At 41.8% G+C, this 265,971-nt stretch overlaps 1 protein-coding gene across 2 annotated transcripts; it reads right to left on the bottom strand.

Annotated features, from left to right (window-relative positions):
- Positions 1-51,827: 51,827 nt before the first annotated feature.
- LOC136860776 (glucose dehydrogenase [FAD, quinone]) lies at positions 51,828-259,750 on the bottom strand. Of its 2 annotated transcripts, none has more exons than XM_068225453.1 (2): positions 259,673-259,750; positions 51,828-54,932 (listed from the first exon to the last, which is right to left on the bottom strand). In XM_068225453.1, the coding sequence occupies exons 1-2, from the start codon at positions 259,712-259,714 to the stop codon at positions 53,088-53,090; spliced, it is 1,887 nt and encodes a 628-aa protein (XP_068081554.1). In that variant the 5' UTR covers positions 259,715-259,750; the 3' UTR covers positions 51,828-53,087. The 2 variants fall into 2 exon arrangements, with proteins under 2 accessions (XP_068081554.1, XP_068081556.1); XM_068225455.1 differs by lacking the exon at positions 259,673-259,750 and adding an exon at positions 68,680-68,743.
- Between the last annotated feature and the right edge of the window lie 6,221 nt (positions 259,751-265,971).

Genomic DNA, 265,971 nt, shown 5'->3' with positions numbered 1-265,971 from the left:
AATACAGTAGGCCTACATACCAACAGTTTCGTTTATAGTGAACTACCACTTCGGTTATAGTGAAGAAGAACATTTAAAATTTGAAATAAGAATGTTATACATTGCATTATAAGATATTTTTCTTCAGCGTGAATTTGGTTTACAGAAGAACAACGTTCCCGTCTTTCCTCTTTTGCTTTTTACTAGAATTTTTTACGATGGGACACGAAATGGCTAGGAGTAGAAAGAAAACAGCCGTGGCCTTAATTGAGGTACAGGCCCAGCATTTGCCTGGTATGAAAATGGGAAGGCACGGAAAATCATATTCAGAGCTGCCGACAGTGGAGTTCGCACTCACTATCGCCCGGAAGCAAGCTCACAGCTGCGCAGCCCTAACCGAACGGCCAACTCCCTCAGTGGTGAAATAGTAAATAACAGATAGAGCTCTAGGAGGTATGTTGAGAGACCCACTCTAATTATCTCCGATCAAAAGACAACATCTGGCTGAATTCTTAGATCCTAGATTCCCTCTCTCGAAATGTTCCTGTTTAATTGTTGAACGCCTTCTTTTTTACAGAAACATCCTTTCATACATTTGCTGTACCATACGATAAATAAAGGGGAAAAATGAGGTTTCACAATACAACTGTGTACTGGGAGCTCCTCTGGAGGCATTTGGACCACGGAGTTCGTCTAAAACGACCTTAACAGTGGCTGTTTCAACAGGTGGGGATACTGAAATGTGGAAAATAATGTAGCTTTAGAAAAGTTTATACTACAATAGAAAACAGGCAGAAAACATACATTCACGGTGAGAATGTACAACTTCTTCTAATTATATACGGTACTAACTTCGTAGAAACATTTAAAAGGTTTTCCCAGAATACAGAAATACGAGTATTTCAGAGAGTTCCTGCCACCGATCGTTCTTCAGATTTAGCCGGCTTGAGTGGCTCAGACGGTTGAGCCGCTGGCCTTCTGATTGCAAACTGGCAGGTTCGATCCTGGCTCAGTCCGGTGGTATTTGAAGGTGTGCAAATACGTCAGCCTCAAGTCTTTAAATTTACTGGCACATAAAAGGACTACCGCGGGACTGAATTCCGGCACCTCGGCGTCTCAGGAAACCATAAAAAATTACTTAGTGGAACGTAAAGCCAATAACATTAATTATTCTTCAGATTTATTTATGATTTCAAAGGTCTTCTGCAACTTTCAGAAATAAATACATAATTGATGCGAAGGAATCACTACTCTTCATTGCAGCCAGTCCTGTCTTGTGACACTTATTCATGAGAACTGTGACAATACACTTTTAATCTTCTGAAAAAGTAACACATCTTTCAGGGAGATGAAAGATTTACTCAACATTGTGTTATTAGTTCTTCCCGTGGAGGAAGTGGGGTGATTACCTTATTTGCTTAGCTGCTGCCTCCCCACCCGGAAGGCTTAGTTTCGAATTAGGGTTGATTCTCGGTTGAGATTATAATCTCAAAAATTACATAGCGCCAGGAAGGGCATTCATCCTTTAAATCCCTATCCATAATCAAAATTAGCCTGGGTGGCTCCACTGACCCAAGAAATACCTGATATAAGCTGCAGGAATTATGTGTGTGTTTTTTCCTCCCTGTGGATATTGACACGGAAGAGCGAAGTTTCTTAACAATCAATCAATCAATCAATCAATCAATCAATCAATCAATCAATCAATCAATCAATCAATCAATCAATCACAACTGATCTGCATATAGGACAGTCGCCCAGATGGCAGATTTCCTATATGTTGTTTACATTGCTTTTTTCTTAAATACAAAGAATTCAGAAATTTATTAAAGATCTCCCATTAAACATCTCCCTTGGTAAATTATTCCAATCCCTAACTTCTCTTCCTATAAATGAATATTTCCCCCAATTTGTCCTTTTGAATTCCAACTTTATCTTCATATTGTGGCCTTTCCTACTTGTAAAAACACCACTCAGATTTATTCGTCTGCTAATGTTATTACCGAGCTCGATAGCTGCAGTCTCTTAAGTGCGGCCAGTATCTGGTAATCGGGAGATAGTGGGTTCGAACCCCACTGTCGGCAGCCCTGTATGGTTTTCCGTGGTTTCTCATTTTCACACCAGGTAAATGCTGGGGCTGTACCTTAATTAAGGCCACGCCCGCTTCCTTCCCTTTCGTAGGCCTTTCCTATCCCATCGTGGCCAGCAAATAGCAAAAAAAAAAAAAAAGAAAACTAATGTTATTCGACGCCACCTCTCCAGTGTCAGCTCGGAACATACCACTTAGTGCAACACCTCGTCTCCTTTCTCCCAAGTCCTCCCAGCCTAAACTTCGCAATATTTTAGTAACGCTTCTCTTTTGTCGGAAATCACCCAGAACAAATCGAGCTGCTTTTCTTTGGATTTTTCCAATTCTTGAATCAAGTAATTCTTACTCTAGTTGGGGTCTTATCAGAGACTTACATGCCCTCTCCTTTACATCCCTACTACAACAGCAATGAAATTTGTCAAAACATGCCTGAGAGTGATTATGTCCGGGGAACGCCTTAGAAAGCAGGCAGTGATGTCAACTGAGAAAGAGAAAAGCTACCACTTTATGTGAGAACTAGATGCCATCACTGACGAGTTCATCTCGCACAAAGCACGCCGACTTCAATTCACCATATAACATGAGCATGTGAGTAATAAATGTATTTAATAATTATTTTACGTGTTTAAAATACATCATAATCATATATTGTTGTTGCTGTTGTTTTTGAGTCTTCAGTCCAGAGATGGGTTTGATGCAGCCCTCCACGCCACCCAACACAGTGCTAACCTTTGATTCCTACGTAACTACTACATCTACTTTAATCGGTTTGTCATATTCATACCTTGGTCTACCTCTGCCGTTCTTACAGCACAGACTTCCCTCAAAACCTAACTGAACAAGTTCTGGGTGTTTTAAGATGTTTGCTGTCATTCTATCACTTCTTCTACTAAAATTTCATCAAATTGTTCTCCTCTCACCAATTCAATTCAGTATCTCTTCATTCGTCATTCGTTCTACTCATCTTACCTTAATTTCTGTAACACCACATTTCAAACGCTTCTATTCTCTTTCTTTGTGAGCAAGTTTTTATCCATATTTCACTTCCATACAAGGGCACATTCCAGGCGATAGTCTTCAAAAACATCATTCTAATTCCTGTATCAATGTTTTAAGTGAGCAAATTTCTTTTCTTAAGAAAGACCTTCCTTGCTTGTGCTAATCTCCATATTTTTATGTCCCCCTTACTTCTGCCATTGTTAATTGTTCTACTACCCAAGTAACAATATTCATTTACTTCCTTTCAGATTACATTTCCTAATCGAATGTTTCCTGCATCACCTGAATTCGTTCGACTGTTCTCCATTGCTTTTGTTTTGGATTCCGATTCATCCTGCTCCCCTCCAGGTCTTCTGCCGACTCACATGAACTAATAATATCATTGGCATATCTCAGAGTCTTGATTTCGACTCCGTGGATCGTGATTTATTTTAAAAAATAAGCAATGAATTGTTTAAATACAATTTGAAACATTCTTTTAAATATTCTGATAACTTGAACACATTAATGACATTTTAAATATTATGCCCCTACTGAATTCGAGTAAACTGAGCACGCAAGATGTTTTAAGTTCGGGACGACTGTGGTTCAGGCCTCCCAAGATGGTTATCCTACAACCGTCTCTGGACTGTGTATTTCTAGCCCCGTGTGAACCTTATTCTTATTCTTATTCTTATTATTATTATTATTATTATTATTATTATTATTATTATTATTATTATTATTATTATTATTATTATTATTATTATTATTATGCGCGAAAGGTCCCTTTCGGAACACACGAAGCTTTATTTATGATTTCGTTTGCGGAGGATCCAGGATGCTTTCATCTGTTCACTAAAAATCCTCTTGCTTTCTTCCGTCCACTTGGTACCTGCTCTATTCGGTACTTCATTCTCTGGAGTAAAACTTTCCACTTGTCAATTCTCTCTCTCTCTATATATATATATATTTCGATTCAAAATTTCTTCAAGCTGAATTTGTGCGTTCATCATGTACGCTTTTGTTTGTTGTGTCCAAGGGAAATTCTTCAGTATATCAACTCTTTCAAGAATTTGGTGGGTTAGCCTGGTTCTGGAAGCCTCTTAACATGTCCGTAAAAGTTTAGCCTTTTTTTTCCTGAGGTCTGCTGCAATATTATTATTTATTGCTTTTCGAATTGAACCTCTATGGACTGTGTGTTGACCACCAATCTCATTTTTCAGTGTCTGTGTCTTGTTCGTCTGTCGTTTTTTAAATCCTGCCAGTATCTCTTGAGCCCGTCCAAAAGCGCTTTCTTCCGCTCCTCTGGTAAAGGTTTTCTCCGTCTTCTGGATTGTGTCTCCACCATAAAACCCTGATAGCTTTTCACCATCCTTCTGAAACTAACCCTGTCATTGATTTCATCCTCCGCAATGCCTACCTCTCTCAGACGTCACTCACACTCTTGGAACCATCTCAACTTAGATGCCTTTGGTTTTAGAAAATTCCAGATTTTCTTTGTGAGCCGGCCATTATTCATACGGAAGATGTGCCAATAAAACAGCAATCTTTTCTTTCGAACTGTTGTTGTTATCGATTCCATCTTGCTGTATACTTCTTTATTGGATTTCAGTGGAACCTGACCGTCAACCGATCTGTTGCCTAAGATCTTCCGCAGTAGCCTGCGTTCTCTTTTAAGTAATTGATTGACTAGTCCTTTTCGATTCATGCATAGGGTCTCCGAAGTATGTAAGCCTTCTGGTCTAACAACAGTGCCCTAATGTCTTAATTTTATTCCGAAACTCAGTATCAATTTATTATACATGTTTTTAGTCAATTGGAACGCTCGCTCTAATTTCTGAATGCGGATATTAGTCACTTCTTGTTCTAGCCAGTTCTCTTGGATTACTTCGCCAAGGTACTTAAATCTTTACATGGTCTGTTAACATCTATTACTGATGCTCGTCATGTATTTCGTCTTCTCAAAGGATATTTGTAGTCCTATTTTCTCTGCTGTTTCTTTAAGAAGGTTTATCTTCCTGATTGTTGAACTGATGTTGGCAAATATGGCTAAGTCGTCCGTGAAAGCCAGACAGTCAAGATACATTCCTTTGTGTTTGGGGCCTAATCGAAACCGATCTTTCTTTCCTTCTTCTATGTTCAGCGAATTTCTCCATTGTCGGATTACCTTTTCCAAGGTACAATATTGGAAATAAGTGGAGAAAGTCCACCCCCTTGTCTGAATCCAGACTTTATCTCGAAGGGATCTGAGATTTCATTCTTGAATTTTACCTTTGACATTATGTTGGTGCGAGTCTGCTTAATCAAGTTTCTGGATGTAGCATCCACCGCCTATTCAATACATTACAATATAATCATTGATTTATAGTATAATCATGAAGTATCTTAAATAATGGGACATGTTTCGTTCGGCATAGCGAACATCATCAGCCATTAATACACAAAGACTAGGCCAGGGCCCTGGGTTTAAAAATGATCAAAATAGTATCCTCAATCAAAAGAGTGACCGTGTCGTAATAAAAGAGTGATCATCAACGATCAACACAATATAAACAATAGACTTGAGATTGTGACAAAATATGTGCAAAATAAGAACATTTATCGCGAAATGCTTCGACAATAAACAATCTGTAAAATAAAAACAATCATGGAATTCAAGTTGAGCTCGTCAATTTGATCGTGCTAGCAATAAGACAAGGAAACTGTATGTGACATGGAACACCAAAACGTGGACTCCTTATAAATTAACGACAATCTTGAACATAGGGGGAGTTCCAACAATCCTTATGGCGCGTATTGGAGTGTGAATTCCCTGGAGCTGGTATGAGGTGTCCGCTAGCGTTGGCTGCGTGAAGTAAACTTCCGCTCTTGTGGTCTCTCCTATGGAATTCACAAGCATTGGTGTTCACGACATACGTAAACCTTAGTCTGTATTGCTGTTATGTGCCTTTTGACCGGTTCAACTTCGACACGCCATGATTTAATGAACCCTATTTTAACTTTTGTTTTTAATCAGTTTGAAGGAAGTTCAACGTCACAATTTTAATTAATCCACGCTTCACGCATTGATGTATATTTTAATTCCACAACGCCTATTGTCATACTTTAACAACTACATGATTATTTTTATTTTACAAATTGTTTATTGTCAAAGCATTTCGCGATAAATGTTCTTATTTTGCACATATTTTGTCACAATCTCAAGTCTATTGTTTATATTGTGTTGATCGTTGATGGTCACTCTTTTATTACGACACGGTCACTATTTTGATCATTTTTAAACTCAGGGCCCTGACCTAGTCTTTGTGTATTAATGGCTGATGATGTTTGCTATGCCGAACGAAACATGTCCCATTATTTAAAATACTTCATGATTATATTATAATCCAATTAGTATATTGTAATGTATTGAATAGGTGGTTGGAATAATAAATTTATGTCCGACTCATTGGCTGAATAGTCAGCGTACTGGCCTTCGATTCAGAGGGTCCCGGGTTCGATTCCCGGCCGGGTTGGGTATTTTAACCTTCATTGGTTAATTCCAATGGCTCGGGGGCTGGGTATTTGTGATGTCCTCAACGTCCCTGCGACTCACATACCACATATAACAGAATCCTTCACCACAATAACACGCAGTTACCTACACATGGCAGTTGCCGCCCACCCTCATCGGAGGGTCTGCCATACAAGGGCTTTACTCGGCTAGAAATAGACACACGAAATTAAATTAAATAACACATTTATAATTTTAATATACCGTATCAACTTCAGTAGGGTTCCAATATGAGATTAATTACATGCTATGTAGCATCCACCCCAAACTGTTCCAGAACATTCAATAATGATTGTCGGTCAATCGAGTCGTATGCTTTTCTGAAGTCCACAAATACGTCCACATATTCAAACCTCCCAGTCAGGTTGTATCTGATGATGCTCTTGAGATACAATTTTTTATTATTATTATTATTATTATTATTATTATTATTATTATTATTATTATTTTGCTAGGGGCTTTAGGTCGCACCGACACAGATAGGTCTTATGGCGACGATGGGATAGAAAAGGCCTAGGAGTTGGAAGGAAGCGGCCGTGGCCTTAATTAAGGTACAGCCCCAGCATTTGCCTGGTGTGAAAATGGGAAACCACGGAAAACCATTTTCAGGGCTGCCGATAGTGGGATTCGAACCTACTATCTCCCGGATGCAAGCTCACAGCCGCGCGCCTCTGCGCGCACGGCCAACTCGCCCGGTATTATTATTATTGTTATTATTATTATTATTATTATTATTATTATTATTATTATTATTATTATTATTATTCCGCTTTTCCCACATCCTAGTTGGATCACGGATGCAAGCTGTTTCGCACTTGTGCATTTTTCCTGTTTTACTGCCGGGTGCCCTTCCTGCTGACAAACCTATGTGCAGCGATGTATTCACTATTGCGTGTTTCTGTCCTGGTTGGCAGTGTGGTGTGTTGTGTGAATATGAACGAGAGTTTGTTGCGACAAACACCCAGTTTCCGAGTCAGATTAAGTAACCAGAAGTGATGAAATTCCTGAAACGGTCAGGAATCAAACCCGGAATCCTATGGACCGAAGGCCTCAAAGCTGACTACTCAGTCATAGAACTGGACACTTGTCATATTTGAATCCGGAAGAAAATTGTGAGGTAGATGGTATGTTTATCGAACAATGTGTAGATTTGCTTGTACTTGCGGCAGGATCCTCCCTTGGACAAAACTGATTATTTTACGACCACGACAATAATTGGTACACAAGGTTAAAGGGGTTTTTCAATTTGTGAAAATCGAGTTAGTCATTTATCTGTTTCCAAAACGACAAGATCATAAATGAGGTCAGTGTTAACTGACTGAGTTTGAATACGACAACTCGTGTCAGTATTTTAAAGAACTGCATCCCGGCATCCTTCAAAATCTATAGAAATTGACAAGGCGCTAAGCATAGTACACAATATAAAAACCGTGTTTGGCACCGCCACTAAAATTGCTCACAGTCTGAGTAAAACCAAGGACAAATTGTCCCCACTTTTACATCCTGGTGTATACGAAATTCCCTGTCCTTGCGGTAAGGTATACATCGGCCAAATATGCCGGTTCATTGGTACCCGTTTCAAGGAACATGAACGTAATATTCGTCTCAACCAGCTAGACAAATCGGCAATAGCTGAGCATGCTCTATCGTCGGGTCATGATTCATGTTCCAAGATGCTCGAGCTCTTAGGCCCTTAACACACGAGCGTTTTTTTGTCGTCGTTATCGACTGCAAAAATACGCATCTTTGTGGCCGGCTCAACCACTTCTGCAGTTCATTATGGCCACATTTTGTGGCCGAGCCAGCGACAAAATGTGGTCCGGTGAGCTTCACCGCTGGGACAGTCGGCAAGTGGAACTTCGGTCATTCTCATTTATAATAGATTCTGAAGAGGAGGCTGTACTTCTTTTGCTCATGCGAAGAAGCAGCGAAAGAAGGAAAACGCGGACAATGTGGTTACATCCAATAGTAGAAGTCCGGCAACAGTTGGGGCAGTTTCCTGCTTTATATCACGAACTCTGCAATTATCCAGATAAGTTTTTCCAGTTCTTCAGAATGTCAAACACGTCTTTCAATGAACTACTACAGGAAATAAGGCCAATTATTTCACGGACAGATACTGTGATGAGGAAGGCTATATCGTCAGAAGAATGACTCGCAATAATTAAACATTTTGTAAATAAATATATGTAGATCTTACCTATTTCATTTTTCTCCTCAGTTCTTTAGTTCTGGAAGTTACTGTGAAGGACTTCACAGATCTTCTCCCATGTTCTGACCTTCTCAACTCGGTTGCTGTATGTATCACTAGCGTAGTTCTATATAGAGAGTTCGTCTTGAATCTCGGCAATGAACGTATCTGTATCAAACGACTCCATCACGAATACTGCCAGCGGGAACTTGTCGCCAGGATGTCGCCCGTGTGTAAAGGTATGCCCTGCAGTCGGCAAGTAGTCGGTGGCCGGGATCGGCTACAGCTGGCGACATGTGGTTCGCATGTGGTCGAGAAAACGCTCGTGTGTAAAGGGGAGGTATTCTTCCCATTGCATTGTATGGTAACGGCAAAGCGGCGACAGCCGGTCACACATGAACCACTTTTTGTGGTCGACAACGGCGACAAAAAAACGCTCGTGTGTAAGGGCCCTTACCCACACTAGACACTGCAGGCCCACGAATATACGGGAAGCTGTGGAAATACGTAGAAATCCTAACAATTTCAACAGGGACACTGGCTATCAATTAAGTACAGTAATACCAGGTTGGCAGCCATTAAGGATTTTCGTAGGTAGTTCCCTTCCCTGTCCCTTCACTATTGTTAATTCGTCTCGGTGTTTTCCAAAATCGTACGTTCCTCATCGCCAGATGTTTCATTCCAGGCTTGTGTCAATGTCATATGTTACGTACACATGTTATATGACCCTCTTAGACTGATTCTGATGGTTCCGTCAGCTTCCGCTTCGAACGCTAGCGCTGTACCACGTCCGGGGAGCCATCTATTGACGAATGAACGTACCATTTCCACTTCTATTATAACGTCTGAATTTCAAAAAAAATAATTGTTTAAGAAGCCTTTCTCGTGGACAGTCGAGATTATCCTCTGATGACGCAGAGCACAGTTCTCTGCGAAACGTAAAGAATTTCACCTTATTTTCTTGACTCGGCGTAAGCCCAAAAGCCTACATACATCATGTCTATAAGTATGGGCCGTGAAAGCATCAATGGCAACATTATTATTATTATTATTATTATTATTATTATTATTATTATTATTATTATTATTATTATTATTATTATTATTATTATTATTATTGGTTCGAATTGGCCTACTTTGGACCACGCTTGTTCAACTGTTGGGGTTTTATCTTTGCCCAGTATTGGCACATTTCCTGCTGGTGTAACGCCTTTCTTACCGCGCGAGTTGGCCGTGCGCGTAGAGGCCCGCGGCTGTGAGCTTGCATCCGGGAGATAGTAGGTTCGAATCCCACTATCGGCAGCCCTGAAAATGGTTTTCCGTGGTTTCCCATTTTCACCTTAATTACCTTTCCTATCCCATCGTCGCCATAAGACCTATCTGTGTCGGTGCGACGTAAAGCCCCTAGCAAAAAAACAAAAACAAATAAAACTCCTTTCTTTCATCTGTCCAGGGGAAGTCCATGGACTTCTTTCAGGGTATGTCGTACAGACCGTCTCTCTTGAAGATGTGATATTTCCAGTTCTTCAACGTCCTGCTCAGTTTCTGTCAGCCAAGTGGTACGAATCTTCTTGTTCTGCAGAAGATGAACAGGCGATTGGTCAGTCTTACTATTTGGCCATAGAAGGCTACTCTCCTTTTCCTAGAGAACCTCGCTATGTGTTCGTACAGCTCGGAATTGTGACGTCTACGGAATTCTTCATCTTCCTTTACCAGACCCAAGATCTTACAGAGAACTCTCCTCTCTCTGACTTCCAGTTTCTCCATCAGACCTCTTCGGTTCACAGAGATTCTGGTCGTATGACTGACGTGTAGTGCTTCAGTTTCAGGTTGCATAACAGGCATTCTTTGTTAGCCGATAGGCCAGTTCCAACTTTTTAACTCTCATGGATAATGACGCTCTTTCTTATTGGTTCACTCCATTCTCGGAGATACTTAAATTTCTCAGTCCTCTTGATTTTTGCCCTTTCTATTAGTATCTCTCTGCTAGATTCTTTAATGTGGTAAAGAACTCTGTTTTCTCCAACGACACTTGAAGAGCCACTTTGGCTGCCTGTCTTCTGAGACAATTGACCTGTATTGTTGCTGTATCCAGCGAATTGGCAATCAGTGCCATGTCATCAGTAAAGGCCAGCCAATCTACAACCCGACATTATTATTATTATTATTATTATTATTATTATTATTATTATTATTATTATTATTATTATTATTATTATTATTATACCGAGTGAGTCGGCCGTGCGGTTAGGGACGCGCAGCTGTGAGCTTGCATTCGGGAGCTAGTCGGTTCGAACCCCACTGTCGGCAACTGTAAAGATGGTTTTCCGTGGTTTCCAATTTTCACACCAGGCAAATGCTGGGACTCTACCTTAATTAAGGCCACGGACGCTTCCTTGCCATTCCTAGCCCTTTCCTATGCCATCGTTGCCATAAAATACACTGACTGACAGAGCAAATGCAACACCAAGGAGGAGTGGTTCGAAAGGGATGAAAGTTGGGGAAAAAACAGAGTCAGCACGGAAGAATAATTGATGTTTATTTCAAACCGATATGCAGGTTACACAATGCGCACGGCATCGACTCAGTAGGATGTAGGACCACCGCGAGCGGCGATGCACGCAGAAACAAACACGTCGAGGTACAGAGTCAATAAGAGTGCGGATGGTGTCCTGAGGGATGGTTCTTCATTCTCTGTCAACCATTTGCCACAGTTGCTCGTCCGTACGAGGCTGGGGCAGAGTTTGTAAACGGCGTCCAATGAGATCCCACACGTGTTCGATTGGTGAGAGATCCGGAGAGTACGCTGGCCACGGAAGCATCTGTACACCTCGTAGAGCCTGTTGGGAGATGCGAGCAGTGTGTGGGCGGGCATTATCCTGTTGAAACAGAGCATTGGGCAGCCCCTGAAGGTACGGGAGTGCCACCGGCCGCAGCACATGCTGCACGTAGCGGTGGGCATTTAACGTGCCTTGAATACGCACTAGAGGTGACGTGGAATCATACGCAATAGCGCCCCAAACCATGATGCCGCGTTGTCTAGCGGTAGGGCGCTCCACAGTTACTGCCGGATTTGACCTTTCTCCACGCCGACGCCACACTCGTCTGCGGTGACTATCACTGACAGAACAGAAGCGTGACTCATCGGAGAACACGACGTTCCGCCATTCCCTCATCCAAGTTGCTCTAGCCCGGCACCATGCCAGGCGTGCACGTCTATGCTGTGGAGTCAATGGTAGTCTTCTGAGCGGACGCCGGGAGTGCAGGTCTCCTTCAACCAATCGACGGGAAATTGTTCTGGTCGATATTGGAACAGCCAGGGTGTCTTGCACATGCTGAAGAATGGCGGTTGACGTGGCGTGCGGGGCTGCCACCGCTTGGCGGCGGATGCGCCGATCCTCGCGTGCTAACGTCACTCGGGCTGCGCCTGGACCCCTCGCACGTGCCACATGTCCCTGCGCCAACCATCTTCGCCACAGGCGCTGCACCGTGGACACATCCCTATGGGTATCGGCTGCGATTTGACGAAGCGACCAACCTGCCCTTCTCAGCCCGATCACCATACCCCTCGTAAAGTCGTCTGTCTGCTGGAAATGCCTCCGTTGACGGCGGCCTGGCATTCTTAGCTATACACGTGTCCTGTGGCACACGACAACACGTTCTACAATGACTGTCGGCTGAGAAATCACGGTACGAAGTGGGCCATTCGCCAACGCCGTGTCCCATTTATCGTTCGCTACGTGCGCAGCACAGCGGCGCATTTCGCATCATGAGCATACCTCAGTGACGTCAGTCTACCCTGCAATTGGCATAAAGTTCTGACCACTCCTTCTTGGTGTTGCATTTGCTCTGTCAGTCAGTGTATATCTGTGTCGGTGTGACGTAAAAGCAACTTGTAAAACGTATTATTATTATTACTACGGCTGTTCAGTTGTCTTCGTCGTTAGGGCTCAAGTCTATGTAGTAGAGGAAAGGGACAGGCCTGGTGCAAGGGTAAAACGGACGGCACGATGCCCGCTATACATTGGTCTTATGGGACTAACTCTAGAGTGCTGGATCAGGGCTACTGGGTAAGGTGGCTGTTATACATTGGTCTTATGATAATAGCCCGCGCAGGGGCTAATGCTTTAGATAGCTGCTAGCCCGACCTGGGATACGATCATGCAATGTCCGCGGTTTCTTACAACCTGTAACCTAGAACCTCTAGGCGAGTCGTGGGTTTCAATGGAATGAGCTTGCTCGGCGACTAAGCGCTTCTCTCGAGAATAGAGCATTAGGGTGGCCTAATTACGCGAGGGTGCTAGTTGCTGAACACTCAGGAATACTTATTAAATATAAGTGAAGTCCCGTCTGATATTTTGGAGGTGAAACACTAGGGGGAACGAACATAGTTTGATACATTTTACGGGTCTTAATTGAAATGCGTGCTTGTTACAAAACTAACAGATCGTGGTTTTCATTACTTCCCGTGAACATACAATAGCCTAGAGTCAACTGTTCCGTCACTTTCAACATAAACTGTCAACATACAAAACTAAAATTATCTAATTGGTACATATCACAACTTCAAAACCATTTGTACCACTATAGCAGAACGTGTGAATAGGCTGCTTGCTTTAAAAAGTCCGAGAATTGTATTTACTTTTCAGCAAATACTACTCTACAGATACATACTGCATTGCTGAAAATGAAATGTCGTATGGCTTTTAGTGCCGGGATATCCCACGAAATGTTCGGCTCGCCAGGTGCAGGTCTTTCTATTTGACTCCCGTAGGCGACCTGCGCATCGTGATGAGGATGAAATGATGATGAAGAGAACACATACACCCAGCCCCCGTGCCATTGGAATTAACCCGGGACCCTCTGAACCGAAGGCCAGTACGCTGACCGTTCAGCCAACGAGTCGGACACTGCATTGCTAGTAACAGGGAAACAAATGTCTGTGGAGACATATTTTACGTGTTTGTTAGAGCCCGGCACGGATATCCGCGAAGTTAGTGTCTTGGTGGATGAAAACTGTATGGTCGTGCGGATATTTTTTCTGATAATTTCTAAAGAATGAAGTTTATTGGTTTTCGTTCAGGTATACTCTAGTTTTTGCTTGTGATTAGGTGACCCTTGACATTGGTATGGAGAATGGTGATATATAAAGAGCCTGGAGTCCATAAAGCCGTATATCTGACCTACGCCTGACTGGCTTCTGCTCGCAGTTAGTGGAAGGAAGGAACAAAGTTTCCGAAAGAGAACCGCTCAATATGCCGGTTGTTGTCGCAAGAGGAAATCCCGCCACCGGTGGCGCGGCTCGTCATTGGGAATATGGAGCTTGTTAGATTAGGGCAGCCGGTGGTGTCGCCACAAACTGACTGCTGTCTGGTTGCCATGCCCCGCGACCGCGTTGGCAGCCTCGGATGGCGGAAAGTCGTGGCGGGGCATTGTATCGTACCGAGCCTATTACATTCAGTCGCGCCACCACTCGGTTTGACCATCACGTGGTCATCCCCCTGTGGGTGGGGGCGGTAGAATAACACCCACGGTATCCCCTGCCTGTCGTAAGAGGCGACTAAAATGGCCCCCGGGGGCTCTGAGCTTTGGAGCGTGGATTGGCGAACACGAGGCCCTCAGCTGAGTCCTGGCATTGCTTCCACTTACTTGTGCCAGGCTCCTCACCTTCATCTATCCTATAGGACCTTCCTTGGTCAACTCTTGTTCTTTTCCGACCCCGACGCTATTAGGTTTGCGAGGGCTAGGGAGTCTTTCATTTTCTCGCCCTTCGTGGCCCTTGCCTTCCTTTGGCCGATATCTTCATTTTTCGCAGTGTCGGATCCCTTCCATTCTTTCTCTCTGATTAGTGTTATATAGAGGATGGTTGCCTAGTTGTACTTCCTCTTAAAACAATAATCACCACCACATCACCACCTCACGTGGTCAGTCTACTGTGCAATAGTTATGAGAGTACATGTCGGACAACAAGTATACGTATATGCTCCTCCTTGTACTTTTGATGAAGAAGAGAAGCTGAAGGGAGAGAAAGATGCATGTACACCCTATGTTATCGTTAAGGGAATCTGAAAGGTTGTACTATACTCTTTCTGATGAACAGTGTTCAGACGACAATAAGATTTTTAATAACTTAAGAATGTCTAAATCGTCTTTCTTTGAATTATTGTCGTTGATAAAGGTTGATATTACCGAGGAAGGCACCAAAATGAGAAAGTGCATCACACCAGAAGAAAAGCTCGTAGTGAAAAGAAATGAAATGTCGTATGGCTTTTAGTTCCGGGATATCCCAGGACGGGTTCGGCTCGCCAGGTGCAGGTCTTTTTACTTGACGCCCGTAGGCGACCTGCGCGGCATGATGGGGATGACATGATGATGAAGACAACACATACACCCAGCCCCCGTGCCATTGGAATTAACCAATTAAGGTTAAAATCCCCGACCCGGCCGGGAATCGAACCCGGGACCCTCTGAACCGAAGGCCAGTACGCTGACCGTTCAGCCAACGAGTCGGACAGCTCGTAGTCACTTTGAGGTAAGTAAAACGATAAATTGTATTTTAAGTTATTAGCGTTATTGCATTAGGAAATATTAACTAGTTTGGAAACAGTAAAAATTAACAGACTATTAATATTTTAGTTCAATATTTTTTATTGAAGATTTACTTGTATTCCTCTTTCCATAATATTCATCATCATCATCTGTTTACCCTCCAGGTTCGGTTTTTCCCTCGGACTTTGCGAGGGATCCCACCTCTACCGCCTCAAGGGCAGTGTCGTGGAGCTTCAGACTCTTGGTCGGGGGATACAACTGGGGAGTATGACCAGTACCTCGCCCAGGCGGCCTCACCTGCTATGCTGAACAGGGGTCTTGTGGAGGGATGGGAAGATTGGAAGGGATAGGCAAGGAAGAGGGAAGGAAGCGGCCGTGGCCTTAAGTTAGGTACCATCCCGGCATTCGCCTGGAGGAGAAGTGGGAAACCACGGAAAACCACTTCCAGGATGGCTGAAGTGGGAATCGAACCCACCTCTATTCAGTTGACCTCCCGAGGCTGAATGGACCCCGTTCCAGCCCTCGTACCACTTTTCAAATTGCGTGGCAGAGCCGGGAATCGAACCCGGGCCTCCGGGGGTGGCAGCTAATCACGCTAACCACTACACCACAGAGGCGGACTTCCATAATATTACTGAGTGCAATTTTGTATGTTAATGCCAAACTTATCCTAATCTGTCAAAAGGATATTGATTCAAAGTATGACGAAAAGAAATGACATTTATTTCCAAAATGTAATTAAAAAAGACCAACTTTTTACACGTTTATGTTGAGTGTTTTGTATGTACAGTAAGTTATAAATACTACACACTGAACAGCAAAGGTTCACTCATTTGAGTATCAGAATCTTCATTTGATGTGACTGAAGGGTGTGCAGATGGAGGAGATTGTGAGGGCATGTTTGCATCTTGGCATTGTTGAAATTGAGTTTGGAAGAAATGAATTTGCGGTTGTTGATTCGCTAGTCCTGGCGAAGGCATTGATTGCTGTTGCATAGGATGCTGTTCCATCGGACTTTGTTGCATAAACACATGTTGCATACGCTGTATTTGTATAGAATACTGTACCATTGATGGTGAAGGCACAGGACTGGAGAGTCTAGTACAACCCACTTACTGCGATCCTTGCAGTACAGGTCTTTGGGCAGCCGGGAGTTGTAATTTTCTTTCAGCAGGCACTTTATGAGTCTCGGTTAACATAGATAGGAGAAACAACTTACCCTCGTCTGTTTCTTTGAAAGTGCGATCTTTTTCTTGAGAACTTCAATTCGGTCATTGTCGTTGCTGGTTCTTCTTTTAGATTTACTCTGGGAGTTACTAGATGTAGGCCCACTATCAAACGAAATTGAAGTTTCATTTTTTCTTCATTCACGATGTCTTCTTCGTCCACGTTTGTAATAATTTTCTTCACTACAGTTTCTAAAAAACGTACCTGTTCAAAATATGTGTAATGTTTTTCCTAGTTGCAGCTGAACCACTTTTGACACTCTTTAACAGAAGAAGTTTTCTTGTGTAGCATGAACAGATGGATTTCCACTTCCTCTGAATGAGTGCCACTGAAAAAGGTAATGTAAGGTTTATTCTGCCGGAAGGCAGGTCCGAACCTCCGCAGAGGTGTTCCTGAGCCGGAGTTTACGTGCGGTAGGGAGGCCAGTTCCTTTCCGCTCCTCCATTCCCTTACCCCCCACCAACAGCGCGTGGCAACCCATCCAGATCCTGACCACGCCCAATGTTGCTTAACTTCGGAGATCTCACGGGATCCGGTGTTGTTTCAACACGGCTACGGCCGTTGACACTGAAAAAGGAAGAGTACAATAGAATAAAATACAAACAGACAGACAGACACAAGAGTCACCTTTTAAAACACCGTATAAATAGTTAAATTACTGTACGTTATTGGCAAATTAGAGAGGTTGAACTGATTGGATTGTTGCCTTTCACAGTCGCTAAATTGATTGCATTGTTCTTTCTTCAGATATCTGGCAACGGGAACTTCGATGCAAGATCTTTGTTACCAATACAGAGTAAGCCAACCTACAATTTCAATGATTGTAAGACAGGTTTTGGATGCCATCTGGAAAAACGTTAGAAAAGAATGCTTTCCAGACGTCACTGCAGATTTTTTGCTTAAGACGGCTGCTGAGTTTTACGACAAAACGAACTTCCCACACTGCATTGGAGCCATTGACGGAAAACACATACGAGTAATGAGGCCAACTGGAAGTGGTTCATTGTATTATAGTTACAAAAACTTTTTCTCAATATTGCTACTCGCTATGTGTGATCCCAACTACAAGTTCATTTTCGTAGAAGTGGGTGCATATGGTAAGTCTGCCGATTTCACGGTATTTAAGGACTTTAAGAGAAGACTTGATAAGGGCTCATTAAATATTCCTGAAGCTCAATCTTCTTTCCAGGGCTTCGATGAGCCTATGCCCTTTGTGATTGTCGGGGATGAAGGTTTCGGTTTGACAACTAAACTATTTAGACCTTATGCAGGTAACTGTTTGAGCGTAAAGAAACGCGTTTACAACTACCGACTCAGCAGAGCGCACAGGAATATTGAGTGTACGTTTGGAATCTTGGCTAATAAATGGAGAATTTTCCATTGACCATTGAATGTTGACCTTCCTTTGTGCGCGTCCATAATAAGAGTTTGCTGTGTTTTACATAACTTCGTAAGAGAACGTGACGGTTTCAACATTGAAGACACCTTGTCAGTCGAAGGTTTCTATGAATGGAGTGAAGACTGTCAACTACCAACAAGAAATGCAACACAGCTCAGAGACAAGTTCTGTGATTATTTTGTCAGTGAAGCAGGAGCTGTACTTTGGCAAATGGACAGAATCTAAATAAATGACCTCAATAGAACAGTGACCGCTGAAGTGAAAACATGTACTATTTATCATAAATAAAGTTTAGTGGGTATAATCTGGTTGGTGTTTTAATTTTGTTACCCTAAACCTAAAACCACGTGAATTGTTATCACAAGGAAACATTTTAAAAACTGATACCTCTTTTTTTTTACTTTTTTTTCAATCACTAACTTGTTAACAGAATCATACATAACAAATTTTATTTCAGTAGTTGAGACAGATGGAGAAAAGCCTTCACAAGAATGACACAGTTTCAGTTAGAGCTTGATGTATAAAGAAACTTTCTATTTAGCGACATTACTTAAGAATAATATGAAGTTTAATTACCTACTGACGTCATTCCTCTTAGCCAAGGACTGCTGCTCGAAATCAGTTGGAATGTACAAACGATCTCGTTCCAAGCATTCAGTTTTACTTGCTTATTACTACAAGCTTCAGAACTGGCGTCCTAACTGGCGGCTTGTTGTTCAACAGTACAAATGAAATCTTCTGTGTTCAGTTTGCTGTCCAATAACTTCTGGCACTATTTCAGGACTTCTTCTTCTTCCTGCTTCTTGCCTTTCCCCTATGTCTTGTCTACACTCTCACTTCCACTCATTTCCACAGTGACAATCTACAGTTCACTACTCGCGTAAATAAAACAATGCGCAGAGGAAAGTGCCAGAACAACGAAGACCAGCCTTCTATGCCTGCGAGAACTACCAGTCGGGTATGGAACTACCGAACTGTCGTACGACCGAACAACGAGTTATTGGCGGCGCCACCGGCTGCCTGCACGTGTCGCCAACTGAGTCACCAGTGGCGCCGCCTGGAGGCCTAGTGTAATAAGAGCCTATTATATTAACGGATCTATCCATTTCAATACCTTGGTGTAATATAGTTAAATAGTTGCAAACCAGGAGAGTTGGCCGTGCGGTTAAGGGCGCGCACCTTTGAGCTCGCATCCAGCAGATAGTGGGTTCGAACCCCACTGTCGGCAGGCCTGACGATGGTTTTCCGTGGTTTCCCATTTACACAACAGGCAAATGCTAGGGCTGTACCTTAATTAAGGCCACGGCCGGTTCCTTCCCACTACCAGCCCTTTCCAATCCCATCGTCGCCATAAGACCTATCTGTGTCGGTGCTACGGAAAGCAAATTATAAAAAAATATAGTTGCAAAATATTCGCGGATGAGGATGCGGGTGTGGATGAAGGAGGAGCGGATGCGGACAATGTTTTGTATATCCCAGCAGGGCTCTACGGTGGAAGTCAACTCTAGAACTAAGGAAAATATTCTTCCGCGTGTGAGCACTTCGCCTTTTTCCCCTTCACCGGTTCGATACTGCCCACCACAGCCATTTTATTGACGTCGAGCAATATTTCTTCATTCTCAAATAGTTTAGCACCAAAGAAATGGCTTCCTTGCACATCGTTGTACTTTCATTATTCTTCTGTTTCGTTAAGAGGTTCGCATGAGGCACATGTGGCTTTGCTGGCGGGACCTAGTGATTACAGTGCACTATGTCTTCTGGTATGGGCTAGAGCATTTTTTTTACTGTCATTGATCTGCCTCTGTCTTATACTTGACTTTGACAATATGAAAGTGACTGAGGTATGAGCGATGACAGTAATTGCCATTCCTTATGCAGCCAGTCCCTGCTTTGAATGGTGTGAAACTGTTGCTCATAGGGTCGGTTGGTGCATGCATTTCAGTGGGCTTGGCAGACTGATATATAATAGCAACTTCTGGCTCGGTGAGGAAAGCAACGGGGAACTACTTCACTCGTCATTTCTCTAGTACGCCTCTTCAGTGATGGCTAGGCCATCTATGACAGCTGATGGCGGAGCTGTTGCGTATCTAACTAGCCTTCGGGCTTATGACTAAACATACATACATGAGGCAAATATATCATCATCATCATCATGTCCGACTCGTTGGCTGAATGGTCAGCGTACTGGCCTTCGGTTCAGAGGGTCCCGGGTTCGATTCCCGGCCGGGTCGGGGATTTTAACCTTCATTGGTTAATTCCAATGGCCCGGGGGCTGGGTGTTTGTGCTGTCCCCAACATCCCTGCAACTCACATACCACACATAACACTATCCTCCACCACAACACCACGCAGTTACCTACACATGGCAGATGCCGCCCACCCTCATCGGAGGGTCTGCCTTACAAGGGCTGCACTCGGCTAGAAATAGCCACACGAAATTATTATCATCATCATCATCATCATACTTTTCGTTTAAGACACTGCTCTCAAGCAGCGACCACCAGTGGCTGTTTCTCATTGTTCAACAACCCATCTGTAAGTGCGACTGCAAACTACAATGTGTTTACAGGAATGTACTAAATTGTAATCTCGTCATTCGAAAAGTAAACACGAAGTCGTGGTCCTTTCAGGATGAAATATTTCCGGTAGGTAAAGGGCAGTTACGATTATAAAGTAAAGATTATTAGTGTCGTTTCATTTTTCGAGTACGCTGAAGATGTTATCAGGCAGGTACATCCTACAAGGTCTCTTTTATAAACGCAGACCGACCACACGGTGTTAGTACTCTGCGCTACAGCAGCTGCCTCGCCCCAGCTTACTTCGCGAGCAGGCGCCCTGCTTTAAGCGTGTACACAATCGTATATGAAATCTTACCTTACAAAAGATGCTTGAAGTGTCATCCTTCATGAACACCATTCGAATTTTCTGCACACCAATAGAGAGAGTTATGACTGTTCACACGACCATTAAGATGAAACCAGTCCTTATCCAAAAAGAACTCAAGCTGTGTGTCGAATGAACAATCATTCAATGTTGTAAGATACCTCTCATAATATCTCACTCTTGTGGCTGGATCAGCAGGTTTTAAACAATGGGGCGGTGTAAACCTGTACAGTTTCATATGTAACAGCTTTATAGCTCTATGTGCAGAAGAAACCGAAACCCCTACTCTACTTGTTGTGCTAATTTTGTGAGTGATTTATTCGAAGATTCGCACCAATGTCATCTAGTTCTTTCTCTGTTAAAACTGTTCGTATTCACGCATGTTTTTTTTTTTTTGTTTTTTTTTTTTGAGCACTGAGCCAGTAGTTTCAAATGTATTTACAATTACGTGAATCTGTGTAGCACTTCACCAGGAAATTGCTGAACAAATACATCGGGTTCCCGTCGAGCCGACTCGTAGTTAATAACTTTTACATATGAAAATACGGTGTTGAAATGATAACGGTCTCACCCTGTTAACAGCTGAGATTCAGACTGGCTATTGATGCAAGGTCTTACACGTGCATGCTCCTTGCAAGGTCAAGAACTGTGCGCGCGCCTCCCGTACAGCTGCTTACGTCTCGGAGAGTAGAAACGCCGCTGGACGGTCTGGGTTTATAACGGAGACTCTGTACACACATACCATGTTACGGATCCTCCTGTTTTATTTACGGTGATTGTGTAGTTGCATTGGGCACACACTAACAGATAAACGAACATACGTTTTCTCTCCCATAAATATGGCATTCAGCTTAGTTGACTTGCATTTATCTTTACTTCCCTTATTGCTTTGATTTGATAATTCGGACACTTCCCTAAAACTAAATTTTCAGCGTCGTATCGTTAGAAACACTCACGACATAAAGAACCACAGGACAGCATAATTATACGATATATAGCCTATTAGCACAAGAAAACATACGACTTCCCAAAATATAATTTGGGTTACGTGAACGATGTCGATCCACGAAATATCACTGTAATATTTGTCACAAACGAAAGGTAAACATTAATTTACTCAAATAAAGTCTCAAATCCCAGGTTGATTAAGAAATACCGTCGTTACTAGCAAGAAATATGTATACGTATTTACTGGCAGTATATAGGAGTCCATGGTGTTGCATTCCGCTGCTTGCGCCGTCTTTTGTTTCTCTCTTGAGGTCCAGGGCTGGCACCGATGAATGGGAGTGCTATGTCTGCTATTTTTGTTATCTTTGGCCATATGTCTTGCATTCCGCTGCTCGCGCCGTAGTTTTTTTATTTATTATTTTTTTATCTTGAGGTCCAGGTCTGGCACCAACGAGCTCTCCTTCTAGCGAATAGGAGTGCGGGTATTTTGTTGAAAAATAGCATGATCCCTGGACCAATAAATCGTTTGATGAATGAGTTAATGCACATGAAGTGACAGCCCATCAAATTACATCAAATGAGAAAAATCAATAAAACGACACCAAAGAACTTCAGTGAGCAAAGACATCACAGACGACAGTGTTGGACAAACAAAACACTTACGGAAGCGCTGCGACGTAGCAGAAATAGTTGTTGTAAGGCAGTAAAGTATGTATTCTCTAAAATAAAAATATTTCGTATTATTTCTTAATCAACCTGGGATTTGAGACTTTATTTGAGTAAAAGCAATTACTATCTTCCATTTGTGACAAATATTAAAGTGGTATTTCGTGGATCAACATCATTAACGTAACCATAATTTGAACTGAATACATTATAACTTGCGAGTGCTGTAGCCAATATCCATCCATTTCTTCTATACCACCGAAATTACCGCTCGACGATTCACTGTCACTTTCCTGACAGTCGAAGGTTCCTTCCTAAGAAATAAGTTATGAACTTTCCTACGAATACCACTTACATTAGAATAAAATCAGAATATTGTACGACGGTCTATCTTTCACTGGAGATTTGGTTTTATGGTGGAGTTGAAATTCCGCCCGAACCGTGTAAACACTGTACATAGGAACATCCGTCAGGTGTGTGGTCGTTTACACCTTTTCTTCTACCGTCCAATCCGGATTATCAACCCGCAAGCTACTATACACGTTCAAAACAATTTGCTTCGATTTCGTTCTGAATTTCACCCCACTTTTCGTGGCTTTAAGGTATTTTTACAGTTGACTCAAGCAGTACAGCTGCAAAACCCACATGTTGCTTACAGATCGAGCCATTATGAATATCTACTGATAGCCTGCCGCCAGTATAGCCAACAGTTCTCTTCGATCCATCTTCAACGTCGTAAACATTATGCGAACTAATCGGTGAGTTGTAACAATGAAATGAACTCGGTCAAGGCTTAAAAATTACGCAATGCAATTACATATCAAGCTCATGTAAATAATTTTACATTTTGCTACAATTACCACTGAGAACAATAACAACTGACAGCCATCTACGTATGAAAGATAAGAGTAGGTAACGAACCCCATGAACATACAATTGGTACAATATTTTCCACATTTTTACAGAGAAAAGCTGAGGGAAACTCCTGACTTCAAAAACAAACAATAAACTTCGGAACTATTTACCGATGCGGAAGCTTCTTCACTGACCATCAACCTGGCTAACATGAAAGAGATCGCTTAGGACTTCAGTTGACTCGCAGTATAGTGTGTGTGTGTGTGTGAGAGAGAGAGAGAGAGAGAGAGAGAGAAAGAAAGAGAGAGAGAGGGAGAATCTGATAGTGAACAAGACTAAACATGCAAGACAGTTTCCTTATTGGCACTTAATATGAATAAGAAAGAAAAAGAATCGGTAACGTTGAGATGGAGAAATGTAGTCCCACTGGAGTTTCTGTGAATAATGTTTGAGGCAACGTCCATAAGATACGTAGAGAACACAAGTCAAGGAACCATTTTAAGTCCGTGGTATAGGAAGCCATTTTCGGCCCCAGACACGAAGAATCAAATTCAGTCCGTAATATTCGGAAGTGTTGCTCTGCGTGAACGTGTGCGATGCTCAGGCAACCCTACGACACGCAGAGAACTGAATTTTTTAACATAGGCTTATTGTTCGATAAATATTTATACAGGTAAAGACCTTTTTGCATTACTTGTTGGCCGATGACCTTCAATGTTAGGCCCCTTAAAACAGCAAGCATCATCATCATCATCATCAAAACAAGCATTACTTGTTTATATCGCTTTTAATCGTTTTACCGTCTTACTAATAAAAAGTCCTTATACAGTTGTTTAACACTTGTATAGTTATACAGTGAATAAACCCTGTATAAGCGTTTTATATTTTTTCTTACTAATAAACGTGGTATACGCATTGTATTACTATACAGCACGTATACACTCGTTCTAAGGCGTGGGAATCTCTTCCTGCAGTTCACTGGCGTTTTTCGCACGTTCACCACCTTTATGATCGCTTCTGCTGGTTATCTACGAGCAAAACTTTCCGGAAAGTCGCGCAGAAGCACGGCATATCGAAAAGGCAGTGGCAACACAAAGTGAGACAGCTGGAAATTGGCTTATACTGATATCAGCTTGCTTATGTAATGAACGCCAAAAAAGAAATGGAAAAGCTAAAGAAAAGATCAATAGCTCCTAACTGGGATAGTACAGAAAACGTAGTCAATTGTAATTGAATCGGCGAGTTGAAAAGTGTACACATTCCAAATTCCTTACTTTTCAGGAGAAAGGTAAACCTGTTTTGTAGCTAAAATAAAGGTTTGATCACAAAAGTTTATACATCATATTTCTGCGTATTCAAGTACAAAGTATGGAAATCATCGAAACACACTTTCAACGTATTAGGTCGTGTTACGTACATGTAGTACGTGTTGAAGAGAGGTGAAGTACAGAACAAAAATCGCCAGCCGGGCACCAGTGGGATCCAAACCCACAACCTCCCGATTTCGCGTCGGTTGTGGGTTGTGGTTGTTCTGTACTTCACATCTCTTCAACACGTACTACATATACGTAACACGACCTAATACGTTGAAAGTCTGTTTCGATTACAATGCGGTCGTGAAAATTCAATATTTATGGAAATCATATTACGTACGAGTTTCAAGTTATACATTTTTTATGTCGAGGAATATGTTCCTTTATAGGGTACTCAAATTTGATAAAGATCTTTATAGAGGCAGATAATGTATAATAAACTCGCAATTTCAAAAGTCTATTAAGCAGTAACACATTATTACACAAAAATACGCCCAACCATCATTTCTTTAATCGTCATTCCGTGAGACAGCTGTAAATGGGCTTATATTAATATCAATATTTCTTCAGCTTGCTTGTGTAATGAACGGCAAAAAAGAACTGGAAAAGCTTAAGAAAAGATCAATGCTCCTATCTGGGATAGTACGGAAAACGTAAGCAATTGCAAATAAATCGGCGAGCTGAAAAGGGTACACATTCCAAAATCCTTACTTTTCAGGAGAAAGGTAAAAACTGTTTTGTAGTTTAAAAGAAAGGTTTGATTTAAAAAGTTTCTATTAGGCATTTATACATCATATTTCTGCGTAATTAGCTACAAAGTTTGGAAATCATATTACGTACGGTTTTCAAGTTATACCATTTTTTTATGTCGAGGAATATGTCCCTTTATTGGGCACTCAAATTTGATAAAGATCTTTGTAGAGGCAGATAATGTATAATACACTCGCAATTTCAAAAGTCTATTAAGCAGTAACACATTATTACACAAAAATACGCCCAACCATTACTTCTTTTATCGTTATTCATTGTCATTCCGTCTCTTTAAAGTGTTTACAAAGATATCTAGCCTCCATAACCTCTGAATGGTGTATGTCTTCTATGTTTAAAATACCGTGAAGGTCATCAACGTTATCGTCCATTATTTCAATGTGTGTCAATGTTATATGGATTAGTCGAATATTTCACCACGATTATATTACTGTAGACAATAAATACCATGAAAATAAACTGCTCACTCGTTTCTTTTTTCTTTCTTTCTTTTCTTCTTTTCCGCTACTTGCTGCTATACAGCGCTTATACAAGGTTCCTGGTCTGTATAAGCAATTCAATGAATAACTGTAACAGATGTATACACAGGAGGCTTATACATGGTTTATTAGTAACGAATTTCACATAAACGGTGTATAAACCTTGTATAAATGTTATACACTGTTTATTAGTAAGACGGATAATATATTTATTTACGTATTTCCTATTTATCCGATTTTCATTTTATTCACTAAAATGTCAGACAATACGTCGAGGATTTCAGTATATCTGCAATAAAACGTGAACCGTATTTTCTTTCAACTAAATCAGGGCCTCTCAAACGCCCAGAATTTCACGCGTGCAGACAGCGGCGCAGAGTTCCTGTGCACAGTGCATCGGTTCCACTCGGCTCGGACCAACGCTTCGTCTCTGGGCTACTCGGCTAAGCTCGACTCAATTCGGCTCAACTCGGCTCGGATTTGGAGCGCTCCGGAGTAAGTGAGGAAGAGAGAGACAGCGCTATTGCTCCAAATCGAGGAGTGGGGGTCTGCACTCTGGTCAACCAAGCGAAGTCGTCTTTTGCACCGTGTACAGTGCATGCACCCTGAGAGACCCTGAACTAAATCAATCTCATATTTTATAATTGTATATGTTATTTAGAGGAAACATCTAAATATATAAAATAAGAGTTTTGTCTGTACATTGCTCAGAATTTGAAAAGAATGGTATTTCTGTATCGATCATGTCCACAGTAAAAAGAAAATGCCGTTTTTACTTTTCCGTAATTTCTGTCTGTTTGTCTGTCTGTATGTATGTACACGCATCAAGAGAAAACGGCTGAAGAGAATTTAATAAAAATCGGTATGTAAAGTCGGGGAGTGAGCCGCTATAATCTAGGCTATAAATAATTTTATTCACGCTGAGTGAAATGGTAGTTTAGGGGAAGGCCTAAAATTAAATTCTCAAATATTTATATTATTAGTGGTCATATCGATAAATACTACATAACTAAAGTTATATAAAATTAAATTTCTGATCATTTACGTCTTATACATTTTTACCGTACCGGCTATGATAACACAGATATTCATGAATTTGGATTTTTGTTGCTAAGTCCATATCAACGCCGAGCCCCGACAGAATGGGTAAACAGAATTTAATGAAAATCGGTATATAGAGTCGGGGAATAAGAAACTACAGTTCAAGCTATAAACAATGTTATCCACCCTGGGTGAAATGGTAGTTCAGGGGAAGGCACCTAAATTTTAATTTTTAAATACCTATGTTCTTGGTCCTATAGAAAAGTACTACATAACAAAAGTTATAGAGAATACAATTTCCGATCATTTATGTTTTATTCAGTTTTACCGTACCGAGTATGGTAGGAGTGGTATTTCAGAACCGAAAGACAATTAATAATGTGATGGCCTACAATATCAACAATAACGTTAAACTGACCGTTGTTTGTTGTAATGTTCTTTGTCTCTTATGCTGACATCAACTCCGATAGATGGGATTACTGCTGCGTACCGAGTACAACAGCCTAACTGAATATTGGCGGGAATAGCTGAGGAGTTAGCTAACTTTCTTCTTTAGCATGCCATTCCTCCGGTTCGTACATTTCCTGATACTGCTGGTATGTAACACACTGGTTCATCATAGTATGCCAGCTATTCGATACCTACTCTGACGCGCTGTTTTGAATGTGCGCACTTAAGTCAGAGGCTCAGTTAGTAGTAGTATGAACTGGTGTAGAATTACAATTTAGGCCTATTCCAAATTATAGTACCACAATTCACTAAATAACTCAAAATTCAACCCTGAAAAGAGCCGTTTCTTAAGAAATGCTTCTTCCTCTTCACTCTTATTAAATATACATTAACTTTATTCCAAATTAGCAGCGAAGATGTGGTTTCTTCTCTGGCTTGGAGGAAAAATTGCCTCCACGTCAGATAGTTCCTTCCCCCGCCAGTGTAGTGAATTGAGATTTTCCGACTCATCGGGTACTCCCAGGAAACAGATAAGTAAATGGTCATAGTTTTTGCCTTGGGACTATCCACTATTCGAACCCTCCGCCGAAAAAAGGATGAAGATTGTTCACGGATCACGGATGTCTGCGTCTTGATCATTCCAGCTCAGTAGCTTTGGACTGTTAGTTCGTTAAGAGTGAGAGAATGTGTGGTTTCTCATTTGATCGAGTATTTCATATGAAAGCATTGCTTTTAATAGCGCTATTCCTACTGACGTCATTGTAATGACCCATGTTCATTTTAGTTGGGAAAACCACTAAGAGAGTCTTTCTGAGAATCTATAAAGGCAGGCTGAGAGTGAGTGTCTGCCATTATAATGAAAACTCCCCAACCTGATCGTGACTGACGGTAGGCGAGCTGGCCTACTATTACAATGAAAATTCCCTAACCCAGTCTTCATATGAGAAAAGTCGTTGGTGACTTCCCCGTCGTGTTTCTAGGGCAACGTTAAGAGCTATGCAACTTAATACAATCTTGCTCACAAAGTTTACACTACCTAACCTAGAATTCTGTATAAAATTTAGAATTCCGTAGCGAAGCAGGGGTACATCAGCTAGTAAAATAGATAAACAACGAACAGTACACCGACGGAGCAGGCCATGCGGTTGGGGTGCGCATCTGTGAGTTTGCATCGGGAGATGGTGGGTTCGAACTCCACAGTCGGCAGCCCTGAAGATTGTTTCCAATGGTTTACCATTTTCACACCAGGCAAATGCTGGGGTTTTATTTTAATTAAGGCCACGGCCGCTTCCTGCGAAATCTTGGCCCATTCCTATCCCATCGTCGCCATAAGACCCATCTATGCTGGAAACACGTAAAGCCAATTTTTAAAAAAAAGGGAAAAGTAATACATGTACCAGTCAAGATGCCTTTTTAAGCTCTTGCCACAGGAAGCTATTTTCGTTCCGTCCGTGATATCCTGAATTGTTTGTCTGTGTGTATATGTGCGGTGCCCAGCCAATTCTACGCGACGTAGAGATCTGAAATGTTTAACATACGTGGGCACAGAATTTCACCGATCACTCATTGCTGTGTCAAAGAGCGATTTTGCTTCAAAAAATGAAGCTGTCAGCGCCATCAGCATCAACTTTTACGGTTTAACAGCATCTAACGTGATTGAATTAATAAACGAGGGCGAAGCCGCGGGCACATGCTAGTCTATATAAGTAAAATCGTAACCACCGTGTGTTTATACATTAACTCTCTTGGCAAAATTTCCGTACGGTTATCCGTTTCAGGTGCAATAATGACCATCTGCATACTTTTTAGCTTTGGCATCTGTTTCTCTGTTTGTATGAGTTTTTATAAGTTGAAAACTACTGGATATATTTCTACCAACTTGATATTCAGAAGCCACCCGTCCTTGGGTAGGTTTTAGGGCCAATGTTGTTTCTGAATACTTAAATTTACTGAGGGTTTAGCCGAAAGAGAAACCATGATTTTGCACTCCCACAAAATATGCACATCCAGAAGTAATGGAAGCTACCATCCTCAATGGAAATCAATTTCTAAAACATTTTTCTTAAGTTCATCATTTCAATAGTACAGTTAAGAAGGGAGATATCATTAACGGATGGTTTTTCAGCACAAGTCCCACCGGACTTAACTCAAAAGTGGCTACGTGTAAAGCGTATTTCTTATAACTTGAAAACTACTGAATATATTTCAGCTAAACTTTATATTTACCATCCACCTGTCCAGAGGTAGGTTTTTGAGGTCCATACTATTTCAAATTCCCGGAATGGACTGGGGTTTAATAGGATACCGAAACAGTGATTTTACTCTCCCACAATTACAAGACCAACCTGGCTGGAAATCGACCAACCTAGATGGAAATCCATTTCTAAAACTTTTCTCATGCGCATTTTTTCGACGGGAGAATTAATAAGGGAGATATCATGAACGGTCGGTTTTACAGGCTAAGTCCAGCTCACATAACCCAAAAGATGTTGTACGTGGAGTAGATTCCTTATCCATCTATATCAATAAAATCGTAACGATATTGATAATTTTGGCGAAATTTTCTTACAGATATCCGTTCAAGGGGTAATAATGCTCACCTGCATATTTTTAGCTGTAGTTTCCTGAAAGTTCTAATTTTTACCCCCCTCCCCCAAAATGAAAATTGCAGCACAATCTTCCAGCTCGTTTTAGCCTGTAACCGACGGAAAACTTCCAAGATCTTTAAATTTTTCACTTTTTACCGCGGAAGAATATCGAAATATGGAAGCAATTAATGACGGTGCAGACCTTCGTTTCGAGGTATTTCGTGGCTAAACAGCAAGTCCTATCACAAAAGGGACGGAACAATCTTCGTTCAATTCGGAGTCTTCTACAACTTTGGTTCTAAGACTTTTTGTCGTATCTCTCTCCCTTATACGTTAGATTTGGCTGTGTTTCTCGATTGTACGTAAATTTTGTGATTTTTACACGTATATTTCATCGTTTTACACACTTATAGTAAAGGTAGAGTCATAAAATTTCGCACGTACATTGACAAGACCGATCGCCATATGTGTAAACTGTTTGTTGATATGATGTACCGTTTAGGAGCAGTAAATCTCGAAATGAAAGTCTGCACTACGAACGTGCCATGCTTATCTGTCATTTATATAAATAAAATCGAAACGACCGTGTATCTATACAATTCTTTTACATTTAACCGTTTGAGGTGTAACAATATTTGTTACATTTGATTTCCTAAAATTTCTCATTTTTACAACCCACTCCCTAAAGCAAGACTGCGGCACAATCTCCCAGACAAGCTAGAATATTGAAATTTGGCAGAATTGTATATCTTACCCTGTAACCGACGGAAAGCTTCCAAAATCTTTAAATATTTCATATTTTACCCCCGAAAAATATCGAAATATTGAGGGAATTTTAATGTCGGCGCAGACCTTCGTTTTGAGATATTTCGTGGCTAAACGGTAGGTCGTATCACAAAATGGATGGCACAATCTCCGTTCAATTTGGAGTGATCTACAACTTTGGTCCTAATACGTTTTGTCATATCTCTATTCCTTATACGTTATATTTGTCTCTATACCTCGATCGTACGTACATTTTGGACTTTGTACACGTATAATTCATAGTTTGGATCACTTATACGAAAGACAATCATCCAGTTCTACACGAACATTTTTTTTTTGCTAGGGGCTTTACGTCGCACCGACACAGATAGGTCTTATGGCGACGATGGGATAGGAAAGGCCTAGGAGTTGGAAGGAAGCGGCTGAGGCCTTAATTAAGGTACAGCCCCAGCATTTGCCTGGTGTGAAAATGGGAAGCCACGGAAAACCATTTTCAGGGCTGCCGATAGTGGGATTTGAACCTACTATCTCCCGGATGCAAGCTCACAGCCGCGCGCCTTTACGCGCACGGCCACCTCGCCCGGTACACGAACATTAGCCTACTCAATATCCATATGTGAACCAAGTCATATGTTTGTAGCTGTCACATAAGTATATAAAACTAATGCACTGTGAGAGAACCTTGCCCAAATTTCACCCTATTCTACGTTTCTAATTCAATCTTACCCATAAATAGATGAGACAGGAGAAAAACCATAAAGCCAGCTTTTTAAACCGCTAAATGAGGGGTCATGCGGTAGAATCCGTTTGCCGAAATGTCGTCGTATCGTTTAGCAGCAGATAATCTGTAAATGAAAGTTTGCAATGTTGTAAACATGCATATACTTCGTATGTCGATCTGTTCATTGAAGTTGATTTGTAGCGATGTAGAAAGGGTGTGTCTGCTACTATAATTAATATTTTAAAAATCGGTAGTAATTCTCAACAGGAGGGCGTTTGCTATTATGATCATTAGTCCACATCGACTTTGAATGGCAGTAGGAATGGGATCCTTCACGAACTCCTGTGTAACTGGCATTAGTAAGGAGGGACCACCATTGCAATGAGTAATTCCCTTCTCAAATTGACTGGCAGAATACAAGGGAGCACGAAATTTTGTTCAAAATTTCCGTAACCGATTGTGTTTGGGAGTAGGCAGGTGTGGGCGCCATTATAAACAAATTTACCCATCTAAAATGTGATTGCCAATAGTCATAGTGGCCTTGCTATTATCATGGAAACCCACCATCTCGGTGTGACTGACGTGAAGTAAAGGAGCCTGTCAGTATAATGATATCAGCACAACTCGATTTTGACTGACAGTATCGAAGGTGCCTCCCATTACAATAAAAGCTCCACAACTGTAATCTGTCTGGAGGTAGGAAAGGGGGTCTGCCGTTGTAACGAAAACTCCACAAACCGATTGTGACCGCGCAGTAGGTAATGCGACCTGCCGCTATAATGAAAACTTCCCTACTCGATTCTGAATGGCAGTAGGCAAGTGAGTCTACCGTTATCATCACAACTCTGCAACTCTCACTTTACATTGGAAACAATACATGGGAACCTCCCCTTGATGTTTCTGGATAAAGCTAAGAGGTATGCATTTTTTTAAAAAATTGTCATTCACTGCATGTACAGTAATTTACTTCAATATCCGTATACAATGTAGAATATCGTAACCAAGCACGGGTACATTTGCTAGTACTCTATAAAAATAATAGTAATTCCGATTTCGTCTTAACAAGATTAAGTCAGGGGGGCGCAAAATTATTTGGCCCCAAAACTTTTTACTATCATAATAGAAAAATGTATTGTTATCAAATATAGAATGCATACTAAGATTCCTCTGAACATATGAATTTATCGTCAGTAGTTGAATTATACAGATTTTTTAAATCTTATGGACTGATGACCTTTCTTCATAAAAGGGGTTTACAACTTTGAAGTCGCGGCTGCTTGTAGGTACGGCACAAGAAACAGATTCTACACTAAGCTTCAAATAGTCGTGATAAACAGCGCGAGTTCTCTGACAGAGATGTGTGTTCATTATTAAAATATCCATTATGTAGTACTTACAGTAAATGTGTAACTAAAACTCAATTGCACCACCAGTTTGAAACTTCACAGCATCATCTGAGAATCACCGCGGACGGAACCGATGTTTCTGATCAGGCTTTGAGACTTGAGATTGCGCATGTGCGACTGTCATGCCTACCACCGCACCCTTTACCCAGCATGCACGTAACTTCTTGTCAGAAGACGATAGTAGTTATTTTCGACCCTGGTGATAGGCCTTGTAACACTTCTTTTGTAGATAACATTGGTTTGATAGCTTTGGCTGTTAAGCCTCTATAACCTTACAAAGTGGTTAACCCTCTACTGTATACTGTTGCCATTAGGCAACGGATAACTTTTCACCTGTGTAAATGGATAAATATTATAGACAGAGGTAGTTCTACGGCACACCTTCAACTGTACAGTCAATTAAACACATATCCCAGTGATGCCTTGTTTTTATTTTATTTTATTTTTTTACATAAGACAAAACAGCCCTACAGCCAAAGGTACTCCTTCCACCCCGTCAACATCCACGCGAACCAACCACCCTTCATTTTACGTGGGCCCTCCCCATCACATTACCACAGGCTTCAGGAGTACTTCTGGTTCAACCTCAAAGACATTACCGACCTACGGTCGTGCAAGTATACTTGCGCCTTGCAATACGTACCCATGGCCAGTAGGCAGTTATGTTCTGTCTTTGAATGTTAAAAGCTTAGCGTAAAATCGTGAAAAATCGTATATATATTCCAATATGGCAATCCACATCACATACGAGTGTTAAGCTATTAGGCTCAGTTAAGAATTGCTGGTACATCTAAAACACTGAGCGTATGTTGAACATTAAAGCCTGCCACTATAATGAAAACTTCCCCACTCGATTGTGAATGGCAGTAGGCAAGTGAGCCTGCCGTTATCATCACAACTCCGCAACTCGCACTTTACATTGGAAACAACATATGGGAACCTAGCCTTGATGTTTCTGGATAACGCTAAGAGGTATACAATTTAAAAAAATGTCATTCACTTGCATGTACAGTAATTTACTTCAATATCCGTATTGAACCCATAATTCTACGATGAGAAAATTATTTTTTATTTTCCCAATATTTATTTCAGCTATGAACTACTTTGTTGAGAGCAGCCATGTTTGCATTTCAAGATCCTCTCTGTTTCGTGGGAGCGAGCTACCCGCGTCAAGCAAGCTGCGAACTCGTGAAACGCCGGGACACTTCGGTGGACTTCGATTATTCAACAGTTTTTCAAATTCAAGTAATTCTTCGTAACGAGAGTTTTTATCAACACAGTAAATCCAGAAATAAAGAATCTAAATTATTCTTAAACCCTATGGGAAGACAGAACCCCCAGGGTAAAATATGAATGCAGTTAAGCCTAGAGAAGAATTTGCGCCCGGCTCCCGAACTAGAGACACGTGCCAAGGTCGATGGATGAAGAAAACCCGCGAAACGCCCAGCAGAAATAATTTATTTATCCTGTTGCGAGTATGGTAAAAATATGAAATTAACAGCGTAATAAATCGTAAGTCTGTCCGAAGTTATGGAACAAATTTCAGAGAAATTGGTCTATTGGATGCGGAATTAGAAGATTGTGCAATCAAGCTTCATGGTGTGAGTAGCGTCTCCCCATAGGTTATAACATAAATCTCCCTTCGAACATTACACAGTCTCTGTCTGGTTACTGGAGCAGCGGAGCCCGCGTCACTCGTCAGCAGAAAAGTGTGAAAATTTGGTCTCCAAATAACTTATTATAAGTCGTATCTATGGTTCAAATATACTGTTAGAATGGAAGATGATAGAAATTTTCTTAGCTGCCGCTAATGGGAACTTTGAAGGTTTAGATATTTGGGTGAATAAGTAATTGAGTTTCTCTTTGTATTCAGTGTGTGTGTATAATATTTGTTAGAGTCTGGATGTGAGCTACAGGGTCTGGTTTCTTATCTGTTGGAACACCTGGACTTCCAGTAGGGTGAAAGGAAGCAGCGGTCGTGCAAACGCAGTAGATGTAGTAATTTAGCAGAATGTTCGTCGCCTGCTAAACGTTTGAAAGTGCGTTGGAAACTGTTGTGCAATTTAAGTTGTATGTGTGAGAAGATGATGGTAAATTTAGCCATGGAAGGCTAAATAAACGAGGTCTGCTGGTTAGATGCAGCCAGAATCCAGAACGATGGCTACGATCACAGGTCTGTGAATATTTTGTATCAGTGCTGTAGTTAGATTATTGTTTATCCCTACCAATTTTCATTGCGTGTGTTGGGTTGATATTTGGTGATGATCAGGCGAAGGGATTATATTTCTGGTCTTCGTGCGAGACTCTTCAGTGCTATAAAATTCACGCCAAGAAACTATTCTTTGAGAAATTGTCCGAATTGAGAAAAATTAGGAAGGTGATAACGATAACGTAGTCGTGGCGAATGTCTTAATTTCGAATATTGTTTGAATTCAGAAAATTTTTGTCGAATAATAATAATAATAATAATAATAATAATAATAATAATAATAATAATAATAATAATAATATCTACAGCGGGATAAAATTTTCCTATGTTAAAAATGGATTTAACAAGTATGTTATACAAGGTTTGCGGGTGTCTAGAAAATTCCAGTGAAATCCGATAAAGTTATGTTTCATTCATGGGAAGCAAAATTTTGTGACATCGTGTATGTCGATGATATGGAAAATCACGGTTTGTTGTTGTATTCTCGAGGTCCGAAAGTTGTATTAACAGTAAAATAAAAAGATGCATTTTTATAAAAGTTGTTTGTCACGAGAGGATTGAGGTTTGAAAAGTCTTGAAATATAAGAAAATGGATTGAGAGCGAAGAATTTATATGTTGATAAACGGGGTTAAAAGTCAGGTTGCGAGTTTCACAAAAAGGAAAAGTCCTCTCAGTTTTAATTACTGCTTTGATGGGGTGAAAGTTACTATTGGGGATCATTGTAAGTACCTAGGTGTTAATATAAGGAAATATTTTCATTGGTATAATCATATAAATGGGACTGTAAATACAGGGTACAGATCTCTGCACATGGTTATGACGATGTTTAGGGGTTGTAGTAAAGATGTAAAGGAGAGGGCATACATGTCTCTGGTAAGACCCCAACTAGAGTATGGCTTCAGTGTATGGGACTCCTCACCAGGATTACTTGATTGGAGAACTGGAAAAAATCCAAGGAAAGGCAGTTAGATTTATTCTGGGTGATTTCCGACAAAAGAACAATGTTACAATAATGTTGCAAAGTTTGGGCTGGGAAAACGTGGGAGAAAGAAGACGAGCTGCTCATTTAAGTGGTGTGTTCCGAGCTGTCAGTGGAGAGATGGCGTGGAATGAGATTAGTTGACGAATAAGTTTGAGTGGTGTCTTAAAAGTAGGAAAGTTCACAATATGAAGACGAAGTTGGAATTCAAGAGGACGAATTGAGGCAAATATTCGTTTATAGGAAGGGGAGTTAGGGAATGGAATAAGTTACCAAGAGAGATGTTCAATAAATTCCCAATTTCTTTGCAATCGTTAGAGAAAAGGCTAGGAAACAACCGATAGGGAATCTGCCACTTGGGCGACTGCAGATCAGTATTGATTGATTGATTGATTGATTGATTGATTGATTGATTGATTGATTGATTGATTGATTGATTGATTTTTAACACTTGGCTTTACGTCCCGCTGACATAGATGGGTCCCATTGTGATGATGGGATAGGAAAGGGCTAGGACTGGGAAGGATGCGTGGCCTTAATGGAGGTACAACTCCTGAATTTGCCTGATGTGAAGGTGGGTAACCACGGAGTGAGTTGGTCGTGCTGTAAGGGGGCGCAGCTGTGAGCTTGCATCCGGGAAATAGTGGGTTCGAACGGCAATGTCGACAGGCCTAAAGATGGTCTTCCGTGGTTTCCCATTTTTACACGCGGCAACTGCTGGAGATGTACCTTAATTAAAGCCACGGCCTCTTCCTTCCCACTCCTATCGTCGAGGAAAGAACTGTCTACGTCGGTGCGACGTAAAACAATTGGTAAAAAATTTGAGAAACTATGGTAAACCATTTTCAGGGCTGTCGTCAGTGGGCTTCTAACTCACTATCTTTCGAATGCAAACTTCGTGACTCAAGCGGTGCAGCCTCTTGCGTGGCCGAATGAAGAGGGCGGAATCGAACTGGTGGGAGGAGAATGATTTTGGTGGAATTCGATTTGAAGTGATAGAAGAAGAATATTGTAGAACGCAACTTAACATACCTATAACTTGTTCAGCTGGCTTTAAGGGAAGTGTGGGCGGTAAGAACGGTATGGGCGTAGGTGAAGGTATGAATAGACAAACATATTGGAGTAGAATTAGGATGTAGTAGTTAGGTAGAAATGACAAGTTTAGCACATGATAGGTGGCATGGAAAACTGTATCAAACCAGCCTATGGACTGATGACCTATATAACAACATATGCCATCTTTAGTTGTAGTTCTTTGATGGAACTAGAGAGTGATAACGTTTATTGTAACTAGATTCATGAGATATGAATGATCTATACTTGAAGACAAAAATGACGGCATCTGCCAGCAGTCAATCACACCCTGCATCCTGCTGAGTTAACGAATTCTAAGTGATCCTTGTTTGCTGTGGAGAGGTTGCCAAACCACTTTCTTCCACACTCTTTTCAGTTTTTGCCCTTTCTTCGTGTTGAGTGCAGAATACGATTTGGCAACTCCTGTTGCAGTAGACGTAGTAAATCCTACAAGCTGCAAATGGACACTAGGCTGCTGCTGAAGAGTAGTGGTGTGAGACGAGGTCATCATGTTTTGTCCATAAGTACGCCTGAATTTTGGAGGTGAAACCTTTCAGGACATAGACTTACTATTCTGAACTCAGGAGACATGGAAGGAAGAGGGTAGGCGAGAGGGGGTAGGTCTGTTCCTTTTACTGCAGGTAATCCACGTATATGAACCGTAGTCTTGTCTGTGGACCTGTGAGTGGTCCACATTGGATCCTAGTCCTCTTGTTCCAAACATCTTTTATTAACACTTAGTATTCTGAATACCCTGTTTCATACATCTGGGCCCAGTTTCTTTAACGTGTGTTAAGTGTTAACACACAATTTAATAAAATGGCCTCCTCATCAAGAATGTTAACACTAACAAATTGTTAATAGTTGTGTTAAATTAACATGGCAACAGCCCTGTGTTAAACCTCTTAACAGATGTTAAGATTTCAAAATGGCAGCATGTGGGAGGCGAAGTTTGAAGCTTTACTGCTCTAAGATGGTTAATTATAAACTGAAGGGTGCAAAGAATGAACCATACCAAGAAAAAACGACTTTTTATAGTTGTTAGCAGAAAGCATTTTGATAAAGGTACCTAATTACCAAATCCATAATGAGCAACGTATAACAATAATAATGTCTTTGACTTTAGATCCCACTAATTACGTTTTACGGTTTTCGGAGACGCCGAGGTGCCGAAATCTAGTTCCACAGGAATTCTTTTACGTGCCAGTAAACCTACTGACAGGAGGCTGACGTATTTGAGCACCTTCAAATACCACCGGACTGAGCCAGGATCGAATCTGCCAAGTTGGGATCAGAAAGCCAGCGCCTCCACCGTCTGAGCCACTCAACCTGGCAACAAGGTACTAGTAGGAATTGAACATAGGTTAGAGATTCCTACAGACTGAAACGTATTAGGGTCTCCAGTGCAGCAGGACTGTTGAGAATTCTGCAATGGGTTTCTGCTGCCATTGCACCATTGGCAAGGCATTACATTATTTTCCCAGCTGTAAAAGAATGTCCGAAACGAATATCATTCAGGACATAGCAATTATGATATTTTTCCGGTGTTGTAAGAGCCTCCGATCAACCAGCCAGTCACTACTGATCTGCACTCAGGGCAGTCGCTCAGATGGCAGATTCCCTGTCTGTTGTCTTACTAACCTTTTCTTAAATGATTGCAAAGAAATGGGAAATTTATCGAACATCTATCTTGGCAAGTCGTTCCAGTCCCTAACTCACCTTCCTATAAACGAATATTTGCCCCAATTCATCCTCTTAAATTCCAGCTTTATATTCATATTGTGATTTCTCCTACTTTTAAAGACAACACTCAAGATTATTCGTCTACTAATGTCATTCCACGACATATCTCAACTGACAGCTCGGTACATACCACTTAGTCGAGTAGCCCGTCTCCTTTTTCCCAAGTCTTCCCAGCCCAAACTTTGCAACATTTTTGTAACGCTAATCTTTTCTCGGCAATCACCCAGAAAAAATCGAGCTGCTTTTCTTTGGATTTTTCCCAGTTCTTGAATCAAGTAATCCTGGTGAGGGTCCCATACACTGGAACAACCACAGCTCCTGGTTTAAACCTCAGTGGTACACTACAGGTCATTCCATGATACGGAAACAGTATTGCTCTTATGACAACATGGTTGCCATATGGAACCGCTCTGCTCAACACCATCACGGGAAAATGGCGGCACATAAATTTGTGAAATTCAGTATTTAAGTTCAACACAAAAAGTTGAAGAAACTAATCTACAAATTATTTTTATGAACTAAAGGGAAGGGGTGTTTACAGGGGCTATTTTTGATTTGTACAGAATCAGAGGTAAACTACGGCACATAAAAAACCTCAGTATTGAAATGTAAGACAAATTGGGGGAGAAAATAGACAAATAATTATTATGGGCTCGAGGGGTGAGGGATGCATTTAATTGCATTCACTTAATGTCTCCAGGCAATAAAGGCTAGAAAACAGACGTAGCAAATAAATACTGTAGATGACTCTACAAAAGATCACAGTACTAATGTTAAAGGAATAAATCACACACGTAGGCTTATCGCATAACTCTCACTCTCTACCCTATTTGGAGATCACTTAATCGTCTTAGGGTGGGCGTACCTCTTTGGAAGACCAACATGCAAAAATGGGCCATACTTCCAGCTGATGGAGACGCATCCTGCGAGTGTGGTGTAACACAAGATCCGAACCACCTGCTCATCTGTCCCCTACTAGAACATCCCAGCACTACACAGGACCTGATCGAGGCGAACAACAAGGCCATCGGAGTCGCTACATTTTGGAAATGCTGACCGGACATGGAATGATGATGATGACTGATTTAAAGCCTAAAAAAAACATAAATAAAATAAAGACTGTAGGTTACTTCACTACAGAAGTGAGCTGCCGGCGGTTCACAGAGTGAGGGACTGCATGAGGCTTGAACCAGAGCAACACAGAAGAAGGAAAATGAAAGCAACGAAGCGATGGCTGTTCCTGCCATGGTGCTTCCTCCCTACAAATATATCTATGAAAAAGAAAACGTTATGTACGTATTTTTAATTGCCCACGGGCAAAAATACCTCATCCTTTTTATCTATATTTCATAATACATTGCAAAGTACAATACAATATCCCGTAATCACGAGGAATTGTAGGTGTCTCAGAGGGTGAGTGTTCACTCCTTGTAAGTCCATAAGAACAATGTTGTTTTGCTTAACGTGGAATGAGCTACAGCGGCATCCAACACCTCTGTCACCCTCAGTCCTGCCACTGAACCCCATCACACTAATGCCCGGTTTCTGGAATGGTGAGATATCTTTCCGATAGTTTTGCTTTGTTACAGCTGTCGACTCGATAAATCTTCACTGCATTGCACAGCGGAACAGCAGCTAACTTATCGAACTGGCTCGTTGATCAAGTTTCATAAATACACACTAGATGCCACCCCTCATACTGCTTTGTTTTTGTGCATTAGGTGTGCTCCCTAGATCGTCAGGCGCATGCGCACAAGTAATGCATCGCATTTGAGCTTCCTGTGCACCTCCTATTATCCCCTCTTTACCATGCAGCAAGAAATGTGTATTCGACTAGTTCTTGCAGACGTGGGTGTCAGTTTCGTGGTGTTTAAGGACTGTCAGAAGAATTTGACATTGTTTGAGGATTTCTAATGAAATATGCACACGAGTGGCACATGTCACTCGCAATCCAGTTTGCACTGAGCCTTATAAGTATACCGTATCTCTTCCCTGTTATTAAAAAATATGAACATTGTTTGATCACAGTATAGCTATATATGTCGGGTAATTAACATAACTGTATAAGCTGTTAGTTCCTTGTAATGTAATATCGTTAATTAAAAACAATCCCACGATAAAAGTATATGCTCACTGCCAATGCAAGTAGGCCTGCAGTAGCCTACTAAGGTGAATGTGTAATTATCTTTTATACTCAGTTACTGGTACCAGTGTTTTTATGGATACGAATGCAGTCACAGATACAAATATGATAAGACTCAGTAGTACTGAATATTAAAAGGTATCGTAATTAATAATTGATCAACAGGGGACAATGGAAAATTATTTGTCACAGGACGCAAATTGTCGCCTGTAACCTCTACCAAACCTACGACAGTATATTTGTTTAACCTCAATCTGTCTTTGAATTCATTTTCACTACTGTATACTTCATTAGAACATTAGGCCGACGATGATATAATCGTGGTCGTTCTAGAATGTTGACCATTTCTACAATGTCTTCGTCGGAAGAAGATGAGGAAGCCATAGACAATTTTAACAAACACAATGTTAGCTGCTGATACTGAAGTACTGCCTATGCGCCTACCAAGTTAACAAATAGATATCTCCTGCTCAGGGCCCTCTAAGTTAGCAAGCGATTTATCGAACCGATAGATGTATCTTACGTTCGTGCAACGCCAAAACACAAGTTAACCATTCGATACCGCTGTAGGTTCGATATCTCACGTTCCAGAAACCGGACATTTAATCTCACACTGGCTCTACCACGCAGCCTAACACTCACCGACAGTCCGTGGCTAGCCTCCCTTTTTATAGCTCGGGAGATGTGTGCCAGAATTTTCGCGAGGTGGCTAGAGACAGAACATCCTCGTTGAATCTCCAAGAAACTCACAGGTAAGCCGACCGATGAGAACAATACACGGAAAGGCCGGCCCAACTCCACAAGGCGCCTGGGAGATCCCCGGTCGTCTGAGTCACTAGTTCCTTCCTGAAAGTCCTACCGAAAGGGGCTACCACGGAGCTGACACGTAATAGTATTATAAGTATCTGAGCGGGTGAAATAAAGCGTGTTTTATTGTCTTCTATCAATTACTGATAGTCTATATCGGTTTTTCAAGACTAAAATGTACGAAACATTCTGAGGAAATCATGCTGTAAATAGCAACTGACAATCACATGGCCAAGAAATTGTATTTCATAGTTCTAACATTAAGCGTGCCTTGGCGTAATTCAGTTTCAGGATGAGACTGAGTTCCTAGGAAATCGCGATTCGTTATTGATGTTTCTAAATATACTATTTTCTTCAAATCTAATGTTTTATACTCATGTTAAAAATGTTATCTTAACGCCAGGGGCGGTGCTTCATTAAGGGCTAAAGGGGCTTAGCTCCACCAGGTTTTCGGACATAAGACTTTAGAAACACCGGGCGAGTTGGCCGTGCGGTTAGGAGCACGCAGCTGTGAGCTTGCATCTGGGATATAGTGGGTTCGCACCCCACTGTCGGCAGCCCTGAAGATGGTTTTCCGTGGTTTCCTATTTTCACACCAGGCAAATGCTGGGGATGTACCTTAATTAAGTACACGGCTGCTTCCTTCCCACTCCTAGCCCTTTCCTATACCATCGTCGCCATAAGACGTGTCGGTGCGACGTAAAGCAACTAGCAAAAAAAAAAAAGAAGAATTTAGAAATGTTAAATTATTTATATTTTAGATAATTAATTGAATGAGACCAAATTAAGATCTGAGTACCACTGTCCTGAAGTAATTAATGATATGAGAAAATCAAAGTGTGATTGTATTACATGTTTCGTACGTTTACCCTGACACAGGGGCTATTTCGCTCTCAGTCCTCACAGTGAGTATTGGTAACTGTTTTGAAGGTTAGTGAACCTTTGAGGGAGTGAAAGTTTCAATTTATGTTAAAATTTCAAGCTAGGGACTAGCTTTGAAATGCCCGCAATAAAAAAGAACAATATAGACGAAGCTGTAGCGGAGGGTGTTACGGCGATGTTATTGAAAACTGACTTATATTCTTCTAATCTCATGTAATATGTTCTGGTGATCATTCACAAAGTGAAGCTTTCGACACGTTTCAAATTTTAGTTTACAGTTCGCTTTCAGCAGTTCTGAGTGGAGAGCATAAGTTCTAGATCGTTTAGGTACTCGTCCACGATGCAACAAAACTTACATGCCACTTTTGTGTTGCGCAAGAAAAATGGCACGCACTGTTTACACACAGCACGCAAGTTTGCCTTTTTTCTTGTTGCGCAACACGAAAACTTGCGCGCCCATGGAAATGTTGCACCGAGTGTTTACACCACGCTATTTAAGTGGCGCAAGTTTTCTCGCATGCAACTTTCCTAGTCAGCTGTTCTAGCGGATGTGTTTATAGTAGCAAGCATGTCTTCTGGTGAGGTGTTATCGGCGGCTTGCTTATCACTGATTTTATTATGACGACGAAAATAAAGACGAGAAAGAGCGAGACGGAAATGTTGGATGAAGGAACGGATTTTAGGTCGTGAACATTGTGTTGTTGTTAATAACTTGCTACAGGAATTGTACATGGGAGACCAAGTCTTCTGCAAGAATATCCTGCGAAAGTCAGCGGCTGATTTTGAATATCTGCTGAGAAGAGCAGCGCGGTTGATACAAAAGAAAGACATGCTAATGAGAAAATGAATATCACCAACGGATCGCCTTGTGTTGACATTGAGATATTTAGCAACAGGTAAGCCGATTTTTTTAAAATATGGATTGTATACAGTACACATAAGGAATCATTTCTTTTAGCTTATTATAATTTCCTACATTTTGTTTTGTTACACGTGACAGTTATCAATCATTGATACCGACATGCTCTATTTCAAGTGCAATATCTGAAGTTTGTGATGCTATTTACAGCGTGATGAACGCTCTCTGCCGTTTTTGTTTATTTCTGTTGTCCGTTGCCTCAACCTTCCATAAACATTCTTGTGTTTCAACTAAATATATCAGCTTTCTCGTCACCTCCCTCGTTCATTACGTGTTCTGAGACATTGTAACCTGTAAATGAACTTACGTAAATTATGCAATTATTACTAAGATGGGTATCTATTTTAGGCATGTTATATTTCATTTACAATAAAGGATATACAGGTACGTACTTACGTTAATTTATTCCCGAGTGTGAACCTCTCAAACATCAGTATAATGTCACAGCAGATTGCCACGTGAGAAAGTTGCGCCACAAAAATGATCTAAACTTTTCACGCCACTTTCAGATGGCGCAACTTCCTCTCTTCTGCTGAGTACACGCTGCCACTTTTGACTTTGCACGCAACTTGGAAGTTGCGGAGAATTCGAGTGGCGCGTGCAACTTTTCGAATTGCATGACTGTTTTCACGAAGCCACTCAACTTTTCTTTTCAAATCGAAGTTGCATGCCATTTTAGTTGCATCGTGGACGAGTAGCTTTAGCCAGCTTGGCGCCTAACTCACGCGATTTGTGGCTGACAAAACCCCCAAAGTGAGCGCGCATGATGAGGGAAGACAAGGAGAAAAAATAGTTTTTTCTGACTCCGCCCCTAAAACAAATGCCGACTCACAGTAGAGCCAACGTGAGGAGGTGATTTTAGAAGTACTTTTGGGAAAATAACGCTTAAATTAAATATGAAGTACTCATCGAAGTAACAGTAAGAATATTCGGTCATTGGCAAAATTATAAAATAACATAATAGTATTTATGAAATTACGCATCAAAGGAATTACATAAGCTACTGGAGCTATAAAGCAGACAGCCAATAGGGGTTCCCCGGTGGACCCTTGATTTAGACGGCTGAATTATTATAATTCTACTGATCGCTTTGCGTATCGCATTACATCAGGTAGTAGTGATTGGCGGGCCACACAATCTGACGCATCGCTGATTTCCATAAACTTAGTGGATCTGGAGATCTCAAAGTTGGAGTTGGGACAGTACCTCTGTTCAACCCCCACTACATGTGAGACAATATATGCTTGCAATTCTCAGGCTGGCTTAGTAGTCAACAGACAGTCTATGACGTGACCACACAGCCGTTTTGCAGTCGGACTCTCCTTTGTCTTTGTGTAGAAAATGTGGATCTAAATGGGAATGCAAAGTTAGTGGAAATTCTTGTGGGTATCACCAGTGGAAAACTTAATTTTAGAGACAGTGCTGTATGAATTACGGATCAGTCGCGACGCGCCGCGTAATTAAATAACTTTGTCGTACGTTCGTATCGCAAAACTGTGACGGGGTGAAGTGCCGAATGTCAGACGAAGAAAACTGTTCTTTGATTAATTTCTCGTAGTAGAGAGAGAGACCGTGGTATTTGCGTGAGTAATTGTCTTTAAGTACAGGAAGTACGGGACAGGGTTTTTAAAAACATAAGAACCAAATGTCACGTTCTTTTAGATTAATTAAACTCTTACAGTGTCAAAACAGTGACTTTATACTAGTTTGGTCTGATTGAAGTAACTTAGTTTGTACCGGAATCAGAGTAACAAATCTGCAAATTTCATTCTGCGGGAGATCGCAACCATAACTATATAAGGAAAATTTTGACTGTGACGCGTGGATAAGGAGTGTTTGTGAAACATGATGTGAATAGTATCATTCCATTGTTCACGAACTCAAGACCATGGATTCATCAAGAGTCATCGAGGGACGTTTTGAACCTGTGATCCTTCAACGCGGAGCCATGGACTAAACTCACCAGGCGGGCCCCTTGAGGACTCGGACGATGAAGGACTTCTAATGGCTGTTGAGTACTAGTTAGGACTTTGTAATGCTAATATTCCCTTTGTAAATAGATAGTGAATTTAAGGATAGGGTTAGTATCATTATTAAATTATTAGATTATTACATGTGTTTGCTTAGAGTGGTCAGTAGGAATTTTTAAGCTTACTTACTTGAGGTTATTTGGAAAGGGAACAAGTTAGGATAATTCCATGTATTAGCCCATTTTACTTAATTGCATGAGCATGTACTGGGGATATTTGTGATTAAGAGTACTGATAGGAAAGGTGGAGAAAATTTATTTAATTTGATGAGTTAATGTAGTAGTTTACCTGTGAATTAATTATTCAATATTAGTCAGGATAATATGACGGTAGGATCTTCACCGTATCCCGGACAGTATTTTAAATGTGGGTATAGTTAGGGCACTCTATCTATAATGTAATGTTATAGAGTTTATTGCATGTTAGGATTATAAGTGGCTGTATGATCTGTATGTGAAGAATACCTCGTGCCCGGTTTCAAAAGTCTACCCTCCCACATTAGTTAGGCCCATGTGATTTTTTCCTTATTTTAATTACATTTATTTACTTGGTTTGATAGTAAATGCTGACTGTACTGAAAGTAGATTCACTTCATTATATGTATACACTCTTATATCTCTGTTTGAGATACTGGTCAAAGTTAGCTTGTGAGAAAGAGAAACCGTGTTAATTCTGCAGTGCAGGAACCGTGTTTGAATTCTGGCCTTCTGTAAGATTGAGATATATTGAAATGATATAGCGGCATGATTTTGAGAAATATTTATAGGATATGATGAACGCCTAAGCTGATTTTAGCATATAATAAGTGCGTTAGTGTTATTGCGTTAAAATAATGAGCCGCTGACGAAGGATTGAGTATGTATTTATTTGTGGAGAAGTTTGTTTCAAAGAAGTTTTTGTCCCGTGGTGTGAGCCCTATCTAAGTGGATTTATGACGGTCTACCCGAGGGTGAGGAGCGTTTAAAAGGGAAGACAGGCGACCCGTGATCTCTATACTGGCTATTGGAGAAATGAAGGTTTTTCAGACACAATATTCATCTTTTAGCAGGAAAGATATTTTTATTTGATATCCACATTTGTAACAGACTATGATAAAATTAATGTTGGAATATTTAATTGTTACCCCTAAGAACGCAATAGCAAGGGTTTGTTTACAGGGTCCCTAATGATGTCGAAACCGAGGCCACCACTTCGAACCTTGCAGGCACGATGAGGACCGTTAGTCGCACAGCAACGTGTAAATAACAATGCAGCCAATGTGTGTGTTATATGTTTTCTCTTCCAGGTTGTAGAAGTGTTTGAATATGATGTTTTGATAATCATTGTTTTATTGAAGCTAGATTTCGTGAGAATCCATTGGTAGTTTATTTCAAGTGAAGGGGTTGAGACCCTTATGACATGTAAAGTAGGTTCATCAAATGTGGTGATTCGTTTCCACCAGAGTTTTGTTTACTTTCCTTATTTGCGGGATTATGTTGTGATTATGTGGAATTTGCTTATTGCTTTCTTTTAATGTATATTTTACACAATAATTCATTCGTACTATATTTAAATTACGCGGCCACTCTAAGACGAATCTCAGAGTAAATCAGTGTTTTGAATATGTAAACAGGGAGCCTTTTCGGGGAACGCTTGCATTCGCAAGGTAGTAACTTACCACTGTAAATAGAAAAAATTGTTTTCCTTATGGTATTGAGAAAGGAAAAATTTGTCGTATCCAACAGGTGTTATTTCATGAAGGGTAAATCAACGTCAAAAGTAAAAAAATCAGAAATATTTAAGGTTTAAATGGTAATTTAGCCTTGAGTTTAAAGAAAATTTGTTTGAATCGAATGAAGGAACACTCAAGTGATTAATTAAAATATGTATGGATTGCTTTGTCACTAAGTGAAATTCGACACCGTAATTTCAATAGTCCACATAGAGACATTTGTGAGGATGTGGACTGAAAGTTTACTTAATTGACAGCACGGAATTGATTTCCCGTTGCTTTATTGAGTGTCAAATATATTTATGAAAATTAATGAACTTAATCATCAGTGTTGTAGAGTGTAAATTATATGTTGCAACGAAAGATAATTAAATCTTTCACAAACTTTATTTGTGCCTATCGTTGCCGATAATTGCATCCTTATCTCTTCCGTTCATTTTATGCCTGTAAGATAGATTTATGTTGGTTGTAATTCGTAGCCACGGATGCACCATGGCCGTGAGAGGTTTCTGCTCATATCTCGGAACCGAAGTGTAGCGGTTGACCTCGCTATGCTGTAAGGTCATTTGTCGTCTCATGTGTTCGGATTAGTTTCTTCAATCCAAATGAGGCAACATTTGTCACTAGACAGAAAAGGTCCCTTGACTGTCCACTTCTGTGCCGCGTGGTCCCATGTATTCATGACCCAGTCGGGGTAAAATTTTCGTTGTCGCATGATCCCATGAGCTATGGGGTTGGATGGGAAAGGTTCCAATATATGAGGTAACTTTTAAAGTATTTTATTATTAGCATGCATTAGAATCGAGTATGCTTAACTGTACTGATACTGCAATAAAAAGGTAATGACAAGGTTTTATGTGGGGGTATGTACCACAACAGAAACAACAAAAACTACATTAATAATATATAACAGTGTAATAATAATAATAATAATAATAATAATAATGAAATGAAATGTCGTATGGTTTTTAGTGCCGGGATATCCCAGAACGGGTTCGGCTCGCCAGGTGCAGGTCTTTCTATTTGACTCCCGTAGGCGACCTGCGCGTCATGATGAGGATGAAATGATGATGAAAACAACACATACACCCAGCCCCCGTGCCATTGAAATTAACCATTTAAGGTTAAAATCCCCGACCCGGCCGGGAATCGAACCCGGGACCCTCTGAACCGAACGCCAGTACGCTGAACGTTCAACCAACGAGTCGGACATAATAATAATAATAATAATAATAATAATAATAATAATAATAATAATAATAATAATAATAATAATAATAATAATAATAATAATAAATGATAATCATGACATTAGCCCAGCCTGCCATTTGAGGCACGAGTCGCTACTGCTTAACGCTAAGAATGTTAAATCCCAGAATATTCGACAAGCGCACATTGAAAACTTCTACTGTACTCTTCTAAGCTCGGATTGCCGTTTGGATCCTGCCACAAGATCACAGATGATTTAACCGGAGACTAGGCATCAGGGACCGCACGGTAACCACGCTGTGCGGCAGATCCTAGGATTTCTCGGCGTATGGCTTGGTAACCGGCAAGGTCCGCGCCACCTTGGGTCCGCGCTAGTCACAGCAGTGCCTAGAAGGAATGGTCCCCTGAATAACTGAACTGGGCTGGAGTAGGTTACTGAATTCTGCATGATACCTGTTCCTTACTAACAACATTACTTGGACTTTTCCAGATCACATACTTTGCATGTGGTATTTAGAATTGCCAGATTTTACCTGTAGGCATTTATTTATTTATTTATTTATTTATTTATTTATTTATTTATTTATCCCATGAGCCAATGCTCGAATTGGGACAGTACATTAAAAAGCTGGCACACTTACAATATTAAAGACAAATTGAATTATTGATAATACAGAGCTGAGAAATATTGATTGATTTTTAAATCTAAAATACAAGATTTTTCAAGGATACAATTATTTGTTTAAAAGTTTATATAAACTGAACCATATAGCTCGAAATGAAACCTAATTAGAAGTTCATCCAAACAGACTAAATCCAAGAGCATTAAATTTTGTCCATAAATGTTGCTTAATATTTGAATACTATAAATTAGAAAAGGTCTAAGTGCCAAAATTGAAAATTTCAGGTTTTTAATTAAAAAGTTCAATGTAACATGGCAATACATGTGTAAAGGGCTTGTAGACAGAAACTTGGAAGAAGTTTTTAACACCCTAAAGATGGAGCTAGTTGTATGAACAACAGAATGTGTGACAAAGAAACGTATCTAAGTTCCACTTTTCCTCACTATATACAGCTGCTTTCACTGTGATCAGATAATTCCTAAGTACTTCAGTTGATTATTATTGGAATGCAAAACAATATTCGTACCGAAAGACCGAAAGACCCAGAACCTTTAATCATATTTAGCTTATGTCCTTATGTTGTTGTAAGTATAGCGTAAACTGATTTCAAGGGTTATTGTAAAGCTGCAGATAACTGTGTCAATACTGTAAAATTAAATATTTTTCAAGCTTCCTGGATTAAAATCATAAACTAAAATCGTTGAGTTGCTTGTAAGGAAGTCATTTAATGACGTTTCTAACTCGATCATCTGGAACATTACATAAATTAGAAGACGACGGCAAGGTCACACAACTACGGAGAAGTAGAAACTTGGGTGCATCGGAAGTGATGAGAAGAAGAGCCTTACTTGCCAGAAGAACTCAGTGTAAGTTAAGTTATCTTACGGTGAAGGTTTGCAATTTTGTGTGTACTAAAACTGTGGCTGTGTCAAAATTACAAATATAATAATTCTGATATCGAAAGATGATACATTGATTAGTTATACGATCACGGCACAAAGATTCATCCTTAGTTTTAGTTTTCATTCATGTATTTTGTACTGAAGTATTTCTTTCTTTGCAAACATACTTGCTTAATGTGTGTCAATATATCTACATTTTTGTAAACCTTTTGTGCTAATTTGTTTTGAAACGGTACCGAGTAATAAAACTTCTTCTTCTGCTTTTCTCTGATTGTACATTTTGGCACTTAGAACCATTTTAAATTATAGTATTCATTTCTTTTGAATTTATTGAAATTCCGACAAGCTTTTATCGAGTCTGGAATGGAATTAAATGCTATTATAGCCCTATACAATACACCATTAGGTCCATACTTCACTGTATTCATTCTAGGGACATGTAAGTTTTTTATTACTCTTATTACTCCCTATGGGTTTTTCTGGTCCTTATTACCAACCTCCAGTACTACGCAATCCAATACCTATCCTACCTAGTAGCATGTTTATCAATGGGCAGGCCCGTGCTTCCACTGTACCACTACCTTCCGACCGACTCTGATGTCATTTTCTCTTAAATGTCGGAGGCGATGTAGTTTAAGATGATCGCCACGCGGGGGGCAGCGGCTTTGGTTTTTCAACTTTGGCCCCGTTGAGATGAGAGGATGGAACGAGAGAGAAATTTTGTCGATACCAGTTTGATAGTGATGAATTTTCTCCGTGATTTCTAGTTCGGACTGAAAGTATTATCACCATATCCTGATCTATGAACGAACTTAAAATGTGTACCTACTCAGTTGTCAAAATTTCATAAGAGGGGCTAAACATTTTTTACAGCATATTTTTGTAGTGACTATTGGAGTATGTGTCGTACCGTGACTCCTTTCAAGGGTGTTGGTTTAGTGAATTTTATGTACATCAGAAACATGCATTTTTTATTTCACAATGTAAATGATGAACAAGGATTCTTTCCTTTGGGTTACTATGTGTGCTTCCCTACGGTTATTCGAATCTTGAAGCATGCTGAATTAATTCCGTATCATGATGTATCTTTTATCTTTCATATATTTTATGAGTATGCATTATCGCGGAAACTCATGAAGAAAGTGATCTTTGAGTTTTATGGTACTGAGTTGTGGGTGATAATGAAGTCATATCTTCATAGCCTCACTATTTGAGTATTCCGGTACTTTCTTGTTATTAGCCGTGGCAAAGAGAAATTAGTGGTAACAAAATTAATTATGAAGGATAACTGAGAGTAGCCTTTCCAACTTATATTTTTGTAAATTTACTATCTACCACAATTTTAGACTCGTTTCCAAGTATAGAAGTAGTGTCACATCCTATCTTACCGTACCGCTTTCGTTATATTTCACTTCTGGGTCTCCTATTGAAAATGTTAATATTACTAAGGAGGAAAAGCGTTATAAGGTAATGGAGCTCCTAACTTCCCTTTCCAGTAATCTCCAAAAATTAAACTATCACATGAAGTCTAATTTTGCCACAAATGTAGATAGAAGAAGCGATGTATTGCGTCGCCGCTTGCCGGCCGTTGCGCTGATTGAACCGTCACTCACAGACAGCGCTGCGTGGCTTCACTTGCTCCGCGCTGCTTGTTACAATTTTCACAGAAGAATACAATAGAACAGAACAGAATAAAATAGAATGGAACAGAATAGAAAAGAAATATTCTTTATTGTATATAAAATATTTGCATTGTATAATAAAAGTCAATAAAATAATAATTATTCTTTCACCACAACATTCCTGTCAGGACATAAACAGATAAAACTCATTGCTACAGAATGTAGTGTAAGAGAAAATAAAATCATTCTGTCCAAATGTATTGAAAACATAAAAATACATACATAAATTATAAAATGTGGCTGACAATATCTTACTAACTTACGGGTTCATAAGAGTTATTTTTCATGAAGTGATTTCTGACTTTGTTTCTGTATAATGAGTTACTGAATTTTTTTTTTTCTTTTTTGTGATGATGTAACCCTTCATGAGCAAGGTTTAATGTACATGATTTTGTTTTGGCTCCTGATCCAAAGAATGTTCTCGTGGAAATAAGTCAACTCGAATACTATTCCCCATTATAGCACCATTCATTATATCATTGAGGTCTTTTACATTGGTAAGGCGCCAGACAGCGTAGAATTACAGTTTGGAAACCAGAGTCCTGAAAAAGAACATACTTTGATTTCTTGATCTACTACTTGTTCTGCCATTTTCACCGCCACTGAGGAGTACATTTCCAGATAGTTCTTTATGTGTCCGTTGCTAACTTAAGTAGAACAGGTACATCACAATCTGATGTATTGGTCACGCAAAGCGAAAAAGCATAGCAGAATGCCCAAGGAGGTGCTGTGAATATCATTACTTTTTATTTCATGATACTGAATATTTGTACGAATAAACACTCAGTAAATAAATAGAATTACTGAGCAATTTGGCCGTGCGGTTACGGTCGCGTACCTGTGACCTTGCATTATCGTTGATTCACATAATAAACACGCCTGTGTTCTCCGGTATTGGCAGCAAGATCACTCGAAATGACGACAAGATTTGTCGTTGGCTTGAGTTCTCTCGCACTCTGGAAGACGCCCACTAGTAGGGTGATTCATCACTGGCTCCCGCCATCTTGTCAGCACTGTCGTTCACTGGCTGGCTATACCTCAATCTCCATGCACTTTCTATTGGTCTTATGGGTTCGCTCGACAGAACCACATGAATAACAGCGTGCCGAGCAGAAAACCCTGCAGTAACGTACGGAAAACGTTTGGAAGATTATATCAGGGTTCACAACCTCAACTATTTTTCGTGGAAAACTCACCGAAAGTTTCATTTATTCAGTAAAAAATTCACACCGAAATAGGAAGTCCAATCAAAATGATGGAAGTGAGAGTGTATTTCTGAAACACACTAGAACTTTTTCTGATGTACTGGAAGGTGTAGTAGGTCACAACTTGGCGTTATTCCAAGTTTCCTTAATCATATCAGCGGCCTTTTCTCCTACCATGACGATGGCAGCAGTAGGATTGGCATTAGGAACGCGTGGGAAGATGGAAGCATCTGCTACTCTTAAGTTTCCCACTCCAATTACGCGTAACTGAGGATCTACGACAGAATTCTGATCTCCAACAGGTCCCATTCGGCAAGAACCTGCCTGGTGGTTCTCAGGACCCGTATGTTGACGTACCACACAAGCAAAGTACTCATCAGTGCCGAACGTAAGGTTTTCACAGCCCGCTGCAGGCGTGGTAACCAGTTCTAGACCCCATCTCTGAAGAGCAGGCGTCTTACTCATTTCAATCATCATTTTAAGACCTTCTACAAGAACCTCTACGTCCCTCTCAACAGACAAGTACTGGGGGTCCAAAATTGGGTACTCCAGCGGGTTAGTACTCTTCAGCTTGAGGCTACCAACACTTAGAGGCCAAACGTTGGTCGGTCTAGAATTAATATAACGCCTTCCACATGTAGAGAGACTTCCATCAGTGCATTCCTCTTGAAGACCAGTTCGAGAACAAGCGGCATTAAATCCATCAAAAAACACTTGTAAATCAGGAACATCATTCTCAGCGTACTTGGATTTCAAGAAGGCTGTGGTTTGGGTCAGCCCAGTACTGGCCATTGGGCCACGGTGTGTCCTCACAAATTCGCTGAAGGCCTCAATAGTTAGGGCTTCGTGGCCAGTATCGTTACTCAAGAAACCAAGAGCTACTGAAACATGATTATGGAGGTTACGTCCAACTGGAATATCACTGAGTACGGAAATTCCGAGGTCTTCCAGATCTTCTTTCGGTCCAACACCGGACAGGAGGAGGATCTGAGGTGAGCCTATAGATCCTGCTGAGAGGATTACCTCCTTCTTGGCTTGAATAGTTCTAGTGTCGCCATTGTCCAATAGTACTTCTACGCCATAAGCTTTCTTAGTAGTGGGATCAATGAGGACCTTGGTGACGTGAGTATTGATGGAAAGTTGAAAATTACTTCTATTGTAGTGAGGTCTCAAGTACATTCTTGGGGTGCTTCCTCTGAGGCCATCGTCAACCATCATTTGTGCAATGTTAACACCGGTCTGGTTCTTACCATTCAGATCTCCCGCACGATATCCCAGGAACTGTGCAGCCTCTACTACAGCCTCAGTCATTGGAGGATGGTAGGAGAACTGCTGAACAACAAGAGGACCATTAAAACCGTGGTAACCTTCATCAACGTCTGATGGATTCTTGTTTTTCTCTGCTTTTATGAAGTAGGGCAGAACAGAATCGAAACCCCAGCCATCATTTCCTAAACTTTCCCACAAGTCATAAATGTAGCGATGTCCTCTTGTGTACATCATCCCCTGCATGCCGCTAGTTCCAGAGACCATCTTCCCGCGCGGCCAACTGCAGATCCCGTTCGTGGAAAGGCAGGCCCCCTTCTGCGACACTGTCGTGTAGTTCCAGTCCAGGCTGGTGCCCACGGCACTGACTGAGAATGCTGGCAGTTCTGTTGCTGTTGGCTCCTCAGGCCCAGCCTCTATGAGTAACACTTTCCATTGAGGGTTCTCGCTCAGGCGACTGGCGACCACGGGACCGGCAACTCCAGCCCCCACTACAATGAAGTCATATTCCAGGTTGTCCTCCGTGAGCAGAGTGGTACCATCTCTCCCAAGACGATGGCAAGGGTCGGCTATGTCACATTGCTTGTTCAACAATAAATTGATGAGCCCCATGAAGACCGTGAAAGTGGCGCCACATTTTCCCGCCAGGAATTGTGGGTCCTGGAAGCCGCACGAGCAGCAGTCTGCAGACATTTCCTGGAACATCAGAAGTGCAAGTTATGTAATGCAATAGTTACATCAAAGGAAAATAAAAGCAAGGTAGCAAGCAAAGCAAAAGCATAGTCATCTCCACGCAGGCTCTATCCACTATCCGTAACTTTGGCATAAGTGTGAGCGAGTGGTTAGCCAGATATTCGGCTCTCAACTCATGAATTAATCTGGTACTAATTTTTGGTGTGTGGTTTGTGAGCCCCAGGGCCATGTGCCCCCCCCCCCACCCTTCCCGGATGTAAAAATGTAATTTCTAAATTACCGGGCGATTTGGCCGCGCGGTTAGGGGCGCGCAGCTGTGAGCTTGCATGCGGGAGATAGTGGGTTCGAATCCCACTGTCGGCAGCCCTGAAGATGGTTTTCCGTTGTTTCCCATTTTCACACCAGGCAAATGTTGGGGCTGTACCTTAATTAAGGCCACGGCCGCTTCCTTCCAACTCCTAGGCCTTTCCTATCCAATCGTCGCCATAAGACCTATCTGTGTCGGTGCGACGTAAAGCCACTAGCAAAAAAAATCTAAATTTAGTCGCTTTAGGACGAGGAATCAAAACAACATCCTTGTGGATGCTCTGAGTACGCATTTACCACCTCGGCTAGATAACATCCACCAATAACAATAAACTTCTAATTTTTTTAACACAACTGAATTACACTGCAGATGAACGGGGCAACTTACTGTAAAAATGAAAATTGAGAATGGCAGTAATTCAAGAGGAAGTGTTACGCAAGGATTCTAAATAAACACCTGAGCTCTTCTAAGTCATTAATAAATTATGAGTGAGAAGAACGAAATAAATGTCAGAGGAGAAAAACATCGTCTTTTATACACATCAAAAATAAAAATAAGAAGACGTATTCTCGATCATATTATCCACGATGAATGTGTAAACAAGCAGTAAATTGTAATGTAGAAGGAATGGCAATATTTAGCGAACCGTCAAAGTACCCTGTTTTGCAGTTCGAATGGGGTTGAGAGAACCTCATCGGCATCACTGCAACTACTAAAAAGAAGGAAAAACCTTCATTGGAGTAATCACGTTAACGAGATCTCTTCATATAGTTATGAGGGTATTTAGGGATTGTAGTAATTATGTTAAGGACAGGGCTCGTAAGACATCAGTCAGAACATGGTTCCAGTGTATGGGACCCGCACCAGGATTACTTGGTTCGAGAACATGAAAAAATGTAAAAGAAATCTAATTAGTCTGCCGCTAGTGGTATTTAACGTCGCAAATTTCCCACGTAGGGCAGGGCTTTCAGAGAGTGGGGTAAGCGACACCATTGAAGCCGCTTGGATGGACAATTTTCTGCAGCTTCTCGGTTCCAAAAAGCTTTCCATATGACACAAACTTTGTAATAAAATTGCTATCTTAAGCAACGGACAACATTTAAAACCTTACCTAGTCAAGGAGGAATTTCTCTAAAACCTGTCTTAGCAAAGTTATACCAATTGTTTATCATATAATATTGTAATTCGAATTACAATGTGGTCTGTTTAGTTGTTTTCAGTGTTAATATTACATATATAAACATTATGTGACTGAATACTAGTCAGGTATTCTTCGATGAAGAACTTAATTCATAAGATGGCCACCATGACGTAAGGATATATAATTGTAAATCATTACGTATCAAATAAGAAATAAAATACGAAACAAAATAAAAGCTCCCTAAATTATAGAGCAATTTAACATTTCTTTAACGCCTAAGAAACTCATACTGAGACAGTTTCATCATATTCATTGGATACTGAAGCCCATTTCTGTGCAGAAATAAATGGAAAACAATTTATTTGTCAACAATACTATTTAGATTGTTTGAAACGTGTGATATAGCGATATTTAGGAGGAAATCTCAGCCAAGGAGAACTGAATTACAGTTACTTAGTAAATGCTTCGTGTTTACAAATGGTTTCTGTTAAACATAATAAAATAATATTAGCTTATATTTATTATTATATCATTATGTACTTCGTATCAAGAGCCCTCTAAATTTTTGCAATGCCGATTTTAGCGACCTGCATTTATTGGGCGCTGATCAAGCTTGCACTAAAAGAAAAATAACTTATTTATGACAAAATAAATCCTGGAACTTTATTCTCAAATGTGGTACTGTAATCCTTAAGAAGATAATATGATATCTCATGAAATTCTTTACAGTTTGATACAAAATATAATACACAAAATTATCTATTCGGGGCCAAATAATTTGCTTTAGTAAGATTAACTTTGATTCGGATAAAGATAATCAGCTAAGTATTATCAATATATCCAGACCGATATTCATATCATTCTTGACTTTTTCTAAAGATAAGAAATCAGAGAAAGTCAAGTTCCTGTTTTTTAACCATCTCAAAGAGGAAAATATAAATATGAGAAATGCCTATTCAATAGGTGCTATTTCCGCTTCCAAAAATAAATTGTTATATGGTGTTCGTATTACAGTAGTTGAATATGGTAGATTGCCATGAACAATCCAGACCAGAAAGATGGAATTACTTAAAACTTGTACCACACCCGATCATGGGTACGTTTCTTTCATTTTACGTTTCTTGTGCTTTACCAACAACTTCCTTAAACTGGAAATAGCACTTTATGAAGAGACATTCATCATGTATGAATAGATAATAATTATAAATACTAATTCTTCGTAAGGATTTATTAATGAGGATTTAAGTGGCTAAATTGTGGCGTCCTACGCGTCAGGAGAAAGCAAATACCATATCATTTTATAAAGTATAGAAGATATAGATGGTCTACAATTAATTTCAGGATAACATTGTTTAATGACAGTTGAAAGGCACGTGATATTTTTGAGCTCAGAAACATTCGCATAATTTGATATTTTCTCATTACTTTATTTACAAAGTATATCTTAATTTAAATTTATAGTTCAAATAGCAAAATAAGGCACTTATTCACAAAATATTTCATATTATATATATCCTTACAGCCAAATGTTTAACATGAATACGTTAAATATAAAAATGTTAGTACCAAATGATGTGATTTGAATTAATAATCTGTGCCCCCAATTGGCAATGTACTATATTAAAGGTACAGTCTATGATAACAGATCAATGAAAATGAAAATCCACAGCCTGTTTCCAGTCATGCGACCGGGTCAGGAATGGATGAATGAAGCCCCCATCTAGCGGCGAGGACGGGAATTGTGCCGGCTACTGAAGCCTATCGCACTCCTCTGGGGCAATGATTAATGAATGACAGATGGAATGAAATGATAGTGGAGAGTGTTGCTGGAATGAAAGATGACAGGGAAAACCGGAGTACTTGGAGAGAAACCTGTCCCGCCTCCACTTTGTCCAGCACAAATCTCACATGGAGTGACCGGGATTTGAACCACGGAACCCAGCGGTGAGAGGCCGGTGCACTGCCACCTGAGCCACGGAGGCTCCAATAATAGATCAATATATATCTTAATTATTTTCAAATATGCCCAAATGACTGTAAATAAACAATTTTATATATATATTTGTAAAATTATGTAGGTTTCTTCAATATCTCAGAACACCATTTTATATACAGTATGAACCAAAAGTCCGTTAACATTTGACGAGGCAATACTTCACGGAATATTGGAAGTAGAGAAGTAATAATTGACGCACATGATTGGCATGACATGGGGTTTAACTGACGACAAGGCAAACTGCACAAAATGACCAACAGATCGCGCTGGACAGAAACACGTGAGGTACAAATGGGCACAGATGCTTGACATGGCATGGGGTCTTACTGACACCAACAGCGAGTGCACAAACAGCCCAACAGATGGGGCTGGACAGCAACACGTCAGTGAAGCCGCATGAAACCCATGTACAGTTCAAAAGGAGCTGTCGTGACAGCGGGCATCAGGTGCACCTGCAATCGCGGAATGTTGACGTTACTAGAAAAAGCACTGTTAGTGAAGCTTTATTTACTTTATTTTGGCGTCAATAAAACCCCATGTATGTGTGGGTGTCAATTATTACCTCTCTACCTCCAATATTTCGTGAAGTAATACCGTGTCAAACGTTAACGAAACGGACTTTTGAGTCACCTTGTATACTAGAAAATTACAATCCCAATTTCCATGCAGTTCCTGATTTTAAATTCGTAAATATTACAGTTAGTAGCAATGTAGACATCTATAGTGTTAGAAAGAAGCGGTTCAGCCATGGTTAGTGCGCGTGTGTACTGTTATCATCAGCGCATGCGTTGTTATGTTAAATTGATAGTACCTGAGCAGACGTTGATTCAGTTTTTTCTTTTTCACTTTCTGCGGCAAATGCTCAGAACTGGATACATTGCTTGAGTCATCTGAAGATATCTTCTACTGGTCCACGCCGAAATATGGATCTTCCATATTATAGGATGTAATAGTTTCCACACAGATCGAAGTCATTCGTTTTCTTCATGAACTTAGTGTAATTAAAGACCATTTAAACATCGTCATTTTAAAGAAATTAATGTCAAAGGAAGACAACAAAATATCAGTTTCTTCGAACCAATAAGCGTGACAGGTGTGGTCCAATGAAGGTGTGCTTTGATTGCCATCTTCTAATTCTGTGATGCAGTAGTTATTCTGTTTTTTTTCAGGGCCTAATACTGTATTACACTATATCTTGTATACTAAATAACCTTCGTATTCCATAAATTTAAAATACTGTACTGTACACGTTCTTTTTAAGAAACAGAGTGTTTAAGTATGCACCTTGGCCCTTTTCATGAGTTATTTTGTTTAATCCCAACTTTCATTAATTGGGACAACCTTGAGCCTCAGTTATTTCGGATTTAACAGGTTATACTGTAATTCCATAATATTATTTAAATACACTGACTGACAGAGCAAATGCAACACCAAGAAGGGGTGGTCAGAACTTTATGCCAATTGCAGGGTAGACTGACGTCACTGAGGTATGCTCATGATGTGAAATGCGCCGCTGTGCTGCGCACGTAGCGAACGATAAATGGGACACGGCGTTGGCGAATGGCCCACTTCGTACCGTGATTTCTCAGCCGACAGTCATTGTAGAACGTGTTGTCGTGTGCCACAGGACACGTGTATAGCTAAGAATGCCAGGCCGCCGTCAACGGAGGCATTTACAGCAGACAGACGACTTTACGAGGAGTATGGTGATCGGGCTGAGAAGGGAAGGTTGGTCGCTTCGTCAAATCGCAGCCGATACCCATAGGGATGTGTCCACGGTGCAGCGCCTGTGGTGAAGATGGTTGGCGTAGGGACATGTGGCACGTGCGAGGGGTCCAGGCGCAGCCCGAGTGACGTCAGCACGCGAGGATCGGCGCATCCGCCGCCAAGCGGTGGCAGCCCCGCACGCCACGTCAACCGCCATTCTTCAGCATGTGCAAGACACCCTGGCTGTTCCAATATCGACCAGAACAATTTCCCGTCGATTGGTTGAAGGAGGCCTGCACTCCCGGCGTTCGCTCAGAAGACTACCATTGACTCCACAGCATAGACGTGCACGCCTGGCATGGTGCCGGGCTAGAGCGACTTGGATGAGGGAATGGCGGAACGTCGTGTTCTCCGTTGAGTCACGCTTCTGTTCTGTCAGTGATAGTCACCGCAGACGAGTGTGGCGTCGGCGTGGAGAAAGGTCAAATCCGGCAGTAACTGTGGAGCGCCCTACCGCTAGACAACGCAGCATGATGGTTTGGGGCGCTATTGCGTATGATTCCACGTCACCTCTAGTGCGTATTCAAGGCACGTTAAATGCCCACCGCTACGTGCAGCATGTGCTGCGGCCGGTGGCACTCCCGTACCTTCAGGGGCTGCCCAATGCTCTGTTTCAGCAGGATAATGCCCGCCCACACACTGCTCGCATCTCCCAACAGGCTCTACGAGGTGTACAGATGCTTCCGTGGCCAGCGTACTCTTCGGATCTCTCACCAATCGAACACGTGTGGGATCTCATTGGACGCCGTTTGCAAACTCTGCCCCAGCCTCGTACGGACGACCAACTGTGGCAAATGGTTGACAGAGAATGGAGAACCATCCCTCAGGACACCGTCCGCACTCTTATTGACTCTGTACCTCGACGTGTTTCTGCGTGCATCGCCGCTCGCGGTGGTCCTACATCCTACTGAGTCGATGCCGTGCGCATTGTGTAACCTGCATATCGGTTTGAAATAAACATCAACTATTCGTCCGTGCCGTCTCTGTTTTTTCCCCAACTTTCATCCCTTTCGAACCACTCCTTCTTGGTGTTGCATTTTCTCTGTCAGTCAGTGTATTAAATGCATGTTTTTCATTTTCCCTTCTAAAATTATTTTCGGAATTCCTGGAAGATTTATAGCAAGGGAAAAATAAATAAAATTTCTATATCCGTAGATTAAAGAGGAGGTTTCTTTGAATATCGCATATATGCTACACCGTGGATAAACATCAACTTCTTACTATGTACAATACATACTTAAACAGGACGCGTTCTTTCTCGTTACTTTCTACTTAGTTGCTATAAATGTGTGTATGTGTCAGTTCACTGACAAAACTGAAGATGAACCCATGATTAAGTCTACGTTTCTGGGTTTGACCTGAATATGTCTTATGGCCGTGTCATCGAATTTCGTGGCAGAGCCAGGAATCGAACTGTAGCCTCCAGGGGTGGCAGCTAATCACACTAACTACTACACCACAGAGACGGGTGTATTTAATCATACGGTGCTAAAATCCTTGCTATGGACGGCAATCGATCCCAGGACATTCTGACCCGAACGCTGACCATTCAGTCAAAGAGTCGGACATGCCAAATAATATCCGTGCTCATTACAACAAACTTCTTTATTCCTTAGACATACGTTAATATCGATGAATGTATCACATTCTTACGCACATTTATAAAAATATTCCCTGGCCTTTAGAAACTAGAATCAACAAAAGTGGCACACGCTATTCTCTGGACAGGCTGCAACAGCTGATCTCCTCGGGCTATTTGAGGCGACCTTGTGTGGCCAGCGGAGTCGGTCGCGCGATTATCCTCACGCACGCCCATCAGTTCTGAAGAAAGTATGACTCTTAAAATAAATACAATCATTTCTTAGCCTCTCTAATTTGCTAGGAATTCAAATACACCTATGGTTTCCTTCAACACATCCGTTTTCCTGTGACAGTGAATCTGCAGGTAATCTGCATACAGGAGGTATCGAGACCTATTGAGGGCAGATGAATAATAACGTTCATAAAAAGAGTAATCAATAAAGGTCCACAGACTGAACCCTGGAGTACGTCAGACGTAAGCTTAATCCTTGAGGGTAACTTGCCAGCTACAACTGTAGGTCTAATTCAGCCCAGTTATATTTTCTTGTACTTTTTCCATCATTGTTCATATCCTAGTAGTATTTCCTATCTTCTTCTGCACAAATACCAATGTGCATGTAGACATGGCAATAATATTTCGGACTTCTACCGTTTCAGAAAACAAGGTGAAATTCTTTACGTTTCGTAGAGAACTTTCCTCCGCGTCTTCAGAAGAAAATCTCGTCTGTTTACGAGCAAGATTTCTCTTTTCTTCTGAAGACGCGGGCAAACTTCTCTGCGAAACGTAAAGAAATTCACTTGTTTTCTGACGCGGCAAAAGACCAAAAAACTTATTATCATGTCTACAATTAGGGGCCTTGAATGCATCAATCTAAATACCAACTTTCATATCACGGACTCTGTCAAATTTAGTGTGATATCTTCAGAAACAGACTGTCAAACAAATAAATCGAATATGGAACAAACAAACAAACCCCATGGCACTACAGCCCTTGAAGGTCCTTGGCCTACCAAGCGACCGCTTCTCAGCCCGAAGGCCTGCCGATTACGAGGTGTCGTGTGGTCAGCACGACCAATCCTCTCGGCCGTTATTCTTGGATTTCTAGACCGGGGCCGCCATCTCACCGTCAGATAGCTCCTCAATTCTAATCACGTAGGCTGAGTGGACCTCGAACCAGCCCTCAGATCCAGGTAAAAATCCCTGACCTGACCGGGAATCGAACCCGGGGCCTCCAGGTAAGAGGCAGGCACGCTACCCCTACACCACGGCGCCGGCCGAAGATGGAACTGATCATTATTTATTTAATCCGAGATACGTCTGGAAGTATTAATCTAAAATTATAAATATGGGGTAATAATAATAACAATAGTTTACGTCAAATGAACTACTTTTTTGCAGTTTTCAGGATCGAGGAAATCCTGTAATTTTGTCCCGCAGGAGTTCATTCACATGCCACTAAATCTACCGACACGACACTGTCTTATCTATGTACCAAATGCCACCAAATTGATTGTGGGGCAGGAATGAGCCCACCAACCTGTGCTCAGATATCCAGCACGTCTACCATCTGAACTTAATTTTAATTTCGTGTGGCTATTTCTAGCCGAGTGCAGCCCTTGTAAGGCAGACCCGCTGATGAGGGTGGGCGGCATCTGTCATATGTAGGTAACTGCGTGTTATTGTGGTGGAGGATAGTCTTATGCGTGGTTGCAGGGATATTGGGGACAGCACAAACACCCAGTCCCCGGGCCATTGGAATTAATCAATGAGGTTAATATCCCCGACCCAGCCGGGAATCGAACCCGGGGCCCTCTGAACCGAAGGCCAGTACGCTGACCATTCGCCAACGAGTCGGACACCGTCTGAACTATCAGCCCAGCATGTTGTGGAGAAATGGATGGATAGATTCTAGGTGTAATACACTGTAGGCTTAGAAAAGTAAGTAAAAGCTCGACTTAAACCGACCAATGTAATTGAGTACACAGCTCGAAAGTATTGACGGATCTAAAAATAATATTTTGGAACATAAAGGTCGAAAATTTCGGAAGACGTAAAAAATACGACTATATTTTTATTGAAAAATGAATGACCATACAGTTACTTTCGAGAGATAGAACACAGAGCAAATAGTTGTCAGCTTGCATTCGGGAATGTTGGGTTCGAATCCCACTGTTGGCAGTCCTGAGGATCCTGCGTCGGTGCGCCGTAAAGCAGGAAAAAAATGTGAAGTGATAGAACTGAATAACATCTGAGGGTCTCCCTCTTCTTGATGACTGTGATATTGTTTAAAGGGGCCTAACATCGTCATCACCTCACTCCAAGTTCTCTCTCTCCTTGTCCTCGTAGATGTGGTTCTTTGTCAGACGTAGAAACTTCGAAATCCTAGCGGGACATGTACAATATCACATCAAATGTATCCGGACACCCGTATGTAATGCGGAATTGAACCCTACATGTCACAAGAGTCGGACCCGCCAGTATAAAAGGAGGTGGAGAGAATTGTGTTGTCAGTAGCAAAGCTGTAACAGCAGAATGGGTCGGTCAGGAGAGCTCAGAGACTTCAAACGACGACTAGGTATTAAATGTCACCTGAGCAACAAATCCTTCATGGGCATTTCAACCCTTCTACAGCTGCTCAAGTCAACTGCTGTTGATGTGATTGTGAAGCGGAAACGCGAAGGAACAACCGCACATAAACCAAGACCAGGAAAACCTCGAGCATTGCAGAGGGTAATCGTAAACATTCGCAAAAAATCAATGGAAGGAATTGCTCATGTATTCCAAGTGCTACCAGCAGTGAAGCCAGCACAATGACGGTACGTCAGGAGTTAAAATTAATGACGTACAATGGTCGAGCTACTGCACACAATCCAAGCTTTTCTGTTGTCAATGCTAAGCAACGCTTGAGGTGGTGTAAAGAGCGGCGCCACTGGACAGTGGATGACAAGAAACGAGTGATTTGGAGTGATGGATCACGCTATACCCTGTGGCGATCCGATGGAAGGGTCTGGGTATGGCGAATGCCTGGAAAACGTTACCTGCAAACATGTGTAGTGCCAAGAGTAAAGTACGGAGGAGGTGGTATTAGGCTATAGTATTGGGGTGTTCTTCGTGGTCCCTTTATTGCAATTTAAAAAACTCTAAATGCGGAAGGAAATGAACATATTTTAAACCATTGGGTACTGTGTACAATAGAGGATCCGTTCGGAGATGATGATTGTTTATATGAGCGTGATAATGCACCCTGTCATAAATCTGTATTTGTGAGGCAATGGTTTGTGGACAATAATACTCCTGAAATGGAATGGCCTGCCCAGAGTTCAGACCTGAACCCAATAGCGCACCTTTAGGATGAGTTAGAACGTCGACTTAGCCCCACACACTAGCATCCAACATCACTATCTTCTCTAGTTTCGGCTCTTGAGGAAGAATGGACTGCTATTCTCCTCAGACATTCAGACACCTCATTGAAACTGTCCCCAGCAGAGTTAAAGCCACCATAAAGGTGAAAGGCGGACCCACGCCATTTTAATATCCGAAACTAGAAAATGTGACACAGTTAAAGCCTAAATACAATTTCAGACAGGTCTCCGGATACTTTACATTCAAAAGTGCGTATATGCGAGAGACCATTAGCGCGTTATCATTATTATTAATATTATTATTATTATTATTATTATTATTATTATTATTATTATTATTATTATTATTATTATTATTAACAAATACAGCACAAGTGGGAAATATCCCGGTGGCAATGGTCACTTACAGTAGTGTGATAATAAAGTAAAGTTAAAACATTATTACACAACAACAACAACAAAACAACAACTACAACAAGAGTACAGCAAGCAATTCCATGGAAAGAAAATATTACAGGAAATACTACTAGTTTAACATTCTAAATCCAGCATCATCAAACACAAATTCACACACAACTTAAGTATTTCCAGTGTTTAACACTACGGCTTACTGTACTATAGGTTCAGCATACTGCTAAGAATTCATTCACCGAGCTCGATAGTTGCAGTCGCTTAAGTGCGGCAGTGTCCAGTATTCGGGAGAGAGAGGGTTCGAACCCCACTGTCGGCAGCCCTCAAGATGGTTTTCCGTGGTTTCTCATTTTCACATCAGAAAAGTTAGGGCCACGGCCGCTTCCTTCCCACTCTTAGCCCTTTCCTATCCTATCGTCGCCATAAGACCTATCTGTGTCGGTGCGACGTAAAAAACTCGTAAACAAATCATTCTCAAGGTAATACATCAGTATCGTTCCAAAATCTCTTAAGACTGAGAGAAGTTGAAGGGAAGTTAAACACAAAATATTATATTGATGTGCCGTCATGTAAAATACTTCTGCCCAGTAAATTTGAATCTATAAAGTGAGGACCAAAAAAGTCGGAAGATTTCCATCAAAATTTCTAAAAAAAATGCTATTTGCTCGGGGCATTGACCTATAGAGATCTTTTACCCCTACAGTACTTGCGTCATGTGATATGAACCTGCGTGTAATTGGAATGCAGGAATTGTAGAGTGTTGAATGTGAGGAAAGGAATTTTAAGGACGACACAAACACCCAGTCCTCAGGACAGGGATATTAATCATTTACAATTAAAAACCCCTGACCCAGCCGGGAATCGAACCCGGGGCCGCCGGGTGACAGGCGGACGCGACCGTGGGGCCGGACTCCAACTAACTTTCTGAAACATGTTTTTTTAATTGGATGATCTTACGAAATTTTGGAGGATCTACCAACATTCCTGTTCGATAAAGATCATGCATTAGATACGTCTTTAAGATCAGACTGGATTAGTAATAGGAATTACATCAATAGATACAATAAAATAAGGTAAAAAGATCTTCGTACTGACAGGTTTAGCTCAAGATGACTATAGGATTAGGCTGCTCTCACCCAAGTGAATCGTGGTTTTGAAATCCACCACCAACTGTGTTTTGAAATATTTTTTCATGGTTTTTTCTAACTTCAAATTCAAGCGAATGCTGGGTAGATACCTCTCTAATTACTTTATTTTCCAAATTCTTTACTACTATAATTACTTTCTCACATCGGAGCTTGGCAGTAGGCTGACTTCCTGTATCCAACGTTATGCCGAGTGAGAATGATTAGAAATAAACCGTCGCAGACACTCAAAGTGAAACTACCTTGGAGGAAAAACCGGAAAGAAAAACAATTGTCACACCTGGTTAACTCAGCGCTTTGAGGCTCAGGCACTGGATCCCGCCGTTGATCATTCACTATGTTATTTCACTTTTTTAACAATAACATGACTGCATTTTTACTCTCTTCGCTGTGAAAGGTACCGTATCACAATCAGACACAGTTAGTGGTCCTTTGAGTAGTAAACAAGTCCTAACTTTAATTTTAAATCTGATCTAGATTCACAAGTGACCTCCAAAACACTGCCAGTAGGACAATAACATGAATATTATATCTCACTGAATTCGGGACTGAACAGGAAAATAATCAGTAAGGAATTAGTAACGCTGACATCTACCTCGATCATTTCAATCACAGTAGGCCCAAATATTCGATTACTTTCATTAGGTCATCAGCCCAGATACTGGTTATACGGTTGCTGGAAAACTGCAACAACCTATCTTCTTCTTCTTCTTCTTCTTCTTCTTCTTCTTCTTCTACCATATCCTAATTGGATGTCGGTTGTCATCAGGGCGATCTGGTTCTTCCTCTCGACAACTCGGAGGTACTGAATCCATACCATTCTCGTAGATTCTGTAACCAAGATATTCTTCTTCTTCCCCTACTTCTTCTCCCTTCATTTTTACCTTGTAAGATAAGCTGAAGGAGCCTACATTTATCATTTCGAATGATATGGCCAAAATACTCAAGTTTCTTCTCTTTGATGTTGTGCATGACGTCCATATTTTTGTTCAGGCGTTGAAGAACTTCAGTGTTACGTATTCTGTCAACCCATGATATTCTGAACAGACGTCAGTAGCACCACATCTCAAAAGATTGAATTTTCTTGGTGGTGTTCTCTGTTAGGGTCGAGGTCTGGCACCATAAATAAGACAGACAATTCATAACACCTAAGAAAACGGAAACTGAGATTGATCTTAAAGTCCCTGTTACAGAAAAGTTCGCTCATTCTCTTGAATGCAATCCTTTCCTGTTCAATCCGGGACCTAATTTCAACAGCATTGTTCCAGCTGTGATCAAGTACGCTGCCGAGATACTTCAAGCGTTGGGCATGCTCCAGTGATGTGCCAGTGACGGTGGCGCTTAAATAAGGCGTTCTAGGCAGTGTGAGGAGTGGAAAAGTTGTTGTTGATGATGATGATGATGATTTATTGACAGAATGAAAGGTTGTTGAAGAAACGTATGATATATTGTAAATTGCATATGCATAAATACAGACGACCTGAATAATAATCATGGGTTTAGATCCCAATGATTACATCTAGGGTACTGTTTTTTTATTATTATGGCGATATTTACAGCTATTTCTTTTCAGTTTCAACTCATTTAATGTGTAACTGCTAGATTCTTCAGTCTGTTAAACCTGATTATGAATAAAATTTATAAACTATCTAAAAATGAAACAGAGGTGACGAGGTGCTGTAAATTTGTACCATAGGAGTTATTTATCGTGCCAATAAATCTACTGACACGTGACTGGAGTATCAGAAGACTTTAGAAAAGATTCTGTTTACAGCTGAACAAGAAAACATGCTTTGATATAAAATTAATAAAAGCATCTCAAATAATCTCGAGCAATTTCATTAAATTTTTACCTCAGTTTTCCTTCCGAAATTCCATTAAATTTCTAAATAACTAAAAATCGTGTCATTTTATTGGCACAAGAAATCAGAAACCTCTTAATTAAGGGAACTTGTGATGAACTTACGTTGTAACAGACACCACCAAATCGGATAGGGAGCACAAATATTTCGAGAACTGGTTTATTCTGAGCTACTCACCGACGGAGTTGAGTTGTGTCACTTCAGGTAAACAGACGTTCGGGGTAGTGGTATTCAGACGAATGTAGACCAGCTCTTGACACTGTGTTACCAATTGTCAACTTATATAGCCCACAAAACGCTTTATCACTCAACAAGAGCCACTTCAAGAAGACTGCATCCCAAGGAAAAAATGCATCTCATAGATAACCTTTTGATAAGAAAATCAAAATTAGCGACACACGTGACAAGTTGATGATGATCTGCGTGTTAAGCTAAGTGATGGCACCAGTCACTAAATTAACACTTTTGAAGATAGAATAGATTTTCTAAAGGCTTTCCTTGACACCGAGTTGTGTGGGAGCAAGTTTCGAGTGAGGTCACCTCGTGGTATTTGGCACGTCTGACGTACCTGAGAGTTCTGTAGCCGCGCTTTAAGAGGCGGTGCCGTCCACACGCTTACCCTTCAACCCCGCCCAGAAATCCTGTCCCGGCGAGGGTGGATTTCCGGGTGAAGGGTAGTTGCAAAATCTGTTATCACATCACAGCCTCAGGTATGTACTTCTTTCACAGAATTCGACAGTTTATAAGAATTGATTATGAATGGAATTATGAGTACAGTGCTGTCTTCCGAGAGTTTATTTTCCAGTTCTGTCAGCTGATTCATTGCAGGAGTTTGGCGCATCCTTGGCCATGAACCATGAGTTCTGGAATGGGTAGATACCAGTGGTGTATCCTGGAATCTCCAATGAGGCATGCAACTAGTAACCATGCAGTTAACACAATGTATTAAGTAAATTTCAATTCTACTCACCCTAATTACATGTAGGTGAACTCGAGCCAAACAGTTTTACTGTAAGTTTCTGGATTGAACGTGCGTACACAATTCTTGTTTTCTGTTTTTAAATTTACGAGGGTCCGCCTCTGTGGTGTAGTGGTTAGTGTGATTAGCTGCCACACCCCGGAGGCCCGGGTTCGATTCCTGGCTCCGCCACGAAATTTGAAAAGTGGTACGAGGGCTGGAACGGGGTCCACTCAGCCTCGGGAGGTCAACTGAGTAGATGTGGGTTCGATTCCCACCTCAGCCATCCTCGAAGTGGTTTTCCGTGGTTTCCCACTTCTCCAGGCAAATGCCCGGATGGTACCTAACTTCAGACCACGGCCGCTTCGTTCCCTCTTCCTTGTCTATCCCTTCCAATCTTCCCATCCCCCGCAAGGCCCCTGTTCAGCATAGCAGGTGAGGCGAGGTACTGGTCATCCTCCCCAGTTGTATCCCCCCCACCCAGAGTCTGAAGCTCCAGTACACTGCCCTTGAGGAGGTAGAGGAGGGATCCCTCACTGAGTCCGAGGGAAAAACCAACCCTGGAGGGTAAGCAGATTAAGAAGAAGAAGAGGAATAAATTTACGAGGGAAGGTTGAGGTCTCCCGGCTTTAACTATTTGAATCTTTTCATAAAACGAACGGCCAGTAAATGGCTTTTCAAACTGATTTACAATTATATCCGTATTAGACTCGTCCATCGTTAATACCACATGTGCGCAAAATATAATAAAACACCAAAAACACAATTAATTAACTCACTAGTTAGCCACAACTCAAGGACTGGAGGTAAGTCACCCCAGTGGCATTGGTCAGTTTCGTCACGTTGGGTTCTCGCTGGGGGGTAATCTGTGGGTCCCGTTCGCTGTAAAGATGCCGACTTTCTCCAAGTTGCTAACAGATGGCAAAGGGTAGCACGGGTATGGGGTGACAAATTCTGACCAAGTTTCAATTGCAGCGATATCGTTCGGAGGGTTTCAGAACTACGTCTGCCACCGAATGCGATTTTAAGATTGAATGCCTTACAACCGTAACTCCTCCATTCGCTGTCTCTTTCTTTCTAGAGTGGTGTAGACGGCGAGACTACACCAGCACCACACGTAGTCAAGCAACGGAACCAGTACAGTTGCGCGGACCTTTTGAACTTCTGAGAGATGAAATCGTTAATATTTGACTTGAAACAACCTAAAATCGCACATCAGACAGTTCTTTGTGTTATCATAACGCATGCAATGAATGCCTTGCATTCAAGGAGAATACGCCCCTGGTAGATACAGTGTGATTTTCCTCCCAGTGGTAGTGTACATAGTATAAGAAGAATGCTGTCCAAATTAGAAGGAGAACGCTGTTGAGCAGACCAAACAAACAACTTTATGGTGCAACAGCCTTGAAAGGCCTTGGCCTACCAAGCGACCACTGCTCATTCCGAAGGCCTTCAAATCACGGGAACTCAGGTGGTCAATGCGACGAAATCTTTCGGCCGTTATTTAAAAGTGTGCTGCTGAATCTCGTGTTCTAATATGCTTGTATTGAGGTTGGCGGCCGATATTTTGAGCAAGTATTGTGAGGTACAAATTGATACAGAGACTCAGGTTTGTGACCGATATGATACCGTGTAATTAACGTGTAAACGAAATGTAAATAAATACAGTCAACTCTGAATATAGTGACCTCAGTTATAGTGAACATTCAGCGGTAGTAAACTCGGTTACGATAAACAACGTTCTGCTGTAGTGAACTCGGTTACAATGAACATTCGGCTATAGTGTTATAGAGGACAAAAAATTTAAAATTTAAAGTATTCTATATTATCCAGTAGGGGCTGCCTGTCCGAGGCGGTAAAGGCGTGCTCCGTTCGCCCAGAAGGACGTGGATTGGAATCCCCGTCAGGAAGTCGTAAAATTTAAGAAACGATATTTTCACTTCCGGGGTGCACATGGCCGTGAGGTTTACTCAGCCTACACCAAAAATGAGTACCAGGTTAATTTCTGGGAACAAAGGCAGCCGGCCGTAGAGGTAACCACTCTACCCCATCAAGTGCCGAGGTTATGGATAGTGGAAGCCTTTACCTTCAACCTCTCCAAGGGCCTTCATGGCCTGTACGGAGATTACTTTGCTTTATATTATCCAGTGCATTGATTATATAATATTTTTTCTGCATGAACTAGGATTACAGAAGAACAATATTATCGGTTTTTTTTCTTTTGCTAACAATAAAAACAGATGGAGCTCCAGGGGACGAGGCGAGAGATCTGATCTTCCAATCTTCGAGCAACAGACAACCTCTGGTTGAGAAGACCTTTCCTGTCCTCCGAGTTGTAGATTCTGCCCTTGTCATGTATTGACCATACTGGACATATCTGGGTCACCGGGTGCGGAATAATGAGAGCCGTTCAATGAATGTTTCTGCCTCTATACTGCTCCTTTGTCTTCTAAGCAGACTGTAACTTCAAGAGTGTACAGTAAGCAGCTGCAAATAACAAACATATTCAGGACTCAATAACTGTGAGTACCGTGCAAGAAAAGGATTTTCTCTTTAAAAAATGCTACAGTATGCCATTAACAGAACTGTTTCTACAGTAATACACTTCTTGTTCCTATAGTATTTTTATGATAACCAATTGCTGTGTTAGTTGTTTACTTAAATCTGCCTGGAAGAAGATTTTCGGCAATATTGAAGCAAATATATGAGTCCGTAGAAGCAAGATATAGCAGATATCTTGGATTCAGGAGGTGAAATGGACTGAATCGCAATTGACCTGTCTAAAACATTTGATAGGGTGGATCATGGGAGACTATTGGAAAAAATGAGTGTAATTGGACTAGACAAAAGAGTGAGTGAATGGGTTGCTATATTTCTAAAAAAATGATCTCAGAGAATTAGAGTAGGTGAAGCTTTATCTGACCCTGTAATAATTAAGAGGGGAATTCCTCAAGGTAGTATTATTGGACCTTTATGTTTTCTTATATACAGGTTGCGACCCCAAATATCTCCGAAATGAAACAAAATATGAAAATTCCAATTGGCCAGGAACGTACCCATGTCAGGGGCTCACACAATGAGAAGGTGTGCACAATCCATAAAAGTGAACAAGTAGCACTTCCAACGCCAAGTTGCGTTTCTTTTAATGGGACATGTATGCTTGTTCTAGCAAAATGAAAACTAGAGCTGCAATTGGTGCTAACACACTTGGTTTCACGTTTCTAAACCTCATACGTTCTGAAATACGTGGCTGTTAGATGATGGCAATGGCGCCACCCAGTTCTGACGTAATGCAACGCATGTACTATCTGCGCACTTTTTAGCGATAGATTTACACCCTAGTGCTGAATCGGTCGACTTCGGTTATCTTTCGAGATTCGTATTGGCAATCTATGAAACACAAACTACGAATCGCTTATCATCGCTGTACGACATCTGGCGTACACTTTACGTACTCGTACTGTTCTTGATTACACAGCAAAACCAAACTATAGAATTCATGCTAGTAACACGTTTCGCATCGGGAAATATTATATAGTATTATATATTGTGTGGGTGACACAGTTGTAGACGTTAAGATAATAAAGGTTTAGAAAATTCATATCGATCGATCATATTATCGATTCAATTCAGATTTCATTTTCATTCAGTTGGCAGTATTTACCGGAACCGGCAATGCTACCTTCTTACTCCTCACCGAGTACAGAAATCTACCACTAAAACGTGCACGTACAGTACTTCTGTGCTCAGAGCAGGGGTTGCTTGCACTGGCCTGTAGCCTGCTGTAAACAAACCGATACCAGCTCGGCACGTTCTAGCTTCAGTGTACTAGTGTCTCCCGATCTGGTCTGCTGTCATACTGTACCGTAATTCACGTACGTTTCGGATATTGCTTTCCATATTAACACATTAAACCATGTTTTCGCGTGGCTTGTAACAATTGGCCTTATCTAGTCGATATGCCGGCCTTCAGTAACGAAGAATACCTGGATATTATTTTAATTTACGGCTGATGTCGCAGCAATGCAAGCTCAGTTGTGGCTGAACGCTACCCAGATCGACGGTGTCCCTCGCCTCGTACCATTGCCAACATCTGCACGAAACTCAGGGAACAGAAAGCTGGGCTCCCACAAAGGGACAACGTACAAAGACAGCGACTGGCACTGGAAATTGCTGTTCTGGCTTCTGTAGCGCACAATCCTCAGGCGAGTGTTCGACAGATTGCACGAGGTTCTGGAATAAGCTGCAATAGTGTGAACAGAATTTTGCAAAGGCATCGGTTTAATCCGTTCCGTATCTCACTGCACCAGGAACGGGACGGACTTTGAATCCCGCATTGTATTCTGTCGTTATGCACTTCGGCAGTTGCAAGTTAATCCAGCATTCCTACGTAATACGTTGTTTACGGACGAAGCTTCATTTACAAATCATGGTCATGTGAATCTGCGGAACATGCACTACTGGTCCGAACAAAATCCCCACTGGATTCGCCAAGTTGCTCATCAACGACAGTGGAGTGTCAATGTTTGGTGCGGTACCATTGGTAACCGTATTTTAGGTTCCTATTTTGATCAGGGAACATTAAACGGACAGCGATATTCATCATTTCTGCAACACACTCTACCCTCCTCGTGAAGGATGTGGGATTCGAAACGTGTCTATCAATGTGGTTCCAGCATGATGGATGCCCCGCAAATTCTGCAAGAGTTTCCAGAGACGTTGTGGATGCGACGTTTTCAAATAGGTGGATAGGACGGGGAGGTCCTGTGAGATGGCCACCTCGAACCCCAGACTTGACGCCATTAGACTTCTTTCTCTGGGGCACAGTGAAAGATAGAGTGTATCAAGAACCGCCAACGACAGTAGAGGATATGCAACATCGTATTACTGCGGCGTGTGCGGCATTATCTGTAGAAACACTGCAATCCGTGCAACACTCTCTTGTTACCAGATTCTAAAAGTTTATTGATGCAAACGGAGGGCACTTCGAACATCTGTTGAAGTGACACGCTTTCATCGGACAAAACGCTACTGGTGATTTGTGGGTGCATTTTCCATGCCAGATGTACTGCACAACAATTAAGTTTCTGAGGGCTATAGGCCACTAGCAAATGTGTTTAGAAAAGCGGAACTAAGTGTGTTATCACTAGTTGTAGCTCTAGTTGTCTTTTGCTAGAATAAACATACATGTTCCATTTAAAAAAGCGCAACTTGGTGTTGGAGGTGTTATTTGTTTGCCTTTGTGGATTGTGCGGGCCTTCTCATTGTGTGAGCCCCTGACAGGGGTACGTTCCTGGCCAATTGGAATTTTGATATTTTGTTTCATTTCGGAGATATTTGGGGTCGCAGAGTTGAGTGGGACACACTGTATATAAATGATATGAGTAAAAAAATGGATTTTTTTTTGCTAGGGGCTTTACGTCGCACCGACACAGATAGGTCTTATGGCGACGATGGGATAGGAAAGGCCTAGGAGTTGGAAGGAAGCGGCCGTGGCCTTAATTAAGGTACAGCCCCAGCATTTTCCTGGTTTGAAAATAGGAAACCACGGAAAACCATCTTCAAGGCTGCCGGTAGTGGGATACGAAACTACTATCTCCCGGATGCAAGCTCACAGCCACGCGCCTCTACGCGCACGGCCAACTTGCCCGGTAAAAGTGGAATCAGAGGAAAGGCTTTTTGCGGATGATGTTATTCTGTATACAGTAATAAATAAGTTACAAGATTGTGAGCAACTGCAACATGACCTCGATAATGTTGTGAGATGGACAGAAGGCAATAGTATGATGATAAACGGGGTTAAAAGTCAGGTTGTGAGTTTCACAAATAGGAAAAGTCCTCTAATTACTGCGGTGATGGGGTGAAAGTTCCTTTTGGGGATCATTGTAAGTATCTAGGTGTTAATATAAGGAAAGATCTTCATTGGGGTAATCACATAAATGGGATTGTAAATTGCACATGGTTATGAGGGTGTTTAGGGGTTGTAGTAAGGATTTAAAGGAGAAGGCATATAAGTCTAAAGTATGGTTCCAAAGTATGGGACCCTCACCAGGATTACTTGATTCAAGAACTGGAAAAAACCAAAGAAAAGCAGTTCGATTTGTTCTGGGTGATTTCCGATAAAAGAGTAGCGTTACAAAAATGTTGCCAAGTTTGAGCTGGGAAGAACTGGGAGAAAGAAGATGAGCTGCTCGACTCAGTGGTATGTTCCGAGCTGTCAGCGGAGAGATGACGTGGAATGACATTAGTAGACGAATAAGTTTGAGTTGCGTTTTTAAAAGTAGGAAAGATCGCGATATTAAGGTAAAGTTGGAATTCAAAAGGACAAATTGGAGCAAATATTAATTCATAGGAAGGGGAGTTCAATAAATTTCCAATTTCTGTGAAATCATTTAAGAAAAGGCTAGGAAAGCAACAGATAGGAAATCAGCCACCTGGGCGACTGCCCTAAATGCAGATCAGAATTAATTGATTGATTGATTGATTGATTGATTGATTGATTGATTGATTGATTGATTGATTGATTGATTGATTGATTGATTGATTGATTGATTGATTGATTGATTGATTGATTGATTGATTGATTGATTGATTGATTGATTGATTGATTGATTGATTGATTGATTGATTGCTGCCGGAGTTGACTTTAAATGTAAAAATGAGCTGTAAATAATCCAGTTATAGATATGTTTAATTCACCGTCTCCTTAAGCTGAATTCTCAAATCCTACGTTCCCTATCTCAAGATGTTCGTTCTTAGGTGTTTCAGAATGCAATTGTTGTTTGTTGTTTACTACTTTGTATTTACGGACAAACAGAGTAGTAATTATTATGAGAGAAGTGTACTTTAAAACATGTGTGCGCACTTTCGGCAAGTTTACGTGAAATGTTAGTGTAGGCCTATTTCAGGAACTGAAGATATATCACTCTATAATGCAGAACGAATTTGTAAATCAGTTGTTCCCAAGGAAGACAGTGACATCGCGGTTAGTGATGAATGAGAAATTATCAGTGTCGAAGAAATTGATCAGGTACGTTCCTAATACGTTCTTTTACTCTATAGGAATTAGTAAATGACAATTGCATCTTATTTCAAATGCTCAGGTCATCTATAGATAAAACAATCTCAACTCAACTCTGAACCTATATTCCTTCGAAATTGATTGAAAGCGGTTCTTGGATCTCACGAAGGAACGTTTGGCATCGAGAAGTAAAAAAAAAAAAAAAAAAAAAAAAAACTGACTCTACCAACAAATTTCCGAAGTGATTTTCAGTGGCTTTCTGGAAAATCTGAGGAAAGAAAAAGTGCAGTCCTCAGAAAGCGTCAAACGGGAAGATGCGAAGATGGTGGAAGTACAAAGGACAGAAAAACCACAACGTCTTGTGTAATGTTTTGAAAAGAATTTTTCCCGGAACATGTGAAATCAGTATGTGAAGAATGTGTTGAACAAGTGGATGAGCAACAGAAAATAATGGACCAGGAGTGAAGTGTAATGAAGTCTGATCTTTGAACATCCACTAGAGTTCTCATCCTCTGCTCGTCCCTCTGCACCCAACAGGTGTTTATCATATGTGACTCTTCTGATACAGAAACTACTGAGTGATGTCAGTGTATGTGTACGCGTTATGAGAACATAAAGATTTCAATATCTATCCGTATTATCACACGTTGCACATTGTCATAATTACTCCGAAACTATTACAATTGATTTACCACATAAATGTATCATCACTTACATGGTTTCCAACAATTACATTTACAATAAAGAGGGATTTTTGCTTGTGGGTAATTTTCACCCATCGCGAGTCCTTGCGTCTTGACAGAGAGCGCGCGTCCAGCCGGGTTAAGACGAAGTGGGAGCTCCTTTGAAGGCATTTGGACCGCGGAACTCGTCTACAACGACCTTACCAATGGCAAATAATGAAATTTCGAAAAAATGATGCAACTTCAGAAAACAGTAGAAACCAGACAGAAAAGACACGAGTAGGATGAGAATATAACGATACGGCTTCACACCTTTCCTAGGTACTGTATATACCACACTCTGTAGAAAAGGCTAAGATACAGATACATTTCACACCGTTTCTGCTGCTGATCGTGGAAGTGGTTTTCCGTGGTTTCCCACTTCTCCTCCAGGCAAATGCCGGGATGGTACCTCACTTAAGGCCACGGCCGCTTCCTTCCCTCTTCCTTGTCTATCCCTTCCAATCTTCCCATCCCTCCACAAGGCCCCTGTTCAGCATAGCAGGTGCGGCCGCCTGGGCGAGGTACTGGTCATTCTCCCCAGTTTCACCCGACCCAAAAGTCAGAAACTCCAGGACACTGCCCTTGAGGCGGTAGAGGTGGGATCCCTCGCCGAGTCCGAGGGAAAAGCCAACCCTGGAGGGTAAAGAGAATAAGATAGAAGAAGAAGATAGATTTTTATTATTATTATTATTATTATTATTATTATTATTATTATTATTATTATTATTATTATTATTATTATATAATTCGCTGGGGCCATCAAGGACCACGTTAAGTCTTGTTGCATTTGACACTGAACTTGGCCTTCTTTAGAGGCCAAATTTCCCTCATTCTTTGTGAGTGGGCCTGCTTACGCTCCTCTGTCCAAGGGGCACCGTGTCTTCTCTTCGGTTACTCGTCTCGGTTTAGCCCGTTCGTCAATATTTTCTTGCGGAAGAGATCTCTGTTAAGGGCGTCTTCAGCTGAGATATGTAGCATTTGCAGGTCTTCTTTGGTATTTCTAAACCAGGGAATTGTGGTTTTGGGGTTTGAATCAAACAAGTGAAAGATTTCTTTAGTTAACTTTCTTCCGTCCATTCTTTTCAGATGACCGTAAAATCGTGCCCGTCTTTTTCTGATTGTGTCGATAATTTTCTCTATTTTGTTGCAGACTTCCTTGTTGGATCTCTTTTGATGGATTCCATTTCTGTACTTTGATCCCAAGATTCCTCTCACAATTTTGCGTTCTCTTTTCTCCAGTTCTTCAAGGAGTCCTTTGTTGGCATTTAGAGACAGGGTTTCGGCTGCATATAGAACTACTGGCTTCAGAACTGTTTCATAGTGACGTATCTTAGTGTTTTGGGAAAGGCATTTTTTGTTGTAGATTGTGCGGGATGTTTGGTAGGCTATTTCCAGTTTGCGTACTCGCTCCTGAAGTGCTTCTTTGTCCAGTCCATTTTTCATGATGATCTCACCCAGGTATTTGAATTTGTCTACTTGGGTAATGTCCCCGTATTTTGTATGGAGGTTTGGTGGAGCCTCTTTGATGTTAGTCATTACTTCTGTTTTCTCAAACGATATCTACAAACCAGTTTGTTCGGCAATTTCCTTTAAAATTTCTACTTGAGCTCTAGCGGTTTCTATGTCTATTATTATTATTATTATTATTATTATTATTATTATTATTATTATTATTTCTCCGTTAGGGTCGTCTAGGGCCCACGTGAAAATTTCAATGCTTCATCCTTTGTTGTTTCTTCTTCTTCCTCCAATACTCCTCCATCTGTTCACTATGTTTCCTTTTCCTCTCCTAGGACCATTTTGAGCCAGTTTTCTTTCCCTTCCGGCCTTTGGAACCTTCCCTTTTTAACAATTTATTTCAAAAAACTCTCTCTCTGTCGCTTCTTCTTTTCCTATATTGTTCCTTTCCAAATCATTGTTGGCTTTATGTATACGGATTGTTGCCTTCTTGTTCCAAAGATATTTGAGGATCTGTTTGGTTAACCTATTGTCATCCCTTCTGTCTAGTGTTCAAAAACAGCAATCTGCCCTTCCGTATTGTTTCTGTCATGTTTTCTATGTTCCGATATATTTTATCACTACTTTTTGGTTTCAAAAGTTCTGTAGTTCTTAGCGGACCGAGTGTTTTTCGTACAATTCTTCTTTCCAGTATTCCTAATACATGCATCTTATAATTCAGTACTAGACATTGACACGCGTATAGGCATTCCAGTTTGAATGCTGTATCGTAGTGTTGTATTTCCAGGTTTTTAGAAAAACAGCCGACGTAGAAGGCAAGAAGTTTATGGAGAGCTGTATCGAGGGGTATCTCTCGTTACTCACATCGATTCTCAATTCGATACAGCACTGGATGCAGCGGAAGAAGGACGGGTTTACGATGATCCGTCAGATACGTAAACCCACCGTATTCTAAATGTTGAGCATAGAATTGTCGATGTGAAATCTCTCTCTCCCTTTCTCTTGTCTTCTAAGCCCAAAACTAGTGGCATCTCGCTGCAATACATGCGAACTTATTTCTTGTCTCATTGCTTTGTCACCATTATGATATGATGTAGCCCAGGGCCTCTCAGGGTGCATGCGCCTGGTGCATGCAGTGTGCACGGTACAAAAGGTGACTTCGCTTGGTTGACCAGAGTGCAGACCCCCACTCCTCGATTTGGAGCAACAGCACGGTCTCTCTCTTTCCCCGCGCCTGTCTCGCTCGCTTCGCCTGCCTTCCTCTTCCTCACTTGCTCCGTAGCGCTCCAAATCCGAGCCGAGTTAAGCCGAGCTTAGCCGAGTAGCCCAGAGACGAAGCGTTGGTCCGAGCCGAGCCGAGCGGGACCGATGCACTGTGCACAGGAGCCTTGCGCCGCTCTTTGCACGCGTGAGATTTTGGGCGTTTGAGAGGACCTGATGTAGCCTATGGGTTATTTAGCACACTGTTGGAGAGTCTTTAACTTGTTTATGGATTAAGAGAGGAATTTATAGAATTTTCGCAACGAGTTCCGTTCGCAAGACTTGAATCTATCACATAAAGCTGGCCGTATAATGCTCGGCAAATTTCAGTAGGCAGTAAATCGGAAAAGTATCTATGAATCCCTGAATCTCAAAACAGTAAGGACCCAATCCTGGAATGTGGCTACGGTCAGCAGAAAATGATGCAAAGGACACTGAACTGTTGTACTGCCTTACATGGTTCATGAAACACTATCATGTAGCAAGTATGTCGTTTACGTGATGTTCTGGAATATAAACCAAACCATTGTGTCAAGGTGCCCAGGGGCTAAACAACAATATCGTCAGTTCCTGAGTCTTCTATTAAGAAACGGATTCCATTGGTACATGACAGAGCGGTCGCCTCTGTGGTGAAGTGGTTAGTGTGATTAGCAGCCAGGTCCGGGTTCGATTCCCGGCTCTGCCACGAAATTTGAAAAGTGGCACGATGACTGGAACGGGGTCCACTCAGCCTCTGGAGGTCAACTGAGTAGAGGAGGGTTCGATTCCCACCTCAGCCATCCTCGAAGTGGTTTTCCGTGGTTTCCCACTTCTCCTCCAGGAAAATGCCGGGATGGTACCTAACTTAAGGCCACGGCAGCTTCCATCCCTCTTCCTTGTCTATCCCTTCCAATCTTCCCCTGTTCAGCATAGCAGGTGAGACCGCCTGGGCGAGGTACTGGTCATCCTCCCCAGCTGTATCCCCGACCCAGAGTCTGAAGCTCCAGGACACTGCCCTTGAGGCGTTAGAGGTGGAATGTGTCTCTGAGTCCGAGGGAAAAACCGACCCTGTAGGGTAAACAGATAAAGAAGAAGAAGACATGACAGAGCGAAATGTAGTTTACGCTGAAATCTCAGCCTCACTTATGGCTGTGACAGTACTGAAGTATGGGTGGTGTTGTGTAATGATTTTTTTTTCGACTTCTTGGAACTCTTTCTCTCCACTGTGAGTGGAGTCAAAGGATGCATTATTTGTACCCCCTGCATATCGTAAGAGGCTACTAACAGGGGAACAATCAAAGAATCTGTACTAGCTCTCACTTCCTCTATGAACAAAAACATGTCCATGATTTTATTCTTTTCCATGTAGCGGAGAAAATATATGAGTTTACATTTCCATTATGTTTTTACATATTTCAAATCTCCGCCAGAATTAACTGATATTCCTCGTATTTCTCACTTTAACCAAGGGGTCATGCAGCGAGCCTCTTACACAGCACAAGAAAATATCGTTTCTCGATGGCCAACAGTGCACGACAACGAGAAAGTTGGGAGCAAAGAGTGTGTCGAAGTGAAGTGTGGGAACGGAGAAGTGTAATAGTCTGGCAGAGCGGTGAAGTCCGTTCTTGTGAAGTTTTCAGTCTGTTGAAACTACCGTAGGATTAATACAAATACAAAATACCGTACAAGAAAAGATATGAAGGGGTTAGTAGCAAAGCTGTACAAGTGACAAAATTAAAATCAAATGGAGCTAGAACGTGGCAACTGTAAAGCAAGATTCAATGTGCTTGGTGGCAAAACAGTGCAAATGCTATCTTTGATAGGTGCTGCAATCCAGAACCACTTCACCAAACTGTTACTTTGTCTGGAGGTGGAGGCAGACAAGTTACACTTATATCTCTTTGCCTTCAAACTGTTTACAATACGCCACCTGGCGTAAACCTGAGGACTGAGTGTATGCAGTTGTAAAGTTTCTGGTACTGAAGATCACCATTCAACTCAAAACATGAACGAGTCTCTAAATCATAGTGTTGTAGGGATCAGCAAAGTTCAACGGATCCACTTCAAGAAGGATCACACGTTCAAAATGTACTACCAGTGCTCGCTTAATGAAGATCTCGAGTTCGAAACTTATAACCAGACTCGGAAGTTCAACACCTAAAAACTGTGTTAAAAAGACCTAAAATATCCAAGAAAAGGCGTAAAAAACTGGCTAAAAGAACGTAAAAATGCGATCCAAATTCATTCACAATTGTAGTATCAATTACTTATTTAACGAAGGAAAATAATATTAAAAATGCAATATTCTGGTGGTATGCAACATACAGCACAAACACACATGAGTGAAATACTGCTTCTTTCAGACAGTATATACTGTATGTTTAGGTAAACATAATTTTAAAAAGGAATTCAGCGTTTGTTAAAAAACTACTAGCAGAATTTGGAATGAATTCAGCGAACTCACAATGGACATCCTGGAGAAAGAAATTGAAGTGAGTATAACTGGAATCACATCTGGGTTATCCACACTAGAGTTACTGAAACTGGAATTCGCAAACCTTACCTCAGCCGGCTTTGCAGAATATCACAGTAGTCACATTCAGGCTCTTAGATGTAAAAGATCGTCGGTTTTCAGACAGCACGTTGCGAAACATCGAGAAAATTCTCTCCACATCAACGGATGTTAAGGGTTCGTACTTGAATCAAGTGAAATCTTCCTCTTCAAAAACACATCAAAATGTTCTTTCAATATTTCACCTATTTTGCACATAATTTGATAGCCCTGGTTTTTTCAAGCACTACTTTCATTTTTCATTTCATTTTTCTCCATTGAGATATGGTTCAAGTATATGCATTTACTAGAGAAAATATGTTTAAGAGTGTTGGATGAACCAACGATTATTCGAATTGAGAATGGGCGGTAAAAATATAGTTAAAAGAAGGTGAAGTTACAAAAAAAGCCGTTAAGAACTTAAAAAGGCTGAAAAAGGACCAATAAGCCAAAAACACTGAAAGAGGCAAAACATGATAAATAAAACCCACTATTCTCTGGCCTACAGTGACCCAGAATGAACATTTATTATGCTGGGCCTCGCCTTCGGACTCTCGAGAAGGAAGACTCTCCCTCAACTTCCGAGCTCAACCTATGACATATAAAAAACAAAGTTGGGTGCCCAACAACCAGTACATTGCCTTTGTATTGTATCGTACCACGTCTGCGTGGTATTATCATTTATTGAATACCTCAACCATATGTTAAAACTAGCGCGATCATGTAAACGAAAGAAATCGCGCTAGAATTAGGCCACCACCCACGACGGGATCGTGTAGACCAGCGAAGGGAGAACGCGAGCGGGATTCACAGATTAATCTCCAATTCTGCTAACTGAGCCACGTAAATGCCAGCCGCATGTATAAACAAGCGGGAAGAAACAGTACTGAAATGCTTACGAGATTAACGGGTAATTACGCCTAGGAGCCACATGACAGAAAACTGGAACGGCAGTGAATATTGATTGGATTTGTCTAGTGTATCGGGTTGATTTTATCTATTAAGTTACGTTCAATATTCAAATCTAGTCGTTATATAACAGCGTGGGAACCGAAGCCCATTCAACACAAAGAGTTAGCGTGGTTCTGTTAGTGATTCCCCTAGTGAGGCGTCATCCCACGGATATGATAAAAGGCAGAAGGACGAGGGGGCGCGTATTCTACTGTGATCTAGAGCTCAACGAAGAAGGTCGTGAGCGTGACTTCCTCTGGTCCACCTTCGCCTGTCGTCTCTGCAATCAGTCTGGATAGCGTGTAATTTTAGTGTATATAGCTTTGCTGGGGTTGTAGGTGGTTATATGAGGGATATGGGTTGGAGACAATTGATTCACTGTAGTATTATATAATGTTATTTTTGTCTTGTCTGGAATTTCGGTAGTTTGACAGCTAAGATTATCCACAGGCTAGCCGAGCTAAGTGGCTCAGACGGTGAAGGCGCTGGCCTTCTGACCCCAACTTGGCAGGTTCGATCCTGGCTCAGTCCGGTGGTATTTGAAGGTGCTCAAATACGTCAGCCTCGTGTCAGTAGATTTACTGGCACGTAAAAGAACTCCTGCGGGACTAAATTCCGGCACCTCGGCGTCACCGAAAACCGTAAAAGAGTAGTTAGTGGGACGTAAAACAAATAACATTATTTATTATTATTATTATTATTATTATTATTATTATTATTATTATCTACAGGCTAAGGACGAAAGGGCCTTATAGTAACTGAGGTGGGAGAAGATCCTTGAGATAGCTAGCCAACCTAAAGAGTAGAATGTACCTGGTAGATTAATGATCAGCATGATATTTCAGAGATCTAGAGAAGGCTGTGGACGAGGTGTCACCATCGTTGATCAGTGAGAGTTTTCAGGGAAATTCCGGCAGGTTAATTCACAGCTGTGTGGGTGACTCGAAACGAGGCCTATTGACTGTGAAATAAAGAAATATTGAACATGTTCCAGATAGTCCGATGTTAGAATATACATCGTGGCCTATCTGATGTGATTTGCGAGTCTGGGGATAATTGTACCAGATCAGTGTAATGATATTTTAAGAGTTCTTTAAGAGGCTATGATTGCCGAGATGGTGAAGTCTCCCCCCACCCCAGTGAAGGAAAGGAATGGTTCACCCAGATAAAATTAGTGCTCTTGCTTCACGAGATGAAAACAATAGGCCATAGACGTATTGACATACGAGCGCCAGCTGTGTAGAACTCTCGCCCTTCTGAGGAGTGTGGTATTTATTTTGTATTTACAGCCAGTTAAAGGGCCATGTTTTGAATGATGACCGCCACCCGATGGCCTTGCTTATCTGTTGGCTCACAGAGATCTATAACCTTTCTCAGAGGGTTAACCAGGAACCTCAGATTTTGCCAACCCGTCAAGACAAGTGCATTTTCTTGTACGTATATTTACAGGTGCAGTGTTTAACGTGTATATTTCTTTGATGTGTTTTTTTTATAATTGATATCATAGTAGTGTATTTTCTATAAGGAAAAGAAGCCCGTATGCTTACAGAAGGGAAGCTGTTTTCTGAACTCATTCATTTGCATATTGGGAATCATGCCAATAGTATAGTCTGTGAATATTTTGGGGGTAAATTTTACGGACCTGGACGAGTCTATATGTACGGTATTTGTGTCCCTAATTCTAAGGGAAGTTTGTGGCGCGAACCTTGCTAATCTTTGCCCATGTTTAATGAACGTTTAGGAACGATTGTTTTCATATCTGTTCAGACTAGGAAGTTCACAATACTACAAGAGAAATAAGGTACGGTATCTCACGTCGCCGATAATCTTGTATTGAACACTATATTTGTGGACAGAAGACCCATCATTTGATAATTTTTTGCAGTGATCATTTCGGTATCATATTTATGATTCTTAAAGGGGGAATTTCTATTTTTTTTGTCGTAATTAATTTGTCCAACTGTAACATGTTGATTTATCATTCACAAATTGGTATCTTAGTCCCTGTCCTGCTTTTATTTCATTAGAATAGTTATTGAGTTTTGATTTGACCCACCGAAGAACACACATTTCTTTACAAGTTCTTTTATATCGCACTGGCACCGATAGGTCTTATGGCGACGATGGGACAGGAAAGGGATAGTAGTGGGAAGGAAGCGGCCGTGGCCTTAATTAAAGTACAGCCCCAGCATTTGCCTGGTGTAAAAATGGGAAACCACGGAAAACCATCTTCAGGGCTGCCGACAGTGGGGTTTGAACCCAATATCTCCTGAATAGTGGATACTGACCGCACTTAAGCGACTGAAGCTATCGATCTCGGTGTACCGAAGAACCGAAGGCGAATTTCAGCCGATGAGCAGCCGGATGAAGAAAGCAGGGAGGCAGTAAGGTACAGTACGAAGTGCCTCCAGGAATCACCTCTGTAAATGTTTCTATAATTTACAGTCTCTTCTAAAACATTTCCTGCCAATTTACCATGAATTTTATGAAACACTCGAGCATGGTGGACAGAAAATAATTCCTGCAGTGGTATCTTCTTCGTCAACAGCGGACGACGTAGATGACGTCATGGAATATTTCTGGGATTCAGATTAATAGTCATTCATACCTAACATTCAAAGTATCATACTTATCATTTACATTTAACACTGATTTTTAAATTAATTTTATAATTTTCTGACTACAGAAATATTATATACAATATTCATTTTTTTAATGTTGAAGGAAAAAGGGGTGCAAGAGACTAAGTTGGGGATAAAAGGGTGCATATGACCGCAAGCTTGTGTCAATGGTAATAATTATTTTATTATTTTATTATTTAATTATTTTATAATTATTATTGCTTACTATTTCATATACTAATGCGCAGCATTATGTAGAACAAATGTATACTAATAATGTTTCGATTAACGTTCACCACAATTTACAATAGAATTCAAACTTTGAGGCTCTCATTCTCAGAAGTTTAGTTTTGACATTTGTACCCTCTTTGCTTCTAACCCCCTCTCATAATTTAATTAAAAACTTTCGAACACGTTCATTTTTTTACTGCACGGAAAAGCATAGAATCAGTATACAGAATGTTAGGGATATACGTGCAGATATTCCTTTTAGCAATAGAAAATGATGTAACGAACCACTATATATCAAACTTTTAGCAATTCTCGGAAGTTATTTTCGAGAGCAAAAGGATACGATGTTTTTAGAATAGGTAGTATGCCTTGTTCTTGTGAATGAATAGCTTTCCTTTGATAACAGGCAAGTCACGCCCCATCCGTGCCAAACTGGTTTCTGTTTATGTTTGCGAGCAAATGTACAGCTGAACGCTACGAATGCCACGAGATGTTACGTAACATACTTGTCAAACTGGTTTTATGTTTAAGAGCAACTGAACTACGATAACAGTTGAAGGTTGCTACTAGTGTATGCATGTTACGGTACATTCTTGCCAGACTGGTTTTGTTGTTGTTAGTATTTAGTTTCCGTATCAGGGGCTCCAGACAACCCTGGTCATCGGTTTCGAACCCTGGAGATGTATCGAATTGTCAGCGTTAATACTGGTTCATTTAATGTTATGTCCTTTAGGGGATTGGGATATCTGTGGTCATCAGCCCCATGGTCTAGTGAGTATGGAAATGACCTGAAAACCTGTGTCGGTGTGGGACCTGTACGAGCATGTGATATAATTATTGGTTGGGATAGGCGCGCCGGGGCGTGAAATACGGCACGATCTCCGTTGTGCATAGCGTAAAGGTAGAAGAAAGAAGGCAGTTCCTTACGCGAATGAAAGCATGCATGGGATAGGATGTCCAAATGACTAGCATCGGAATTGAATTATCGAAGCACATCGAACGTTTTGTGTCAAACGAATAATGGATATGTTATACAACTAAATAAATTAAACATACCTACATTACGTGCCTCCTGCAAGGCTGAGTTGCTCAGACGGTTGAGGTGCTGGCCTTTTGACTCCAATTTCGCAGGTTTGAATCTGGCCCAGTCCGGTGGTATTTGAAGGTGTTCAAATATTATACGTCAGCCTCGTGTCGGTAGATTTACTGGTACATAAAAAGAACTCCTGCGAGACTAAATTCGGCCACATGAGCGTCACAAAAACCGTAAAATTAATTAGTGGGACGTAAAGCATTTAACATTATCATGGTTGTTATTATTGTTATTTACAGGTCATTAGGAGCTGAAATACGTGGAAGAAATTAGTAAAATACGCGTGGTTTAGGAGGAAACAAGATGAAATGTACGTCACGTGAGGCAACATCGGTCGCAGTAGTTAACTAGAGATGACTATGTGAGAACGAGGTAAAGGTCGTGGGGATGAGTTAGCTGTAACCTCGTATTGTGTATAAATATCAAACATGCACATCAACAAATCTGAGAAACATAAACAAGGTTACACGTTAGAGACATGTAGCTATTAACCTGAACGCCAGGTAGATGGTCGCTTTCATGGGTACAAGATGAGTTATCAAATTATACACAATTCACAGATGTCGAACGTATCTAATAAGATTCCGCCACAACTACATCCTACATTTTACTATGATGGTGCTAATAACAAATCGCTGCCGATTACGCAACCGCGTGTTAAGATGATGTCAATCAAACAATCAGTCAATCAATACTGATCTGCTTTTAGGGCAGTCGCCCACGTGGCAGATTCCCTATCTGTTGTTTTCCAAGGATTTTCTTAAGTGGTTTCAAAGAAATTGGAAATTTATTGAACATCTCCCTTGGTAAGTTATTCCAATCCCGAACTCCACTTCCTATAAATGAAAATTTCCCCTATTTGCCCCTTGAATTCCAACTTTATCTTCATATTGTGATCTTTCCTACTTTTAAAGACGCCACTCAAACTTATTCGTCTACTAATGTCATTCCACGCCATCTCACCGCTGACAGCATGGAACATACCACTTAGTCGAGCAGCTCGTCTTCTTTCTCTCATTTCTTCCCAGCCCAAACTTTGTAACATTTTTGTAACGCTACTCTTTTGACGGAAACCACCCAGAACAAATCAGGCTGCTTTTCTTTGGATTTTTTCCACTTCTTGAATCAAGTAATCCTGGTGAGGGTCCCATACACTGGAACCATACTCTAGTTGGGGTCTTACTAGAGACTTATATGCCCTCTCTTTTAATCCTTACTACAACCGTTAAACACCCTCATAACCTTGTGCATAGATCTGTACCTTTATTTACATTCCCATTTATGTGATTACCCGAATGAAGTTCTTTCCTGATGTTAACACTTAGTACTTACATTGAACCCCAAAACGAACATTCACCGCATCAACGCAGTAATTAAAACTGAGAGGACTTTTCCTATTTCTGCAACTCACAACCTGACTTTTAACCCCGTTTATCACTCTCGCTTCGTTAGTCACAGCATACGGACGTGCTTGGACAGCTCTTCCGTGTGAGTCGTGTCAACAAGTGAGGCGCCTCATATCAGTGTATTCGTATAATCGGACCATTATTTAATAGTGAACTAGGTGTTTAATTTTCAGTCATGATATTTATTTGGACTAATATCTATTTAATATAAAAGTGCTACGGTGATGGCGGACCAGTCCGATATAGTGCAACTTATCAACATCGCATTACAAACATGCTATCAACTTCCAGAACATTCTACTCCGCCAGGACTGAGCGCCGATCCACTAATGGAACTCCAACAACATTCAATCACACCTCAAGACCATCAACAAGGTAATACTCAACCTCAATTACGTGACTCGTCTTCAGACATATAACTTGGTGGCGTAGAACAGGAGCCTAAGAAAACCGATACACCTGTCCTTTTAAACATCATGAGCAATAGTAACGATGCCGCACATCAAAGTCAGTTACCTACCGCGTTGCAAAATCCAGCCAATGAACCGGATGCTACTACCAATCGTTTACCAGTACAAGATCGTAGTAAAAATAACAGATATAGTCGCCCGGATCTAGGACCATTTTACGTATTTGTCGAAAGCCTCAACAAGAACATAGGGAGACTACACCCTATGGCAACAGGTAAATTGTTATATTCGACTAATCAGGCTTACAAACATGATATAGTTGACATAATACTTTCTGGATGCAATAGGATAAAATTAGAAACCAAGACAGGTGGAGCAACTAACAGGGTAGTTACATCTCCAGTGTTTACAACCAATAACCTTGAGGTGTATATTCCCAATTTTCTGATACATAAGCAAGGGATAATAAGAGATATCGGCACAACATTAACCGAAGAGGAAATTAAAAGCTACATACAGTGTGACGTTCCGATTATCTCTGTGAAACGCTTCACGCGGCCCAATACCGAACAGAACGCACACCAATACCAGTATGTTCAATAACATTTCGATCTCAGTGGCTTCCATCTCATGTGGCATTGTTCGGAACACGATGCCCTGTAGAACCATTAATTCCGCGAGTGCTGATATGTGAAAATTGTTTACGATTCGGACATAGTCACTTACAATGCCGTAGTGCCACGCGATGCAGCAAGTGCTGAGGTCTTCACTCCATGACGTCATGCCTGAACACAACTGAGCCGCAATGTGTACACTGCATGGGCCCGCATCTCGCCACGGACCGGACCTGCCCTGTTCACAAACAACAACAGGAAGCTAAACAAACACTCGCTAAGCACAACATGCGATACATGACTCAACCCTATTCCCAAGTTGCTAGAACAGTACCTAACTACCAAGATCCAATATCGTTCCCTCCCTTACCGATAGTGTCTCTACAACCAGTTGCACAGAACCCTATGCCGACTAAAAGTTGTACCATGCCGCCTGGTTATCAGCAACAGTCAATCGAAGTTGAAACAACTACTCGAAATACCTCTCAGCGAGGGTCAACATTTACTTCCAGACCAAGACTACCGAAAAGGAACCCAATAATACAAACACCTAATTAATCACCTATTCAACAGAGAATGTATGTTCTTCATCATCTCACTCTTACACTCATTATTCATAACCCATATCCCCTCAGCCCCCAACGTCCAGCCTCCCCCAAATCGTCTTCTTCCCTCGTAGTTGAACAAATACTAGAGCTTATAGTGCGTATGATCCCCTTCTAGTAACATTCAACTAAATCCAATTGTTACTTTGGCAGAAACAAAATAATCGTTACACAATCAACTTATTAAAATTAAGGAAATGGGAAAACTCTTCAATGGAATACACGCTCTCTGAATGCAAATCTAGCCTCGCTTCTACATGAAATCGCTCAACGAAACATCTCTATCGCTGTACTTTCTGAAACATGGTTGAAACAAGATAGTGATATATCGATCTCTGGCCATTTAATATACCGTAATGACCGAGAAGATGGTTGGGTTGAGTAGTCATTATAATTAACAGCAATTTACCCCATTCATTAATCTATATCGACCACAGTAACATAGAAAGTTTTCAAGCCATAGAACTCCGAGTCGCCTTATGCCGCGAAGAAATTACCATAGTATCAATGTATTGTCCACCTAGGAACATCATTACTTCGAGAGAATGGCATGCGCTCATGACACATTCGATTGTGCGGAGACTTAAACACTCACAATACCACCTCTTAACACACATAGAAGATTCGGAACTGTTCATATTAAATGACGGCTCCCCTACTTTCATTCCCGTTCCCGAACAACGTAAATTAGCTATTGATCTCAAGCTGTGCCCTTCATCAACTACAACAAAATTGATCTCGACAGCTCGTCTATAGCCCATGGGATCCAATCATTTTCACATTGAAATAAATCCCACTAGCACAGTCACTCCTGTCACTTATTATCCTACAACAAAATGGAACGTGAATAAAGCCGCACAGTGGAAAATCTGTTAGATACTATTCTACTCACTCTTCCTGTCTTGGACAATACAATTATTTCATTGAACGCATCAATGTAGCCGCTTCGATAGCAATTCCGAAGAGAAGAAATATCTGCAAACTTCGGGGGTATACGGTACCTTGGTGGAACCCTGAATGTTCAAAAATGATAGCTGAACGAAAATTGAGCTTTAGTACTTACAGGAGATCTCCTACTTGGGAAAATTTCATAGCCTTCAAGAAATAAGTTGCTCAAACAAAACGGTTTCTGTAAAACGGAAGAAGAATAGCTGGATATAATTTTAACTCTCTCCAAGGAGATTCCCCTCTCAAAAGTTTGGACGATGATAACTAAACTCAAAAAGAAACACCCCACTGCCTCCAACAGCGCACTCGTGCATGGAAGAATTTGCGAACATCATTGCTCCTCCTACTGCTGCCCCGCAATATTATATAACACCATCGGCTTGCACCGGCAACACACCAGGTATTCTGATGGCGCCATTCACACTGCATGAACTCGAGACTGTTTTAAAACAGTCTAACCTAGTCAGCGATCGGGGACAAACGTGCTGAGTCGAGGTGCCGATAGAGCTGGTGTGGAGTGTGACCGGTGAGTGAAAACGTAAGACGGGAGGGAAGAAAAAGATGATTGGTGTAGATCAATATCGGGTAGTTATTGGAAGATGGCAGGGGAGATGGAAGAAGGAAACATCCAGGCATGAAGGAGGTAAAGTGGAAACAAGAATGATAGGCGAGGTTATACTGGTGGCAGCAGTGATCGTGGTACTGCTAGCTATACGGGGTGTGGAGGTTAATCCCGGCCCGACTTCCAGTGGCAACATGAACTGGGAAGACGTGGAGGTCATAAGAAGAGTGGTTAAAGAAGTTGTGGAAGAAGTATGTCCGTTTAAGCAGATTAAGAATATGACGAAGGAACAAGTGAAAGAATTTGAACATATTAGGCGTTGAATACAGGGCAAAACAGACGAAACAATGAACAAAGTGGAAATCAGCGAGAGAGAAATATCACTCAAGGTAAAAATAAGGGAGATGGGGGAAGAGGTGGTGAAGCTGAAGGCAGAAATAGAAGACAGTAGCCAAGAACGCAGGAAGAAATGCTTATATATATGGAGTGCCGGAGGAAAAAAGTGATTAAAGTGCTGACAACCTACAAAGTTGTGGAAGTCATCCAGAAAATGATGGAAATTAACTTCAGTGAAGTAGATATTGATGATGTGGAAAGGATAGGTAAGAAACGGTGTAATAGGCCGATAAAAGTGAAGCTGTTTTCCACCCTTATGGCGGAAGTGGTGTTGAGAGGCGCAAACAATGTACGGAACACAAAAATTTGGATTTAAAGAGATATGGGAAGAGAAGGGGTAAAGAATATGAACACTCTGAAGAAACATTTGGTCAGGGCTAAAATGCAAGGGTTAGGAGCCTACATTAAGGGTCAACAATTAGTGGTAACCAATGGACAATGGACTAGATTTTGGACAGTGATGAAATTACGAGAAATGGAAGAGAATATGAAAAACTAAGTGGTTATGGGGAAGAGAGTGGAAGAAAGGCAAGTCAGAGACAGTAAAGTTAGTGAAGACAGGCGTGCGGACAAAGAAAACACCAAAAAATAGGGCATTGGAACAGAGTGTTCACCAAGAAGAAATTAGAAGGACGGAGGAAGGAGTGAATGCTATCTTCAAATCCATCGTAAAAGGAGCCAGGGAAGCAGCAAGTGAGATGAGAAGGGAGATAAGGAAGGAGACCAGGGCATTAGTAAAAGAACTGATGACGGAGGCCAGTGTGAGAGAAGGAAGGAAGATACAGGGAGTGATTGTAGGGGCGGAAACACAAGATGTGAGAAGTGTTCATAAACGAAGTGAAAATACGGCTGGGACGCAGGAAGAAGAAGCAAGAGGTGCCTTGGTGAAAGGGAGAAGCTTGAGCCTAAGAGAGATATGGGGTAAGAGGAACAAATTGGACGAAGACGTAGTGACAAGAAGCAAAAAATAATAATCCAACAGTAGGAAGTAAATTGTGTATCACATAAGTATAGTGGAGTGTGTGTGTTATTCGTAACTGAGACAAGAGTGATTGAGTAGTTAAAATGGTAGGCGGTAAAGTGTGTATATTAAGTTCTGGCACCAGATGGTATTGGAAGGCTGTAATCAAGATGAGGCGGGTATTTGGCTAGTGAATAAGGAAGAGAGTGATTTTAAATAGGATAGGTGATACGAGTAAAGCTAATGGTAAGAATACAAGTGGTTGGAGGATGATTGTGATTCAAAGTTGCGAGGGTATGTGTGGTAACTTTGTAAATAATCGTGAGGTTGCGTGATAAAGTTAATATGTGCAGATGGGTGGTACTGAGCTGATGGTCAAAGTTAACTGTTTGAATATGGTTTCATTTAATGTGGAGAGTTGTCTGGAATGATAAAAGATAAAATGTGTAGCTAGATAATAGAGTTTAACACTGGTCAATAGCAATGTAACGTAAGGAGAAAAATTGCACACCGGCACTACAGTGGATGTAACACGAAGCCAGGTTTGCAACTTTAGTAAAGAAACAGAGAGGTCAGTGTGCAGGAAAGACTGCGCTGAATTGCAAACCCGGCCGGATGTGATATACACTTTGTTTAAAGTGCAGATGCCGTCTGCCAACACCATTGTACTCTACGCAGTAATATTGTTATTATTTTAGTTTCTTATTATCATACTGCCATAATGCCTTATGCCATGGCCAACAGACCACCAATAAGGGTTGATCTTGCGCCAAGCGAAAGTGTTTATCCTGCCACATTGCTATTTTATTATTATTTATATTATTGCCTTTTCCCTTGTTTTCATTTATTGCTGTAGTATCATGCTATCGGCTCTCCGTGAGGGAGATGTCCGTGCGCCAATTGGCAGCAGATACCGATTATGTTAGCTCTATTTATTTTACGAGAATTATTATATGTGTTTATCAGCTTAAGCTGCCTAGGTTGGGCATTATTATTTTTCTCCTTTAATAGATCAATAAGGTATCAATACTGCAGATCTGGAGGAAAAAAAAGAGATATACCGTTAAAAAGTTTTTAAATACAGCTCCGTGATATGACTACAATACACTACAGCATGATCTCATATCTCCCAACGAACGCAAAGAAGTTGCTCCTGAACCTCTTCAATGAAATTTGGGTTAATGGAACTTTTACGGAAGATTGGATCACACAAATTGTCGTTACCCTTTTGAAGCCAGGAAAGGACCCTAGCGATCCATCGTCTTATCGGGCCATAGCCCTGTCATCGTGCGTCGCTAAAACTTTCGAGCGTCTCGTAAAGCTACGACTAGAATGGTGGTTAGAGCACAGCAAACTGATGCCAAAAACCCAATTCGGATTTATAAAGTCCCGTAGTACACTCGATCATCTAAGCGTCATAACTGTTGACATCGAGAGAACATTTTTGGAGAAAGGATACCTTACAGCAATTTTTCTTGACACTTCTGGAGCAGATGACAGCGTTCTTATCGAGGTCCTCATTGACAAACTTCAGAACTTAGGGGTTCCTGCTCGATACTGCCTTGGCATTTATAATCTACTCCGCCATCGAATCATTTATGTTCGAGAGCAAGACAATACTCTGTTTGGACCACGCTATGTAATAAGAGGCCTCCCTCAAGGGGCCATTTTGAGTCCGTTTTTGTATACTTTGTACACTTCAGATTTTGAAAACATTTTCCAACCAAATATTAAAGTATTCCAATACGCCGATGATATTTGCATCTACACTAAATCTTCCTGCTTCTGGGTAACAAGACTTTGGCAAAAGGATGCTGCGATAGCACTTTCTTCACGGTCCTCAGACCGTGGTCTGACACTTTCCCCATCAAAGTCCTCGGTCATTGTTTTCACTAGGAAATCGCGTACATATGAGGCAACAAATATTCGATTGGGTCCATATACCTTTCCTCTTGTCTCATCAGCAAAACTGCTTGGATTGTATTTCGATAGTCGACTAACATGGATACGACATATCGAACATATACTAACGAAGATAAGCAAAACATTGAATGTTTTACGGGCTGCAAGACGTACGTGGTGGGGAGCCCATCCCGCGATATTATTAATTCTTTAAAGGAGTCTGATTCGCCCAAAATTTGATTATGTTTGTTCTTTCTTCGGAAACGCACCAAAACACACTTTGAAGAAATCGGACGTAGCCCATCATCGATCCATCAGGCTGTGTGTAGGTACAATGATGTCAACACCTACAAACGCTTTGCTGATTGAGGCCGCAGAAATGCCTCTAGCTCTACGTCGTCAGGTTCTTACGGATGTCTTCATACTTCGTTCAGCTTCCATGTCAGAACAACCATTACAGAAGAAATTGGAGAGCCTGACACAGGCCATCGCTGACGGACGATTGTCCCAACCATGCCGGCTTTCATTGCTCCTCATCAGCTACAGTAAAAACAAACTGAAGATACCTTTGATTTATAAAAGTCCAATCAACCTTAACCTCCAATATTACTATAACCTTACCCTTCTGAAGCCTTCGGTTTATCACCTTCCACAATATATACAGGAGTTTAAAAGCCTCAACAATGCAGTTTCACATTTTGTCAACAATACCTGGTCCACCTATGTCCAGATATACATCGACGGCTCAAAAACCTCTGAAGGAACAGGGTGTGCATTTTATTGCTCACTCACGCAAGAATATGGTCCATTCAAACTTCCTACAGAAACATCTATTTATACCGCCGAAATTCTAGCCATCCTTGCTGCCGTCAAATATGGTCTCTCTTACCATTTTCGGAACATACTCATCCTCACCGACGCGAGAAGCGTCTTAGAAAAACTGAAACATCCAACTCAAAACAGTACCACAAACCCTTACATTTATGATCTGCTTCAACAGATTCAAGAAGCTAAAACATCCGGTAGCCAAATCCACTTTCTGTGGATAAAAGGACACAGTGGAATGAGATACAATGAAGTTGTTGATCATCTCGCGAAAGGAAGTACACTCAGTGGCATGTTTGAAGGGATACAGCTTCCATATACTGACTTTATACCGCTAGTCAAAAGAAGAGCCTATACCCAATGGAAAGATGAATGAGCAAGAACTAGCCACCACCGATGAACATATTACGTAACACTGCAAACAACAATATCCCAAAAACCCTTGTTCTGGAGATACAATATTGCAAGGAGACATCTAATAACCATCATCCGGATGAGGCTTGGACACGGATGCTACCCTCACCACCTCAACCGCATCGGAGTGATTACCACGACAGTTTGCCCGCATGACGATTAAGATGATACGGATCTGAATCACATAGTCTTTTCTTGTTCCAGGTACGAGACACAGCTTCGGTCATTACGCATCCCATTCCCCACAAATGTTAACATTCTTCTTCAAGACCACGAGAGCAAAATCTACAGAGCACTTTCTAAAAGACATCAGTCTAACTCTATAAACCATGATGCAGAAGCTACCAACTGAAATTATTAATAAAGATAATCTGTTAACCGTTACACCCCATTAACTACTACCTTTCTGCCGTGGTTTTCCCACGCTGTAGTAATGCCATGACCGGCCTCATGGCGAGAAGATATAGCACCATCTATATCCTTATCACTACCAGCTGGCCAAATGGTGTCTAACCAAAGATCATTCTTGTAAAAAAACCGTTTATATACATACCATTGCCTGTTGTCCATCTCACAATATTACTGAAGTCACGTTGCAGTTTGCTCACAATCTTGTAACTTATTTATTACTCTATACAGAATAACATCATCCGCAAAAAGCCTTACATCTAAATCCACTCGTTTACTCATATCATTTACATATAGAAGGTAAATAAAGGTCCAATAATACTGCCTTGAGGAATTCCCCTCTTAATTTTTACAGGGTCAGATAAAGCTTCGCCTACTCTAATTCTCTGAGAAATATTTTCTAGAAATATAGCAACCCATTCAGTCACTCTTTTGTCTAGTCCACTTGCAGTCATTTGTGCCAGTAGTCTCCCACGATCTACCCAATTAAATGCACATTATTGACACAGACATAAGAGTGGCGTGGTCGTAGGAACTACAGTCGCAATAGTAACAGTCTGTTGTAGAAAAGAATGAACTAACATACAGTAGGGGCCCCTTAATTCCAGGTGGACGGTAACAAGACTATCTCGAATAGAAAAGCACGGATTTACGAAACTACACGAAAACGCCTGTGTAGAAAAAATTTACCTATGTTAAACATTACAGTACAACAGTTTAGAAAACAACACAAAACAGATTTCCTTACACTAAAATAAATTTTAAACTGTCTTTTGTAAATTAACAAAACACTCTAGGGAAACTTCTTAAGTTAAATGTTATGTTATAGTTCCTATTTCAGTAGTGACGAATATAAAACAAGCATTTTATTGATTTTTTAAACGTGACAATGATGATGATGATGATGATGTAATGATTGCTGTTTTAAGGTCATCGGCCCTTAAAAACGCAGTGTCCTCTCTTTTAACTCGTAGTGAATAAGAAACCAAATATAAACTCCTCGAACAAACATAATGAACCCAGACCACGTGCAGGGTAGGATTGAGGAACTGCCGAACTGCGTTCAAGGTCAATGTCTGGCGTTTTAACAAGCACGTCTTCCGTGTGTTGTGTTCAGTTTTCGCCACGTACAAGGCACTCGCGCACTGAAACTCTCGATTTAGAATTTTTGTTACCCGTACTTCAATTTTTCTGCTCGGATTTATAAGAATATCCAACTATCGAGACTCGAAATACTATATTGATTCTGTACTGTTCTCCCAAGTCATTATGCTGCAGTAATGGCGAAACATCTGACATACCAAAGTAAAACTCGTAGCAATTGTTCAAAGTGATCACCCTGGGGTTCTCTGCAGGCTTCACTTCTCCGAATCCAGTTGCGACACATTCGAGCCAAGACACCAGGTTGGTTCAGAATATCCTCTGCTGCTTAAACAATACGTTCACGGAGGTCATCTGAAGTGGTTACTTAAGTTCGATATAATTTGGTGTTTCATGTCCCCCAGATATAAAAATGCATTGGAATAAGGTCTGGAGATCTGGCTGGCCAAATGATAGTTCCACATCGTTCTGTCCACCGTTGATGAAATGTCTGCACCATCGTGTAAAATCCACGTGGTTCTGCGTAGTTGAAGCGACACGTCCTCTGAAAGCTCCAGTAACGTACTGTATCTATAGGAGCAAGGTAACATTAATAAAAAGATGATAAGTCCACGTAACCGACCTCCTACTACACCCATCCAGATATTAATTCAGAACCGGTGCTGGAAATTGCCTACTGAATGGGGATGTTCCACAGCCCACCAGTGGGATATAGTGGGTTCGAACCCCTCTGTCGACAGCCCTAAATATGGTTTTCCGTGGTTTGCCATGTTCACACCAGGCAAATGCTAGGGCTGTACATTAATTAAGGCCACGGTTGCTTCTTCCCGATCCTAACCCTTTCCTGTCCCGTCATCGCCGTAAGACCTATCTGTGTCCTGGCGACGTACATGAACTTGTAAATAAATGGTGATCAGCTGGTGAAATACGCTGCACCCGCTGAGTGTGGTCAGGATGAACTCGCTCTTCATGCAGTGTCCTACATATGGTCAAAGTTGGTACACCAACGGCACGTGTTATACTACGCGTACGGCGCCCAGGATCATCGTTTATTCTTGTCAGAATGTCTTCTTCCGCGACTAGGATTATCCGTGGCCGTTCAGGCCGTCGTTTTCAAAGTGTGATGTAACACAACCTATATCGTGAATACACTGCAGTACAGCAAATATCGTTGCTGAATTCGGCACCCGTCTGTTGAGAAGCCTTTCCCGATGGAGCGCGACCCGTATTCTGTTCTGTCGCACGATACACTAGCAGCATATCATGGTATTCGTGGTATTCATACATGGGCTTTATTCAAATACTACCACTACTACTACTATTACTACGAAGTAACTCGCGTATTAGTACGGATGATAATTCGTCTCTTTGACAGATGTTATTCAGGTGAAGGTCAGGCAGGCAGCTCATACCTCTAGTCCGGTTTCATGTAGGGCGCGGGAATCTGTCCAACCACATCCCCGTCGCTAGGAACAGCAGACAACCGAACCGGCACATGACACGTCTAGTGCTTTTGTCGAACTGCTTACGTTGATTATGCTCCCACAGTGTGATTTCATTATCATGGATTTTTGGGAGACCAACTCGCCGTATGCAGAAACATCCCGGACTTCATTTCTTCATTTTGTTATAATCTACAACATAGCTGAAACAAAACCAATAGGATGTCCGGTTAGCAAAACCGCGTTGACGTGTACGTAATTAAAGTTTCTTGTGTTAACGAAAGAATAGGATGTCCAAGTGAGTAGTATCGGAAATGAATTGTCAAAGCACATCAAACATTTTGCTTCATACCAATAAGGGACATGTTATAAAACATAAATTACACGTACCATCCTTTCGTGCTTTCAAACGAAAAGAACATGTTTAATGAAAAATTAAAGCATTCTAGCTTACTGTTGCTTTTGCAGTGCCTATTAAACCTATCAAAATAAACGTTGCCAGGCTGAGTGGCACAGACGGTTCAAGCACTGGTTTCATGAACTTAGCAGGCTCAATCCTGGCCCAGTCCGGTGATATTTGAAGGTGCTCAAATACGTCCGCTTCTGATCGGTAGATTTACAGGCACGTTAAAGAATACCTGTGGGCAAAATTCCGACACCGCGCGTCTCCATTGGGACGTAAACATCAACATTATTGTTATTAATATTATTATTCTTACCGCGCAAGTTGGCCGTGCGGTTAGGAGCGCGCGGCTGTGAGTTCGCATCCGGGAGATAGTGGGTTCGAATCCCACTGTTGGCAGCCCTGAGGGTGGTTTTCCGTGGTTTCCCATTTTCACACCAGGCTGGGGCTGTACCTTAATTAAGGCAACAGCCGCTTCCTTCCATCTCCTAGGTCTTTCCTATCCCATCGTCACCATAAAACCTATTTGTGTCGTTGTGACGTAAAGCCACTAGCAATATTATTATTGTTATAACTGTGTTAGTCTATTATTACTATTATGAAAATTCGTAGCTCGTAATCTGTCAGAAAACACTAAAGAAAATAGTGAACTGTCAATAAGTCCGAATTATTATTTATCTTATAATTGCGTACATTTCTCCGAAATTACCGAAACATGTACTTTCAAATAGTTTTACGTCGCTCCGACACAAATAGGTCTTACGTTGACGATGGAAGAGAAAAGGGATATAAGTGGGAAGGAAGCATTCGAGGCCTTAATGAGGTACAGTCCCAGCATTTCCCATGTGTGAAAATGGGAAATCACGGAAAACCATCTTCCCGGCTGCCGACAGTGGGGTTCGAACCCACTATCTCCAGAATGCAAGCTCACAGCTGCGCGCCCCTAACCGCACGACCAACTTACTCTAAGTTCTAATGCCGATCTGAGTAGCTGGAACGATAGAACGCTGGTCTTCTGATCCTACCTTGGCAGGTTCGATGGCGGCTCAGTTCGGTGGTATTTGAAGGCACTCAAATACGCCAGTCTCATGTTTGCAGATTTACTTGCATTAAAAATACTGCGGTACAAAATTTTGGCACCTCAGCGCCTTCGAAAACCGTGAGAATTAGTTAGTGGAACGTAAATACAGTATTATTATTAATAGTACTAGTAGTAGTTGTAGTAGAAAAAATGGTAGTAACATTATTATTACGGAAGTTCTGATTAAACGGGTCAATTACAGTCATCATCTTACCTACCGGCACTTACTGTCTAGTATTAAGCCTTCTGTCCACCTCTGTGGTGTAGTGGTTAGTGTGATTAGCTGCCAACCCCCCGGAGGCCCGGGTTCGATTCCGGGTTCTGCCACGAAATTTGAAAAGTGGTACGAGGGCTGGAACGGGGTCCACTCAGCCTCAGGAGTTCAAATGAATAGAGGTGGGTTCGATTCCCACCTCAGCCGTCGTGGAAGTGGTTCTCCGTTGTTTCCCACTTATCCTTCAGGCAAATGCTGGTATGATACCTAACTTAAGGCCACAGCCACTTCCTTCCCTCTTCCTTGTATATCCCTTCCAATCTTCCCAACCCCCACAAGGCACCTGTTCAGCATAGCAGGTGAGGCCGCCTGGGCGAGGTACTGGTCATTCTTCCCCGTTGTATGCCCCGATCCAATGTCTCACGCTCCAGGACACTGCCCTTGAGGTGGTAGAGGTAGGATCCCTCGCTGATTCCGAGGGAAACCAACCCTGGAGGATAAACAGATCGAGAAGAAGAAGAAGAAGCTTTCTATTACAAATACCCGGCGGCAATTCCACAGTACCTAGCTCTTTTTCCTTCGAGCAATCTTCACGCATGGATGCAACTACAATTTTTGAAATTTGTATCATTAATAACAATTTCACTGAATACTTATAGCCTTTTCTTTCAGTGTCCACCGTGCTTTCATCGACCTGAAAATTTTATGAATAAGCATAGACAACTCGCATTGTCTATTGTCAGAAATTCATCGTAGTCTGTCGCAGTAAAAGCACAGAAATACTGCGCCCATTTTTCATTTATGCATTAACTGTTACCTTTCATTTTGTCAGTTTTGATCACTGAGTAATGCCATTAATAATTTCGTGTGTCTATTTCTAGCCGAGTGCAGCCCTTGTAAGACAGACCCTCCCATGAGGGTGGGCGGCATCTGCCATGTGTAGCTAACTGCGTGTTATTATGGTGGAGGATAGTGTTATGTGTGGTGTGTGAGTTGCAGGGATGTTGGGGACAGCACAAACACCCAGCCCCCGGGCCATTGGAATTAACCAATGAAGGTTAAAATCCCAGACCCGGCCGGGAATCGAACCCGGGACTCTCTGAACCGAAGGCCCCTACGCTAACCGTTCAGCCAACGAGTCGGACAGTAATGCCATTGACGTCTTATAAATCACACACAACTACACAACACTTGATTTGCATGTATGTGCTGGTACGGATCTTCGACGTTACTGTAAGGATTCTGGGTACTTTTCACTCAGAGTACCCCAGATGCTTTCCAGATAAAAGTTCTAACTTGTTGTATTATTGGTTTCACATTTGATTGATAGAGGAGTTCTTTTAGGCGTTCATTTTGAATGCGCGGCGTAGAGGTGTACCTCCTGGTACAATAATAATAATAATAATAATAATAATAATAATAATAATAATAATAATAATAATAATAATAATAATAATAATAATAATAATAATAATAATCATCATCATCATCATCATCATCATGTATGTGTCTAGTGGGCGTGGAGGTACACATACAAGCTAGTTCAACAGAAAATGTCAAATGGCAATACAAATTATGAATGCTAAATAGACATGACGTTATTTCACCACCTTGGATATATTCCTTGAACATGTGATAACAATAAGCATCAGCAGAAAAATCTCAAAAGGATGTGGTAATTGAGAAACATCAGTACGAGGAATATCTGATCGTGACTTGTGCTGCTGTATGACATAAGAAATAGACATTGCTTTCCCTGCCTATCTCACATCGCACTTACTCATAGGGTAAAGTCGTACGGTACTGCCTTTTATGTGCTACTAAAAAGTTATCCACATAGAAACGAGAACTGACATCATGACGGACATGCCTACAACATTTTGTAAAAGCTTCTGGGAAAGTCGAAATTATTTTAGCCCCTTAAACATTATAGCGAGTTGATAACGGTATAAAATTACAGGAGTCACACAAGGCTATAACCTTTCCCCTTATTGTTCGAAGTTTACATGGATCATTTAGTGATAAGTAGAGGGCGGATTTTGATATTTGGATGTTTTGTTAGTTTCAAGATATAATATGCCCATAAGAAATAAAGGCGATTCATGCAGTTTGAAATCAAATGGCTAAGTTTTACAGTGCATATACTGTAAATGTCTATATCGGGTTCATAATACGAGCATATCCTCGACATACGTGCAAATAAATGCATAATTGTAATTTTCTTAATAACTATATATATAAAATAAGAGTATTGTCTGAACATTGCTCAGAATTTCAAAAGAATGGTATTTCTGTAACGGAGGTATCCACAGTAACACGGAACTGCACATTTTAATTTTCCGTAATGTCTGTCTGTCTGTACGTATGTATGCGCATCACGAGAAAACGGCTGAAGAGAATTTAATGAAAATCGATATGTAAAGTCGAGAAATAAGTCACTACAATCTAGGTCATAAATAATTTTATTCTCGCTGAATGAAAAAGTAGTTCAGGGGAAGGCCCAAAATGTAATTCTCAAATATATATGTTATTAGTGGTCCTATTGATAAATACTACATAACTAAAATTATATATTATTAAATTTCCGAACATTTATGCCTTATACATTTTTACCGTACCGGATGATAACAGAGATATTCATGAACATGAATTTGTGTTGCTAAGTCCATATATGCGCCTATTCACAAGATAATGGGTAAACAGAATTGAATGAAAATCGTTGTGAAAAGTCGAGGAATAAAGAACTACAGTTTACGCTATAAATAATTTTCTAAGACGCCCTAATATCACAGCGTCGAAAGGAAACTAAGCCCCACAATATAGAAAGCTCATAAAATTGATCAATAATAACATCACATTGTCCATTGTTTGTTGTGATGTGCTTTGTGTCTTCTGTTGACACTCATCTCCGATACATGGGATTACTGTTGCGTACCGAGTATAACAGACTGCCTGAATATTGGCAGAAATTAGCTTATGAGTTAGATAGCTGTCTTCTTAAGCATGACATTCCTCTTGTTCATAAATTCTAACACCACTGGTACGTACCACATTCGTTCATCACAGTATCCGAGCTATTTAATCCCTACCCTGAGGCACTGATTGGAACGAGCAATGTGCACATTTAACGGAATAATGCCAGAGGAGTGTTCACGGCTGTCTGCGGCCTGGTCATTCCAGCACTGGAACTTTGGACTGTTAAATCGGCACCGTAGTACGGTTCGTTAAAAGTGAAAATGTGCGGTTTTTCATTTAACCGAGTATTTTATATGATAGCATTGCTTTTAATATCTACATTCCTACTGATGTCATTGTAACGACCTATGTCGACTTCAGTTGGTAAAACCACAAAAACAGTCTTTCTTAGAATTCCGTAGCGAAGCACGGATACATCAGCTAGTTTTATATAAAACAATAAATATATATATTGTATGTTGATATAAAAATTGATACAATACAAATGAACGAATATTTAAAAATTGTATTCGTTGCCGGAATCCTGTACTATGCATTGTTCTTCACAATCCACAATACTAACAACAGCTTGACAAAGTGTAACTTTTTCCGGTGACGTTTTGGTACCTGGTTCATATGTTGGAATCACAGAAAAATGGTATTTTACGAGACCGGTAGTAGCCGAGAGGAGAGGTCCTTCTTCGATACAAGCCAGGACCAAACCAACGCATTCCGAAAAATAATTCTTACTTATATAGAAGAAATGGTTCATGGTGTGGGTTACTGTAGTCACGTCCTAGTCCGTGAACCATGGGCAACGGCTGAGCGGCCTACTAAGTAGTCCTGAGAGTCGGGATACCGGTTGCTATGGAATGGGAGTGGGCATCTCGGACATATTCTGAGTCATGGCCCTCCTTGTGCTCAGGCGGCTAGGAATATACAATCCACCGGTGGTCCATAACCCGTTAGAGGAGAGATCCTCACTTGGACTATGTGCAAGTAGGGTAGCATCCTGCTTCATGAATTTACCGAGCTCAGAACATTTTAAGCAGGCCTCGGACCTATGGGAGTAAAGGAGTCCCACTCCCATTTGACAGGCGAGGGACTCCTTGGAAACAACTTGGCGAACGAAATGGAAATCGATGGGGAGCTATTAATATTAATGGGGCTTATGGAAGAAAGAAAGTAGAACTGGCTGTGGATGTGCTAGGAGTAAATGATATTCGGGTAAGGGGAGCTAACGAGGAGGAGATAGGAGATTATAAGGTGTACTTGACGGGTGTTAGAAAGGGAAGGGCAGAGTATGGGGTAGGGCTTTTTATCAAGAATACCATTGCACACAACATAGTTACTGTTAGGCACGTAAATGAGCGAATGGAGTGGGTAGATTTGGCAATTGGAGGAATTAGGACGAGAATTGTCTCAGTGTATTCACCATGTGAGGGTGCAGATGAGGATGAAGTTGACACGTTTTATGAAGCATTTTTTTTTTTTGCTAGGGGCTTTACGTCGCACCGACACAGATAGGTCTTATGGCGACGATGGGATAGGAAAGGCCTAGGAGTTGGAAGGAAGCGGCCGTGGCCTTAATTAAGGTACAGCCCCAGCATTTGCCTGGTGTGAAAATGGGAAACCACGGAAAACCATCTTCAGGGCTGCCGATAGTGGGATTCGAACCTACTATCTCCCGGATGCAAGCTCACAGCCGCTCGCCTCTACGCGCACGGCCAACTCGCCCGGTTTATGAAGCATTGAGTGACATCGTGGTCAGGGTCAACAGCAAAGATAGAATAGTTCTAATGGGCGATTTCAATGCGAGAGTTGGAAATAGAACTGAAGGATACGAAAGGGTGATTGGTAAATGTGGGGAAGATATGGAAGCTAATGGAAATGGGAAGCGTTTTCTGGACTTCTGTGCTAGTATGGGTTTAGCAGTTACGAATAAATTTTTCAAGCATAAGGCTATTCACCGCTACACATGGGAGGCTAGGGGTACCAGATCCATAATAGAATATATCTTAACCGACTTCGAATTCAGGAAATCTGTTAGGAACGTACGAGATTTCCGGGGATTTTTCGATGATACAGACCACTATCTGATCTGCAGGGAACTAAGTATCTCTAGGCCTAGGGTAGAGAAAGTGAAATCTGCCTGCAAACGAATAAGGGTAGAAAATCACAAGGACGAAAAAATTAGACGGAAGTACATGGATAAGATTGGCGAGAAGTTTCGAACAGTAGACAGTAAGCAGGTTCAGAATATAGAAAAATAATGGGTGGCATACAGGGATGCTGTAGTAATAACAGCAAGGGAATGCCTAGGAACAACTGTTTGTAAAGATGGAAAAAGGCTAACATCTTGGTAGAATGATGAAGTGAGAGCAGCTTGTAAACGTAAAAAGAAGGCTTATCAGAAATAGCTCCAAACAAGGGCCGAGGCAGACAGGGATTTGTACGTAGATGAAAGAAACAGAATGAAACAAATAGTTGTTGAATCCAAAAAGAAGTCGTGGGAAGATTTTGGTAATAACGTGGAAAGGCTAGGTCAAGCAGCAGGGAAACCTTTCTGGACAGTAATAAAGAATCTTAGGAAGGGAGGGGAAAAAGGAAAGCAGTGTTTTGAGTAATTCAGGTGAACTCATAATAGATCCCAGGGAATCACTGGAGAGGTGGAGGGAATATTTTGAACATCTTCTCAACGCAAAAGGAAATCTTCCTGGTGGTGTCACAAACAGCCAAGCTCATGGGGAGGAGGAAAATGATGTTGGTGAACTTACGCTTCAGGAAGTGGAAAGAATGGTAAATAAACTCCATTGTCATAAAGCAGCAGGAGTAGATGAAATTAGACCTGAAATGGTGAAGTATAGTGGGAAGGCAGGGATGAAATGGCTTCATAGATTAGCATGGAGTACTCGTAAGGTACCTTCGGATTGGACAAAAGCAGTAATTGCACCTATCTATAAGCAAGGGAACAGGAAGGTTTGCAACAACTATCGAGATATCTCATTGATTAGTATACCAGGCAAAGTATTCACTGGCATCTTGGAAGGGAGGGTGGGATCAGTAGTTGAGAGAAAGTTGGATGAAAACAAGTGTGCTTTCAGACCAAAGGGGTCTGTCAGGATCAGATTTTCATTATGCGCCAGGTAAATGAAAAGTGCTACGAGAGGAATAGGCAGTTGTGTTTATGTTTCGTAGATCTAGAGAGGTCATATGACAGGGTACCAAGGGAAAAGATGTTCGCCATACTGGAGGACTATGGAATTATAGGTAGATTATTAAAACCAATCAAAGGCTTTTGTGTTGACAATTGGGCTTCAGTGAGAATTGATGGCAGAATGATTTCTTGGTTTAGGGTACTTACAGGGGTTAGACAAGGCTGTAATCTTTCACTTTTGCTGTTCGTAGTTTACATGGATCATCTACTGAAAGGTATAAAATTCAGTTAGGTGGAAATTTAGTAAGCAGTCTGGCCCTTGCTGATGACCTTGGTATTAATGACAGATTGTGCCGAAAGCCTACAGTCTAATATCTTGGAACTTGAAAATAGGTGCAATGAGTATGGTATGAAAATTAGCCTTTCGAAGACTAAATTGGAGTCAGTAGGTAAGAAATTCAACAGAATTGAATGTCATATTGGTGATACGAAGCTAGAACAGGTCGATAATTTCAAGTATTTACGTTGTGTGTTCTCCCAGGATGGTAATATAGTAAGTGAGATTGAATCAAGGTGTCATAAAGCTAATGCAGTGAGCTCGCAGTTGCGATCAACGGTATTCTGTAAGAAGGAAGTCAGCACCCAGACGAAACTATCTTTACATCGGTCTGTTTTCAGACAAACTTTGCTTTACGGGAGTGAAAGCTCGGTGGACTCAGGATATCTTATTCATAAGTTAGAAGTAACAGACATGAAAGTAGCGAGAATGATTGCTGGTACAAACAGGTGGGAACAATAGCAGGAGGATAGTCGGAATGAGGAGATAAAGGCTAATTTAGGAATGAACTCAATGGATGAAGCTGTACGCATAAACCGACTTCGGTGGTAGGTCATGTGAGGCGAATGGAGGAGGATAGGTTACCTAGGAGAATAATGGACACTGCTATGGAGGGTAAGCGAAGTAGAACGAGACCAGGACGACGATGGTTAGACTCGGTTTCTAACGATTTAAAGAGGTATAGAACTAAATGAGGCCACAGCACTGGTTGCAAATAGAGTATTGAGGCGACGTTTATTAAATTCACAGAGGCTTGAAAACTGAACGCTAGGAAGGCATAACAGTCTATAATGATAATGTATGTATGTATGTATGTATGTATGTATGTATGTATGTATGTATGTATGTATGTATGTATGTAGAAGAAACAAAATGTAAACAGCCTGAAACTAAATGACACCATTTTCTTTGTTCCTATGACCTTGTCACTAGCCTGAGGTAACCAGTCCAGACCAATTATCTGGTCTAGACCAATATTTTGTAGTCTAACCTATCTCTCAACTTTCCTCTTATTCAGTATCTTTGGATAAATCACCGACGTTGGCAAGCCAGTTTACTGTACTGCGAGCTCGCCGGAGCCGCTGCTGTGTTGGATCTATAACCTTATTTTCACTCTGCGTTGTATAAAGACCAGTAAACACTCCCAATCATGCCGAAAGGAAAAGCAGCTGCAAGTATTCTACTTCAGCAGTGGATATTTGGAGAACCAAACGTATACATAAAGGAAAAACAAGTATTTTGCATAGTAAGCAATAGTGTACATACGAGTGCATATATTCCTCTTTCTAGTGCATTATTTTTCCGTTTTAGTGCAAATAATAAACCCTCTAGTGTTAAGTGACAGATAGGTTTCAGTCGAATGCAAATTATTATTGTTTTGCATTATTATGTGGCCGATGACCTTAGATGTTAGGCCCCTTTAAGCGGAGGTGAAGTAATTGAAAAAATCTTTAATTATTTGTGTGAGCATAGGTATATCTAAAAAATTAAAGATGATACAAACGTGAATATTAGTATTTGGAATCTCCTTTAAAACCAATGGAACACGCATTTTCGGGAGAAAATCAACGTGTGGGGAAGAGTTAATTTTCTTTTTATGAGGATACTGAACCGTTGGGCCACTATGAAGCATACCTACCTTCCTTCCCTATCAGCAATTTTCATGAGATCTGTCTCTTGGGTCGTTTCGGGTTCTTCGTCATTTGCTGAGGTAAAAGGTAGGTTTCAGTAATCCTAATTTATCTACTCAAATGAAAGGTCTATTCATAAAATATTTCTATTTTATTTTGGAAATTACGGAAGAAATATTAAATCAGTATTTTGGATTCAACCTTGTCCACTTGACACCACAATAATTTAACACAAAGGACCAGAATACTGGTTGGAGACTTTGACTTAACTGCCTGATGGGTATCCTTATTAGAAACCATTGTCTCATATTAAATAAAGAAAATAAAGTCATTAAATAAAATCATTAAATTCGGCTTCCATGTGAGACTGCATGTACCATCATAATGATTCTTTATGGTCCTGCCCTCGTAACACGAACTCTGGACTCTGGGTTGTACGGCATGGACCATTAATTGAATCGATGTGACCTGCGACTATGTCATGGACCGACCTCTAAACTTCTAAGTTAGTTTAAAGTCATTGTGGGTGATGACTGCAAGCAAAATGATGCAACAGTGGCATATGGCCCAAATCTAAGTCACTGTGGTTGATGACGCCATGACCCTCCAAGTTTCTAAGCTGAAGGCTAAATACAATTAAGTTACATCGGTTGATGATCAAAGTTTCCACTTTACTAACCCCAGCACTCTTAATGCTCAATCAATTAAAGTCAAAAATACAACAACAACAACAACGCTCACAATACTTTGTGGCAGTAAAATCCATTACCTTCGGATATGTCCCCTTAAGCGTTACGTTAACATTTGAATATTCCCAGAAAAATAAACTGAGATTTCCAGAATGCATCTTCAAGTTATTCACTTGGTTTAAAGTTATTTCACAAATACGGTTTCCACTGAATTTAATAATTAAATGATTTAATGAATCTTAATAAACAACAATCTCCGCGGACGAATGGTTTCTTTCACGCGTCCCTACTCAAATTCTGACGTAATTAATTTCATTTCATGTTTATCGTTTGTTATCGTGCAGCTGGAAGAAAATTAGCATAATTCATTTCCAGTATTATATCTTGTTTCGTGTCATCACACTTTAAATCTAATCTAATACTAGCCATTATTAATACTTGGATAACCCTAATAATTAAGTACAAAACAAAAATGTGTATAAGTAACTCCCCGTACAATGTAAGCCGATTACGATGTTATATCTCATCATAACATTTCCCTGAAGCTTTGTGTATCCCTCAAAAATAAATCAGTCATCACTACCATCACCCTATATATTTGGACAACCCTGAAATTGGCTAACTTCTCTCATTATACTCTAACTTTGTAGTTTCAAATATACAGTACGATCTCAATTAGACAAATTCACAGTATCTAATAACCTACACGTTATTCCCGGATGAAATTTCAACTTGTTCACGCAATTAATGACCCCCGTTGCCAAGAATGCAATATCATTTTCAACACGTAACCAACTACACAACTCCCGTTATTCGAACTGCCCCCTCTCGATCGGCTGGCGGCATTGGAAAACACACGACCCTCCTTGCTGTCAGGTTTGATATGAAACACATATTCAGGTCATATTTGACTGGCCTCTAAGAATGAAATCTTCGACTTCGCAAATAAAATTAAAATACGATATTCCTGACCAAACAGATATGCACATAGATTTACTTTAAAATATTCTTCAATAATTGTACACGTCGCAAATTAATACCTGCGTGGATTCTCTCGCACTCTTCCATCCCAAACATTATACAAAATCTTCCTTCGCTTCACACAAAAGTCCCGGCATCATCTACAGGCTTCCAATCACCTGATTCGCAAAACCTTTCTCAATTCATACGGCAAATCTAACCTCTTGTCTCGAACTCGACAACCCTCACTAACAAAAGAACTGGAATAAAAATACTTAGAATCCACGACGCATGATTACACACCAATATTTTAATAACGAACAACTTCGCATAAAATGATCTCGTATTTCAAAACTGGATTTTCACAAAAAATGACTGACAAACTTTACTGTTATTCATTGTCAGTCAGACACAGTTTAAACGGACATAGAATAGCGTTCCACTTCGTGACAGGTATTCCGTGATCTACATTACTCAACACTACAGCGCGCTTCCAACAGATTGAAACTGGGTAACCATGGATTTCTTGCACCAATTCCATCAAAATTAAAACAGAAAATGTTTACGTCAAATAAAACATCTTAATATTTGACATCACAAAATATAGGCAATAAATTCACGGAAATGACGATCTAATTTGGACGTGATATTACTTCGTAACCCTCACTAATAACATTTTACAACATGTTACACGGCACTCGCAATACTTTAAAAATTTATCCAAGCATAAAATAAAACAAATGACCTTTCGTCATGTTTCTGACATTCACAAAAACATATGGGTAACCAACTGCGTCATAAATACCCATTACAAATATATATATGTTTGACGTCATAAAACAAGATATAGTGGACGGTAAGATGTTATTTCACCTACCTTAATTGTACATCAGCTTCCATTTTTGGCCTCACCAGTAACCCTCCTATATTTATTTCTTCATTGTTACACTTCCGGCTTCAAATTTTGTTTTAGTCATATTGTAACTTTTTGATGATAATAATAAATAAAATCATGAATAAAAGTATATAAATAAAATTACTCCAAAACTTAATAAAGTTAATAAGCATAATTAACAGTAATGTCCGTAGTATGGGCGCCAGAGTTCACCAGAATGGATCCCTCGAATTTAGACAAGAGCATGATAAACTGTATATCCCAGGGCGTGTACATAATGCTGCGTACTGGTACATCTGCTGCAGGCCTTACCTAACCTCCTGAAAACGACTAATTAGGTAGGAACTGCACCTAGGTTCATCAATAACACTGATTCTAAAATAGCTAACTATATTCTTAACAAATTCCGTGCATGAGCACCTCATCAACATACAACATTATACATATAATACACACATAAAATATTGCTGGAAGACTCCATATTTACTACAACAACAATAATGAAAATCGTGGGAAAACGAAAGCAAGAACTAAGCTACCATTTGTAGATAGTCCGATGAACAATGTACATGTATGAAGATAAATACCCTTCACTGTCTCTGTATCAATTCGACTTACCGATTCTCATAATCGGCAGTTATCACATCACACAGATACTGTACCTTGTACTACTGTGTTCACATATTTTAACACTTGTTGTAAAGATATATACACACGTCTGTCGATCCTCAACATAAATTATGGAAAGTCTGAGATAGCTTTCACCAACATATAATGCTAGGCCGCCACAAGTGCTACAATACTTAATGCGCAAGCACTCTCCACAATCAGCCACTTTCCACGAACATAACAAGACTACGCTCCACGAACGTTTGAAGTCCAGTCCATTGCAGCCGTGTCACTCCAGTACCGTGTATCAGCACCACTTCCTTCCCGTACAGTGCGTCAGTTGTAGTTCTCTTATACAGTGTCACTGGTTGTAGTTATCTTCCTTCTTGTTCCTTTACAATCACCCCGGTTGCAGCCGTATGATCAACCTTTATAGACATCAACATCCCCCTCCTCTCAGATGATACGTTTGGATTGGTCCTTGCCCACCAATCATGAGTGATCTCTAGTCAAGACCAAGCCCTGAACTACTTCTTCCTCCCAAGACAATAACAAACTCTAGGGTATATTCCATGAGTCACCAAACTTTCCTAATACAACAACAAGCTCATCTCATCAGGCTGGGATATATACATGACTCATTGAATATCCCGACACAAGTTCATCACAACAAACACTGGGGTATCCACATGACTCAACCAAATTACCAGAGTTATTAAAGCAATGTTTTCCCACTCGTGCAAAACAAATTACTCATACCTACATATGTGGATATCTTCCAGCTTACCAATATAAATGGCAAAATATACAAATGAAATACTGATAATAATAATGATAATAATAATGATAATAATAATAATAAATCGAATACTGACAATAATATCTCTAACTTCTACATATAATTCGGGGGTGTGATATATGTACTATCACAATATTTCCTGAAAAATAAAGCATAATAAAAGAAATGCCCTTCACTTGGTGTTTCGTTGATCGAACTCCACTGATGGTATTTGTTGCCCGCACACGAATTACTTCTCTTTACAACACAATATTATAAATTTTACAAAAACTACTTCGGTATCTGGACCGTCGTTTTATCAGATTACTTCTGCGATGAACAACTATCTCCACATGGAGTCAAGACCCAGCCACATCGGCAAAATCTAGGTTTGTAGTACTTAGTCTACTTTTTAACGATCGATTTACTGAACCTTTCAACCCTCTCTCCCAAGCTTCAATGATACAAATGCAGGGGTTTCAATATAGCGTCCCTTCTTATTTTATAGGAGCTATCCCCTCTCTCCAGACATTTCTCCCTTGCCGCCAAAAAAATTTGCATACTTTTTCCGACTTAGTGGAACTGTATTTAAAAGAGTTTTTGCTGTAACCACGTACTTGCTAACTTGATAGCGGCAGTGTTCACGAATATTTAAAATGTATTCTTACCAAATTAACTGGTTAAATGACCTCATATGATAGGCACTATTTTCTGTCGACTTGGCGTGTGTAAAATAGACATGCGCGTCTCTTCTGAAATAATCCAAAGAAATGGCTTATTAGTCTCATATCTGTCTTACTAAAGACCAATTGTCTTATAGATAAATACAGGGCCCTCATTATACTGCGTTCACCACTAATTCTTTTATTTAAATATCTTTATTCAACCTAAACTTTGTTCTGTATTCATCCACTTTCGACACGTGCGGATGACGTCACATATCATAGCGTGGGAAGGAAGGTAGCCAACCCCCTCGCCACGTGTCGCCTCTGAGGTATATAAAAAATCGAGCTTCTTATTACAATTGACATGGAGCCTCCTGTAATAACTTACTTAAAATTCTTAGGGCACAAAGGTCATGGGTTCATTACATACATATAAAAAACGGAATATGTTAGAGTCGTGGTAAGTGGTATTTGGAAGCTTCTTCATAAATAAAGAAACATGTATTTTTAATTACGGAAAATTCACTTAAGGGGGAGGGTGAAAGGAAGTGATAGAAATGGAATTCCTTTTATGGGGATACTTATACCTCAAAAACTGAAGGTTACAGACGTGAAAATTGGTATTTGGAATCGCTCTTAATAATAAAGAAACACGCCTTTGGGGGGTGAAATCAACTTAACGGGGAGGGGAGTGAAAAAGGAGTTGATTTATTTTTATGAGGATACTTACATCTCAAAGCTGAAGATGATACAGACATGAAAATTTGTAATTGGAATCTTCTTCAAAGTAAAGAAACACGTATTCTAAGTAATGAACGTAGGTTTTCGTAGACCATAATATTGGCGTAAATAAATAAATGAATACTGGATTAAATCCACTATATTTATTTAATGAAGCCGAGCTTTCAGCCAAATTGCATTGGCCTTCATCAGGGCATGTTAAGTTCTGCTTCCGACAGTGAGCAAAAAAACCAAAGAAACGTGGAAGTCATGAACGTACTTTCCAAGGCCTACCCCACTAATTGGGCTCAAGGATCGTCGTACTGTGATTCACCGCCCTCTGTCGACGGTTTCGTGAGTGCGTCCCGCTGTTCTATGGATAGTAAATAACTTTCGAAGGAGAGCTGCTTTTTGGCATGGGTGGTGATTTGAGGACTTATGAAGGTATCTTTCAGAATGTGTAGGTTTCTTGTACATTGCATGGCCTAGTGTACCATCATTCTTCTTGTATACTAGCACATCAAGAAAGGTTATTTACCTTCATTTTCTACTTCCATCGTGAATTTGATCTTACTGTTAATGTAATTTAGGTGTTCCAAAAATTCATTTAATGTTTCCCTTCCATGTGGCCAGACCAAAAATGTGTCATCCACATAAAGATAGAAGCACTTAGGTTTCAATGGCGCTGTGGTTAATGCAGCAGACCCAAAGTGGTCCTTAAAAATATTAGCAGCCATTGGTGACAGAGGTGAACCCATTCCTGCTCCTTCTGTCTGTTCGTAATAATTCCCTTTGTAGTAGAAGTAAGTAGATTTTAAATAAACTGCTGCCAGATTGGTCAAGTAGGTATCGTCTGATATAAGCAAGCGTTTCTTCTACTGGTATATTAGTTAAAAGTGAAGTAACATCAAAGCTTACCAGGATGTCACCTTCGTCCACTCGTAGCTGACATAACTTCTGCAAGAAGTGTTTCGAATCTTTAACGTGATATTCTGTCTTCCCTGTTTCTGGCTGTAACAGTGATGAAATATAAGGCTAACTCATGGGTAGCAGAACCAATGGCACTCACGATTGATCTTAGTGGTACGTCATTCTTGTGTAGTTTTGGGAGGCCATAAATGACTGGAGGTGCCGGGTCTGAATTTAGTAAGGTCTTCTGCAACAAAATGCTGAGCTCTTCACTAGTCGGGTGACTTATGTATTAATTTTCTTAGTGGGATTTCTTACTTTCTTATACGTTTCTTCCAGTAGGTTGTTCATTTTTGTTTCGTAATCAGCTGTATTCATGATGACTGAAACATTACCCTTGTCAGCCGGAATTGCAATTATACTATCGTCTTTGCGAAATTCATTAGCTTCTTTAAGTTCGCCTTTGGTCAGGTTTTGACGTGGTGGCTTCACTTTTTTCAGCACGTAAGGTACATCTTGACGGATTTCTTCCGCCTTGCTTAACGGTAAATCTCTGATGGCACACTCTACCCCACAGACAATCTTCTCTACTGGGATTCTTCTCGGTGCCACAGCGAAGTTAAAACCTTTCTTTAGCACTGATATTGAGTTTTGGTTTAATAAGTTATCAGACATATTTACTATGACCTTGTAATAATCTAATTCCGGCGGTTTGCGTTCAACCATGAAAACAAACAAGGCTTGTTTGTTTTCGGAAAATACACGTAAGGGGCTGAAAATAATTGAAAAAGCGGGTGAGTGTTTAAAATGAGTACCGGTATATCTACAGTGTACGTGAAAAACATGTCCCGGACAGAAACATGGTATTTGGAAAGTCATTTAATAATACAGGAACATGTATCTTTTTGTTTTAGGAAAAGGCACTTAATGGGGGTGAAAAAAAGTGAAAAATGGTTTAATTATTTCTTATAAGGATACTTATATCTCAAAAACTGAAGATGTTACATACATACATACATACATACATACATACATACATACATACATACATACATACATACATACATACATACATACATTATCATTATCATTATAGACTGTTATGCCTTTCAGCGTTCAGTCTGCAAGCCTCTGAGAATTTACTAAACGTCGCCACAATCCTCGATTTGCAACTAGTGTTGTGGCTTCATTTAATTCTATACCTCTTATCTTTAAATCGTTAGAAACCGAGTCTAACCATCGTCGTCTTGGTCTCCCTCTACTTCTCTTACCCTCCATAACAGAGTCCATTATTCTCCTAGGTAACCTATCCTCCTCCATTCGCCTCACATGACCCCACCACCGAAGCCGGTTTATGCGTACAGCTTCATCCATTGAGTTCATTCCTAAATTAGCCTTTATCTCCTCATTCCGAGTACCCTCCTGCTATTGTTCCCACCTGTTTGTACCAACAATCATTCTTGCTACTTTCATGTCTGTTACTTCTAACTTATGAATAACATATCCTGAGTCCACCCAGCTTTCGCTCCCGTAAAGCAAAGTTGGTCTGAAAACAGACCGATGTAAAGATAGTTTCGTCTGGGAGCTGACTTCCTTCTTACAGAATACTGCTGATCGCAACTGCGAGCTCACAGCATTAGCTTTACTACACCTTCATTCAATCTCACTATATTACCATCCTGGGAGAACACAAACCTAAATACTTGAAATTATCGACCTGTTCTAGCTTTGTATCACCAATCTGACATTCAATTCTGTTGAATTTCTTACCTACTGACATCAATTTAGTCTTCGAGAGGCTAATTTTCATACCATACTCATTGCACCTATTTTCAAGTTCCAAGATATTAGATTGCAGGCTTTCGGCACAGTCTGCCATTACGACCAAGTCGTCAGCATAGGCCAAACTGCTTACTACATTTCCACCTAATTGAATCCCTCCCTGCCATTTTATACCTTTCAGCAGATGATCCATGTAAACTACGAACAGCAAAGGTGAAAGATTACAGCCTTGTCTAACTCCTGTAAGTACCCTGAACCAAGAACTCATTCTACCATCAATTCTCACTGAAGCCCAATTGTCAACATAAATGCCTTTGATTGATTTTAATAATCTACCTTTAATTCCATAGTCCCCCAGTATGGCAAACATCTTTTCCCTCGGTACCCTGTCATATGCTTTCTCTAGATCTACGAAACATAAACACAACTTCCTATTCCTCTCGTAGCATTTTTCAATTACCTGGCGCATACTGAAAATCTGATCCTGACAGCCTATCTGTGGTCTGAAACCACACTGGTTTTCATCCAACTTCCTCTCAACGACTGATCGCACCCTCCCTTCCAAGATGCCAGTGAATACTTTGCCTGGTACACTAATCACTGAGATACCTCGATAGTTGTTGCAATCCTTCCTGTTCCCTTGCTTATAGATAGGTGCAATTACTGCTTTTGTCCAATCTGAAGGTACCTTACCAACACTCCACGCTAATTTTACTACTCTATGAAGCCATTTCATCCCTGCCTTCCCACTATACTTCACCATTTCAGGTCTAATTTCATCTATTCCTGCTGCCTTATGACAATGGAGTTTATTTACTATCCTTTCCACTTCCTCAAGCATAATTTCACCAACATCATTTTCCTCCTCCCCATGAGCTTGGCTGTTTGCAACACCACCAGGATGATTTCCTTTTACATTGAGAAGATGTTAAAAATATTCCCTCCACCTCTCCAGTGATTCCCTGGGATCTATTATGAGTTCACCTGAATTACTCAAAACACTGTTCATTTCCTTTTTCCCTCCCTTCCTAAGATTCTTTATTACTGTCCAGAAAGGTTTCCCTGCTGCTTGACCTAGCCTTTCCAGGTTATTACCAAAATCTTCCCATGACTTCTTTTTGGATTCAACAACTATTTGTTTCATTCTGTTTCTTTCATCTACGTACAACTCCCTGTCTGCCTCGGCCCTTGTTTGGAGCCATTTCTGATAAGCCTTCTTTTTACGTTTACAGGCTGCTCTCACTTTATCATTCCACCAAGATGTTCGCCTTTTCCCATCTTTACACACAGTTGTTCCTAGGCATTCCCTTGCTGTTTCTACTACAGCATACCTGTATGCCACCCATTCACTTTCTATATCCTGAACCTGCTTACTGTCTACTGTTCGAAACTTCTCACTAATCATATTCATGCACTTCTGTCTAATTTCCTCGTCCTGGAGGTTTTCTACTCTTATTCGTTTGCAGACAGATTTCACTTTCTCTACCCTAGGCCTAGAGATACTTAGTTCACTACAGATCAGATAGTGGTCTGTATCATCGAAAAATCCGCGAAAAACTCGTACATTCCTAACAGATTCCCTGAATTTAAAGTCCGTTAAGATATAGTCCATTATGGATCTGGTGCCCCTAGCCTCCATGTGTAGCGGTGAATAGCCTTATGCTTGAAGAATGTATTCGTAACAGGTAAACCCATACTAGCACAGAAGTCCAGCAAACGCTTCCCATTCCCATTAGCTTCCATATCTTCCCCACATTTACCAATCACCCTTTCGTATCCTTCAGTTCTATTCCCAACTCTCGCATTGAAATCGCCCATTAGCACTATTCTATCCTTGCTGTTCACAATGACCACGATGTCACTCAATGCTTCATAAAACTTGTCAAATTCATCCTCATCTGCACCCTCACATGGTGAATACACGGAGACAATTCTTGTCCTAATTCCTCCCACTGACAAATCTACCCACATCATTCGCTCATTTACGTGCCTAACAGAAACTATGTTGCGTGCAATGGTATTCCTGATAAAGAGCCCTACCCCAGACTCTGCCCTTCCCTTTCTAACACCCGTCAAGTACACTTTACAATCTCCTATCTCTTCCTCATTATCTCCCCTTATCCGAATATCACTTACTCCTAGCACATCCAGATGCATCCTCTTTGCTGACTCAGCCAGTTCTACCTTCTTTCTTCCATAAGCCCCATTAATATTGATAGCTCCCCATCGAATTCCATTTCGTTCGCCAAGTTGTTTCCAAGGAGTCCCTCGCCTGTCAAATGGGAGTGGGACTCCATTACTCCCATAGGTCCGAGGCTTGCTTAAAGTGTTCTGAGCTCGGTTAATTCATGAAGCAGGGTGCTACCCTACTTGCACATAGTCCAAGTGAGGATCTCTCCTCTAACGGGTTATGGACCACCGGTGAATAGTATAGTCCTAGCCGCCTGAGCACAAGGAGGGCCACGACTCAGAATATGTCCGAGATGCCCACTCCCATTCCATAGCAACTGGTATCCCGACTCTCAGGACCACTTACTAGGCCACTCAGCCGTTGCCCATGGTTCACGAACTGGGACGTGACTACAGTAACCCACAAACATGAACCATTACATGAAACCATTACGTGAATATTGATATTTGGAATGTCCTTTAAAATAAAGAAGCGTGTGTTTTTTCGCCAAAATCCACTTAGGTGTTGGATAGGGATGGGGGAAGGTCTTATAAAGGGTTTGAATTATTTTTATGGGGATACTTATTCCCCAAAAACTGAATGTTAAAGACGTGGAAATATGTATTTGGAATCTCATTTAGAAATAAAAGAACAAGTTCTTTTTTTTTTTTTTTTTTTTTTTTTTTGAAGGCTCTTTCTCACATGTACAGCTCTATGTAGCCCCAAAAGGCAATACCACAAACGTGGTTTACAAAGAGTTTCTGGGGTAAATGAAACTCAGTTTTTCGGTGAGTTTTTATACTTTATAGTATTTTCAGATAATACCTTAGTAGAGTACCGAGGAACGATTACTTTTATCAAATTACAAAATCCACGCGAGCGAAGCCGCTTGTCACTACTAGTTATAAATAGATAAATAATCATAGTAGATAAGCACACATTTATAATTTGCTGATAAGGAACAGATAGCGCACCGTCATTGAACGCCTATCTTATCATTGTCAGGTCATTTGTGTTTGAAAGAAATTGTCTTACGGACTGAAGGTTTGTGGTATTGTTGTCTAACAAAACTGACGTCACGGTGATTGTACAGAACAACGCTGTAACTCGCGTGATTTGCTAAGAACGAAGCCATACTTTCCAGTGTCGACATAGTTAAAGGCCAATGCCCGTAGCCGTGTTGAAACACCGTATCCCGTGAGATCTCCGAAGTTAAGCAACATTGGGCGTGGTCAAGATTTGAATGGGTTGCCACGCGCTGTTGGTGAGGGGTAAGGGAATTGAGGAGTGGAAAAGAACTGGCCATCCTACCGTACGTAAACTCCGGCTCAGGCATACGTCTGCGGAAGTTCGGACCTGCCCTCGGGCTTTTTTTTCTGTCTGTCGAAAACTCTGCTGTAATTCATAACATACCTATATATATATATATATATATAAAAGTCATTGTATGTATGTGGGTGGGTGGGTTTGTACCACATCTCCTCCCAAACCATTGGAGCGATTTCAACCAAATTTGATACACTTATGACTTGGTATCAGGAGACAAACTGCGTGGGGGTAAGACATCCCAAACACCCCTGGGGGCGGGGGGGCGAGGGGGGGTCATATATAAAAATAAATGAAAATAGTGTCGAATCCATACTTTTCGGGGTCGCTGAGATGAATAGTGACACTCCGATATTTTTAAAGTCCAAGTTCAGCCCCCCTTTGGGGTGGGGGCTAGGGGGGAGTGATATATACAAATAATCGAAAATAATGTCGAATACATAGTTTTCGGGGTCGCCAAAGTGAATAGCGACACTCCGAATTTTCAGTATCAGGAGACAAACCACGTGGGGGTAAGACGCGCCAGGAACCCTTAGGGGCGGGGGGCGAGGGGGGTCATAAATAAAAATAAAACGAAATTAGTGTCGAATCCACACTTTTCGGGGTCGCTGAGATGAATAGTGACACTCGGATATTTTTAAAAGTCCAAGTTCAGCCCCCTTTGGGGTGGGGGCGAGGGGGAGTGATATATACAAATAATCGAAAATAGTGTCAAATACATAGTTTTCGGGGTCGCCAAAGTGAATAGCGACACTCCGGATTTTTGGTATCAGGAGACAAATCACGTGGGGGTAAGACACCCCAGGAACCCTTAGCGGCGGGGGGCGAGGGGGGTCATATATAAAAGTAAATGAAAATAGTGTCGAATCCATACTTTTCGGGGTCGCTGAGATGAATAGTGACACTCCAATTTTTTTAAAGTCCAAGTTCAGTCCCCTTTGAGGTGGGGGAGAGGGGGGAGTGATATATACAAATAATCGAAAATAATGTCGAATACATAGTTTTCGGGTTCGCCAAAGTGAATAGCGACAATCCGGATTTTCAGTATCAGGAGACAAACCACGTGGGGGTAAGACACCCCCAGGAACCCTTAAGGGCGGGGGGCGAGGGGGGTCATAAATAAAAATAAACGAAAATAGTGTCGAATCCACACTTTTCGGGGTCGCTGAGATGAATAGTGACACTCCGATTTTTTTAAAAGTCCAAGTTCAGCCCCCTTTTAGGGTGGGGGCGAGGGGGGAGTGATATATACAAATAATCGAAAATAGTGTCAAATACATAGTTTTCGGGGTCGCCAAAGTGAATAGCGACACTCCGGATTTTTGGTATCAGGAGACAAACCACGTGGGGGTAAGACACCCCCAGGAACCCTTAGGGGTGAGGGGCGAGGGGGTCATATATAAAAATAAACGAAAATAGTGTCGAATCCATACTTTTCGGGGTCGCTGAGATGAATAGTTACACTACGAATTTTTTAAAAGTCCAAGTTCAGCCCCCTTTGGGGTGGGGGCGAGGGGGGAGTGATATATACACATAATCGAAAATAGTGTCAAGTCCATACTTTTCGTGGTAGCTTAGGTGAATAGTGACATCCCGGGAATTTTTACATTCCAAGTTCAACCCCCTTTAAGGTGGGGGACAAGGGGGGAGTGATGTATAAAAATAATCGAAAAGAATGTCGAGTACTCTTCGGGGTCGCTGAGATGAATACTGACACTCCGGATTTTTACTATCAGGAGACAAACCACTTGGGTTAGGGCACCCCAGGAACCCATAGGGGCGGGGGGTGAAGGGGTGAGATATAAAAATAATCGAAAGTAGTGTCGAATGCATACTTTTGGGGTCGGTTAGATGAATAGTGACACCCCGGGATTTTTTTAAGTCCAAGTTCATCCCCCTTTGGGGTGGGAAGCAAGGGGGTGAGGTATAAAAATAATAGTATTTAGTGTCAAATATACAGTTTTCGGGGTCGCCGAGGTGAATAATAACACTCCGGAATTTTAATATCGGGAGACAAACCACGTGGGAATAAGACACCCCAGGAACCATTAGGGGGGAGGCGGGGGGCTTGAGATATGAAAATCATCAAAGTAGTGTCGAATACATACTTTTTGGGGTTGCCGAGATGAATAGTGACACTCCAATTTTTTTAAGTCCAAGTTCAGACCCTTTGGCGTGGGGGCGAGGGGGAAGTGATATATACATGTAATCGAAAATTGTGTCGAATACGTAGTTTTCGGGGTCGCCAAGGTGAATAGCGAAACTCCGGACTTTTAGTATCAGGAGACAAACCACGTGGGGATAAGACACCCCAGGAACTATTAGGGGCGGGGGGGCAAGGGGGGTCATATATAAAAATAAACAAAAATAGTGTCGAATCCATACTTTTCGGGGTCGCTTAGATGAACAGTGACATCCCGGGAAATTCTTAATTTCAAGTTCAGCCCCCTTTAGGGTGGGGGCAAGGGGGAGTGATATATAAAAATAATCGTAATTAGTGTCGAATCCACAGTTTTTAGGGTCGCTGAGGTGAATAGTGGCACTCTGGACATTTAAAGTCCAAATTAAGGCCCCTTTTGTGGTGAGTGGTTAGGAAGGGAGTTAGATATAAAATAATCGAAAATAATGTCACATCCATGGTTTTAGGTGTCGCTTAAATGAGGAGTGACACTCCGGTTGTCGTTTAAGTCCAAGTTGATCCCCAATTGCCAGGCGGGTGAGAAGGAGTCAAGAACAGAAAATATCCAAATGACCGAGATTAGGGATGTTTTTTGTACGTTCCAGTATAACTGTCAGCAGAACTTAATACAAATATTACCTACTACCTGAAAAAAAATACTAAGGGGGAAAGACACCCCTTGAAGCCTTAGATAAGGGTACGAAATGTAATTAAGACTGAAAATGACCGATATTAGTGTTGAATCCATACGTTTCGGGACTACGGGAACAATTTAAAACAAACTTGGTCACTTATGACTTATTATCAGGAGACAACGTGCGTGGAGGTATGACAACCCTAGCACACCTACGGCGGGATGAGATGTAGAAATAATCGAAAATAGTGTTGAATCCATTCTTTTCGGGGTCGCTGAGATGAATAGTAACGCTCCAATTTTTTCTTAAGTCAAATTTCTGCCTCCTTTTGCATAGCGGTGAGAAAAAGTGAAAAACAAAATTTCGAAAATGACCGAGAGAATGGACGCATGTGTGTATACTGGACCTACTGTCTGGAGACATATACGCTAGCGGTAAGAGACTCCTAGCCTCTAAAATAGGGGCGAAATGTAAATATTAACCGAAAATGACCGAAATTTGTGTCTAATCCATAGTTTTCGGGGTCGCTGAGATGAACTGTAACACTCTGGATGCCGTTTAAGATAAAGCTCAGTCCTACTCGGCAGGCGGATGAGAACTGGCAAAAAACTGAAAACGTCCAAAGGGACAGAGTTTAAGGATGTGTGTATGTTTTAGCATATCTCTCAATCAAACTTGGTATACACATGACTTACTATATAGAAAACATTACTGTGGGGGTCAGATACACTTAGCCCCGCTGGTGTTGGAGAATGAGAGGGGCTGACTTGCAAAAATAAGGAAAATAACCAATATTAATGTCGAAATCCATTGTTTATGTGTCGCTGATACAAACTGTGACGCTGTGGATAGCGTTTAAGTCCACGTTCAGCCTCCATCGAGGCAGGAGCTGAGAAGGGCTTAAAAGTAAATAGTATAAAATGACCGAGATTAGTGTCTACTCGAAAATTAAATACTCTAAAACTTGAAATCAGATACATCTAAATAATTATATAACGACATGATAAGTCGTAAAATCAACATCTCAAAAAGAATTCTATAAGCATTCACTTCACACTCAACTAACTGGTAATACAAATATTAAAGGTAAACATTCAAAAACTATCCGGGCAACGCCGGGTACTACAGCTAGTAAGGAAATACACGCTATTAAACAAAGAATGCTGTGCTGAGTAACTCGGACGGTTGAGCGCTGGCCTTCTGAGCCCACCTTGACAGGTTCGATCCTGGCTTGGGTCACATAGCTATCAGCTTGCATTCAGGAGAGAGGGTTCGAACCCCACTGCCGGCAGCCCTGACTATGGAAAATGCTGGTGCTGTGCCTTTATTACCACTTTCCAATCTCATCGTCGCTGTAAGACCTATCTGTGTCATTGCGAGGTAAAGCAAATTGTTTTTTAAAAATTCGATCCTGGCTCAGTCCGGTGGTATTTGAAAGTGTCCAAATACGTAAGCCTCCTGTCGGTATTTACTGGCACGTAAAAGAACTCCTCTGGGTCAAAATTCGACACCTCGACGTCTTCGAAAACCTTTAAAATGTAGTTAGTGGAATGTAAAAAAAATCACATTATTAAACACAGAACGACATGTTTCGTTCTACAAGAACATCTTCATATTCTATTAAATCACTTTAAATCATGTGTATATATGTACTAAGTTGTTTGCGTTGCGTAAACTAGTCAGTGATTATGAATTGGTAACTACGAAAAAATAATTAATGTAAAAGTTCTCCACTGTCACTTAAGTAGCTTCTGTACTTAGCTGCTACCGTCCGTTACCTTCAGCAACTGTGTTTTGACTGGCACATTTTGTTACTGGTTTTGCTGTCATTGATGTTTTATTTTGTGATTGCTTATTTTTAAATTGAATCGTGTGAGAAATTAATGTAGAATGTCCACTGAGTGGGATGCCAAGAGTTGCTTAGGTTTAAATGGATGCGTAAAATGTGCTTGTTGATGGCTTGTTTCTTTATATATTATTAGTTACTTAATCCGTTCACCCTACAGGGTTGGTTTATCCCCCGAACTCAATGAGGATTCCCACCCCTACTACCTGAAGGGCAGTGTCCTGGAGCGTGAGACATTTGATCGGAGATACAATTGTGGAGAAGGAGCAGTACCTCGCCCAGGCGTCCTCACCTGCTATGCTGAGCTGGGACTTTGCGAGGGATTGGAAGATTGGAAAAGATAGGCAAGGAAGGAAGTAGGAAACGGCCGTGGCCTTAAGTTAGGTACCATCCTAGCAATTGCCTGGAGAAGAAGTGGAGAAACCACGAAAAACCATTTCGAGGATGACTGAGGCGAGAATTAAACCCTCTCTACTCATTTGACCTCTCGAGGCTGAGTGGACCCCGTTCCAGTCCTCGTACAACTATTTCAAAATTTCTAGCAGAGTCGGGAATCGAACCCGGAACTCCCGGGGACGGCAGCTAAACACACTACACCGCAGAGGCAGACTTCATATATCTGAATGTAATTTCCTTTCTTATCCATAACAAATGCGATTGGGTTGTTGATATTTTAACGGTGGGTTTTGTTTTTATGGATATATATTTGGGAATGAGCTTCGATTCTAAACATTTCTTATTAAATACAATTTGTTTGTCAATGCTCATGATTGTGATTTTTAGTGATTTGAGTTTCTGGCTTCGTAATTTGCCTGACTGGCCGAATAATTTGTTAAGAAGGAAGCTGTATTTTTCAGTATCGACTAGATAGTTGGTGTAACTTAGAAGCTTTAGTCCAAACACATTTCTCGAAACGAAATAACGTATTATTCATTCTTATTGCACATTAAGCGAACCGCAGGGTGGTACACCCTCTCCACAAGTGAAGATTTTATATTCAGTATTGGACGACCTATTGCGGGGTTTTGATTAAATTTATCAATTAGACGGCAATGGGTATGCTCATGATTTTGAATTTTAGTGATTTGAGTTTTTGGCTTTGTAATTTGCCTGACTGGCCAGATGCCGACATTGTAGGATATAGGGTGTCGAATGGACTTTCTTCCACCCTTTGATAATCGAGCCATTCCTGTCGTGTTTGAATCCAGAATCTTGGAATCCGCAAGCTTACTTCTACTACTGACACACAATGGTACGGTAATTAAGGAGGTAGTGAAATTATAAATTCATAATCATCAGTAAGGAGTGCAGGTCATTATTCCAGCCACTTCGGAGTCACTTGAGCCACCCTGACTCACTTACGGCTGGATGCCCATGCTGACGCCCCATCCCGCTCTTTCAGGGCTTCTATTTGATGATTCACATAAGTCATTAAGCTAATATCGTCCTCACTAAATGGACGGCAACAAACAAATAAAAATCAAACCCGTGGCACACACCCTATTAGGGCCTTGGCCTGCCAAGTCGACAAACAGATCGCCCGTAGTTACTGGTGGGTCTGCGTGGAGACATCTTCAGTTCTATTGCTTGGCTTTATTGACCGGATCCATTGCCTGACGTATCGTACAGTTCCTCACATGATTTCACGAAGTGAAAGAATTCCACTCCGAGCTCAGCTCAAAATGAAAATCGTTGAAATGACCGGAAATTGAACCTGGGTCTTCAGGTAAGGGGCAGGTTCGCTACCTGTACAAAACAAATAGGAAAAGTCCTCTCAGTTTTAATATCTGTGCTGATGGGGTGAAATTACCTTTTGGGGATCATTGTATCTAGGTGTTAATATAAGGAAAGATCTTCATTGGGGTAATCACATAAATGGGATTGTAAATAAAGGGTACAGATCTCTGCACATGGTTATGAGGGTGTTTAGAGGTTGTGGTAAGGATGTAAAGGAGAGGACATATAAGTATCTGGTCAACACTCCAAATAGAATATGGTTCCAGTGTATGGGACCCTCACCAGAATTACTTGATTCATGAACTGGAAAAAATCCAAAGAAAAGCAAATCGATTTGATCCGGGTGATTTCCGACAAAAGAGTAGCGTTACAAAAATTTGCAAAGTTTAGGCTGGGAAGACTTGGGAGAAAGGAGACGAGCTGCTCGACTAAGTGGTATATTCCGAGCTGTCAGCGGAGAGATGGCGTGGAATGACATTAGTAAACGAATAAGTGTGAGTGGTATCTTTAAAAGTAGGAAAGATCACAGTATGAAGACAAAGTTGGAATTTAAGAGGACGAATTGGTACAAATGTTAATTTATAGGAAGGGGAGTTAGGGACTGGAATAACTTACCAAGGGAGATGTTCAATAAAGTTCCAATTTATTTAAAATCATTTAAGAAAAGGCTAGGAAAAGAATAGATAGCGAATCTGCCACCTGGGCGATTGCCCTAAATGCAGATCAGAATTGATTGATTGATTGATTGATTGATTGATTGATTGATTGATTGATTGATTGATTGATTGATTGATTGATTGATTGATTGATTGATTGATTGATTGATTGATTGATTGATTGATTGATTGATTGATTGATTGATTGATTGATCTGGGACGTCGGCACTGAAAATCCATAAAATGCTGTAGACCATATAATTCATGTTATCTAAATTTTCCTACTATCAGACATACGACCATTTTTCCCAGGACACTCTGGCGCTGTTGAACATTTTATAAATAATGAATTTATCTGAACCGCCACGCATTGAATATTGACCAACCCAATACACTGTTCGTGTCGACTATCAGTACAATATTATCAAAATGAGATTATCGCACCTGATAGAGAAATGTTTGGTAATTATCGAAGATGATTTGCAACTCGTAGTATTTACAAGGCGGTGAATACATTAAATATGGTGGCAATTACAAAGTGATTTGTGGTGACGTTACCACATTGGTATGTAATAAACTGGTTGAAATAATGTTATATAGAGTAGAATACCTATGTTCTTCTCAATTTATGTCTATTAAACATTTCATTACATAGTCTTATCATATCGCTCTAGAAAATGTGTCTATTCGAATAGATCCTAGTCCCATTTCCACTGTACATGGTACGTCAGGGACATTTCAATTTTGATTGATTTCCCCCACTCATTGCAACATGTAACCTGCACGTGAACGGCGCATTAAAATTGATATCGGGAGGAATTATCTGGAGATCACATCAAGTGTTTCACTCATTAGAATAAGACATACTCGGGAATTTTAATACCCGTTATCGGCACCAAAGACCTTCTCATTGGTTATATAACGAGAGATCCAGAAATTATTTGGGCAGACTCTGCAGTTCGGGTTGTATATAGCGTTAGTTAATCTTTAGCGAATAACTACACAATTATTATTATTATTATTATTATTATTATTATTATTATTTGTCCGTTAGGGTCTTATAGGGACCACGTGACAATTTCAATGCTTCTTTGTTGTTCCTCTTTTTCCTCCCCTCGGACATTTTGAGCTGGTTTTCTTTCCCTCCCGACCTTGGAATTCTTCTATTTATAACACTTTATTTCTAAATCTCCCTCCCTCTCTCTCTCTCTCTTTCTCTCTCTCTCTCTCTCTCTCTCTCTCTCTCTCTCTCTCTCTCTCTCTGTTGCTTCTTCTTCCCTTATGTTGTTTCTTTCCAAATTTTCCTTGACTTCATGAATCCAGGTTGTTGATGACTTCCTGTTCCGAAAATATTTGAAGATCTCTTTGGTTAACCCGTTGTCATCCATTCTGTGTAAATTTCCAAAAAATATCATTCGCCTCTTCCGCATTGTATCTGTTATGTATTCTATGTTCCGGTATATTTCATCATTACTTCTAGAGTTCTGTAGTCCTTAGCCGATCAAGTATTTTCCGTATACATTTCTTTCCAGTATTTCTAATTTATTCAGCTTAAAATTCAGTAACAGACATTCACTCGCGTATAGGCATTCCGGTTTGACTACTGTGTTAAAGTTTTTAGATAAATTTTTGCTGTAGATATTCCTAGTTATACCGTAGGCCTATGCTCTTTCAATCTCGAGTATCCCTTCTTCTACAGTGGATTTTCCAAACTATTTTCTAGAATTGTTTCTCCTAAATATTTGAATTTTTTGTTATATTATTATTATTATCCCCTCTCCTTTTCAGTATTCATATAGAACAGGCGGTAAATTGAATCAAAGAGGAATTTTGGAAAGGGAATCGAAATCCAAAGAGAGGAAATCAAAACTCTGACATTTTCCGGTGATATTGTTATCTTGTCTGAGTCTGCAGAAGATCTAGATAAATTGCTGTATTATGGACAGAGTCTTGTTGAAGGAGTACAAGATGACAATAAACAAATCCTAAACAAAAGTAACAGAGTACATTCGAACGAAGTCGGGTGATGCAGGAAGTATTGGATTCAGAAATGAAGTATTAAAGAAAGTAGATGAATATTGTTACTTAGGTAAAATAACTAATGGTGGCAGGAGTAAAGAGGACATAAAATACAGACTAGAACAAGCAAGGAAGGCCTTCCTTAAGGAAAGAAATTTGCTCACTTCGAACATTGATGTAGGAATCAGAAAGATGTTTTTGAAGACTTTTGTCTGAAGCGTAGCGTTGTATGGAAGTGAAACATGATAACTAAGGCACAAAAAATACAAGCTTTTGAAAAGGGGTGTGACAGAAGAATGCCGAAGGTGAGGTGGGTAGATCGAATCACGAATCAAGCGATACTGAATCGAATTGGTGAGAGGAGATCGCTCTGGGTAAATTTGACGAGAAGAAGTGACAGACTGATAGAACACATCTTAAGACAGTCAAGATTTATCCAGTTGGTTTTTGAAGGGAGTGTAGGCGGTAATAATGGTAGGAGTAGACCAATGTATGAATATTACAAGCAGGTCAGAGCAAATGTAGTTACGTTATAAATGAAAAGTTTAGCACAGGATAAGGTGGCGTGGAGTTCTGCATCAATTTAGCCTATGGACTGATGACACGAACAACAACAATACCATACCATACAATACCATATATTATACATATATAATTCAACATTCACTAAAAAGAGGGGTATAATACACCAAAATACACTAGAATACACTATAATTGCGTACTTGGGCTTGTTTTGCATAGTCGTTAATTGATTTTGTTCTTTTGCTGCTAAGTGGTAGCGTTCACACAAATGTTCAGATAGTACATTCAACCCCACTATCGGCCCTGAAGATGGTTTTCCGTGGTTTCCCATTTTAACACCAGGAAAATACTGGGGCTGTACCTAAATTAAGGCCACGGCCGTTTCTTTCACATTCCTAGGCATTTCCTCTCCCATCGTCGCTGTAAGACCTATCTGTATCGGTGCGTCGTAAACAAATAGCAAAAAAAAAAGCATATTACATTCACACGTTGGTTCATGGTAAGGCGTGTTTGTACAAATAATATGGTGAAAACCATGTAGGCCCACTGCCATTCTTGTAAACACATGCCTCATCTCATAATTGGATGTTGCCCACGTCCGATTTATCACGGCCCCAGTTCCATTAAATTCTGGAGGTATATCTACTCTTTTCTGTAGATTTTCGAGGCTCTAATGTTGGGTAGAGGTAAATATATATATTCAACTTGAGCTACAGATCCTTTCTGGATAAATTATGAAACTCTTTATGTTTCAAAAAAAAATCTAATACAAACTCGTCAAAAACTCAAGTTTTCGCCTTTCTTTCCAGCAGAGAAGCAGGGAGATGTCTGAAATTGATGTGCAGGTGTGTGAGACTGAAGTACTTTACTCAGCCAAGTACTCCGGAGTCAAGTTCAACGTTACGCTGTCCTTTACGTCTACTGAACACGCGCCTCTATAAGGAATATAGTTGCACACGCGCGGATTTTGGGACCGCGTTTTTTGTAACAACTGCTACATTACATTTCGGGGTTTTTTAATTATTATTCACTATTTATATCAACAAATGATTTGACTAAGCAGTATTGCATAATAAAACCAAAAACAAAAATAAAAATACAAACAAAGGATCAATGTATGGAGATGTTACACAAGCTCGAAGAAACTGCAAGAAAAGCAGGATTGAAAATATCATATGATAAGACTCGAATAATGAACACGCTGACAGACTGAGAAATGGAACATGGTAAGATAAAGAAAGTATCCAATTTCAAGCATCTCGGTGAGTGGGTACAGTTCAATGGTGTTGATAATCAAGTGAATAAGAGTACGATCAGGAAAATGGAATTAGCTTAAAAACTCACACAAAACGTATACAACAAAAAATCATTGTCGATAAGAACAAAATTAAGACACTACAATGCGGTAATAAGGCCAGAAGCACTGTATGCATCGGAATGTCTGACACACAACAGAAAAACAGAAAGTGAGGGGATGAGGAAGATAAAGGAAAATTTTACGTAAGATATTAGTTCCTAGGAAGACAGGTGACATCTGGAAGAAAAGAAGGAATGAAGAACTGTACCAACATTATTGAACTGACTGATGACATGAGAAAGAGACGACTGAAGTTTGATGGACACATTCATCGAATGAGTAAGAACGATATCTATAATCTCGGCCATTTTGTAAATTTTCTTTTTTTCCCCCCTTTCTCACTATCATGCCGTTGGTGGATGAATTTGGGCTTAAATGTCATGCGGAGTGTCACTACTTATCTCATTGTCTCCGAAGGCTATGGATTTAACCCTTGGGGTGCTAGGCATGTCTTACCCCCAGAGTATGTATCTACAGATAGTATTAAATCATATATGTACTAGATTTGCCTATAGTCACCTGTCATTTTTAATAGTTTAGGTTCTCCGATATTTTTACGTAAAGATATTGCTCCTTAACTGTGTGCAACCCGGTAAGTACAGAGTGTCTTGCGGACTAAAGGCAAGCCTTCGTCAGCAATTAATGCAGTGGTCATTTATTGATTTGATTTTAGGATTACTCTGAGTCGTACCCTGACAGCCCATATGAGATATCAAGTCATTGTATTTGGCATATCGAATAATTATACAAAAGTGGATTTCAGTCAAGCTTTGTAAGAGTAGCAGATTACAGAACAGTTGAGACCAGAAATCCTGGAGTCGTAACGTCGCTGTATATTTCGTGAAGCTTGCCTGCAACCGTGAGGAAACGTTCATCTTTACTACCAAGAGTTAGCACATCCCGGCACGTGTAGAATTCGTTGGCCACGAGGAGTTTTCAGCCAATTAGGAAGCGAGGATGGGACTAATATGAATTCTGGACCGTGCGGAATTAAAATCCCAGGTTGACCAACATTGATATCTGTGTGATGTGTACAACGAGAAAGAGAAGTCAGTACTGTTATTTGAGGGTTTTCCACAGGTCTGAGAGCGAGAAATAGTAAGGAAATAAAATTATAACAATTATCTGAGCCGTAATTTAGTTATCAGGAGTGCATCTGATATTAATTTTAGCAAATTACAAAGTCATTGTGTGTAACAAGAACTCTGATTGGTTGAGTATTTGAACATACGGGGAATCCCCTAGCCACAACAGCGTTGGCTATATTACTTAAGCGCCCCACTTGTCAGGAGCGTTCTTCTTTCTGGGTGTGTTGTTATGAAGTGAACATCGTTCCGTACTTCTCTTTTATCTGTGCGTGACCGAGCTCGATAGCTGCAGTCGCTTAAATGCGGCCAGTATCCAGTATTCGGGAGATAGTAGGTTCGAACCCCACTGTCGGCAGCCCTGAAGATGGTTTTCCGTGGTTTCCCATTTTCACACCAGGCAAATTCTGGGGCTGTACCTTAATTAAGGCCATGGTCGCTTCCTTCCCACTCCTAGCCCTTCCCTGTCCCATCGTCGCATTAAGACCTATCTGTATCGGTGCGACGAAAAGCAACTAGCAAAAAAAATCTATCTGTGCGTGAGAATCATTGTCGTACTACAGTGTGCGCGGGACGCGTAATTTCTGCCACGTGGGCAGAAGTATAACATGGTAAGGTCGCACTGACCAAAGACAGTGAATTTATTTTGTGAATAGTGCTACGTAAGATGGGTGCAGTTATAAGTCGCCAAGTGCGCTATGTCGCAAGTTCTTAAATTAAAGAAACAGACGGTAATATTAGCCGCAGGCTGGTAGTCGCGTGAGAGACGCCCATCCGCATTGTACTTTCAGGCCGGTCGCGTATCGCGAAAGACCATTCGTATCGAACAGCGAGCCGCTCTAAATGACTGTGTTTAAACCTTGACTATTGTACAGTGAATATTACGTGTGTTTTGTGTTATTGTATTAACGTTGGCATTAAATTACGGCAGACAAAAGGGTTTATTCGGAAACGTGCACGGAGAGCGGTGAAGAAATATTGACCAGAATCTTGTGTGTTGCTGTTACACAGGAACTAACCTCAAGAAGATGGCATTGCCTTTAGAAGAAAGAAGATTGGTTCCACGTGTTGAAAACCTGTTGAAGATGGAGTAGACCCCCATAGTAGCAGGGATGTGACCAATGATCAGGGAGTTACCAAGATAAGATGCATGTATTATAATTAAATGACATGTTTTATGAATTACGATTAATACTAGTGACGCTTATATTAGGGATTTTCTTTAATGTAATTTTTGCCTGACGGCATGTGTTCATTTTATATTTGTGATGCTTTAAATACGGATAGGAGAGGATCGCATGTTTTCTCTTTATTTCTTTTACTGTATAATTAGCTAGATGGGATATTGAGGGATATGTTAAGGATTTTTTTATTTTATTTGTGTGAATTATGCATGTTATCTAGCTTAAGAATATTCCTGTATTTTTTTTGTTAGAGATAAAAGGATTAGATTGCCAAAATCATCAACCTCCCGAGTTACACACTCGCGGTGTCGAGACTAAATTTTATTTTTTCCATTTAGAGAGATTAGTGACAGATAGGATGCATGCTGCATGTATTACAGGAGCTGTGAGACGTGTGGAGCTGTATATGCACCGTTGACTAGAATAGATTCTTCTAATGTGGGTTGGAAACTGTTTTGAACAATGATTTGAGAGGGAATCGAACCCTGATTTGTAATGAGAAAGGCTTATGAGATTACAAGATATAATGAGAATTTAGTGCATGCTGAAATATGAAGTCAACTATGCGGGCAGATTGCATGTTGGGTGATGTTATAAGAATTGTGTGAAGCGAGAATAGGCCTGTGAATGTATTCTGATATATTATTGAGAATCAGAATCAGGTTATACAGACATTGCGAAGTGAGAAGCTATTTTCGTAATATAATCTTGTCAAAACAGTGACCTATTCCCCAGAGCAGTCTTGAGTTTTACCATTCTTTTCAGCAGGAAATATGTGACTGATGAAGGGCACTAACCGGTGCGCAAATGCAGCAAGAGAAACGCGATGTTGCCCATTGCTTTCCATGTGTTTATTAAATTACATTCTTTGTTTTCTCTTACAGGATGGTGTTTCATGTAATTTCATGGTGATTTTGATCTGTTGTCTTGTTGATTAATGGAGAACAGCTCGAGTGCTGGGTGAATGGTTGTGGTTAATCTAGTTCTTACTAGATCTTTTGGTGAACCGCGTTTCACGTCGAGTCAGTGTAGTTCATATCATGTCCCACTGCGTCTTAAATCACGTTTAAAGGGAACTATCAAGGCAACTACCCTGAATATCAATCCGTATAATGGTGATACTTATAATGATGCTACTCCATGCGAACAGGAACATTGGACTATAATGTGGAGTTATTTTGAAACTCTTAAATATTTCAAGTTGTAATTTGGAACGTTCATTTCTCATTTTATTTGATCTACGTAATTAATGCTTGTTGTCCATATTCACTTTTGTTGGTTGTAATTTCATTTCAATGGTGGTTTCATTGACGTTTCATTTATTTGATTTAATTTTTTTTCATTTGTGTTGTAGTATATTCGGGATTATTTAATGTAATAAACTCATCTTACCCCATATCAGTATTTCTCATTCGAGATGAACCTCCATTATTCCTGTCATAATACTTAGACCAGGACACTGCCCTTGAGGCGGTAGAGGTGGGATCCCTCGCTAAGTCCGAGGGAAAAACCGAACCTGGAGGGTAAACAGATGATGATGATGATGATGATAATACTTAGAGATAAGTTATAAACTTCGACATTTAGACTTACCCACGACAACTTACCCACCTCTACCCAACCTGAGTTAGTCGGATGTCTAGTCAGGAAGTGGAGGCATCGTCCTAGAGGGTTATTACCCCTGGGTACGGTACAACTCAAAGTTGACTGAACTTAGAGACATAATGGTTCACCGGCAGGCAATTCCGCAGAGATTAAAAAGGAATGAGGCAAATCGGTCCAGTAGAACGGCCAGACGGACTGGAGAAATCTGTTTTAGTAAACTTTATTAATATACTATATAGATCTATAAAAATTTAGGAAGCGTGGTGTAGGGGTAACGTGCCTCTCTCTTACCCGGAGGCCCCGGGTTCGATTCGCGGCCAGGTCAGGAATTTTTACCTGTACCTGAGGGCTGGTTCGAGGTCCACTCAGCCTACGTGATTAAAATTGAGGAGCTATATGACGGTGAGATGGCGGCCCCGGTCTTGAAAGCCAAGAATAACGGCCGAGAGGATTCGTCGTGCTGACCACACGACACCTTGTAATCTGCAGGCCTTCGGGCTGAGCAGCGGTCGCTTGGTAGGCCATATTTACTTTCATAAATGTTCTTTGAGTATTATGTAGGCACAAACACTTCTGCAAAAAAAAATACAATACACAACACCACGCGCGTAGAATATGGGACTGCAACTCAAATTCTAGGCTGAAATGTACAGGTGATCGTCTTATATATCACACTGACTGACGTGCCTGGCTTCCTTTAAGGGAACCTCTAAATATCCTTGATGTTTTGGCGTTGTTGCCCAACATACAATCCGATAATCGCAGGTGCGAACTCATAGACCGCGTGCGTGTGATTGAAGGTTAAGAACTATTGTAACGGTCTGATTAGTGCTAGAAATAATATCACTTGCAAATTGACTGGCTCACCGTAGGAAACACAGCTAGAAACAGGGCCGGCTTACAGCCCGGGCGATCGGGGCGACCACCCTGTGCGCCGCGAAGGTAGGGGCGTTAAAGCAAGGAAGTGATTATAGTTAAACAGTGAATTACCACAACACCAAATTTACTACAGTATCGTACGCTTTTAAAAAACTTAAAAGACAAATACAAAACAAATCTTACGAGACCCAGATTGGAGGAAGGCACTAGGATGGCAAAAGTCTTCTGTGACTGAGTCTGTTCCCATTGCCTTCTGGTGGGCATTGCGCGAGGGGTGCAGAAATGAGTGCAGCAGCGCGACGGCCGAGATGCGCCTGCGCGTACAGGCTTTTACACAGACGCTCGCTTGACATTCGTCTCACTAGTGGCGTTCTACCAACGATGATTTTTCGTCACTATTTGTGTGTTTGAATAATACTGCACCTATCTGCTTAGAGTGGTTTTATAAAGATTGGTTTGGTACGAATTAGGAATGTCTAATAAAAAGAAACACTGTATTTTTATTTGTTTTGTTTCTTATAGAAAAATAAAGAATAAAGCAGCAGGATTCTAAAGCTCAAAACCCATTTGCTTTACCTGATTTTGATGCAGATCTAAATACTATTGATTCAACTAAAAATAAATTTAAACGAAACGAATAATTTAGCCTGTATTTCAAACTATTGATCACATCATGCCCTAAATAAGCCTAAGATAGCGTAACATAAAAATACATTGTTGCAATAATGTAACACAATTTTAATTAATTAAATTGTAAATCATATTTTATAATGATAACAAAGCTATAATATTCTCATAAAGCGTAGAGCCCTGGTTGTGTCATTTCCTGTTTGTTAAGCATTTTCGAGGGAGGGGCGCCGAAAAGCTTTCTTGCCCGGGTGAAAATGTTGCCTTGAGTCGGCCCTGGCCAGAAGTGCTACGTACTACAGCCTTAGCACTCAGTTTATTTGCATGGAAATATGCAGCACCATTATGGGAAGCCTCTGCTCATACTAATCATGTGGCGCTGCTCTGAACGAATCAGTCAGAATTATTACAGGCTGCTCGGACCAACTTCTACCCAACATGAAGCGTCGAGTGGCTGTAGAGATTGAAAGGGTGAAACATGTATCAGATGCTAGACATTCATTATATCACAGTAGGATAATTATTAAACCTCGAACGAAGTCTAGGAACAGCTTTCCCCATATAACAGCACCACTTGAAGTACAACTTGAATGACGTCGCACAATTGTTTGAAGACAAACTGCAAGTCAAGACGTAGGATTTCACTTCAAAGATGATGGGTTTCACCTGCACTTAGGAAGACCTAAATTAAGCTTCTGCTACAGCAATCAGAGCATTCGAATTCTGGAAAGGAAAAATCTCATCATTACTTCCCCAGATCTTCTTCTTCTTAATCTGTTTACCCTCCAGGGTTGGTTTTTCCCTCGGACTCAGCAAGGGATCCAACCTCTACCGCCTCAAGGGCAGTTTCCTGGAGCTTGAGACATTGGGTCGCGGGATATAACTGGGGAGGATGACCAGTACCTCGCCCAGGCTATGCTGAACAGGGGCCTTGGTGGGGGATGGGACGATTGGAAGGGATAGACAAGGAAGAGGGTAGGAAGCGGCCGTGGCCTTAAGTTAGGTACCATCCCGGCATTTGCCTGGAGGAGAAGTGGGAAACCACGGAAAACCACTTCGAGGATGGCTGAAGTGGGAATCGAACCCACCTCTACTCAGTTGACCTCCCGAGGCTGAGTTGACCCCGTTCCAGCCCTCGTACGACTTTTTCAAATTTCGTGGCAGAACCGGGAATCAAACCCGGAACTCCGGGGTGGCAGCTAATCACACTAACCACTACACCACAGAGGCGGACACTTCTCCAGATAGGCAGAAAAAGCAATTCATTTTATTAAATTCTTGTTTAATTGAATTTTCTTTGTTATGCTTACTGTTCACTTTTTTTTCACGCATTTACGTTGAGTGAGCAATAAATCCGAATATCGCCGTAGATTTGAATAAACATGAAAAATAGTACCACAACTTTCAAAACTCTGTTAGGAACTTTTCTATGTACAAAGACGTGCTGACATACAATGACGTTCTTTCAAATAAATACAGTGTTATTGCGCACAAATGTTCATGAACAAGGGTCTTACGAACCGTCTTCAGTACAGAATTTCGTTCTACCTTCAGATTACACTTGAGAACATGATATCGTTCGCAAGGTTTGACACAAACGGTGGTGAAACCCATGCACCCCAAGTCGAGTCATATCTCAACTCATAGCCTCCTCGTGTCCAATTGCGGTTGATCATTACATCACACGAATAGAAAACCTCCCATATGCTGTCCCTCTTTTGCAGAAGTTCCTGTAAAAGTTCCTTATACGCTGGGTTGACCGGGAGCAGACGCTTCAAATACAACTCTTCTACAAAGAAAAGTTGATAGACTAGGCATGATGGGGTGTACTTTGATAGGCACAGCACTTTCTTCAAATGTGATGCTTTCACCTCCTCTATGATATGCAATTGCCTCCTTTGCAATCGATAATCTGCGTATGGTCACTCCATCTTCTGCAATCTGGAATGAGGTAAATGTTAAAATCTATACAGAGACATATTATCTTTGATATGTTACCGTCCGGTAAAATATTTGATTAATTAATTGCAAAGTTGTATTTATTTACACCTATTTTCCATAAGGATTGCTTCATGTCCTGATAATGGGAGCAATATTTGCTCAGTTATTTTGTTGATAAGAAGAAATACATATCGTCGGTGAAGAAATAATACCTCGTAGGTCAAAATGCTCTTCCTATCAATTATTTTCCTTGAGACTTGTCACGCCTCCGAGCCACAGGTGGATATGCAGTCCTTCAGAACAAAGGTCGTTGTGTTCATTTTCCTATGCGTGTGTGTGTGTGAAGGAAGATGAATTTCAACTTTGTAAGTACGTCACGCAAATATATAGTCCTATAGTGCGGTACGGTAAAGCTTTCTGTCCGGATAATTGAGGTTCGAATCCCGGTCGATTCTGGGTTAGAATTTTCACCTGAAGGGAAGGAAAGACCACGGTGCTCAATCACACCGCAAAGCCAAAATGACCTACGTGGCAACAATGGCACCAAAAATAAGTGAAGTAATTATTATTATTATTATTATTAATCTGCTTAGCCTCCAGAGTCGGTTTTTCCCTCGGACTCAGCGAAGGATCCCACCTCTACCGCCTCAAGGACAGTGCCCTGGAGCTTCAGCCATCGGATTGGCGGATACAACTGGGGAGGATGACCAGTACCTCGCCTAGGTAGCTTCACCCTTGCTGAGGATGGGAAGACTGGAAGGGATAGACAAGGAAGAGGGAAGGAAGCGGCCGTGGCCTTAAGTTAGGTACCATCCCGGCATTTGCCTGGAGGAGAAGTGGGAAACCACGGAAAACCACTTCCAGGATGGCTGAGGTGGAAATCGAATCCACCTCTACTCAGTTGACCTCCCGAGGCTGAGTGGACCCCGTTCCAGCCCTCGTACCACTTTTCAAATTCCGTGGCAGAGCCGGGAATCGAACCCGGGCCTCCGGAGGTGGCAGCTAATCACACTAACCACTACACCACAGAGGCGGACCCTTATTATTATTATTATTATTACTATTATTATTATTATTATTATTATTATTATTATTATTATTATTATTATTATTATTATTATTATTATTGCCAATGGACGTAGCCGTGTTGAAACACCGGATCCCGTGAGATCTCCGAAGTTAAGCAACATTGGGCGTGGTCAAGATTTGGGTGGGTTGCCACGCGTTGTTTTTGTTGTTGTTGTTGTTGTTGGTGGTGGTGGTGGTGGTGGTGGTGGTGGTGGTGGTGGTGGTGGTGGTGATGTTGATGTTGATGATGTTGGGGTAAAGGAATGAAGGAGCGGAAAGGAACTGGCCACCCTACCGTACGTAAACTCCGGCACAGGAACACCTCTGCGGAGGTTCGGACCTGCCTTCGGGCAGAATACGCCCCTTTTATTATTATTTTAATTATTATTGTACCAAGTGGTACACCCCAACGCCGCGCATTTAAATCTAGCGCCTAAAAGAACTCCTCGATTGGTGAAACAGTGAAACTGAAACTACAACAACTTAGATCTTTACTCAGAAGATGTCACCACCAAAATCTGATGTAATTTTGTTATTGCGAAGTTTCCTGAAGTGTGTGAATTTCTACTTGTTTTGTTTTCCATTCATCAAGAAGTTTGGATATTCTCCCATAGATGACACTACTAAAAACTATGATCATGCACCCTGGTGGGAGGTATAAGAACTTATAATTCAAAAAAGTTTTGTATTCATAAGGTTTTTTTACTGATTGATGTTCATTTATTTTTGGGTTGGCAATATTTCCCTTTTTATTTCCGCCGGTTTTGAATCTAGCCAATCCCTAATTTCTGTAATTAATTTTCCACCAACCACTGTCTTTTTCTTCGATTTTGAGTGTAACTTTTAAAGTGGCCAATAAACGTGAGTGCGTGTGGCTAGTTTAATCTTGAATGATCTCGAACTTTCCCCGAGGGTTTATAAACTGCGGATTTTCTGGTTTCTGGGCCACTTGATCGTCATCTTATTGAGTGTGTGTGTCAAAGCAGGAGGCGGGCGGCCTCTTTCATCAGTCAGCAGTACATCGTTAAGGTAATGGTCACATAATATCTTTCTTTCTTGGTACCTCCGCAGTTCAACCCGAGGGAAAGGTTCGAATCTTTAACTATGTAACCAACTTTTCTAAACCGTAAACCTTCTTTCGGCTAATGTAAAAAATTCACAAAATCTTTAACTGTAAATCTGGGATAGAGAGTGAAGTACCCTCTCGAGCTCCCCTTCATCTTAGTTTGAGGTGCCACGTTTTTGTAACCTTTCGCTTTTGCAATGTATTAAAGTGATTTCCATGCGTGCTACCTCAGTAGGTTGGGAATAGTCCGTTTTATCGGCCAAGCGCCCTATAGGTTTCTAAATTTTTGGAGCTCAGTCTTTGCCTCCATTCAAATTGTACTCGGGCCGTTTATTTAACCTGTTCTTTTTCATTAAGGCCCTGTAGGTTGGGTTCTAGATACCTCTGTGTAATAAGATTTCTATTTGTAAATAGTGCCTTGTAAGGCCAGAGATTATCAGATTTTCATGCAATCTTGCCTTGAGTAGGCTTGAGAAAGTGTTGTAAAAGGTGCCTCTGGGAGGCGTGATATTGTAATTTTGGGAGCAAGTGCTCTTTGAATTAGGGGATTTCTGCCCTTGTATAAAGTTGTGCTCTTTTGTAATTTTGAGCTAGGAGCTCAGGAAAAGAAAGGGGAGGGCTTGAAGCCCATGATCTGTTAATACCACTAATCTTGTCCTTCCTAGACTTATTTAATGTTTGCTACTTGTACCTGTAAAAATTGTTAAGTCTGAAGTTTTTGAAAATATAACGTTCAGTTTAAGTTTTAAATTCAATTCTTGACATTGTAGTTAGACCCATTCACCCCGTCACCTTCTTTCACCTCTGCGTTCCACAGATACCCCGGAACAATTATTATTATTATTATTATTATTATTATTATTATTATTATTATTATTATTATTATTATTATTATTATCATCATCATCTGTTTACCCTCCAGGTTCGGTTTTTCCCTCGGACGTAGCGAGGGATCCCAGCTCTACCGCCTCAAGGGCAGTGTCCTGGAGCTTCAGACTCTTGGTCGGGGGATACAACTGGGGAGTATGACCAGTACCTCGCCCAGGCGGCCTCACCTGCTATACTCAACAGGGGCCTTGTGGAGGGATGGGAAGATTGGAAAGGATGGGCAAGGAAGAGGGAAGGAAGCGGCCGTGGCCTTAAGTTAGGTACCATCCCGGCATTCGCCTGGAGGAAAAGTGGGAAACCACGGAAAAACACTTCCAGGATGGCTGAGGTGGGAATCGAACCCACCTCTACTCAGTTGACCTCCCGAGGCTGAGTGGACCCCGTTCCAGCCCTCGTACCACTTTTCAAATTTCGTGGCAGAGCCGGGAATCGAACCCGGGCCTCCGGGGGTGGCAGCTAATCACGCTAACCACTACACCACAGAGGCGGACATTATTATTATTATTATTATTATTATTATTATTATTATTATTATTATTATTATTATTATTATTGTCCGATACCTTGGCTGAATGGTCAGCGTTGAGGCCTTCGGTTCAAAAGAGTGCTGGGTACGATTCTCGGCCAGGTCGGAAATTTATTCGCGTCCAACACACCACGCTACCATGCACCATAGAAACATGATATAGCGGATACATCCCGATAGATAAGGTTGGCGTTAGGAAGGAAATCCGGCCGGAAGACAGGGCCAAGTCCGTATGTGCTACATAGTTGGCACGCATGACCCCACAACTGTGGGATAAGCGGTAGAATTATTATTATTATTATTATTATTATTATTATTATTATTATTATTATTATTATTATTATTATTATTATTATTATTATTATTATTATTATTATTATTATTATTATTATTATTGTTACGGAGATATCCGTGGTAGTTAGAGGTGAAAGAAGGTGCGGGCGGGAATAGGTCTCAACTATAAAATTAAAGTTAATTTAAAACTTTAACAAAGGTTATATTTTCTTTTCAAAATCAACAATTAACAGAGTATAACAGGTACCAAGTAGCAGATCAACAAATTAACAAATTACAGTTCGTTACAAGATTTGGGCTTCGAGCCCCAAGTTTAATTCCTGAGCTCTCAGCTCACAACCACAATTGCCGAAGGGCAGAAAACCCCTAAGTACGAGGAGCACTTGCTCCTAATTACAATGTTAAGAAAAAGAACAGACCCGGTCTCAATTTTACAAGTCTATCAAAGGCTACAACAAACTTCCTTTCTATCTGCCCTTAAGGCACACACGGAAACAGGGGTAACTAATACCCAATCTACTGGGCCTTCGCAGGAAGGAAAACAAAACGGGTTAAGTAAATGGCCCAAAATACAAAATGAATGGAGGCGATAACTTGCACTCCTACACCAAGTTTTGTCTAAAACCTACGTGGCGCTAGGCCGATCATACAGGGGCTAATCCCAGTCTAGGGAGGGGACACGTATGCCAAAACTTTACTACATTAAAGAAGAGAAGAACGGTTATGAAAACGTAGTCACCTCCTTTTCAAAAATGAAGGGGAGTTCGAGAGGGTGAAGCACTCTTTATCCCCGCTTTACAGTAATTTATAGATTTACAATTTATAGATTTTACATAGACAGAAAAGAATTTACATTTTAAAAAGGTAGGTTACATACTAAAGGTTTCGAGCCCTCCCCGAGAGTTAAACTGCTGAGCTAGCAAGAAATGTAGAATAACAGCTGCTTGAAGAAAGAGGCGCTTCCCGCCCCCTGCTACATATTCACACACTAAGAGAGATGTTACTGAAGTGGCCCCGAGACCAGAAAATCAGCAGTTTATATACCCTCGTGGAACATTCGAGAACTTTCAGGAAGTAGACACACCCTTTCGCTTTTATTGGATAACAGCAAAAACTAATGCACAAGACAAGGAAAAAACACCTTATTGGTGGAAAATTAATTACATAAATTCCCGATTGGTTACATTCAAAACGGGCGGAAAGAAAGGATTTATATTGCCAACCCACAAACCACAGAACAATATTTAGTAAAAACAAAACTTAGGAATACAATATTTCTTCAAGAAAGTTCATTCCATTGCACCAAAGTGTGTTACCATAGTTTTGGGTAGAGACATCTGTTAGAGATTGTTCACACCTCTTAATCGTTGAAAAACAAAAGGCAAATAAAAAACACTCAGTGACATCTTCTGAATAACAGTGGAATTAGTTCAGTAGTTAAAGTTCCCAGTTTCTCCAGTAGAGAAGTTTCAATTGGCGCAATATTTGAATTAGCGGCGTGGAGGTGTACCACCCGGTACAATTATTATTATTATTATTATTATTATTATTATTATTATTATTATTATTATTATTATTATTATTATTATTATTATTATTGTCTCCTCTCCCTTTTAGTGTTTATACAGAAAAGGCGGTAAAGGAAATCAAAGAGGAATTTGGAACGGGAATCGCTTCCAAGGAGCTGAAATCAAAAGACTGAGATTTGCCGATGATATTGTTATCTTATTTGAGTCTGCATAAGATGTGGAGAAATTGCTGAATGGTATGGACACAGTTTTGGAGAAAGAGTACACGAGGAAAATAAATAAATCCAAAACAAAGTAATGGAGTGCAGTCCAATAAAGTCAAGTGATGCAGCAAATATTAGATTAGGAAATTAAGTCTTAAAGGAAGGAGATGAATATCGTTACTGGGTAATAGAATAAAATACCGGGCGAGTTGGCTGTACGTTAGAGGCACGCGGCTGTGAGCTTGCATCCGGGAGATAGTGGGTTCGAAACCCACTGTCGGCAACCGTGAAGATGGTTTTCTGTGGTTTCCCATTTTCACACCAGGCAAATGCTGGGGCTGTACCTTAATTATAAGGTCTCGGTCGCTTCCTTCCAACTCCTAGGCCTTTCCTATCCCATCGTCGCCATAAGACCTACCTGTGTCGGTGCGATGTAAAGCCACTAGCAAAAAAATAGAATAAAATTACTAACGCAGAAATAAAGGGGACGTAAAATGCAGACTAGCACGAGCAAGGAAAGCCTTTCTTAAGAAAAGAAATTTGCTCACTTCGAACATTGATATTGGAATTAGAAGGATATTCTTCGGACTTCAATAAAATGTGTACAGTAAGGCAAACTATTGCGACACTAAATTCAACCGATTAAACCTTGCTGCGCCTGACTTTTGGTTACCTTGTGCATCAAAACTTTTAAATTAGAAGTTAGAAATGTAAACGTATTTTGAAGCAGAATATCTTGTTCTGTTCACTTCGAGTAGTTCAGACTCAGCTACTGTTCCTAATTTCCATTTTCTAGTGTATTATATTCGAAGGTTTTCAATGGAAAATACAGGTGATGGGAAATGTTGATTATGCCTTTTGATGAAAAGTTCGTAAATTTAGTCCTATAGCGATTAAAGTACATGGTGTAATCCTACGTTCTGCTCCCAGTATAAATGCATGAGCGTGTTGGGTTACTCGAGACCCAGCATCTCAATATCATGTATTATGCAATAACTGCTAGCAAAGTTAAAACGTCATTCTAAATTTAATATAATAGGCACGGAACTCGCCTTGCTAGGTAAGTGTCATTATAATACCCCTATAGCCAGTATAAAAGGCAAATGAGTGACTTGATCCGTATAAATTGCCATGTTAGGGGAGTATTATTACGAAACCCCAGCAATAAGAAATATATCAATGCAGTATCTCATATATGCATGAGCTAAGCATTCAGTTGAGGGCATATACTGTATTTTAATATGATTGCCATAGTCAGTGTGCTATTACAAACTCTGTCGCTTGTATGTGGTATATTGGAGGATTTCTCCACGTTTCAACTCTGAATAAATATTCATCTTTCTTTATCTGGGCTTCTCATTTAATTTAACGTTGTTCGAGTACCGTAAGAGGTGTGACTATTTCATCTTTGTAAATACTTAGAACGAAAATGTACACCTATCATCTTTCGACTGGTTACATGGACATCTTTTGACTAAATGCAAGGCTTTAGTTGGATCCCAAGGAGTGTTGTTCAAAAGTGATCATGTCACGTTCAGCTACGTGACAAACAGTACCACATTGTGTTTGGTTAAATACAAGAATACTATATAGAGTAGTGAATGAGTTGTAGGATTGTAAGCGACTGCAGGGGGACTTAAACAATGTAGTGAGATGGACAACAGGCAATAATATGAATGTAAATGGGATGAAAAGTCAAATTCTAAGTTTTACCAAGAGGAGAAGTTCTCTCACTTTTAATTATCACTACTGATCTGCATTTAGGACAGTCGCCCAGGTGGCAGATTCCCTATCTCTTGTTTTCCTAGCCTTTTGGTGAATGATTGCAAAGAAATTGGAAATTTATTGAACAACTCCCTTGGTAAGTTATTCCAATCCCTAACTCCCCTTCCTATAAACGAATATTTGCCCCAATTTGTCCTCTTGAATTCCAACTTTATCTTCATATTGTGATCTTTTCTACTATTAAAGACACAACTCAAATTCATTCGTCTACTAACGTCATTCCACGCCGTCTCCCCACTGACAATTCGGAACATAACACTTAGTCGAACAGCTCGTCTCCTTTGTCCCAAGTCTTTCCAGCGCAAACTTTGCAACCTTTTTGTAACGCAACTCTTTTGTCGGGAATCACCCGGATCAAATCGATCTGCATTTCTTTGGATTTTTTTCCTGTTCTTGAATCAAGTAATCCTGGCGAGGGTCCCATACACCAGAACCATACTCTAGTTGGGGTCTTACCAGAGACTTATATGCCCTCTCCTTTACATCCTTACTACAACCCCTAAACACCATTATTATGTTGATGGGGTGATAATACCTCACGGGGAACACTATAAGTACCTAGGTGGTAATATAAGGAAAGATCTTCATTGGGAAAATAATTTTAACGAGGTTGATAAGAAAGGTTACAGATCTCTTCACATGTTTATGAGAGTATTTAGAGGTTGTTGGAAGGATGTAAAGGAGAGGGCGTATAAGTCTCTGGTAAGACCGCAGTTAGAGTATAGCTCCAGTGTAGGGGAGCCTCACCAATAATACTTGATACGAGAATTTGGGAAAAAATCAAAGGAAAGCAGCAGCACGATTTGTTCTGGGTGATATCCGACATAGGAGTAGTGTTACGAGAATGTTGCAAACTTCGGCCTGAGGAGATTTGGGAGTAAGAAGAAGAGATCCTCGATGTGGTATGTACGAAATATCATAGTGTGAAGATAGTTGGAATTCAAGAGGACAGTTTGGGGAAAAATATTCATTTATAGGACGAGGAGTAAGGGATTGGAAAAAATTTTCAAATTTCCAAGTTCTTCGAAAATTACATTAGGTAATCAAATGATAGGGCATCTGCCACTCGGGCCACAGCCCTAAATGCACATCATTAATGATTGGTAGTCATTGATTGAAGAGTCCGCCTCCATAGCGTAACGGTTAGTGTTATTAGCTGCCAGAAATTTAAGAATGGCAGGAGGGCTGGTTCGTGTTTGAAATGGTACATGCAGCTTAACCGCATTGGGGATGTGCCTGAAAAGAGCTGCAGCACCTCGGGATGAGGACACGAGTTTACGTTTATCGATTGAAGAACAGCTGATAGTGGGAAGTGATGTGATTTTTTTATTTGCTATTTTGCTACTTTGCTTTACGTCATACCGACACAGATATGTCTTATGGCGACGATGGAATGGGAAAGGCCTAGGAATGGGAAGGAAGTGGCGTGGCCTTAATTAAGGTACAGCCCCAGCATTTGCCTGGTGTGAAAATGGGAAACCATGGAAAACCATCTTCAGGGCTGCCGACAGTGGGATTCAGTGATATGATTAGTCGCTGAAATCCACACTGCGCTTTGCGGCGATGGAGCGCTTAAACTCAAAGATTGTGGCACTGTAGTCGTTCTGATTGTATCTTGCTTAATAATTCCTCACTAGATGTCAATCATACCTTCCTGTCAACCCATTTGTTGCCTAATATATTTCGTAATATCCACAGTGTGCTTTTTTTTTTTTTTTTTTTTTTTTAGCTGGTCGACTTGACCCTGTCTACTCATCGTCGAAGTCTCCAAAGCTTATAATCCTTCCGGTTTAACAACCATGCTGTAGTGTCTAAGCTTGGCTCCTACATTCATCATCTCATTATTACAGATGTTTTGCGTCAGCTGACATGCCCGCTCCCAATTCTAGATCCTGACATTGATAGCTTCCTGTTCTAGTTCAATCGGCTGGATTACTTAGCCCAGATTCTTGAAATCCTTGACCAATACAATCTTCCCATACTTAACGATCATCCGTTATTATTATTATTATTATTATTATTATTATTATTATTATTATTATTATTATCATTATTATTATTATTATTATTATTATTATTGTCCGACCGAAATGCCAGCGAAGTTGTAAGGTTGCATTCCGGAGATGCTGAGTTCGAATTCCACCATCCGTAACCCTGAAGATGGTTTCCCCATGATTTCCCATGTTTACAACGCAATTGGCCACGCGCGCTTTCTTCCTAATCCTAGACGTTGCGTTTGTTAGTGCGACGTTAAACCATCAGCAAAAAATCGTTATTATTATTATTATTATTATTATTATTATTAATATTATTATTATTACGAGGTTAACAAATTTCGAAATTTTACTTCTTTCCTTTTCTTTTTTTTTTCTAGTTTAAAATTTATAGATAGAAAATTGGAATGAATAACAGACAAACAGAACAGATTGTTAATGAACTCGTCAACTCTAAGAATAATAGGGACATAGAAGTCCGAAAATCAGGTACAAAACTTGAGATGATTATCAGTTTGTTGATGTATAAAGAAAAGAGCCTAATTAATCTTGACAGTAGTATAATTGGATGGTTCGGCCGCCGCCTCCGCTTCCGGCTCTCGGGAGAGGCCTCCGCCTCCCGCGAGAAATTTGAATTTTGGCGGGAAATTTGAATTTTGGCGCGAGATTTGAATTTGTAAACAAAGCCACGTGCTTTTTGACAGCTGTCATCGACAACAACGTATCGCTAACCTCACTGCTGCAATCTTGACGGGCCTAAACCTCAGTAGTACCAACTTAACCTAACTAGCGCGAGATTTGAATTGGTAAACAAATCCACGTGCTTTTTGACAGACAACAACGCATCGCTAACCTCAGTACTGCCATCTTGACGGGCCTAAACCTCAGTAGTACCAACTTAACCTAACTAGCGCGAGATTTGAATAGGTAAACAAATCCACGTGTTTTTTGACAGCCACGTGCTTTTTGACAGACAACAACGTATCGCTAACCTCAGTGCAGCCATCTTGACGGACCTAAACCTCAGAGCTACCAACATAACCTCACTAGCGCGAGATTTGAATCGGTAAACAAATCCACGTGCTTTTTTACAGGTGTCATCCGCCATATTTAAACTACAGAGCACCGTGCTGCCCTCTTTATCGTAATAGCTGTAAATTCGTCACCTGTCATCGGCAGTGCTGCCATCTTGCCGGGCCTAAAGCTTAGTGCTACCAACTTAACCTCACTAGCGCGAGATAAACAAATCCACGTGCTTTTCTGACAGCTGTCATCCACCATCTTCAATCTATAGAGCACAGTGCTGCCCTCTTTAGCTACTTACCTTTGAAATGTGGTGGCGGATAATTTGAAAGATGCTTTTTGACAGCAGCCATCTTTAATCCAGAGAGCACCGTGCTGCCCTCTTCAGCTAGATACCAGTGATGGCAGGCAATTCCACGTGACAGCAGCCATCTTTAATCAAGAGAGCACCGTGCTGCCCTCTTTGTGGCGGTGGCAAATTCCACGTGCTTTAAAAACTCTCGTGCTTTTTTCTGACAGCTGTCATCCGCCATCTTGCATCACAAACCTCAGTGCTGCACTCTTTAGCTAGATACCTTTGAAATGTGGTGGTGGCAATTTGAAAAATTCTATGTGCTCTTGTTTGGAAACAAAGCCAAGTGCTTTTTTGACAGCTGTCATCCGCCATCTTTAATCAATAGAGCACTGTGCTGCTATCATGCGGGCAATTTCGTCAGCTGCAATCCGCCATCTTTAATCCACAGAGTACGGTGCTGCCCTCTTTATGACATGTAGTAGCGGGCAATTTGAAAAGTTCTGTTAGCTGTCATCCACCATCTTTAATCAAGAGACAACCGTGCTGCCATCTTTAGCTAGATACCTTTGAAATGTGGTGGCGGCAAATTGAAAAATTCCACGTGCTCTTGTTTAGTAAACAAACTCACGCGCTTTAAGTCAGCTGTCATCCGCCATCTTACATCGCAAACCTCAGTGCTACACTCTTTAGGTACATACCTTTGAAATATGGTGGCGGATAATTTTAAAAGAAAAATTCTACAGTAGCCAACTCTCGACGCTAATTGCACAAGATGGTGGCTATACATGACTCCTTAAAGGTGCTTATGCAAGATGGCCACCATACATAGGTTCTTCTGAGACGCCCTTGGGATGCTTGCGCCAGATAGCGGTTATACAAGGCTCCTTATGAGACGCCCTAGAGATGCTTGCGCAAGATGGCGGTTGCTCTTATGAGGCGGCTTAAGGGTCCTTGCACAAGATGGCTAGAGACGCCCTAAGGATGCTTGCGCAAGATGGCGTACGCGAGATGGCGGCTATACACGACTCCTTATGAGACGCCTTAAGGGTGCTTGCGCAAGATGGCTGCTGCTCTTTCTAACCGTCACCACCCTCTAGGTCCCCGGTACGACCTAGGGATGATGAGGTCAATAACCTTACCCACCAGGGTGAGAGTAGAAGAGAGAGGAAAAAGGACAGAGAGAGAGAGAGAAAGAGAGAGAGAGATAGAGATAGATAGATATAAAGAGAGAAGTAGGTAGAGACCCTGGTGAGAAGGTTGCTAGCGTGTCCGCCCCAAAATAGGAGTTATAGCGAACACGAGGGAGAACCAAGGGCACAAGAAAAACGACAACAAGGGGCCAAGCACAATAAAATAACAAGAAACCATAGAAATGACCAAAGGATGAAGTTACCACACTTACCGGAAGCAGCGGAGGAAGAGGACTTAAGGCCGTGGAAGCTAATACACAAGAAAATCGGTGACAGTGCTCCACCGAAAGCGGCGAATGAAAACCAACACTTAAACGAAATTAAAGAACTTTAATTGAAGGGCAAATTGGAGGTAACAAATCAAATCTTTAGATTGATAAAACCTATGTTTATTTTAAGAAGTAAAACCAAAATCAGTAATTAAATTCAACATAAAGTTGAAAAGGGGGAAAAGTAAATAACAATTAATAAAATGACTCAGGAAAAACCAGGTATAGTTTAAAAGAAAAATTAATTCATTAGTAATTAACAATTAAGGTAAATAGATATTCTTTAACAGATAACAAATTATAATTATTATGAAAACAACAAAGAAAAGAAAAGGATGACCTCCGTACCTAATGTGATTTGAAAACAACGGAAAACCAATTGACTTCCTTACATAAATACTACCTTGAATAAGATTAAATTTAAATGTGATCGATCACGGATAATTAATTAATTAAAAATACCATACTCAGTTAACAAGGTTTTCAATTAAATTGATTTTCAACGCGGCCGCTTCTCATGATTACCAAAATTAAAACGTTCAGTTTCCACCAAGGACAGTTTCCAAGACATATAGAATTTTACGTAGAAATACACAGCCACCCGGGGCAAGAAAAGGTAACACAACTTTAAAGGGTGGTCAAAATTAATTAATTAACATTTAAAACAGTAAACGATACACTCAACTCAGAAATATATAATTCAAGATCCACACAGGCTCCATTCGCCAGACTACCTCAACAACCCGACAACAATACACACCCAAAACCGTTGCCAAGGTAACCACAAAACAAAAGCAACGCCTCCAAAAACAAGGAGGTAAACAGGCTAGAGAAAAATTAAATTCATAGAAAACCCCAGAAGGGGGAGGGGAGAAGAAAACATACCTAACAAGGGGAAAACAAATCACAGGAAAGCAAACAGAAACCCCAAAGAAGGTTAAGCCCGCTATCTTGGAGACTGTACCTTGGTTCACAAGGAAAGTTACAATTTAAGGTGCCAAAAAAATTCAATTTAATTTTAAATTAAATATCCCAATTCAGTTCACTGTGGACTTTCCACATTCCTGTGATTAGTTGCCGAAACAGTTTTTCAGATTTTCATAATCGCACACGTCAATAGGTACCAATTTAACGACGAAATTTAAATCATTATTATTATTATTATTATTATTATTATTATTATTATTATTATTATTATTGCCATGTTTCCTGAAATCTTCGAAAATATCAAAATCCTCTTCTGGACGACGCTTAAAATGTTTCAAACACAGGTACATACCTTTGGTGGTGAAGAAATTGTGAGAAATCCAAACCTGGCCATTGTTGAAAAGAACGCAGTCACGAGTCCAGTCACAAGACCTTGTTAGCAAGTATCCAGGAGGAATATCGTTGCAAAAATATGATCAGAGGAAATGGCAGGAGGTCTCCAACTAGTTCTACCGGGGAACATCCCCGTTAATGAAGTAATTACGGCGGTTTTCTGGTAATCCACCACCGCATAGCGTAGCACACAATCACACACACGCTCATGATGGCTGCCTCAAGCGAACTGGCTCTCGCGTCAGAAGCGAGGAGGAAGCAAGTCTCTTGGTAGCCGGCGGGCGCATGCGCAGTTACGCGCAACCACACGGAGCCAGGACAATGGCGCGCAGCATACATTAGCTTAAAACGGTATATTGGCGAACAGCCGATTGACACAGATATTCCAGGGCACAAGGTCAGTCCAAAAAGGTTATAAAGGGAGGCTCACACTATTTAATATTGTCTCAGCCCTCCCGCCCCGAAACGACGACAAAATCTCATGCATATGCCATCAATGATGTGGTGGTCACACATATACTAAATTTGGGCGAAGTAGTCCAACAGAAAACGACCACAAAGATAAACTAGTTTTAGTTAGGAGTTCACATGACCAGGTTAATAGTTTAAGACACAGTTCCATATCACGTTGTTTTTAGAAATAATTGGCGGGGTGCGATCAACATCAGTGTCCAGAAACGTTAACCGAGCACTCAGAAAATCACCAGAGTAATGTTTTTCATCAAATAGAGAGCACAATGACTAGAGTTCACCAAATATTCGGGTCCACCCTATACACTTTGGTTCAATGCATCACACAATGATATAGTTTTTGACACATGACCCAGTTCACCCTTGAAGTTTGGAAACTCTCACACTAATCACAGATATACTGACCAAAATCAAACGAAAACCACATGATTATTAGTCCACGCATCCAGGTTATTTTCTAAAGCACGGTGGTAAATTAATTTTAATGCACGAATACCTTTACAAGTCTCCTTTGATATTAAGGAAATGCATGATCTCGTGTTGCAAAAAGGTGACAACAGGGGAAAGAAACGTACCGGAAGACCCGGATGGGGGCAAAACTACAAGAAGAGGGAGGAAAAAAGGCAAACCAGGAAATTAAAAGCAGGTGAGTATTCAGTTACATGATCGATAGATCCGCCAATTAACTTTACATTATGCTAGTTACCAACCAACTAGCTGAAGCCCAGAGCTTTCCACTTGGTCCGATTTAGAACCGAAGGAAAAGAAGGGTCCATTCAACGACAATTAAGAAATCAATGGGAAACTACATAAAATATACAAAGTTACTATGCCACGAAGGACACTTAGCCATGACAAGTAGAGAAACAATTAACAAGAACACATAGAAACATAGGGTACAAACCAACACTTAATACCAACCGGGACTAAGACAGATATCCCGAATAGATCAAGAAAATAACGGAAGGGAAAGCAGTAATATTACTCAGGCACAAATCACCCCATGAAAAATATATAAATAAAGGTACAGGACCACTCCAAATAATAGACGTCCTTGGAACATATGGTTTAGAATAGCAGAAGTTAAACTAAGAGGACACATGAATGACCTATCAAATTACACTTTTAGATATTGGAGTGACACACACACAACCACGGAGTGGCGAGCTCGTCAATCGGTCCAAGGGTCAAGAACGAGGTGGTGAGCAAAATACAAACCACACTGGGATCGGCAACTTATCCTTGTTCACCAACAAAACACAGGGAAGGACTCAAGCATAGAAAACTAATATTTTGAACAGACCAACGGAACACCATCAGAGAGAAGGGACGCAGAAACCACTCGAGTTACAGAGAGGTTAGACAGGCAACAGTAGCATCGATGGGCAATCAGGAGACTCCTATAGGTTACCAGATGGAAAAATCGCGATCAGTCAGTCATCCATAACGGCCACATCAAAGTACAACTACAAGAAATAAAAGCACGGGGCAACGTGGTACAGAATAGTACCCACAAACCTAATTCTGCGTGAGGAAGAACAAGTCGAAAATCCCAGAACCAACAGATAACTATGAATTGCCCACCCGAAGGTGTACCTCCTCGGAGTAGTGGATACCAAACCAACAGCCAAATCTACCATGACACAGAGGTAAATTAAAGGACAACTCACATCCCAACCAAGGTGTCTTGACAGCCAAACAACGTAATCCACACACGATTACATAAATAATGACAAGCTAGCAACACGGGTCACTCGTAGAGAGATAAAGGATAGCTATTCTCAACGCGTGCTCACAGACCACAAACAAAAACAGCACAATACTAAGCAGAAATTACAATAGCAAACCCGGTACAGATTAAGGACTAGGTCCATCCCACAGAAGCACAAAGGAGAAATATCCTCAGGAAGGAAGTCCGACAGTACCGCCGAAAACTCCACACGCCAACCGGTAGATAAGGAAAATTACACTACGTTACAAACGGTCCACAATTCAAAAGGATCCTAACAACTCACAACAACATTACCAAGTTACAACACAGGATATACAACCACAATGCTGGCAGGAGTGCACAAACCGAACGCCCACAGAAAAATCGGACACAGATTTTCTGCATAACCCCAAAACGACCCCCAAAATCAAAAGGTTAGGAAGATAAACTCAGCCCAAAAACCCATTACAGGAAAAATAATATCGAGGGTTCACGCATAGAATACCACTTTTAGAACAGCCGCGAAGAGTGCCAAAAGGAGGAGTGTCAGATCACTCAATCATGGATGAATACAAACATCAGTACCCGGAAAAGAAACACCTTTAAGACACGCGGTCCATGCAGAAGGCAAGTAGGGAACTTTTCCGACACCAATAGATCGTAACACACCACAATCAGAAATCATACAATACTAAAATAACACAAATAGCAACCCAATCATGACTACGCACCACACATCTTCAAACACACGCACACAATGAAAGGATGACAAAATAGTAAACACTCAGGCACAAGACACACTCCCTTACATTCCATCCCAAGCACACCATAGCTCAGCAATGATTAAGTCACAAGATGATCGAAGGGTTCAGCGGAAGGAATCCGATGCGGAGCCACAGAAGAAACAAGTCTTTGAAATTACATACCAAACGCCTAGAGAAAACAGAGGGACAAACAAAGCACAATTTAAGTTAGATGTCATTAGATTTCCCCGATGGAACTTCGGTAGCGCACCACATAAGCATAAGGTTAGATAACGTGGATATCTAATCCAAGGTACTAATACCACTATCACAAGACCAATAAAAAATCAATTTCTAACTACAAGAATCCACGCCGAGAAACAGTAATATATCAGGGGCACTAAATTTGAATTGCCAACACAAGGCACAGAAAGGACAAGATTGACTCGCTCGCCATCCCACAGTATGCGTGCTAAGTTCACTAACGGTACAGGTCAGTTACCAAAGGTGCATCCATCCAGCGGAAGACGCGGTACAACTTGCCAGATAAACCGGGTTTAATTTGAGAAACATGAACGCGCCTAATTCGTTTTGCTACAGGGTCACTTACCAAAATTGAAACGGGAGATAAGAACTTCAACACAGTGCACGGGCCATGGTACCTAGGGGCACGTTTTGCCGAAAACTTATTCACGGCCTTACTCATTGGATAGCACTTAACATACACGAGATCACCAACATTGAATTTTGACGGTTTCCTACCTTTATCGTACTGCCTTTTGACCTTTTCGTATGACACGGCTAGATTCCTTTTTGCTTCGTTCCAGATCTTTTGAACATCATTAGGCCTAGATAGGTCTGGGAGAAGATCTTCAATACATAGAAGGTTAGACATAGGGGAGTACGGGGTATAGCCAAACATTAAAGACATAGGCGTCTTACCATGAGACTCATGAGTAGCGGAATTAAAAGCATGGGCCAACCAATGCAGACAGGAATCCCACTTGGACTGGTTGTCATGATGATACGCTATCAACGCAGACTTTAAGTTCCGATTCAACCTCTCTGCGTAAGAAGGATTTGGGTAGTATGGAATAGTGGTGACATGGGAAATGCCCAACTCAAACAGATACCTTTTGAAAGAGTTACTGGTGAAGGAACTAGCGTTGTCAGATACTAAGAACTTAGGTGGACGAAATGATGCGAAAATGGAATTTAGACAGGAGATAGAGGTACGTGAATTAGTTGACCTGGTGGGGAAGATCCAACAGAACCGGGAGAAGGCATCTATACACACAAAAATGTGGGAGTTTCCCAAGGAAGATCGAGGGAGGGGTCCTACGAAATCGATGAACAGTCGCTCCATGGGGCGCGACGCTTGTGATGAAGACAATAATCCCACCCGATTATTCAAATTAGGTTTGCTGATGGCGCAAGATTTACAAGATTTGACCATGTTCCTGATATCGCTATCCATTTTCTTCCAAACAAAGAATTGCCTGATTTTCAGACGAGTTTTGAAATTTCCTAGATGACCGCCAAGGGGTGAACAGTGGTAATATTTGAAAATGACAGGTACCAGAACCTTTGGAACGACAATTTTGGAATTATGGTCCTTGCGACCCTTACAACAGAGAACACCCTTAGATAAGGAGTAAGGTTTTACTTCGATCCCGCTACTGATTGTATCAATGATCCTTTTCAGATCCGGATCAGTTTTTTTATGATCTCCAATTTCTTGATACAGCAACGGGGAATCGGTGAGGATGGCACTAACTCCAACGGTATTGACAGCAAACTCATCGACACACGGGTTGGCTTCCGCACAAGGATTACCTTCAAACATCCTGCTCAAGCCATCCGCAATGACGTTCTCTGACCCACGAATGTGGCGAACATTGAAATTAAAGGATGAGATCCGTAATGCCCATCTAGTTATCCTACCGGTCCTTTTTGGATGGTTCAACACCCAAGAAAGAGCCTGATTATCGGTTTCCAGATCAAAGTTGACGTGTTCAATGAATGATCGAAATTTTTCCAGTGCAAACAGCACAGCTAGACACTCTAGTTCATAAATGGAGTACTTAGATTCCGGATCATTGAGGACCCTGGATACGTAGGCCACCGGCCAACGCCCATCTTCATGTTCTTGTAACAGAACGCCAGCAATAGCACGCCCGGAGGCATCAGTTTGGACAATGAAACGTTTCTCAAAATCAGGAATAGCTAACAAAGGTGCATTAGTCAATGCGACCTTCAATGAATTGAAAGCTTCCTCCTGGGCTTTACCCCAAATAAATTTTACATTCTTTCTCCTAAGGTCGTTCAACGGGGCAGCTACCTCAGCAAAGTTAGGGATGAATTTTCTAAAAAAATTGACCATACCAATGAATCGAGCAATGCCCTTGACATCTTTGGGAGGTGGAAAATCCCTAATGGCTTGAGTTCTGGAATGATCTATGGAAACGCCTTCAGAAGAAACTGCATGTCCCAAGAAAGACATGCTGGGTCTGGCGAAAGCTACCTTTGATAACTTCACTGTAAGGCCGGCTTTCCTTAACCGTAGCAATACCTCCCTAACGTGCACCATATGTTCCTCAAAGGTATTCGAATAAATTACCAAATCGTCCAGGTAATTAAAGACATAGTTGAACTTAATGTCAGAGAGAATGGAATTTGACAACCTCGACAACACGGCTGCTCCACAACTGAGCCCGAACGGAAACCTGAGGAACTCATACAAGTTCCAGTCGGTGATGAAGGCAGTGAGGGGAATTGATCTCATCGATAAAGGCACTTGGTAATATGCCTGGTTCAAATCCAGGACAGTGAAAAATTTCGCACCTGAGAACCATCCAAAACAAGTATGAAGGTCGGGTAGAGGAATAGATTGGAGTACAATCTTACTATTTAGGACCCTATAGTCAATCACAGCACGATAACCACCAGAAGGTTTGGGTACCAAGAACACAGGGGACGCATACGGGGAAGTTGAAGGTCTGATCACCCCGTCTCTCTCCATTTGCTCAACAATTTTCTTTAGTTCCAACATACGGGGTGGGGAAAGGCGGTAAGGAGGGGATCGAACAGGCTGCAGGTCAGACAACTCAATATCATACTCGAGTACGTCGGTCAAGCCTAACTTGCTAGTGAACACATCGGGAAATTCCTTGCAAAGATCACGAACTTGACGTGCTTCGCCATCACCTAAATGATTCAGGTCAAGCCGATCAATGTCACTAGACTCATCTGACTCAGGGTAACCCGCACACAAAACTTTAGGCATTTTCAAGGGAACGTTAATCAATTCAAATTTCAGGTCAGGTGAAAATTTAAAAAAGAAATTTCGACGCTGAGGATCCAAAACAACACCGGCCCAAGATAGAAAATTGGTACCCAGAATAATGTTACATGATAAATTGGATGTCACCAAGCACTTGATCTTCCAAGTGAAATTCCCAATCCTCAACTTGACCTTCACAGTACCCAAAATATTTAAAAACTGACAATTAGCCGAAACACATCTTAGATTAGTGGGTTTTATTTCCGGAAGTTTACACGAGGATTTCTTTTGACAATACCAGGCATAATTCATCAAACATACTACGCTTCCAGTATCGAGAAGGGCATCTACGGGTTCATTATTGACCTCGACAAACGTGCACGTGCCAGAGGAGGGGGCATGAGCAGAAATATTATTGCACATTGGGGGACACACCGGTTTTTTACGAGATTCAGGGTTTACAAACTTAGTATGGGCAGACCTTGCCCTTTCCCTTTCTAGTCATTGAGTACCATTTCTGTCTACCAGGGGGCAATTTCTTTTAACATGCTGTCTAGAGCCACAGGAATAGCAAGCGCCTGGACCACGTCTAACGTCAGGACAGGAATTTCTTAGATGATTTCGGGACCCACAGTTGTAACATTTACGGGCATTCACTACTTTAGGTGTTGACGGAAGGACGGGACAATTGGTAGTAGTAGGGGGAGGGAAATTCACAGGTCTAGAGGCATCCCCATGTTTGACATCTTCAGCAAAGGAACAGGCCTCTTCCAATTCTTGAAAGGTAGTAGGGCAACGGGTTAAGGAAAGATAGGAGCGATACCCAGGAGATATTCCTTTTAAAATTCTAGAGACCATTTCACTTTCTGGCACAGAAATTCTGAAAACCTTGCAAAAGAATCGCAGATCCAGCACATAAGTTAGCAGGTTCTCATGCAGGAACTGGGTTCGGAAACAGTGTTGGGGCACAAGACTTTGGAGAGCAAGAGAGGGAATAAATTTGGAAAGGACTAGCTCATGAAAGGTGCTAATTGATCAATTTTTAGATATAGCTTCAGAAATTTCTCTCTTTAGGATCCCTTCACAATGAGGGAAGAGGGCACGGAAAATCCCCAAATCATCGACTGAGTACACATTACCAGTCTCGGTCAACTCCACCAGAAACCGTAGGAATCGAATACACTCATCGATAGAATTTACAGAAAAGGACTTCACTCCGCGAAAAACTTCCTTTAAACAGTTAGGCGATGACGCCGAATTTAGCTTAGAGACTAGGCTTTCCAGTAAAGGAGCAGTCACACAACACGGACCTTGGGCATGGGTCGAGGACGCAATTTGGTGGGAAGAGACACTCAGGGTAGGTACAGTAGGGTTAAGTCCAGTAGAAATAGAACAATTCTCCATATCTCTGTTAATTAACAGCAAATCTAAATCAGAGGTGATGCCAGAAACCACCGTTAACAATCTAGCACATTCTGACACAAAAACAGAATCAGGCTTAATGGATAATATAACCTGAATTCGGCCCGAGTAGTGGTCAGCTCTGGCCCTCAGCCGGTTTACTTGGGCTTTGGACGGAGGCAATTCAATAAATTCTTCACGAATAATGTTAATTTCGTTAAGATTGTCACAGATTAAGTTAAGGTACTCACCCACTCGACTCCTGCCAATAGAAAATACGTTAATGGGAACCTGGGAGTTGGCTGATAGCAAGGCAGCGCACTCAGCGACAGTACGGGCAGGTTCAAGGCCACGAATGGATAACTCGTACTCCAATTCGGCACGACGCAGGAAGGAGGGGTTCGTAACGGCACGCGCCATGGTAGCAAACATGGAACAAAATAATTTAAAAAACTACACAAGATCCTTGCACTCCCTTTCACAATAGTTATTGACAATAACACTTTTAGTTTCTTAGTTTTTGATTTCCATCCACCAACATTCGCCACAGCACTGCACCAAGCAAGGGTAGGAGGGGAGGAAAGTTAGGTTGCACAAGGCAGAAACAACTGAGATTAGGCAGCAGAGCAACAACAACAACAACAACAGATCTGCTACCACTCAAATCGGGTTCAGAACAACAGTGGAACAACAAACAACCACAGCTCTGATACCACTCTAACCGTCACCACCCTCTAGGTCCCCGGTACGACCTAGGGATGATGAGGTCAATAACCTTACCCACCAGGGTGAGAGTAGAAGAGAGAGGAAAAAGGACAGAGAGAGAGAGAGAGATAGAGATAGATAGATATAAAGAGAGAGGTAGGTAGAGACCCTGGTGAGAAGGTTGCTAGCGTGTCCGCCCCAAAATAGGAGTTATAGCGAACACGAGGGAGAACCAAGGGCACAAGAAAAACGACAACAAGGGGCCAAGCACAATAAAATAACAAGAAACCATAGAAATGACCAAAGGATGAAGTTACCACACTTACCGGAAGCAGCGGAGGAAGAGGACTTAAGGCCGTGGAAGCTAATACACAAGAAAATCGGTGACAGTGCTCCACCGAAAGCGGCGAATGAAAACCAACACTTAAACGAAATTAAAGAACTTTAATTGAAGGGCAAATTGGAGGTAACAAATCAAATCTTTAGATTGATAAAACCTATGTTTATTTTAAGAAGTAAAACCAAAATCAGTAATTAAATTCAACATAAAGTTGAAAAGGGGGAAAAGTAAATAACAATTAATAAAATGACTCAGGAAAAACCAGGTATAGTTTAAAAGAAAAATTAATTCATTAGTAATTAACAATTAAGGTAAATAGATATTCTTTAACAGATAACAAATTATAATTATTATGAAAACAACAAAGAAAAGAAAAGGATGACCTCCGTACCTAATGTGATTTGAAAACAACGGAAAACCAATTGACTTCCTTACATAAATACTACCTTGAATAAGATTAAATTTAAATGTGATCGATCACGGATAATTAATTAATTAAAAATACCATACTCAGTTAACAAGGTTTTCAATTAAATTGATTTTCAACGCGGCCGCTTCTCATGATTACCAAAATTAAAACGTTCAGTTTCCACCAAGGACAGTTTCCAAGACATATAGAATTTTACGTAGAAATACACAGCCACCCGGGGCAAGAAAAGGTAACACAACTTTAAAGGGTGGTCAAAATTAATTAATTAACATTTAAAACAGTAAACGATACACTCAACTCAGAAATATATAATTCAAGATCCACACAGGCTCCATTCGCCAGACTACCTCAACAACCCGACAACAATACACACCCAAAACCGTTGCCAAGGTAACCACAAAACAAAAGCAACGCCTCCAAAAACAAGGAGGTAAACAGGCTAGAGAAAAATTAAATTCATAGAAAACCCCAGAAGGGGGAGGGGAGAAGAAAACATACCTAACAAGGGGAAAACAAATCACAGGAAAGCAAACAGAAACCCCAAAGAAGGTTAAGCCCGCTACCTTGGAGACTGTACCTTGGTTCACAAGGAAAGTTACAATTTAAGTTGCCAAAAAAATTCAATTTAATTTTAAATTAAATATCCCAATTCAGTTCACTGTGGACTTTCCACATTCCTGTGATTAGTTGCCGAAACAGTTTTTCAGATTTTCATAATCGCACACGCCAATAGGTACCAATTTAACGACGAAATTTAAATCATTATTATTATTATTATTATTATTATTATTATTATTATTATTATTATTATTGCCATGTTTCCTGAAATCTTCGAAAATATCAAAATCCTCTTCTGGACGACGCTTAAAATGTTTCAAACACAGGTACATACCTTTGGTGGTGAAGAAATTGTGAGAAATCCAAACCTGGCCATTGTTGAAAAGAACGCAGTCACGAGTCCAGTCACAAGACCTTGTTAGCAAGTATCCAGGAGGAATATCGTTGCAAAAATATGATCAGAGGAAATGGCAGGAGGTCTCCAACTAGTTCTACCGGGGAACATCCCCGTTAATGAAGTAATTACGGCGGTTTTCTGGTAATCCACCACCGCATAGCGTAGCACACAATCACACACACGCTCATGATGGCTGCCTCAAGCGAACTGGCTCTCGCGTCAGAAGCGAGGAGGAAGCAAGTCTCTTGGTAGCCGGCGGGCGCATGCGCAGTTACGCGCAACCACACGGAGCCAGGACAACGGCGCGCAGCATACATTAGCTTAAAACGGTATATTGGCCAACAGCCGATTGACACAGATATTCCAGGGCACAAGGCCAGTCCAAAAAGGTTATAAAGGGAGGCTCACACTATTTAATATTGTCTCATCTTATATGAAGAAAGCTAGCTTAGAGGCTAACGTGTCGTGCTAGTTCGATTCATTAAATTTGGGGCTTAAATGCAAAATGTTAAATATCTCGAAAACGGTGCATCGTAGAGCAAAACGGACAAAATTTTTCTACCCAATACCTCGGTTCGCAGTATGGGGAACATGATATCATAAGAAAAACATAATCTATTGATGAGATCAACGGTTCGGTTCCTACTTAGGCCCTTTGGCATTCGCTCTGTTTTAGCTTGTATTGAAGCAAGTCTTCGTAACATGATCAGATCTAGCTATGGTAGAGAGTATAACGTGCCGTGCAGGTTCGATTCATTAAATTTGGGGCTTAAATGCAAAATGTTAAATATCTCGAAAACGGACAAAAAATTTTCTACCGAATACCTAGGTTTGCAGTATCAGGAACATGATAGCATAAGAAAAACATAGTCTAATGATGAGATCGACGGTTCGATTCCTACTTAGGCCCTTTGGCATTGGCAGCTATCTAATTCCACAAGATGGCGGCTAGACATAGCTTCTTATGAGACAGCTTAAGAGCGCTTGCACAAGATGGCTGCTGCTCTTATGAGACTCCCTAGGGGTGCTTGCGCAAGGTAGCAGCGACAAGACGGTGATTATACACAGCTCCTTATGATACGGCCTAGAGGTGCTCACACAAGATGGTGGCTGCTCTGATGAAGAAAGCTAGCTTTGCATCGTGCAGGTATCTTTACAGCACTAAACCTCATACCTTTGAAATGTGGTGGCGGGTAATTTGAAAACGTCTACGTGCTTTCTATTAACAGCAGCTATCTTTAAGCAATAGCGGCTATACATAAGCTGTTAAGGCCTCCTCTTATGTCAAGGCATAGCTCTATCGGACAAGTTTAAACCTGCATCGGGATAGCTAGAGTAAGCACGTGCTGCAGTGATGACGTCATTATGCATGTTTAGACTTGCAAATCACTAAAGAAACATAACAAGACTAGAATCGAACACTGCACTCTACGCCGTTAACTTTATCATGTGATCGGAACATTGATTGAAGTGTTTAGAACACTAAATAAGTGATCAAGACTAAAATAGAACACTGTACTCGATACAACATGTGTTTAGAACATGTCAGGGGATACCTTTGTTCTAAGAAGATTAGATTACCGCACATTCCTTGTAGGGCTAATAGGCTAAGGGGCTAAAGGGCTAAAGGGCTAATGGGCTAAAGGGCTAGGGTGCTTCTCCTCTCTTTATCCGGGCTTGAGACCGGCTCTACAACTAGAGGCGGAGTTAACACCCTAAGGGAGGGAGAATGTTGGGAAATAATCTATACGAATATAGCTACTCGATACTACAGATGGATGACTTAGGTGAGGTTAAGCGCTTACTTAACAATACTTACACGACGTAATTCATGCTCTATTTCAAAAATATCTTCTTTGTACTGTGTGTAACCAGCATCATGATAGACTCTTAGCAGTTGTAAGCGTTTTACGAGTACGTTGGGGTCTTTACAGTATCTTATAGCTACATAGGGTAACAGAGGCTTGTTGTGAACTTTGAGTCTATATGCAGGCAGTTGATGTGTAGGGACTTGTTTTGATGTAATACGTGCTTCAGCAGTAGCGTTTCTAGGTACAAACTTAACTTGTTTCGATAGCGATGAAGCGTTGAAATTTCCTTCTTCTTTACCTTGCATCTCTTCTTGAGATGTTTGCACTGCGACAGAACGTGTAGTAGGCTTAGGAATTGAAGTAAAATCATCAAGTTGTAATGGCAATGAAACATTAAGATTTTCTTCTTCTTCTTCTACTTTCCCTTTACTACTGTTTTGATCAACATCATTATCCTTATTATCATAATCATGATCTTGCCTCTCTTTATCTTGAAGTTTGTGCTTAGTAACAGAACTTGCAGCAGGCCTAGACAACAGGGGAGAATTAAAAATATATCGCAGAGGTGTACTTTTTAAACATAAATCAGTGTTCGCTTCAATATGGTTGAGCTCTTTGTATTTTGTTCCCGATGAAGCTACATTACACGCGGCTTCATGACGTTGAGCGTTGTATGCGTTCTTGAACTCTCTTCTACAATGTTTGCATTGAAAAATTGTCCTACATGATATCTCATGACGTCTCTTGTGATAGCTTCGGGAAAATGCTTTTCCACACTCTTCACAAATATACCTAGAAATAGGTTTTTCTATGACGGACTTTTATCTTCTGCTAACAGATTCTTCTTTAAATCTACTTGACATTTGTTACTCTCTACTTCGATAATGCGAACGGCTTAGCGATTAACAGTAAACTAACACAAAAGCGTATAACCAAGGTAGCAACAGTAAGGTTTAAGCCCATCAAGATGGCAAGTGAGGTTAGCGACGTTCTGTTGTTGGATGCGTTGTTGTAGATGACAGCTGTCAAAAAGCACGTGGCTTTGTTTACAAATTCAAATCTCGCGCCAAAATTCAAATTTCCCGCCAAAATTCAAATTTCCCGCTGGAGGCGGAGGCTCTTCCGAGAGCCGGAGGCGGAGGCGGCGGCCGAACCATCCAATTATACTACTCTTGACAGGTACAAATATTTTATAAGAGCAGAATTTGCTCCAAGAAGGTACATTAATCAGGAGTCTGAACTCTGAAAAACCATAGTCTAGCCTCGCCGAGGCAGTCAGTTTCCACTGATACACAAAAATTACACTACGAAACCCAACGGGTGACCTCACTTTAGAGTGTTCGTCAATTACTCCACAATTACGACAACATTAACCTCCGTTCCTAAAAGGAACCAAGACGCAGAAACAGTTAAAGGATAAACAGGGACATAATTGCCCATACTACATGGCTATAATAGAAAAAGAAAATGGTTGCATATAACCGACCATAAGCCCAATGCAAGGAGGCGGAACACCTGCACTCCTAGAAATTTTTAAAATCCTAAGTGGGCTTACGGCCCGAAGATACAGAGGCTAATCCTGTACTACACCGGGGTGACTAAAGGGGAAACATTTATGCCAAGACAAGAATTAAGAAACTTAGAGTTTGAAAGCTTTAGAAACCCAAAGTAATGTTGAATGGGAATCGACAGAGGGTCATCACTCTTTGTTCCCTTACATTAGATATTTCCCAGTAGGGAATAGAAGTGGAGTCCTCAGACTCGCCAAAAAATTCTACATTTAAAACAACCAATTTACAAAATTACATTAAAAGAAAAGAGGTTGAAACCTTCCCCAGGAGCTATCACATGTCTAGGTACATTCTGCCATTACCTTGTGCCGCTGGTTCATCCTCATGCAGGCCTCGCCCCTGTCTCCTGCCTCACGTCAAAACACACTGAAGCAATTAGGACAATACGGCCCTAAAGTGCCCTGCGTTCATAGTACCCTAAGGGGAAGCTCCCAAAACTCCTTACTGATAGGCTGGATTCCTGTACACTCCCCCCCCCCAGTTTTAATTGGTTAGAGAACATATTTCCAAGAATCTGATAGGTTGATAGCAATCGAGGAGGAACCAGCTAAAGTGTTGACAACGTTGGTACATTAAAAAATACAATCCCCAGAACCAGGTTTACAAACTTCAAAATAAACATTACTCTATCAATCGATGCTCTAGCCATCTAACGGTAGGCGACAAAATCTTTGGGAGTTTACAATTTCAACTCCGTTGGCATAGATGGCCTTAGAGAAGGCGTGATCCGGGAGATAGTAGGTTCGAATCCCACTATCGGCAGCCCTGAAAATGATTTTCCGTGGTTTCCCATATTCACACCAGGCAAATGCTGGGGCTGTACCTTAATTAAGGCCACGGCCACTTCCTTCCAACTCCTAAGCCTTTCCTATCCCATCGTCGCCATAAGACCTATCTGTGTCGGTGCGACGTAAAGCCCCTAGCAAAAAAAAGAGAAGGCGTGCTGTTTAACTACCCGGGAAAGGTCCACTGGTACAATTATTATTATTATTATTATTATTATTATTATTATTATTATTATTATTATTATTATTATTATTATGTGTGTGTGTATGTTCAGTCCTCAGCCCTAAGGCTGGTTGGATTCTGAATAGCTCCTCCATCAGCTGTCATAGATGGCCGAGGCATCACTGAAGAGGCGTACTAGGAAAATGAGGAGTGAGGTAGTTTCCCGTTGAATTCCTCACCGAGCTAGAAGTTGCGATTACATATCAGTCTGCCAATCCCACTGAAATGCATACACTAACTGGCCCTATGAGCAACATTTTCACACCATTCATAGCAGGGACTGGCTGCGTAAGGAATGGCATTACTAGCATCACTCATACCTCAGTCACTTTCATATTGTCAAAGCCAAAGAGAAGACTGAGACAGATCAATAAAAGTAACAAAATTGCTCTAGCCCATACCAGAAGACATAGCGCACTGTAAACAATAGGTCCTGCTGAAAAGGCATATTATGATGATGATGATGATTATTATTATTATTATTATTATTATTATTATTATTATTATTATTATATGAAATTTATAAATTGTTGTCAACCATTTCGAATTTTAAGATAATGGAGACAAAGTACTTACTGTACATTAAATTAAATAAAATATTATTTTTTGTGTCCTTGGGTCAGATTTGGCTAAGTAATTTTTGAAATATCTCTGCCGTTTTGTAGGTCATTTTAGCATTTACAATATCGTAAAAACCCGGAACCTGGTAATTACAAAACTTTCAGTGAGCAATTTGTTCCGTAATGATTAGCTACTGATATGCCGATGTAATGATTACAGAGTCACAATGAAGTCAACAGGTTTTTTGCGATGGTATCAAGGAACTGTTTTTGTGGACGTAACTAGAAAAAGTTGTTTACCGACATTGAAAGTATTGGATGATAACTGACATTGAGAGTATTGACGAGCGGCCGAGTGAATGGCTGTCTAGACGCTAATTCATGCTTTACACCGATCACCGTGCTCTCACAGTACAAGAGTCGTCTTACTGATAGCATCAGGCGGTTAACCCTCAAAATTGCCCCTCCACACATCACCGAATAAACTTGTACAATCGCGATCACAAGAATTCCAGGTGGAATAGGAAACAGGTAACGTTTCGGCGAAGATTATGGCCAACCCTGAGGATGAAGGAGAAGTAACCAAGGCAATGTCACATGTGTTCGTCTTCCAGGAGGTGTGGCTTGCCACGTTGCGCAATCTGAGGCCACTCCCAACTAAAGTTTTTCGAGAACTGATTAAGATGTTTCTATGGTTAAACATTCTGGCTATACTACAGCTTTTCCTAATCAAGGAAAACAATTAACTTCATAGGAACGGTTTTCCAAACGCCCTTGCGTCTGTAATAATAATTTTTTTGCCAGTGGCTTTACAACGCTTCGATACGGATAGGTCTTATAGCGACGATAGGAACGGACAAGGAGCTGAAAGGGAGCGGCCGTGGCCTTAATTAGGGTACATCCCCAGCATTTGCCTGCTGTGAAAATGGGAAACCACGGAAAACCATCTTCAGGGCTGCCAACAGTAGGACTCGAACCCACTATCTCCCTGATGCAAGCTCACAGCTGCGCGCTCCTAACCGCAAGGCCAACTCACCCGGTCATAATTATTCAATGCCAGGTTATTTTTCCTTTGGTTTATGAGGATAACAAGTAGTAGTAGTAATAGTAGTAGTAGTAGTAGTAGTAGTAGTAGTAGTAGTAGTAGTATTTAACAGGGCCTATATTGACAAAAATAAGGGTTATTCTTTCTTACAGTGGTTGAACGCGATGCCATTTGATAATGAAGTCATAGTCGAGATCGCTAACATTTCAGCCAGACCTCGCACACAAGAATTACAAACAAACTGGAGAATTTGACCCTCAGTGAGTTGACATATACATTACGTCTGTTGCCTTGAAGGAGGCGTGTGGTTCCTCCCTTCATTTCCCTCTCCCTTCATTGTCGAGCCAGTGGGACGTGTGGGCAGGCGGGGAAGTAAGTACCATCCAGTCCACGCGTGTTTCGTTCATGCTAGATATCCTCGTACTTCCGTTTTCTCCACCTCCCCTCACTCTTCAGATGTGTGCATGTGTTAACGCGTCTGGTGGATGTGACCAATGAGAAAGAGTGTGTAAGCAGGTACTGGGTGGTTCTGAGGGCTGTACTCATTTCGTGCCTGAAATGAATATTTCTGGCCACAAGATACTAAAGAATTCGAGTGTACGAATGTTCACTGAATACTTGAAAGCGAATGTACCCGTAAGCACTTCGCGAGTACACCATTTGATTATCATACGAGACGAAGTGAAGAAGGAAGAAATACAAGTTGTTGGCACCAGATTTAAGTAATGCCTTCTTGTTCTTTAAATGATGAAGGAAGGATGCCACAAGGAGGTCTTTCTTTTTCTTCTCACTGATATAACAACATTGAAACCACTCTCAATCGACATTCACATTTCTTTTACGAACTGGGTATCTGTAATTTTTTAATAGGTTCTGTTTGGTACAATTACAAAAACTACAGAACCAATTCATTAGTCTAGACCACACGTGTCAAACCTCGCCCGCCGTAAGCGCAGCGTCCGTGCTAGAAATACATGTGTACGCGGAGCCAAGTCCCTTCCGCTCTGCCGGCTTGTACACGCATGCACAGAAATGGCGTCCCAATATAAACAAAGCATGGCGTCTCCCCACCTCCTCGCTGCAGCCCGAGACAAGACTGTTGTGACTGAAATGGGTACAGTGGTGGATGCATAGCAATACATACGCTGTGCCTTCAGCACTACCCGTTCACTCCCTCCCCCTCCTTTTCGGTACTGGAGAGGCCTTCAACACTACCCCCTTCACTCCCTCCCCTCCTTTTCGGTAAGGGAGTGGCCTTCAACACTACCACCTTCACTCCCTCCCCTCCTTTCCAGTACTGGAGTGAGGCAGTGTTGATTGTTTATTTTGGGACACCACGTTTGTGCATGCGTGTACTTCACCACATTGTTGACTGGGCTGTGTATACCTACGGATGACAGGCTCCAGTTATCTGTTTTGAACTACACATAATGGTTGAAACGTACAGCTACATTAGACTGGAGCATGAGAATTGACACAATAATTTGTCAGTGTGTTTGTATTTGTGCACTTTGGTATCAACATGGTTACTTGAGGAGGTGCTACTTTTATGGAAGTCTATTTTCCTTTGTTTAAGTTTATAAAAACATGACGTTTTACGTAGTGTTTCATAATTGTTCGTAGGAGAGTTGAGCATCCCAAGCCCCTAATAAAATAAATGCTTGTTATTTTGTACTTCATATTTTATGGTAACATTTGGAGTAAATATTTATTTTCCTAGTAAACAGTGATTACAAATCATGGCGTTTGGCGCATTTTTTGAAAACGCCGTGTGGAAAACATTTAATTATGTATGTCCTGACATGAAAGAATATATACTGTAGTTATGAACGTGTAGTGTTCACCCTTCCAGGCTTGCTCTATCTCAGGGCCTCTCAGGGTGCATGCGCCTGGTGCATGCACTGTGCACGGTGCAAAAGACGACTTCGCTTGGTTGCCCAGAGTACATACCCCCACTCCTTGATTTGAAGCAATAGCGCTGTCTCTCTCTTTCCCCACGCCTGTCTCGCTCGCTCCCCCTGTCTCCCTCTTCCTCACTTGCCCCGTAGCGCTCTAAAACCCAGCCGAGTTGTGCCACGCTTAGCCGAGTAGCCCAGAGACGAAGCGTTGTCCGAGCCAAGTCGAGTGGAATCGATGCACAGTGCACGGAGCTCTTGCGCCTCGATTTGCACGCATGAGATTTTGGGCGTTTGAGAGGCCCTGCTCTATCTGATTACATCCTGGACTAGCGCTCGTAACAGGTGTTTCTCGTGCGCGCAGAGCTGTCAGTCAGCTGTTACCTTGACATGGCTGCTCTAATCGGATAATGTCGACATGGTCAATAATATGCTTTTGTAAAGTGTTCAGCTTGCTAACTCGCATGTGACTGTTCTCAGACTCCGTGACGTAATGTGTGGACGGGTCACTCGTGGTTCCACTTATTGCGTCACGAACTTTCTTTGACTTGCACCAGAAAAGCCGACTCCAGGCGGAGCGCTGCCCGCACTCGTCCCGACTGCCAAATATTCACCGAGCAAGACTGGGCATACTGCCCACTGCCCACACCTTGCCATTCAGGATCACTCTGAGTGAGGAAGAGCCATTTCAAAGTTATCCACCTACATGTGCACCCACTCAAAATTTTAATGTCGCACTATTTTTCACCTTCTGGCGCTGTCTCCTAGGTGACTATCACTTACTAATTATTCCTATTTTACGCTTCCCGTATAAGGCTTGCCATATCGTGAATTGAACCACTACCGTCGGAGGTTCCGCGTCCTCCGACTACGTCCAAAGTTCTTCGTTCTATTATCAGCTGTACACTCGAGAATTTTAGTATCTCGTGGCTAGAAATATTCATTTCAGGCAAGAAATCAGTAAATCCCTCAGAACCGCCCAGTACCTGCTTACACATTCTCTATCATTAGTCACATCCATTAGACACGTAACACATGCACACATCTGAAGAGTGAAGGGGAGGTGAGGAGAGTGAAGTAAGGGATATCTAGCGTGAACGAGACACGCGGAGGGGAAGGTACTTGCTCCCCGCCTGCCCGCACGTCCATCTGGCTTAAGAACGATGAGAGAGGGGAATGAGGGTAGTCCTTGTCGGCAGCAGACATACTGTGTATATCAATTCATTGAGGATCAAATTCTCCAGTTTCTTTGTGATTCTTGTGTGCGAAGGCTGGATGATATGATAGCGGTCTCGACCATGACTTCATTATCATCGCGCTCAATCACTGTAAGAAAGAATGACCCATATTTTCGTCAATATTGTCCCTATTAAATTAAACTACTTTAATACTCATGCAGAGTGACACTGTCAAAAGAAGAATTTATATACTTTGCACTAGATTATACACGGATATCAAATTTGAACGCAAGAAATTAAAATGAAAGAAAGTAACTGTTTCATATAAAGATTTAGGGCCTACCCTTTTACTGAAATATTATACCATTCGTTTTTCTTAATATAATTATGGGAAATGGGATAGAAATTAAATGGCATACAATGACGTATAAAAATACAAGACAGAAACAGTGATTACATGTAAAAGACATGTAAATCTAGAATAATATTCACAATCAAAAATAATGGTAGGTAATAATAAAAATAGGATATTCTCATAATATCACAGTAAAATGTCTTAAAAGATACAAAGGTGTGCATTTTGTAAGAAAAATGTAAACAAATAAAATGAACGCTTCCTGAACACGAAAATAATTGTTGTACCGGGCGGTACACCTCCACGCCGCTAATTCAAACATTGCGCCAGTTGAAACTCCTCTACTGGAGGAAGCCTGAACTTTAACAACCGTGTTAATTCTCAAGTTTCTCAGAAGATGTCCCTACTTGTAAATTTTGAAGTGTTCTGAACTGTGTCCTTTTCGATTTATACTTGTTTTCTCTGTAGCAAGAAGTGTGAACATTCTCTTCTAGATGGCACCACTTAAGAACTACAATTGTACACCCTAGTGCAAAGTGAAGGAACTTTTCTTTGAAGAAATTTTGTAGTCATAAGTTTGCTCTTTGTTAAATTTATTTCTGTCATTGTTTAAGATGGCAATGTTAATCCGTTCTTTCCGCCAGTTCTGAAATTGGCCAATCGTATTTTTTTTATTAATTTTCCACCAATCCTGGTTTTCTTCTCAAGTTTTGACATGTAATCTTTTGGCCGTCCAATAAAAGCCTTGTGGGCGGGTGTTATCATTCATGAAAGGTCTCGAATGTTCCGCGAGGGTATATAAACTGCTGATTTTCTGGTCTCCGCGCCACTTCCGTAACATCTATCATAGTGTAAATTATGTAGCAGGGGGTGGGAAGCGCCTCTTTCGTCGGGCAGCAGTTCTTCAATAAGGTAATGGCCTTTTAATAACTTCTTTTCTTGCTAGCTCAGCAGTTTAACTCTCGGGGCAGGTTCGATACCTTTTACCATGTAACTTTCCTCTAAAATGTAAAAGACACTTGGTAAAAATTCTTGGGATAGAGAGTGCTTAACCCTCTCGAGCTCCCACTCCTATTGCTTTGAGGTGAACTTATTTTCACAACCGTTTCTTCCCTTCCTAATGTAATATATATTATTTTCTTATATAAGTCACCTCTTTAGTATGGGATTAGCCCTTGCATATGCGGCCTAGTGCCAAATAGGTTTTAAAGAAATGTATTAGGAGTGCAGTTTCGCCTCCTCTCAACTTGGTATTTTGGAGGCCATTGTAATTGTCCTGTTTCTTTATTGAATAGGCCTCAGTAGGTTGGGTATTTTTACCCCTGTTTTCATGTGCTTCGAGGTCAGCTTGAAGGTGGAGTTTGGTGTGGCCTTTGATAGGCTTGAACCTTGAGAGCGGGTTGCTCTTTCTTAATGTTGGTTTATGTGTGCCTCGAGCAGGCTTTACTGAGTAATAGGGAGCAAGTGCTCCTGGGCATGATTGGGGTTTTCTGCCCCTTTGTCAACCCTGGTATTTGGCTAATGTTGGGCTAATTGCTCAAGAATTGTGTGTCTGGCTCTCGGAGCCCAAATCCTGTAACAGCTGTAATTGTACATTCTCAATTCGTTGCTAGGCTACTAAGTACCTGTTATATTTGTTATTTCTTGATCTTGAAAAGAAAATATAACCTTGTTAAATTTTAAATTAACTTTAATTTCGTATATTGAGACCTATTCATCCCAGCACATTCTTTCACCTCTGCTGATCCACCAAACCACGGTAACAAGTGGTAGCAGAGCGTGGTTGAATGGGTCTCAATTTAGCCCCTTTTGACGGCTAAACATTGCTTTGTTTTCGAACTCTAACAATTTTCTCAGTTGCTGGAATTGTTTGATTTTTCCTTTTTTTCAAAATTGTTTTGTCATCGTGCCCGGCCCTCGCGATGTCCTCCATCTCAACTATTTGCGCAAGGAGGAGTTGATCTATGAATTAACAATTAGAAATGTGCAGTCTGGAGGCACGGTTGCGGTAGACACAAATAAGCTTAGAGAGTCCCTTGATTTGCCCATTTCCATCCCCACTTTGGGAGAGAAAGAAATTGACGACTCTCTTTCCACGATCACTGACAACACTACTGAGCTAGCATCTGTAGTTAGTTTTTTTGAAGAGAATGACCATTCTCCTAATCAAATTAAACGTGTGCAGGCCAGGTTATTTCATTTTTCTAATAGAGTTAACGATCTGTTGTCTCTGAAGTTGAATGACATTCAGAGGAAGGAAGCTAGTGTTGTTCTTGAAAACCTTTCTGAATTGTCCAGTAAGGTTACCCAATTGTTAACTGGGGAAGTTCCTTCCAAAACCGACCAACCCACTACGGTAAACGTAGCCAGCGAGGACCGTTCTCCCACCGGGGAAGAAAGTACTAAATCGATAGGAGTTCAACAAACCTCTGCCCCATTAGACCATGAATCTGAACGACGTACCTCATTGAATAATGTACGTTCTGAATTAGCTTCTTTGCCACTTAAACCTTTACCTGCTATGTCACCCGGGTTCAGCAGCTTGCCTCATCCATTACCAATGTTGCTCAGAGGTATTTCTAAGTTTTCGGCTAACTCTACCAGTGAAGTTATTTCATTCTTAAGGTTTTTAGTTGAATTTCAGGATCATGCACTTGTTTTTTCTCTTTCTCCGTGTCAGATTTTGCAGATCATTTATCCCTATACAATTGGTGTTCTCTCAGACAAAATAGTCAGGGCAATTGCTGAACAGTCATCTATTGAAGACTTTCATGCACACCTTCTCGCAAACTTCATTCCGGCTCGAGCTAGGTCATCGCTTATTCAAAAACACTACTATCGGGTACAGCGTCTGGACGAAAGTCTTTCCGACTTCATCCAGGACATCAAATTTTATACCAGGGTTTTTGCTCTTCATTTTCCTGAAGATCAAATTGTTCAGGCTATTGTAGAAGGTATTTCACCACCTTACAGATCATACTTGTGTTTTGCGTCGCGTCCGCAAACCTTCGCCGAGCTTGAGGCTATGGCTGTCTCAGCCGAAGGAGTTAGATACGCCGATACACTGCGTGTCGCGAAAGAACCCCCTCCATCCTCTAGTAGTTTTCGGCTTCCTCCTAGCCAAACCGTCACTGCCCGTGAATGTTACGCTTGCGGGTCGCCTGACCATCTTCGCAACAAATGTCCATTGATCAGATCAAGTAGGACAAATGATGGAGCCAGTTCATCTCGAGGTTGTTTTAAATGCGGCGCGTTTTCCCATATCGCCAAGAATTGCCCAAATTCTAATAGCACCCCCTCCTGCTCAACTTCTGGTGCAACTTTCACCAATGCCAATAATAATAAGTGACTAGTGGCTTCGGCTGAGTCGGCGAACCCTTCTTCTCGAGGCTCAGCCCTAAGTATACACACCAAAATTGCAGGGAAAACTCCTGCTTCAAATTTATCTTTTGAAGGCCCTAAGGAATGTCTTAGGATTGCAGCGGATTCCCCCGCACCTGTACCTTTTCTTAAAATTGAGGTGAATAATGAACCTGTAACAGCTCCATTAGACTCTGGCAGTGTTTGTTCTATTATTTCGGCTGAATGGTATTCTAAATTGAAATCTATTTGTAAACTTCCTGACTATTGCTCATCTTCTGTTCAATATGTTTCGGCTAATTCTTCTCCATTAGAAATTTTAGGTTCCTTAAAAGCCAAAATTCGTATTTCTAAATTAACTTGGAAAGTTAAATTGTTTGTGGCTAAGCATTTGTCTTGCCCCATTATATTGGGAGCCGACTTCATGTCCCATACTGGTCTTGTGCTCGATCTTCAGAGTAGGTCGTGCACTTTCAAATTTGCTTCTAATTTTAAAATCCCGTTGTTGAAGTGTAATTCTGTATCGTGTTCATCTAGTTCGCCTACCCAGGATGAGATGTTGTTAGATCTTAGACATCTACCTGAGGAGCAGGCTGACAGTATTCGTAAGTTGTGTCAGTCGTTTCCAGAGGCGTTCTCTGATACTCTTGGTGTTACTGACCTTATTGAATACAAAATTGAGGTCACGGATTCGATTCCTGTCCGTTTTCCACCTTATAGGCTATCTCCGCCTAAAATGAAGGCATTGAAAGAAATCATCGATCAAATGTTAAAGGATGGTATTATTCGGCCCTCTAAGTCGGCGTATTCTTCACCTATTTTTCAAGTCCCGAAACCCCAAGGTGGCTTCAGGCCTGTCATTGATTATAGGGATCTCAATCAGAAGATGGTGTTACAATCTGTTGCACCCTCCTGACCTTCATTATTGTTTTTCATGGTTTCGTAAAGCTAAGTTCTTTACCATCTTGCATCTAACTCAGGCCTATAATCAAATTCCTCTGGCTGAAGAATCCAAACATCTTACAGCGTTTGCCACGGATTGGAATTTGTATGAATACAACCGCGTGCCTTTCGGGCTCCCCACCGGAGCAGCTGTGCTTACGAGGCTACTAGATAGGGTCTTCTCCGACATCAAATTTGAGTACTTGTACCAATATCTTGATGATGTCGTCGTATTTTCGCAGACTTTTGAAGAACATCTAGATCATCTAAAGGAAGTTCTCAATCGACTTCGTAAGGCGGGGCTAACTGTGAAGTTGTCCAAGGTAGCTTTCGCTAAGCCTTCCATGTCATTCCTAGGGCATATTGTGTCGCCCGATGGTGTTGCAGTCGATCACTCTAGAACGCAGGCCATCCGTGATTTTAAACCTCCCAAGGACATCAAAGGTATTGCCAGATTCATTGGTATGGTGAATTTCTTCAGGAAGTTTATTCCTAATTTCGCTAATAGAGCAGCGCCCTTGAACCTTCTTCGTAGGAAAGGCATCAAATTCGAGTGGGGGCCTTCGCAACAAGCCGCATTTGAAGACCTGAAATTAGCCCTTTGTAATGCCCCTGTCCTTGCTATGCCAGATTTCTCGAAGAAATTCATCGTCCAAACCGACGCGTCGTCGTCGGCGGTAGCCGCAGTTCTTCTTCCAGAGACTGAACTAGGGAGGCGACCCATCGCCTATGCCTCTAGGACTCTATCGGCTCAAAAAGCCAAGTATTCCATCTATGAGCTTGAAGGTTTGGCAGTTTTATTTGCCTTAGAAAAGTTCCGTCTCTATTTGGAACATGTCAAATTCGACTTGGAGACTGATAATCAAGCCCTAAGCTGGGTCTTAGGTAGGCCGCGTCGTACTGGTCGTATAGCCCGGTGGGCCATCCAAATTTCTGCCTTCCAATTCGACGTTAGGCATATCAGGGGTACTGAAAATGTTGTCGCAGACGGACTCAGCCGTATGTTTTCCAATGACGTCGCGACCCATGAATCGGTCGATAGTTCATCACCTCCCGAGTCCATGCTATCTGAGGTTAATGCCATCTTAACAGATGCGCCCATGCTCTTTAGGGATATTGAGAAATATCAACGTGAAGATCCAACGTTGGCTCCGATCATAGAAACCCTTTCTTCTGGGGAACATGTCGTCCCTTATGTGCTGAGGAATGGTGTTCTATGTTGCCCGTCGAGGCATGATAAGGAGATGAAGGTAGTGGTTCCAGCCGTTCTTGTGCCAATGATCTTCAAGTACTATCATGAGACCCCATTAGGGGGGCATTTAGGCATCTTTAAAACCCGTGAAAAGATCCGTGAAATGTTTATCTGGAAGGGTATGGACGGTGAAATTCGTGAACTAGTAAAGGCTTGTAAATCTTGCTTGCTTTGTAAACCCACCATGTCTACCAAGATAGGCCTTTTGTCTTCTCATCAAGCGTCGCGCCCAATGGAACACCTGTATATTGATTACGTAGGACCCTTCCCCCAGTCAAAGGGGAATGCCAACAAGTTCATCCTTGTATGTGTAGATGGTTTTACAAGATTTTCTTGGTTATTCCCGACTAAGCTGGCTACCGCTCAGTCCACCATTACTTGTTTAAATTCTATCTTTGCATCGTTTGGTCCTTGTCAATGTATCGTGTCCGACAATGCTAAAGCATTCACGTCCAATCTATTTCGTAAATTTTGTTTTGATCTGTCCATCTCTCATGTGACAACTTCTGCTTATTATCCTCAACCATCTCTGGCTGAACGGGTTAATCGTAATCTGAGGTCCGCGCTAATTGCCTATCATAATGAAGATCATTCTAGGTGGGACAAGTCCCTACATTGGTTAGCTTTTGCCTTGAATTCGGCTGTTCACGAATCACATAAATTTACTCCAGCTTCTTTGATGTTCAAGTATGTTCCAAACACGCCGCTCTCTAACCTTTGGTCTTTGAGTGACATTCTACCTGAGACAATAGATCCTGATAATATTAAAGATCTTTGGAAGAAGGCTAAAGCCAATCTTAAAGTGTCTCATGAAAAGGTTAGGGAAAGATATGATCGTGGACGGAGACCCACCAATTTGAAGGTAGGTGACCAGGTGATGGTCAAAAATTTTGTTCCCGCGGGCAAAATTGCCCCCAGATTTCATGGGCCGTGTATTATTCTCTATTTCCTTACACCCGTTACCTTATTGCTAAGCAATCCAGCCACCGAGAGGATATTTAGGGTTCACCTGTCGCAGGTGAAACCTGTGTAGCTTCCGCGCTAACGTAGCTGATTTTATATTTGCTTTAACATTTTTGAAAGAATTCGGAAGGTTATATTTTTTTGTTGCATTTTGAGGCCTTCTGCCCTTGGAGTCAGGTTCTTTGTATTTAAGCATTTATTGTACATCTTCCCCGACCAGTTAAACTGCCATCCTGTCCTTGCCACGGCCATTACCATGCTCCCGGCTCCTGCTCACATAAAACTGTGGCTAATTGGAATGAAATAAATATTCCCACGCCGCTGGCCCCTCAGTTCTACTACAAAGCCTGTACCCGAAAATCATTATGGTCCAACAAATTCTGCCGCCGAGATTTTAATGTTTCAGTGCCCCCGCAGCCGTGCGGCGCCGTACCGCCACTGAGGTGGGGTATGGGCCCGCCCCTCTCCAGTGAGGCCAAACAGTGTACGGCGAGCCGGAGCCCTCCTCCCGGCCAAGGCTGATGTGCGGCGCACAACCTGCAACTTGCCCGCGACCTGTATGTTCGCCGCGGGCGCGGCGTGATTCAACTCCACTACTCCTCTCATAGTGCGGGCGAGCGGTATCTCAGGGTACTTGAGGGGTCCGAGCGGCTTCCTCTGGACACAAGCAGCGGCGGCTGGTCTGGCCATCAAACTTAATCAACATTGAATGTACTTAATCAGCTACATGGACATTTAATATCAACAATTACATTTTTGAATTCAACTGAAATATTTGGTGGACTTAGAAAATTTTTCTTCACTTTCAAGTATTAAAAGTTTTTCATTCTGAATTCAAGTTCTACAGGCATAAAGACATTCCTTCAAAAGTTACTACAAAGAATTTTGAAACTGGGTCCAATCATTTAAGAAAATTTGGTTGTAAATACTTCTGCAATTAACTTCTATATCAACATCATAACTTGGACCTTTATTTTAAAACAAAAGTTTATGTTTTTCTGTGTTACCCCTTGGAGGGACTTTGGGGAGGTCTGTACCGGGCGGTACACCTCCACGCCGCTAATTCAAACATTGCGCCAGTTGAAACTCCTCTACTGGAGGAAGCCTGAACTTTAACTACCGTGTTAATTCTCAAGTTTCTCAGAAGATGTCCCTACTTGCAAATTTTGAAGTGTTCTGAACTGTGTCTTTTTCGATTTATATTTGTTTTCTCTGTAGCAAGAAGTGTGAACATTCTCTTCTAGATGGCACCACTTAAGAACTACAATTGTGCACCCTAGTGCAAAGTGAAGGAACTTTTCTTTGAAGAAATTTTGTAGTCATAAGTTTGCTCTTTGTTAAATTTTTTCTGTCATTGTTTAAGTTGGCAATGTTAGTCCGTTCTTTCCGCCAGTTCTAAAATTGGCCAATCGTAAATTTCTGTAATTAATTTTCCACCAATCCTGGTTTTCTTCTTCAGTTTTGACATGTAATCTTTTGGCCGTCCAATAAAACGCTCGTGGGCGGGTGTTATCATTCATGAAAGGTCTCGAATGTTCCGCGAGGGTATATAAACTGCTGATTTTCTGGTCTCCGCGCCACTTCAGTAACATCTATCATAGTGTAAATTATGTAGCAGGGGGCGGGAAGCGCCTCTTTCGTCGGGCAGCAGTTCTTCAATAAGGTAATTGCCTTTTAATAACTTCTTTTCTTGCTAGCTCAGCAGTTTAACTCTCGGGGCAGGTTCGATACCTTTTACCATGTAACTTTCCTCTAAAATGTAAAAGACACTTGGTAAAAATTCTTGGGATAGAGAGTGCTTAACCCTCTCGAGCTCCCACTCCTATTGCTTTGAGGTGAACTTATTTTCACAACCGTTTCTTCCCTTCCTAATGTAATATATATTATTTTCTTATATAAGTCACCTCTTTAGTATGGGATTAGCCCTTGCATATGCGGCCTAGTGCCAAATAGGTTTTAAAGAAATGTATTAGGAGTGCAGTTTCGCCTCTTCTCATCTTGGTATTTTGGAGGCCATTGTAATTGTCCTGTTTCTTTATTGAATAGGCCTCAGTAGGTTGGGTATTTTTACCCCTGTTTTCATGTGCTTCGAGGTCAGCTTGAAGGTGGAGTTTGGTGTGGCCTTTGATAGGCTTGAACTTTGAGAGCGGGTTGCTCTTTCTTAATGTTGGTTTATGTGTGCCTCGAGCAGGCTTTACTGAGTAATAGGGAGCAAGTGCTCCTGGGCATGATTGGGGTTTTCTGCCCCTTTGTCAACCCTGGTATTTGGCTAATGTTGGGCTAATTACTCAAGAATTGTGTGTCTGGCTCTCGGAGCCCAAATCCTGTAACAGCTGTAATTGTACATTCTCGATTTGTTGCTAGGCTACTAAGTACCTGTTATATTTGTTATTTCTTGATCTTGAAAAGGAAATATAACCTTGTTAAATTTTAAATTAACTTTAATTTCGTATATTGAGACCTATTCATCCCAGCACCTTCTTTCACCTCTGCTGATCCACCAAACCACGGTAACAATTGTATTTGTATAATCTTAAATACTGCACTAGTTTTCCATAGAATGAATAATTTTCTAGCAATCAAATCATTAGAGAAAACTAATTAGGTAAAAACGGAAAAATGGTTCTTCATTACATTGTTAATAGCAAGGGTGTTTGGAAAACCGTTCCTATGGAGTTATTGTCAGCGCTGATAAAATAATTAAATGCCACACGTATTGGGGCGTGATTACATTGTACATTTTTTACAAGTAAATTACAGTTAATTAATTGTTCCTTGATTGTGAGAAGCCAGTATAGCCAGAAAATTTAACCATAGAAACATCTTAATCAGTTCCGAGAAAATGGTGTTGGGAGTGACCTCTGAGTGCGTAACGGGATAGGCCACGCCCCCTGGACGACGAACACATGTGAAGTTGCTTTGGTCACTTCTCCTTCATCCTCAGTGTTGGCCAAAATCTTCGCCCAAACGTTACCTGTTTCCTTTTCCACCCGGAATTCTTGTGATCGCGATTATAGCAGACTGTACACTAGCTGATCAAAAAATCCGGACACTTAGCTCAAACTGAAGACAGAGTTTACTGGTAACGTACTCTGTAATAGTCGATAATAATATTATGTTTGGTCCACCTTTTTCCTTCATCGCAGCCCTATTGGCTCTAATAAATAGAGGGTAAAGAAATAGTTTCTTCTTGGTTTTCTAAAATTAAACGGATACTCAGCTGCATGATGACGCGAACCTTAACACAATTCCAACATTCCAAATATTTGTTTGAGTTGTAGTTTACGTCAATCATTCCATAGAGTAACTTGATGCAGCGCTCCATGCCACCCTATCCTGTCCTAATATTTTCATTCCTACAAAACTACTACACCTTACATCTGCTCTAACATGTTCGCCATATTCGTGCCTTGGTCCTCACCTCCTACACTCCCATCAAAAACCAGCTGAACAAGTTTTGGGTGTCTTAAGATGTGTCCTGCCTTATTCTGATCAAATTTCTCTTAATAGTTCTCCTTTCACCAATTCGATTCAGTATATTAACAATTTGCCTGCTGCCATTTCTTGATGGATGCAGTACTTTTGTATCCATCTCTAGGCACAGGCCAGAGTAAAGTGTAGTTTTCACCGAAGTCCCAGTCTCATCCATGGCTGTGACAATATGGAAGCCGCTGGGGTATGGGTGGTGCTGAGTAATGACATTTGGAGCACGACTAGTGCATCTGAGTGTTATGAAAGGTGTTGCTCATAGGGTCAGTCGTGCTACAATAGCACTTTCTGACCCAGTGAGGAAAGCAATGGCAAACTACCTCACTCCTCGGCTTGCCTAGTACGCCTCATTTTGGTGCTGCCATTGGTTTTTGCGGTTTCCTTATAACCGCATAACCTTTGGTGGTGCTATTTGAGGATCCAACCAGCCTCTGGGCTGATGACCTAACAGATAGACACATATTAACAATCGTGATTCAATCTATCCATCTTAGCTTCAGCATTCTTATGTAATATCACATTTTAAAAAGTTATATTCATTCTTTGTTAGTTAGTGTCAATGTTTCACTTCCATACATTCCCATGCTCCAGACGAAAGCTTTCAAAACCGTCTTTCTAATTCCTATATCAGTGTTCGAAGTGAGGAAATGTATTTTCTTAAGAAAGGCCTTCCTTGATTGTGCTGTTTTATGTCCTCCTTACTTTTGTAATCGTTAGCTATTTTACTGCCCAAGTAACAATATTCATCGACTTCCTTTAAGACTTAATTTCCTAGTCTAATAATTTCTGCATCGCCTGATTTCCTTCAATTACAATACATTACTTTTGTTTTGGATTCATTTAGTTTCATCTTTCGCTCCTTCTCCAAGACTGTATCAGCAGTGGCGGCGGTAAGTACCCCGCAGACCACACAGGACGGGGTGGTCCATTGTTTCTGTTTCTTAATTCAGTAGCTGAAGAGTGATTTTACATAATGATAAAACTACAGCACCCAACACAGTAATATTATTTTGTATTACAGAGGGTTGTTACAAACTCAGGTCGTCGTAGTGCAGAGCTTCTTGCATCGATAGGAGTACGGTAGTTATTTCTGAAAGAATGTGGGTTTCCCAGCCTGTTTCAATAATAGCCATCCCTTGCTGCCACTCACAACAATCAACAAGTAATTACCCAGTTCTGAGAACCCAGTAGTCAGCGAAGATGCGATAACCAAGACAACCTCCTTATCTAAACGCTAAATACTGAAGTTTCGAGCCAGTTTTTAAGTCTCGACAGTCAGTGTAGATAAGTAGGCTTACGATGGACGGTTGAGTTGTAAATTATTTGGTCTTAGGAACGAGATTATTTCTTAATATTATGACGGTCAGCGTGTTTTAGTTTCTATAATTGGAATATACATTTCTTGCGTGTGTGTTCGTACCATGAAATGAAATGTCGTATGGCTTTTAGTGCCGGGATATCCCAGGACGGGTTCGGCTCGCCAGGTGCAGGTCTTTCCATTTGACTCCCCTAGGCGACCTGCGCGTCGTGATGAGGATGAAATGATGATGACGGCAACACATACACCAAGCCCCCGTGCCATTGGAATTAACCAATTAAGGTTAAAATCCCCGACCCGGCCGGGAATCGAACCCGGGACCCTCTGAACCGAAGGCCAGTACACTGACCGTTCAGCCAACGAGTCGGTGTTCGTACCATATAAGTGCATCATTTTAATTCCTTCGGATTATTATTATTATTATTATTATTGTACCGGGCGGTACACCTCTACTCTGTTTATTTAAAAGTTGCGCCAGTTGAAACTCCTCTTTTGGAGGAAGGTTGAACTTTATCTATTCTATTAATTCTCTACTTTCTCAGAAGATGTCACCACGTGGAAAATTTTGAGTTTTTGAACTGTGTCACTTTTGATGTGTTTTTGTTTCGCTTGAAGTAAGAAGTGGGAACTTTCTCTTCTAGAGGACACTACTGAAGAATTACAATAGTGCAACCTAGTGCGAAATCAAAGAACTATTTTGTTGGAGAAATTTTTATTTCAAAAGTTTGTTTCTTGTTAAATTTCTTTCTGTTATTGTTTAAGTTGGCTGTATACCCCTCTTTTTCCCCTTAGTTTGGATCTAGCCAATCCCGAATTTCTTTAATTAATTTTCCACCAATAATGTGTTTCTTTTTCCTCTATGTAGGGGTTTCTTTTCCCGAACCAATAAAGATTTTGTGGGAGGGTGTTTTATTTCCCCTAACGCCTAGAATCTTCCGCGAGAGGATATAAACTGCTGATTTTGGGGTCTCCGGGCCACTTCTGTTCCATCTTTCAGTGTATTAAGTACATAGCAGGAGGCGGGAAGCGCCTCTTTCTTCGTCAGCCGTTCAACACCAGGTAATGGCCTATTAATATCTTCTTTTCTTGCTAGGTCGGCAGTTTAACTCTCGCGGCGGGTTCGAAGCGTTTTCCATCATGTAACCTTTTCCTAAAATGTAACTACTCTTTTCTTCTTTTTCTTGTAAAGTTACATATTGGGATAGAGAGTGCTAACCCTCTCGAGCTCCCACTCACATTTGTTTTGAGGTGAACTTATTTTCTCAAACTTTTCTTCGTTTATGTAATGTAAAGTGTTCTTCTCTAAGTCACCTCTGTAGTATGGGATTAGCCCTTGCGTTAGTGGCCCAGAGCCAGATTAGGTTTTAAAAGCAAAGTGTATTAGGAGTGCAAGTTCGCCTCCTCTCAAGTTGTATTTTAGAGGTCATGTATTAATCTTTTCTCACCTAATAGACCTCAGTAGGGTGGGTATTTTACCCCTGTGTATATGTCCTTTGAGGACAACTTGAAAGTTGAGTTTGGTGTGGCCTGGGAGAGGCTTAACTTTAAGAGCGAGTGGCTCTTTTCTAAAACTGAGAGTTGTATGCCTCGAGGAGGCTTTGCTGTGTAATTTGGAGCAAGGGCTCCAGGGTTTGAGTGGGGTCTTCTGCCCCTTTTGTTGAAATTGGTATATCGTAAAGTTGAGCTAGTTGCTCAAGAATTGTGTTTTCAGGGCTCGAAGCCCAAATTCTTTAATCCCTGTAATTGTACATTTCAAGTTGTATTTCGGCTACTAAGTACCTGTTCTATTTGTTGTTACCTAATTTTGAAAAGAAAATATAACCTTGTTAAAATTTAAAATTTAATTTCTCTTTAGTAGCTTGAGACCTATTCACCACCCAGCACCTTCTTTCATGCTTAACTACCACAAAAACTCGGTAACAAGTGGTAGCAGAGCGTGGTTGAATGGGTCTCAATTTAGCCCCTTTTGACGGCTAAACATTGCTTTGATTCGAACTCTAACAATTTTCTCAGTTGCTGGAATTTTTTGAGTTTTTCAAAATTGTTCTGTCATCATGCCCGGCCCTCGCGATGTTCTCCTCCTTAACTACTTGCGCAAAGAGGAGTTGATATATGAGTTAACTATCAGAAACGTTCAATCTGGAGGCACGGTTGCAATAGACACTAACAAGCTTAGAGAGTCCCTTGATTTGCCCATTTCCATCCCCAATTTGGGAGAGAAAGAAATTGACGACTCTCTTTCCACGATTGTCGAGAATATTACTGGGCTAGCATCGGTAGTCAGCTTTTTTGATGAAAACGATCCATCTCCTAATCAAATTAAGCGTGTGCAAGGCAGGCTGTATCACTTTGCAAATAGAGTTAATGATCTATTGTCTCTAAAGGTGAATGACGTTCAGAGGAAGCAAGCTAATACGCTCCTTGAAACGATTTCTGAATTGTCTAATAAGGTCACTCAATTGCTAACCGGCGAAGTTCCTCCCAAAACTGATCAACCCGCCACGGTGAATGTAGGTAACGAGGAAGAGCCTCCTCAGGGAGAAGTCAATAGGATAACCGTTGCTGCTCAAACTATCTCTGCCCCATCGAACAACGAATCTGAACGCCGTGCGTCATTGAGTAACATCCGCTCTGAATTAACTTCTTTGCCATTGAAACCTTTAACGACTATGTCACCTGGGTTCAGCAGCTTGCCTCATCCTTTGGCAATGTTGCTTAGAGGTATCTCTAAGTTTTCCGTCAACACCACCAGTGACGTAATTTCATTTTTAAGATTTCTAGTGGAATTTCAGGATCATGCCCTTGTGTTTTCTCTTTCCCCATGTCAAATTTTGCAAATTATCTATCCTTATGCTATTGGTGTTCTATCTGACAAAATAGTTAGAGCCATTGCCGAGCAATCTTCTATTGAGGATTTCCACGCCCATTTGCTAGCTAACTTCATCCCGGCTAGGGCCAGGTCCTCCCTTATTCAGAAATACTATTATCGGGTACAGCGCTTGGATGAAAACCTGGCAGACTTCATCCAAGATATTAAGTTTTATACTAGGGTGTTTGCTCTCCACTTCCCTGAGGATCAGATCGTGCAAGCTATTGTTGAAGGGATTTCACCACCCTACAGGTCATATTTGTGTTTCGCGGCGTGCCCGCAAACCTTCTCTGAACTGGAAGCATTAGCCGTTTCTGCGGAAGGAGTTAGGTATGCCGATTCCTTGCGTGTGGCGAAAGAACCCCCGCCTTCCTTTAGTAACACTCGGCCTCCACCTCGCCGACCAGTCAATCCCCGTAAATGTTATGCTTGTGGGTCGCCTGACCATCTGCGGAATAAGTGTCCTCTGATCAAGTCAAGTGGGACAAGGAATGGAGTAGGGTCATCACAAGGCTGTTTTAAGTGTGGGGCCTTCTCACATATCGCCAAGAATTGCCCAAACTCAAATAGCACCCCCTCCTGCTCAACTTCTGGTGCAAATTCCAGCTATTCCAATAATAAAAAGTGACTAGTGGCGTCGGCTGAGCCGACTAATCCATATTCCCGAGACTCAGCCCCTAGTAAACAGGTTGTAAATGCAGGGAACGACCAGCCTTCAAATTCATCTTTTGAATGCCCTAAAGAGTGTCTTAGGATTGCGGCGGATACCCCCGCACCTGTTCCTTTTCTTAAGATTGAGTTAAATAACGAGCCTATAACAGCTCTCTTAGATTCAGGCAGTGTTTGTTCCATTATTTCGGCTGATTGGTATTCTAAATTGAAATCTGTTTGTAAACTCCCTGACTATGACTCATCTCCTGTTAAATATGTTTCGGCTAATTCATCTCCATTAGAAATTCTAGGTTCCATACATGTCAAAATTCGGGTTTTTAAGTTTACATGGAAGATCAAATTGTTTGTGCCCAAGCGTTTGTCTTGCCCCATCATATTGGGAGCGGACTTCATTTCTCACACTGGTCTTGTGCTCGATCTCCAGAGTAGGTCGTGCATATTCAAATTTGCGTCCAATTGTAGAATTCCCTTGTTAAAGTGTAATTCTGTATCATGTTCATCTATTTCGCCTACCCAGGATGAGATGTTGTTAGACCTTAGACATCTACCTGAGGAGCAGGCTGATAGTATTCGGAAACTGTGTCAGTCGTTTCCCGAGGTGTTCTCTGATACTCTTGGTGTTACTGACCTTATTGAATACAAAATTGAGGTCACGGATTCAATTCCTGTCCGTTTTCCACCGTATAGGCTATCTCCACCTAAAATGAAGGCTCTGAAAGAAATCATCGATCAGATGTTGAAGGATGGTATTATTAGGCCCTCTAAGTCAGCGTATTCTTCGCCTATTTTTCTAGTCCCGAAACCCCAAGGAGGCTTCAGGCCTGTCATTGATTACAGGGCTCTCAATCGGAAGGTGGTGTTGCAATCTGTGCCCCTTCCCGACCTTCATTCTTGCTTTTCATGGTTTCGTAAGGCCAAGTTCTTCACCATCTTGGACTTGAATCAGGCCTATAATCAAATTCCCCTTGCCGAAGAGTCTAAACATCTTACAGCGTTTGCCACGGACTGGAATTTATATGAATACAACCGCGTGCCTTTCGGGCTCCCCACGGGGGCAGCTGTGCTCACTAGGCTACTAGATAGGGTCTTTTCCGACATCAAATTTGAGTACTTATATCACTACTTGGATGATGTCGTCGTATTTTCCGAAACCTTTGAAGAACATCTAGATCATTTGCGAGAAGTTCTCAATCGCCTTCGTAAGGCTGGGTTAACTGTTAAGTTGTCCAAGGTTGCCTTTGCTAAGCCCTCTATGTCATTCCTAGGGCATATTGTGTCACCTGATGGTGTAGCAGTCGATCATTCTAGAACACAGGCCATCCGTGATTTTTAACCTCCTAAGGACATCAAAGGTATCGCTAGATTCATTGGTATGGTGAATTTCTTCAGGAAGTTTATTCCTAACTTCGCTAATAGAGCGGCGCCCTTAAACCTTCTTCGTAGGAAAGGCATCAAATTCGAGTGGGGACCTTCTCAACAAGCCGCTTTCGAAGATCTTAAATTAGCTCTCTGTAATGACCCTGTACTTGCTATGCCTGATTTCTCGAAGAAATTCATCGTCCAAACGGACGCGTCGTCGTCAGCTGTAGCTGCAGTCCTTCTTCAAGAGACTGAACTAGGGAGGCGTCCCATCGCCTATGCATCTAGGACTCTATCGGTTCAAGAAGCCAAGTATTCCATCTATGAGCTCGAAGGTTTGGCAGTCTTATTCGCCTTAGAAAAGTTCCGTCTCTATCTGGAACACGTCAAATTCGATCTGGAGACAGATAATCAAGCCTTAAGCTGGGTCTTAGGTAGGCCGCGTCGTACAGGTCGTATAGCCCGTTGGGCCATCCGTATTTCTGCCTTCCAATTCGATGTACGGCATATCAGAGGTACTGAAAATGTTGTTGCCGATGGACTCAGCCGTATGTTTCATAACGACGTAGAGACCCACGAACCGGTCGACAGTTCACCACCTTCCGAGTCCATACTATCTGGTGTTAATGCCATCTTAACAGATGCTCCCATGCTTTTTAGGGATATTGAGAAATACCAACGTGAAGATCCGACGCTGGCTCCTATAATGGAAACCCTTTCTTCTGGGGAACATGTTGTCCCTTATGTTCTGAGGAATGGTGTTCTATGTTGCCCTTCGAGGCATGATAAGTTGATGAAAGTTGTTGTTCCAGCGGTTCTTGTACCTATGATCTTCAAATACTATCATGAGACCCCATTGGGGGGGCATCTTGGAATCTTTAAAACTCGTGAAAAGATTCGTGAAATGTTCATATGGAAAGGTATGGACGGTGAAATTCGAGAACTTGTAAAAGCTTGTAAATCTTGTTTGATCAGTAAACCCACCATGTCCACTAAAGTAGGCCTTTTGTCTTCTCATCAAGCGTCGCGCCCCATGGAACGCCTGTATATCGATTATGTGGGACCCTTCCCCCAGTCAAAGGGTAATGCCAACAAGTTCATCTTTGTGTGTGTAGATGGTTTTACAAGATTTTCCTGGTTATTTCCGACTAAGCTGGCTACCGCTCAGTCCACCATTACTTGCCTAAATTCTATTTTTGCTTCTTTTGGTCCGTGCCAATACATTGTATCTGATAATGCTAAAGCTTTTACATCAAATCTGTTTCGTAAATTCTGTTTTGACTTGTCCATCTCTCATGTAACTACATCTGCTTATTACCCTCAACCATCTCTGGCTGAACGGGTTAACCGTAATCTCAGGTCCGCACTCATTGCCTATCATCATGAAGATCCTTCCAGGTGGGACACGTCCCTGCATTGGATAGCTTTTGCTTTGAATTCGGCGGTTCATGAATCTCACAAGTTTACTCCAGCTTCTTTAATGTTTAAGTTTGTTCCCAACTCGCCGCTCTCTAACCTCTGGTCTTTGAATGACATTCTACCCGAGACAATAGATCCGGATAACATTAAAGATCTTTGGAAGAAGGCTAAAGCCAATCTTAAAGTGTCTCATGAAAAGGTTAGGGAAAGGTATGATCGTGGACGGAGACCCACCACTTTGAAGGTAGGTGACCAGGTTATGGTCAAAAATTTTGTTCCCGCGGGCAAGCTTGCCCCCAGATTTCATGGGCCTTGTATCATTCTCGATTATTTTACGCCGGTTACCTTATTGCTAAGTAATCCAGCCACCGAGAGGATATTTAGAGTTCACCTGTCCCAGGTGAAACCGGTGTAATTTCTGTGTTAACTTGCTCCATATTATTTTGAAAGGATATGAAGGTTATATTTTTTTTTGAGTTTCACTTTTAAGGCATTCTGCCCCTTCTGTAATATTTTGGTTTTAGATGTAAGCCTTATGTAAAACCTGCCCCGACCCGTTAAACTGCCATCCTGTTCTTGCCACGGCCATTACCACGCTCCCGTCTCCTGCTCCACTCTACACAGTGGCTTAATGAATACCATGAATATCTGCACGCCGCTGGCCCCTCACTCTCTCTACAAGCCTGTACCCTCAAAGAAAATAATTGTCCAACACAATTCTGCCGCCTAGCTTTAATGTTTCAGCGCCCCCGCAGCCGCGCAGCGCCGTGCAGCGACTGGGGAGGGGGATGGGCCCCCTCCTCTCCAGCGAGGACGACATGTGCACGGCGAGCCGGAGCTCACCTCCCGGCCAAGGCTGATGTGCGGCGCACGACCTGCTACATGCCCGCAGCCTGTATCTGTTCACCGCGGGCGCGGCGTACTTCAACACCTCTGCTCCCCTCATAGTGCGGGCGAGCGGTATCTCAGGGTACTTAAGGGGTCCGAGCGGCCTCCGTTGGACGCAAGCTGCAACGGCCGGTCTGGCCATCCGACTCAATCTACATCAACTACATGGACAGTCACCATAAGCAATAATTACATTTGGGAATTTAACAACAATATTTGGTGGACATTGCAAAATTTTTCTTCACCTTTAAGTATTAAAAGTTTATCTTCAGAAATACAAATTCTACAAACATAAAAACTTTACTGCACCGGCAACAACAAAATTTTGAAATTGCAACCAACCAAATTACTAAAATCTTATAAATGCTTCCGCAATTAATCTTAATATCAACATCAAAACTTGGACCTTATTTTGGAAACAAAGCTTATGTTCTTCTGTGTTACCCCTTGGAGGAACTTTTGGGGGGGGAGGTCTGTACCGGGCGGTACACCTCTACTCTGTTTATTTAAAAGTTGCGCCAGTTGAAACTCCTCTTTTGGAGGAAGGTTGAACTTTATCTATTCTATTAATTCTCTACTTTCTCAGAAGATGTCACCACGTGGAAAATTTTGAGTTTTTGAACTGTGTCACTTTTGATGTGTTTTTGTTTCGCTTGAAGTAAGAAGTGGGAACTTTCTCTTCTAGAGGACACTACTGAAGAATTACAATAGTGCAACCTAGTGCGAAATCAAAGAACTATTTTGTTGGAGAAATTTTTATTTCAAAAGTTTGTTTCTTGTTAAATTTCTTTCTGTTATTGTTTAAGTTGGCTGTATACCCCTCTTTTTCCCCTTAGTTTGGATCTAGCCAATCCCGAATTTCTTTAATTAATTTTCCACCAATAATGTGTTTCTTTTTCCTCTATGTAGGGGTTTCTTTTCCCGAACCAATAAAGATTTTGTGGGAGGGTGTTTTATTTCCCCTAACGCCTAGAATCTTCCGCGAGAGGATATAAACTGCTGATTTTGGGGTCTCCGGGCCACTTCTGTTCCATCTTTCAGTGTATTAAGTACATAGCAGGAGGCGGGAAGCGCCTCTTTCTTCGTCAGCCGTTCAACACCAGGTAATGGCCTATTAATATCTTCTTTTCTTGCTAGGTCGGCAGTTTAACTCTCGCGGCGGGTTCGAAGCGTTTTCCATCATGTAACCTTTTCCTAAAATGTAACTACTCTTTTCTTCTTTTTCTTGTAAAGTTACATATTGGGATAGAGAGTGCTAACCCTCTCGAGCTCCCACTCACATTTGTTTTGAGGTGAACTTATTTTCTCAAACTTTTCTTCGTTTATGTAATGTAAAGTGTTCTTCTCTAAGTCACCTCTGTAGTATGGGATTAGCCCTTGCGTTAGTGGCCCAGAGCCAGATTAGGTTTTAAAAGCAAAGTGTATTAGGAGTGCAAGTTCGCCTCCTCTCAAGTTGTATTTTAGAGGTCATGTATTAATCTTTTCTCACCTAATAGACCTCAGTAGGGTGGGTATTTTACCCCTGTGTATATGTCCTTTGAGGACAACTTGAAAGTTGAGTTTGGTGTGGCCTGGGAGAGGCTTAACTTTAAGAGCGAGTGGCTCTTTTCTAAAACTGAGAGTTGTATGCCTCGAGGAGGCTTTGCTGTGTAATTTGGAGCAAGGGCTCCAGGGTTTGAGTGGGGTCTTCTGCCCCTTTTGTTGAAATTGGTATATCGTAAAGTTGAGCTAGTTGCTCAAGAATTGTGTTTTCAGGGCTCGAAGCCCAAATTCTTTAATCCCTGTAATTGTACATTTCAAGTTGTATTTCGGCTACTAAGTACCTGTTCTATTTGTTGTTACCTAATTTTGAAAAGAAAATATAACCTTGTTAAAATTTAAAATTTAATTTCTCTTTAGTAGCTTGAGACCTATTCACCACCCAGCACCTTCTTTCATGCTTAACTACCACAAAAACTCGGTAACAATTATTATTATTGTTATTATTATTATTATTATTATTATTATTATTATTATTATTATTATTATTATTATTATTATTATTATTATTATTATTATTACGGGGGCGAGCTTCTTAGCGTCACTCCTGTGTATCAGCGCTAAATGTTAGGCTTATTATGTAATTACCAGGGCTAGGATTTTGATGTATCTTCCCAGACATTGCTAACCTGTACAGAGGGTTGTTCCCATATTGAAGAAATGCTAATTTATTAGGTCATTTTTTGCTATTTTGTATTTTTGTGTCATTTTCTAAAATTATGCGTTAATATTTGGTCATTTTGTAGAATTTAGTAGACACTTTTAGACTTTTAGAGTCATTTTCTTACGTGATTGAGGATTTTGAAGCATGTACGCGTGTGGTATTGGATATTATCACAACATAAGGTGAGAATGAATATGGAGACTTGAGAATCTTCACAACGCTTTGTCAATCTGAGGACTAAAGAATCTTTGCTCGCCACTTACTTCTTGGAAATGTCCACATTCCAGGAGAGCCACCTCCAAGTGGAGAAGTCTTCCTCGTGAACTGGAGATTTTCTTCTGAAAACTCGGAGCGAATTTCTCTGAGAAACGTAAGGAATCCTTGCTTTCTTGGCAAAGCAACAGCTCAAGAAGCTATTCTTATTTTTCTACCGCTTTTCCCACACTTATGGGGTCGCGGGTGCGAACTGTGTCGCACATGTGGAATTAGCCCTGTTTTACGGCCGGATGCCCATCCTGACGCCAACCCTACATGGAGGAATGTAATCACTATTGCGTGTTTCTGTGGTGGTTCGTAGTGTAGTGTGTTGTGTTGTGTGAATATGAAGAGGAAAGTGTTGGGACAAACACAAACACCCCATCCCCGAGCCGGTATAATTTATCAGAGGCGGTTAAAATCCAGCCGGGAATCTAACCCGGGACCCTCTGAACCGAAGGCCTCAACGCTGACCAGTCATCCAATGAGTCCGGCTGTTCAAAACCTTCTTATAATGTCTATAACATAAATAGAGGCTATACCAACACGATTAGTAAATCGATTGTAACATCTCATTGAAAATTTATGTCATTTTTTTAAGTTTTCGGATCATTTTACTGGATTTTTGCCGTCATTTTATAGATAATATTTAAACATGTTTAGGTCATCAAAACCCTGGCCCTGGTAATTAGTAACTGTACTAAAGTTCTGGAGATGTAGTCCCACAAAGCACAACCGACACCAGACTTTCAAATTGCTTCAAGGCGGTCGAGCTTTCGTTCTTACTTCCTGATGTGTGGTCTTGTACCACGCTGTCTAAACAAGTGATTAATCAGCATTTTTCGACTGTATAAGACTTATTAAAGAACACCGTTACATGATTCATAGAGCACCTCCTTGCTAATATCTGCACCAGTGTGTGATGTCCTTAATAATAATGAATTGAACAAATATCTAAGCGCTCGGGGTAAAAATATGAATGAGCGCACGGTATGTATCTTCCTCGCATTCAATATTTTATCATACTAAATAATAATAATTTCGTGTGGCTACTCGTATTTATAGCCGAGTGCAGCCCTTGTAAGGCAGATCCTCCGATGAGGGTGGGCGGCATCTGCCATCTGTAGGTAACTGCGTGTTATTGTGGTGGAGGATAGTGTTATGTGTGGTGTGTAAGTTACAGGGATGTTGGGGATAGCACAAACACCCAGTCTCCGGGCCACTGGAATTAACCAATGAAAGTTAAAATCCCCGACCCGGCCGGGAATCAAACCCGGGACCCTCTAAACCGAAGGCCAGTACGCTGACCATTCAGCCAACGAGTCGGACTTTTATCATACTTAATTTTATTTATAAAAATAGAATTCACCTCCCACGAAGTTACAAATCCTACGGATATCCACAACGAACATTTATTTATTTATTTATTTATTTATATCATGTTCGATTCCCGGCTCTGCCACGAAATTTGAAAAGTGGTACGAGGGCTGGAACGGGGTCCACTCAGCCTCGGGAGGTCAACTGAGTAGAGGTGGGTTCGATTCCCACCTCAGCCATCCTTGAAGTGGTTTTCCGTGGTTTCCCACTTCTCCTCCAGGCAAATGTCGGGATGGTACCTGACTTAAGGCCACGGCCGCTTCCTTCCCTCTTCCCTGTATATCCCTTTCAATCTCCCATTCCCCCGCAAGGCCCCTGTTCAGCATAGCAGGTGAGGCCGCCTGGACAAGGTATTGGTCATCCTCCCCAGTTGTATCACCGACCCAGAGTCTGAAGTTCTAGGACACTGCCCTTGACGCGGTAGAGGTGGGATCCCTCGCTGAGTCCGAGGGAAAAACCAACCCTGGAGGGTAAACAGATTAAGAAAGAAAGATATCATTCAGAAGAATAGTTACATATAAAGATGTACAAAAAAATCTATAAGAGAGAAATAAAAATAAACTGTGCACCAAAGGTTCATACTGTGGTGCACCAGACATTAGCAACGTCGAGTGCATTCCTTGTCGCCCCAAGCAGCTCTTTCTCAGTACATGTGGCAGGACAAAGATGACAATCTAATTGTCTGCACTTCACCACAGACACACAAAACAGAACATCCCCACTTATGCAGATTGGTCTTATACCTAGTAACACCCGAGCGCAGCCTATTTGGAGATCTCCACGTCGTCCAGTACTCCATATATCCAGCTGGTAAATCTTCTCATGATGTTTAACATCGTCCAAGAAGCTCATCCCTAGCTCGCCATAAAGTGAGTCTTGCTAACTGTTGTGTACCTTCAAGTTTCTGTGTGATCTTCAAGGAACTTTTGCGTGAACTTAACCGCGATGGTGCTGGGTGGAGTCCATACAGCGGATGAACTCGGGATTTTAATGATGTGGTCTTCTCCTTACGGGCTGCTACCTCGCGTCGGATATCAGGAGGTGCGATGCCAGGAAGACAGTACAATTTTTCTCGCGGTGCAGGTCTTAGGGTCGTATTCATGAACGAGACTTTGACTTAGACTTAGACTTAGAAGGCAGTAAGTCGCCATTTCCATTTCATAATCGCTACTTGGAGGTAAGTCAACTCAAATGGCGACTTTACTTCCAAGTCGCCGATGTTCCGTACTTAAGTAGACTCTGAGATTAGAAAAATAACAAAATGGCAGATATTGCTGGTGTAGTTAATTTTGTAGACGAAATTGAAGAGATCCAGGGAATTATTCAGTACGTTGTGCCTAATCCTCGGCGTATTATAAGAGATGCACGGAACTTAGTTGACTTTTATACATAAAATGAGTTCAGAAAGCGATATAGATTCGACAAACGTACAGTATTAGATGTGTTAACGATGTTTGAAGACGAATTACAGAAATATAATAATCGAGGATCACCCATACCTCCAATAATACAGTTGCTAATTTCGTTAATTTTTTTCTGTTTGCTTTATATCACATCGTCACAGATAGGTCTTATGGCGACGATGGGATAGGAAAAACCCAGGAATGGGAAGGTAGCGGTCGTGGCCTTAATTAAGGTACAGCCTGGTATGAACATGGGAAACCACGGAAAACGACCTTCAGGGCTGCCGACAGTGTGGTTCGAACGCACTCTCCCTCGGATGCAAGCTCACAGTCGAGCGCCCCTAACCGCACGGACAACTCACCCGGTCGTTAAGATATTATGCTAAAATTATTGTTACTATAGCGCAAAGTTTTTACACTTTCTACTCATCGTGTTATCTAGTTAGGTTAAGGGAAGATCAATACAGATTAATGCATTTTTATGGTAAATACAATAGCCTTTCACACTTCCATGGTTTTCAGGTAACTTCCACATTGATTCCGCTGATTTACGAGGAGTAAGCCAGCCCTCAGTATGTAGAATAATCAGAAGAATATTGATCCTGGCTGCCCGAAAGAGACCACAGTTTGTTTCGTTCCTAAATGAAGCTGAATGTCAAAATAATGTGCGATGTGTGTATAAAAGATCCCGATTCCCTGGAGTGGTTGCAGCTATTGATTGCACCCATGTACCAATAATAAGTACATGTTGCAACCATGCTGAGGTTTTCCGTAATAGGAAAGGAATTTTTAGTTTCAATTGTCGGGGCATAGTCAACCACGAGATGAAGTGTATTGATTTCGTTTTCAGCTGTATCTTTCTTCTCTTTCACTAGTTCTAGTAACACCTCCCTTTCATAGTTGTTGAAGGCTGGCAATTTTTTCTTTCCATCCATCGTCGAGAAATAAAAATTAACTGTATTAACTGTATTGGATTGAGTTTAAAGTTCAATGCGATATATAACGCAAGAGACAGCTGAATTTCTTCTTCTTCTAATTCTTTATTAAGAAAAAACATTGATTGATGGGAGACGCTGCACTGTTCTTCCATTGTTTTCATTGCCAACTTCATATCTAATTCTTCACATCGTAACTTACCAAAGTCTACTTACGCCAGAGTCTACTTTGTAAAAGTTGCGTCTATGAAACAGACTTCCACGAAACTCAACTAAGTGAACTTACGTAAGTCGAAGTCAAAGTCTCGTTCATGAATACGACCCTTAGGCAGCCTGTGATGATGCGACACGTCTCATTGACTGCGTACTCTGCTGCGAGTAACATAGTGCTAGTGCTGAGGAAGTGAAGTCCCCCCACCCCCCCGCTAGTGGCTTTACGTCGCACCGACACAGATAGGTATTATGGCGACGATGAGATAGTATAGAATAGAAGAATGTTATTGTTGTTAGGCAACTGGCAGTTTCAATGGACAGAGTCATAGGTGCACAAAGTATCTCATTAAGCACATAAAATAAATACAACTATATACACAAGAGTTAAAATAAACATAACACTATTCGTCCAAGAGAGTGATAAATAACTACTAATTTACCAACGTGTTAGGATGGCGTTGGCCTTTATTATCCACCTTGAAACAGTGTTATTATTTCTTCAAATTCAGATACTGAGTAGAAGCTATTGGATATCAACCAAAGGGTTCTTTTGAAATTACATAGGGGCATATCCTTTAGTTGGGCTGGTAGTTTGTTGAATAATTTAATGCCATTATACCCAGAGTTTTCTTGTGTTTTCCTCAGCCTACCATGTGGTAAATCTAAATCTTTCCTATACCTTGTGCCATATGAGTGTACATTTCTGCGAGTTGTTAGGTCGATGAGATTTTCTTTAGTATTGAGTATACTAGGAGTGGAAGAAAGCGGCCGTGGCCTTAATTAAGGTACAGCCCCAGCATTTGACTGGTACAAAAATTGGAAAACACGGAAAACCATCTTCAAGACTGCCGACAGTGGGATTCGAATCCACTATCTCCCGGATGCAAGCTCACAGCAGAGCTGCCCTAACCGCACGGCCAGCTCGCCCGGTGTGAAGGTTTTAATGAAATAAATGAATACTCTTACTTGGGTAGTAGAATAACTATACTGTTACTTGGGTAGTAGAATAACTAGCAGTGACAGAAGTAAAGGTCGGCTCCGTGGTGTAGGGGTAGCGTGCCTGCCTCTTATCCGGAGGCCCCGGGTTCGATTCCCGGCCAGGTCAGGTATTTTTACTTGGACCTGAAGGCTGGCTCGAGGTCCATTCAGCCTACGTGATGGGAATTGAGGAGCTATCTGACGGTGAGATAGTGGCCCCGGTCTAAAAAGCTAAGAATAACGACCGAGAGGATTCGTCATGCTGACCACACGACACCTCGTAATCTGCAGGCCTCCGGGCTGATCCCCCTGTGGGTGGGGGCGGTAGAATAACACCCACGGTACCCCCTGCCTGTTGTAAGAGGCGACAAAAAGGGGCCCCAGGGGCTCTGAACTTTGGAGCGTGGGTTGGCGACCGCGGGGCCTTTAGCTGAGTCCTGGCATTGCTTCCACTTACTTGTGCCAGGCTCCTCACTTTTATCTATGCTATCCGACCTAACTTGGTCAACTCTTGTTATTTTCCGACCCCGATGCTATTAGGTTTGCGAGGGCTAGGGTGTCTTTCATTTTCATGCCCTTGTCTTCCTTTGGCCGATATCATTTTTGAAGTGCGGACCCCATCCATTTCTTCTCTCTGATTAGTGTTATATAGAGGATGGTTGCCTAGTTGTACTTCCTCTTAAAACAATAATCACCACCACCTTCGGGCTGAGCAGTAGTAGCTTGGTAGGCCAAGGCCCCTCAAGGGGTGTAGTGTCATGGGGGCGGGGGGCAGAAGTAAAGAGGACAAAAAGTGCAGAAGCAAATAAGTTTTAACAACGAACATTATATCCATAGGTTCAGTTGTTTCTGAGAAGAGTATACCTGCGAGGAATCATGGACTCATTCCTTTTTTGAGAGACTGTACCTCAGTGAGTTGAAAATGTGATCATCAGTGGGACTTGACCCCGAATCGTAATCAGTTATGGATTTTGCACGCTGCTTAGATTTCCCGGTGGGATAGATAGGAAGCGTCCACTGGACTTAGTGCGTCTGTGAGATTAGCAGTTGCGAATTCATTCATCAAGGATAAGGATACTGAGCATTTCACGACGGAGGGTAGGACACCAGATCCATAAAAGGCTGCATTTTAGCTGGCCTTGAATCAGGGAAATTTAGGGATCCCTTTCTGGTTTGTAATGAAGAATTTTAGAAAGGAAAGGGGAAAAAAAATACATGAATAGTGTATTCGATAAATCAGATGAAATTGAAGATACTAGGGAATCACTGGACATATGGAAGGAATATTTTTAAAACCTTGTCAACGTAAAGGAATTACTGTCTGTTGGAATTACAAGGTACCTTCCAACTGGACGTAAGCACTTATTTGTATGCAAGGAAATCGGAAAGGATTGCAACCACTACCGAAGTGTTTCAGTGGTTACTGTACAAGACAAGGTGTTCGCAGGCGTTTTCGAAAGGAGTGTGTAAATAATGGAAACCAGTGTCAGATTTAGAGGATCTCAAGACCAGATTTTCAGTATTCGTCAAGTAATTGAAAATCCTTGGAGAGGAATAGATAGTTCTATCTATGTTTCGTAGATCTAGAGAAGGCTTATGACAGAGTATTATAGTTCATACCACAGCCATAGTGTTTATATTGCAATGCGAAATTGGAACAGGTAGGCGGTTTCCCGTTTCCCATGCTCACGCCAGGTAAATGCTGGGGCTGTACTTTAATTAAGACCACGGTCGCTTCCTTCCCATTCCTAGGCTTGTCCTGTCCAATCCTCGCCATAAAGTCTGTGCCAGTGAGACGTAGAACAAAAATAAAGAAAAATGGGGATGAATATTAAATTTTCACGACCGCATTGTAATCGAACCGACTTTCAACATATTAGGTCGTGTTACGTACATTTAGTACGTGTTGAAGAGATGTTAAGTTCGTTCGGAAGTTTGTAAAGTAAAATAATTAGTATTAAGTGAATGTGTCCCATGTGTTATTTTGTGGATACGCTCCAGGGTCGGTTTTTCCCTCGGACTCAGCGAAGCATCCCACCTCTACCGCTTCAAGTGCAGTGTACTGGAGCTTAAGACTCTGGGTCGGGGGAGACAACTGGGGAGGATGACCAATATCTCGCCCAGGTGGCCTCACTTGCTATGCTGAACAGGGACCTTGTGGGGGATGGGAAGTATGGAAGGGATAGACAAGGAAGAGGGAAGGAAGTAGCCGTGTCCTTAACTTAGGTACCATCCCGGCATTTGCCTGGAGGAGAAGTGAGAAACCACGGAAAACCACTTCCGGATATCTGAGGGGGGAATCGAACCCCCTCTACTCAGTTGACCTCCCGAGGCTTATTGGACCCCGTTCCAGCCACGGTTACTAGACTAGACGGTAGGGGTCACGCGCAGGCTCGCTTTGGCTGGTGACGTCATGTGGCCTCCACTGCCGAGCTTGCAGTGATCACGACCCATTGTAATTGTGCGTTTCTGTTAATGATGTGCTTGTTTTTATTTAACCACTTGATTAATATTTTTCAATTTTGTTATGTGTAGATATCTTGTAATTATGTTGTAATTTATTTCAGTACTTTTCAGAGCATTACAAGTAATATAATAACACTGATTAACACGAACAATTCTAGTAGCTTTCTCAGTACTAAATTATCTTTCGCCACGCAAATAAAGTATTTCATCATCATCATCATCATCATCATCATCATCATCATCATTTGTTTACCCTCCAGGTTCGGTTTTTCCCTCGGACTTACCGAGGGATCCCACCTCTACCGCCTCAAGAGCAGTGTCCTGGAGCTTCAGACTCTTGGTCGGGGGATACAACTGGGAAGTATGACCAGTACCTCGCCCAGGCGGCCTCACCTGCTATGCTGAACAGGGGCCTTGTGGAGGGATGGGAAGATTGCAAGGGATAGGGAAGGAAGAGGGAAGGAAGCGGCCGTGGCCTTAAGTTAGGTACCATCCCGGCATTCGCCTGGAGGAGAAGTGGGAAACCACGGAAAACCACTTCCAGGATGGCTGAGGTGGGAATCGAACCCATCTCTAGTCAGTTGACCTCCCGAGGCTGAGTGGACCCCGTTCCATCCCTCGTACCACTTTTCAAATTTCGTGGCAGAGCCTGGAATCGAACCCGGGCCTCCGGGGGTGGCAGCTAATCACGCTAACCACTACACCACAGAGGCGGACAAATAAAGTATTTACGTTTCTGTTTTCGTATTTTCTGTCCATCCAGTGATTTTAGAACGATTTTGAACGCAGTTTTATTTCTAAAACTCATCATCATCATCATCATCTGTTTACCCTCCAGGTTCAGCTTTTCCCTCGGACTCAGCGCGGAATCCCACCTCTACCGCCTCAAGGGCAGTGTCCTGGAGCTTCAGACTCTTGGTCGGGGGATACAACTGGGGAGTATGACCAGTACCTCGCCCAGGCGGCCTCACCTGCTATGGTGAACAGGGGCCTTGTGGAGGGATGGGAAGATTGGAAGGGATAGACAAGGAAGAGGGAAGGAAGCGGCCGTGGCCTTAAGTTAGGTACCATCCCGGCATTCGCCTGGAGGTGAAGTGGGAAACCACGGAAAACCACTTCGAGGATGGCTGAGGTGGGAATCGAACTCACCTCTACTCAGTTGACCTCCCGAGGCTGAGTGGACCCCGTTCCAGCCCTCGTACCACTTTTCAAATTTCGTGACAGAGCCGGGAATCGAACCCGGACCTCCGGGGGTGGCAGCTAATCACGCTAACCACTACACCACAGAGGCGGCTCTTGTAATTATGTTGTAATTTATTTCAGTACTTTTCAGAGCATTACAAGTAATATAATAACACTGATTAACAAGAACAATTCTAGTAGCTTTCTCAGTACTAAATTATCTTTCGCCACGCAAATAAAGTATTTACGTTTCTGTTTCCGTACTTTCTATCCATCCAGTGATTTTAGAACGATTTTAAACGCAGTTTTGTTCCTAAAACTACTTACTAAAAATAAAGAAACATTACCTATTGCACGGGATGCTTTTTACCGCTGTTTTGGCGGATTGTTAGTATTAAGTAGTATTGTAAAAACCTAACATTATATTATTGTATAAGTAATTGTTTATAAATGTGTACTGGCCGGTGGAATGTTGGTGAAAAGCCCCTGAAGAAACGTCAACCTCTTCCTCCATGTCAGGGGACACTCGTTTTTAGGGGAAAGTGGCTTCCCATGGTGAAAATGAATTCGAATAATTTGTCAAGAGCATGACTTTGTTGTTCTATACAATTCCCATAGGCACTTTTTAAGCTGTTAGTAGCACACACGTGGACACGGAAGTTTAGGACGTCAAATCCATTATCAATAGTGATTACAGTCTCTCCTACATAGCTGAGCTCTGGAAAGTTGTGGCATATTGCTTTACTCACAGTCAGTGATAACAGTTTTGCGGCTTTCCATACGTTTTGCCTCTCCATTCCAGTCACAAGAATATGCTTCATTGAAAGAGTATGCGCATATTGCAGGTCTTCGCTCTCACTTTGCATTTCAATCCATTTTGTAAATGCTTCTTTTGTAACAGATTGTCCACTTTTCAGTTGATATCCTTCCGCAGTAATTCAAGTGCATGAGGCACAAAGCAAGAAAACCACATGTTACGTTCTTTACTTGATGGGTTTTCCAGCGAGGGTTTGTCCAACGAAATACTCAGATCAGTCATACATTTCCTATTTGAAGGTCCCATGTCACATACAACTGCTCTAACTTTAAATGCAGTGGTTTCTACGACTTGAATTGCTTCTACTAACAGTTCTCTTGACATCGCTGTATCAAAGTTGTAGTAGATAGGTTGTATCCACCTTTGAGCTAAACTTCTCATTACAATGACTTGGACATTATTATGGGGTCCTCTAATCATTTCTTCATTTTACCGGGCGAGTTGGTTGTGCGGTTAGGGGCGCGTGGCTGTGAGCTTGCATCCGGGATATAGTGGGTTCGAACCCCACTGTCAGCAGTCCTGAAGACGGTTTCCCGTGGTTTCCCATTTTCACACCAGGCAAATGGTGGGGCTGTACCTTAATTAAGGCCATGTCTGCGTCCTTCCAAGTCCTAGGCCTTTCCTGTCCCATCGTCGCCATAAAACCTATTTGTGTCGGTGCGACGTAAAGCCACTAGCAAAAAAAAAAAAAAAACATTCTTCATTTTGATCAAAGCACAAGTCGTTGTTAACCTTCATTTTATCAAAGCTGAGAACATCTCTTTCAAAATTTGTAAAAAGACTTGACTGTATTTTAAAGATATTAATGCTCAACTCAATGAATCCAGGAAAAATAGAAAACTGTCTTAGCCGTCGTTTGATTGTAACTTCGCTAGGAAGAGGGTAATTAATCACGTCTCTAACAAAACACAATGCTTTATATGATATATACCGGGCGAGTTGGCCGTGCGGTTAGGAGCGTGCAGCTGTGAGCTCGCATCCGGGAGATAGTGGGTTCGAACCCCACTGTCGGCAGCCCTGAAGATGGTTTTCCGTGGTTTCCCCATTTTCACACCAGGCAAATGCTGGGGCTGTACCTTAATTAAGGCCATGGCCGCTTCCTTCCCATTCCTAAGCCTTTCCTGTCACACCGTCGCCATAAGACCTATCTGTGTCGGTGCAACGTAAAGCAAATAGCAACCAAAAAAAATTTATACAGACCGTAAGGTGACTGCCTTAGCAATGTCCTCAGATGACCACCTTGAGCTTCTGCCGTTTACTAAAGCTTACTGTTGTCTTTTAGAAATGGTACCCTCAAATCTTGAACATTATTTTTTAATTTTATTATCTCGGTATTAGCTACACTAAGACGGTCCTGAAGAACCTTATTTTGCTGTTTTAATTCACAGCTTCCTAGTCTAATTAACTCCAATTCAGCAGTCACTTCAACAAATTTTTCATCACAGAAAAATTGATGTTTACTTTTGTTATCTAATTCCTTCCTGAAGATTGCATTATTATCATTTTCTGCTTCAATTGGTGCCTGCAATCGTAAAATTTGCCATATCTCCTTACGATGATTTCGCTTTTGTGTCCGTATTTCACGATCATTACTGGACTGACACGCTAAATCATTACCTACTACTCAGTGGCAAATATAAATGTGGTACTGCGTCACGCCTTAAGTTGCGTCTAATTGGAAGGTTTAATAACTCACTCTTCAAGTCCCTTATGTAGTCCTAGTCGTCGAAGTGTACAGAGCATACACGAACATTTTCAACAGTAAACGAATCAGCCCGTTTATAGGCATTAATCCACTTTAATTTAATGCCGCTATTCTTTGCAAAACGATGGCATTTCATGTATACGTCCTTCTGGTGTGTGTCGTGGTTAAAGCAACCAGCGACAGCACAACACACCATGGCACAGCACAGAAAAATTAAACTCTTACACACCATCAGTAGACGAATGGAGCTCTGCTTGGTTTAGCGAACTTGGGTATTGTCGCGTGACGTCAAGAGGCGTGACCTGCTACTTATTTTTTTTTAAATTTCGTGTGATTATTTCTATCCGAGTGCAGCCCTTGTAAGGCAGACCCTCCGACTAGGGTGGGCGGCATCTGCTATCTGTAGGTAACTGCGTGTTATTTTGGTGGAGGATAGTGTTATGTGTGGTGTGTGAGTCGCAGGGATGTTGGGGACAGCACAAACACCCAGCCCCAGGGCCATTGGAATTAACCAGTGAAGGTTAAAATCCCAGATCCGGCCGGGAATCGAACCCGGGACCCTCTGAACCGAAGGCCAGTACGCTGAACATTCAGCCAACGAGTCGGACGACCTGCTACTGCGCACCCAACTGATGACCCCTACCGTCTAGTCTAGTAACCGTGGTTGCAGCCCTCGTACCACTTTTCAAATTTCGTGGCAGAGTCGGGAATCGAATCCGGGCCTCTGGGGGGTGGCAGCTAATCACACTAACCACTACACAGCAGAGGCGGACAGAGATATTAAGTACAGAACAAAAATAGCCAACCGGACACCAGTGGGATCTGAACCCACAACCTCCCGATTTCTCGTCGGTTGCTCTACCCATTGAGTTATGGCGGCCTAGGTCATCTTTGTTCTGTTGAAAAGGATCTATGCTACAGGTCTGGCACTACTGCCATCACACTGTAGAGTGCGTTTAAGTTGCCCGTTGAGGACCAAGTCAATGAATATTGAATTTTCACGACCGCGTTGTAATCGAAACCGACTTTCAATGTATTAGGTCATGTTACGTACATTTAGTACGTGTTGAAGAGATGTATAGCACAGAACAAAAATGGCCAACCTGACACCGAAGTTGTGGGTTCGGATCCCTCTGGTGTCTGGTTCGCCATTTTTGTTTTGTACTTAACATCTCTTCAACACGTACCAAATGTACGTAACACTCCTTTCTTTCTTTCTTTCTTTCTTTCTTTCTTTCTTTCTTTCTTTCTGTTTTCTGTTTTTCTTTCTTTCTTAATCTGCTTACCCTCCAGGGTTGGTTTTTCCCCCGAACTCAGCGTGGGATCCCACCTCTACCGCCTCAAGGGCAGTGTCCCACTACTTCAGACTCTGGGTCGTGGATACAACTGGGGAGGATGACCAGTACCTCTCCCAGGCGGCCTCACCTGCTATGCAGAACAGGGGCCTTGCGGGGGAATGGAGATTGGAAGGGATATACAGGGAAGAGGGAAGGAAGCGGCCGTGGCCTTAGGTATCATCCCGGTATTTGCCTGGAGGAGAAGTGGGAAACCACGGAAAACCACTTCCAGGATAGTTGAGGTAGGAATCGGACCCACCTCTACTCAGTTGGCCTCCCGAGGCTGAGTGGACCCCGTCGCAGACCTCGTACCACTTTTCAAATTTCGTGGCAGAGCCGGGCCTCCGGGGGTGGCAGCTAATCACACTAACCACTACACCACAGAGGCGGACCGTAACACTACCTAATAGGTTGAAAGTCGGTTTCGATAAAAAATGGGGATCCAAGGATCTCTCAGTCTGGGAGCATGGATTGTCGAGCGCGGGTCCCTTAACGATCGGAAAATGCTTACTCTTATTTCCGCCAGGATCCTAACTTTCATGCGAACTCCCAGTGTAAACATTAGTTCTTTCCCGAATCTGACGGAATTAAGCTTGTGAGACCCTTCATGGCTCTTCGCCTCATTCTTGGAAGGGAAAACTTCTTTCATTTATTCCTTTGATTTCTATTATTAAAAGAAACTATCAAACAATAATAAAATGAGATAGATCTCTGGTAGAACATTAGTGTTTACTGAACAAAACTAATTGAATAGGTTACCCAAACACAGTTCTAGCTTCGCTGTCACCTGGTAGTAGAAGATACAAAGTCGAAATTTACACGGAGGACTAAATGGCGTCAAGTGAAAATTGCCTGCATACGGTAGCTTTTTTTTTTTTTTGCTAGGGGCTTTACGTCGCACCGACACAGATAGGTCTTATGGCGACGACATACGGTAGCTAAAGACATAGAATTATTATTATTATTATTATTATTATTATTATTATTATTATTATTATTATTATTATTATTATTATTCCGAGATATCTGTGGAACAGCAGAGGTGAAAGAAGGTGCGGGCTTGAATGGGTCTAACTACAAGGCCAATAGATGAATTAGAATTTAAATAAAGGTTATATTTTCGAACATAGCCAAAGTTAACAATTGTTTTGATAGAATATGAAAACTTAACAAGTACAAGAAGTCAACAATTATCCAGTAATCAGGTACAAAGTATGATTTACAAATGAAAACCCGAGATTCGGTTTATTACACGTTCCGGGCTCCGAGCCTCAGTTACACAATCCTTGAGCTATTAGCCCGACATTAACAAGGTACACTCATGTAAAGGGCAGTAAACCCCTTTATTCAAGGAGCACTTGCTCCCAACATTTAACCTCAAGCCTCCCAGAGGCACTTCTCAAACACAAGAAAGAGCTGATCCGCTCTTAATTTTTCAAGCCTATTAAAGGGCAATACCAGACTTTACAAAAATTGCCATCAAGGTACCACTTACAAATTAAACAGGGGTATCTCGTACCCGATCTACCGGGCCTGCGTGAAAAGAAAAAAACAGGTTAAGTTAATGGCCCAAAGATGAATGGAGGCGATTACTTGCACTCCTACATGAAAGTTTGTTAAAACCTAAGTAGCGCTAGGCCGATTACGCAAGGGCTAATCCCATACTACAGAGGTGACTCATATAAGAACATTTTAACACATTAGGAAGGAGAAGAAAATCGATTATGAAGACGTAGTCACCTCAAAACAAAATGAAGGGGAGCTCGAGAGGGTAAGGCACTCTCTTTCCCCGATTTACAGTTATAGTTATCTGAAGTATTGCAAAGACGAAAAAGGTTTACATGTTTTAAGAGGTAGGTCACATATTAAAGGTTTCGAACCTGCCCCGCGGGTTAAACTGCTGAGTTAGCAAAAATAAAGATGTTAAATGGCCATTACCTTATTGAAGATCTGCTGCCCGAAGGAAGAGGCGCTACCCGCCCCCTGCTATACTTCCATACACTAAACAGATGTTGAACGATTGGCCGAGAGCTAGGAAAATCAGCAGTTTTATACCCTCGTGGAAGTTTCGAGACCTTTCATGAATAATTAAGACACGCCCACATGCGTTTATTGGTCGGCTGAAAGTTACAAGTCAAAACTGAAGAAGAAACCTGTGATTGGTGGGAAATTAATTACAGAAATTACTGATTGGGTAAATTCAAAACAGGCGGAAAGAAAGGATTAATATTGCCAACCCACCAACGAAAGAACGAAATTTAGTAAAGACAACAACTTATGAATACAAAATTTCTTTTAAAAAAAGTTCCTTCACTTCGCACCATGGTGCATGATCATAGTTTTTGGTAGAGACATCGCTAGGTCATCTGCAAAAGCTAGGCAGTCTATGATAAGATCATCTTTCTTATATCCTATTCTAAGGCCATTCTCGACCTCTTCCTTGCACATCTCCTTGCGCCATTCCCGAATGATTTTCTCCAGAACGCAGTTGAAGAGAAGCGGTGATAGTCCATCCCCTTGCCTAACACCAGTCTTGATTTCGAAGACGTTCGAAATTTCTCCCCTGAATTTCACCCTGGACGTGGTGCTGGTTAAGGTCTGTTGAATGATATCTCTCGTTTTGTTGTCTAAGCCCATTTCCTTCAGAATGCGGAGGAGTGTGTGTCAATCTATGGAGTCGTAGGCTTTTTGGAAGTCAACAAAAGTAACTACAAAATTCTTATTCCTGAATTTTAGGTACGACAGGACAGAGTTAAGGTTCATATCTGCTCTGCACAAGGTCGTCCTTTTCTAAAGCCTCCTTGGTATTCACCCAACTGTGAATCAAGTTGCTCTTCTTCCCGAGTTTGAAGGGCTTTGGAGAGAATTTTGTATGTTGCTGCGTGCGAGAAGGGAGATGCCGCGATAGTTGTTTACATCTGTTTTGTCACCTTTCTTATGTAGGGGATGAATCAGAGCTCCTGTCCAATCATTTGGGATCTTCTCTGTTTCCCAGATCTCACGAATGATCTCAGTTAGTTTATCGATCGCCTTTTCACCTGCAGCCTTCCAGAGTTCATCAATTATCGCATCTTCTCCAGGTGCTTTGTTGTTCTTTAATGATGTAATTATCTGTTTGATTTCCTCTTTTGTGGGGGGAGAAGAGTCTGGGTTGGGATGTCTGGATTCCTCAAAAGTGAATTCTGATTCTGGTTCTTCGCAGTTAAGAAGAGATTCAAAATATTTAGCCAAAATTTGGCAGTTATCCTTGTCGTTGCAGGCAACTTTTCCATTGTGATCTCGGAAATGTAGACTTGGTGGGGTGTACTTGGTGAGGTTGCGTTTGAAGGTTCTATAGAAATCCCTAGTATTATTCTTATTGAAATCCTGCTCAATCTGTGTCAGTTGGTTTTTGTCAAATGCGCGCTTTACTTGGCGGATCACTTTCGCTGCATGTTTCCTAGCCTCCAGAAAGTCTTCATATCTTTCTGGATTCTTCAGGGAATTCCATCTTTGCCAAGCGATTTGTCTTTGTGTTATGGCTTCATCACATTCTTGAGTCCACCACGGATGCTTCTTTGGTTTCTTTAGCAATACTGTCTCCTCAGCCGTTTCAACAATGGCATTTTTCAGTTGTTCCCAATTTTCTTTGTCCAAAGACTTAAGTTTCTGAGTGAATTTTTCGCTGGTTTTCAGCTTTTCTGTATAAAATTTGCTAGTTTTCTTTATCTTAACTCTTTTGGTGTTTCTTGGATGAAGCTTAATTTTGATCTTGGATAGATAGTGATCTGAGTCAAGGTTAGCACTTCTCAGGACTTTAACATTTTGGATCTCTTGTGTTGCTTTTCGTGCAATGGCAACATGATCTATTTGAAATTCTCCCAAGTGAGGATTTGGTAATATCCACGTCTTTTGTTTTCTTGGTAGATGTTTGAAGGCTGTTGCCTTAAGAACAAGATTGAATGCTTTACAGAGCTCTATAAGCCTTTCCCCATTTCGGTTGGTTCGTCTGTGGGCTGGATAGTTTCCAACGATATTTTGGAATTTCATTTCTTTGCCAATCTGGGCATTGAAGTCTCCAAGCAAAATGATTGTGATTTTGTCAGGAATTTTTTTATATAACATCTTCCAGGTCCTCCCATAATTTGTCTGTTCCTTCTGGGTCTTTCTTGTTTGCCTGGTTGATTGGCGCATGTGCGCTCACAAGCGTGTGTACGTTGTTCATACTCCGAAAGCTAAGCATCGAGACCCTGCTGTTAGGAGAGCTGAAATCAGTGACTGAATCAATAATTTTCCTGCTGACAATAAATCCTGTGCCAAGGTGTGGAACAGTTTTCATCACACTTTTGCCAGTTTTCCCTTTGAAGATTCTATAACCTTGTGATTCAAACGCATGTTCATCAGTAAACCTTGACTCTTGAATTGCTGTAATTAGGATTTCATGATGGGAGAGGACATCCGTAAGATGTTTGAATTTACCAACTTTCAAGAGGGAGTTGGCATTGAAGGTAGCAAAAAATTTCGGTTTTCGTGGCTGATTTTGTTCCTAGGAGTCTCCGATACCTCCTTGCATGTAGGTGCAGGCTCCCCAGAATCCGAAGGCCTGCTTGCGTCACTCAAGGCGACGGTAGATTGGTTACCACCTGGGGTACAATTTCCTGTTGAATTTTCCTCCATGCTTTGCAGTTGAAAACTTGTAGTTTGGGGTCGGTGTAGTTTTACATCGACCAAGTTACTTCCAAGGTTGTAAGCCTTTGAGAGAGCCTGGTGTTCGACTCGGGATGGCATTTCCTCCATACCCCATGCTTCGGTTCTCCTGCCGGTACTCGAGTGACTGATTGCAGTGGTTTTCCACTGGGCGATGGGGGCGCCACGTCTCTACGCCATCTATTATTATTATTATTATTTTTATTATTATTATTATTATTATTATTATTATTATTATTATTATTTGCGTCTATCTATAGCTATTCTGAAAAGCTGTTGGATATTCCGCACATTCCTCAATGTTATACAGGGATGATATTCGTCTTCTGCCAGTTTTACGATTTTACGATGACTATTTATTATCCGAACATGAATAGTGGAGCAAAGGGTATACAATACCTCAACAAATTATTACATTTTTGGATATCGTCTATACGTACTGCTCTTACAATCTTCGATGTGCTGTCCGTCAATATCCGGGGGAAAATTCACAATTCTAGCCTTTCAGGCAAGCAACTCAATGTTGAAAACATCCTAGGGATATGAGCTACGAATTTTACGTAAATAAAATATAATAAAGTGAAAACTATTTATTTATTCCTAAAAGTTACAGTCCTTCTCTTAATCATCGTTATCCGGTCGATTAGATTAGCATTTTGCCTTTTTCTACCACTACGAGCGCTAACGTGAGTCAATGCAGAGTTTCACTCAACCCCTTATAACTACATTCGGTGTGGACATTTTCAAAAAAAATCAAGGAAGCCTGAGGATGTTGAACCAAGGAATACATTACAGAAATAATTATGTAAATAAGTTAATTTGGCTGGGATTTGAATGAAAAAATAAACGAGTAAAGAAACAAGTGATTGTAGGCTGTTTTCTGGAACTACATTTAGGCCGGAAGAGATTTTTCGATATTTGTTTTTTAATTTGATAGAGCTATCGAAGATCCACAATTTGAAACCTTTCTGGGCCCTTTAGCCTTTCAACTTTCGGCACAATTGAGGAAATTGCTTAATTTTACATTTTTCGTAGTATGAGAACCCTACTTTGTCTGCTAAGAATTAATGTTTGTGTTGTAAACAGGATAAGGTTTACCAGAACACAACTTATTTATTTGCTTCGCATAAAAAATTTACAGGAATGAAACATAAAATTGTCTTGAAGCAAAGTAGATAATTAAGCTTGAGAGAGTTTCTGTCACTATACACTATGTACACTTTGAATGTATTTACAATAGCTTCTATCTTGAAAAGATAGTTCGTAGGAATGTTCAGTTCGTGATAGTCGAAAACTATCAGTTTCACTAGCATTGATTAGCGAATAGAGTTCCTTCTAACTCGAAGTGTCTGAGTTTATGAGTTTGCACAGAATGACAGCTAAGTTCACAATTAGAGAATCTAATGTGTGTGTCGGAGCCTGAGTGAGATTGGGGATGTGTAGAGTACAGCATCGGAGCTCGACTGGAATGAAGGAACGGGAAATTGGAGCAGTGACCTGAGATGAAACCTCATACTACCAGAATTCAGTCCACCTGGTCGAGACACATTTTTAAGAGGAGTAGCCTCCGTGTTCGACGTACAGTGTATTCTGGAGCAGGACACTGGGGAGAATCCTCGTGAGTGACAGACAGGGAGCTCCTTTTATACTGCACTCGATGTCACAGGCACGCGCACTGAAGACTGCGCGTCGAGTCTCAAAATGATCCACGCTTGCATGCGTGCGGCTGGCTGGCGCTGAGCGGAGAGAGCGGAGGACATACAACAGTTTTCAACACTAAAATCACGTAATCTGTGGATGAATTCGCCAAAATAATAATAATAATCGTTTTACGTTCCTCTAACGACTTTAACTGTTTCCGGAGACAACGATGTGCCAGAATTTTGTGCTACGGGAATTCTGCTACGTGCCGATAAATCTACCGACACGAGGCTGACGTATTTGAACACTTGTAAATACCACCGGACGGAGCCAGGATCGAACTCACTAACTTGAACTCAAGAGGCCAACGCTCAAACATCTGAGCTACTGAGCCCAGTTTTTTTTAAGATCTATGTAATTAGATGGCTGTAGTTCTTATTTTTCTTCTTCTTTTCCTAGCGCTTTTTCCCACATCTGTGGTGTCTCGGGTGCGAATTGCGTCGCATATGTGGATTTGGCCCTTTTTCACGGCCAGATGCCCTACCTGACGCCAACCCTATATGCAGGAATGCAATCACCATTGCCTGTTTCTGCGGTAGTTGGTAGTGTGGTACGTTGTCTGAATATGATGAGGAGAGTGTTGGGATGAACACATAAACCAAGTCCTCGAGCCAGAAGAATTAATCGGAAGTGATTAAAATACCCGAACCGGCCGGGAATCGAATCCGGGACACTCTGAACCGAAGGCCAGTACGGTGACCATTCAGCCAACGAGTCGGACAATTGGATGGGTGTAGTTATTATTATTTTTAAATTTCTATTTACAGTTGTTTTCAAATGTTGTACAAACAAGTAAATTTTAATTTTACGTACCTGTTGATATCGTGATCATAGCCACAGCACATCCACCTTTACGCGGAAGCCGAACCGCGGTGACGAGAAATTCCACATGTATGGGATTTGATTCGAATCACGGCCACCTTGGTGAGAAGTCATTGACAATGGCACTCGGCTATCATTCCCACAGAAATACCTTTCGATCGCCTTCATATTGTTCAGCCTTGATATTTCCCTCATCTGCTGCCATAATCACACAACTCAAAAAATTCTCAAGTTCTGAAATAAATTAGTACAAATTTCTTTTAGTAGTGAAAGGAAGAAAGCTTATGCTTAATTTATGGGTTAAAGAGAAAGCAGTACTTAATGGTGCTATAAAAATTGCACCTTCATCCCCCTTACTGAAGCCATGACCTAGATGTTTTGAGATGTGTCGCTATTGGTGCAATGTTCTGTTATATATTACTGTATGTTAGACTGTATTGGAAGTTTTTAACTTATAATAACTGATCAAATTTACGAACTATTTTTAAATCTGCAATAATTTCGATTTCCTATGTTTTGAGTTGTGCCACTGTTGTGTGTGAAATTGTATATGATGATGCTGGATTTAGAATGTTAAACGAGTAGTATTTCTTGTCGTATTTTCATTCCATGGAATTCCTTGTTGAACTTTTTTGATGTTGTTGTTGGTTAATTATGTTTAAGCTTTACCTTATTATCACACTACTGTAAGTGACCATTGCCACCGGGATATTTCCCAACTGCGATGAATTTGTTAATAATAATAATAATAATAATAATAATAATAATAATAATAATAATAATAATAACAATAATAATAATAATAATAACTATTGTAGCCCATGAGCCATTTGTCTTCTGCTAGCTCTACGAAGATCATCTATTCTACTTTGAATAGAGCAGTACCGAGCTCGATAGCTGCAGTCGCTTAAGTGCGGCCAGTATCCAGTAATCGGGAGATAGTGGGTTCGAACCCCACTGTCGGCAGCCCTGAAGATGGTTTTCCGTGGTTTCCCGTTTTCACACCAGGCAAATGCTGGGGCTGTACCCTAATTAAGGCCACGGCCGCTTCCTTCCCATTCCTAGGCCTTTCCTATCCCATCGTCGCCATAAGACATGTCTGTGTCGGTGCGACGTAAAGCAAATAGCAAAAAAAAAAAAAAAAAAATAGAGCAGTAGAAGTGTTACAATAGTTTGAAGAATTCTTGACTTACGAGCTTCTTCTAAAAGAAATACATCTTGCCTTTATTAACCATGACGCACTATCCTGGATATATGGGGAGAATCACGTAATCTGTAGGTTTTTTAACACTGACTAGAGTCGCAAGTTTCCTATTAAAAAAACGAGATAAATAAAGCTTGTTACCGGTGTTGATGCTCAATCAAACTTACGAAATACTGTAGTACTAGTTGTCCTGCTGGAGGGTATGTTGCATAACAGCCCCACGTAGTTGACTGTCAAGGCTAGTGGTAAAGAACTAGAGAGACGGACGATGGCTAAGTGCAAAGCCTGACGAGTAGGTCTGGGTGTTATCGTTTGAAGTGCTGATTAGATGAAGAGCAGACCTACACCACTGATGAGTCTCTTGACTATAGTCTCAAGTCCAGAGGTTGAAACAACCTCTTTGGGATTACCAACAGTTTAAGTGCACTGAAGACAATGTTTCCTTCTGGTGACCTTGAAACTTACCTTCAAACGCAGATTACGGGAAGATATGGCAGAGTATTGTTCTGTCGCAGTCTTGAAGAGGCCATACTGAGTGGCTCAGATGTAGAGCCCAGTTTGCTGGGTTCGATCCTGCCTCAGAACTGGAATACACTGTCGGCGGATGCAGAGTGGGTTGCGGCCCACAAGTAGCCACATGGCTGGTCCGTGGTCCGACAGCTCTGCACTCCGACTGGCCAACCGAGCGCAGGAGGGGGTGGCCACGGCTTGGCTTTACGACTCTCTATTCGGGAGACGGAGAAGTCCTGGTCCCCAACGTCCACTGTCCTGATAATGGTTATGCATGGATTTCCATCCTCCTGTTCTAAGGCGAATGCCGGAACAGTTAAAATTCGGCCACCATCCCTCTCACATTCAGCACACATCTTCTCCGATACAAATCTCCTGGCCTGAGAGACGGCGTCACCGTCGAGGAGGCCCGCCTCCCTCTTCACGGGGGGAATGAAAACATTTTAGTAGTAGTAGTAGTAGTAGTAGTAGTAGTAGTAGTAGTAGTAGTGGAATACGCTTGCCTCGTGTTCACCATATACCTCGTATTCACCGGCCGGTAAAAGAACTCTTGAAGTAATGGTGGTGGTACCGGCGAGATGGCCGTGCGGTTAGGGATGCGTAGCTGTGAGCTTCATCCGGGAGATAGTGGGTTCGATCCCCACTGTCGGCAGCCGAAGATGGTTTTCCATGGTTTCCCATGTTCACACCAGGTAAATGCTGGGGTTGTACCTTCCCACGTCTAGGCCTTTCCTATTTCATCGTCGCCATAAGACCTATCTGTGTCGGTGCGACGTAAAGCAAATTGTAAAAAATTGATGGTTGTGGTGATTATTGTTTTAATAGGAAGTACAACTAGGCAACCATCCTCTATTAACACCAATCAGATGGGGAAAATGGAAGTGGTCCGACGCTTAAAAAATGAAGGTATCGCCAAAAGAAAGACAAGGGCCATGAAGGGATTGAAAATCAAAGCCTCCCTAATAGCGTCGGGGTCAGAAAACAATTGGTCACTCAGCCCCATGAGAGCAACTGAAGAGCTGTGACATACGGGTCGGGGTGGACTTAGTCATGAAAACCAAACAGCGGGAGAGTTGGCCGAGCGGTTAGAGGCGCGCAGCTGAGAGCTTGCATCCGGGAGATAGCGGGATGGCAAGCCAATGCCATCAATGAGCTGTGAATGCCTCGGTTTATTGTTATTGTTGTTATCCAACTGTCGGCAGCCCTGAAATGGTTTTCCGTGGTTTCCCATTTTAACACCAGGCAAATGCTGGGACTGTACCTTAATTAAGGCCACGGCCGCTTCCTTCCAATTCCTAGTTCTCCCCTATCCCATCGTCGCTATAAGACCTATCTGTGTCGGTGCGACGTAAAGCCACTAGCAAAAAAAGGAAACCAAACAATAACATAAGAATGTCGGTAAGCTGATCACGTGTCACTCCAATATCTGCAGGTCATCTGCCTCGATAACAGTTATCTTGGCAAGCCAATGCCATCAGTGAGCTGTGAATGCCTTGGTTTATTGTTAATATTATTTAATTAATTAACGCATTTATTTATTTATTTATTTATTTATTTATTTATTTATTTATTTATTTATTTATTTATTTATTTATTTATTTAGCGTCTGACCTTACAAACATTACATATATAATATAAGGAAAGAAAACTAAAATAATAAAGTTATAAATTAATATCTGAACTATTTATAACTTGTAGAGCCTCTGAATTGGTATCCAAGAAGTCAAGAAAGTATCCTGAGTAGGAAGACAGGGGACATTTCTCGACGATATGTTTGTTTGTTTGTTTGTTTGTTTGTTTGTTTGTTTGTTTGTTTGTTTGTTTGTTTGTTTGTTTGTTTGTTTGTTTGTTTGTGATAATCATAGTAATCTACACACTGTATTACAAGAACTTACTAAAAACAGCTATTACCAGATCCTCCGACCGTTCTGCTGGACCGATTTCCTTCTTTTTTTATTTTACTGTCTCCGGAATTACCTGTCGATGAATCATCAGGCATGTATAGGTCTATAAGTTTCGTCACCTTTGAGTAATCTGAAACTTAAATAACTAAAGGATCACTCAATTAACTGCAAGCGAAGCCTTCCCTAATCGTAGTACGTTCTGTACTTAGCGGGTTGCACACAGTTAAGGAGCATCGGCGAAGTTAAATGATTAAATATGACAGGCGACCAGAGGCAAACCCGGGGCAAATATTCATTTATAGGACGGAGAGTAAGAGACTGGGATAATGTTTCAAGAGAAATGTTCGATAAATTTCGAAGTTCTTTGAAAACGTTTAAGAAGAGGTTGGGAAAACAATTGATAGGGAATCTGCAACCCTGGTGACAACCCTAAATGCAGATTGATTGATTGATTGATTGATTGATTGATTGATTGATTGATTGATTGATTGATTGATTGATCCTGCAATTTTAACTGTCTTTTCTTTTACAATGCCAAAAGAAAAGTATTGATAGGGTCATGTCTAAAGCAGCAGCTCAAACGGTACAACGCTGGCCTTCTGAGCCCATTGTGACGGGTTTGGTCCGTGCGCAGTCCGGTGATATATTTTGAAGGTACTCAAATACACCCCTGTGAGCCTACGCTAATGATCTGGCATTCACTCTAAATAACCGAGCCGTAAGTTGGCTCTATTCAGTGCAATCTTGCTTTAATTTATTTACTTTTCATCCTTTTAGGATAGAGGGATGCCAGCTCAAACTCTGTTATTCAAGGAGTCTCCTCAGGAATAAAAACGTTCTCAAGGTATTCAAAGGATTTTCTTTTTCTGACTGGGGCATTTGATCGTCCCAAGCAAGCTATTTGGGACACAGAGACAAACTGAAAGAAACCGAAATTGTCCCTGCAAAATCTGGACATCTGCTCACAGGACAACTGACATCTCGAGGGACATTGTTGCTGGACGCGGAACATTTTACCACGTAAGGGCCAATTCCTTATAATTCTAGACACCTGTCAACCTTGAGACTCCCTCCATCACAAATTTCCAGATGGCAATCTGTTTGAATATGTTAATAGCATTAGAATTAGTCATCCCGTCCCTTTCTCCCGACAGAACAATGCCTGACTCTGCGCCGCATTGACCTGACCTTAGCCTTGCAGTAAGCTACGAGCTCCTAACTGTTTACGAGCACTACAGTCACTCCCAAACACGAGCAGTCGGTTCTACTTCCCATTGCTCGTTCTCGGAGAGGAATAATAGCATTATATGCAAAACAGCGTAAGTGCTGGTACAGGTTTAAGAGAGCAATTTACAGACAAGCCTGTCGATGATGATAATAATAACTAACTAGCAGTATAGAGGAGGCTACCCACCACCGACGCAGAGCCTTTGCATCGTAGCGGCTACGGCTGGTTTGAGGATCAACATCAGGAAGACTGAATTAATGACCAATATCAAGGAAGCCCCTTCCACAATACAACTAGAAGACACCACCATTATGAAGGTCCCGGCGACCAAGTACCTAGGAGAGTAGAACGCCTTACATCAGAGTGAGAACCTAGCCACAGACACCAGGTGCACAAAGTTTAAGAGGGCCTACCATTCCTGCAGAAGTATCTACGCATCAAAGTACTTCTCCAAGAACATTAAATTTGGGCACTATAAATGCAGTTTACCCCTCGGAGCTGACTACGTAAGGCCCTCTCAGGAAACTAGAACTTTTTTTTACAATTTGCTTTACGCGCACCGACATGATGACGATGGGATAGAAAAGGTCTAGGAGTGGGAAGGAAGCGGCCATGGCCTTAATTAATGTACATCCCCAGCATTTGCTTGGTGTGAAAATGGGAAACTACGCAAAACCATCTTGAGGGCTGCCGACAGTGGGGTTCGAACCTACTATCTCCCGGACGCAAGCTCACAGCTGCGCGCCCCTAGCCGCACAACTAACTCGCCCGATGCATACCCATGTATGTTATGTAATTGAAGTAAACATTGCAGACACGCCCTCTGGTACTGACAAGTATTAAAGGCAAATTTTAGTACAGAGGATATAGTACTCTATAGAGCAGGGCCTCTCAGTGTGCATGCACTGTGCACGGTGCAAAAGACGACTTCGCTTGGTTGACCAGAGTGCAGACCCCTACTCCTCGATTTGGAGCAATAGCGCTGTCTCTCTCTTTCCCCACACCGGTCTCGCTCGCTCCCCCTGTGTCCCTCTTCCTCACTTGCTGCGTAGCGCTCCAAATCCGAGCCGAGCTTAGCCGAGTAGCCCAGAGACGAAGCGTTGGTCCGAGACGAGCCGAGCGAGACCTATGCACTGTGCACAGGAACTCTGCTCCGCTGTTTGCACGCGTGAGATTTTGGGCGTTTGAGAGGCCCTGTTATAAAGTATAACATCCATTAAAAAAACCTTCTCTGTGCTTCCAGTTCTTTACTCAAATCATTTATACAAGTTGTCTGAAAATACGTTGAGAAAAATATCAGTTATATTGCATTTACAAAGTGTATAAATCACTCACAAAATTAGCACAACAAATAAGGTCCACGATGCAACTAAACTTGCATGCCACTTTTGTGTTGCGCAAGAAAAATGGCACGCACTGTTTACACACAGCACGCAAGTTTCCCTTTTTTCTTGTTGCCCAACACGAAAACTTGCGCGCCCAAAGAAATGTTGCACCGAGTGTTTACACCGCGCTACTTAAGTGGCGCAAGTTTTCTTGCATGCTACTTTCCTAGTCAGCTGTTCTGGCGGATGTGAGTGTTGACAGTAGCAAGCATGTTTTCTGGCAAAGTGTTATCGGCGGCTTGCTTATCGCTAATTTTATTACGGCGACGAAAAGAAAAACGAGACAGAGCGAAACGGAAATGTTGGGTGAGGCAATGGATTTTTTAGGTCGTGAACATTGTGGAGTTGTTGATAACTTGCTACAGGAATTGTGCATGGGAGACCAAGTCTTCTACAATAATTGCCTGCGAATATCGGCGACTGATTTTGAATATCTGCTGAGAAGAGTAGCATCGATGATACAAAAGAAAGACACGCTAATGAGAAAATCAATACCACCAATGGAACGCCTTGAGTTGAAATTGAGATATTTAGCAACAGGTAATCCGATTTTTTTTAAATATGGAATTTATACAGTACACAAAAGGAATAATTTCTTTCAGCTCATTGTAATTTCCTACATTCTGTTTTGTTACAGGTGACAGCTATCAATCATTGGTTATCTATTCCGACATGCACTATTTCACGTGTAATACGGTACCTGAAGTTTGTGATGCTATTTATAGCGTAATGAAAGAAGACTACTTAAAGACATATACATGTTACTTTTTGGTCATTGTTATATTTCATTTAGATAAAGAATATACAGGTACGTAGTTACCTTAATTTAATCCCGAGTGTGAACCCCTCAGACATTAGTATAATACCACAGCAGATGACCACGTGAGAAAGTTGCGCCACAAATATGATCTAAACTTTTCACGCCACTTTCAGATGGCGCAACTTCCTCTTTTCCACTGTGTACACGATGCCACTTTTGACTTTGCACGCAACTTGGAAGTTGCGCAGAATTCGAGTGGCACGTGCAACTTTTCGAATTGCATGACTGTTCATGACTTTTCTTGCTCAAATCGAAGTTGCATGCCATTTTAGTTGCACTGTGGACGAGTAGCTATAGGGGTTTCGGTTTCTTCTGCACACAGAGCTACAAAGCTGTTACACATCAAACAGTGCGAGTTTACACGCACCCATTGTTTAAAACAGGGCCATCCAAACAGCGCTCCCCGAGCGCTAGCGCTCTGGCCGCGCTCCAAGGCAGTGCTCCGAGCGCTTTGAGGGAAGGTAGTTTCGGTAGTGGTGGGAGGAGCTTGGCTAGCTGAGCGAGCAGTCTGCCCGCCGGGCCGAAGAGAGCAGCCGATTTTTTAGTGTGCCACTGAGATTTTATGTGTTTAAAAAAACACAATTTGTAACGGCACTACAGTGCCAACCACAGGGATGATTACGGTGATTTGACAGACGCCAGTCGCCAATCGAAGTTGGAAGGATTGAAAGAAAATTTCAAGCAGCATTGTTCTGTATTATTGGTTTAATTTTTAAATGCTTGTTTACAAACGGGAATGAATATATGATTGAATTATCTGAAGAACACAAAAGTTGTGACTTACCGTATTTTTGTCTGAAAGGAGATTGAGGAGAGTGAGGTTGGTGGACCCACTTTACGAACAAGCTACAAATGTTCGTCGCAAATTGCCAAAGCTGGGAAACCCTTCGTGGAAGGGAATGTAATCAAGGAGTGCCTAATGGACGCGGCGGCATGTATTTGTCCTATGGAGCTATTTGAGAAATTTCACAAAATATCTCTTTCTCCTCACACTGTGGCTCGCAGAATAGACAATATGGCCGCTGATATGGAACAACAATTAATGGAGAAGGCAGCAAATTTTGTATCCTTTTCCATCGCCCTCGATGAATCAACCGACATTGCGGACACAGCTCATCTCGTTATTTTCATTCGAGGGTGGATGACGATATTCGGCTCACCGAGGATTTACTAGACTTGGTAGCTCTCAAAGACACCACTACCGGTTTCGATATTTTCAAAGCAGTGGGGGGTGTTTTTGAGTCAATGGGATTAAAATGGGAGCGGTTCACTAGTGTAACGACGGATTGAGCATCTGCATTACGTAGTCTACGAACGGGGTCCCTCAGCTGTGTAAAATTAAAGGTGACTGAGAGCGGTACTACCCTAATGGCGGCGATCCAGTGCTTGATACACCAGGAGGCAATCTGTGAATAAGTCGCCAAGCTTAAAGACGTAATCGGAAGAGTTGTACGAGTGGTAAATTTTCTTCGATCCTATGGACTCACGCACCGTCAATTCAAAGAGTACCTGGCGAGTTGGCCGTGCAGTTAGGGGCGCGCAACTGTGAGCTGGCATTCGGGAGATAGTGGGTTCGAACCCCACTGTTGGCAGCCCTGAAGATGGTTTTCTGTGGTTTCCCATTTTCACACCGGGCAAATGCTGTGGCTGAACCTTAATTAGTACTTTAATTAAGGCCACGGCCGCTTCCTTCCCATTCCTGGGCCTTTCTTGTCTCACCGTCGCCATAAGACCTACCTGTGTCTGTGCGACGTAAAGCAAATAGAAAAAGAAAAAAAAATCAAAGAGTTCTTGGATGACTTCGAAGTGGAGTATCCGGATATCCCGTGCCATGCAGAAGTTAGATGGCTGAGCAAGACGAAGGTGCTTCATCGAGTTTTCTGCTTGCGGAATACAATAGATACCTTTTATGACACAAAAGAGCGGTCCGAAATTCTTTTGCGTAATCCTAAGTGGGTGGTGGACTGGGTCTTTTTAAGTGACTTTACTGCCCATCTTGAACACTTCGCTTACCGAGCTCGATAGCTGCAATATCTTAAGTGCGACCAGTATCCAGTATTCGGGAGATAGTAAGTTCGAACCCCTCTGTCGGCAGCCCTGAAGATGGTTTTTCGTGGTTTCCTATTTTCACACCTTAATTAAGGCCACGGCCGCTTTCCTTCCCAGTCCTAGCCCTTTCCTGCCTGATCGTCGCCATAAGACATATCTGTGTCGGTGCGACGTAAAGCCAATAGCAAAAAGAAAAAAACTTCGCTTCAGGGCGAAAAGCACAATATCTGCGATTTGGTGGAAGAAATTCAACCGTTCAAAAGAAAATTGATTTTGTGGGAAAACCAGTTGCGTGCAAGGAACACAGGACATTTTCCATTGCTTGAAGCAGTGAAATAAGGTATCGACTTTGATGAGTACTTGCAGGCAATTCACCAATTACAAGAAGAGTTTGAAAAGAGATTTTCAGAATTATCAGAACCCCAAGCGGTGTTAGATGTAATTGTTCGAACATTTTCTCTTAGTGCAGACAGTGCTCCACAGCTATTTCAATTAGAGTAGCTTGAACTGCAGTGCAATGTTCGTCTTAAAGACCGCTTTCTAATGTCACGAAGTTTGGAAGAATTTTATAGTGGCTTTCCGCAAGAAGGATACCCCCTTTTATATAAACATGCATGTAAAGTTCAGTCAATGTTCGGCTCAACGCACATTTGTGAGCGTTTCTTTTCGGTTCTTAACCTTACCAAAAGTAAACATCGTGCAACGATGAGCGATAGGAACTCGCGTAATTGTTTAAGAATATTGGTATAATATTGGTAAAATTTTGTAGAATTTTCCTCTCAGATATGTTCAAATTTCAGTTTTGAATAAATCTCATTACTGCATTCTTTACTTAACACTTGATTTCGTTTCCTGCATATTCCATACATCGGAGTACCTTTCGATTTGTATATGCGGTATATTAGTTATGGCAAAACAGCCTTATCAATATGATGTCAACAAACCCATAAAAGCCGACGGACGCACGACTATACGTACGTATCCAGTCAGCGCGGTCCGAACATAGTCCGTCTCAGGTCTCCTCGCTGCCACACTGTAGTGGTGGTAGGGGAAGGAGCGCTAGTCTGACTGCCCAGTGCTCCCCGAGCGCGGGCGCGCTCTCGGAGCGCAATAGCTGGATGGCCCTGGTTTAAAACCTGCTGATCCAGCCAGAAGAGTGAGATATTGTGAGTGGTATTTTGCATCATTGATTGATCGTTTATTCGACCCACAGCTTGAATTCTTTTTTGATGAGTCCTGGTTTCATCTTAATGGTCGTGTGAACAGCCGTAACTCTAATGGTGTTTATGAAGTCCCTCATTATGAACGATGACGCTTCCAGAATCTTTTATAAGGTAAGATTTCATATTTGTATACACGCTTAAAGCAGGGCGGTCGCGCGCGACTCAAGTTGGGCTGATGCAGCTCTTTTTCTAGTAGACGGCCTATTAGGCTACCTGCATGTCTGTGAAGATGAGGGTCCTACCTACGATGATTTCTAATGTTGAATGCGCCACACACACCCAGCGCCCAAGCCGTTGGAATTAACCAATTAAGGTTGAAATCCCCGACCCGGCCGGGAATCGAACCCGGGACCCTCTGAACCGAAGGCTAGTACGCGATAGCCGCTTGGTAGCGCTGATAGACAACTGGCTGGTACGAGTATAATAGTTATATCGTGCTAGAGCAGGAAATCATGAACACCTATTCGTGCTGTTTCTCTGGACATCCTAAAGGAAGTTCAGAATTTACTGCTACTTTGCTAGTTGCTTTACGTCGCACCGACACAGATACGTCTTATGGCGACGGTGGGACAATGAAGGCCTAGGAGTTGGAAGGAAGCGGCTGTGGCCTTAATTAAGGTACAGCCCCAGCATTTGCCTGATATGAAAATGGGAAACCACGGAAAACCATCTTCAGCGCTGCCGACAGGTGGGGTTCGAACGTACTATCTCCCGAATACTGGACACTGGCTGCACTTAAGCAACTGCAGCTATCGAGCTCGGTCAGAATTAACGTATTTGGTACATATTCAGTCACGTTATCAAGGTGATATTAACCTGTCCTCATCCATCTCCGTACAGGCCATGAAGGCCCATGAAGGAGTGGAAGGTAAAGGCTTCCACAATTCGTAACCACGACAATGAGAGTGATAGAGCTCTACGCCCGACCACCTTTGCTCCCAGGAATTAATCTGGTACTCATTTTAGATGCAGGCTGAGTGAACCTCAAGACCATGTGCCGCTCCGGAAGTAGAAATCTCGTTTCTTACACTTTTCGACTCCCTGACAAGGAGAAAATATAAAAACCTGTTCTTTATTTGTATTTATGGCACTATGTTACCGAATGCACAATCAGAGAATTCGATGAACATATACAAGCCGTCTCAAATGTTTGCACTGAGACGAAATAATAGAAATAATACAGTATAATGTGCATGTGGTCTAAAAAGGATCAACCCACTTGACGAGCCGCTCAAATAAAAAATTATCTAATTATTCCATAAAGTTATTAATAAATCATGTCTTGTCTTAGATAACTTCAATGTCCCTCATATAAATTCTGGGAATTACTATACGTTTAAGAACTCATTACCACCGGCATTATCTCGTGAACACGACACATACAGTAAATAATGATCTTCAAACACAAAAGAAATGCTTCAGATTAAACGTATTTGAATATGACTGTTATCGGTGTAACTTATATAATCATTAATGATCTCTTTTTGTATAAAGGCCGATATCGGTATCATGAATTATTATGAAACTTTGTCCGCTTCTGTGGTTGTAGTGGTTAGTGTGATTAGCTGCCAACCTCGGAGGACCGGATTCGATTTCCGGCTCTGCCACGGAATTTGAAAAGTGGTACGAGGACTGGAATGAAGTCCACCCAGCCTGGGGAGGTCAACTGAGTAGAGGAGTTTCGATTCCCTCCTCAGTCAACCTCGAAGTGGTTTTCCGTGGTATCCCACTTTTTCCAGGCAAATGCTGGGATGGTACCTAACTTAAGGCCACGGCCGCTGACGTCCACTTCCTTGCCTATACCATCCAAACTTTCTATCACCCGCAAGGGCCCTTTTCAGTATAGCAGATGAGGCCGCTTGGGCGAGGTACTGGACCTCCTCCCAGTTGTATCCTCGACCAAGTTTCTCGAGGACACTGCCCTTGAGGTGGCAAAGGTGAGATCCCTCGCTGAGTCCGAGGGAAAAGCCAACTCTGGACGGTAAACGGATGAAATAAATAAATAAATAATAATAATAATAATAATAATAATAATAATAATAATAATAATAATAATAATACCCGTGTGGGGATTTATCGGTTACCTCCATCGGGCGCGTCCCATTGGAATTGGGGAAGCTCGCTGGCTCTGCCGCCAACAGAGTCAGAGGGTAGTAGGGAAATAAAATACCACCGTGAAAAAAAAACTGGTCCCTTGCCAGGGTTATGGCGAAGACTGGTAAATGACCAGAAGCCAGAAAACATCTTGAGGCAACCTCTAGGGCAAACAACCCTAGTTGTAACAGGATGGGTACCCGTCAAAAGCAAAGTCAAGTCAAAAAGCATGATGGCACAACATTTCAAGAAACATACCCCAGGGGGTAAATCTTCGGATAAATCCCTCGTCGTGAACGCCATGGCGCACGAGTCTCGTTCGGATTCTGGGGGAGACTCGACATCATGCAAGAGACGAGTCGGAGCGTCTCGGTGTACCCCGAAGAGTAAAAAACTCAGGCCAAAGTCTAAAACCTTTCTAGCAACTTTCAACATTAATTCACTTACACAAACTGGCAAACTGAAAACCCTCACCAAAGCTCTTCACGAAAATCAGATATCCATAATGGCCCTACAGGAAACAAGGTACACAGATGAAGAGATTTTTGAATCCGAAGGCTACCGATTTTTCAAGAGCAAAGCGCAAAGAGGAATCCTCAATGGAGCTGTGATGCTTGGAACTGCGTTTGCTGTTAGAACCAAGATCCTTAAATCGGTTGCAAATTTCGAACCTGTGAATGACAGATTGTCTATACTCACAATTAAATGCTCGAACAAAACCTACGCCCTAGTTAACGCACATGCTCCTACAAACGATAAGAACAAGTCTGATCCAGACGAAGTTGATAATTTCTGGGACCTACTGGATGAAAAATTAAACAAAATCCCCAAACACCACGTCGAGCTTCTTTTGGGTGACTTCAATGCCCAACTAGGTCGTGAACAGAAGTACAAGAAAGTTATAGGAAATTACCCTGCTCACAAAAGAACCAATCCCAACGGCAAAAGACTGGTGTCCATTTGCGAAAATCACAACCTGCAGGTCATGTCGACCCACTTTCGCCATCTACCCAGAAAGCAAATGACTTGGCGTTCTCCCGTCCAAGCTCTCGGAGAGTTCCAAATTGATCATGTTGCAATCTCGAGGAGAAACAGCCCTGAGATTATGAATGTCAAGGTGAAGAAAGGCATCAATGTAGCCTCAGATCATTATATGTCTCTTATCAAATTCAAACCAATTCCCGCAAACACAAGGAAGACAACCAAACAGATCACACGCTTCGACAATGATAAACTTCGGCAAAGGATCGAGGAGTTCCAGGAGAAGGCTAGACCAAATGACTGTGACTTTAACAACGCCAAAAGTCTCCTTGTTGAGGCCGCCAAAGATGTTGCAGAAATCAAGAGAAGCAAAAAGCATGCCTGGTGGAATGGTACCTGCGAATCAGTCCTCCAAGAAAGACTCAATGCGTGGAAACAGTACAACTCTACGAAATCAGAAAATGATTGGGAAACCTACAAAACCCAACGTGCCCAAGCAGCTAGGGTGTTCAGAACTGAGGAACGTAAATACGAAAAATCTCTCATTGAAAAGATAGAACAAAACATTAGGAAGAATGAAAGCAGAGAGTACTACAGAGCCTTCAAACGCAAACTCACTGACTATAAACCACCATCTCTATGCTTTGAGCGAACGGACGGCACACTGGCGACGTCAAATGAAGAAAATTGCAGCATTCTGGCAGATTACTTCAAGAATGTACTTAATTGCTCTAAACCGCAAAGCGACATTGAGACCAAGGAACCCTAACTCAGGTACCCAGATTCCAGACCACCCGACAGAGATGAAATCAAGCGCCACATTGCCCGTCTCAAAAATAACAAAGCGCCGGGGGAAGACTCAGTAGTAGCAGAACTATGGAAATATGCCCCAGAGGAATCACTTGATATCTTGCAAAAGCAAATAGAAGAAATCTGGAACAAGGAGACCCTACCCGAAGATTGGAAAATAGCTTTGATCCATCCATTACACAAAAAAGGCAGCATGAAGAACATCAACAACTACAGAGGAATATCTTTGCTACCCGTGACTTACAAAATTCTATCACTTGCCATCCTGGAGCGTTTGGAAGCACAAGTCGAACATCAAATAGGTGAATACCATGGAGGGTTCAGAAAAGGTCGCTCAACAGCTGAACAGATCCAAAATCTCAAAACGATCATCAGATATTGTACACTAAGGTCCAAGCAGTACGTGTCTGTCTTTGTGGACTTTAAGAAAGCGTACGACTCCATTGACCGGGAAGTCCTGCTAAACATCTTAAATGAATTTGGAGTTGATTTGAAACTGCTGGCATTAATTAGAGCCACCCTGACCGATACAAAATCCAAGGTGAAGTTCCAAGGATGTCTCTCGCATTCCTTTTACATCAAAACAGGAGTCCGACAAGGTGATGGGCTATCCCCGATACTCTTCAACTGTGTTCTTGAAAAGATCATCAGAACCTGGCGGGTGAGATTACAGGAAACCAACTACAGTCCATTGAGAATAGGAACCAAATCCAAGGGGATCGCAACAGACTGCTTAGCATTTGCCGATGATATTGCTGTTCTCTCAAACGACATAGAAACCGCTAGAGCTCAAGCTGAAATTTTAAAGGAAATTTCCGAACAAACTGGTTTGCAGATATCGTTTGAGAAAACAGAAGTAATGACTAACATCAAAGAGGCTCCACCAAAACTCCATACAAAATACGGGGACATTACCCGAGTAGACAAATTCAAATACCTGGGTGAGATCATCATGAAAAATGGACTGGACAAAGAAGCACTTCAGGAGCGAGTACGCAAACTGGAAATAGCCTACCAAACATCCCGCACAATCTACAACAAAAAATGCCTTTCCCAAAACACCAAGATACGTCACTATGAGACAGTTCTGAAACCAGTAGTTCTATATGCAGCCGAAACCCTGTCTCTAAATGCCAACAAAGGACTCCTTGAAGATCTGGAGAAAAGAGAACGCAAAATTGTGAGAGGAATCTTGGGATCAAAGTACAGAGATGAAATCCATCAAAAGAGATCCAACAAGGAATTCTACAGCAAAATAGAGAAAATTACCGACACAATCAGAAAAAGACGGGCACGATTTTACGGTCATCTGAAAAGAATGGACGCAAGAAAGTTAACTAAAGAAATCTTTCACTTTTTTTAATCAAACCCCAAAATCACAATTCCCTGGTTTAGAAATACCAAAGAAGACCTGCAAATGCTACATATCTCAGCTGAAGACGCCCTTAAGAAAGATCTCTTCCGCAAGAAAATATTGACGAACGGGCTAAACCGAGACGAGCAACCGAAGAGAAGACACGGTGCCCCTTGGACAGAGGAGCGTAAGCAGGCCCACTCACAACGAATGAGGGAAATTTGGGCTCTAAAGAAGGCCAAGTTCAGTGTCAAATGCAACAAGACTTAACGCGGTCCTTGATGGCCCTAGCGAATTTTAATAATAATAATAATAATAATAATAATAATTGTTACCGTGTTTTGGTGGTAGTTATGCATGAAAGAAGGTGCTGGGTGGTGAATAGGTCTCAAGCTACTAAAGTGAAATTAATTTTAAAATTTAACAAGGTTATATTTTCTTTTCAAAATTAGGTAACAACAAATAGAACAGGTACTTAGTAGTCGAAACACGATTGAAAAATGCATTTACATAGGTACCCCATTTGGGGCTTCAAAAGTCAGAAACATAATTCTTGAGCAATGAGCCCAACCTTACAATGAACACCATACAACAAAGGGGCCGAAAACCCCCAAACATGCCAGAAACATTTGCTTCCAATTACACCCAAAAGCCTCCTTGAGGCAGAGACACAATTTTCAATAAAGGGCAACTTCCCCTTAAAATACAAGCCTATCATAGGCCACTCCGAACTCCACTTTTAAGCTGTCCTCCAAGGACGTATACACAGGGGTAAAATACCCAACCTACTGAGGTCTGTTAAATGACAAGAAAGTTAATACATGACTTCTAAAATACAATTTGAGAGGAGGCGAATTTGCACTCCTAATACACTTTGCTTAAGACCTACTTGGCACTAGGCCGTTAATACAAGGGCTAATCCCATACTACAGAGGTGACTTAATAGCAATTTACATTACATTACGGAAGAATTGGTTGAGAAAAATAAGTTCACCTCAAGACGATGTGAGTGGAAGCTCGAGAGGGTTAAGCACTCTCTATCCCGATATGTCGTTTTAAAATAGAGTATATGAAAAGAGTAGTTACATTTTAGGAAAAGGTTACATGGTTGAACGCTTAGAACCCGCCCCGAAAGTTAAACTGCTGAGCTAGCAAGGAAAGAAGTTATTAATCGGCCATTACCTTGTTGTTGACCGCTGCCGAAGAAAGAGGCGCTTCCCGCCCCCTGCTATGTACTTAACACACTGAAAGATGGAACAGAAGTGGCGCGGAGACCCTAAAATCAGCAGTTTATATCCTCTCGCGGAAGGTTCTAGGCGTTAGGGGAATGAAAACACCCTCCCACAAACTCTTTATTGGGTAGGACCCCGCAACCGATACAAGTTGGGGAAGATACACCAGATTGGTCAGAAATTAATAGAAGAATTTCGGGATTGGATACATTCATAACAAGGGGAAGAAAGGGGTAAATATTGCCAACTTAAACAATGACAGAAAGAAATTTAACAAAGAACAAACTCTTGAAATTAAATTTTCTCCAACAAAATAGTTCTTTGACTCCGCACTAGGTTGCACTATTGTAGATCTTCAGTAGTGTCCTCTAGAAGAGAAAGTTCACACTTCTTACTTCAAGCGAAACAAAAACACATCAAAAGTGACACAGTTCTAAAACTCCAAAATTTACAGGTAGTGACATCTTCTGAGAAGGTAGAAAATTAATACCGTCAATAAAGTTCAGACTTCCTCCAGCAGAGGAGTTTCAACAGGCGCACATTTAAATTAACGGCGTGGAGGTGTACCACCCGGTACAATAATAATAATAATAATAATAATAATAATAATAATAATAATAATAATAATAATAATAATAATAATAATAATAATGAAATTATTGTGAGCAATATCATGGAAATATTCAGATATTTCTAGTCTGGCACCTTGGCTGAGTGTCTACTTCGGAGAGGGACGCACTAACTTGGTGTCCCCCGAGTTGCTTATTACCTCGTCCACAATGAAGCACCGCACCTACAAACTTGCATACGTACTCACTTATTTGCATTTTAAATAATTTAATAATGTTATATCATCAAATATTTCATAAGAATAAAGTCAAAATCTCTATTTACTGACATCAAAACCATCGTCATATAATAAAATAATAATTCTTCAATTCCATTATTACACCTGACAGACTAACATCCACATACCATCGCTGGCATTCTTCCCACGAGTTCGCGTCGCTCTTCGACAGAAACGCATGGCATGCAAAGAGCTGGCATGTGAGAAGTTGCTTGTTTTGCGTAACGTAGGATTATATAAACTTAGCACATGATTAGTTAGATAAACAAGATATATAAAAAATATAAATTAAATAAAAACTATGAGGTCAGTTGAGCAATGAACCTTCGTTTTCTTTATTAAAACGACGTAGAAGCATATCTGATGAGTTTCTGTTCGACTAGACCAGGGACATTCACCATTATGATCATCGGTCAGTCGACTCTAGCCTGTAGACTATGTGATGACAATGCCTGTTGTTTCTCGCTTTATTATTCCCCTGTAGGTCGGGGCGGTAGAATAACATCCACGGCATTGCCTGCCTGTCGTAAGAGGTGACCAGAAGGAGCCCCAGGGGCACTAAACTTTGGAACGCTGGTTGGCGACCACGGGGCCCTTAGCTGAGTCCTGACATTGCTTCCACTTACTTGTGCCAAGCTCCTCACTTTCATCTATCCTATCCGACCTCCCTTGGTCAACACTTGTTCTTTTCCGACCACGACTGTATTAATAGGGGCTGCGTGGCCGAGGCGGTAAAGGCGTGCTCGGTTCGCCCGGAAGGACGTCGTCAGGAAGACGTAAAATTTAAGAAACAAGATTTCCCCTTCCTGATATGCCCATGGCCCTGAGGTTCACTCAGCCTACACCATTAATTCCTGGGGGGCAAAGACAGCCGGGCGTAGAGCCAACCACTCTACCCCACGAAGTGCCGAAGTTATGGATAGTGGAAGCCTTTACCTTCCACCCCTCCAAGGGCCTTCATGGCCTGTACGGAGATGGCTTTGCTTTGCTTGCATTTGCCTGGAGGAGAAATGGGAAATCACGGGAAACCACTTCGAAAATGACTGAGGGGAGAATCTAACACCCTCCACTCAGTTGACCTCCCAAGACTGAATGGACCCTGTTCCAGCCCTCGTACCACTTTTCAAATTTCGTGACAGAGCCGGGAATCCAACCCGAGCCTCCGGGGGTGGCAGCTAATCACACCAACCTGTACACCACAGAGGCGAACTGCAGTAGAAAACACCAATCAAAAAACCTGTTTATGACATTCATCATTTTTAAGTGCTTTATATTCAACTTTCTTTATATACTTCCTGCCTCTTATGAGAGAAATATGAGAACACACTTCTAGCTTTAATTTGTGATTAGATAATTTCCTTTCAGTTTGAGTTTGCAAAAGCAGTAATATTAGTATTTAAGAATGTTATGAGGGGAATTTAACATTTTAAATATCATTCTTACTTAAGCGTAAACCACTGCTAACATATTTTTAACTCAGATAAACTCAAGATGAGCTAGACATTCATTGCATTTTAAGAAATATATTTAGAATTAGTAGATCAAGTGGAGTCCGCCTCTGTGGTGTAGTGGTTAGCGTGATTAGCTGCCACCCCCGGAGGCCCGGGTTCGATTCCCGGCTCTGCCACGAAATTTGAAAAGTGGTACGAGGGCTGGAACGGGGTCCACTCAGCCTCGGAAGGTCAACTGAGTAGAGGTGGGTTCGATTCCCACCTCAGCCATCCTGGAAGTGGTTTTCCGTGGTTTCCCACTTCTCCTCCAGGCGAATGCCGGGATGGTACCTAATTTAAGGCCACGGCCGCTTCCTTCCCTCTTCCGTGCCTATCCCTTCCAATCTTCCCATCCCTCCACAAGGCCCCTGTTCAGCATAGCAGGTGAGGCCGCCTGGGCGAGGTACTGGTCATACTCCCCAGCTGTATCCCCCGACCAAGAGTCTGAAGCTCCAGGACACTGCCCTTGAGGCGGTAGAGGTGGGATCCCTCGCTAAGTCCAAGGAAAAAACCGAACCTGGAGGGTAAACAGATGATGATGATGAAGATCAAGAGTAGTCACGTGTATTAATGCGCTGCGGCTATGGAGCCAATTGAGGCTCCTCCATTGAAGAGACTGGGTTCGAATCCCACAATCGAAGAATTTGCTTTACGTCGCACCGACACAGATAGGCCTTATGGCGACGATGGGATAGGAAAGGCCTAGTATTAAGTGGGCGTGGCCTTAATTAAGGTACAACCCCAACATTTGGCCGGTGTTAAAATGGGAAAAGACGGAAAACAACCTTCAGGGCTGCCGACAGTGGGGTTCGAACCCACTATGTCCCGGATGCAAAACTCATAGCTGCGCGCCCCTAATCACACGGCCAACTCGCCCGGTCCCACTGTCGGCTGCCCTGAGAATGTTTTACAGTGGTTTCCCATAAAAATGTACGAATGCTCTTTTTAATGTGTGTTATCTATAGGCCTATTACTCAGCTATGGGCCCTCTGATTGCCAATCCACGCTCTCAATTTAAGTTTCCCCGAGGCTTGGAATGAGATAATATTGGACACTTACCCAGAACTAGTGAAAAAAATGCACACTATCACATTTCGTGGGTCATTTTTATCACTTCAGACCTCAAGATTATTGCCATGTATAACTTGTGCGTGGCATTTGATTTAAAATTAGTAGCACAATAGTCTCGGTTTGCGACCTGACGAAAATTTCCGTATGAATCTTTTGCTATCTATTGCGGCACCTTTTTAAAATGCTATTTTCGACTATCGAATTAACATTATTTTGTTTTTACCATGTTATCCCGTATCGTGTGAACCTATCGACAAGTATTTTCATGCGTGTGTAATGCGACTGAATTTATGAATTCCATGCTGTACTACGACACTTCCTGGGCGAGTTGAGGAGCGCCTTCAACATGGGCATCTCTTCCCGAGTCACACGCAATAGCGCAGCCAACGGAGTGGGGCCTTGATTAACACAGCAAGTGGGAAAAATAAGAGGTATCCGACACTTCGAAATCTGAAGGTCAGAAGGAAACAAGAGCCACGAAAGGTAGGAAAATAAAAGACTTCCTAGGCCTCACAAATCTAATACCGTCGGAGTTGGTATAGAACAGCACTTGCCCAAGGGAGGTCGGATAGGGTAGATGAAAGTGAAAGGATTAGGACAAGTATGTGGAAGCAATTCAAGGACTCAGCTATGAGCCCTCTGGTTGCCAACCCACGCTTCCTTTTTAAGAGTCCCTTTTATTCGCTTCGTACGACAGCTCAGCATGGTGTGACGAGCGGTGAACAAAGTGAAAAGGCTCCATCAACATCTGTACCAGTGTTAAGTAATTCAAGGTCAGTTCGGATGAAACCTTGTATCCTGAGAGGAAAATAAGTCCCGGAATTCCCGTATCCTCTCACTTTCTGAGGAGATCTCCACCGTGGTTTTGTGATTAGCAGAGGTTCGAGTTCCGGCTCTGCTATGAATCTTAGACTGTTACAGGATACCCTGAGCCGTAAGTAACAAAACTGACATACAACTGCTATAAAATATCACTCTCTACCGTTCGGGATGGTCGTGGTGGTGGTGGTGGTGGTGGTGATTATCATTTTGAGAGGAAGAACAACTAGGCAACCAACCTTTATTATAAAACCAATCAAGGGGAAAAATTGAAGGGATCCGACACTTCGAAAAATGAAGGTGTCGGCCAAAGAAAGACAAGGGCCACGAAGGGCGTGAAAATGACTCCCTAGGCCTCGAATGTTCTAATGCCGTCGGGGTCGGAAAAGAACAAGAGTTGACCAAGGGAGGTCGGATAGGAAATCGTCGTTGCCGGGACAAAACCTCCTACGTGATAATATTTCTGGAGATATACTGACCCGCAGCAAATACATTATGAAGAGAGAGAATGCTTGACAATATTTACACAATATTGCACCTTAGATGACAGAACCTTCTAACCTAAAATATTTCACATAGGAGGCTTTGTCCCGGTCCGCCTCTGTGGTGTAGTGGTTATCGTGATTAGCTGCCACCTCCGGAGGTCCGGCTCTGCCACGAAATTTGAAAAGTCGTACGAGGGCTGGAACGGGGTCCACCCAGCCTCAGGAGGTCAACTGAGTAGAGGTGGGTTCGATTCCCACCTCAGGCATCTTCGAAGTGGTTTTCCGCAGTTTCCCACTTCTCTTCCAGGCAAATGCCGGATGGTACCTAACTTAAGGCCACTACCGCTTCCTTCTCTATCCCGTCCAATCTTCTCATCCCCCCACCAGGCCCCTGTTCAACATAGCAGGTGAGGCCCCCTGGGCGAGGTATTGATCATTCTCCCCAGTTGTATCCCCCGACCCAGAGTCTGAAGCTCCAGGACACTGCCCTTGAGGCGGTAGAAGTGGGATCCCTCGCTGAGTCCGAGGGAAAAACCGACCCTGGAGGGTAAGCAGATCAAGAAAGAAAGGTTTGTCCCGGCAGCGACGATATATGAAAGTAAGGAGCCTGACACAAGTAAGTGGAAGCAATGACAGGACTCAGCTGAGGATCTCGTGGTCGCCAATCCACGCTCCCTAGTTAAGAGCCCCCATAGAGACCCCTTTTAGTCACCTCTTACAACAGACTGGGGATACCGTCGATGTATTCTACCACCCTCACCCACACCACCATTCGAGAGATCATTAACATGCTTTTACCTCCTCAACTCGTGTATTTTATTGTTTTACGTCGCACCGATACAGACAGCTGTGAAAATGGGAAACCAGAGAAAACCATCTTCAGAGCTGTCGGCAGTGAAGTTCGAACCCACTATCTCCCCAATGCAAGCTAACAGCAGCGCACCTCTAACCGCTCGGCCAACTCTCCCGCTGTTTGGTTTTCATGACTACGTCCGCTCCGTCCCGTATCCCACAGCTCTTCAGTTGCGCCGACAAAAAATTAAACCGGTCACGACCACAATCTTCTTAAACTTAGTCTTTATTAAAATTACTTTTACACTTGCAAATACATGTAGTAACTTCGGAGGATGAATGGTTGACCACGAGGCACCTAGCTGAGTCGACGCTGCTTCTAACCCAACCCCATGGCACTACAGCCCTGAAGGCACTTGGCCTACCAAGCGACCACTGCTCAGCCCGAAGGGCTCCAGATTACGAGGTGTCGTGTTGTCAGCACAAATCATCTCGGTCGTTATTCTTGGCTTTCTAGACCGAGGCCGCTATCTCACCGTCAGATAGCTCCTCAATCACGTAGGCTGAGTGGACCTTGAACCAGCCCTCACATCCAGGTAAAAATCCCTGACCTGGCCAGGAATCGAACCCAGGGCCTCCGGGTAAGAGGCAGGCACGCTACCCGTACACCACGAGCGGTCACTGCTTCTACTTACTTCTATTAGTCTCGCCACTTTCATTTCTTCCTACTTGAGTTCCCTTGGTTAACTGTAGCAGTCTTTCGACACTGATGGTTTTAAATTCGCGAGACAAGCTCTCTTACTGAAAATGAGAAAACCTACAACCTGTTTTCCAGTCAGAGACCGGGTCAGGAATAGATTGAATGAAGCCCCCATCTTGCGGCTGGGGCAACGATTAATGACTGACAGATGAAATGATATTGGAGAGTATTGCTGGAATGAAATATGGCAGGGAAAACCGAAGTACCCGGAGAAAAACCTGTCTGCCTCATCTTTGTCCAGCACAAATCTCACATGGAGTGACCGGGATTTGAACCACGGTATCCAGCGTTGAGACTCCGGCGCGCTGCCGCCTCAGCCACTGAGGCTTAGACAGGATCTCTTACTATAAGTCGAATATCTTCATTCTTCAAAGGGATTAACCTCCTCCTCCTATGATTATAGTTTAAGAAAGAATGTGCATTTCTTTTTATTTCTCAGGACGGACACGAGCTCCGCGTTTCAGGAAAGGTCGAGGAAGTGTCCACCGAAATCCGCAGCTTGCCCTTCAGGTAGAAAGGCAGCTGTGTCCTGTTAGCTTGCACCTGGTGACAGAGAAGAGCTTAGTAGTGGTGAACCTAGGGCCTAATCTCCGGGCCACCTTTTGAGCAAACTAAAGCGGAAGAAAAGACATACCGATGGCCAGAGGAAGGCGCGTGTGAGAGGAGCTGTGCTTACGGTGTTGTCACGTGGCAGTAGAGGGGCAAGGGGGCGTGCGTTTCATGCCCTTTGTCAGCACGAGTTACGGCAATGCCGTCGCCGATGCGTAACTGCCATACTACTCAGTAGATGGCTTGGCCACGTGGGTACTATTATTATAATAGTCCGTTTAAAACAGCAGTGGCGACATGGTACTCCACTAATACGTACTGTATACGTAAAGGCATTATTGTTTTCAAATGAGCTCAAGTTACAATCGTTGAGCTTTGCTATGTTATAATGTTGGAGTATAACTTTCAATCGCGCTCCAGTTCATTTGGCAACTGAAGCGAGTGTTACGAGGCCATGCCGTTCCTTCATCTTCAGGCTCTTTAAAAGGTGACCCGGAGTATAGAAAGTACTGGGAAGTGCTGTCAGACGTTTAGGATAGTGATACTGAATATGGAGAACAGTGTAAAAGTAATGTATTGTAAAAGGAGTCACACACTCCTACATTTTTAAACTTTACAATCAATCAATCACTACTGACCTGCATTTAGGGCAGTCGCCCAGGTGGCAGATTCCCCACTGTTGTTTTCCTAGCCTTTTCTAAAATGATTGCAAAGAAATTGGAAATTTATTGAACATCTCCCTTGGTAAACTATTCCAATCCCTAACTCCCCTTCCTGTAAATGAATATTTGCCCCAATTTGTCCTCTTGAATTCCAACTTTATCTTCATATTGTGATTTTTCCTACGTTTAAAGACACCATCCAAACTTATTCGTTTACTGATGCCCTCCCACGCCATCTCTCCACTGACATCTCGGAACATATCACTTAGTTGAGCAGCTCGTCTCCTTTCTACCAAGTCTTCCCAGCCCAAACTTTGCAACATTTTTGTAACGCCACTCTTTTGTCGGAAATCGCCTAGAACAAATCGAGCTGCTTTTCTTTGGATTTTTTCCAGTTCCTGAATCAAGTAATCCTGGTAAGGGTCCCATACACTGGAACCATACTTTAGTTGGGGTCTCACCACAGACAAATATGCTCTCTCCTTTACATCCTTACTACAACCCCTAAATACCCTCATAACCATGTGCAGAGATCTGTACCCTTTATTTACAATCCCATTTATGTGATTACCCCAATGAAGACCTTTCCTTATATTTATACCTAGGTATTTACAATGATCCCCAAAGGGAACTTTCACCTCATCAACGCAGTAATTAAAACTGAGAGGACTTTTTCTATTTGTGAAACTCACAGCCTGACATTTATCCCTGTTTATCAACATACCATTGCCTACTGTCCATCTCACAACATTATCGAGGTCATTTTGCAGTTGTTCACAATCTTGTAACTTATTTATTACTCTGTACGGAATAACATCATCTGCGAAAAGTCTTACTCTGATTCCACTTCTTTACACGTATCATTTATATATATAAGAAAACATAAAAGTCCAATAATACTGCCTAGAGGAATTCCCCTCTTAATTTTTACAGGGACAGATAAAGCTTCACCTACTCTAATTCTTCGAGTTCTGTTTTCTAGAAACAGAGCCACCCATTCAGTCACTCTTTTGTCGAGTGGTAGGAGAGCGTGGTTCCAATCCACGGACCTCTGGGTTATGGGCTGCGACTTTATAGGAAAGTGAAATCTACTGGTGATCAAGGTTCGAGATGCTCGACGAATGAGAAATGTAATGCCAATATTTTTACACTGGGAAGTGATCGGTTTTGTGTAGGCACGTGGGAAATCACAGGTACGATCCATCTTGAGAAGAGAAGAAACAGACTCTTACATTCGCCTAAATAATGACGAGTATTCATCCAGAAGAAAATTGTGCAATGGTAAAATGATGAAATGGACAGATTGCACTTTCTGAAACATGTTTCGTGCAAAGTTTAAATGTTATCATTAGCTTAAATGTATCTTCTGAATAAAAGTAGGCCTACTTGCAATAATTGAAGCTCGTTGTTATATACTTTCTTTTTCTTTAAGCACGTTTTCGGCATCCTAATGTTATAGTTGGCTTAAATGATAAAATACAATAATAATCGTATGGCCTCAGCTACCGTGTGCAGACATTTCGATTTGACGCCATCTAGCTGTCTGCTCGTCAATTTCGACGTTCCGTTTTACTCTAGGCCCACTACATGGCAGACAGAGTAAACCGGATCTCTCTTGGGCGTCTATGGCTTAGATTTAATAAATTTTGTCGGGTAAACACCAAATGTGTAACCAGAGATCTTTTACATGCCGACATCGTACGACATGGAGTATCGACTGGACTTTTTTCCGCCCTTCAAAAATCCGACTACCTCTGCCGGGTTTGAACCCGCTATCTTGGGATCTGGAGGCCAACACTCTACCACGGATCCACACAGGCAGAGGCTTAAATGATAATTAAGACACTCGTGGCTTAATTATTGCCATTATAGGGTTGTTGCATACGACTGTATATGCTCGACGATAATTATAACTCTCTTTTTTAAATATTCATACATTTCTATCGAGATGTCGCTTGACAGTTGAATTTACTGAACAGAGCGCAGAGCGCATGCTCTGGGTTATTGATTTTCCGTGAGTAGATTTTTTTTTTTTTTTTTGCTAGTTGTTTTACGTCGCAACGACACAGATAGGTCTTACGGCGACGATGGGACAGGGAAGGTCTAGGAGTGGGAAGGAACCGGCCGTGGCCTTAAGTAAGGTACAGCCCCAGCATTTGCCTGGTGTGAAAATGGGAAACCACGGAAAACCACGTGAGTAGATCAGAGACCTTGACAATGTCATAAGTTTTCAAAGCTTTGAAGCAAAAGCATTGATAGAAGGTTATCACAACGTAGCTTTATTTCAAATACAAATTGTTTATTGTACAGTTCGGTGGTGTGAGCTCAATGTTGTCACTTGTGTCCGACATGTTTGGTTTTGGAAACAAGTGCGAAGCTAGTGTGTTGAACGTAGGTGCGATGATATCGTAATCTGTTTACCCTCCAGGGTCGGTTTTTCCCTCGGACTCAGCGAGGGATCCCACCTCTACCGCCTCAAGGGCAGTGTCCTGGAAATTCAGACTTTGGGTCGGGGGATACATCTGGGGAGAATGACCAGTAACTCGCCCAGGCGGCCTCACCTGCTAAGCTGAACAGGGGCCTAGTGGAGGGATGGGAAGATTGGATGGGACAGGCAAGGAAGAGGGAAGGAAGCGGCCGTGGCCTTAAGGTAGGTACCATCCCGGCATTCGCCTGGAGGAGAATTGGGATACCACGGAAAACCACTTCCAGGATGGCTGAGGTGGGAATCGAACCCACCTCTACTCAGTTGACCTCCCGAGGCTGAGTGGACCCCGTTCCAGCCCTCGTACCACTTTTCAAATTTCGTGGCAGAGCCGGGAATCGAACCCGGACTTCCGGGGGTGGCAGCTAATCACGCTAACCATTACACCACAGAGGTGGACGGTGCGATGATATCCTTATCTAATTGTTCAAACAGTTGTACCATAATGAAAATCTGAACTCTGATTGGTGAAGAACCTGTATCATAATGAAAATCTGAACTCTGATTGGTGGCGAACATGTATCATAATGAAACTTGAACTATAATGAGCGTCATTAAGATTCATTTTCTGGCATATAATATTTATACTTCGGCGTCGTCGAGATAAATGTATTTTGAATAAAAAGTTACTAGGAATTGAAGCTCGTTATAATATAGCTTACTGATGTGTTGTGGGGTGTATCCAAGAGAAAATCACAGGTCTGCTGCTAGTTGCGGAGTTTGTGTACTGGCGGTAAGGGCAGTTTTGGGCAAGTTGCAGAGTTCGTGTGAGCCGATTTCTCCTTAGAACGCCAACTTCCTCAGCAGCTGAGTCATGCGTTACAGCATCTTTTAGCATTAGGGGCCAAATAAAGACTATTTTCAGCTGGTAGATCGTCCGCCTCCATGGTTAGCGTGCTGGCCTTTGGTCACAGGGGTCACGGGTTCGATTCCGGGCAGGGTCGGGAATTTCAACGAAAATTGGTTAATTTCGCTGGCACGGGGGCTGGGTGTATGTGTCTTCTTCATCATCATTTCATCCTCATCACGACGCGCAGGTCGCCTACTGGAGTAAAATCAAAATACCTACACCTGGTGAGCCGAACATGTCCTCGAACACTCCCGGCACTAAAAGCCATACGCCATTTCATTTCAGCGGGTAGATCAGCACAGACGTCGGCCCTGCATAAGGGTAGAGAACGTACCTCTGACATGGACGCCATGGACTTTATTCACGGCCAGGTCAGAGATTTTTACAATGGCTAGTAGACTGAAATTATGGTATGCAACCGCCAACATATTGTAGTCGACGTAAGAATGAATGGTTTACCACTCAAAGAAGTAAATGCCTTTACCTACTTAGACAGTAAAATCACTTGAGATGGAAAGTTCAGCCGACATAAAGAGCACAGGCAAAGATCGCATATTAGAAGAAAAGAGTGCTGCCTACATCAAGGAATTTAAATGTGAAGATCAAAAACAGATTTATAAAGTACTAGCAAGATACCCGTGCTTCGCTACGGCATTATACTGAAATTTATAATTGAATGCTTATTGTTTTAGATATATAATCCGCCGAAATTCGCGATCTGGCTCGTTTTCTGCGAGAATCCACCAAAATTCCCGATCTGACTGGTTTTCTATTATTTTACGGCACGTTTCCTCCCATTTTTAAATATTCCTTTCCAGCAATCGTTTTCATACTTCCCGGGTTAGGCTCAGGTATTCCTCCCGGTCAGTTGGGCCCGTAAATCTTTGCCATCTTTTCCTATAATATTTTTAAATATGGATAAAATCCTTCAGGAGATCCGGCGTGATGTCATATTGGGTTCCTTGGCGGCACTGAACCCGCGGCCGGTCTGCATTCTTAGTCATTACCCGTCCAGGAGCCGTTACCAGCGCGGTCCGCACATTTGAAGACGGTCCGGAACATTATTATTATTATTATTATTATTATTATTATTATTATTATTATTATTATTATTATTATTATTATGACGTGTTGCTGGAATGGCTGATGACAGGGAAAAGCGGAGTAACCGGAGAAAAGCCTGTCCCGCCTCCGTTTTGTCCAGCACGAATGTCACATGGAGTGACCGGGATTTAAACCACGGAACCCAGCTGTGAGAGGCCGGCGCGCTGCCGCCTGAGCAACGGAGGATCCTTATAAGTACATTAATAACAGTAAAATCAATTGGTCTCACCTCCTTCTACACCCCACCGCCGTTAAGTTTATTTACCGCCTCCCCCCCCCCCCAAAAAAAAAATAAAAGAAGGCGTGTTTCTTTATGTTTAAGGGAGATTCCAAACACCAATGTTTACGTCTATTACCTTCAGTTTTGAGATATAAGTATCCCCATAAAAGTAATTTACTTTTTTCACTCCATTTCACACTACTCCCCCCCCCCCCACTAAGTGAACTTTCCCGCAAAAAATACTTGTTTCTTTAATAGTAAAGGATCTTCTAAATACCAATTATCACGACTCTAACTTCTTCAGGTTTTGATTTATGTGTCCTCATGAAAGGAATTCAACTCCTTTACACTCCCGCCCTCCAAGATGGTTTCCCGCCTAAAACGCGTTTTTCTTTGTTTTTAAAGGAGATCCAAATACGAATTTTCACGTCTGTAACAACCTTACTTTTTATTAGATGTATGTATTTTCATACAATTAAGCCAATTAATTTTTCAATTCTTTCACCCCCACCCCCCGCTTCATTGGATTTTAAGAGAATACGTGTTTCTTTACTTTTAAAGCAGATTGAAAATATCAAATTTCACGTCTGTAACATCTTCATTTTTGATATATCAGCAGCCTAATTAAAAGAATTCAACACCATTTTCAGTCACTTTTACGCCCCCCTCCACCCAAGTGATGTTTCCGAAAACTAAAAATACACGTTTCTTTATGTTTAATAGAGATAAAAAATACCATTTTTCACTTCTGTAACATGTTAAGTTTTTTAGATATACTGTAAAAATTCTCATTTTAAAATTTCACCCCTTTGGAGTTCCCCTTAAGTGGAGTTTCCAAAAACAAATCGCCTTTGTTTCTTTACATTTACAGGAGATTCCAAACACCCACTTTTTACGTCTGTAACATTTTACGTTTCCAAGATATTCTGTAGATAGTCTTTCAAAAAATTCACCCCAATTTGTCACTCCTGTTTAACCGCCATTAATTGGATTTTCCAAAAACTAAAAAATGCGTGTTTCTTTATTTTTAAAGGAGATCCCATATACAAATTTTCAGTTCTGTAATATCTTTCGTTTCTGACATATATGTATCCTCATTAAAGGCATTCAACCCATTTTTCACCCTTTTACACCCCTCCTATTGGGATTTACTGGAAACAAAAATACGTGTTCCTTTATTTTTAGAGGAGATTCTTTTTTCTTTTTGCTAGGGGCTTTACGTCGCGCCGACACAGATAGGTCTTATGGCGACGATGGGATAGGATAGGCCTAGGAGTTGGAAGGAAGCGGCCGTGGCCTTAATTAAGGTACAGCCCCAGCATTTGCCTGGTGTGAAAATGGGAAACCACGGAAAACCATTTTCGGGGCTGTCGATAGTGGGATTCGAACCTACTATCTCCCGGATGCAAGCTCACTGCCACGCGCCTCTACGCGCACGGCCAACTCGCCCGGTAGAGGAGATTCTAACTACCAATTTTTACATCTGTAAATTTTAAAGTTTTAAGATGTAGACACACTCATTTTAAAAAATTCACCCCCCTTTTCACCCCCCCCCCCCCCAATATTTGGATTTTCCAAAAACAAAAAAATACATGTTTCTTTACTTTTAAAGTAGATCCCAAATACCAATTTTCAGGTCTGTAATATCTTTAGGTTCTGAAATATAAGTAGCCTCGTTAAAAGCATTCAACCCATTATTCACCCTTTTACACCCTTCCTATTGGGATTTTCCGAAAACAAAAGAATACGTGTTTCTTTATTTTTAAAGGAGATTCTAAATACCAATTTTTACATCTATAAACTTTAAAAGTTTTGAGATATAGATACACAAATTTTAAAAAATCACCCCCTTTTCACCCCCCCCATTAATTGGATTTTCCAAAAACAAAAAAATACGTGTTTCTTTTTTAAAGGAGATCCCAAACACCAATTTTCAGGTCTGTAATATCTTCAGGTTCTGAAATATAAGTAGACTCATGAAAGGCATTCGACCCCTCCTTCAACCTTTTCCACCCTTCCTATTAGGATTTTCCGAAAACAAAATATACGTGTTTCTTTATTTTTAAAGGAGATTCTAAATACCAATTTTCACATCTATAACCTTTAAAAGTTTTGAAATATAGATACACTCATTTTAAAATATTACCCCCTTCTCACCCCCTCCCTTAATTGGATCTTCCAGATACAAAAAGAGACGTGTTTCTTTATTTTTAAAGGAGATCCCAAACACCGATTTTCAGGTCTGTAATATCTTCAGTTTCTGAGATACAAGTAGCCTCATTAAAGGCATTCAACCTTTTTTCCGCCCCTTTTCACTCCTCTATTTCGATTTTCCGAAAACAAAATAATACGTGTTTCTTTATTTTTAATGAAGATTCTAAATGCCAGTTTTTACATCTGCAAACTTTAAAAGTTTGGAGATATAGATTCACTCATTTTAAAAATTTACCCCCTTTTCACCCTCCCATTAATTGAGTTTTCCAAAAACAAAAAAATACGAGTTTCTTTATTTTTAAAAGAGATCAAATGTACCAATTTTCAGGTCTGTAATATCTTCAGTTTCTGAGATATAAGTACCGGTATCCTGATTGAAGGCATTCAACCCATTTTTCCCCATTTTCACCCTTTTTCACCCCTCCTATTGGGGTTTTCAGAAAACAAAAAAATACGTGTATCCTTATTTTAAAAGAAGATTCTAAATACCAATTTTTACATCTGTAAACTTTTAAAGTTTTGAGATATAGATACATTCATTTTAAAATTTCACCCCCTTTTCACCCCCTTAGCGACGGAATATCCAAAAATCCTCTCTTAGCGAGTACCTACATCTTAATATGAATATATCCCCAAAATTTCATTTCTTTATGTCCAGTAGTTTTGGCTCGGCGATGATGAATCAGTCAGTCAGTCAGTCAGTCAGTCAGTCAGTCAGTCAGTCAGTCAGGACAAGTTATTTTATATATATAGATTGTGTCAGGAGTGTGGCCTTGTATGGCTCAGAAACGTGGACTGTTAGTGCATGAGACAAGAAACGTCCGAAGACGTTTGAGGTGTGGTGTTGGAAGAGGATGTAAAAGATCTCATGGACAGCAAAACTCACAATGAATGAAAACTTAGCCGAACAGGTAAAAAGAAGATCTTTATTGTCAACAATAACAAAGAGAAGGGAAAAATTAATTGGCGGTCTCTACAGGCACAATAGCTTTGTAGTAAACTAGCTCATGTACCCGTGCTTCGCTACGGGAGTCTCAGAAAGACTGACTTTGTGCTTTTCCTAACTGAATTGAACATAGGTCATTACAAAAACGTCAGTAGGAATGTAGCGATTGAAAGCAATGTTATCATATAAAATACTCGATCAAATGAAAAACCGCACACTTTCTCACTTTCAACGAACAGTACCACGGTGCCGATCTAACGGTCCAAAGTTCCAGAGCTGGAATGAGCAGGTCGCAGACTGCCGTGACCACTCATCTGCCATTATTCCGTTAAATTTACACACTACTCATTCCAGTCAGTGCCTCAGAGTAGAGACTGAATAGCTCGAATGCTATGATGAACCAGTGTGTTACATACCAATAGTATCAGAAACTTTATGAACCAGAAGAATGGCATGCTAAAGAAGAAAGTTATCTAACTCCCCAGTTACTTCCCGCCAATATTCAGGCAGGCCAATATTCGAGCGAGTTGGCCGTGTGCTTAGAGCCGCGCAACTGTGAGCTTGCATCCGGGAGATAGTGGACTCGAACCCCACTGCCGGCAGCCCTGAAGTTGGTATTCGGTGGTACATTAATTAAGGCAAAGGCCCCTTACTTCACACCCCTAGGCCTGTCCAATCCCACTGTCATCATAAGACCTACCTGTGTCCGTGCGACGTAAAGCAAATTAAAGAAATACTCGGTACGTAGCAGTAATCCTATCTATCGGAGATTAGTGGAAACAGAAGACACAAAGCACATCACAACAAACAATGGTCAATGTAATGTTATTGTTGATTTATTTTATGAGCTTTCTATACTGTATGCCTTCACATTAGTTTTCTTTGGGCTTTGTAATATTAGGGCGTCTTATAAAATAATTTATATCGTAGACTGTAGTTCCTTATTCTCAGATTTTACACACCGATTTTCATTAAATTCTGTTTACCCATTTTGTCGTGACTCCGCGCTGATATGGACTTAGTAGCAAAAATCCAAATTCATGAATATCTCTGTGATTATAGGCGGTACGGTAACAATGTATAAGACATAATTGATCGGAAATGTAATAACTTGCTACGTAACTAAAGTTATGTTAATTATGTAGTACTAGCTGATGTACCAGTGCTTCGCTACGGGATTCTCAGAAAGACCGACTTTGTGTGGCTTTCCTAACTGAAATCAACATAGATCATTACAAAAACGTCAGTAGGAATGTAGCGATTAAAAACAATGTTATCATATAAAATACTCGATCAAATTAAAAAGCTCACATTTTGTCACTTTTAACGAACAGTACTACGGTGCCGATGTAACAGTCCAGAGTTTCACAGCTGGAATGACCAGGATGAACCAGTGTGTTACGTACCAGTAGTATCAGAAAATGTATGTATCAAAGGAATAGCACACTAAAGAAGAAAGTTATCCAACTCCAGAGTTACTCCCGCCGATATTCAGGCAAGCTGTTACACTCGGTACGCCTGGGCGAGTTGGCCGTGTAGTTAGGGGCGCGCAGCGGTGAGCTTGCATCCGGGAGATAATAGATTCAAACACCATTGTTAGCAGCCCTGAAGATGGTATTCCGTGGTTTCCCATTTTCACACCAGGCAAATGCTGTTATGTACCTTAAGTAAGGCCAAGGCCGCATCCTTCACACTCCTGGCCCTTCCCTATCCCATCGTCGCCGTAAGATCTATCTGTGTCGGTGCAATGTAAAGCAAAATTTTAAAAATATTGGTTACGCAGCAGTAATCCTATCTATTATAGATGAGTGGCAACAGAAGACACAAAGCACATCACAACAAACAATGGTCAATGTAATGTTATTGTTGATCAGTTTTATGAGCATTCTATGTTGTAGGCCTTCACATTTAGTTTTCTTTCGACTCTGTGATATTAGGGCGTCTTATAAAATTATTTATAGCGTAGACTGTAGTTCCTTATTCTTCGACTTTACATACCGATTTTCATTAAATTCTGTTTACACATTTTCTCGTGACTCGGCGGTAGTACGGACTCCGTAACAAAAATCTAAATCCTTGAATATCTCTGTGGTCTTATCCGGTACGGTAACAATGCATAAGACATAAATGATCGGAAATTTAATGCTATGTAACTTTAGTTATGTAGTATTTATCAATACGACCACTAATAACAAAAAAATGTGAGAATTAAATTTTAGGCCTTCCCCTAAACTACCATTTATCTCTGCGTGAATACAATCATTTATAGTCCAGATTGTAGCGACTTATTTCGCGACTTTCCCTACCGATTTTCATTAAAATACGACCAGTGATAAGACAAATATCTGAGAGTTAAATTTTAGGCTTTCCCCTAAACTACCATTTTACTCAACGTGAATACAATTATTTATGGCCTAGATTATATCGACTTATTACACGGACTTTGCATACCGATTTTCATTAACATAGACCAATAATAACAGAAATATTTGAAAATTAAACTTTAGGCCCTCCCTTAAACTACCATTTCACTCAGCGTGAATAAAATTATTTATGGCCTAGATTATAGCGACTTATTCCCCAACTTTGCATACCGATTTTCATCAAATTCTCATCAGCCGTTTTCTTGTGATGCGTGTACATACATACAGCAGATAGACAGACAGACAGAAATTACGAAAAAGTAAAAATTGCATTTCCTTGTTATTGTAGACATGACCGATACAGAAATACCATTCTTTTCAAATTCTGAGCAATGTACAGACATAAAACTCTTATTTTATATATATAAATTTATCGATACGACCACTAATAACAAATATTTGAGAATTACATTTTAGGCCTTCCCCTAAACTACCATTTCACTCAGCGTGAATAAAATTATTGATGGCCTAGATTATAGAGACTTATTCCCCGACTTTGTATACCAATGTTCATTAATATAACGACCACTAATAACAAATATTTGAGAATTACATTTTAGGCCTTCCCCTAAACTACAATTTTTCTCCCCGTGAATACAATTATTTATATCCTAGATTGTAGCGACTTACTCTCCGTCTTTGTATACCGATTTCCATTAAGATACGACCACTAATAAAATAAATATTTGAGAATTAAATTTTAGATATTCCCCTAAACTACCATTTCACTCAGCGTGAAAACAGTTATTGATGGCCTAGATTATATCGACTTATTACCACGACTTCACATACCAATTTTCATTAAGACATGGCTACTTATAACATAAATGTTTGAGAATAAAATGTCAGGCCTTCCTCTAAACTACCATTTCACTCAGCGCGAATAAAATAAATTATAGTCTAGATTGTAGCGGTTCATCGCCCGACTTTACATACTGATTTTCATTAAATTCGCTTCAGCCGTTTTCTCGTGATGCGTGTACATACATACAGATAGACAGACAGAAGGACAGACAGACAGACAGAAATTACGGAAAAGTAAAAAGGTGCTTTTCCTTGTTACTGTGGACATGGCCGATGCAGAAATACCATTCTTTTCAAATTCTGAGCAATGTACAGACAAAACTCTCATTTTATATATATAGATAGAAGATAGATGTTACGGAAGGAATGATTCAAGGAGACTGCAGTACATTCTAGACCAGCGGTTCTCAAACTGTGGTACGCATACCCCTAGGGGTACACCTGAGACTTTCAGTGGGGTACGCGAAAAGCCTTCAGGGGAAAAGTGAAGAAAAATTGAAATATGGAAGTAAATATGTGTTTATATGGAGCCAGGCTTCGCTTGAAAGTTTCGACCTGGACTACAGAGAACAGTGCCACGCCATACTGGCACACTCATCCCACTGAAATGTTATTAAGGTCGAAAATTGTTCACCGTTATTTATTAATTTGCTGTTGAGGCTAAACTCTAGCGTTTTGTTAAACTTTCGTATAAACAGCGTATCATGTGTTTCTTTATTAGACTATCATTGTATTATACTTGATACAGACACAAACTCTTCAATTCCTTGTGATGTGTTATAAAAATGTATTTAATTTCACAATCTCTTCTTATTTTCGATATGTATTTAAAATAATAATTTATAATCTGTACCGGGCGGTACACCCCCGCGCCGTTAATTCAAACTTTGCGCCAGTTGGAACTCCTCTACTGGAGGAAACCTGAACTTTAACTACTGTGTTAATTCTCAAGTTTCTCAGAAGATGTCCCTACTTGTAAATTTTGAAGTTTCTGAACTGGGTCGTTTTCGATGTATTTTGTTTTGCCTGTAGTAAGAAGTGCGAACATTCTCTTCTGGATGGCACTACTGAAGGACTACAATGGTGCACCCTAGTGCGAAGTGAAAGAACTGTTTTTTGGAAAAAATTTCAGTTCAAAAGTTTGTTCCTTGTTAAATTTCTTTCTGTTATTGTTTAAGTTGGCTGTATAACCCTGCCCTTTCCCCTTGTTTTGAATTTAGCCAATCCCGAATTTCTTTAATTAATTTATGACCAATCAGGTGTATCTTCTTTAACTTGGATATGTTGCTTAACCCTAGCCAATAAAATTCTTGTGGGAGGGTGTTCTCATTCCTGAAACGCCTCGAACTTTCCGCGAGGGTTTATAAACTGCTGATTTTCGGGTCTCCGCGCCTCTTCAGTAACATCTTTCAGTGTGTAAAGTACATAGCAGGGGGCGGGAAGCGCCTCTTTCTTCGGGCAGCAGTTCATCCCCAAGGTAATGGCCGTTTAATAACTTATTTTCTTGCTAGCTCAGCAGTTTAACTCTCGGGCAGGTCCAAAGCCTTTTACCATATAACTTTCCCTTAAAATGTAAAGACACTCGGTATCAATTCTATCTGTTTAAACTATAAATTGGGATAGAGAGTGCTTAACCCTCTCGAGCTCCCACTCATATTGCTTTGAGGTGAACTTATTTTCTCAACCGTTTCTTCCATTCTAGCGTAATGTAAATTGTCTTCTCATATAAGTCACCTCTTTAGTATGGGATTAGCCCTTGCATTAACGGCCTAGTGCCAAGTAGGTTTTAAACAAAATGTATTAGGAGTGCAGCTTCGCCTCCTCTCAAATTGGTATTGTCGAGGCCATGTAATATTTCTGTTTCTTCACTTAATAGGCCTCAGTAGGTTGGGTATCTTTTTACTCCTGTGTCTGTGTCCTTGGAGGACAGCTTGAAAGTCGAGTTTGGTGTGGCCTTTGATAGGCTTAAACTTTGAGAGCGGATTGCGCTTTTAAAATTGATTTTGGGTGCCTCGAGGAGGCTTTATTTTGTAATTGTGAGCAAGTGCTCCTGAACATAATTGGGGTCTTCTGCCTTGTCGAATCTTGTTTTTGGGTAAAGTTGGGCTAATTGCTCAAGAATTGTGAGTCCGGGGCTCGAAGCCCAAATCCTGTGAATACTGTAATTGTACATTTGTTGCCTTGCTACTCTGTACCTGCCATTCTTGTTATTTCTTGATTTTGCTAAGAAAATATAACCTTGTTAAATTTTATCTTAACTTTAATTTCGTATTTTGGGACCTGTTCACCCCCGCACCTTCTTTCACCTCTGCACATCCACGATACTCCGTAACATAATCAATTAAAAATGCCTCAGTAATTAGCCAGGTACTCATATTTTAAACCTATCATTTAGGGAATTTTGTGGTGGTACATTGACCTTTTAGCCATGAGGGAGGGATACAGTCTCATAATAGTTTGAGAACCTCTGGTCTAGACAGATAGGGGCCAATGACCCAGATGTTAGGCCCCTTTAAACAACAAGCATCATCATCATCATCTAGACAGATCAGAGAAGATGTAGGAGAATGGTGTCGCGTGTTTAAAATATTTGGGTCTTCACACAGAGCTGGCAGTAGATTAAAAAATCCAATGTACAGGCCTATGTTGTTCCTCAGTCGGTCAATACGTTAACAGGAGCTCAGTTAGCCTATATTGTGTCGCCTCTAGAGATGATCGATAAATCACATCATGTTACTTTGTCACCGATATATCAGATATGCTGTCACGGAAGTATCTGTGACAAAATATCGTTTAAATTGTGTACTTGGATCATGCTCACTAGGCTATGTTATCCGCTGTAGCTCAAGGTCTATATCCATTTTTCATTTACCCGTTACCTACTGCGATATTAAGGGTGTTAAATCATACATTTTATCATAGTGTATTTATGAGCACAGTACAGAGAATACCTGTCTAGCAACTCTATGCCATTAGCTAGCTCATGTTTCATACGCAGCGTGAACAGACAGATTAATCTTCAGCTGGCAAAAGAGGCATGTTTGAATATATAATATTTTTTCGAGAAGTACTAGTCCGATCCTCAAAATAATCACGGTGCTGGCTTTGTACTCTTTGTAGATTTAAGGCTATGTCTATAAAATAGTGTGGTACCGTTAAAAAAAAGCGAAGTTAGTACCATGATCCCTGAAAATATTAACGTCATGTCACAATACTTTAAGTCCGATTATTAGCCCTGTGGTACCATTACTGAAAGTGAAAACTAAATGTCAATATCTTTAACCGTTCACAAGTTATTTGAGGTGGACAACTTTGCTGAATAGCCCTGTATATGGGAGGAAGCTTTGTATTAAGTTCATAAATTTATTATTTTTTAGTATTTTTATTTTTTCAACCTACATTAAATAGGCCTACTGTAAATAATTGGTATCCCTGAGACACGACAAGGGTAATCAAATTCCGCTTGTTAATTTATTGCACATCATGTTAACAACCTTTTCCCTATGGATTATTAAAACCTCAGATTTAAAGGACGAGTTGTCCGTGCGGTTAGGTGCGCGCAGCTGTGAGCTCGCATCCGGGAGATAGTGGGTTCGAACACTGTCCGCAGCCCTGAAGATGGTTGTCCGTGGTTTCCCATTTTCACACCAGGCAAATGCTGGGGCTGTACCATAATTAAAGCCACGGCCGCTTCCTTCCCACTCCTAGACTTTTCCTGTCCCATCGTCGCCATAAGACCTATCTGTGTCGGTGCGACGTAAAGAAAAAACTCAAATTGTAAGTGTGAATATTATTTTTTCCCACTTCTAATGTCCCGAATCTTCTGAAAAATACTACCCGACTTTGTCATCATTTCAACTAGAAGTATTTCCATAGTCCGCCTCGGTGGTATAGTGGTTAGTGTGATTAGCTGCCACCTCTGGAGACCCGGGTTCGATTCCCAGCTCTCCCACGAAATTTGAAAAGTGGTACGAGGGCTGGAACGGGGTCCACTCAGCCTCGGGAGGTCAACTGAGTAGAAGTGGGTACGATTTCCACCTCAGCCATCCTGGAAGTGGTTTTCCGTGGTTTCCTACTTCTCCTTCAGGCAAATGCCGGGATGGTACCTAACTTAAAGCCACGGCCGCTTCCTTCCCTCTTCTTTGTCTATCCTTCCTAATCTTCTCATCCCCCACCAAGGCCCCAGTTCAGCATAGCAGGTGAGGCCACCTTGGCGAGGTACTGGTCAACCTCCCAGTTGTATCCTCCGACCCAATGTCTCACGCTCCAGGACACTGCCCTTGAGGCGGTAGAGGCGAGATGCCTCGCTGACTACGAGGGAAAAACCAACCCTGGAGGGTAAGCAGATTAAGAAAGAAAGAAAGAAAGAAAGAAAGAAAGAAAGTATTTCCATAATGGCCGCCCGCGACCAAAGAGTGACCGTGACGATAATTATATGCTCGTTATTCCTGTGACTGAATCACCGATAAAAGTCAGATACAGTATTTTTGTATGTGTCGGCCTATCACAGATACGCTGGTGACAGATATTCTGAAATATCGTTTAAGCTCAACTCTAACCGCGACCCGTGACGATAATCGTATGCTCGTCCTTCCTGTGACTGAGTCACAGATAAAAGTCACAGATATGTTTGTGTCACAGATACGCCTGTCACCGATATACTGAAATATCGGTTAAGCTCATCTCTAGTCGCCTCTTTGGTGCATTACATGTGCGACTGTCAACAGCGCCATGCGGTTAGTCAATTAACCACTCCCGGCCGGAGTAACAGCTCTGTTCATTAACCACTGCCACGGACTACGCGATATGTGCTGCCGTCTTTGGGATTTGAAAAGAACTTTCAGAGAACGCAATGAAAGCGGTCAGTGGTCCGTAATCCACTGCCTCATTGATATGAAGCAGCCATCGGATGCATATCGAGGAGGCAATGCCGTGACCACACAGTAAACTGTGATCATTTTCGCCATTCCATGACGAATAGAAGATACCGCTTCCGTACCCGGTATGCAGACTTAGGGATGATAAAAATCATATAAGAATGATGTGCAACGATACCTTAAGTAGCAGAAAGGAGAGATCCTACCTTCCCGAGGGGGATTTACTCGCTAGGATCGACATCTCCGAGTGGAACATCCAAACTACTCCTTACTCCTTAATTTTTTCTCGGTCGGGTGGCTCAACATCTTTACCTCAGCTACCTCGCCGACTCTAAAGAGCATATTGGCTGACACCTAGTTGGTAGTCGGCCTCCCCGCCATGCTTACCTGCCTACTCCGTAACGTCAACCTCGCTCTCTCAGATGACGACATCGTCCAACAAATCCGTAATGCAGGCGTTCCAGTTCATTGGGCCACAAGACTACTAAGCAGTTCCGGACTGTCACCAGATGTTCTTCTATATTTCCACACAGAGGACGACGTCTGCCGCCTCCTGAACAACGGCGTATATATTCATCACATCTTCCATAGTGTGGAAGTTACTCCTGCGTCACTCCTGGATCAGCTCATAGCCACTGATTTTACTCCACCTGCAACGGTCGCGCCACCACAGGAGACTTCCTACCAGCTGCCTTGCACCAAGTGGTATCTACGCCGTCAAGCCAGCCAACATCACACGCCGTTTCTACATGGCCGATAACTACCACTACCACCACCATCTCCACTACAACATCAACCTTCAACCCCTCCCCTATTCCCATCACTATGGTTACAACCAGTCATCCTGCGTCCATAATGGCTTCTTCCCTCCCTCTTCCTTCAACACCTGAAGAACGTCATGCCTCATACATGCCTCCCGCAACGTCTGCAGCACCGTCGTCTTCTTCGTCTTTCAACGCCGCCGAAGAAGCACCACCCTCATCGCAGTCATCACTGTCCCGCCACACCATGTATAGCTGTGTGATCCGTGGAGTGGATCCTGCTCACTCAGAACAAGCCATCCTGCAACAACTTCGAGCAGAAGGCATACCTGTCCGTCGAGTCTTCAGGATCAAGAACACCTCCGGTCTGACGTACATGGTCCGCATCCACCTCCCTACTGCCGTCGACGTTCACCATCTCATCGCCAATGGAGTCTACATCTTTGGCCATCGCTACAAAGTCGAGGCATCTCTTTCACCACCCCAACCTGTTCTACATAACTCCAACAATGCCCCTCGTCACACCCGGCCACACCCTCCATATCGACCCCCTCCACCAGTTTACCCTCACCTCCCACCAATCAGTTTCTTCCCAACATCAGCTCCAACACTCGACATCTTGCGATTCCTAACTTCCACCCTCTATAACATCACGGCGATCCTGCACCTCCTCAGTTTCCATTTACAGCCTGGTACACTCCTCTAAATATTTCACTCCTCCCGCACACCCTCATAACCTCAGCCCCGTAGCCATTCATCCAAATTTTCACACCGTTTTTCCCTCTTTTTCATTTGAAACATCTCACTGTTCTCTCCACATCTCCCGGCCCGAGAGATCGCGACACGATCTAGGGGGCCCGCCCCATCCTTCGGGCGGGGAATGAGAGCTTTCCAGCAGCAGCCTACCTTCCCACACACACACTCATCTCGCGCTACGCCTGTCCACGTATTTTTTCGGCTGGGTGGCGCTCACCTCTGCGCATCCTCAGCCGCCCCACAAAAAGCACAACTGGGCAGACGCCTTGTTAGCTGTCACCTTCCCGCCATGTCTTCTTCCTGTCTTGTTAAGAACGTGGACACCGATTATTCCCCTGAAGCAATTCGTCAATGGCTTTGTCACTCAGGGGTCGACGTTCGAGTGGTTCTTCGTCTTCAGGATGCTTCCTCCGGCCAGCCTTCACCAGATATTGTGGTCTTCTTCCGCGATCCACAACTGGCCTATTATGCCGTCGTCCGTGGTGACCTCCTGCTCTTTGATCGCGGGTATCAAGCTCTTCCTACTCCTGACCATATTTTGCGCCAACTGGCCTCCGATCCTGACTTCCGTCTCACTGTAACGGCTCCCCCCCCCTACTCCTTCTGTTACTCCTCTTACCCCTCCTCTGTCTACTACCACCACCATTGTTACTACTTCTGTTCGTCTCTCCCCGTCTTCTTCCACTGCCACTCTTACCTTCAGTCATCCATCTCCCATCATGTCTACCCCACCCTCCTCCCTCACTACGACCGTTCCCAGTTCCACCCCGCCCCCTACGGAGCTCATGGATACCGCCACAACTGCTCAGCCGGCCTCAACACCTGAGTCTGGCGATCCCGCGCCTGCTACACGACCTACAACTTTCAGCTGTGTTCTTCGTGGCGTTGACCCTGCTATTGCCGAACACGACCTTTTGAACGATCTTCACCAGGCAGGAGTTCCGGCACGGCGCGTCTTCCGCATCCTCAACGCTCAAGGCCCGACGTATATGGTTCGCCTGCAGCTACCCACCAAGGAAGACGTCCACCGCCTGCTTACCGATGGCGTTTATCTTCACCGGCGAACCTATCGTGTGGAGCCTTCTCGCTCCCCACCCCGCACCGTCCGCTCTCCTCCCCGCCCCTCCCTTTTTCGCTCTCGCTCTCCACTGCCACCCACCCAACCGCCGCCCCCTCCCAGCCTCCCGCCTCTCTCTATCCTGGAACTTCTCCGTCTCCTTGCCACTTCAGTCACCAACATCACCACTAACCTCTACTATCTCCTTCTTCAATTCTACCCGTGTCCTTCTCCCTATACCTTCCCCCACCACCCCACCCGTCCCGCCTCACTCTATGTAAATGTTCTTGTACTTATTCTCTGTAACGCTCTATTTCTGTAATGCGCGCCCGAGATACGTTACTCTCAATAAAATTCTCCTCTCCTTTCCCTTTAGTGTTCGCGGGGGTTTGCCTGTGCGGGGTTCTTTGGGGGCTTCGCGCTGGGTCCCGGCTTGTTGTGATGGTGCCCTTACGCCAGCTTCATTCACTTTTTTCCTTTTCCGGTGTGTACGACACACACCTAAGTTTTTCGGTCTCTAACTCTTCCATTTTTTCCCGCTCTACGGCCTAAGAGCTCCTTAGTAGAGCTGATGGCCCGCACCTTCTTGCTTGAGGAGAGGAATGAAATAACTTGTTTAAGTTAAGTTAACCTACCTTCCTTCTTAACTTCAAACCCCATCAAATCCCCAAACCCCGCCAAATCTCCTGGCCAGAGAGAAGGCGTAACCTTCTAGGTGGCCCGCCCCTCCCCTTCGGGGAGGGGAATGAAAACATCCCCCTTGGTCCTTGATCCTACCTTCCAACACTATCTAGGGGGCCCGCCCCGTCCTTCGGGCGGGGAATGAAAGCTTTCCAGCAGCAGCCTACCTTCCAGCTCTGGTTTCCCTTCAAAACGACGACTCTCAGGAAGGAGAACATCGATACCGTATTTTTTTCGGCCGGGGTGACGTCTCACCTATAACTCGCACCTCGCCGAGCCCCAAGCACAAAGGCTGACACCACAATTGAAAGTCGGCTATATTCACTTCAGCCTTCCCAACACCACCATGCACAACTGTCTTCTCCGCGGTGTTGATCCCGCTCTCACCGATACTGACATCTATCACGAACTCCGCTCAACCGGCGCCCCCATCTACGATGCCTGCAGGCTGTTGGACGGCACTACTGGATTACGGTCATCTGAGGTTCTTCTTTTTCTCCCCACTCCCCAGAGTGGACGATGTGACCCGTCTCCTCGACACCGGCGTTACTATCCATCAACGCTTTTACCAAGTGGAGCCTGCTCCTCCGAACATCATCGCCCAACTCAACGTAGATCCTGCCAACCTGCTCGCCGAAGTTGATTCTCCACCCAGGACGCCGCAAGAAGAGTCACTGCCCCTTTTTTCCACTTCCCCCACGACTACCAGTACCACCACCACCACCATCACCATTACGACTTCAGTCTCTACCCCTTTCAATACTCCCCCCACTACTGTCACAACCTGCCATCTTTCGTCAATAATGATATCATCCCTTCCTCTTACTTCACTTCCCGCACAATCTCTCCCCGAGCAACCCCCTACGAACGTCTTGGATTCCCACGCACCACCACCGCCACCATCTCCACACGCTGACGCCGCAGCAACCGCCGAGTCTCTATCATAGCCAACGCAGCTACCACCATCATTCACAGCTATGCCTAGCTGTGTACTTCGCGGCATCGACCCTACAGTTTCATCACGGGAAATACTCCGGGAACTTCAAGCAGCTCGTGTCCCCGCCCGCCGTGCGTCCAGGATTCAGAACGCCTCTGGTCCCACATACCTAGTCAGACTACACCTTCCAACTGCCAACGACGTACACCATCTTATTCAAAACGGAGCAACTATCTACCGCCATCGGTATAAAGTGGAACCCTCTCGTTCACCGCCCCTACCATTTCGCCATTCCCTTCCAAACACGTCTCGTCGCCCCCGGCCAGCCCTTCCAGCCTTCGAACCTCGTCAACCGGTATGTCCGCCCCTTCCCGCGACCAGTTTCTTCGCTACAACCCTTCCGACGTTCGAACTCCTTCGTCTCCTCACTACCTCCCTTTGTAATCTCACCGCTACCCTCCAACTTCTAACCTTTCATCTCCATCCAAGCACACCGCTCTAACCTCCACACCTCGCATATAGCCCATCTGTCCTTGTAAATCTGTCACCAAAGCACTCGATAACCGACACGTCCTTTATTCTCATCTCCATTACTTACTCATACCGCATTTTCTCCATCTCCCTCATTTCTCACTTCTTCTCAACCCCGTCATCTCTCCTGGCCAGAGAGATGGCGACACCCTCTAGGTGGCCCGCCCCACCCCTTCAGGGTGGGGAATGAAAACATTGAAACAACAACCTACCTTCACGTCATACACGGTCACACTACGATCAGGGCTTCGGTGACAACTCTTTTTCACACCTCCACGCTATTTTTCGGCTGGGTGGCGCTCTTCTCTGCTCAGTCGGCCCAAGAACAATCAAACGGGCAGACGCCTAGTTGGTTGTCGCCTATCCGCCACCATGTACACCTGTCTCATCAAAAGCGTGGACATGTCCTTCTCCGACTGGTTCATTTGTAATGAAGTTGATGGACACGGCCACTCAATCTGGGAAGTTGCCCGGCTTCAGGACAGATCTTCTGGCCAGACCTCACCGGACGTCCTCGCCTTCTTCCGGGAACAAGCCCAAGTGGAGAACTTAATCGCAGATGGCGCCATCATCGCTGGACGTCGGCACGAGGTGATTCCAACTCCTGATTCTCTCATCCGTGACCTACGATCCCTTATAGGCCCTCCTCTCACAGTTAAACCCCGTTTATCTCGCCAGACGTCGTCACTAACCCCAACCTCCATTACGTTTACCAAAACCACACCCAACTTCACTACTTCTCCCTCCACTCCCTTGACTACTTCGCCAGTACTTACCACGACTAGCCACTCTTCTCCTATCATGGCTATTCCCCCCATCTCCTTACCTGCCTCTCTCCCGAGTCCATTGCTTCCCTCTGTCGACGTTTCAGCTCCCACCTCTGCGGCTCCAGCTACACGGCGTAGAACCACGCCCGACGCGGCAGCACCGCCTCTCCACCCATCTCTGAGCTGCGTAGTCCGTAGCATCGACCCGGCCATCCCGGAACAGGATATCCAGACCGAACTTCAACTGGCTGGTGTTGCGACCCGTCGAGCCTTTCGGATCTTCAACGACCAAGGCCCCACGTTCATGGTCCGTCTTCAGCTCTCATCTCCAGCCGACGTTGACCAGCTTATCACCACCGGCGTCCGTCTCCGCGGAAGAACTTATTGAGTGGGACCTTCCCGCTCCCCGCCCCGCCATGTCCGTTCTTCTTCGCCCCACACTTCTCCTCGCCCACCACCGGTCCCGCCACCCACCCCACCCCCGCCGCCCCTCAACGTCCCCGCTCCTCCACCCATACTTTTTCTACCACCCCTCCCGATCTTGGACCTTCTCCGTTTACTCGCCACTTCCGTCACCAACATGACCATCACCCTGTACCACCTTCTCTCACAACACTCCCCTCCTCCTGCCTCCAACTACTTCCCGCGCCCCCTTATTTCTCCAGCTCAGTATGTGTAATGTAACTCTCTGTCACGCTATGTAACATTATCTTTTGCGAAATGCGCGCCCGAGATGCTTTGCTCCAATAATAAATAAAGTTCTCAACCCTTTCCCTCTGGTGTTCGCGGGGGTTTGCTTGTGCGGGGTGCCTTGCGGGTCTCCCCTGGGGTCCTACTTGTTGGCCCGGTCTCCTTGCGCCAGTTTACTACACAGCTTCTTTCATGGTATGTACGACACATACCCACTGCATCTCCATTCGAGAGGCTCTTAACTATGGCCCCGGCGCATACTGCCAGCACGGCAAGAAAAAAAATGTAATTTAGCAGCTCTAACCTATCTTTGCAAATCCACTAAGAATGCGTAAGTTGGCAAGCCTCCCGAGTGTTACATGACGTCGCCCGTGTCACGCCATATTTTATGTCTAACCTCACTTTCGCACACCGGGTACGGAAGCTTTACCGAATAGAATACCTAGTGTGATCACTCTGCTCTCTCAACCACGGCCGACTTGATGCGTCGCTCTACCTAGCTGGAGCGCAACGAGGGATCCAGTCGGCCGTGTCTCAACATTTTCGAGTAGCGTATACGAGTCCAACACTCGGCCACCTGGATTCCTCGCTGTGCACCCTCTTTTCTGCACAACTTGTAAGCAAAGCGAATGCTTGTAAGGAGCGGTAAGGAGTCTCGATTTCAATAATAGCCATGTGAGCACTAAAGGTGTGTTTTGTATGTGTCAGCATTCAATTAAAACTAAACAATTAGAATAACATAACATATAAACATAAAGTAGGTTATTTCAATTCTTCCCCAGAATGGGGAAGCGGGCCATCAGCTCAACGATGGAGCTCTTCGGCCATAGAAGAAAAGTTATATAGAAAAGTAATCATAGAAGGTATGTGTTGTACATACCGAAAGGGGAGACAATAAATAAATGTGGCGCAGGGGCACCATCACAGCAAGCCGGACCCCAGGGAAGATCCGCAGAGCACCCCGCACAGGTAAACCCCTACAAACACGAGGGAAAGGAAAAATAAATTTATTTTATGGCGAGGTATCTCGGGCGCGCAGTTCACTAAAGAGAGTTGCTACACAGATTGAGAAAAGCACATTACAAATATTGTTGTGGTATAATGGGGGGGTGTGGAATGTAGAGGGAGGAAGGAGGAATATAGTGTTGGGAAAGTAAGTAGTATAGGGTGGTAGTGATATTAGTGATAGAAGTGCCGAGGAGACGAAGAAGTTCTAATGTCGGGAAGGGGGAAAGTATGGAGTTCGGTTGTGGAGCGGAAAGGTTGACGGGAGGCGGCGGTGGGGTGTGTGGCGGGGCAGATGATGAGCGAGGAGAAGTGTTGAGAGGGGGAGGGCGACCAGTACGAAGCGGGGAGCGAGAAGGTTCCGCTCTATGTCTTTCTGCGGAAGCGAACACCGGTGGCGATGAGTTGTTCTACGTCGGCAGGGGAAGAAAGTTGGAGACGGATCATGTAAGTCGGGCCCTCGTGATTAAAAATGCGAATCGCTCGACGAACTGGAACGCCTGCCAATTGTAGTTCGTGTAGTAGATTCCCTTCGGTGACTGCAGGATCGATCCCACGGACGACACAGCTCAGAGGTGGAGTCAATTGTCTAGTAGAAGCATCTTCATTGCCAGGAGAAAGTGGCGGAGCTGCGGCGGTGGTATCCATAAGGTAGGCAGGGGGCAGCTGGGGACTGGTTAGGGTCGTAGTTAGGGAGGTGGTAGGGGTAGACATAATAGGAGAGGGATGACTATACGTAAGAGTAGAGGCAGAAGAAGACGGGGAAGGACGAACAGCAGTGGTGACGGTGGTGGTGGTGGTGGTGGTGGTAGTAATAATAGGCATGGAAGAGACGGAAGTAGGGATGGTAGTGGTAGGAGTGGTCGTATTAGCAATAAGCGGGGCCGGTAGGACAGGACGATTCGTGGGAGATGCGGGAATGTACGAGAGTGACGGACGGAAACTGTGGAGATGGGAGTAGGACCAGTGCGCAGTTTCTCTAGAAGATCCTCGGGAGTAGGGACCACTTCATTGAGTCGGCCATTGATGGTCGCGCCGGCAGCAAGCAGGGCTTCCATATCTGCTGGATGGAGGAAGAGGGCCAAAACATCCGGTATACGTTCATGGGCGTGGGAATCCCCTAGACGTTGCACCTCGTAGATTGGAAAACCAGACTGGCGGACCTCTTCGCAAATATAGTCACTAGAGAACGTGGTGTCCACATCCTTGATGAGGCAGGAAGAGAGCATCATAGAGAGGGAAGGCGACAGCCAACTAGGCGTCTGCCCGTTGAATTATGCTTGGGCCGACTGAGCTGCAGCAGAGAAAAGCGCCACCCAGTCGAAAAAATATGTGGACTAGCGAAGTACGGAGAGATGTGTTGAGACAGACATGCCATCCGATGAACTATTAGAATGGCGGTAATAGCCGGCTAGTTGCATTCCTGTCGCGTACTACTTCCTAGCGTTTGGCGGCAAGGGTCGATGATTTGAATTTTTAGAGGGACGTACTTCGTAGCGTTGCGCAATAAACTGCGAGAACAGATTAAGAGCTTCCAAAGTGAATTCATGTATATATCAATCGGTAAAACTTACGGTACCCACTGGGCGAAACTTAGGTTTGGGGCCGATGACCTTCGATGTTAGGCCCTTTAAAACAACAAGCATCAAACTTAGGTTAGAGATCGAATATACCGCGGACGCCACCTTTAAATCAATATAAAATATTATTCAAGTATGCTATATGTAGCATATTCTAATTTTTAAAATTTACTTCAACAGATTCTTTTAACACCGCACATGGATCTTACATGGATATTTCCTTCCTGTCAACATCATTAGGAATTATGTATATACCTAACCTCAAATTACATTGACAACACCTTTCACAATAATTAGAAATGCGTTCAACAAGTAGCCTATATAATCAGTACTGTCGATGAACATGAGCGTACGAGTTCGGTAAAATATATATGGTAATAATAAGGCAAAGGAGAAAATAATATAAATAGGGTCATTATATTAATCGTATTCTTACAGTTGGACTGAATAATATAATAGATATATGGAATTTTTTTTAATGGCTATTGCAGCTATTCCAATAGTTTAGTTGAATACTGAACCGACATATGGCACATACAAACCACACCTTTAGCACTCATACGGCTCCTTACCGCTCCTTACAAGCATTCTCTTTGCTTACAAGTTGCGCAAGAAAGTGTGTGTGCAGCGACGAATCCAGGTGGCCGAGTGTTGGACTCGTATACGCTACTCATTGACGTTGATGGCCCCACTGGAGTGTTGCGCTGCAGTCGCAACAAAACCAGCTACAACAACGCGTGCGTCAAACTGTTGACGAAAGTAATAGCGTGTGTAAAGTCATGGTGATAATGTTAATGCTTATCGAAGGAATTTGCTTGTTTTAATTTTTTTTTGAAAGCCTGTGTTAGTATCTGTGCGGTGCTTTGTGTGTGCAATCACCTAGTTTTCTATTATTTCCAGAAAATACCGTATGGAAGGAAGCGTGATGGTAGACGACATTTTACGCTGCCAAAGAAAATTAAGTTTGCGAAGTTATTCCGCGTAAAAATAAGCAATTATCGGCCAAAAACAGAATATGTGACCTGCATTTTCCGGCAAATTTAATTAAAGGCGGACTGTTTCGTTGTGAATGGTGAAAACGTTGAACTTCCTCGTTATTCAAGACTGTTTATATATTTAAGATTGGGAAAGTGCTCTGCCGGAGTTGAGCCCCTTCTCGATCCTTCGATATAAAACTGTTTAGTTTATCATGTGACCGGGTATGTTGTTAGGCAATCCTCAAAATTTATCATGTGTATAACCTGTGTCCGTTCTCTCTGTCAAGAAAGTGAAAGTCAATTTTCAGTTCTTAGGGAAACTAAATATTACGGATCCGGCAGTGGTACGAGGTTTCTAACACGTCCATCTATAAGCGTGTGTGACATTCTTTTCCAGATTGGAAGGAAAATTAATGAAAAAACTGAGCTCGTTTAGGTCGATAATTTTTACGAGTGTCTTGACTCGATTGAGGCGATTTTAGTTGTGCCATCAGAAGCTGGCTGTTGTATTGAACGCACTTTGGACATTATTCCTAAACTGGTCTATCACTAAGTTCCAATTCTTCTTCTTCTTCTTCTTCTTCTTCAGAGTGAGAGAAATCCTCATAGATCTTCAAGCTCGACAATCTGTTAAACTTAGCCTCAAACTAATTTTGGTGAGGAAAGCGTCAGTGTTATTTGCAATTTGGTGTATGTTAAATGTTTTATGTGCTCTGTTTAAAAAGTTTGTTTTTTTTTTTTTTTTTTAGGAATGTAAAACACAATGCTGCGTTCGCCTTTCATAATGTTCCAATTTATCTCGTGTGTTTCTCTGGGGACTAAGAATAGTATTTACAACTCTCAGACAGTATTATTCATAAGACTGAGGAATTGTGTGTGGTATTTGGTTATTTGCGTATTAGTGTAAAACAGCTGACCGTGTAGCGTTGGTGTTAGGCTCCTCTAGAGCCGCTCTGCAGGAGCGCGCTTGAACTCAGCGAGTCATCTCACTAGGTATTCTATTCGTCATGGCCATGCCCACAGCATTGTTCCTTCAAGCTCTAGCTATGCAATAGGCCAAAGTTTGTAGTTCAAAACGGCGAAGCCTCCCTGACTCAGGCGGCAGCGCGCCGGCCTCTCACTGCTAACCGTGGTTCAAATCCCGGTCACTCCATGTGAGATTTGTGCCGGACGAAGCGGAGGCGGGACAGGTTTTTCTAGGGGTACTCCGAATTTCCCTGTCATTTTTCATTCCAGCAACACTCTCCATTAACATTTCATTCCATCTGTCAATCATTAATCATTGCCCCACAGGAGTGCGACAAGCTTCGGCAGCCGGCACATTTTCTATCCTCGCCCCTAGATGGGGGCTTCATTCATTCCATTCCTGACCCGGTCGAATGACTGGAAACAGGCTGTGGATTTTCATTTCATTTTGTAGTTCAAAACGGGCATGTGATCGGCTGACGTAGCGTGTGTTTCAAATGGAAACGGAACGTGAATCGGCACATACAACTTCGTAAAATACGTCCTCAACGTACAGAAATATTGTTCTCATCATACAATATCGTGTAAATTTCGAGAGTTTGTGAATTACCAGGGTGTTCACGTGCTCGTGTGATCCTTAAGACGAGACGCCCCTAATGTAGGAGCAAGCTCATATGGGGAAATGAAGAGATTAACAGATTACAGAGAGGAGTGGGGGAGAAGAATTGCTGCCAACCAGTCTTCGGATTGAAAGTTAAGAAGAAGAGGGCTGGTTTTAGCTCCACTCAGCCAACGTCAGAATAATAATGAGTGATGGTGATTATTGTTTAAGAGGAAATCCCTTACTCGTCGCCCTATAAATGAATATTTGCCCCAATCTTGAATTCCAAATTTATCTTCATATGATGATCTTTCCTACTTTTGTAAGTTCCACCCAAGCTTGTTCTTCTACTTATGTCATGCCACGCCAACTCACCACCGACAGCTCTAAACATACCGCATAGGCGAGCATTTCGTCTCCTTACTCTGAAGTCTTCCCACCCCAAAGTTCGCAACATATTAGTAACACTACTTCTTTGTCGGAAATCTCGCAGAACAAATCGTGGTGCTTTCCTTTTAATTGTTTTCTAGTTCTCGTATCAAGTAGTCCTGGTGAGGGTGCCATACACTGAGGCCATACTCTAACTACGGTCTTATCAGAGACTTATACGCCTTCTCCTTTACATCCTTCTGTAACCTTTCTTAACAACCTCGTTAATACGATTACCCCAATGAAGATCATTCCTTATATGAACACGTAGGTACTTACATTGTTCCCCATAAGGTATTATAACCCCATCAACACACTAATCAGTATGGAAAAGGGACGAGTTTCGACTCTCCGAAGAATCAGGGTATCGGTAAAGGAAAGGAAAAGTCACGAAGGGCTCACAAAACTAATACCCTCGCGGTCGGAAGAGGACAAGAGTTCACCTGCGTGAACGGTTGTAGGCACGCTCTCTATGAGAAAGAAAAATTAGCTGATATAACTTTTAGAATATTGAAATCGTAAAGGAGTTTTCTTTTGTCATTTTTAGTCACGGGACATACAATATTACCGAGAGAGATGGTCGTGCGGTTAGGGGTGAGTAGCTGTGAGCTTCCTTTCGGGAGATAGTGGGTTCGAACCCCAATAACGACAACCCTGAAGATGATTTTCCGTTGTTTACCAATTTCACACCAGGCAAATATTGGGGCTGTACCATAACTAAGGCCATGGTCGCTTCCTTCCCACTCCTAGCCCATCGTCGCCATAAGACATACCTGTGTCGGTGCGGAGTAAATCAGTCTATATATAAAAATATATTAAAACTTTCCATTAATCATGGTGACTTGGTCTTCCTTTTTCTCCAGTAAACAAGAAGATGATTGGTCAACCCAGTATGATGCATCCTGTAAACGTGTCCATAAAATGCAATGTGACTCTTTCTGGCCACGTCCGTGATATTCTTTCAGTATTTCCAGAGTTCTTCGGTGGGACACCAATTATTATTATTATTATTATTATTATTATTAGTATTATTATTATTATTATTATTATTATTATTATTATTATTATTATTATTATTATTATTATTATTAAAAGATTAAAACCTACAACCTATTTTCCAGTCAGTGACCGGGTCAGGGATGGAATGAATGAAATCCCCCATCTTGCGGCGAGGATAGGAATTGTGCCTGCTGCCGAAGCCTGTCACACTCCTCTGGGGCAATGATTAATGACTAACAGATGAAATGAAATGATAGTGGAGAGTGTTGCTGGAATGAAAGATGACAGAGAAAACCGGAGTACCCGGAGAAAAACCTGTCCCGCCTCCGCTTTGTCCAGCACAAATCTCACATGGAGTGACCGGGATTTGAACAACGGAACCCTGGACTCAGAGGGCGAAGCGCTGCCGCCTGAGCCACGAAGGTTATTATTATTATTATTATTATTATTATTATTATTATTATTATTATTATTATTATTATTATTATTATTATTATTATTTCGGTTCGCCCGGAAGGACGTGGTTTCGTATCCCCGACAGGAAGTCACAAAATTTAAGAAACGAGATTTCCACTTCCGGAGGTGCATATGGCCCTGAGGTTCACTCAGCCTACACCAAAAA

This window comes from Anabrus simplex, chromosome 1, assembly GCF_040414725.1.
Source record: "Anabrus simplex isolate iqAnaSimp1 chromosome 1, ASM4041472v1, whole genome shotgun sequence".
Lineage (NCBI taxonomy): Eukaryota > Metazoa > Arthropoda > Insecta > Orthoptera > Tettigoniidae > Anabrus > Anabrus simplex.
The sequence above is the reverse complement of the archived record's forward strand: the minus strand, read 5'-3'. Positions and strand labels throughout refer to the sequence as shown.

Coding starts and splice junctions, on each gene's coding strand:
- LOC136860776 (XM_068225453.1), bottom strand. CDS start 259,714: ATGGTGCCCCTGCGCCACATTTATTTATTGTCTCCCCTTTCG. Junction 54,933..259,672: donor ATTTATTGTCTCCCCTTTCG/GTATGTACAACA, acceptor CTGATGTTCCAG/GAAATGTCTGCAGACTGCTG.